This window comes from Parasteatoda tepidariorum, chromosome 12 (genome assembly GCF_982258835.1).
Source record: "Parasteatoda tepidariorum strain Cologne lab strain chromosome 12, Ptep-v5.0, whole genome shotgun sequence".
Lineage (NCBI taxonomy): Eukaryota > Metazoa > Arthropoda > Arachnida > Araneae > Theridiidae > Parasteatoda > Parasteatoda tepidariorum.
In genome coordinates, this window is record NC_141766.1 from 41,408,588 (window position 1) to 41,696,945 (window position 288,358).

The 288,358-nt window shown below is 29.5% G+C and overlaps 3 protein-coding genes across 5 annotated transcripts; 2 read left to right on the forward strand and 1 right to left on the reverse strand.

Moving 5' to 3' along the window:
• Positions 1 to 981: 981 nt before the first annotated feature.
• LOC107449680 (calpain-5) lies at positions 982 to 40,202 on the reverse strand. Its single transcript, XM_016065286.5, has 14 exons — positions 40,063 to 40,202; positions 34,418 to 34,514; positions 32,851 to 33,016; positions 32,543 to 32,674; positions 26,439 to 26,647; positions 23,021 to 23,213; positions 21,351 to 21,550; positions 16,536 to 16,613; positions 15,918 to 16,116; positions 13,835 to 13,954; positions 12,089 to 12,285; positions 8,054 to 8,172; positions 5,901 to 6,037; positions 982 to 3,512 (listed from the first exon to the last, which is right to left on the reverse strand). Exons 2-14 carry the CDS (start codon positions 34,489 to 34,491, stop codon positions 3,330 to 3,332), a joined length of 2,007 nt encoding a protein of 668 aa, XP_015920772.1. The 5' UTR covers positions 34,492 to 34,514; positions 40,063 to 40,202; the 3' UTR covers positions 982 to 3,329.
• A 6,593-nt stretch (positions 40,203 to 46,795) lies between these two features.
• LOC107449681 (uncharacterized) lies at positions 46,796 to 88,879 on the forward strand. 3 transcript variants are annotated; one of them, XM_016065287.5, is made up of 13 exons: positions 46,796 to 46,958; positions 50,652 to 50,735; positions 54,413 to 54,592; positions 61,318 to 61,366; positions 65,028 to 65,120; positions 66,922 to 67,085; positions 69,324 to 69,551; positions 73,616 to 73,811; positions 75,043 to 75,230; positions 75,360 to 75,479; positions 76,571 to 76,640; positions 81,184 to 81,314; positions 87,565 to 88,879. In XM_016065287.5, the coding sequence occupies exons 1-13, from the start codon at positions 46,887 to 46,889 to the stop codon at positions 88,744 to 88,746; spliced, it is 2,757 nt and encodes a 918-aa protein (XP_015920773.1). In that variant the 5' UTR covers positions 46,796 to 46,886; the 3' UTR covers positions 88,747 to 88,879. The 3 variants fall into 3 exon arrangements, with proteins under 3 accessions (XP_015920773.1, XP_042897768.1, XP_015920774.1); XM_016065288.4 differs by having other exon boundaries at positions 46,799 to 46,958; positions 81,187 to 81,314; XM_043041834.3 differs by lacking the exon at positions 69,324 to 69,551 and having other exon boundaries at positions 46,797 to 46,958.
• A 5,208-nt stretch (positions 88,880 to 94,087) lies between these two features.
• LOC107449679 (inactive pancreatic lipase-related protein 1) lies at positions 94,088 to 220,435 on the forward strand. Its single transcript, XM_043041833.3, has 10 exons — positions 94,088 to 94,377; positions 118,392 to 118,669; positions 150,525 to 150,671; positions 159,286 to 159,394; positions 167,225 to 167,338; positions 178,535 to 178,618; positions 184,040 to 184,297; positions 196,873 to 197,005; positions 203,271 to 203,447; positions 220,238 to 220,435. Exons 1-10 carry the CDS (start codon positions 94,281 to 94,283, stop codon positions 220,311 to 220,313), a joined length of 1,473 nt encoding a protein of 490 aa, XP_042897767.1. The 5' UTR covers positions 94,088 to 94,280; the 3' UTR covers positions 220,314 to 220,435.
• Positions 220,436 to 288,358: the final 67,923 nt, after the last annotated feature.

The window sequence follows — 288,358 nt, forward strand, 5'->3', positions numbered from 1 at the left end:
ATGTTAAAATTATTTAGACATTAAAAAGTTAAAAAAATATTGAATAAAATTTTGCAAACTAAAAATAAGAATTAAAACATAAATCATGCTACTGCATAATAATTTTAGACTTAAATTGGAAAGATGGTAACCTCTGGCAATATAGTAAAAGTAATTAAAATACAAATTTGAGTGCCAAATCAATTTTAAGAAAAAACTAAACAATAGATTAAAATTTCAACTCCGTAATTAAGCATGTAATGCTAATTAACAAATCTATTTAAAATAAAATAACTGCAGTGTTCCCCTCTTATTTTACATAATCTTTGTAACCAGGATAAAATATTACTACAGCAATTATATCAAATATAGAAAAATAACATAATACATTTTATAGCCAATAAGTAATAAGCCATTTAATGAACATGACTCACATTTGGTGATTTTCAAATTGACCTGGACAAAACAAGATTATACAGTGAAACCTCTTGGGAGCAACCGCTCAGTTCCACAGTAAAACGGTCGTAAATGGAGGTTGGTCGTCCTTAGGGCTTACCTTCATTGACTTCAAAATATTATGGAAGGTACATGATTTTTCGCAAATGATTTTCATTTCAGTCAATGTAATTTTGTTGTGGAAATGCCACTTGCGTTGACGTCATGAATACTGAATCGATGGATATAATTTAGCATCAATAAAAATAATTCCTACTGATATAATTGTGTGAAAACATTTAACTAAATTTACCAATTATGAATGAGAGAAATTTTTGAAATAAATAAACTACGTTTTTTGTTTAAGTTTGCATTCAATTTTTTATCATAAAAATTAGTTAGCTTCTGTTAGAGATGCTCAGTTTTTTCTAAAAAAACTTTTTTTCCAATTTAACTTTCAACTCTAAAAATAAATCATTGATAGGGCACTCAGACTACAACATGAGGTTGAAGATCTCTTTCAGAGATCATCAAAAAGAGCTCTCTAAATAGGAGACTCATGCAATATTTGTAGTACATTTTAACCTACTTATTTGTTTTGTTAAAAAGTTTTGTTTTAATATTTTTTGTGTTTCCTTGTTTGACCTTTCCCGCATTTGGTGCAGACGTTTGCCAGGTAGCTGGGAGAGGTTTTGATGGTCTCTCATAAAAGTTTTCTTTAACACAAGGTCTATGGAAAAAATTCCATGCCTCCCAAAAAAGGTCGTAAATAGAGAGGTCGATACATAGAGGTGGTCTTTCTTGGAGGTTTCACTGTATATATTAACTATGTAAATATACTTGTGTAGATCATAAAAGAAAATATTATATAATAAATATGTTTGCGTTAAATCCTACTAATTAGGCCCATGAAGCAACAACTTGTTAATATTTTATGTTAATTCCTTTATTATGTTAATTCTTTATGTTCCGTTAAGTGACAAACAAACTAAACTAAAACTAATTGTTCTCAATAAAACTAATAAAATTCATCTACAGAACTAAAAAAACATGCATGAAATACAAGTACTTAAATGATGTATTTGATAGAACAGGATTCAGTTTGCTTATAGCAATAATTATGTTGAAATGCAGGTAAAATGCAAATTATATGAAAAAATACTAATATATATGTAATGTTAAATCAAATTTGTTTCAAATTTAGACAGAATTAATAGAAATTTCTAATAAGGCATATTTAAACATTTTTCAAAATTTGTAACAATTATATAGTGAAAAAAAAATATTAATACAAAAAAGATAAAATGTAAAAATGTATTACACAAATAAACATTTACAAATCATGTGAAAAAACTCAGATGAAAAATTACATGATTATTTAGAATGGATAATACTATTTGCACTAAGTAAAATGGTAAAAAAAAAAACTGTTTAGTAAATGAGGAATATATTGTTCAATGAACTAATGGAAAACTCAATTATGAATAGAAAGAAATGAATAACATACACAAACACATTTTGTGCCCAGGTCCCAACTTTTGGGTCATTGAGAAAAACTTTTCAAGTTGTAACAGCATTAATATTTTAATGTTTAAATCTTAAATTTAAAAGTTAACTCCAAAATCAATAATTCAAATCAATAACTCAAATCAATAATTAAAATCTATATATATAAGACATAAATTGGACAATAATACTTTTAAATTCCTTTCTTCTTACTCTTATCAAAATGATGGGGTGAAGTTACAACTTTTATTTCTTGAGCTCATGATATTTCCAGGCTGGAGTGCTCCAAAGTAATGCATAAAAAAGATTAAAACAATCTATTTCTTATACCTGGAATTGAGTTTCTTTCTCAATCTATATGCCCGATAGCAATACCAGACTATTTGTAATGGATTTAGAGATAGTTTATTTTAAGCTAGATATAAGCATTAATCAAACATGTATATCTACGATAGATCCCAAAATAAAAATGAATACAAATGTTGTACATGCACTTTGTTTTATATAATTTCCTTGAATAAAAAAAATATACACTTTATGACTGTTTTCTTCAAAATAATGCGACTTTTAAGGGGTTGTTAAGAAACCTTAATTTTTAGAAAATTTTCAATACTTAAAGTATTTTTATACCACTATTTTGAAAAATCTTTCCCAACCTCCATAAAAGTTGGCAGCTGAGCATGCATATAATTCTAAACAACATGAAAAAATACAAAGAATGAAGTGTTTTTTCATGTCCTTTAGCTTTAATGATATATAGCACAAATTTAAGTCCTTCTTCACTTGAATATGCATAGCGTTTTGAAATTCTTAAGTATCTGAAATTTATTTCACAAAAAACACTTTGATTCAATTAAGTATTTTGAATGTTATTTATTCATAAATTTGTGCATCAACTTCTGAATTGAAAAAAAAAATAGATTTTGATTTTGACTAGTAAACAAGCACCTAAAACCAATTTTAGAACATAGCAATACTTAATTGCACATTAAAATAGATAATAAAGATAAAGAACAAAAATAAAAGTTAAAAGAGCTCTTAACTTTTCATTAAAAATTATGAATCACACAAAGTTAAATATACTACTAAATCTCCAAGACAAAAAATGTCACAAGCAAATGAACACTTTGCAACGAAATATAAATTTTGCTTTAAATGCTTGCACCTCATATAAAATACTTTTTATTTTTAAAAATATATACAATGCTTAAGAAAAATATATATAAAATAAGCACCAAAGATTGTCAAAAATATCAAAACACACTTAACTATTTACATGGTCTATTTTTGAATAAACAGTAATGACCTGAATTCTATGCAAGATAATGACAGAAAAATGCAAAAGATCAATGAATATTGAGCAAGTGAAGCAGTCGAAAATTGCACAGAAGCTTCTACATAAAGAATATTCAAAAGGCCAAAAGGTCATCAGAGGTCATAATTTCAATAGTCACAACTCCAGGTTTTTTAACATCTTTCTCTTGCAATCGACCATACAACTCTACTTCTTTAAGCACAGGTTCTGGATTCAAAGGTGCTTCAACAGAAGTTTTCCCTAGGCAAGTATCCATCACAACATTACTATTCCAGATCTACAAAAATTAAAAAAATCTAATCAACAAAACTTGAGCTTGGCTAAACAAGTGGTAGTACTGAAATGAACAGTTTTCTAGGAAGTCTCGCTCAAGTGTCTAGGAAGTCTCGCTCAAGTGAAATGAAAATTTCTTGCAAATGGATTTTACTGATATATTATAATTATTTTATTAAAACTGCCTCATGATTATTACTATATTGTATTTTAGTAATACTTTTATATACTGATTATAAATTTGGATGAACTTTCGACAGCTCTTCGTAACTTGATTACATAAACATTGATGTCAGAAAATATTTAAATTGGCTAATTTTTTCATAGAAAATTACTTCAATGTGATTTTTAAAACTTAATTTTGTTCTTTGCTTTGTTATAATAACATACTAAATGCATATTTAATAATAATGTTAACTTATTGAATTAAAAAATATTCCTAACGTAGAAATGCTGCACAAATTATTGTTTCAAATTAGTAAATTAAGTAAAAAATAGTTATTATCTAAATATATAATAGCTATTTCAAAAGTAAGTTTTTTTCATTTTTACAAATACAAATATGCGTATTTTTTCTATAATATTTACATCATTTTAAAAGTTTAACATCCATTTTTTACATTATTACCAAATCAGTGGTTTTATTTTTGTATATGCTGTGACAATTTTTATGTGTACGAGCATGTCATATCCACTTTTCTCCATGTTTTTGACAAATAATTGAACCTCATTTTCCATTCATTGCTGAAGTGTGTATATTTCAAATCAAAGAAGTTTGACTTTAAATCTGCTGGAACCAGGGTTGGCTTTTTGCCGGCAAAAATTGGTTTTTGCCATGCCAGTGGCAGAAACTGGTTATAACCGGCAAAAACTGGCAGAAACTAAAAAAATGTCTATATTAGTTCTAATAATCGCTTAATGACATTTTGTTTAAGTAAACTGAAAAATGTAACTCCATGTAACTATAACAAGCTTTTTAATTCATTGTTTGTAAATATATATTATTTTGCTTATATTAAATATAAAAAGTGCAGTATATCAAATATTTATATAAAATAAAGAATAAAGTAATGTAATAATAAATATAAATAATAGATTTTAGTTTATTTTATTAAACTCTGAAATTCAGTAATTATTATCATTTAACTCCTAACATAGTTGAATAGAGCAATTTTCAAACAGTTTTTTTCTTTTCAAGACATAATTTGCATGGCAACAATCCAATTATTATAATAGTAAAAGTTTTAATCTTTGCTGTATGTAAGAGAAACTGCATTGAAACTTGTTCTTTGTTATAGATTACTGTAGAGTGCAAACAATGTAATATTTGATTTTGAGTGGTGATAATTTTGTAAATAAATTGTACTTAGTTTAACATTTAATTGTTGTTTAACATTTAATTGTTTTCTATGAATTATCCATTGTATGTCAATCTCAGTACTTACTTTTATGTCATTTTCTGAATTTCTACCAGTTTGTTTCTGCCACATTTGAGGCAGAAAAGGATTTCTGCCATGCCAGTTTTAACCGGTTTCTACCAGTGGTCTTAACTACCCCGGCAGAAACTTGCCAACCTTGGCTGGAACCAGTATAAACTCTGACAGATACTGTGAAACTAAATAATTTGCAACCACTCATATTAATATAACTGACATTCTCCTGAAACAGTTTCAATGGAACATCTCCACATACATTTCCCATTTTCTAGACTTGAAACTCAGTGACTACCACATATTATTTATTTAAAAACACAGGATTCGATCAAATGATGAATCAGCTCTTAGAGAAGATTAAATATTAGCTCCAACATTTTTTTCAATGAGATAGAGAGGAAGCTGGTATGTATAGGTATACAATAACTGTCATAGCTTAACATTGATTATTGTATTGAAAAATAGACCGATATTCAATATTCAAAATAATGTAAAAATTATAATAGAAAAAAAAAGAATTTTTAATCTCTAAAAAAATAAGAATTTTCAGTTTCTGGATTGTCTTTATATTATTATTTACTCAGTTTTAATAATATATTTGACTTAGAATCTGCTTTATTTAGTGAAAAGTAGACATCAAATCCAAAAGACAAAAAATAGTGATAATACATAATACAGCATCAAAATAACATTTACAGAAATTACAGTTCATATAAATCCCAACATTCCATTTTCTACCCAATACTTTTAATACATTGGAGGCAAAATAGATATGGTAAAAATATTTGTAGTAGAAAAATATACTATTTTGTATGATTTACAAATACACTTTATTGTTTACCTAAAACATTAACCTTTGTGTGCTTAACTATGAAGTACTTTTTGAAACCCTAGTGTTAGAAAGGTTACTCATATTGCGTTTTGCTTTTCTACATGTTTATAATAAATAAATGTCTTACTTGAATTTTGACTTGGGAATCAGCTTGTTTACGATAAAAAAGGGCAGTTAAATTCCATTCAGGATTTAATGTTTCGTGACAAACAGGAGACTTAACTCTTTCTCCTTCACATTTTACAACACAATATGGATCAGCACCTAAAATAATTATCACTAATTAAAAAAACTTTTCATAAGCTTACATGAGGCAAAATTTTAAGTGAAAAAAAAGCTAAACAAAGATATTTTGTTTATCAATGAATTGTGATAAATTACTAAATAAGCAATAGGAAGAATTTATTATGAAATAAATGGTCAATGGTGAGCATTTCAAAAAAGAAAATTATGTATTTCAGAAATTTGTTTAATCAAATTACTAGAGTACAAAAACAAAGAATAATAAGAAAAATTTTAAAAATTCAGTTTTAATTTATACATTATTGCTATAAAAAAAATTAACGTTGCCATTCAGAATAAGACAGATGATCTACATATTCGATGTGCAAAAGATAATTAATGAATGTCATAATTTATTAGCTATTAAATTAACAAGATTTGCAGGGCTGTCCACTACTATGCTTTTGAAAAGTATTTATTAGAGTGGTAAGCATTTCAAAACTAAAGCTTTCAGAATTTTTGGTAATTTAGCCTCACCACGAGAAAGGTGGAACAAAGTGGCATTTCTTATGACCTTCTGAATAATTTACACACAGTGGTATGGATAATAACTTTAAATCAAATTTACAAAACAAAGAATCGTATATTAAAACATAAACATAGCTAACACTACAAGAAACTTTTTGAATAAGCATAGAAAGTTGGCACTCCTAGATTTCATGAAATTTAATAAATTTAATAAATTTTACCAGTAGTTCAGACAATACAGCTTCTTATCAGAAAAAAATTTGTTGAAGTGTTTTGCTTATTTATGTTTTATGAGGTGACAAACACAAATCTGCATTTCATTACCAAACTTTTACCCAGACAGAAAAATGAAAAAAAATCTAGTTTTTTCTTTGTATAAATATTTTTGTTGTTTAAGGAAGAAAATTTGATTGCATATTCAAAAAATAGAGAAAATTAATTGCAAAATATGTACCTACAATATACCTGTGGGGTAATAAATCAAAGAATTATAAGTAGGAGAAAAATGACTAGAGCAGGGAGGCCAAATTTTTAGTTTTCCGCAAAAGATTTTACCAAGTGAAATATTACTAAAAACTTAAACTTGCTGAAATTTAATTATTTTTGCCAACCCTATAATAGCCTCGCAACAAGATATTGGAAACAAACTGCCATTTGATATGGAAATTTGCAATATTTACATGTAGTGGTAGGAAAAATAACTTCTAATTAAATTTTCAAAACCAAGAATCATACCTTAAAATATAAGTTTTGCTACCAAAAAAAACTATTTCCTGCTAAGTTAAAAAGTTGTCATCTATGCAATAGTACTGGAATGATACATTCCTTCTCTGTACTTTAATGGGAAGAGAAAATAATGAATAATTATTTAAAGTTGGAAATTATATTAAAATTCTCTTGAGGAATCTAACAGTGTTCTCCTTAAGTGTTTTAAGAAGGGGAGCCGCACTGCCTGCATTTTGATCCCTATAAATGCGCCCTCTTTGCATTTTTGTAAAATTAAGCGTCATCCCTTTGAAACACTTTCTTTTTCCATTTCCATATTCCATTTTTAAGAGAAATTAAACAACTGTTAAAATAATAATTTCACTCAAAAATTTTCCGCAACAAAAAATTATAATATTTTCTTATTCTTAACCTTGGCAAAAATCTCAACTTTTGAGGACATTTCAAATTTTTATTCCTCTTAACTTTGGAATAACACTCATGTGAGTTTTTTTCATTCCCCTTATGAAGTTACTAATAGTTAGAAAATAACTTCAACCAAAAGTTATAAAACAAAGAATCAAACATTAAAAATAAACTTAGCTACCACTAAAAGAAAATTTTTCAAAAAGGTGAAATGGTGGGAAATTTGGTTGATAATAAATTTATATTTTCTGCACTAAAATATTAATTTTCAAACCTCAATGAATGTGTACAATGCTTATGTATTTTTTCATTTTTAATAAGCATATGAAAAATAAACAGAAGAGAAATTATAGAATTCCCTGAAAGAAAGATCATAATTAAAACAAAGGAATTCATTACTTCCAAATCGATCTTGTTTTTCTAAATCAGCAGCTCCTTTAACGAAAACTTTAGTAACAAGGCAAGGATAGGACATGCAAGGCCACATACTTTGAGTAGGTACATCGTGTGTCATTTCTCTAATTTTACATAAAAAGATAACATTTTATAAATACAAGTTCAAAAGTAAAATACTTTTTGTAATGAAACTTACTTAAATAAAAAATAGCATGAAAAGAACTGCTTTAAATAAGAATAAATTTGTTAAGTTCTTCACAAGCAAATTTATATTCTTTTAAATAATAAATTTGTTTTTATGAAACAAAATGGAAATTGAATTTTTATGGAACAGTATTTAAATAAGTAAGTAAAAGTTATATGCTGATTCTGTATAATACACTTAAGGGAAATCTTTCAAACATACACTTCAATTGAGAGCAAAAGCCCACACTCACATATTTTTATAAAAAATTATATTTTACTTATAAAATTATATATTATATTATAAAATTATATTTATAGGATTACTCAGTTATATTTTTATAAAAAATTAATTCAATTTTCAAATTCAGGATGAATCACACTTTAATTGAGGTGCAGTTAAACTTAAGTTTAGGAATATGAGAAGAAAATACATTTTAGAAAGAAAACAAACATATTTTATTCAAAACCTTTCAGCTAAAAGAAGTTTAAAATAATGGTTTAATATACAACTTCATTTTACAGTTGAGAAATCAATGTGATAATTGACACTGTTTTTGTTTCCTAATACAAGTTTATCAAGTCTATTGAAAGTTTACTATCACTAAGTCTTGATTTCAGTAAAGCACTTTCAATATGATATCTAGTTTTTTATTTAAATTGTGAAAAAGCAATTTTGCACACATATGTACTGCCAAACAGTGATAGCATTTGGAGCGACAATTTAAGCAGTTTTAAAATATATTTTTAAAAAATCAGTTCAAATTGAAGTAGACACAGAATGGACTGCAACGGTCAAACAGCGACTATAGACTTTAAAGGGGAAATAAACATTGTAAGGTGCTGCTGAGATAAAGTTTAAAACTTTAAGTAGTATTACTTAAAATCTTAACGCAGTAAAGATGGCAAACATTTTATTTAATAATATTAAATTAAAATATATTTTACAGTAAGAAGGGCAAAGGTTAATAAAAATTAATAGGTAGGGCCAATGTGGATCTTGAGAAGTGGGATTAACCACACTGATGTATTAGTTAAAAAAATTAAGAAAAAAGGAAGATTTTCCTAGCGTGTGGGAAGGAAGATATATTTACACATTGTATGCAAAAACCACAAATTCAGTTTAAATTAAAACTTGGTAGCTTCTCTGCCTATTAAACCAATTTTTCCTTTGTAATTTAAAGATTTTAGAACTTCAAATATGGCAATCTAGGACGATTTTTCCCAATCATGAAGTCATTTTTTTGAACAGGGTAAAACATTCTGTAACATTTTTTTATAGTAATGCTGAAACTAAGCAAACATTCATTTGGTGTAGTATGTAAATTACATTTTTCATTAACTACAAAAAAGAAACAAAAGTTTTAACTAAATAAAAACATTCAAAGATGACTAAAGTATCAAAAAGATTATTTTGATATTAATCATTAAACTGATGAACAAGATGTCCCTAATGACAAAATAATGGTTCATTTTTAAAATGCAAACATGGCATTAAAATAAGACAGATGTTCACAAGTTTAAAAAATTATTCGCAAAAATAAAGGGCTAATAAAAGAATCAGCAGTATCATTACCCTAGTTTACAAAAACTTTTGATAACTTCATAATTAGAATTAAAATATATAAACAATACAAAAAAACATTAATTTTGGGTTGCTAGATTTAAAATGTCTAATGGAAAGCCCAGTAGCAGAAACTTCAATATTGATCTGCAACATCATGGCAAAATTATAAAATTTATCACAGCTCATGTGTTAAAATATTTCTATTCAAATGTTGCACTTTATAGGTCTGCAAGTTTTAAAGGGAAAGAATGTCTAATACAATAATTTACAGTGAAGTTACAGCAGTACTAAAAAAAAGTACTCAATTAATTAAAATGTTATTAGTTTTAAATTTATTAATTGAAAAAAGAATAATTCGGAAATAGCAAAACTAAAATGAAAAATATTTTTCATTTAATTTCAAATGTTCAAAAATGAAAAGTTTTATTGTAAACAAAATAATTTGCATTTCAAAATTACGTTCTAAAAATTAAAACAGAGTGTAGAGAAAGCAAGAAAAAAAGATGTCTTTAGTGGTGACTATTGTCAACTTGAGTCTCCAGGGATCCACTGAAGGGGAAAGTATAGGTCACACTATAAAAAAATAAGTAAATTTTAAGTTAAAAATTGAATTTTTGTGTGATTTTGGAATGATTAAATTTCTGTTATAAATATCTTAATTAAAATATCTATAATTTCATAATAATTTGAAAATTTATTTGCAATAATTGCCAAAAAGGCAATTTGAAAACTACATGAATTTATAAAGACTTTATAAAGAATGTCGAAAAGAAATTACCAGAATATGTGTTTCAAAATATCTGTGTTGCAAGAGCTTTGAATAAGTAAAATTGAAAAACTACATAGGTTTCTAAAGGATTCATTGAGCAATTTGTCAATTTAATTTTATTTATGGAAAATAACAGTGATTATAAGGGGGAAACAAATATATTTGCACACATTTATTTTTTGTTAGAAATTGGAATTTGTTATTACTGCTAAAGGACATCATATTGTTTTTCAGCAACTAAAATCAGCCTTATTACATCATATTTAATTATGAATTTAGCAAGATAAGATAGAAATTTTTTTACACAAAGCTCGTCATTTTGAAATTTCCCATTAAAACTTTTTGAATCTCAGGGACTCTGAAGTTTGCTAAACAAGTTACAACTTTTTGTAAACAAAAAAATAAATAGATAAAACCTTAAATAGCACCTTAATGAATACTCTGCATTATAATGACCAAGCTGTTCAGAAATAATACAGAAGATATCTTCCTTTTTTAGCTTGCTTCATTTTGAGTGTAAAAAATTCTTTAACATTTGGTTTGTATGCAAGGTCAAAATAAACTGCAGCACCGACCACGTTAGTTCTGTTAATGGGATAAAAAGTAATTACCGCTATAAAATCCAATATCATATTACAATAATTTTCAGCAAAATTAGGATGTCTTACGCCACAAAGCTAAGAAAAATAACTAACAAATGCTTGAGATACAAGTACCAAAACTGATTTGTTTAGACAAAATGCTTTCAAACTCAATAAAGACCAATCAGATTTGAGAAATATCATTCATAGCCAATTTAAATTAAGACTGCCACAGTTGAGGCTCAAAACATTATTCAGGGCAATACAATCAATGAATGTACATTTGGCAAGCATTTTTAAAATTTTCTATGAAAGTCTACGGAAACCGGAAGAAAAAGCTGGTTAGTCACTTTTCAAAGATGGTCCGCTTAGTGTTGCTTAAATTGAACCTCAAAATACATGTTCTTTAATAATGACTGAGGTTCATTACACCACTAGGGGCACATGAATTTGGTAAAACAGCCAATTTTTCGGAATGGGCATGGATATGTTTTATTTCAAGATAGAATTCACCCTCATTCTTCTCAATACATAATGCTGATTTAATGTGAGGTTGGTAGATAAATGTTGCCTGATCCTTTTAACTAGCCATATTACTCACCATTTAAATTTGAATGTCACCTAGATCAATTTCTACTTGTAAAATAATTTTTTTAAATGATGGAGACTCAATGAGCAAATGATTTCTTTGCCTCCAAGCCTTTAAGATTTTTTGTTATTGGATTATTACTTTTAAAAAGTAACAATTAAAAAGAAAAAAAAATTCAAAACTAAAAATTACCCACTTTATTTTTGTAAGGAAAGCTAAACTTATTAGCACAGGATATAAATTAAAAAAAGAAAAGAAACAGCACACTTATTTAGATGCAACATTCAGAGACTTAATCCTGCAAAAGAAAATTAATTTTTTAAAAAAAAATTCGTTTCTAGAAACTTACTTTCCGTTATTATTTCGCTTAGTGAATATTCTAAGGAGGAATTCTCCTTCTTCATTTGGGTCAAACGTTGTAGGTACAACAACATAGCGGCCAGGTTTCAAGAGACATCGTTGAAATACATTTCTAGACATGGCATATTCTGATCCACCAGCTTTTTCTTTAATAGAATGCAAACGGTAGCGACGATTAGCTTCAACCTTAAAATAAGAAAGCATTTGAACTCCTCTAAGATAAAAGAAATGCCCCAAAACAAAGAAAAAAAACTATTTACTCTTTATTGTTAAACTTTTAAATAATTTAAACATGAATCTTAATTTGCCTAGACAATAATTTGTTATTCTAAAATCATTTTATACACACAAGGCATAAGTCAGAATATTTATTGCAGAAAATAAATTGAAAATCAATACCTGCATCCATGATCAACCCAGAACTCCAACTCTTTTGGGTAAAAAATGTTGTTTTTTTTCAGTGGGAAAATACCCTTTTTTAAGGTAAAGTAAACCAAATTGTGAAACTTGAAACTGAATGTATGTTTTACTTATAAAAACAATAAAATAATGCAATATTGAGCATAAACAAAACATTAATAATGATAACATTATAAAAATGAATTAAGTTAGTTCAAGTTGCTTCTTTATAAATTTATAAACATGAAAATACATATTTAAACAACATAATCAAAGCTGTAAAATATTTGTAAAATTTAAAGAACTTAAATATTTTCTTAACAAAATTTCATCTCCTTTACTGGAAAAAACCAATTACAAAGTACCAGTTAAGATTTCTATTTAACAATACATTTAAGAAAAATTTTAATGAATAGTAATAAAGAAATAGGTTTAATAACAAAAGGGCTTAAAGATATATTTTTCAGAAAATTAATATTCTTGTTCTGATATAATTCTTCATGAATGAAATAACATTTACAATCAAAGAAACTCTGGATATCTTAAAATCACAATGAAAAATAAACTTAATTGTTCATATCTTTAACCAAGTCATCAAGTTCTGCTATTTGGTTCTTTACCTTCTTGTTGGATTTCATTTTCTTCATATTAAGTTATGTTTATTTCCATGGTCTTCTTACATTTAGATTCCAGCTCTTCATATTCTTTCTCAATAAGTTTCATTTTTCATTTTTAGCATTTGATGATATTAACTGTGAGTATTTCTGGCTGTAACTATCATTTGTTTTGGTACCTCAACCTATTTGTTTTGTTCTCTCTTAAATAAAATCTCAGCATTACAAATAGCATCGTAAAACAGTTCATGAAGTGGCTACTGACTTTTCATGAATGTTTATCAATCAGCATAGCTTTATTGATGCTGAAAAGCTGCACTTGCATGCGACATAATCAAGATAACTTTAATGGATAAACGTTGATAGTATGTGTCTCATTAATCAATGAAGAATAGATTACATCTAATCAGTCACTCTTATGTTGGAATACTGGTATTTTGTTTTTTAACAGGAAGAAAATTAATAAACTTACAAAATTTTGATTTCAAATTTTGATTGATACAAAAACAGTAACATCTTAGGACAAATAAAAATTGTAAAATTAACATCTCACAACAAAATGACAAAGTAAAATTATCACAAATTAAAAGGTTTTATAACTCTTTAGATGAATTTAAAGCCTTACGCAGTTTTACTAATATTTATATAATTTTACATTGCATAAAAAAAAATGCTGTGCACCGAAAAGAATGTTTTAAAACAATTAGCGCAGTTAAATTTACCTTCATAACATGAAAACCCATAACCAAGTGATTGATGCCTTTGCTCCGAAGGGCTCTTCTATCTCTTTGCATTAAGAAAATCATAGCAGTGTCATCCTCAGCTTCAACATCAAATCGAAACTGTGGATATAAGAAATATTACAAAAAGTGTTGAAATATCACATTTATTTTATTTAACTTTTAGATGTTAAGTTTGGGATACAACCTGGTAACTCAAAAAACCATTTTTCATATTTAGTAAATATAAAAATTGTGCTAGGCAAAGGAAACTTTGTATAAATTGACATAACTACCAAACCTATTAAAGGGTATCTTTATTGCCTTTTTTGAAGTACTACTATTCTTAGACAACACTATTCAATTAAAATTGAACTTTACACAAAGTGTTTTCTTCCACCCATAGATTTTTTATCATACTGAAAATAACTAATGATGTTTTAACTTTAAATTTTAATATAGTTTTGAAGCAATAACAATTAGTTTGTCTTTAACATTTTATGAAATATATTAGTAAATATCATGATACCTAAAGAATAATATTTCCATTATTTTATTCAAGTTTTTGTTTATCTAACAATGCACAAAAGCCTTTAAAAGTTATTTTTTGCATAAAATTATAATTATACAATTTTGCAATTTTCTCTCTGAAACTTAACAGTTGTATTTTTATATAATTTAGCATTCTAATACACATGAAAAAATATTAATAGACAGCAAAGAAAATAAGATGGCTGTAGTAAAGATTCAAATTATGCTAAAAATATTCCAACCTTTAATTCCAAACTATTTCAATTATGTTTATAGATCAAATATTTAATTAGAAGCAGCAAAGGCAGAAATAATTATTAATTATCAATTCATACATAAAGAACAAGTGAAATGATCAATGGAAAACTAGGAAAATTTTTCTATCACAGAAAAGAAGTTAAAGCTGAACACTTTTAAAAAAAATTGTGAAAGTATAGATAACACTTTAAAGAAATAAAATATATGCCAGATTTAATTTTTTCCTACCGAAAAATACAAGACAGCTATACCCAAAATATCACAACTCTATTAACTAAATATCATTCAAAGAACAAACCAATTCTAAGTTGTATAAGTATTGAAAAAAATTTTTGAGAATATTTAAATAATCTATATTTGATATAAAAACTTATGGTACATTTATTATGCAGGGGTGATTGTGAGCCCAAGTCAAAATTCCGGAAAATTTCATGACTTTAAAAAAAAAAAAAAAAAAAAAAAAATACAGTTTAAATTGAAAAACATTTTAACAAGGTTTTTTCCATTTTTCTCAATACTTGTTTACTTAAAATAAATTTAAAACTTTACACATACCTATGATGACTTGGAGAAGTAATTAAAATTTACAAATAGGTCTTTCTTTCCTGAGTTTATGATTACAACAACTATTTACTGATAAAAAATGAATATTAATCATGAATATAAGCTTATAAAGTATCTCTCTGGCTCTCCCTTACAAACAAACAAAATAAACTGTGTTTTTAAGTTCCACCTTTGAAAATTTGATTTCCGGAAATTTCTGTGCTCAACGATCTCTTGAAATGTCTGAACCTTCGATCTCCGGAAACTTCCGGATCACTGTCAGCGAAAATTCCGGAAATCCAGATTTTTTCCGGAGCACAATCAGCCCTGATTATGATTCATACTTGATATAACCAATTATGTAATCATGATGTTAATAGTGGTGAATATCTTATTTTATTTATAACAATTAAGGAACTTACATCCACTTTATTAATAAATGTTGACAAAAAGAATTTAAAATAAAAAGTTTGAAAATGTATTAATTTTTACAGAAACCAAATTAAGGTAAAGAGAATTACACAAATAAATAAGACTTCCTTGCTAAATTCAATAGGTATTTTAGATTTAAGATTTGGTAATCACTAAAACAAATTAATTTCATGATTTTCATTATCATATAAAATATAACATACAGCTACACTACAGAAACATTTAGTCTGTGCGTGAACCTGTGTCCATAAGAATGTACAAAATTAGGAATTTATTTATGGACATATCTGAATTAAAAAATGATTGAAATAATATACTATACCTGGGGGTTATGCAGAAAAGTATCACGATGATTATAGCATCCACCTGCTCTATCAGTTTCAGAATTTTTAGGTCCAGTAGTCCATTTTCCAGAAAAAAATGATTCACTCCATGTTTTATTGAAACTAAACCAAGAGGTATTTACAAGACGGCAAATTGACATGTCAGTGAAATATTTGCAAAAATCGTCAAAGATCATCCTAAAAAATATAAATATGTTTTAATAAAATGATGATGAAGTAATGCTTTTTAAAAATCCAAATATGGCATAAAAGCTACGCTTCCTAGCAAAAAGTTTATTAAGTAGATTTGTTTCAATCATGAATCTGAAATATTACTAGAAAAGAAAAGAAATCTATTAAAAATACAATAAAGAATGATTATTCATAATGTATTTTAAAAAAAGTATTTTTTAACGAGCACTTATGCAAAATTTACTCAAAATATCAAGAGATGAAAAAAAAATCTCATTTTAAGATTCTTAAAAAAAATATATAATCCTAATAAAATTATTTTTCATTAGTACTGTTAGGCCTAGCACAAAAAGTGAGAAATCAGAGATTAAACTATGAAGTATCTTGTGGAGTCATTTTAAAAACAATTTCGTAATTTTACTTACCAAAATTCACCATCTTCATCAAAAGTCAAGCCGATTCTTTCTCTTTCACTTGCCGATATTTTTTGCCACTCTTCAGATCTAATAAAATTAAAATTCATACTTAATTTGTAATGAAAATGCACAGTTTCTGTGGGAAAGAAGATTTCATTGATAGAATCCATAAATATATGATTTAGCTTAGTGGTCCAAAATATAAATCATAAATTATTCAGATACTTGTCGGCAATTAGTAAACATTCAGAAATTAATAATACTGTCATTATTTTCAATGGAATTTCATCAAAATAATTAATCAAAAAAGTGAAAACATAACTATCAAATTAATTTAGAACCCTAAGTTTAATAAAATTATGAAAACTTGACATAAATTAATTATACAATATAATTCTACACAGTAGCAATATTGTTTACAAAACACAATAAAATATAATAATTTTTGACATTCCAACATGGCATACTCAAATGTATATTAGGCATGTCAGTCTGAAATGATATATTTCCATATTCATCTATCTTTCCATAGGTTATATGCTTGCATATTCATGAAACAATTTTACTATATGTTTATAAATTCATGAAATAATTATTCATTTTCTTTTTGTAACAGTTTGTTCAATGTCTTTGTAGTACTTTCAATATTATGTAAAATTAAATGCACTAGTAATATTCTGTTTTTTATGTTCTTGCAAACAATAAAATAATCTTTAGTAATGTTACGAATTTATAAATATTTGTATAACTTGGTAAATATTCCTTGTTTAGATGGCTAAATATCTCAGACAAACCCGAAATAAACAGTTTAATAAGAAAATTTGCAAGAAAATAGTGTAATTCAAACCTAATTTAGGGAGAAAATAATGCCTAATATATTGCCTAAGCAGGGCTCCGTTTGGTGACATATATACCGGCTTGGCACCAATCTTAAAAATTTGGCAACCATTTTTGACTAACTGATAGATTTGGAAACTTTCAGTTTCAAACCAATAGGACCAATATTTACAGAGCTAAGCAAGAATCATCTAGAATAGTGTCGAAAGTTCCAGGGTCTCGCTGCAAAGCCTGTAAAAATAGGAGTGTGTCTCGCAAGGTAGTCTACTTGTGATTGCAGTAATGTTCAATTAGCTCATTCACCTATGTGAGGTTGTGAAGCCTGTGTTTAGCTGCATTACACTGTTATTTGAGCTGTAATTACACTGCTTAACAATTGCTAAGGGTCAGTTCCATTTTTCCAAATTATTAATAATAGACATCGATAAAAGAAATAACACTAAATATATATTTAGTAGAGACAATGTGCAATTATTAGGCAAAATTATTAATAATAGACATTGATAAAAGAAATAACACGAAATATATATTTAGTATAACGCCCGGTTGCTGAGCGGTAGCGCTTTGCGCTGTCGTGCCACAGGTCCCTGGTTCAATCCTCGGGCCAGGCAAGGTTGACTCAGTCTTTCATCCCTTCAGTGGGTCGATAAATGAGTACCAAGCATGCTTGGGAACTAAACACTGGGGGTTGCGCGTTCAGCTGACCACCTGACCGGAACATCTGCTTCTGCTCCCCAGAGCCCAAGGTCAAGAAAACTGAGATGGGCACAGTAGGCCTTGGCCCTCTAGGGCTGTCGCGCCGCTGAGTTTAGCTTTTATATATTTAGTATAGACAATGTGCAATTATTATGCAAAATGGAACTGATATCGTCACATCAAAATATAAGAAAATTAAAAATAAAAAAATGCTCCTCAACAGATTTCCAAACAGTCATGAAAAAAAAGGGTCTTCTTGACAAAATGAAACAGATATGAGTACCTCAGTAAGATGTGCGATTACCTCAAGCACAAATGCAGATTCGTATATGGTATTCACGCTGTCCACTAAATTGTAAAGGAGTCCTTGGAGATATTGTCCCACTCCTCTTTCAAAGCAGTTTTCAGCTATTGCAAGGTTTAGAATACCGTGTTCTTCATGAAACATGTCTACCAAGTGCAACCCAGGCATGCTCTATAGGATTTAGGTCCATTGAGTATGCAGGCTATTGGGTACGTATATCTCCACTTTCCTGTTGGCGATTGGCCATTGCTGATTTTTTTTCATATCTAATATTGATTATGGGGGGCTGGCCTTATTTTTGGCAATGTTATTTTTCAATAAATCGCAAACCATGGATTTCATCCCATGCGCCTAATTGTCCATTGGGAACAATTCATTCACTTTCAATTTCAAATTTTTGGCGACTGGGGGTGCCTTTTTGGGCATCCTAGTCCCAACCGTTGAATATCAAAAATCTTAACTATAATTCTTGATATGAAGATAATTGTGACATTGTGTCACTTAATCACAATTTTCTAATAAAATTGCGACCTAAAAATTAGGTCGACCCCTGACCCCTCTTCTCCGACGCCTTACTGTCTGTCGACCTTCACGGCTTTGACCTTCGGCAGCCTTTGATGTGAGCACATGGGAGATGGTCTGTTATGGTCACAGTTAGTGCATAATGGTGATTTTATTTAAGTGGTTCATCAATTCGCTTCGGTTCCCATTTTAGCCATGATTCTGCAGCGTTTTAGGTAGTTTAACTTCGATCTTCAAGCTGATGATATAAATACTGCACATGTTTTTGGAACGGGGCATTCGAAAACGTGATGACTCAATACACTACGATCCCTTAACAGGGATTTTTCTTTTTCACCCCCTCCTCTTTTTGAGAGACGGAGTTCTAATTTTATCATGGCATTCTTTTTCCGCCATTGCAACTATCTCAACATGCTGCAAGAATGATTTTTTTTCGTGCTGAGGAATCATTCAACAACTCAAGTTTGATCATTTCGTTTCTAATGGAAGTTCTCTCAGATTTATGATTTTGGAATGAGCAAACTTCATTGCTCCTCAAACATGCAAAGTTCCTGTCCTTTTTTTTTGAAGTTTGTCATTTTGTATGACAACGCTCGCCATCCATCGCCCCAGCCTTTCTATTTCATTTTTACCAATTTGGGCAATCTCCAGATCCTCTACCTGTCACCATCATGAAAAACTAGTGGATAACCATATGCCTACTGAATGCTGACCTGGGTGTTTTAGAGTGTTCATCTATGGTTTCTTGTGTCTATGTTAAGAATGGAACTCTCTGATACTCATCAAAAATAAAGAAAATCTTTTAGTGAACTTCAAAGTGTTGTTTATGACTACTAGAGACTCCGTGCAAAAATTGGATTTCTTTTTCCTTTTAGAAGTACCTCTATTTTATTGTGATTGTGCTCGCCCACAGGTATGTTTTCTTATCACTGTAGTTTTTCATGTCATATTAAAAATGCAGTTTTTCAATTACTAGGCTCTCATTGCGGCACTTTCATGTTGGCCACTATAACGAAAAATCATGAGCCATTATTTATTTTTTAAAGACCATATAGATTTGTTCGACCATTATCTCTCTTCAATTTTATTATCATTAGTTGTTTTATTTTTTTATAACAGCACCAACCCAACGTAACAATAATGATTTCGCTTGATTCCTTTAAAGAGTTTTTCTTTATTTTTATATTTTAAATATGGCCATTTTTAATCTAGTAATATTTACTTAATAAATCAAATTTTACTTAAACGATTTTATTCATTTCTCTGAGATAATTATCACTCTATCACATTCAAATTAAGATGTATCTGCAACAACCAAAAACATACTTAAAACTACAATATTGCTCCTGTACGAATCCATTAATTAACTTAAAAGGAACAGTGCCACAACAGTGACCCAAACTAATACGTTCCTTACAGTAACGGAATCTTTCTTGACAATGTCATGGTTGAAGTTTAATGCATCGAAGAGGCTTCCGTGCATGCAAACCAACTTGATTTAATCGCAGTGAGATGTTTCTGGCAGAAACATGCGTACCTGTAGCGGTTGCAAAATCTGTAGCTGCTTGTCTAGGAGTAACATTTCTGTTCCTTTTTGCCACTAGGGATATATATTGATCCTCTTGAGGTTTAATGTTCCTACTACGACCGCTGACATGCTTTTTGCGTAATATTTACATCTTAGCGGCCTTTTTTAATTGCAAGACGATACTTTACTACTCTCCAACTACTATGGCCACAGTGGTAACACTTAGACTTACTTCCAGTCATCCAACTAACTGCTTGTCCACAATCGTAAGAACTCAAATGATGTCTTGACAACATTTTTCATATAATTACTGCAACACCACACTGAATTTCAAAGAAACAAGTTTCACAGCCTACAGAGCTATTTTGGCCAAACACCTAACAGCATGAATTTTCAAATGAGTGGAGAGCTTTTGTGCACTGTCTTTTATACATATAATGGGTCCTGCTTTACCATGCTTTCTGCAATTGATTTCACTGTAATTGGTTGGCTACCGAAAACGCTACTTTGAATAAATCAGTTCTTGCAAGTTCTTGCTTATAAAAGTTTGAAGTCTCAAGGACTGTTTTACTCATCTCCAATCTAAATGAACTCCTGTGCTTGGTATATACATTTATTGCATAAAAATTATGAAACAGAGGTTTTAAAAAAATCAAGTTAAAAATTAAATAACTGACTAAAAAAATAATTTTAACTACGAAGAAAGATTTACTTTAAACTGTACTTTAAACTTTACAAAAAATAAGTGGTTCCTAAAAAAGTTGAAAAATACATGCTAGAAAATAAGTGGGGACAAAAAATAATCAAAGATTGATTTTCTATAGTTGTCAAAAGATTCAAAATATCAAGAAATCCTACAATAATGTTCTATTTTAATAATGAGCAATTATTTATTTCTCACAAATTTCATTTATGAGCATGAATGAATAAATTTTACCCATCACTAAAAGGTCCTGTCCACTCTTTTTGTCCCCAAGGATTTCTCATTCTTATCATGTATATCTTTTCCTTTTGTGCAAAAAGGGACATCAATGATGTTTCCCCAATGTAGACTTTTTTAACAGCTGTGATGCCATAGGCATGACCTTTAACAAGACCCACTTCAGTTCTTGCTTCCATTTCTTCTTGTGAAGCAGCCTGAAATGTAACAACTATTATTGATGAAATGTAATACCATTATAAAAAGATAGGTATCATATTTCATTGAAGTAATGTGTATCCTGAATGTAATACCCATCATTGAAATACTTATCACAAAATAATAAATAAAATAATGTAATACTTATCACAAAATTTGAAACTGTGCTGAGTAAAAATTTGAATACTTTAAAATGTTAAGATAATAAATGCCCAAGATCTAGATTTTACTTATTAACATATACTTAAAATAAAAACATCGACAATTTGTGAATTGTAAGAAAATTATTGATAAAATGAAGAAAAAAATAAAAGGCAACAGAAAGGCTTTAAAAAAAGGGCAACAGGAAAAAAAACATTTATTAGAAGAACAAAACATGTTATGAACTCTTTAGTCATCAAGTTTTTGAGTAAAAAGCTGTAGAACTATTTTTGATATGTAAACATTATATTTTTAGCATTGAATAAGTAGAAATTGATTTGACATGCAGAACAGCATGTAGGTCTTAAAACCCTACAGTAAATTCAGGCTTGACAGTTAAAAAGATAATAATTAAAGTTAACATATTTCTAACTCAATATTTAATGTAATTTTCAGGAGTCTAAATTGTTAATATATTCCACTAATGATATTTAAAACAAAAATTACACATTCTTGCAAATGCATCATGCAAAATTAATGGATAGTTTAAAAAAATTTAGTTGTTTAGCAATTTGTGGACAATGTGATTAAACTTCATGTAAATTAAAAAATTATGCTAACAAGACATTTCAAATCTAATCCATTGGACAAAATTCAATTTAATTAATTTTCAGAATTTAAAAATAAAGTATTTCTTACTGATCTAAACAAAATTTAACTTCAAATTTGCAACAACAAAACAGAAAAAATAGTCAATTTACTTTAATAGTAACAATAATGTCTAAGATGAATTGAAATTTACTTTTATTAATCCGTCTTTTTCTCTGTTTTTTTTTCTTTAATGTTTTACAGATATACGAATATTTTTTAGAAATATTAAGAATTTTTTTTCAATTGGTAAATAAATTTTTAATAATATAAAATAAGGGTTGAAATAAAAATAATCTTTGCAACACACTATATCTTAACAAAAAATAAATAATTTTTTGTAAATGAAATTTTTGTAAAACTAACTACAAAAGAGATTCATCATATGCTTCAAAATTCTAATTTTTAAAACTTTGTAATTAAAGTAAAAAGTACATTAAAACAAAGGGCTAATGCATTTGGTTAATTTGCATAGAAATCATTTGAATATTCAATGCTTCAAGCACAATTTTATCTCTAATCCATGAAAAAAATAGAATTATCAGACAAAGACTTTAAATGAACTTAATATACCTCGAGTAAATAAATGGACTCATCAAGGTATAGCCATTTGGAACATAATGGAATCATGTGAACTCAAAACAACTAAACAAAATAAACGTATAACATAAACTGCTTACAGATATAGCACAACTTAATAATGAATGGTTTTCGATTTCAGATCTCATTGTTCGAAAAAGTTGCACTTTCTTTTCTTCATCTTCATAATATTTCTCTTCTTGAAGTTGAAATGTTTCAGCTATTCCCCCAGTAAAATCAATCAAAGCATCACACAAATTACCACCATCAAGAGACTCATATGATCCCGCTACCCTAAAAGGAAGTAATTTACAATCATGTATATTTAAATTAATATATCAATAATAAATATTAATTTACACTTCTCAAAAACAGATATAATAAGAAATAGATTTGATCATATAACACAGTTCAACATTTCAACCATATACTAGTAAGCAATTCATGATTTCTTAGAAGATATTAGGATTCATCTGATACTCAATGGAGTAACAGGATATTTTACATGTAATTTTGTTATCTTTGTATAATAAATATATAGAATTATAAAAGAAAAGATAAATATAGCTACATATTTATACAAAAACTTTCATTAATAAATGAGCACTGACCAGATGCATTTCCAAAATATGTATTTTGCACTCATTAATTTAAAAACTATTAGTAATCTGAATGAATATAAAAAAAATTAGACCAGGTGCAGTTATTACTATTTGATTTTCAACATAAGAGTCACCATCATAAATAATTGTGAACATTAAAAGGTGATGAATGTCATATCATACTATGTACCTAGTGTTTAATTATTTATATGGAACTTCTTATTTTTTTACGATACACATGATCCAGATTTAGATAGAGTTTTAGGAAGTTGAAAAGAACAAATCAAAAACAGGAAAAATTTGCATACAAATGTTTTTTTGTTTTTTTTTATACAGTTTGGCAAAAAGGCATAATTTATTCAGAAAAGTTCTCAGATTAGTTTATATAGCAAGATGGCTTGATTGATTAATTTGGCACATATAGAAGAGCTGGAAACAGCTATGCTGCGATAAACATAAATAAACAAGGTTACAAAACTAAATTAAGCACTGAGTCTAGTTTTAAAAAAAAGAACAGAAAAAGTCACGATCACTAGTTTACATTAGGGTCATTAAACTTCTGTTTACTAAAACAAGGTATACCTTCTGTAGACAACAGGGTTGGGTTTTTGACGTCAAAAAGTGGTTTTTGACAAGACAAGGATATAATACTGGTTTAAACCGTCAAAAACCAGTCAAAAATGTCAAAAACTGAAGTTTGCCAAGAAAATATATAAACTTCAAAACTACCAACAGTTGCCATGCATTATTATATTGAAATTTAATTATACTATAGGTAATCAGCAGGTTTTAAAATATTTTTTAATTAAAATTAAAGTAAAATAACAGATTTAAAATCTCAGAAATTTATATTCAAATGCATGTGCAGAAAAATTTTGCACAAAAATTGTTTAAATATTTATATTCTGAAAAAAAAAATTTTTTTTTTTTGATACTTAAGAAAATTAAAAGTTTATTACTATGCATTTTTGACAGAAAAGGAACATATAACTAATATTTATAAGGAACTTACAAGTTATGTTGTATAAATACAAACTTGATACAAGTGTATAAAAAAAAAATTTTAATGTTATACCGAATATCTTTATTATCCAGTATGTTAATTTGAATTTAAAAGTAGTTATATTTGTGAATAATGATAAATATAATTCATATTGTTTATTATATTTATTTATAATTATTACACTTATCATTTTAAAACAATTTTTATCTCTTAATTTTTTTTTCTCCACTTGTATTAGGAATACAAATAATGCATATCTCGAAAAAAGTAATTATTCTACAGCTGAATATTTAGATATTCAACTGGCTGTGGTCAGTGTGCGGGTGGGTGACCCACTTGGATCAGTCTGCGTAGGGACCGAGGGTGCGACGTAAATTAACAACAACAACTTAGATATTCAACAAAACTATATAGTATTCAGCAAAATGAAATTCACAAGTATTTGGATAAACTAAATTTTCAGCATAGTAAATGAATAGGCTGAATATACTGTAAATTGACACTAACTACTCTGTGTATTTAACAGAAAGCACTTAAATTTGTATTGCCTTATGTTAAAAAGATTATTAAGAAGATTTAAAAGAATATTAAAAAGATTTTTCTTTAAAAGATGTCTAATGTACAAAACTGCTAATGTTTATCTTTAAAAATGTCTAATTTTTAGTATAATCTATACTATACACTAAATTTGGTTATAATATCACTGCAGATTTTCAATAACACATGAAAATGAATACATAATATTACACAAGATGTGAGCTTTCAAAAGTACAAGATTTTGGTTACTATTCAAAATATAAGTGTTTCTTCAAAATTTTAAATTTATTTTTTCTAGAACATATTTAGAAACACTATCCTTTATAAAAAAATATATAAATTTTAGGTATTAATTAAATTTCACATATGAATATAGGTTTTTGACATTTTCGACATTTTTGACAGTGAGGTTTTTGAGGTGACGGTTTAAACCATGGTTTAAACCGTCAAAAACTGTCACATGCATGGGTGCAAGTTGAAAAAAAGGCCAAGACTGAAATTTTTTTGACTGAAATACCTAACATACACAATACCCCCTTGACATATGCAAACTATCTAAGAAAGCTTTACCATAATACATCAAGTTTAAGTACTGTACAAAAAATATTTATTCATCTGTCTTTTGATAAAATAACAACAGACCAATAACGTAGACCAAAAAAAATATTTTTAAGGACAGAAAAAAAGAAATGTCCGATTTCCGTCCTCGAGTCAGTCTTGTTTCCGTCTTACTTCCGTCCGCGGATATTTTCGAAAGACGGAAATTCGTCCTGGAGACGGAAGACTTGCACCCATGGTCACATGTCAAAAACCTGCCAACCCTGGTACACAATGATATTGGAAACAAGTTGTGATGCTGATTTTAAAAATAAAGTATTACAGATTGCCTCTATCATACTGTCCTTGTGTGTTTCAGGCAATAACTTTATTGTGACAAAGAATCAATATATAATCATAAAATATTACAATTTACAAACAAGCTGATCATTATTTAATAATGCATTACATTTTTATAACAATTACTGAATTTTTATGCTTTTTCATACTCTATTGTCAGTCTCTAAGCAACTGAGTACAAATCCTCAGTACTTGTACTGACGTTCTTCTTAAGATATACAGCAGATAAATTCTCATAATTAGAATATAGACATACAACAAAAACATACTTATTGAAATTTCTCAAATTTAGTGTAATCATGAAAATGTTAATTTATCAGAATATGCAATTACGATAAAAGTCAATATCATATCACCTTCATATTCGAGCTTATAAAAGTTTGCCAACTTTTTAATTTTAAAATACATAAAAAATTTAAATATATTTTTTTTTATCCTAACTCTGTACTAAAAACTAAAACTGTAAGAATAATAACTAACTTGGCATAAGCCTTCTCCAAAAGGGCACCCCAGAATTCATTTTTATCTCTTGATTTAATGTATATCAACTCTCCACCAATAGTTGGAAGCCTATCATCTATTACAACATCATACCATCCATCAAATAACCAAAATCTAAAATGGAAGATTCCAGCATAATTTTCAGGCTGTTCATCATCCCATTCTTGTTCTTCAGCATCAGGAATAACCTAATTAAAATTATGAGAAAATAAAATTGTAAAGCTATGCAAAATTATATTCAAATGGTCAATATAATAAAAAATTACTAAAAAAATTTTAGTCCAATAAAGTAAATAAATACAACAGTTATCCACAATACATACATAAAAGCTGTGCTTCCCAACCTGTACTACATAGAGATCTTACAAGTCATATGTGAAAAATCTTAGACAAAATGAATCATTGAAATGGAAATATTCAGAAAACTTGACCATTTATTGATATACTGAAAAGAACTATAAAATAAATGGAACTAGACATTCGGTTTAAAGTTACATGATCATTTTAGCATTAAGTACAAAAAAAGGAATGACTTTTCTTGCTAATTTATTTGTTTGAAATTATATTCACTTACTACATATATCAAAAATATATTAGACACCCTAAAAACATATCATTCAACAAAAAGGCATTTAAACTTAAAGTAAATTTGAATGACTGTTATCTTATACTTTTCATGTCACATTGATTCTTCATTTTTTTTTATCTTCCTGCTTAACCCCTGATTATTTATCTTTTTTTTAATAGCTTAACAATTTATCTTGTAATAAATGTTTAAGTTATGAACACATTGTAGTTTTAGCTAATTAAAAAATCAATAAGATCATTTATTTATAATGCTTTAAAATAATTTGGTGGGTGGTAGGATGGAATCAATTGGTGGGGCAGAATCATTACTTCAGAGCATTACTTACTTTTGCAAAAGCCATTTATTTTATTCATTTAATGTTGAAATAATACATTAATGTATAGATCACACATGTTAAGTTATATCAAGACACGAAATCTCCAGTTGCCAATAGCGACCGAATATTTAGGGCTGGCAGTAAGTTTTGTTTTGTAAAATGGAGCATTTTAAAGCCAATTAGCATATTTTTCCCAGTTTTGAGATTTTGTGAGCAAGTGCTTCAGATTAGGATATCACAATAGCTCAAAGATAGCATACAGAAGCTCTTTGAAGACTAAGACACTTGACTTAGACTTTCTATAGATTTACCCCTCATAGAGAGATGCTCTTAAAGCATTAAAATGCTATGTGTCAATTGAAGCCTAGGGCTTCAATTGACACATAGCATTTTAATGCATTAAGAACATGAAGTATACAAATAATAAGTGTTAAAAGTATTGGAACATTTCTAATATTATTCTTATTATTATGACTTAATCATATGTGGATGATAATGGACCCAATAAAACTTTATGATCTCATTTTAAGTTAATATATTATTATTTTGCAATTAATGATTAAATTTTTCAGTTTCTACATTCTCTTATGGTTTTGATAATCAAAAAGTTCTATATACATGTTTCAACATTTTAAACATTGTTCATATTTTTTGTAAAATAGTTGCAAGCAAAAAGTTTAAGTCTGGCTAGTACGTTCAAAGCAAAAATTTCATGCTCTGAGTTATAACATGTTTTTTTCGCAAAGGGAGAAGCATAACACTTTTTCAATAAATGCAAAGATTGTCTACTTACAATTATTTGATATTTAAATAAATCAACATATGGAAGAACATACACAAATAATTGTCAAAGAAAAGAGGGTTATCTTTGAGCTAATGTATAATTAAGTAAAATACAACATATTAAGCACAAACAATACAGTTAGAAGATACAACAATATTTTGTTTTTACCTACACATATTATTTGGTTTTATGTAGAATTCTACTTCATTATAATAAATAACTTATCAAAATATGAAAATGAGAATAACAGAAATTTAAGTGCTAATAATTTAAACATTTAATTCGCTTACAACACAATTGCTATATCATAATAACACAAGAACAATGAATTTGCCGAAAAGTTTTAAAACAAATTTAGAAGAGCTAATCTAAGAGAAGAAGCTCTGGCTTATGACTTACAACAAAAATCTGTTTTTCTGCTGTTATTCCTAGCAAGCAATAGAGTAAATTCTGTACAATTTTCTTCAGAGTAAAAATGCATAGATAGAGAATTAAAAATAACTTATTTTTGTTTTTCATTAGCTACTATTTTAGACAAAGCTTTATAGGAAAAAGCAAATAACAAGAGATTTATTTCAGAAAAATCTTTTCAGATTCGTTAAAAGACATTTAAAAAATTTAAAATTAAACTGTAGTTTAATAATTAAATAAAATGTATTTTAGGACCAAGATAAAAATAAAAAAATATTAGCACTTCAATGTATTGAAATCAATGCATTAGCATTCTAAAAGTTACATTTCTAATGTTATAATTAAGCTTGTTAAAATAAGAAATCTGCAACATTATACTTCCGTTTCTTTGTCATAAACAAATTCTTTTATAAAACTTACTGCCTTCAACCATCAATTATGGATGAAATAACAGTTAAAGATTGAAGTGAAATGCAGTAAAAGTCTGAGTTGACAGTTGGACAGTCTCATATGACAGTTATACTTGTAGGAAAGCATTTTCATACCGACACAGCCACTAATATCCCAGTGATACATATAAACACATCTATTACTATCCAAATATCCAGTCAGTAATTCAGACATTTTACAAACATCTAAATACCTCTAAGTCCATGGATTTAGATATTTTGAATAATACTGAGAAGCCATTTATGGGCACTTGAATACTAGAAAGATATCCAGATATCTAGAAATTCTAGGCATGGATATTTTCGGTACATCTTAGACATTTTTAATGATTTGCTTAAAATATAGTTATTTAGATATGTATTGAATGACTGAAAGATGTTTTGATTTATACTTAACATCTGACATAGATTAAGTTTTTGGAAATTTCAGACATTTGAACTTTCAAATATCACTAAGATTTATAAGTTGTTACCTACATAAGAATGTAGAAGCACTAAATTTCTTGGAAACCAAGCAAAATATTTATGAATTTTTTTTAAAAAATTGGAATAAATTGGATTTATGTTTCTCTTTTCCATTGTATAAACAAACTATTTCAACATTGACGGGTCTAAAAATGCACAGGGACTGCACATAAATGAAAAAGACATATAAATGATAAAGGTATAAACGTTACTTAACTGTATTTATTTTTTTTTCATTAAAATTGTAACTTTATATTGACATTAACATTAAGATTGAACTATATTTTAAATATTTGAACCTACAGCTTTTACTACCCAAAATTAACTTAACTTCTTAAATATTTAGAATTTCTTTTAATCAGCTTCACACATTCCTACTCTTCTTACTAAAGTTCTTTGTATTTTTTGGACGATTAGATAAAGTTCTTTTTTATCATCATCATGCTGTAATTAAGGGATAAATACTGCAGCTGCAACAACAAAATCTGGAAAAATTCGCAATTTTTTTTTTTTAACAGAGCACGATTTAAGAGAAAAACTATTATGTTTATCTGCATTGTGTTTATTTTTAAATTACTGGCTATGTGGATATGGCCATTCACAACTGTTGGGCTTGGGTTGAAGCTTTTCAGCAATTATTTTTCACTTATGTGGAGTAACAAAAGCGTTTTTGAAGTAAAAAAAAAACATAAAAATTCTAAAATATGTAATGCAAAATAACTAAAAATTAAATCTAATAATCTATAATTAAACCTTAAATCCAGCATGCAATCATTTAAAGTTTTCTTGCAGATAAAAATAAATTTTAATTTTAATTAAGTTAGAAAATGTACAGATGTGACAAATAGTGTAAGATACTGATCATTTTGATATTCTGAGTTCCATAACCTAAATATTCTTATATATTCAAAATTATATTATTATTTATAACAAAATTATATAATTATATTATTATTTATAACCTAAATATTCTTATATTTCACTTAAAAATTCAAAGGAACTCTTTTATGCAGCTTAGCTGCCAATGCATTAATTAATTATAGCTATTTGAGTTAGAGTCAAAGGACAATTAGTTAACTTTTCATTTTTATTTTTATTTTCAGATTAAAGCCAACATTCAAGCAAATATTATAACAATCAAAACGTAAATATTTGCTTTTTCTCTGCTCTGAATATAAACAACAACCAGTTCTGAAGAGGGCAAATAGGTAACTCACTTCCTCAAACATACACAAAGCTGAGCTTGTTATGTAATATAGCTGGTTGAATCACTTTCCTGGCTTTAGAAATCTTCTCAATATGAGGCAGGTATTTATATTGGAAACAAAACAGTGAAGAGACTCTTCCCCATTCCAATAGTGTATTTCACATAAATTTTTGTAACTCAAAGGTTTACGGTGTGAAGTCTAAAGAAGTTTGTTGTAAATAGATGTAGAAAAACAAAAGACTTAGATTTATTGTGAAATATTTTGAAAAAGCAAGCTTGAAAAAAAATTTAAAGGCAAGTAAAAAAGGATGGGACATAAAATGTTGACAGTTATAATTCAAAAAAAAAAAAAAAAAAAGAGTGAATGAACAAGGTTGACATAGCTATGAATATCTTATGCTATGAATAGCTATGAATATAGCTATGAAAACTATATAGCATTGGCAGATAAGTAGGAAGAAATCAGTTTAAAGCATAAAAGATTAGAACAACTAATGATTAAAAAACTACATCCTGAAACTAGGGATGTAACAAATAATGATTTGACCGAATAGCAAATATTCAGCCAAAAAAATGGGCAGAATACCAAATATTCAGCAGCTGAATAGCAAACTTTCTTTTTTAAAAAAAGAGAGAGAAAAAACATATTTAAAATTTTTTTATATAGAAATAAGTTTAGCCATTATTGAAAAATAATCAAAACTCAGCTGTATTATTGTTGTAGTGCAAAGGTAGAAAAAGTTTAATAGATAATATAGATATTTAGAAATATTTAAGGAAAAAAAATGACAGTTATTAGAAGAAAAAAACTTAAGTTGTAAAAATGGAAAAAAAGATGTAAAAAAAATACCCTCTTAATTCTTCAAACAAAACTTTAATGCTAAAAATAATATTTTCTGGGGAAAAAATTATCCATAAAACATTAAAACAGATACCTATCAAAAACGCTTTAAAAAATACAGCCCTATCATAAAAACGTCAATAAAAAACAATGATACAAAATCAAAGTAGAAAAAATAAAAATCTATCATGATTTTTGAAAGAAAATTTAAAACTAATTATTTCAGTTTTGCAATTACCATATGTCTAATAGAAACCCTCTTAAATGCCGTATCATAATAAAAATGTTGATAAAACATAAGTTTTTGAAAAGGATAAAGCTAAATAGAAACCAAGAAAATAGTTCTTCTTAAATTTTTAACAAAAGATTTAATGCTAAAAATCTTAATTTTACTTTTTCACATAGCTGTATTTTTAGAAAAAAGTGTAATAAAAGAATAACGTTCATCAGAAAAGCTATTTAAAAAATGCTGCCATAACAAAAATGCTTATAAAAGAAAAATTTTAAAAAATCAAAAGAGAAACAGAAAAAATTGTTCTTTGTTCTGAAATATAACATTAACGTTGAGAATCACAGTTTTCTAAGTTACTAGTTACTATTAATCTAGTTTCAATTCTTCAAATTTTGCTTTTCTAAGTATCTTTCAGAATATAAAATTAACAAGTTTCAGAGCTTAGCAAACATGAGTAAAATATATTTCTAATAATGCATTGTAAAAAAAAATATATGTTTTTAGATTATTCTTTATTAAATCTATTAAAATTCCCCCAAAAAAAGTCTATGTCAAGAAATTATTTTCCAATTAAATACCGTGCTTAATATTCGGCAAAAGGGCTGAACACTAAATAGCGGCTGAATATTCGTTACATCCCTACTTGAAACTTTATGAAACATTTTTTCACTTCATAGTAAATTTAGATACTATATTTAACAACGCATAAGTTAAACAAAGAGCTCAAAAACTTCAGAAAAATATATTATAAACTATACTTCAAGTATCTAAAAGAATTAAATATCCCACCTTATACCACAATTCTTTCTCTTGAGCAAGAGATGAACAGGCTGCAACAAACCAACAGTTTCCTAAACTTCCTTGAATAACATCACAACTACAAGCTCCATCAACAAATAATTTTGGATTGCTGTGAATGTCCTGTAATTAATATTTAAAAAAAATTAAATATAAAAAAATTTTTATAAAGAAATGTATGAAAAAGATAAATTTTTCATGTGACTTCTTTTTTACACAATTTTAAATAAAGCATGGTATAAAAAACTAAGTTGTAAAATCAAAGTAAAAAGTCAATTTACAACATTAAATTTCAGTACCTTAGGACGTTTCCACTCAACATGGCCCTGAACTTGACCGGCACGACTATAAAATAATGAAGAATCCTGTGCAGGAAATTCAGGATCTTCAAATAGCTGTCCTGATTCACGAGCAGTATTCTTTAAATCTTCATATATCTGATTTTTTAATGGTTTTATGCTTGAACTGAAAAAAATAAATAATAGAATAAGTCACTAGAAAAAAGAAATTAAGGTACAGTGCCCCCTCCTCCAAATTGAAATGCCTTGAATAACTTTTGATCTTGTGGAGGTTCATTGATGGTCAGGAGACATAACATTAGAATTTACATTTACATTTTGGATTTTACATGATCGGATTTTCATGAACTACTCTCATTAGTTTGAGACTCAATCTTAACTGTTTGAGGGCCAAACTTTAAATATACTAAGTAACTAGAGCAAATGATATTTTAAGTTACAAAATCAGACACAAAACACAATTTTTCTAAATAAGCATTTGTCAACGGATTTGGATCCTTATCCATTAAAATATGGGGAGTAACCACGATCAGGAAAATATGGTCCCAATAGTTTAGGCAGGAGAGAGAAGGAATGCTTGAACCCCTTAATGTTAATTTCACTTTTTATGCATTTAACTATATCTCGAAAACTTTTTAAGTATATTGAAAGTGTTTTCACACAATTTTAAAATAAGTTTAGTAAAAAATAATTTCATTTCAAAAAATAATTATCATTTTTTTACTAATTTATTTAGTAACTGTCGAAACATTCTGAATTGTAAGGTACAGAAATTTTTACATCATTTTGAAAAATGTAATTTATGTCAAAATGCAAAATTTCAACATCAGTCAAGTCTTGAGAAATAAAATTTTAAATGCACATTTTTTTAAAAAAACTTTATTACTCAGAAACTATGTAACTAATTTGATGAAATTTTATATTTTGTCATTAAAATTACAATCCTTAAAATGATGTAAAATTTTGTATACCTTACAATTCAAAATTGTTAAAACTTATTAAATAAATTAATAAAAATTACTTTTTACATGGAATATTTATGGCTGAAAAAATTTCAGGAGAGCAAAAATGTTTCAATTTGCTTAAAAAGTTATAGTGAAATACACATAAAAGAGAAATTAACAGTAAGGGGTAAACTTTCGACTGATCTTCCTAATCTATTGCAACCATATTTTCCCCTATTATGGAAACCCCATATTGTGAGGGTAAAGAGCCCTATTCTGTAGGAAAAAAAATTTGTAATAGGTTTTTATATCTGATTTTTTAAATAAAAAATATATGACCTGCTCTAGTTATTTAGCATATTCACGATTAAGCCCTTGAATCATCAAGATCGAATTTTAATTGCAAAAATTCAGTTATTAGGTCAAAAGTTTTTACTTTTATTTTGCACACTGTACTTTAAGTATAAATTCAAATTTCAATATTAGAAGAAAAAAAAGGAAATTTAATTTGTACCTAAAAATCTAATCATTAAATCAAAAGTTAATCAAGGAGTTTTTTTTTTTCTTCGTGCACACTGTACTTATAAATGAACAAAAAAGATTATAGAAAAACAAACTCTCACCCAGGACTTGAAAAAGATTTAAGCAGCCTTTGAAACATGGCCCCACCGGTGTTAAGAATAGCTAAATCACCCATAACTCCAGTTCAAAAAATAGCTTCTGTAAAAATAAAATTACAAAAGAATTTGAGAAATTACTTTTTTTTTATTTATTGAATTAAGTTAGCTCTTTAATTGTAGAAATCTACACAATATGGAAAAAAAATCACAAAAACATTAAAACTATTGAAGAATTCTATTTCAACACATACTATGAATATAGAACACATAAACACATGCAATAAGAATACCTAGGAATACAAAGAAAAATTCAGGGCAAACATATCTTTTGTCTAGGGATGTAGTGCCTTGTGGAAAAACCGTAATCAGTCTAGCTTCACTAGTTAGTGTTGTAAAAGTGCATTTTTGTTACAAGATCAACTTGCAACAGAGGAGAAAGTTTACCAAAACCTCAAAAAACTGGTTAGAGTAGCTGATAATTTGATAGAGAGTAATGTGGCTTTCTCAATAACATTGTTGTTATTTGATTATAATTTAATATTTTAATAAGCCTGGGATGATTGTGAGCCCAAGTCAAAATTCCGGAAAATTTCTTGAGTAAAATAAAAAATTTTAAAAAAAAGTTTAAATCGAAAAATTAGAAAAAAATTTAAGCAAGGTTATTTTCCTATTTCTCAATATTTCTTAGTTTACTCAAAATATATTTAAAATTTTACACATACTTATGATGACCTGGAGAAGTAATTGAAATTTACAAATATGTCTTTCTTTCTTGAGTTTATGATTATAATAACTCTTTACAGATAAAAAATGAATATTAATCATGAATATAAGCCTATAAAGTATTTGGCTTTCCTTTACAAACAAATAAAATAAACTGTGTTTTTAAGTTCCACCTTTGAAAATTTTATTTCCAGAAACTTTTGTGATCAGTGATTTTTTTAAACGTCTGAACTTCCGATCTCTGGAAACTTACGGATCATGGTTAGCGAAAAACCCGGAAATCCGGATTTTTTCCGGAGCGCAATCAGCCCTGATAAGCGTTAAATCAACACAAAATAAAGAGTTTTCTTCACCAAACTCAATCTAATTATATGAGCAATTCTTTTAATAACCTTCTTCATATAATTCTTACATAATTCTTTTTAACAATATTGCAGTTGATATAAAGGATCTCTTTAGGTATAGATATATACGGTATAACCGTGCAAATTTAGACTCGGGCATTTTAACTGTTTGTAGTTTTGTTGTTTGATTTTTCATCAATTTAACAACCCATTTCTACTTAGTTCTTAAAATTTAAATATTTTTAATTTCAAATAATTATTACAACAAGCAAATTTCTAATCCTGCATTTAACTAATCACTTTTTCACAAGTCTGATTTCATCAGAAATTTAAATGATATTTTATTATTATTATTAGTTATTGCCATGGCTTTACACATAATTTTTCAAATCTCAATACTTTTAATGCAACATTAATACAACAAATGAATTAGATTACTTATTGATAAGCACTTTTTAAAACAGCACTTCATTTGCCATAGTTTAATCGTAAATTTGTGTAATCTTACAGATAATTTTTCTTCAGTAATTGCTAAGGATTTATGCGATGCTTTAATCAAACAATATTACAACATACAGATTTGAAGAATCCCTCTTAGACATTTTCGAATTGCAACGCTTTCATCATAACACCGCATGGTTTTTCGGATCACTTTGACAGCAGTTATTTCTTTAGATTTCCATGTCTTGTAAAGTCTTTTCTTTTTTTAAATACAATACTATTTTAAAATTTCTGCTTCTTGAGTTGAATTTCAGATTGATTTAGCTAAACAATATCAAATTCACATAATCAATCAAAACAGATTTCCAAATTTCGGAGGTTTTGGGATTTTTAGAAGTCCAGATTTTTTAGGTTCTGTATAGATTAATTACTTGCTTAAAAAAATTAAATCATTTCACAATTTACTTTTTTCTGCTTTTTTAAAAAACTTATGTTTAAGACAGTTAGCTCTTAAGCAATCATAAAATGAAGACAAAAAAACAAATCTCTTTCAAATATTTTTATACAAATTGTAAGATTAATAAGAAAGAATATTGATTTGTCAAGTATCAGGATAAATGTAGATTACAAAGTTGTTTGTATTATAAATTAATGATCTTTTTCATCTTTTTTTTTTAGAAAACAGCTTATATTGAATCCATAATTTTAGCCCTTAGAAAGTGGACGAGAAATTAATAATAGAATAATAATCACTGTTACCTGCCAACATGTGACTTTTATAAAGTGTCACAAAAGAGGAAAAGTCTTAATTATATCAGATTATTTCTATTAACAGAGTTAGTAATAATAGTTTATAGCAGAATAACACACAGCTATTTTTTAAGTTTTTAGAGGTAGTGAGACTGGTCTATTTTGAGGAGCAGTTTAGTATAATAAATTTTCCAAAAAAATTATTCAAATTTTGAATCACTTTCAAAAGTTATTTTATTACTTTGAAAAATAACTTTTTATAATAAAAAATGTTTAATATTTCATACGTAAAAAAAATACAGGAATCTTGTCACAATTTTTGAGAGACAGTCTTTATGTAAGTAAAATATTCTACATGATTTAAAAAAAGGTTGAATTTATTTAATTTCTAGTTACTTCAATTTCTATGGATATAGCATTAATTTCAAATTATTTAATTTTTTTTTTTTTTCTTTTTGGTAACACAGTTATTACAAAATAATGTTTTGCAGTTGCAATTCTAAAAATTTATCAGTAATAATTCAAATATTTGTGTACAAATAGCAAAAAGTTTTTTTTTTTTTTTTTTTTCAAAAAAAATAATTCTGTTGAAACGTTAAATTAAGCTGAGAAAATACAGAGAATGATAATGAAAGTTAGAGTATTCCGTTGTGATTTAATTTTTTAATTAACTTTTAATAAACCCGTTACAACAATAGTAAGGCAACAAAGCTAAAATAAATAAATTAGTAGAAATTTGCAATTTGAATATTAAAATAAGTTATCTTAAAAAAAATAATTAAATCATGTGCAGAAAAATACTTAATTACAATCAAATAAAAGAATGCAAATCAATTTTAATTTTGTCCAGATGAAATATTTATTCATTAAAATAATAACATCTATAGCCAGTTACATCGAACAAAATACTGCCTGCATATTAGATTTCAGTTCAGAAAAAAAATAAGACATAGATTAATCATATTTAAAAAAAATTGGGCACAAGGAAAAATAAAAACTTATCGGACTCTATTCTGCGATCGTGATCTTGCGAAGGGTCGCATTTCCCGCAGAGCTCTTAGTTATTCTGACATCAGCTAACAGGAGAGAGAAGCGACTGTTTCTCTTCCCCTTTTTCCTCTGAGCAAGGATATGGCACTGCAATCGTTCCAACCTGTGGGATGATACACTTTCGAAGTGGGAGAGAGGGAAAACAAGACGGGGCTAGTGAAAGCGTGAGTTTAAAAAAAGAAAAGAAAATATGCAGTGCCCAAAAGAAAAAATTTTGTGCATAACTAATTTAAAATTACAAAAATTATTATTAACATTTGCATAAACATATAATCATAACATTACAGTTTTCCTTGAAACAAACATAATGTGTTTCAAAGTGAAAAAAGTTTCTCTAACTTTTTATTTAAACTCAGTATAAAATAATTATATTATTTAACTAATTTAAGAAATAATCAGATAATGAATTTGGTGATGCTGAATTTTATTTTAAGCTCTATTAGAACATTTTGTTAACATCAATTTATTTTTATAGATATTTTTGCTGGAAAGTTGTAATCAAAATTGGGAAAAATCAAGAATTTTTAAAAAATATCATACCTACTTATTTTATTTAAATCAGATTTTTTTAACATGTTTTATTTATTTTACTTTTTTCAATATTTAGCGGCCAAAACATCTGATATAAAATGCACAGAGTACTTAAAGTTACATAAAAACAATAATATAGCTAAAACAACTAAAATGTTTAGAAAAAAAAGGGTTGGTTTTTATTAAAAAAAAAACATTTGGATTAAACCGGCCAATCCTGATCAAGCACCTTCTATAATTTGCTATAACAGACAGAATGGAGAATAAATACCTATTGAAGATTTAAGGAGATTCAAAAAAAAAATTTCCACTGCCCTACTAAGCCAACAATATGTCTGAATTAGATAAAGAAATGGAATTAATGATTTTATAAAGGTAGTAAAACATAAGTAACAAGAAAAAACATCCAAGAAGATGGCAAATTTGACTAGTAAAACATGTAAACCGGAGAGGAAACCACTAAAAATGTATATTCCTAAATTGATCCTAGTAACAAAAACCAGATAGTTGCACTTCGGTTATTGCAATTGGCATAATCAAGACCAGATACGTGAATAACCTCTAAATATCGAGTAAATAACTTTAAATCACTACAGAAATGTAATCAAAGAAGTAAAATCACATGCATTTCTAAGCTTAAGTATAATTACTTATGGGATTATTCAAAAGTGGACTCATCGTAGACATACATTTCCGAGTAGAACATAAAAGTCAAACATCACTGGCTGTAGTCAGTAAGCAGATGAGTGAAAACTTTGATCACTCTGTGTAGGAACCAGGGAGATTTCCGTATTGTGATCTGTGGCAGAATAATCACCCAGTATTGGAAATCCATGATAAACTACCAAAAAACATCACAGAAAGGAACAAACTCGAAAGGTATAACTCTTAGCCATCTCTGGGCAAACATCTACATGTTTCTTTGTTTTGTTTAATTTATAAAGTTTGAAATCTATGTGGCACCTTGGTGATTGTAGTTGGCATGACAGATCACGATAGCGAAATATCCCCTAGAAAAAGAGGTTCCACGGTATTGGTCCTCCTATAACTGATCCACCTTAAAATGCTTGACATCACGAGCAGGTCGCGGGCTACCAAGGCGGGAGTGCCATATACTCTTCAGAGAATCAAAATTGTGATGACATGTCTTCGGATCATCCTTAAAGATGTTTTCCAGATCATCACCAATAGCCCATTGTGCAGCTCTAGCGCGACGCAAATTAAGTACTACTACATATGCAGAGATGCCAACTGCTCCAGACATGCCAAAATAATTAGAAAAACGGTGAATAACTACAAAGTAAATTTTGCAAATATTTAAAGATTTTTTATTGCTTTTTAAAAGGCATAGCATGACATGCGTACTATAAGGTAGTGAATTATATAAGCCTATGAATCATTTAGAAATAGTGGTGGATAAAAATCTACTAAATTGAATTTATTAAACAAAGAATCCCAATTGATAAACTACCACTTTAAAATATATATTTGCTGTCCGGAGCAAGTTGGCATCTCTGCATATGGAGTGAAGAGCCGAGATCCTATTTTAAGAAAATACGTTAGATGATAAAAATTATTTTAAAGACATTTTAAATGCAAAATTATTAGTATTGCAAGTTGATCTTTCACAAATAAATATTTACCGATACACATAAAGAATTATTGTAAAATTAACAATTCCTTAATAGGTTTTGAAATGGCCGCTATAAAGTTTCTTTGCCTCTACGTCTAAAATTCAAAGTTAAAGCACTATATAATAATCATTATAAAGATACAAAATTTCAAGATATACCGGAAATAGCAACTTACCACAGGCTCCTTAATATAGTTTATTGAATTTTCTTTAAAAAAAATCACTGTGCCGAGCTGAGCTATAAAACAGAAATCAGCAGACCTATGTGCAAATAAAAATAGTTTTGACAGACAGCTTTTGTATTCCCAGGCAGTTTGATATTGCTGCTAGAATGCTTGCTAACCTAAATTAAGGCAAAACAATTCAATGCGCCATCTATAGAGAATACTGACTACATGTTTATTACACAATAATCAAAAATATCTATTTTCTTATGAAATATAATTGAATCAAATAAAAAATAAGTTAAAATATTGGTATTTTAAAAAATGTATGCGGAACAAGGGTAAGTTTATTTAAAATTAAAAAAAAAGGAGTTAGAGCATTAAGTAGCAGGTTATGCTTTATTTTTTCATTTAAATATGTTGTTATAAACATCTCTCTCAGAGATCCTCTAACTAAATTTTTTTTTCTTTAAAATAATTGGAGGTAAATTTTTGAACGTCCTTTTCAAAATTTCGCTACCAAGATTTTTAGTTCGCTCGCTGGCCACCTTAATTATATTAATTAAAACATTAAACTTTTACGAAGTGACTCTGTCCCGCAGTGGACTGATCGTTAAGACACGGTTCCCAGCAGATCACCGAAGTCAAGCATCACTAGCTACAGTCAGTGTGCGGGTGGGTGACCACTTGGATCAGCCTGCGTAGGGACCGAGGGTGTGCGGTATTGGTTCTCGTTAAACTGTGCTACCGTAAAGTGCTCGACTTCGCGCGCAGGTCGGCGGGCTACCGAAGCGGGGGTGCCATCCCCTCCGCAGAGGATCAAAATTGGGATGGCATCTCTTCGGATCATCCTCCGGGATGTTTCCCAGACCGTCGCCAATAGCCCATTGTGCAGCTCTAGTGCGACGTAAATTAACAACAACAACAACGAAGTGACTCTTCCTAATTATACTGGTCGCATTCAATCTTGAGAGCTTTTCTTTTATAGAAAGGTAAAAAATCTACTTAAGATCTTACAGAATTCTACAAGTTTAGTGGAACAAAATCGAGATGTAAGTTTTCGGGAATACTGTATATTATAAGAAAACAGGGAAGGCGTATTTTTTTTCTTTGCACTCTTTTCAGTTTATAACTTTAACAATCGATGAAAAATTGTTATGAACAGTCCTTCCGAACATCCATTTAAATACGTTTTCCCTCACATTTTATATAGGATAAAAAAAATATATACATTATTCGTAAAAATTAATTATATGTGTCAGTAAAAAATTATCCTGAAGTATAAGGAAACTATTAACTTAAAATTAATTCTGTTGTTAATTGCAAGTGTTTTTGCTGTCAATAAAATATATAAAAAAAATAACTACTAGTGTATTATTCAAGTTTTTAGTAAAAACGTATATATCAGTGTTCAGACACAGCTTAAAAAATTATTACTCTCTAAAAATGTCAATTTTTCATTATTTTGTGAATGAATAATCAATTTCTTCTACTACGAAAATGCCATCTTGCTATAAATGTCTATAGACAAAATCATTTATACCATTTTCAAAATGTAACCTTTCAGCAATTTAATTGACAAAATTGCAAGTAGATTCTTATGAACTTAAATTTTTGTTAAATGTAAATTTTTCTCAATTAGAGTAGGGTAAACCAACTAGTGAATGAACACTACCCAGTGAAGGAACATTTCATATATATTGATTAAAAATAAGAATTTGAAAGTTTTTCTTTAGATTGATTGGTAACAACAGCTTACTGCTAAACAATAGGAAGTCATATAGCAATGTTTTGGATTACCTGGTCAAATAGACTTTTCAGGAAAAAATTTTGAATTTGTTATTATCTCTGCAACACCTTGTTTCTTCGAAAAAATTATAAGGTGAGTGTTTGTATGTATATGTTTGAAGTGGAATTAATTGCATGTAATAGTTTTATTTGTCTCACTGTGAAAAGGAGAATTCAAAATATAGTTATTGAAGTTACGTTTTATTTTTTTTAAAGCATCATAGCGCAATAAAGTACTGAGATAAGGGCTGTTTATTCACTGGATCACCAAACGATGAAAAACCAGTGAAGGAACAAGTGTTCCTTTACTGTTTTTTTTTCTAAGTTAATGAAATTAAAGATAAACTTTAATTTTCTTGTACCTGATGTTCCGCATCAAAAGTATGTTAAAAATACGAAAAACAACTACTAACCAGAGAGGGAACAGGCATTTTCCTTTATTGGACATAGATTTCCCAATGAATGAACAGTATGTATTAATATGTTGACACTATAATTTTCAATTCATGATTACAAAAAAAAGTTAACATTTTCCAAGTATTTATATGTTATAATTTCAAGAATAGGCTTGTTTTTAAATATTTGTATGGCTTATATACTCATAAAGAGCATTAAAAATAACCAAAATTAAGTGTTCCTTCACTGGATGTTCATTCACTGGTAAGAGCTGTTCCTTCACTGGGTCTTCTTACTACTTGTTATTTGAATCTCCAAAACTTTAAAACAATATTATGTAAGTTCTCTACAATTTTTTTACATAATTTGCAATTAGTAACAAATATGTTGACACTGTCATTTAACTAAAATTACGAATTTTGAAATTAATATGATTTTGTGAAAGGTTAAGTGTTCCTTCACTGGTTAGTTTACCCTACATCTCAGATACTTATTTATAACTTTTACTCTTGAGAAAGACCTCCCTGCTGACAGAACAGATATAGTCTGAGTTACAAAAACTTATAAAAGACTAAAAATGGTGTTTGGATAAAGCTCAGACGTATTATTTGGTTATAAAAATTTAACAATTAGTTGGTTTGGTAATTGCTAAAACTCAGCAGCAATTTTTTGGTTCTTTCGAAAAATCTCACCATCAACAGAACAATGACTTTTCTGAGTCCTTGAGCAAAACATTAACGAAACTTCTAAGTAAAGGAATCTTTCAGAACCGCCTTAGATTTTCCCCAATTTATTGAGATCGATTATATACTTTAGTAATGATTTCCATTTTTTTTTAAGAAGAGGATTTTAACCATTCTATTATAATTATTTTTAATTTTATTTTGAAATTTTCATTATCGCAAAATGATATATTTGACTCGGAGCCGTTAGAAGTAAAAAAAGAAAAAGGTTTAGCGTAAGAGTCTCACTTTGAAAGCGCTTAAATCTGTTTTTTAATGATGTTTTTCGTGAATAAAAAATTTAGAAAACACTGCCTTCAAAAACCTTTCTAGGTCATAGACTACTGCATACAAAATTTAAATACTTTTGTATTAATAAAAGCATTAAAACTTCATTCGTTTTCATAAAATATCTTTAGTAAAAGGTAAGGGTAGAAATTCTATTTTGAGACTTCAAGGCTAAAAACATGCCAATGAATAATAATTAGATTTATACTTCAAAAGAGAAGTTATTTTAAGATCTTTCACTTCCATATAAGGAAAGATTAAACGATTTGCTATGAGTAATAAATAAATTGATGAGGCGTAGGAATACAGAAAAAGGCAATAATGACTGACCTCTTCACAACTTTTAATCATCCTATAAAATGCAGGAGCAATGTTTTTGCGTGTGCTTTTTGTTGTTTATCATGCTTAAATAAAGTCCGTCAGCTTAGACGGGACATGGGTCTCACCCCATCTCCAGCGGGAGGGGGCTAAGATGTATGTTTTCACCATCGCTACTAAATAAGAAGAATATGCACAATATGGACTCGTTAATCATGCTGCTTTGACTACTAATTAACTAAAAAATAACGGTGTGGTTACACCGTTATTACATATATATATATATATAGCCCGACGACCTGCACGTGAAGTCGAGCACTTTACGGTAGAACAGTTTAACGAGGATCAATACCGCTCACCCTCGTCGGTCCCTACGCAAACTGATCCAAATGGTTACCCACCCGCACACTGGCCGTGACCAGTGATGCTTGACTTCGGTGATCTGCTGGGAACCATGTCTTAACGATCGGTTCACAGCGGGACGATCTTTTTTTGCAGATCTCAAAATAAAGCAATAAATTTTTAAAATATTTTCTAAAGAAGAAGGTGTTTGATTTTTGCTCGGAGCCTAGGTGAAGAAAATGACAATATTTGACCTAGTGTTTTTGCTTAATTATTTTTTTTCCATGATTGGAGATCGAAATGGTCTGCAGGTGGCGTAGGGCAGAACTCTCTACCTATTGCAACACTTTACATGCTTTCCCCATTAGCGTGTGGAGAGTCATAGAGGAAGGAAGTACGTTAGTTTCTCTCTATTTTCATATAGATTAAAATCTTTTAAGTTAGAAATCTGTATGAAACTGAAAACTACATTAAACATAGTTCTAAAGAGAAGCATGATAGAAATTTTAAAAAATAATTTTATTAAATAAAAGGAAAAAATATTAAGAAAAGGAAAAATATCGCAGTACATTCTTATACAACTGAAAAGAGGAGGAGAAGGAAGGGAGAAGGCGCCAAAGGCATAAAATCGGTCTCTCCCCTGATGGCATATTCGAGCGTTGTGATCGCCAATAGATAAAACCTTATCAAGATTTTTTTCTAAATATTTCAAATAATTTTGATACAATGGTGAAATTTGAAAATATACTGATATGGTTATGATATTTATATTTTGATAATGAAAAGTTTACCATAGTATTTGGTTTAAATTAAAATAATGTTTGTGAAATTTAATGTTCTCATAATGTATGTATATTTTTGCGCCTTCAGCCATACACAAGTCATAGACCTTTTAAAGGGTGGACTCAATCATACGTCCATTCTTTCATTTTCAGATCGTAATTTAGACCTGAAAAATAGAACGATCAATCTCCAATAGAGTACTCCCAGAGGAATGATTTGTTATGGGAATATGGAGGACTTTGTGACCCCACGGACTTAACATGATAGTCACCATTCACCATAATAAGGAGTCTTCGGCTGGCGGGGATCGATCTCACGACCCCTTGACAATTGTCCAATAACCTACCAACCATGCTATTGCATTGTAATTTGCAATGATATTGTAATTTTTAATTATGATTGATGACGATACACTACTAAACTCGCAAATGATTACAAAATCTTTTGGAATAATAATGAATTATGTTTTCAGCTCAAAAGCATTGTTCATGTTAACAATCATCTTTATTAATTGAGCAATAAACCAAACTTTTGATGTCGTTGCACTTCGAAGAACTTCAAAGGATTAAAGCGGAATGTTGAGAAAATGGGACTTTGATAGAGTTTTCAATTAATCCTCTGCCATCCCCTGTGCAGAGGATCAAAATCGTGATGGCATGTCTTCGGATCATCCTCAGGGATGTTTCCCAGACCGTCGCCAATAGCCCATTGTGCAGCTCTAGTGCGACGTAAATGAACTACAACAACAGCAACGCAAGATGGTCAGATGGGCTCGGAACAACTGAGAGGCTCTCGCATACTGTGATTTTTTTCCGTCTTTTTTCCTTCTTGGCTCTTCTGTGATTTTTCTAGTTTTGTTTCTCATCTTTATTGTTCCATTTTTTTTAGTTGAAAACCATATTTTTTTCTTTACATTCACGTTTGGCAGACTTTTTTTAAGCACTTGAAATACGTCGACTGTTATTTCATATTGATGGAACTAGCCCGTATTTGTGTTACATGGAGATGAAAATCATGTAAAGTTCCCATGGTTAGCTTGAAGGCAAAGAAACTTCTACTCATGATCCGTCTACCACCGAGGATATTTTTCGTTAGCACTGTGGTAGGTGCGAGTCGAGTGCTGTAATATTCATTAAAGAAATACTTCAGTCAATGCAAGTCTTATTTCAAGTGCATTGCGACTACTTCGTTTAGTATAAGATACGGTTGAAAAGCTTCTCATTATAATTTTTGTATTAAAAAATTTATTTTTATTTCAGATAGATAAAAAATTTCTCAAAAGTTAAATAAATTCCAAACTAAACAAATGAAATGCGTATTTTAATTTACGATAAAAAGTATTAAGAACAATAATGATTCGCCAATAACTTTTAATCAAATATTATTTAATCGAATGATAATTTATGGAGAAATCGTAATTCTGTAAAAAGTCGAAACAATCATTCGAAACCGAAACTAATAAGCAATCCTTTTTTCCGAATTTAATTGCTCTTAAATTAAAAATCAATGATACAATTGCATCAAATCGATTATTTTCTATCCTAACTAACTCTTCTATGTAATTAAATTAACTACTTAGTTATAAAAATTTGTCGTGAAATTTACATCACTTAAGGTTTAATGGGAAACGCTATATTATGGATTTAGCTTTAAACAATGTTTCATTTTATTTTATTTTATAAACGTTGTTGAACAGTTGACCCAATTTTGGGTTTAAGACTACTAATGTCCAACTTCGTAGCCTTGTAACTTTGAACAAAATCCAGAAGACAAGGAAACTCCTGGATCAGTACCTCCAGAGGTATGATTTGTTATGGGAACATGGAGGACTTTGTGAGCTGATAGATTTAACTTGCATCAGTCACCATTTACTACACGAGGAGTCCACTGCAGGTGGGGATCGAACTCACGAGCTCTTGGACACGGTCCTAATGCCTTAACAACAAGGGTACCCCGGTCCTCTAAATCTCTAAATAATGTTTGAAACGCTGAGAGGGAGGGGATATGGTCAACGTCATCACAAACCCTGTCCATTGTTCATTCTTACCCTTAACGCCCTCTGTGCTGTATGCATTCACTAAATACATATTGAGCTGTAAGCGTATGACATTTGGCTTGTCACTCCTCTGTTTCTGTCTAAATAAATATTTTTGTTTCTGTTTTGAATCTTGAATTATTCTTTCAAATGTAATTGCTTTAATGACTGTTATTTGGGAGAAAGCCTTCGATATTTGTGAAATATCACAAACAGAACAAAAAGATGGTTTTACAGTAAGAATCAACTTTTGTACACTGATTTTTAGTATGGTTCTAAAATTTGTATTCGTACATGCAGTATTATGATATGCTAAAGTATGTACGGAACAATTTTCTATAAATAATCCATCAACGTTTTAAAACTGGAAAACTCTTTTCCTGTTAATTGACTGTTACTATAAGGGAAGTATTTATTTATTTTTCTTCAGACTGACATCTGTGCATCCCATAAATAATTTTCTTAGTTCGTTCTGAAATGTTTTGTTTACTTGAATAATGGATTAAAAATTATGACTTCTTTCAAACGTAAAGAGATTGCTTACATTTTTGATGTTCAAAACACATATAATTTCACTCAAGGGATGATTATCATAACGACGGCAAGGCCAAGTGCCAATTTTTGATGGATTATAACTGCAAGGCACCCTTGATAATATCTCAATATAGTATATCATTGTTTAATGTTTATCAAGATAATATGTATCTAAATTTCCTTTGCCCTTGAGTTAAGGGTTCGGAAAATTAATTCATATTTTCTGTGGGGAAAATTTCCATGTTTGGTAACTTCTGGGCATTGCTGTCTACCCACCCACCTGCCGAAAATTCCAAATATTTTTTTTTAAAGAAATTACAGAAAAAGAGTTGGTTTTCCAACCTTTTTTTCCCCTTTTATTATTAGAGCCAGTTATTATTATAATTTTACAAATTTTTAAATATTTTTCTCAAGTTATTTTATAATTTTTACGCAAATAATAGTGATTACATGCTAAAAAGTTGAGCAAAAAATTTTTAATACATTTTTAAAATTTTTATTTTATGGAATATGATATTTTGAAGAATCATAAATATTTTAACATAGCAGAAATGGAACACTTTATGTATTTTACCAAAATATTTTAATTTTAATAATATCACATATAATATTATTTTTATAAGCAAATTCTGTAATTAACATTAATTAATGATATATCAGCAAAGTAAAAATATAATAAATGCCACATTTAGTTCAAAGCTCCATAATAGTGTCTTCTGGTTCTGCTTGATTTGTTAAATGTCTTTAAACTTAAACAAGCTGTTTCAGGACCCAAACTGTTTCTCAGTTTGGATCAAACAAGTCCACATGTAGAAAACCTGCATTCAGTAGCTGCTGAGCTTGCTGGACAGTCAGCTAACTGCACCATAAAATGGACAAATTCTTTTATATTTTCCGCCACACTTTTATTAAATAATGGGTGTGGTTACACACTTGATCTTTTATTCTGAAACACAGAACTGGAATTAGCCATTCAGCATTTTTCTTAGAAACCCAATCCTTTTCTCACATATTTAGAAAGTCTTTTTCTATTGTATTTTAGATTCAGCATATTAGCTATAGAGTGGAAAGGAGTAAGCGCTTGATTATAGCTCTTTTCAATAATTTTTTCATGTGGACGATTCTCATTAACTAGTTGGAAGTTCTGTGTTGCTTTTTGAATTAAAAGTTTTGTGTGACTGATAGTAACAATTAAAGGTCATCTCATTTTTTGTATACTGATAATCATCAAACTTAAATTGTAAAAAAGGAAAAAAGAACAGCTACTGGGTTGGAAAGTATATTAGGTGTTTTTTTTAATAGGACTGTCTTTCAGTTATCACCAAACCATATTTTAAAATATCTATAGTACAGAATTTATATAAAATTAAATTAATTAATTGAAATGGTTTTTGCTATATCTCAGTTTGGCTATATCTCATGTAATGAAAAATGAATTGAAGCAGTGTAATAATTTTATTTGTTTAAGCTTTTTAAAATAAAATTTATGTTTAAGTAATCTTTCAATATTAACACTGTGTGCTATTACATATTTAGTAATAAAATTATATACTATGTAATAAAAATGTATACAAATAATATACTATGATATATATATATATATATATATATATATATATATATATATATATATATATATATATATAAAATTAAATCTAAAAATCCCCCAAAAATACCAGCCTGGGTAGGGATTTTTCAAAATAAACCCCGGGTTTTTTTTCCTGCCCTACTTCTGGGAAATATCTCACAAGAAATTAAAAAGAAAATCATGTAAGTGACCAACCCAAAATGCTAACTCCCAAACCACTTTTTTAAAAAAAAATTTGCTAATTCAAAAATCTTTAAGTATCTTAGGAAATGTAGTTGGCATTTTAAGGGGTAACAGTGCAAAATATCCCTTCCTATAAAATTTTTTTAAATTTTATCAACCCAGTGATGGGATGAAATGTAACCTTGCCAGTTGGAGGATAGGAACCTGGAAAAATAGAAATGTCTGCTATTTTTACAATGAAATTCTAGTGTTTCTAAAATTCCCATAGAGTTTATTTGTGTTCTTGGTCTTACCTTACTAGTGGGATAACTCTGAGTGATTTGGCTTTTTATTGAAAAATATCTTTTTAAAAAAAGGAGTTCATATATGACTTTTCAGGAATAATATATTGTACACAACTATGCAATGAATATCTTGATTAAATTGACAGTTTCTAGGTCAAACAGTTTTGTTCCAATAGGCTTTCAAATCTTATCTTCCCTGTCTTACCCTGCTTTTCCCTATGTATTAGAAGATGCAAATTGATATTTAAGTGAGGAAAAACAAACCGTTTATGCTGGTTTTATAAGTTTACCCATATTTTTTGTTGTGAGAAAGCCAATATTTTGGTATGCCGTGTGTATAACTCGACTGCGGAAAAAAATTAGTAAAATAAATTATAAAATTTCTTCAAGGAAAATATTTCGCCTTGTTCTTTCTGAATATGACTCATTTACCCTCAAATAAAAATACCTTGAGGTGTAGCTGTAAATAAAGATGTTAATAAAGATGTAACTGTGGCACGGCCACTTAATCAGGTTTATCTTACCACCTGCTTGCTAGTGTTATTTAACCTGATGCAGATGATGTTCTGGAATCTTTAAATTTGTATCTTTAGGGTATGTTTTAAAAGTTTTCCTTGTTTTATATTTTTAGAAATATTTGTGAATAAAGAAACATATCTTTTTCTTAATTTTTTTTTGAACATAATTTTAGACATTGTTAAAGAAAAAAAAACCTTTATTTGTAAAGAAAATATGAGAAAAATGCAGAACTTTTTCCATATAACTAATTAAATAAAAGATTTAAAGGAGATAAATTAATACAGGGTTATTCCTATCTATCTCATTGTTTATAATGTATCGATATTTCATGATTAAGGAATACCCCACTTTATTAATAGTGTATGATAGTATGCAACCCCATGATTTTCGTAAAATTTTGAGGATTTCAAGTTTACTTAAACAGTGGAATATATGGTAAGTATTATTAAATTCTAATGAATTTTGATTAAGAGAAGCGGGATAAAAATTAATGAAACCGGTTTTAGAGCTTGACTAAACTATTCACTCAATTTCATTCTACAAACAATCATGCCTTGTTATTTTTAATCTTGATATTTTTTTTAATGTTCAATATATTTTTCCTTCTTATTAATTTGCAACGCCAAACGTCTATACTTTTTAAAATTTAAAAAAAAAAATATCATATAGATTCTTGAAATGTATATTAAATATGTTGATTTCTGAACATACATCTTGTGTACTGAAGATATTTTTATAATAAAGGATCTATTACTGTGCACAAAATTTGAATAAATGTTCATATGTTGTATTATAAATGAGTTAAATGGTTATATTTTCAGAGTTACATTATTGATGTCAAAGTATCCCATTGCAAGTGGCATGTTTCTCGAAGATATAAACAGTTTGTTGAACTTCATGAGAAGGTATGGTACATTAAGTTAATTTTGATCTATTATACTTATAAACAATTAGGAAAGTTATTATTTATATGCAATTATTTGCAGTTTAGTTATTTTATTTGAATATTTCTTTATAAATATTTAACTGGTATTTTAAAATTAGTGTTGAAATCTATTCAAATTATAATATTGTAATATTAATTTAAATTATTATAATGAATTCGTAAATGGTTGTGAAATGTTCTTGTCATTTTTCTTATTTTATACTTTTAAGGTATTATATTTTTTTGATTATGTTGTAATAATTTGTGTCATGTGTTGATTGTTGTTCATTTTACAACATTAGTACCTACAAAATAAAGTTAATAATTCGAGCACAAACATACTTGTCAGTGTGTACAGGAATAGAACATCAAACACAAGGGCACACATGTAATACATTTAAACAAAATAAAAAAGGAGAAAAACTGCAATTTACTATCAAAATAAGGACTGCAGTGTTCTTTTTAAATGTATATATATTTTATTTGATGGAATATTTACTTTAATTTATTAAATAAAGATGTTTTTATCTTATAAATCATTCCAAATTTGAAAATTTTAATTTTTTTCAAAACTTTTTTTGTTTTAACAACACTATCATTGTAAATAGATATTTTTAGTTTCATTTAAAAAAAAAATATGATTTTTCAAATTTTTAAAGTCTTATAGAATTTTAAAAATGAATAAGTGACTAAATTAAAATAAAAATAAATAAATAATGACCTTCATTTTATGCATAAAAATATTATTTGAACTCACAAAAATACCCTAGTTTGTAATCTTTTATCTTCTTATTTAAATTCATATATTAATGAGATTTTAAAGTTTGAATGTTCAAAATCTGCTTTTATCTCATCATTTGTAAATAAGATAACAAAAGTGATTTTTTAGTACAAGAAATAAAAATATAAAGTAAAATATATCTGAAGATCAGACATGACTGTGGTGTACTTTAGTATACACTCTTTTTAAAGTTATTTATCAAATTGTTATAAAAACTTCATTTTTCAAATTTATTACAAACTAAGGCACTAATTTTGAAATAAAATCTAAACTAGTTTTGAAAATATTTCATCAGGGTTGCCTGGTTTAAACAATGTGGTTAAATCACATTGTAAACCAAATATTTCATTTTTTTTTTGGAAAAAACAAGCATGTTTTTTTTTTTAATTATTTTTTTTAAACAAAAATAATCTTTTTCAAAGTTAAATTTTCAAAAATTATTTATGTAAATTTTAGTTTGAATAGAGCCAAATGAAAAAATATTAAATTTTCTCATATAACTTTTCCACTTTTAAATACTAATGGAAATCTGTTAAATAAACATTAATGCAAAATTTTTTACATTTTTAGATACCATAGCTTTCTTGCAAAAATATCTATAAAAATAATTGATGTTAGGAAAATGTTCTAAAAATGTTTCATTTAAAATATAGCTATTTCTGTAAGAAATAGTTCTTGAAATGAATATAGATGGTAGCACAAAGTCATGTGATTCGTAAATGTTTATTTTTAGGTTTTATGTGTTATGTAGTTTAGTTCTCTATGTGTCTTTGTTGCAATTAAGTTGTGTTTTTAAAAATATTGTTAAACTTTTTTATTACTAAATAATAAAAATTCTCCCGTCACCTTCCTTTATCTTTGCAAAGAAAGGAGAGAAAAGGCTGCTGCTCATGTAAAATATTTCAGACAGTGGTATCTTTTCATCTGGTGCTAATATGATGCCTTAATTGTTTCCATTCCTCTTCCCCACTAAAATTCCTTTTTACTTCTAAATCAATTTGGAGACTATTTAACACAACTGTTTTTTTTTTTTTTTTTAAACTTTTTTTTTTTACAGAGAGTCTAAATTTAGTCATTGAGGTGTTCATATAAATAAAATATTTAGTCAGACATTTGACAGGTGAACAATTTTGAATATAACACTATAGGGCCTCCTGCCTTATAAGTATGCATTGCTACTTTCTTTTTTTCTGTGCATCGTGGGAGGTTTATCTTTAAGGAGGTATTACCATGCTTCATATCAAATGATGGGTAGTAGATGTTAGGGGGTGTTAAACTAATAATTATATATATATAAGGAATACCAGAAAATTTTTTAGTCAAATACAAGTGTCTTTCTTAGTCCCATTAATGCCATGCCCAACCCAAAATATTGCAATAATGTCAAATATGCTTTTACGAAAAAGTGATAGTTCTGTTATAATATCTTAATTTGTATAGTAACTTAATTTATATTTATATGTAACCTTTTAATTTGATATTTATTTTTAATTCTATTATTAATTTCCTTTTTTTAAACTTAAAATATCAATGTAAGATATAATGTATTTCAGACCTTCTTCTGTTTTTGGAACACTTGTTTGGTATGACAATATTTATATATTTGCTCATACTGTGAGAAAAATCCCAATGAAAAGGTTGAGGATATTTTTTGACCTACTGGTTTTAAGGTGGGTGGATCATTGAGCTCCCCTTTTTAATTCAGGATTGGTTAAAGATATTTTACTTTTAAGTGGATAGTTATTCTTAACTTAAAATGATTGGGTTTTAACTTTTAAGGGGGTGGTAATGTGGCATAATTGATTAGAAGAGAATGAGAAAATAAGAAAATGAACTAAGATTGAAAATGAAAAATGTTGAGAGGAGAATGAACATTTTAACGTGAAAATCGAAAATAGAAATGGGAACCTTTTCACATTCTTCATTTGTTTTCAATATGTGTAATATATATTTCATTATGTGTAATATACAGTAGAGAACCGATTATCCGGAACGATTGGGACCATCGCTATTCCGGATAACTGATTTTTCCGGTTTTCTGAATCACTACAAAAAGCCGTTTTTTTTATTATTAAACCCAACTAAAAAAAAAATTTAGAAATAATCTTAAAAAGAAAAAAAAACGATGAAGTAATACACTAATGATTATTTCCAAAATGATGGTAAGGTAAACATCTTTCAAAAAAGAAAGAAAAATCCTAAAATCTTATGAGGAAAAAATTTTTTTTTTGAAAATGGAGCGAAAATTTATCGAATTTCGTTCCGGTTTTTTGGTTTTCTGATTTACGGATCACGGGTTCTGTACTGTATATTATTGTTACCAAATGAAGAATGTGGATATATATTTCATTATAACCGTTTAGTATAATTATATTATTGTTATGGCCTAGTGGTTAGCGTGTCTGACTGCGGGTTTGAATCCTGCTCAGGGCATGGATGTTTCTTTCTCTCTCTGTGTTCTATGTCCTTTTTTTTCTGTGTGAATGTGACCGGCCCTATAAACGGGTTTGTGGTTGTGTGACGTGGGCGACGCCTCTCCCCCGTTGTGGCTTTGCCATAGGTGCCCACTGGGTAACGAGAAGAGAGTAGCAATTCTGGCATTTCTGTGGCCAATGGGACAATCCCCAAGCCATGTAAAAAAATATTATTGTTAAAGTACTTTAAATTTTATATATATTCTCTTTTCTTTTGATTATTTAAAAATAAAACTAGTCACACTGCCCACAATACAGTACATGTTAAAATCAACTAGATATTTCTTTCTGATACTTCAACTTTAGCTCCTGTTCTTTACTTTTATGTATTTATATTTGTGTATATGTTTACAAAATTCAAGTGCTTTCATTTGTATACTTCTATGTATATTTTTTAAATAGATGGTTAAGGAATATGGTGTTGATAAAAATTTGTTACCACCGAAAAAGATCTTTGGCAATAGATCAGAATCTTTTATATGTGAACGGAAAAAAGCTCTAGAGCATTATCTTCAGTCACTGATTCAGCTATTCACAATTCTACCTGAACCTCTTGCAATTTTCTTGGATTTTCAAAAATATGTAAGTCCCTTATTTGAATTAAAAATTTTAAAGTTGGAAATTTATTTTCTCAAACTCTCAAACATAAGAATTAAGTACTATTAATTTTCATTATTAACAATAGCATTATATGTAATTTTATGTGCTTTGGCAAGAGAATTCTTTTACTTTTTCATCAATAACATTTTATGTTTTTTAGTTTTGTTATATTTGGTTGCTCCAAATCTACAATCGGCAATTATATTCTAAACAGTGTTCTATTACAGGGTTGCCACTCCACAGGGAGAACAAGAAAAACCTGGAAAATACAGGGAATTTAAAAATTGCCTGAAATAACAGGGAAAATGCAGGGAATTTTGATTTTTTCTTTACAACAGAGAAAATACAGGGAATTTTGTTTCTTATTTTTGTCTTTTAAAAAATGGTGACCACACAAAGCGGGATATTTAACCATAATATTTCAGCTATACTAAACTATTTCATTTACTATAGCATTATTTAAACATGTTCAGCTGTTTTTCCAGCAATTAAAACTAATAAATATAGTTAGCCCAATATAGCTCACACAAGAGCATAGTAATTGTTGTTTCCTCTTAATATATTGCGTATAATATGTACAGGGAAATCACAGGGAATTTTATTTCCAGATTTGAGTGGCAACCCTGTATTACTCCTTAAACATATGTGCCATGTTTGATCAAATTATATATATATTTTTAAATATATGAAATGTTAATTTTTTTTTTAAATTTTAGAACAGTTCTCATTCATTATTTATAAATAAATATATTCCTCATTTATTCAATTAAAAAATATAAATATTTGAGCAGCTTTTTTATGAACATACAAAATATTGGCCTTTATATAATTAATACCATACCTTTCAACTGCTACCAAATTCCCAGTTTCAGAAAATAATTTTTTTAGTGTTTATATATATACTGTAATTGCACAGAGATATGCCGCCCTGGTTTATATACCGTGCTACTAAAATGAAAAAGTTTTTCATCAAAAAAGCCGCTCCATTGAATACAGGGCACAAAATTTGAGTTTGTGATCGATCGCAGAATAAACACATCTTTTTCAAATAACAAGTTATATACGAAATAAATGATTAAATTATTAAAAATCAATAAAATAATTATTATATATATGATGAATTTATTTATGCAATCTTAGTTAAAATCAGAAATTATGTATTTCAATAATTTTTATATTACCTTTTCAAATGTAGGGTAAACTAACCAGTGAAGGAACACTTAAGCTTCACTTGCCTTTTACAAAATCATATTAATTTCAAAATTCGTAATTTTAGTTAAATGACAGTGTCAACATATTTGTTACTAATTGCAAATTATGTAAAAAAATTGTAGAGAGCTTACATTAGGGGTGCTCAACCTGCGGCCCGCGGGCCAAATGCGGCCCGCCAACCCTCGATGTGCGGCCCGCGGCCGCAATTTGAACAAAATGAAAAAAAAATTTAATACAGTAGGGAACCGATTATCCGGAACGATCGGGACCATCGCTATTCCGGATAACTGATTTTTCCGGTTTTCTGAATCGCTACAAAAAGCCGTTTTTTTATTGTTAAACCTAACTAAAAAAAAAATATTTGGAAATAATCTTGAAAAAGCGAAGTAATAGGCTAATGATTATTTCCAAAATGATGGTAAGGTAAACATCTTTCAAAAAAGAAAGAAAAATCCTAAAATCTTATGAGGGAAAAAAATTAAAAAAAAAAAAAAATGGCGGGAAAATTTATCGAATTTCGTTCCGGTTTTTTGGTTTTCCGGTTTACTGATTTCCGGATAACGGGTTCTGTACTGTATTTGTTTTTGAAAAATAATAAAAAAAATTCGGTAATTTAAATTTACACTTTTAAGCTTTTGACATTACACTTTTAAGCATTGTGCTTTTTAATTGGCTTATTTACATTGCCTTTCCTTGCTTTGCAAATTTTAGCGTCTCCTTTTAATTGTATTTGATAATTGTTTGTTTTACCACTTTACTCTCGGAGCATTTTAATTTTTTTACTGCTGTTACCATCAGACTCTGTAATGTTTACATAATGTTACTCTGTAATGTTACTTTTTTGTATTAAGTACTTTTTTGTTTTCTTGATTTTAATAAACATTTACCCGTATGCCCTAAATTGGGGCAGGTCGGGGTAAATATTTCATAAAAAAAATTTGGTAATTTAAATTTACACTTTTAAGCTTTTGACGCACCCAATCTCAATCAATGTAGTTTTTCGATGGTTAACGCTACGGATTTCAGCATAGTTTTAAAAATCCCAATATTTTTAATACATCATTATTACGATTTACGAATTTTAATTACCACTTTTGACGCTTTTCGTACATGCCGATTCCAATGACTTTTCGGTAGTTATTGCTACCCATTTTCAAGTAGTTTCTGAAATAGCGATTTTCGAAAGTTATGAAACGCTTTATTTGTGCAAACTTCATGGAAAATCTAAATGACTTTAGATCCTTTCTTCAACAGTTATTGCTGCACGTTTCCGCCCGGTTTTTAAAACTTCGATATTTTAGCACGATATTAATACGAATCGCGAGTAAAGAATCGCTCATTTAGATAACCATTTTTTGACATGGCTTATTTGTAACGATTTTATCTCAAATCAAATTATTTTTCAATCGTTATTTTAGAAATTATTGCTACAAATTTCTACAAGGTTTTGAAAGTACCGATATTTCTTATACGCTATTGCGACGTTTTAATTTCAAATCCCGCATTTAAATTACATAAAATTTTGATGGACTTTATTTACTCCAATTTCATCTGAAATATAAAAGTATTTTGGTTATTGTTTTAGTAGTTATTACGTTTTCCCCGTGATTTAAAAAGATTATGATATTTTTAATACTATGGTTTGACAGCAAGCGAGTTTTGAATCGCGCATTAAAATAGTTATTTTTTACGTGCTCTGTTTGTGCCGATTTTATCATTTGCGTTGTACCGATTTTAACACGCATTTTTGAAGAGATTTTTCGAACGTGTTTTTTCTTCTTTCCCGCTATTGCTGCATTTTTATTTGTGATTTAGAATATTCCTGATATTTTCACACAATATTACAACTCGTGAAATTCGATTCAGTTTTAATTTTTTTTAGTAACTTAAAGAGTAATTACGTATCTTAGCCAAATCAACACCTTCCCAGGAAAAAAAAAACGAGATGTGTTTATATTAAACGCGATCCGTTTTGCAAAAAAAAAAATATTCAAAACGCGGCATAATTCTTTAGTCCCATGAACACGTGCAAGTTTAACAACACACATCGAACCTTTTCTTTTTGTTGTCACAGGTAATTTAAAAGTCATACATCGTAATTCGTATTTACACTATCTGAAAATTACGCATCGCATTTCGTATTAACATTAACGAGATTTAAAAATAATCCATAGCGTTTCGTATTTACGGGATTTAAAATCACATATCGCGATTCGTGTTCTGGCGTTTAAAATATCATCCGTTGCTACTTTTCTCGCAATTCATATGCACGCGTTTTAAAAACCATATATCGCGATTCATATTCATTGATATTAAAAATCAAGTGTTGTGAGTAGTCCTTTCGCAATTTAAAAGCCACACGATTCGTATTCACGCGATTTGAAAAACAAGCATCGAGTTTTTTATTTACGCAATTAAAAAATCACATATGGCAATTCGTATTCAAGCAATTAAAAAATAACTCATAGCAATTCGTATTCAAGCAATTAAAAAATAACACATCGCTATTTGTATTTCCGCGATTTAAAAACCCAGAAAGGAAGAACACCATCTAGGACAAATTCCAAAACTGATTATGTTATTTGCTCTAAGTTTAATACTACCCACAACAACAGCTTCCGTCGAAAGACTGTTTTCCAGAATGAATTTGTCCTGTTCAAAATTACAGAGTTAGATTACAAATTTAGTAAGATTAGATTACAAATTACAAAATTACAGTCTTTAAATACAATCATTACATTTTCATTTAATGGCTCAAAAAATATCACATGATCAAGTAGATAAAATTATCACAATATTAAAAAATTTTGCAAATTATAGTATAACCATTAAGAAATTTTTTAAACCATTTTCTACCTTCTTGGAGCATTTTATATCATTTATGATTATATGCTGGGAAATGATTTGTATATCATTAAATTTTAACTGTATAAAAAATTTAATCAAGATAAGTTTCGTAAAGTAATGTAAATTTTATTGATTGTTAATTGATTGCGTATTAATTATAAATAGTAAGTGTCATGTTAAAAATATATTCATCATAAAAAGTTGTAAACAAGTATCTTAATAGTTTTTTATTATTAAGGAATATAGTTCCTTAAAATTTAATGTGTTTTCTTTCTTTTTTTTTCTTCCCTCTCTCAGCCTCTTATTATTAATTTAAAATAAAAAATGCCTGAAAGTTAAAGTACATTCCCTAATAAATGCTAAATCTTATTTTCCACTTAAGGGGTTTTGTTTTAGTTTTAATCATTTTTAACCCTATAAACTATCTTTAAATCAAAGTATTTAACTTGAATTTATATTAATAACTAGAATATTTATTTTTTTGAAATTTAATTCTATGAAAAAAAAATTAACGTTAAAATTTATGTTTAAATGGACTTTTGTATTTTGTAATATGATAAAAAAAATTTCAATTTTTCTATAGTTTTTTAATTATTTTAATTTATCTAATTTTTTCTGATAAATTGATTCTGATTTTCGAATTCTGTTTTCCTTCTTAAGTAATCAGTTTTGCATTTTCTAATTTTAAACGTTTTAGAGCATTGTATTTTCTGCAAAGAGATTACAAGGTTAACCGACAAAAGGAATTTAGTGTTATATAAACAATGATGTTTATATAACAATCACCACCAACAATTGCTTTCAATATGTCGGTCTAAACACTTTGCCATGCGGCCCTTCATTGGTCAATCTGCTGTGCATGTGGCCCTTCACTGAAAAAGGTTGTGCACCCCTAGCTTACATAATATTGTTTTAAAGTTTAAGAGGTTCAAATAACAAGTAGTAAGAAGATCAAGTGAAGGAACAGCTCTTACCAGTGAATGAACACCCAGTAAAGGAACACTTAATTTTGGTTATTTTTTAATGCTCTTTATGAATTTATAAGCTATACAAATATTTAAGAACAAGCCTATTCTTGAAATTATAACATATAAATACTTGGAAAATGTTAACTTTTTTTTGTAATCATGAATTGAAAATTAAAGTGTCAACATATTAATACATACTGTTCATTCACTGGGAAATCTATGCCCAGTAAAGGAACATGCCTGTTCCCTCACTGGTTAGAAGTTTTTTTTCGTATTTTTAACATACTTTTGATGCAGAAAGGTACAAGAAAATTAAAGTTTATCTTTCATTTTCATTAACTTAGAAAAAAACCCAGTAAAGGAACACTTGTTCACTGGTTTTTCATCGTTTGGTGATCCAGTGAATAAACACCCCATTATCTCAGTACTTTATTATGCTATGACGCTTAAAAAAAAAGAGTAACTTCAATAACTATATTTTGAATTCTCTTTTTCACAGTGAGAAAAATAAAACTATTACATGCAGTTAATTCCACTTCAAACATATAAATACAAACACTCACCTTATAATTTTTTTCAAAGAAACAAGGTGTTGCAGAGATAATAACAAATTCAAGAATCTTTCCAAAGAAGTCTATTTGATCAGGCAATCCAAAACATTGCTAGATGACTTCCTATTGTTTGGCAGTAAGCTGTTGTTACCAATCAATCTAAAGAAAAACTTTTAAATTCTTATTTTTAATCAATATATATGAAATGTTCCTTCACTGGTTGGTTTACCCTATACAAAATAGTACCATGTACAATCGTGTAAAATTCAAATGCAACACAATCAAATTTCGTTAACAAACCGATTTAAAAAACTCGAATTATATGTAAGCCAAGTGTTTAAGATCATAAATATGATTAAAATAAGTTATCCACATGCATTAAATTAATAGAAAAATTTAATAATAATTCAAAATAATTCAATAATTCCAAAGTATTATTAATAATTAAATAAAATAAAATAAATCTTGTTTCGTGCAAAATTGTACAACACAAAACAATCACAAACACATCCTGTTTCTTTTTACTAATTTTAAATTTATAAATTTTAACCTATCAAATAAAAAACAGCTTAAACCATTCAAATTAATTTTTATAAAATAGATATAAAAATAAACAAATAATCTTGTTTTGCACAAAATTAAAGCATAAAATGATAGCAAATGTATAATTTCTTTTATAATAGTATCTCAGTTATAAATAAATCAAATGATTAAACAACTTAAAATTGTTAAAATAAATGTTAAATATAAATAAATAAAACAGTTAGTGCATTCCTCTTTTACCCACATGCTCACTATATTGCATCATTTTACCTGTACATCTCTAAATCAATCTTCTAAGATTTTATAATATTCTCTCTTTATGGTTATTAATTTTTTATAACTATTGATTTTTATATGTTTTTGAGACAAAAAAAATAAAGTGATATGAAAAATTTAGTATTTCAGTGCGCAAATGTCAGAAATTTTTATTTATCTTAAGTCAGCCTATTTCTTATGCATTCTGGATATAGAAGTTTTTACTGTAATTTTATTTTTGTTGCTTTGTTATTTTGTTTATTTTGTCTAAAATGATTTTTTTTCTGAAATTTAATAATTTTATTTAATTGTCCATGTTGTATGTTTTTAGGAAGTAAGAGCCATTACTGCCGCTCTCTCAGAGACTTTCTTCTCTACAGGTACGTGTATTAAAAAAATATTAAAATCAAATGTTAAAAAACACTTTTGTATATCGTGTATTTACAGTTAAACTGTAACATAACTCTTGAGAAACAGCTTTGTATTATTGTATTTAATTCAGCTTAACATTGGCATAACCTTGGATAAGAGGTATTGATGATACAACACTTCCCAAAATAACCACAACTTCACCTTTCAACTTTGAGGCACTAATAATATTCAATGTATAATTAGATTGATATTTTTATTTCATATTTTGATGGCAGTAATCTTTTAAAAATATCTTTATATTTTTTTAAACTTAATGTTTTTGTTTGCTTAAATATTTTTCTGTTGCATAAGCATACATTGGACTTGTAAATGACCTGATTGCATTATTCAATCATGTCTAATTAAAAACTATCAGAATAAAATATATCTTAAATCTCCAAAAAAAAAAAAAAGAATTTTTTAAATATTTACTTCTAAATTATAAAAGTCATATGTCATATTGTATTGTATTCATTTTTCTTGTGTGTTTATTATGGTTACTTATTTTTAAATTTTTTTTTAATTAACTGTGGGATATATCTTGTGCTGTCATGTGTTTATTATTTTTTAAGAAGTCACTGTATATTGAATTTTTATTGTCAGAAATACATTTTTAAGAAGTTTAAAATTTAATCTAGATGCTAAAATTAGTTTTTTCTTTTATTTTTAAACAAAAGGCAAACTGAATTTCAAAAAGCGCAGTGAATATTCTCGGTTGTTTATAAATACATTTTCTTTGCTTCTACTTTTGAATGTTGAGGATGATGTGAGGATGAAAAGACATGAAAAAAGAGAAGAAAAAAAAGTCTTAATATCTTGCATTATTCTTCCATGCTATGGAACTGGTAGAAGACTGTCAGTTACACATACAAGGATGGATACTTCTGATGAATTAATATCTAGTATGTGAAACTGATGATGACTTAATTTCTGTAGTAAATCTTTCCTTTCACTTATTTATCCAACCTTTTTTTAAGACTTTAGCCTTTTTCCATGAAAATTCTGTTACTGTACCATTATATAGTATTCAAAATATGAACAAGATTTTTTTTAAAAATATAAGGCAATTATTTTAAGGCATAATTTGGTCGCAGAAACCCTCCAGTATGGCAGCAGGCATTGCAGATTATCATGGCATCTGCAGATACTTTTTCATATGAAATTTCCAAATAATGAATAAATAATAGAGATCAAATGACTAAGTAAAGATGTTTTTTCCCACCTTCTTTGATGAGCAATTAGAAGGATTTCTCCATCTTTTGGTATCCGAAGACAATTCATTAGGCGGTACACCGCTTCAATTAGATATTCGATAAAACACAATTCTTTTTCCGGAGATATTTTAATTTTTCGCCAAACTTTTTTTGCAGGGATAGCATGACAATTTGTCTGCAAACACAGAAATTTGTACATGATCTTTATGGAAAAAATAGAACATTATAGAATACTCTGCTGTATACTTTAAAGGAATGATATGAATATTTTAGCTACATGATTTAAACTTATTTTGGCTTTTCATAGTGAAACTTAAAACAACTGAATACTCTGGAAATGACCCATTTTTTATACCCTATCCCCGTTCTTTCACAAGGTTATATGGCAAATAAATTTATTCCATCTCCCTTTTTAAGTACAATTTCTTATGTTTCAAACTAAATTTAAACAAAATACATTTTCTGTATTTAATTTTCATTTACCTTGAATGTGATAATTTAAAGTTTGCAATGCACATGATAGCTTAAGCCTAATTTTTACAATAATAGCCTCCACCTGATTGGGTTGCAGGTAAATTTTGATTTATGAAGATGGTGCTGCAGTTTGACTCAAATTCTGCTACCAGCGACATAATGGTTATTGTCTTAGTCCACATTACAATCAATAAATTTTCAAATTGTAACACTTTATTATGCATATAAGGAACATTGTTGTTAAACTTCATTCTATACATTATTATGACATGCATATTTCCTTTGTAAATGTGTTTGTTTTGCACATACTGAAGTCTTACAACAATCATATATCCTTTATAAAAGTTCATTTTATATATATACTTCCTATGTAAAACTATGTACAGTGCACAAAAAGAAGAAAGAAAAGAAAAAGAAACAGCCCACCCTGAATAACTTTTGATCTAATGATCAGATTTTCACATTCTAAGACTTAATCGTAATGGCTCGAGAGGGTGATCTCAAATATGTTAATTTATTAGTGCAGACGATATTTTAAGTTACGAAATCAGACATAAAAGTATACTTTCTCTGGGAAATATGGTCCCAATAGTTTGGTTAGGAGAGAACTCCAAAGTTTGGACCCCTTAATATATATTTTACTTCTTGCGTATTTCACTATATCTTGTGACTTTTTTAAGCAGAATGAAAATTTTTTGCACGCAATTATAAAATTTGTTTATCCAAAGTTTATCCAATCATATGAAAAATAACTTAAATAAATGTTTATTATTTTATTTAAGAATTATCCCAATATTTTTGAATTGTATGGTACACAATTTTTTGTATCATTTTAAAGAATTTAATTTCATATCACATAATGCAAAATTTGAGCTTAATTGGTTTAATAGTGCCTAAGAAATAGAAATTTAAGTGTCTGACTTTCTTAAAATTAAATTTCTCAAGAATTTTTTGACGGATTTTGTTCAAACTTTGTATTTTGCCATATAAAATTACATTCTTTAAAATGATGCAAAAAATTGTAAACCTTACAATTCAATTTTTTACCATTCTTAAATAAAATAATAAAAATAATAAATATTTACTAAAAGTTATTTTTTATATGGAATGATCTTTGTGTAAACAAATTTTATAATTGTGCATGAAAAGTTTCCAATTCGCTTAAAGAGTTCTCGAGGTATAGCAAAATATTCAAAAATAAATTTGCATTAAGAGCTCCAAAGTTTTGAGCGCTCTCCTATTGGGACCATATTTCCCAGATTGCGGCTACCCCTATACTTTGGGGGTCAGAAATCCGAATCCGTTGAAAAAAGGTATCTTTATTCAGAGTAAGTATGTTTTTGTATCTGATTTCATAACTTAAAATATCGTTTGCATTTATTAATTGGCATATTGGAGGCCAACCTCTCGAGCCATTCAGATTGAGTCCTAGAACATGAAAATTTGATAATTTGATCAAAAGTTATTCAGGGTGGTCCTCTATTTTTTTGCACACTGAAACTTAAACAGAAAAAATTATAAAAATAGGAAAAACAAGACACTACTAATGCAAAAGGTGTTACCAAGCTGAGAATAGAGCAGACTTCGTATTATCAAAGAATGTTGGGAAGAAAAAAAATGCTAAGAATTTTCTCATTAGAGAAATTGTATTTATGAGTGTTTTTTTGCTACACTGAGTATAAGCTGTTCATTTTGTTTTGTACCAATTGAATTTTGTAGTGTTGTCTTTTAAATTATTATTGTTGCCATTTCCATATTCTGCAATATTACAAATAACAAAATTTCTAACTGTTTAACTCAATATGCATTTGTCCTGTACAAAAATTTTTGCTATATGTTTAAATAAGATCAACTTCTTATTTTCTTATAATATTACTTTTAATAAATCATTTGAGAGTAAAACTTTATCTACCACATTAACTTATTTTTATTTACATTACAGGTGAAGAAATGCTTCAACGTGGTGTTTCATATGAATTTACTCCGACTCAACTGCATGCAATATCTGAAAGATTGAAACTGGGAGATCCATCTTGTAAGTTATTGCAAATAAATCACATGTACACATTTTTCTATAATAAAGGGAGAATTAAATTATCATTTTTAAGTTTTTAACCGTCAGAGATATAAGTTTATAACTTTTGTAAATCTTATAATCATGGCTTTCCTACTACAAAATCAATTTCTTCTAATGTTGTTCAATACCAAAGAGGAAATATAAATAATTTTCAATGTCTGAAGGATTAAAATTAGTTGAAGGTCTATGATATAATATACAGTATGAGCAATTTGCTAACATTTTTTATGGTATGTTTTAATTAAATGATGACATCGAATTCATAGTCAAAACATTACTACTCACTAGTTTATTTTTGAAAGTTTGAGGTTATTTATTTGGTCTTATAACCTATTTGTTTTTTTTTTTAAATTGAATTAGTTTGTGGTTGTCAAACTACGAAGAAAATAATACAGTTTAGTAGGAAGTTTTTTTTTAAACAAATTATGTACAATTTTTTTTCTAAACCGTTTCTAGTTTTACATCAGTTCTAAAATTTATTTATAGTTTGACGCTAGCTTAAAGGTCATTCTCTAAAATTAGACAAAATAAGAGTAAAAAAAATTAGACAATATTAGAGATGATTTTAATTTTTTCCCCTATGTACAGGGTGATTATAATTACAGTTTAAGTTTCCATATTTATATAAAAAGAACCACTAATTTGAATGAAGTTAAATATGTGTAGAATATTATTGAATTGGGAAAGCATAAAACATAAGAAAAAAAATTCCAAATTTTAGTAATAAATGGTGCTGTAAGCATCATGCACATGACTCATTGCAATTGTTATAAAAACCCCAGGAAATGGCTTTTCCTCATTTCGCATCTGAGAAGTTTGCAATGACTGTCTTAATTATGGATAGTGCTCTGCTTGTAAAGCTTTTTTTTTTACTAGAGCGCTGACTGTGCACCAGTAGATTTGCAACATTTCCGTACACTCTAGTGTCTGAAAAAAGGTGTTTGTGAGATGACTGCCGTGGGTCTTGAGAAAATGATTTAGAAATTCAAAATGACTGGTTCTTTTGATGTGTAATGTGGTAGAGGAAGGAAAAGAATTGATTCGACGTTATTTGAAGAAGTGATCACAACAGTGCATAAGGAGTCAAACGGTGGTGTGCAACCATGCAGTGCATAGGGAATTGCCCTAACATTGGACAGGCCTGTAAGCATTGTGCATAAAATTTTATGGAAAGTCCTGCATTCCTATCCATACAAAATTATCTATGTGCAAGAGTTACTTCCCGCTGACCTGCTAACAAGAGGGACTTTAGCTCCTTTGGGAGTGAACAATGAATGGCCGTGGATCATTTTGTGGACAGACTAAGCCCATTTCCTTCCAAAGCTCATTTAAAGAGAAAATTAGATACTGTTTTTTGTTCTGATATAAATTTGTAAAATAACACTTAATCAATTAAAAAATTTTTTTGTCTTATCTGTGACCATTTAAGTATCATGTAATCATCTAAAGGGTTCATGATTTGTTTATTTTTGTTCATAATAGGAAAGGAAAAGTATGAGTAGAAAACAAGAAGGTTGTTGCAACTTTCAAATGTAAGCATAGAAGATGGTTTTTTAATTTGCTAATTTTTGCTGAAAAGGGGGGAGGAATGGTCTACAATTGCCGCACATATGCTTATATAATATTTGAACAAACCCTTACCTGTTATTTACTGATCAATTCAAAAGCTATTATCATACATCTATCTTTTTATCATTAAAAGTAGATTTTTTTATGTATTTTTTATTAGCAATTAAAATTAATATGTATATTTTATTAGATTTCAAGAACCCAAAACAAGACATAGCACATTTAGTAGAGTTTGTGACACAGTTGAAGCATTTAATAATAATTGGTAGCTCTGAGTGTTTGGAACAGAGTAATATTATCCCTAATGAACTTTCTTTTGATCTGTCTTTGTTTAAAAGTGCTGTTACTCTTGAAGTAAGTGTTCCTATTTAATATACTTAAAACTTTCATGTCATTAATCATACCTTAGTGTTGTTTTGCCATTGTTCCAGAATATTTCTTTCATAATGAATTCTCTGATACCTAATCAAGTTTAGATTTTATAAACAAAATGTAACTAAATTCTTTTAATTATCTTTACTTTTTTTGTGGCTGACTCAAGCATATTAAATGAAATATAGCAAGCTTTTGAAAATGAAACAAATATTCTTCCCATAACCAGTATAGTACCAGTAAAAAAGGTGCCAAGTTCAGTATAGTATTAGTGAAAAAAGTGCCAAGTTCATGTTTTTTTTAATAATATTTTCTATGAGTGTTGTCAAAAACTATTTTAAATTTCTTACTCAAATTTATATTTTGGAAATACCCTAAATCCTTTTTACCTGTAACTACATTAATAATTAGCAAAGCTTTGAAAATAATTTTACCACATTTAGAGTGATGTCTTTTTTATTTAGACAGCTTTATTTTACTATATTTCCATATAAAGTTTTTGCTTTAACTAGCTTTTATAAACATATAAGTGTTTTGCCCAATGAAATATACAGTCCACGGCCAAATTACTATATGCGCTATGAGATTCTATGTAAAATCTTAAATATCAGGTGATACTATTCAGCATTATTGTTTTTACTCGGCTGAAACCGGTTTACACCTGTTTATGTTCGTGTATCAATTGGTTAGCATTGTAATGCTATATGTTAAAAATAAATACAAATAGTAAGTATATAAAAAATCTCCTGAATTAAAACCCATTACATGTATGTTTAAGTGTAAAACTATTGCATATAAAATTATTGCATATATAAACTCTTGCAAAACATGTAATTATTAAAACACTACAGCGCATCTAATAACTTGGTCTAATTATTATAATATACTAATATAATACCTGATATAATAAATATTCTATATTTATATAATATATCTTATTTATCCAATCGTTGAATTTATATTACATTATATATCGTCTATATTAACCAATTGATACACGAATGTAAACAAGTTCAAGCGGTTTCAGTCGCGTAAAAACAATAAAATTATATAGTATCCTCTGATAATTAGAAACTTGCATAGAATCTTATAGTGCGTCTAATAATTTGGCGAAGGACTGTATCTCATTTGATAAGGTTGAGATATAGTGAATTTGTCTCCCACAAGTCAGAGTTTGTATGTTCCTGGAAACATTTTAAAAAAAGTAATAATACTAAAATGAAAAATTGTATTTTACTATATTTGTAATTGTAAAAATATTTTAATATTCCTAGGTAAATTTGTCTAGCTCCAATGACATTCGATTTTTTTAAATTTTTAAGTGAAACCTATACCGAACAAGTTTTAAGTTTTAACATTTTTCCTGGTGCATATGAGCCTTGACTTGTTTTGACTCAAGAAGCCAGATTTGAACAATGAAGCATGCAAGTTAAAGTGTCATGTTTAGGGAATGCATCTCCCACCTTGGAGTGGATCCCTTGAGTTGGATTCACAAAATTATACATAGGATCGAGTATGAAGACATAATAGACTATGTGTCTTTATGCACTCAATTCTCTTGATCATGGTTTCATCTCGCTGTTATAACATGTCCTGATATAAAACTTTGCATCATTATTATGTTCGGAACATGAAAATGATCAAAAGCACAAACCCAAGCATGCTCAGAACTGGTTCTTCTAACATTGTGTGATAAAGAAATCCAGACCTTAGCATTTTAGAGAAAGGAATGGGCTGAGCTGAAGCATTTACTTGTGTTAATAAATGTAAGAAATATTGATGAAAAGTTTGTCCAAATTGAGAAGAAATAGAGAGTTGGATGAATGAGAGAGGAATCTGAGAGAAATATCTCTAATTCATCCAAATTTTCTTCACTCTAAGCCTGTAAAGTGCATAACTTTTAGGTAGACCACATACACAAGTCGTAAGAGACATACAGGAGGCAGATTCCCTTACTTTTGCATTAGCATGTGCACATCACTTCTGCATATCTTTGCAAAAGTATGAAATGCACCACCTGTCTGCCTCTTTCTTGCTGCTTGCTTCCTCAGTGTGTGACCTATCGTAGTGATGACAAAGGGGCTTGCTACAATGCATTAGTAATTGTTACTATTTCCATCAATCTTGGTGATTTAGTATTTTTACAACTTTCAACTTTCTAATTTTGACTTGATTTGAATACTATGTAATACATTAATGTCAATTAATTTTAATTATTAGGTATACAACTGCAACCTGGCTAAGAATTTAACCTCTGTTGATATTTTGCGGGCAAATTTAAAGACATTAATTGTTCATAAAACTTTGGAAAACATAGCAGATATTTTACTTTGTGGCATACTTCATTGGTGTCCAATTACAGATCCTCTTCATACTTGGCCTTTTTGGAATTCAATTACTTTTCTCAACTTCAGCCACAATCGAATCACAAAAATACATACTTCAATTGTAAGTTAAGTTTTGTAATATAAATTTTTCAAACTAAAAGTAAAAAATTTCTTCTTTTTATATTTAAAAAGATAGTAATTGCAGTAATACAAAGTAGAGTCAATAAATTCCTGGAATGATCACATACATTCAAGCTGGTGTTAGTTAGAAAATAAGTATTTTTTTAGAAGTTAGCAGCACTAATAACGAAAACACACTGCCATCTGGAATTCATTTCTGGTACTGTTGGTATTAGCTGCTGATCATTTCTGACAAAGCAAATTTTTTATTTGTTTATTAAAAAATTGTCTTCTAGTTGCTACCTAATTGGCCTTTTATTCATTGAATATGCACCTTGTGTATTTTATTACTATTTATATACATGTGGAATTATGAGCATTGATAATATGTTGAAAAATTTATTATTTTACACTTGTTTCTTAAAATTTTCTTTATTTTAAAAATTGATCTTTGTAGTGTTCCCCATGATTTGAGAAATGCTTCACAAATTATGCTTTGCATTATTTACATGAAAAGTATTTTTAATCACTTAGAATTTTCAACTTTTGAAAAAGTGGCCACATGTTTTTGTAAGTGGGCACTGTTAAAAACGTTACATCTGACCAGTAGAAAAGTTTTCTAATTTTCCCTATGTCACATGCTTATTTATTATTTTCGGCATATTCAGTAATAAATCTTGTTTAATGAAATTTTTTAGTTTCACAATTATTGATTCAGCTGATTATGAAAATGATCAATTCCGATCAGCAAATGCAATCATATCATAGAATTTTTAAACATTAATTTGAGGATGATTAATTCCCAAAATTACTCATGTACAAAAAGTATTAGGCATTATGTATACTGTTTTCTAGATTATTAAAACCCTTCTTTTTAATTATTTGATTAACAAAAAATCTTGAATTCTATAACATTTAGATAAATTTTTGTATGAGGGAATGTTAATGAATTGATACTGATAATTTTTTATGTGACACAGTACTATAAAAATTTGCTATATTTATTTGACTCAAACTGACTCAAATTTATTTGACTCAATTATAAGTTGTTCAGTGCTCTGTTAAATTCTACTAGAAGCTGTTAAAACTTTCTATTCTTAACAAAGTTATTCTGAAATAAAATATAGTACATTTTATTTACTTTTGGGATAAAATTTGCTTTTATTATACTTAAGCAGAACAATTTGTTTTTAAGTTTGTCTTTTTAAAAGTAGTCTGGTATATGCCTACTATTTTAAAATATGTAATGAATTTTTGAAAAATGTTCTGATTTCTTTCTTTGGCCCTATATGAAGCCTTAATACTTATTTTATATGTAATACTTTAATTGTTTATGTTAACTGGATGCTGTTTTGCATAAAATTCATTACTAGATAAATATAACTAATTTTATTATGGTGCTTCTTAAGTATCATATTTTAAAAATTGTGAAATTATGCAATTTATAAATGTTACATCCGCCATTTTTTTCAAACTGTTATAAAATGTTTATTGTAAGGTGTTGCATTTTCATACAATGTCTTTAAGGTTATGTAACTTCAATATTTCATAACATTTAGATTATTATTAGCAATTTTTAGTTTTAATCATAATAGAATTGAAGTAGTAAAATGTAGACTTGAAAATAGTAAAATATAAATTATAAACAATTTACTGATTTGTAACTTGATATCTTTATTAATTTTTTGATGATGATAGCTAAAGATATCTGAATTTTTTTGCTTATTGATCATTTCGTGTAATCATTAGACTAATAAAAATGTTCCAACAACAATCAGAAAGCTAGTCAGACAAATATGTATGCTTGTATCCTGATATTAAGTTTTGATTTGTGCAGGGTTGGCTGGTTTAAACTAATGTAGTTTAAAAATTGTCTTAAACCAAAGTTCTTTTTTAAAAAACCGGGCTTGGTTTTTTATTGAGAAAAAAAATCTTGTAACTCTGACTCAGTTTTCTATTATTTATATTAATAGATTTAGTTTAATTACAATGAAATGAAAAAAAATTGAATTTTCCCATAAAAATCTTTTTAATCTAGAGTTTAATAGCTAAAGTGAGTTTGTTTTTCTTAGAATAAATACTTTTGATTTGTAACTTTTAAATGTTTAAGTATTATTACTCTTTTGTGATAATATGTTTGAAATAATGTGTGCAAATGTAAAGATAAAATATGTTGTCTCTAAACATTCTAAAAATTAAACAGACCATCACAAACTTCGTGCACTGATAGTTTTTAAAATTATTTAACAAATGCACTTATAGAACAAGTTAAGATCAAAAGTATCTATCTTTTTCAATAATAATAGGAATAAGGTGCTTTTCCCAATTTTAAAAATGTGCAATTATTTTCATGAAAAGGTTTTTTTTTTTAAAATCAAAAGAAAAATTGATCCCGGATAATAATAATCTAGATAATGTCATGTTTTTCAGGTTATTTTTAAAATTTTTTCTGTTATCCTGATAAATTTTTTTTTATTGTATGTATACGTATGTTTTTATTCTTAACAATTGCAATGGGAACATGCATTGCAATGCTTTCAAAATACAATGCTCAGATGAAAGAGCATAATTCTTAAGTATTGAAAAATTTTAAAAATCATATGAAATATTTTCAATGCATGTTTTTTTTAATGTTGCATAATTTATATGCATTGTTATGCTTTAAACTTAATTGTGCTAAAATAAACAATTTTTTACTTACCTTTACTTCACTATTTCATATGTATATATGTATGCCGGTCAAGTGACATTTTTAGTCCTTTTCATCTTTACAAAGGAATCCCACGGTTCAGGGAGAACAGAAAAACCTGGAATTGTCAAGAAGTTTTATTTTGACCCGAAAAAGCAGAGAATAGTCAGGAAAAATTGCAATTTTTTAGAAAAACCTGGAAGATAATCAGTTACAGAATAGTCAGTAACACTAATCAGTTATTGAGATTTGAGTTAAATAATTCTAGCATCTATTAAAAATATTTGTTGCAAAAATGTCACACTTTAGTAAAACATTCATGCTTTCATCATTATTTGATGATATATATATATATGTGTGTGTATATATATATATATATATATATATATATATATATATATATATATATATATATATATATATATATATATTTGCGTACAAAATCTAATATTTGACATTGCAAATAAAAAAATAAAAAAAGTTTTCTGAAGAAAACACTCTTATAAGTTAAAATTTGTATTCATTTATTTGAAAAAATTGACATGATCATTTTATTAAGTAAATTGATATAAATGTTGTGAATTGAATACTGCTAATTAATGACATTAAATAATGCTTAAGTATGATAAAAACATAATATAGGTGTCATGCCTCCATGTTGTGATGGCGCTGTCATCAAGGTAGATGTTGTAAAAAGACAGAGGAGGGAACGCTCTGATGGAGAGCGGAAGCGAATTGTTTAGATGTCTTGGTCATATTAATTTTCTAATCTTTTATCATTATTAATAAATGTTTCTTTTGTGTTGTTAATTGGTTACCATTTATTTGGCCAATTGTGATTTTGGGAAGTATCTGAATGAAGAAGGGAAAAGGAGGAAAAATTATACGTTATATCACAATAGGGAAGCACGTTTTTTTACATTCATTACTAATATAACACTTTAATATTAGATTTTTATCCACATTTTAAGTTGAATTGTAAAGTAATGTATAAGCATATTCAAAATCTCCAGTTTTTCTTCTTTTTTTATCATATTAGCATGTCTATGGAAGGAAAGTTTAATGTTTATTGGTTTATAATGTTTATTAGTAATATTAATAGTTGAAAAAGTTTTCATGATTATACTTCATAGTAGTTTTTTATATTTAATTTAGATCATAAAGTACTATTTAACCATTTGTTTTAATAACCTAAAAAAGACCTTCTTTAAAAAAATTGGATTTTTAGTTTTTTTGTAAAATAAACCTTGTTTTTTTCCCTTACCCTTGATTTGTATAATATATACTTAAGTATTCTATCATTTGTTTTCTTTTTGCATATAGTTAGTAGAACTTTTAAGAAACCGAATACTTATGGTTTTATTTTTTTTATGTAGAAACTTTTATCTTCTGTGAAGCACATTGATTTAAGTCACAATGAAATTCAAGTTATAGAGCACATGGAAACATTATCTGAATTATCTGTTTTGAATTTATCTCATAACAAAATTCAAGAGGTTGATTCTCTTCATACTAGACTGGGAAACATTCACTCATTAAATCTGTCATCAAACAAAATCAAGAGCTTGCAAGGTAATTCTAAGTTTTAGTGTTTATAATTTTTATTTTATTTTCTAAGCTTTATTGACTGATTAAACTAAATATGCAAGAAATCAAATGTAATTTTTTTTAAATAATTTTCTTAAATCACATAACAGTTTATTACAAATTATAAATTAAATTTTGTTAGAAAAATGATTAATTTTATATAATGATTGTGTTGCATAAAAGGAAGTCCAAAAACAAGTTTTCCCTATCAACTGCCAATATATGTGTGCATAAAAAACAAAAGAAAAATCATTTGAATAAAATGAGATATCTTTATTTCTATACTCAGGAATCAAATTACATTTAGAAATTTTGCTATTTTCTAACTGAGAATCAAGCACATTGAGAAATTTGTTATTTTTTTTTATATAAGAACTACTTACGGTCATATGGTGCACAAAAAAAAGAACATCGGAAAAACTTAATATCGAATTGAAAGTTTTTCATGTATAAGATGCAACCTTAAAGGTTGCAAAATATTCTAACTAGCTAATGTAGGAAATATTTTAAGTTATGAAATTAGGTATTAAAATTTACTTTTTCTAAATAAAGTGCTTTTTTCTACAGATTTGGATATTTAATACTCAAAAACAATCTGAAAAATATATTCTGGGTAGTTTGATTGCAAATGTTTGAATTTGAACTTCTAAATGTTATTTTTTACTTTTTGCTAAATCAATAAAACTATTGAAACAAATAATTTTTTTTTTTTCGCAATTTATAGAGAATTTCTTACAAAAACTAACTTATAATAATTATTATTTTTTAATTATTTAATTTTACAATGTTCAATAACTTTTGAATCATATTAAAGTATACTAATTTTTTTCATCATCTAAATCTCTATAACTTGCATTTTTTTTGAATCGCGAAATCAAAAATTTGAAGACAATGAGTCAAATAGTTTCTGATCAATAAAACTTAAGATAAATAATATTTTAAAGTTTTCATTCAATGACAAAGTGATATCTTTTTATTTTGTTTCCTCACTTATTCCCTATTTTGTTAAATTGTTTGGAATAGTAATTTTGCACGGTTAAACGGTTCAATATATTTAAATTACCTAAAATTCTTGTGTTTCAATCTTCATGATATAAATATTTTTATCGCAATGAAATAATTCCTTGTATGCATTGTATTTTATCGTGATATAATTGCAATTTAAATGTAACAAACAAAACAGATTCTCTTTTTTTAATTTAAGATTTTTTTTTAGGGTTTTCCAAGTTATTTTCTGTATCTGAACTTCTTTTAGAATACAATTTGATATCATCATTACCAGAAATCTCTCACATTAGTAAACTACCCTGTCTTGAAACGTTGAGTTTACAACACAATCCTGTCACACTTTGTGTAGATTATAGGCCCCAAGTCTTACTACTTTTTGGATCTCTTGCTCCTGAAGTAAGTGCTTTCAAAGTTATTCAACATGAAAAACAGTAAAATATAAATTTTATATCATTGATGGAACATAAACTAAAATGAAACATTTAGAATTGAATTACTTTATCTGTTTATATATTTTTTTGACAGTTAACACTTGATGGCTTAAAAGCTACTGAAAAAGAGATAGATACTGTGTCGATTTTGCAAGCCTTAAAACAAGCTCGAGGAGAAAATTCTTCCTCGTTGGTCAATCAAAATCTTTCACAGGTATGCTAATATTGATAGCTCTTTTAAGTTCAATTGTCTCAGGGTGCGTAGCATTTTTAAAAAGTGCTGAAAGGTGCTTTTTTCCGATTTCATTTTTTAAAAGCCCTTAAAGGTGCTTTTTTTATTGGGTGTTTTGAAAAAGTGCTTAATTTTCCTTTGTTTAAAATGAGATTTTTCCTTTACCATGTTGATTTCCGCTACGAATTATAATAAAGACACAGTTCACATTGTTCTATTCAACGTTTCACAATTAATTCAAACCCAATCAATCTACTTCAGCGTATTGTCAGTCCGTAACGTATGAAAACGCCATTTGTTTTACTTATTCAAAATTTCATGATTTTTGACAATAGTCAAAAACAAAGCCAAAAGGGTTTTTTTTTTGACATGTAGGTTAAAACAAGATAAAACTATCAATTGTCAAAAACTTTCCAACCTTGCCTAGTTATGATATTTTTTAAAGTGCTTAAAAATATTTTTTGAGTGCTTGAAAAGTGCTTAAAAGGTGCTTATTTTTTGTTGAATAATTTCGCTCCGCACCCTGTGTCTATTTTATTTTTATTATTATGCTTGACTGATTTTATACTTTTTTTAAATATAAATATGCTAAGTGTTAAGGAATTTTATTGATTAAGTGACAATTTTCCTATGCTACATGATAATATTAAAAATGAGATATCAGCTCTTTTCCTGATGCATTTGTTAAAGTTGATAAATCAGTTATATCAAATTTATATTTATCCAGACATACAAACTTTCATAATAATTGTCCACTTCAAATCTAATTTTTTTCTACAAATTTACTTGGAAAAAGTAGCATTATATAAATAATCAGTCAATTAAATTAATGATTGCCAACAGTTTTTTTCTCCATATCCCCTAATTTTGAATTATAAAAATTAATATTCAAAGTGAAGTAGACTTTTCAGTTAGGGTTGAAAAATATTTTATTTTCAGAGCAATTTTTGCTCTTTATTATACTTTAATAAATACTTCATTTTTTTTATTATACTTATATTTTTACATCATAGTGTAACATAGTGTCTTCTACAGGTGTTTTTGTTTTTTCATATTTAATTTCTTAATTTTAGGGAGAAAGCATTTCGAACTCTTATAACCATCATCAACAAATTCAAAAATATCAAGAACAAAATTCTCCAGGTGATTTTTATTACTATAGTGCTATGTTTTTATTGATAAAATATATGTCACAAAAATTTATATAAATGTTAACTTTTTGAAAACTAATTCTTTTAATGTTGTGAAGCATTGTAAAAGTTATTTTTTTGCATATTTCTTTAAAATTTTATCTGAGTAAATAGTGTTCGGCCATTTCACAGGTTATCGATGCCTTTATTTGCAGGGCCCGCACTACGCATTCACCACCACGCAAAATGCTGTAAAATTGTAAATTTGGTGAAAAAAATTGTGTTTTGGCAAAAATATTGGTGAAGGATTTTTTTCCCCTGGAAAGAAAAATATATATTTAACTTGATCATCAAAATTAGGTCAAAGTGAATTTTTCTAAACAAATCAGTATTTTTTATTTGATTACAGTGATTTTCGGTAGATAAGCTGTATAACCGATTAGAATTGGGTACAAATAAAATAAGCCTGAAACAAACTACTGCAAAATACTTTTTTATTGTAGAAAATTAATCATAAAAATTGTTAAGATTTGCTTTTGGCAAAGACATTTGAAAATTGGTGAATAGTTTTGATATTTGGTTAATTTACTGGCTAATAATTTGAAATCCTTAGCGCTGGCCCAGATTTGCTACAAGATTATGATAAATATATAATTTTCTTGCTTGTGGTTTAAATCCAAAAAGAAACATTAGTATTATGTTGAAAATATTTAAGTATATTTTGGAAGATTAGTTAAGTTAGTAATTATTTGGAAATTTTAAAACCATTCCTCTTTTGATGATGAGTAATCAATCACACACTAGCACCTTTCAGAGCAGGTGAAAAACTTGTTCATATTTTTAAATGTGACTAGAGATAATCAAGAAAGTCACATCAAGACTGACTATTTCTCTGTCTTTAGATCTCTACATCTGTTAACTGTTACCCTAGTAGTCAGACGGTTCTTTTGTTTCAAATTGCATTTCAGTTTAGCTGTTGTGTGTGAAGTATGAAATAAAATCACTAAAAATGTCCAGAAAAAATATGTCAATTATACTTCAGAATTCAAACTTAAAGTAATTAAAACTGCTGAGGAAAAAGGTAATCAAGCAGCTTTAAGAAATTTCAATATGGATGAGATGAGAGGTCTTAGGCAAAAATCTATTTAAGAGTTTTTAATTGCTGACAAACGAAGACAGCCTGATAGGAGAGGGTATCCCTGCTTATTTTTTTATGGCTTAAAGGCAAGAGCTTGCACAGCTATTGAACAGTGCTTACCTTCACATTGGAAATAAGGATGTAAAGAAAATTTGTCCAGTATTCGGTATTCGGCTCTTTTGCTGAATATTCAGCCAAATATTCAGCAAAGTATTTTTTGGAAGAATATTTTTTTACTAAGTTTTTAGAGAGGGGCAAAGTTTTTTCAATTTTTAGAGAGCATTTCTAATGAATGTTATTCTGTTATGGTAGCTAATTTCTAAAAATACGACTATGTGAAAAAGTTAAATTGAGATTTTTAACGTTTAGATTTTTTGTTTAAAAATTAAGAACAATTTTTGTTTTGGTTTATATCTAGCTTTTTCTCTTTTAAAAGCATTTGTTTTTATAAACGTTTTCGTTATGACGCAGAAATTATGAGGGTTTATATTAGAGGTTATTCTTCAATTTTTTTTTAAATACCGTAGTTGGAAAATTGATGTTTAGCTTTAAATTTTCTTTCAAAAACTAAGACAAATTTTTTTTTTTTTTGTTTTGCTTTTATTTATGATCGTTTTTATGGGTGCTTTTTACTTAGCACTGTATTTTTTAAAGCGTTTTTAATAGAGTGTATCTCTTTTAAAGTTATATGGATAATTTTTTCCCCACAAAATAGCAAATGTTATTTTTAACATTAAAGTTTTAAAAATTAAAGGAAATTGTTTTCTATTTCCCTTTTTTTTAAAAATTTATCACTTTAGCTTTTATTAATAACGGTTGCTGTTTTTTATTTATCTTAAATATTACCGTTATAGTTTTTTTCCTTTACCTCACACCAATTTTCAATAATGACTAAACTTAGTAATATATGAAACTATTTATATTAATTTATGCATATGTGGATCAAAAATCATTAATATTTGTTAATGATTTTGTTTTTAAAAAAATATTGCTATTTGGCCGGTTTTTCTGGCCGAATATTCGGCTATTTGTCCAAATCTCTATTCGTTACCTCTCTAATTGGAAATGAAAATTAGTGGGATTTCTCGTATCAAAAACAAAACTAAAAACTAATTTATGAGAAAAACATAGTTAATATGGATAAAATGCCTCTAAGATTCAATTGCATACAAAATAAAACTGTTGATTAATTTTTTTCCTAAGTCAAAAAGCTGACCACATCGTCCATTTTTCTTCTAACAGTCCAGTAAGTAAAAGGGGTCTGTTAATTTCTGCTGGATAAGTTTTTTATATGTAACAACAATGATTTATGGGAAAATTACTTTTTCCATAGTTTTGCCATGTTTTACTTTAGGAGAAAACCTTGCTTTTTTGTTGTTTCAAAGCAGAAGTTAATCCCCAAAGAAAGTTTCCCTAAAAGAATTGCAGTAAGAAATTTTCCACAAAGTTAACTGTCATTCCAAGATGGTTTACTGAAATGCTTCAATCCCTGGATGTTGATATAAATAATTCCCTTAAAGATTAAATTATCTCTTAGTGGGAAGACTGGATGACCACAAATTATCACTCTTGAATTAAAACTTTCAAAGTTAGCCGAGCTACGTATGCGGAAGTATGTGCATGAGTTAGTGAAGATGTGGGATGTCCTAAGACCAAAAAACTAATGCTTTTCCGGTTGCATTATTACTGCAGTGTATGAAAAGTGATAGTGTTGACTTTTTAAAATACAATTCTGAAATGAATCAGACAATGTGAATCTAAATTTAATTCAGATATTTTTAAATTATTAAATTTTAATTCAGATTAATAAAATTTTGTGAAGGAATTTTCTTGTTTATTTAGAATTGGTGTTTATTAAGTGTATTACATGTTTAGTTTTTATAAAAGTATCAATTAATTAAAAAAAATATATTTTATTTTCAGTTATTTGTTTCTTTACATGTATATACTTATTTATGCTTTATTCTTTTCTTAGAATTAATTATAATTTCTTAGAATGTTTCACAGTGAGTTATCAATATCAATAAAAAAAAGAAAAAAATTAAAATTTATGTAGCTCTTGAAGTATTGTTAAATAATAATCATAGTGTTTGTATAAGGTTGGTTTATTGTGTTTTCCTCTAAGCAGATGCTTTAAATATCAACATAACAGCTTTGTCTAGTAATTTTATATATTTTATTACCTAACAATAAGATTAAGTCTTTAAAACTAATTTTTATTAAGTTAACTTGATGTTAAGGCATTGTTAATGTGTAAATCTTTGATTTGCTTTTGCAATGTTTCTAATTAGTGAATATATTACAGCTGAAATTTGTTTAATTACCCTTTTTTGGAACGTTTCATGGTTAGTTGAAAATCAGAAAAAAACAAACTGTAAAACGAACATTTATTTTTCAATTTAATACTAAAAGATTCACTTACATGTAGCTTTCAAAGTGTAGATTAGTAATAATAATAATAAATAAGAAACGATAATCATTTTCTTTTCGACTTAAGGTTTGACAGCAATAATTTTAGGTATTTTTCTAAGAAACTTTTTTCTGGTTACCACCCTTATGTACGACATATCTTTTTTCCTTTTAAAGAGTAAATGTTAGTGCTAAAATTAAATGCTCTTTTATCATAAATAGAATTGACAAATCTAGTTAGATACTTCTTTTCTTTTAGCAATGATAACCAAGTTTACCATGTAGATTAATAGTAGGCAGGTATCAAACATGAATATTTTAGGTTATATTGTCACTTTGGCTTTGTCAAAGTGTGGTGGAGATGTAACACAGCAAAGCTCTAAAATGATTAGGAAGATATCAATTTATTTTACTTTTTCTTATCTTTCTGCTAAAAATTAATTTACTAGCATTTGGACAAAAATCTTATCTATTATATGTTTTTATTTATTTTATACACATGTATATAACTAAAATATAACTGATATAACTACTAAATATCTAATATATTTATAACTAAAATAATGCAAAAATCTTTCTTTTTTAGTTTGATAGTTTATATGTTATCGTTTGCCTTAGATAGTTAAAAGTAGTTCATATTTTGTATTTTTGTTCATTGCTTTTTTTCCGTCTTATTTGGATTAACTCTCAAAGCTTTTATTATTAGAACTCATTTAAAATATTAAAGATTTCTTATTTCTTCTGTGACATTTGTGAATAATTTTGTTCTCCTTTTGTTTACCATTCTGAAGTATACTCTAAAACTTCCCTTATTGGTGTTACTGTGACTAAAGTGATTTATTTTATTTTATTATATTTTTATTTTGGTTTACCTTATAACTATTACCCTCCTAACTTGTAAGCAACTAGATAAGTTCAAAATTTCATCTGTTTGTGTAGTTATTGTGTATTTACAACTTTGTTTCTCAAAAACAGTTGTATTTAATGGCTAAGAGTAGATTTGTTTTAGGAGAAAACACAACTAAAAAGATTATGAGCAACGTTAATCGGTCATCAAAATTTCGTCATCAAGTTGAAACTCTCAGGAAGATTGGTGGAAGTGATTGGTTGCGTCTGTTAAATGAGATACACAATTCTGAGGTACTGCTATTAACTGAAAACATATTTCATAATATTTTTAATTTGAAGATCGTCTCAAGAATAAAAATTTCGTTTTATTATTCAAGTTCATACCTAGTGCTGTTAATCATCAGTACCCATTATAATAAATTGAAATTTATTATAAGTTTTTTTTTGTAATACTTTTAAAGATAGATTATTTGTCTGTAGATGGCACCACTACGGTAAAGTTTAAATTCAATCATAATGATATTTTCTTTAGAAATTTTGAATTAGTCTTTTAAAAAGGGATTTTTTTGGGTAAAATCTATGTAACTAAATTTATTAATATTTATTGAAGATGGTATTATAACTTGTATAGGGTATTAGTGGATTCATGACGGTTTTTCTCAGGGATCTTTTTTTTTGGTTCTGACGTCCGCCGGATGCGGGATGACTCTGGACGTGGTAAACAGGTCAGTCTAGATTCTTTCGCCTTGTTGACGGGAGGATAAAAGAGAAGCGATGAATGTGGCTAGTAGCAGTTGCAGTACCAGTAGTAAGCAGTTAATCAGAGCAGTATCCTGGGGATACGGAGTTTGTCCGCTGAAGGAGTGGTTCGTGACAGTATCTCGGAGATGGTGGATCGTAACCTTAGGGAAAGCTAAACTGAAGTCTCTAGCGGGAAGGACTACCGGGATTAGCCAAAAGCCGATATCTTTGAGACGATGGGCCAAGTCCGAAGGAATCTATGCTGGACGTCCGGTGTCCCCCCTCTACATGCCTAAGTCGCTTGAAATTAGAATAGCTGGAGAAATTTCGAGATCCTAGCCGAGGAGTTTGTCCATGAGTTCATCTACCTTTCCGGTGGGCGGTTCCAGAGTGAAAGCAGTAAATTCCGTAGGGTACTTATAAAACTTTAAATTTTATTTCGTTAACTTTTTAGAGGAATCATTTACCGAAAATTCTGAACTGTTATGTTGTGTTTTTTTTTTGTAGGAGAACAATCAGCATTTAAGTGTAATTTATAGATATCATAAACCAAGTCTGGGTTTTTAGAAATGTTAAATGAAGTTCTTATTTTATAAACGTCTTTTTTTGAACTGTAGAAGTTGAAGGTTATGCTTGAGTGTTTTAAAGTTGCATTTTTGTTTTAATTAATGTATAAATGTTTATTCCCATGTTGGCATTTGGAAATGTGTGAAATTATGTTTTTGAAGATTTAGAGGTGCAATAAAAATGAGTTTTAAATGTTGAAAGTTTTCTGTAATTCATTAGATATTTGTCTACTAAATAACCTGGGTAACCGTTACTAAATTTAAATTTTGAGATCACAGCCAAAGGGGTAACGGTACAAATTGGTGCCGTGACCAGGATAGGCAAATTTAATAGAGAGGGCCTAAATTGGTGCTGCAATCTTTTGCATTTCCAGATGCTAACATTTGACTTTTTATGTGTTTTAAAGTTGTATCATATTTGAGTGTATTCATGTATTCCCAGTTTTTGAAATAGACGTAAACAAGTTCGGGTATATTCAATTAATAGTGTATTTGTGATATTTGAGTTATAATCGAATATGTGTCTTAAAGATAAGCCTTCGCCACAGGATGGTCAAACGGGTGTGTTTATACCTGGCCATTTTTCTCTTTTGGCGTTGCAAGTACTCCGGCACTATTAACGTATGGTAGGGAATTAACTTTACCTCTGGAATTTCTCAGGAATCATAAACCTTTCTCTTATGCGGGTGCTGAGGACTTTGCCAAAGATTTACTTGGTAAATTGCATAGTACTTATGCATCAGCGAGGGAAAATCTAGAATATTCTGCAGAAAATAGAAAAGCTCGTAGAGACAAAACATCAAACAATATAGTTTCCAAGCAGGGGATGAGGTATACTGGTTCAATCCTGTGTTAAAGAAAAACCAGTGCAAGAAATTTGCTAAATTTAATGAGGGCCCTTTCAGGGTGGTTGAAGTCTTATCTCCGGTCACTTTGAAAATCCAACATACAAAAAATTTTGGCTATACTAGGGTTGTTCATGTGGAGAATGTGGCAAAGGCGGAGCAAAGATTGGAAATTTTGCGATCCAGAGATAGTGGGTTCGGTGACCAAATCAGTGGCAGTATAGATAGGGAAAGAGTAGAAACACCTGCTCCAGAAAATCTACTGTATGAGACAGGTAAATTCGTGCCTTTTCCGCAACCTCGTTATAACTTAAGACAACGAGTAAATGGACGGGTCATAAGAAATTAGAATTTGTAAGAGGGGGGTGCAACTAAATTTTTCTTGTTTTAAATTGGGTTATAAATGTTTTGGGGTGGAATGTCAAATGTTCTCCAAATATGGAGGAGGAGTTTATATCTGGCGGTGCATATTTTGGTTACATAAGCCGGAATGTAGTAGGTCGGTGGAGACTGTTTTTTGTTTTCAGGTGGACCACGGTCCTTTTATGTACATAAGTGTGAAGTGTAGGTCTCCACTGGCATTTGTAATGATGTATGTAATCAGTCAAAACGGGGTTTGTCCCATTTTTGTTTTTTTAATGTTATTTTGAAAATGCAGATTATGAATGTTTCGATGTTTAAAATTTGAAAGCTGAAGATTGATAACGTTGCTGTACAATCTTTTCCTGACCCCCTATGGGCCGCTGGAAAAGGTATTGCTAAGTGTAAATCTGAGTTATAATGTTTTTTAAAGTTAAGTGTAGTTTAAACTACTTTGGTGCATATTTGATTCCTCTTTTCTGTTTCCTTGCAAGGTGCACATTGTTAGGGTCAGATTTGATTTTAGTGATAAAGATCTAAAAGTAGGTTTAAAGCCGCGTGGTGCTTTTAGAGATTTTGAACTTTAAGTAGGAATTATTTATGAACAGCTTAGAGAAAAGGAAAAAACGGAATTTTTTATGTGAAACCAATAATTTAGTTTTCTTGATTTCTTGATAGTGTTCCAGGTCATTTTAACATAGTGCTATAGTGTTTCAAAAAATTAAAAGTATTTTAATTTTTTTCGGTGAGGCGATGGTATTATAATAAATTGAAATTTATTATAAGTTTTTTTTTGTAATACTTTTAAAGATAGATTATTTGTCTGTAGATGGCACCACTACGGTAAAGTTTAAATTCAATCATAATGATATTTTCTTTAGAAATTTTGAATTAGTCTTTTAAAAAGGGATTTTTTTGGGTAAAATCTATGTAACTAAATTTATTAATATTTATTGAAGATGGTATTATAACTTGTATAGGGTATTAGTGGATTCATGACGGTTTTTCTCAGGGATCTTTTTTTTTGGTTCTGACGTCCGCCGGATGCGGGATGACTCTGGACGTGGTAAACAGGTCAGTCTAGATTCTTTCGCCTTGTTGACGGGAGGATAAAAGAGAAGCGATGAATGTGGCTAGTAGCAGTTGCAGTACCAGTAGTAAGCAGTTAATCAGAGCAGTATCCTGGGGATACGGAGTTTGTCCGCTGAAGGAGTGGTTCGTGACAGTATCTCGGAGATGGTGGATCGTAACCTTAGGGAAAGCTAAACTGAAGTCTCTAGCGGGAAGGACTACCGGGATTAGCCAAAAGCCGATATCTTTGAGACGATGGGCCAAGTCCGAAGGAATCTATGCTGGACGTCCGGTGTCCCCCCTCTACATGCCTAAGTCGCTTGAAATTAGAATAGCTGGAGAAATTTCGAGATCCTAGCCGAGGAGTTTGTCCATGAGTTCATCTACCTTTCCGGTGGGCGGTTCCAGAGTGAAAGCAGTAAATTCCGTAGGGTACTTATAAAACTTTAAATTTTATTTCGTTAACTTTTTAGAGGAATCATTTACCGAAAATTCTGAACTGTTATGTTGTGTTTTTTTTTTGTAGGAGAACAATCAGCATTTAAGTGTAATTTATAGATATCATAAACCAAGTCTGGGTTTTTAGAAATGTTAAATGAAGTTCTTATTTTATAAACGTCTTTTTTTGAACTGTAGAAGTTGAAGGTTATGCTTGAGTGTTTTAAAGTTGCATTTTTGTTTTAATTAATGTATAAATGTTTATTCCCATGTTGGCATTTGGAAATGTGTGAAATTATGTTTTTGAAGATTTAGAGGTGCAATAAAAATGAGTTTTAAATGTTGAAAGTTTTCTGTAATTCATTAGATATTTGTCTACTAAATAACCTGGGTAACCGTTACTAAATTTAAATTTTGAGATCACAGCCAAAGGGGTAACGGTACACCATTAGGAAAGTTTCAGTTCTGCTGAATTATCGGAATTTGTCTGTTTTCCAAAACAATAAAAGATTCTATTAATATTTTTAGGGACTATTCCTTATAATGTTGTGTTTAAATATCTTTTGCTGGCAATGTTTGTTTTTCTGTTATATATCTTATAAGAATTTGTATATTATGAAATATATATATATATATATATATATATATATATATATATATATATATATATATATATATATATATATATATATATATATATATATATATATATATATACCTAATCAGTTTATTTAGTTTTTATTCAAAAGATAGTCATAAAATAGAAACAAGACTCTGCACTTTTGTTCAAGGCTTAAAGGTTTTATTTTATTATTTCACTCAATGTTAAATAGAAAATCTATTCTTTTCTATCTGAATTTTTTTGCATGCTTTTTATATTAATGCACACAGGAGGAGATTCTATGAAGATCTTGTTTACAAACTTGTTAATTTTATTTGTGCTTGTAAAACAGTCACAAAACTAATTACAATTAGAACGATATACATTTTTAAATTTAAGATAATGACATTTCTTAAACACAACTATTTATTTAAAAAAAATCACAGTGAAAAATAGTTAATATAGAATGATTAGCTCATGCACAAAAATTAAAATTTTAAAAATTTTAATTATTAAAAAATATGTAAAAAAAAAACAAAAATCCATATTTGTTAAATGCCATTCAATTTGAGCTGTTGACCATTATGTTGAAATGTTGTAGAAAAGATGACTACTGTTTTAAATAATATTATGAAAGTGTTTGCTTAATGTGTATTTTAGACATTTATGTGATTTATTTAAATAGAAATTAATTCATGCAATTACAAAATACAATATGCTCAACAACTTCAATTTTTTTTTCTATTTGCAATAACATTAACTTAGAATATTATGCCATTATAATGTTGTCATATACCAAGTCTTTCATCTATATAATTAAGTCTAATTTTATTTTTTTAAAATTTTAATTGTTGAAAAGATCTGTGGACAGAGTTATCTTTCAGAGTTGTCTATTTTTTAAAAAAGGAATTAAAAAAAAGGGAGTTTTAAACATTTTTTTTAATCCCAGATAGTTTTATTTAGATTTTGGTTTTCTAATGAAACCAGCTTTCACATAAATATTTTCTAAAATCATTATTTTGTATTATTTATTATGATCATTATTTTGTTTAATCATTATTTTGTTTAATCATTATTTTGTTTAAACATTATTTTGTTTAATAATTGTTTTGTTTAAACATTATTTTGTTTAATCATTATTTTGAGCATTTATATGGAATGTATGGAAACTAATAATTTTTGTGTTAGAAAATAGTTATAATAGTAACTTATATTTTTCTCCTCATATTTGATGATGACCATTTGCACTTGAATGGTATCTAATTTGTTTTATTTTATTTTGTATATCTCTTTGTAACTAAATCTTTTTTGTCTTTTTTTGTGATGTTAAAAAAATTAACTTATAATTTAAATAATATGGTATATTTTCAGAAAGATCAATTATGATTTTAAATATAAATGATGCATGAATTAAAGCTATATGAAGGTAATAATGACATGATTTTAAAGATATATCATGCATAAATTTATTTGAGTTTTAATCTATTAGAGCCATCACATGTATAAAATCAGTAACTCGATCCAAACTAGGTAAGATCAAATTTGCACTAATTTTTCTTTCTAATTCCTATTTAGAATTTGATTCACAGTGTAAATGAACTTGAATTTTGCATTTTTCATATCTTGTTATATCAGGTTCTTGCTAAAATGTACCATTTTTATTGCTAAGATGTATTTAGGATACAATCTTTATGCACCTTGCATTTTTTGAATAATATTATATAATGGCTAACTAAGAGTTTATGACTCTCTCTAAAAATCTCTTAAAAAAATTTTGCTTCAAGTTACATTCATGTAATTGTGTTAAAATTTCAATAATTTAATTTTTATGGTAAAGTGGAAATATGTATGCATGTTGTGAGAGTATATATATAATAATGCTCTTTTTCTTTATATTTATGCTCTTTTCTTCATTGTAGGTTAATGCTGAGGTGACATTGAACAAATTCGATGCCTCTTTCTCTCATAGTGATGATTCATTACAATATGGTAGCATGTTTGTTGGAAATAAATCCCCAAATGTTGCAACATCTCAAACTGTGGAAAGATTTACATCAAGTATGGAAATTTCTTATCCTGACTGGCTTTTAAGTTTGGATGCTTCTGTTTTTCAAATTGAACAGCAGCTGGTGGGTCAACAATTTCCTGACACATCCGATAGTGTTTTCAATCACTCAAACAGGGATTGTTCTACACTTATAAAAACTTCTAAATTATTGTGGGTGGTTTTGCTTAATCTCAAAGACTTAGTTTCTGAAATTCCTATATGTATATTAATGAGACACGATGAAATAGTATTTTTAGAGTTGAAAAAAATTTCAAAGAACTCTTCTTCCCTTGAAAATAATCATAATTTAACTCCAGAATTTTTATTTATTAGATCTATCTTACCTGCAGATATAGTTTCGCTTAGTGTTGGTCCCTGTGACGCTTACACTGAAATTAAAGTTAAATCCAATCATAATAATCATGAAAATATTATAGTGTTAATGATGGATATTGATACAACAGATGCATTTGTTTCAGAATGTCATAATTTATATAATATCATGCCAGTGTACAAATTGAACCCTTTTGCAAAGAAAATGCTGGAGCTAGAAATCATGAGTTCAAATTTCTCTCTCACAGATGTTTCTGTGCAAAAGCAAATTTTGTTTGGTCAACGTGTTTGTGTGTCTAAAGTGTTACATAAATGCCAACATGGTATTCTCCATTATGTGTTCGTTACTCCATCTCATGTTATATTGGTTGAAGAGAGGCTTCATATTCTGTCATCAATGATGCAAGAAACAAGTGATAGCATTTCTCAGCCACAGTTCCAAGTGTGTTCACTTGTTAATGTTCATTCTAATGTAAAACAAATCCACTTAAAAGATTTTCCAGAGGAATCAGATAACAGTAATAATCTATCTCAGTCAAATAACCAAACTGTAAAAAGTAATATATTTTATGTAGAAGATAATTTAGATATACTTTATAAATGTGGATCTTGGTTAATTATTGAATTTGATTCAAATTCTTCACTGTATTTAAATTTTTTCAGTCTGAAACAGAGAAATCAGTTCTTAGACACCTTTTTATGTGTTCGTAACCAAAGATAATGTTTATGAATGTTATACATGTATATATACTGTTGAATTGTTATGTGATGCAATAAATTTATTCTATCATTTAATTTTTTATGTTTTCAAATATTTTTACCTTTTTAACAATAAAACATAGTTACATCTTCAACCTAGTATCAGTTTTTCTCATGGTATTAGTTAAAAAATATTGTTTGATTGAGAAACATTTCCAAATATTTTTCTATTTGGGAAAATTCTAGAGTTATCCACATTAAAAAATATGGACATCTCAAATATTAGTTAAAAAAATAAAATTTTTGTTGTATTTCGAAAATTGTCTACATTGAGACATTTTGTCTGGAATTTGCTTGTTTTAGAGGTTTAATAATGTTTCGCTGTTGCCAATTTCATTAGTTATTTTTGAATGAAAGATAAGCGACATTTTTTGGCTGAAAAATCAAAAATTCTTAATTTTCGTCGGGTACATAATATTTCCTTACTGTACCAAATAAAAAAAATCTCCAAAATTGATTAATTTTTTGGAAATTCCACTACAACTCTTATGACTAATTAATGAAAAAATTCAACACTATAGCAATTATTCAAATCTTTTATGGTTCATAAGATATTTAATCCAGTTAGGCCACTTAACATTTTAAAGTATCCTTAAGATCTGAAACTATGTATGGTGTTTTACTTTATCTTAGGCCAGGTATCTTATTGAATTCTGAAATTTGTTCCAAAAAAGATTTAGCTAAGTTGTAGTGAGATGGCTATTGCAGTTTCAATTACAATTTTAAGTAGAAATAATTTTTTTGTTTTCTTAAAGTTCGCACATCTCATCTTATGATTATCAGTGATATAGATATTTTTTTATTTATTTTTATAGAGTGGTGGTCAAAATTATTTTAAATTAAATTTGTAACTTAAAAAATAGAAAAAGTATGCATTTCACAGTACTCTAAAGATGAATAAAAGGGAATCGTCAGCTAAGTGTGCATAAAATGATTTTGTCTTAGCTATAATTTTATTTACTGCATTAATTTATCTTTTACAAGTAGATGTCGATTATTTTTATTTCAGAATAGAGGAGCAAAAACAATGCTCTAGTTACTAAAAATATTGTTTAATTGTCTTGACAAAAATAATATTTGAAAACTAATTATTTAACTTTTTACTATATGTAATAATTCAGAGCATAATTATTTTTATTCGATTAACAGGATAGCGTTTTTGTCATTTGTTCTTATTTGTACATTAGTTTGGGACACCAATTGTGTATATTTTTTTGATTTCATTTTTGAAAAGGATTCTAAGATATAAGGTAGTGATTATATAATACTCTGTTATAAGTGTGTTTAATATGCATTTCATATCTAATTACAGCAGATCACCGAAGTCAAGCATTACTGGCTACGGTCAGTGTGCGGGTGGGTGACCACTTGGATCAGTCTGCGTAGGGTCAGAGGGTGTGCGGTATTGGTCCTCGTTAAACTGTGCTACCGTAAAGTGCTCGACTTCGCGCGCAGGTCGTCGGGCTACCGAAGCAGGGGTGCCATCCCCTCCACAGAGGATCAAAATTGTGATGGCCTGTCTTCGGATCATCCTCCGGGATGTTTCCCAGACCGTCGCCAATAGCCCATTGTGCAGCTCTAGTGCGACGTAAATTAACAACAGCAACAATAACAACATATCTAATTAAAAAATTAACTATGAAAAACTCTAAGTGTATGTCAGGCAATAAAAGCAAATAAGTATTTAAAAATAAAAGCAAAACACAACTAGAATAGAGTGAAGCCTCTTAACTGTTCGGTTTGGTTTTAAATGTCTATATTTGCCTAATATTAAGGCAAATATAGATCTCTAAAACTAGGAAAGAGGTTCAATTGATTCTATTATGTAACAAGCTCTGCTTTTTGTATATCTGAGAAAAAAAAAACTTCTCACTCTTCAGAACCGGTATTTGTTTATATTTAGAGCAAGAAGGAGGCTTTTATGAGGAAAATATTTAAGTTTTGGCTTTAAGCACGGTTAACAGTTAACTTCGCTACGTCACAAAATTAGAAGTTGACTAGTTCTCCATTAATTTCAAAATTTTACCATAAAAATGAAATGCATTTCCCAAATAATTTATAATATCGATATAAAATATGCTTTCTTAAAATATAGGTATTCAAATATTTTAAAAGTAGTGTTATACATAATTATTATCAAAAATAGTAATAGAAAATAATTGAAGTTAATATAACAATACATAGAAAATCAACTAGACGTTTAGAAAGACATGCAATTGTCAGATGTTATTAAAAAATTCAGGTGCTCTAATGATCCTAATAATTTTCAGATAGGAAAGATATAGGAAAGAAAGTTTAGAAAAAGGTTCTGTTTTCTATTGAAAATCAATAATATGAATGAGAATGACACGAGATATGTTGTACTAATAACTCCTCAGAACTTTTTTCCTCTTTTGGGGACCCGCACTTTAGGGTGGGTTCTGAGTTGAAAAACCTAAGTTCATTTATTATTCTTGGTAAAAGATTAATACTTCTTCTCCTCTATTTTTGAAAATAATGTCTTAAACATGCATTAGCTATTGCTTAGATATTTTTTATTAAAAGTGAAAAAGCAAGCTGATTAACATGCTTTAAATATTCTTATAAAATATTATATACATTACTAGTCACTTCATAATATTTTATAGAGAAAACCAAAAATATCAAATTCTAATCAAATAATTATCAAGGTTAATCACAGTGAAGAAGATATTAAAATCATCAAAATTAGTTACTAAGTCGATAAAGATTTGACAGTGGTTTGATAATGATTTGCTAACCTTTTTTTTTTTTTTTTGTATTCTTAATTATTTAGATATTGAAACAGCGCCAGACCCCTAATTTGCTTATTTTTGTTGACTGGGATTCTAAAAATAATCTATTATCATCGCGTTCTGAAAAGACGGAAAAATAAAAAATTGCTTTGGTGTAGGTGGTCCAGTAAAATAACATTAAAAAAAATAATGATAAGGAAAAGTTGAGTTTAGCTTTCAATTGGATGATTAAGCGATAATATTCTTAACAAATGGCAGATAAGTTATATTTTACGCTTTTAAGCATTTTTGAAAAAAAATAAATCTGCGTCTTAATGCATGTTCTAATGTAAGGATTGTGATGCCATAATAGGCATTGCATATTATCTAGCTTTTAAAATTTCCTAACTTCCTTCAAAAGAATCAACACAATATTTTTTTCAGTGAAATTTTTTTAAATATTTTAGACTCATTTATTCTACATTAAAACGGTTTTACAAATATTGTAAAGTATTTTCTTACTTTTTTACGAAATAAGTTTTGCTAGAAAATGTTATTTTTTATTCATGAGGTCACGGTTAGTTCAGATCTCGTAACGACCGCCCTGCTAATACATTATCGCACAAATTTATTGTTTGAAATAGTCTGATATCCTAAAGTTCAATTAAAAGTTAGAGTTTAAAATATTTTTTTAAAAAAATAGAATAGTATTTCAGTTAAATAGTTTTAAAAATGTAAACGATTAAAATTGTTTTACAAATATTTTTAAGTGTTTTTTTTTAAATGCATTTTTGAATAATTTTTGCAAGAATTTTTTTATTTTGCTCATGAAGTTGCGATTAGTTTAGATCACGAAACGATTGCTACGGTAATAGATTATATCTCAAATTTATTGTTTAAAATAATTTGATGTACTAAAATTCAATAAAAAAATAGCTATTATAGTTTTAAATATTTAAAAAAAAAGAAAAAAAAAGAATTATATTTCAGCTAAACGATTTTACAATTATAAACGATTAAAATAATTTTACAAATATTTTAAGTATTTTTTATGTTTTTACGATATATTTTTGCAAAAAAATTTTATTTTTTATTCATGAAGTTGCGATTAGATCAGATCATGTAACAAAACTATTAGATAATCTAACAAATTTATTGTTCAACATATCTGATGTTCTAAAATTCAATAAAAAGTGTTATTATAGTCTTAATTAGATTTTGTTTCAATTAGAATGGTAGTTCGGTTTAATTTTAATTAGTGCAAATAACATAAGTATTGGTCGACTTCAAAATTTGTTGAGTAATTTAATTAATTATTGCTCACTTTTTAAGAAGTGCTCCTTTTTTTATTTTAAGCACTGTACTAGATAAGCAAAAGCTGCTCTCTAAGGAAATTAAATTATTTTGGAGTATATTTTATATGAAACCGAAAATAGTAATAAATATGTAGTATATTTTAAAGATTTTATTTTTCTCTCAAAAAATGTGGGTTCAAAATTTTTTCTTATCATAAAATTATGCTAACTTAAAATTGATCTCAACTTTTCATGATTGTAATTTTAATACACAAAGTTTCTATTCAACTATTTCAAATTTTAGTTTTGCACATAGTTTTTGACTAATTGGTTTGCTAACAATAAAAAAGTTTTTTTTTTCATTTTTTTTTTAGAATTGAAAATAGTAAAATGGAGAAGAGGGTATGAAAATTCTATTTGATGTTAAATTAGCCAGACACTATAAAATTTAATAATGCGTGGCAATATTTTTAACCAATTGGATCGTAAGAAATCCTATCGAAATTTTAAACATATAAAATGCGTTATATTTAGTAATTTTTATGTTCAAAGAAAAATCTTATAATAATCTAGCTTTTCATTGTGTGAACATTTTTTAATTAGATTTACTTTGAATAAAAAGTGCGGGCATCTTAGCTTATAAGTTCATGATATAGTTTATCAAATAAAGTTTAACTAAACCAACAATCTGAGATAATCAATTCTTTTATTATTATTGTTTTAAGTAATATTTTTTCCGATCAATATTGAATACTCTTGTCACAACGAATCACTAAAATTCAAATAACTCCTTACAATATAAAACTCTATACTAGTAATATCCTCTGAAAAACAACTACTCAAAAGGATTTTTATTTTATTACAGAAGGATTTTTATTTAGATATTGTATGCATTTCACCATCTTTGTTTTAATTAAAATCTATTTAAGATATGATCAGAGATAAAACTTGACGCTTTTGTAAAGCTTTACAAATTAATATCAGCAGAAACTCAGCTTCTTTCATTCTTTTCATAGAAATTTTTTAGAATACAACTAACCATAACATAAAACTTCAGGTGACAGAACTACGACGAGCTATCTTTCAGATTTCACAACTGTTTGTTTTGTTCTATTAACCTCCAACAAGCCGTGTGGCACCCTGAAGACTAAGTAGCCCTGAAAATTACCACGAATCCATACTTCTCATTAAGTTTGGTGATAAAAAATTTATACCCCGACAGGCAACGCCTTTGTTTACCGTAACAGCAGGGAAAAAATGTTTCAATGCAAAGATTGTTGGTTAGTTAGACTTTTTGAATATTGGGTAAGAGAGGGTGGGTCACGGTTGAGATGCTGTGAGGAGATGTTGAAAGGAAAAGTGTCCTTCTCTTGGAAATCATTGTTCGTCGTCACACTGACCTCCGGCCTTGGCATCCAGATTCTTCAAACACATATTCCGCTTCCTCAGTCCAACCCTAGGAATCAGAGATGATCTTACTAGTGATTTTTATCCTCATATTTTCTACTTGTGCCCAACAGGTAGAAAGGGAGAGGGAGGTTACGACTGGTCAACAAATTGATGCCGGTAAGTTTGTTTACATCGATATTAATCCTCTTATATAATTTAGGTCTAATTATTTATATAGTGTCAATTGGGAAATGGTATTTATGGAATTTTAGTTATCAACTAAATAATTTTTAACCCTTCGATGCAGGATTTTTAAACATATTTTTCATACTTTTTACATTATTTTAAATTAACTTAGGTCAAAATAAGTTAAAAACGATATAATTAGCATTTTAATAATTTATGGTTATGAAATACAGAATGAAACACCGGTTTTCTTTTTCCGCGTTAAAGGTAAAATCTTACAAACACAGCTCACTTCCAAAAAATTCATTGGAGAAAATTCTTTTATTTACAAAACTAATTATTGATAAATTTTTGAACATGAATAACAATTTTTTTAAACTACTTCTTTTGGATTTTGTACTTTAGTACAAATATAATGCCGATAATTTAACATATTTATTTTGTTGCTATGAGACTATTTTTATAATTAAAAAATACCAAAATATATTTTTTGCTTGTAATAAGAGCGGCAGAAAAAAAATGTATAAAACGGGCACCGGCAATCCATCTGCGTCAAAAGGTTAAGACGTTTGTTCGGTAGTTCACCAATTTTTATTTGGGCCCAAAATGTTTTTATTTTAAAATATAAATAATAAGATTTCACACACACACGTTTTACATGCTAAAGGGATGTTAAACTAAATTTTTATTTATTTATTTATTTTATTACTTTTTATTTATTTAGTTTTTTCCATTATTTGTCATTAGTCATATTAGATAATATTCTCCGAAAAGCATAACTTAAATAAATACGAAAGATACTATGAATAACTAGACTATACATAATTATACTACGCATAATTAGACTTACATTTGATTTCAAAACTAAATATATATATATACACACACACATCCAGTTTTCTGGGAAGTAAAGGTGGCCTGTGCGCCGTGCTGACCACATTGCTACAATCATGCCGTTGGTCTCGAAATTGGGGAGCCTTAACTTCTGTGACCCTTCTGACTGACAAAGGGCAGTTGTGCTAATTTTTTTTATCTATCTATCTATCTATCTATATATATATATATATATATATATATATATATATATATATATATATATATATATATATATATATATATATATATATGGGTCATTCTCACAAAAACAGTCATTTTCATGTCCCCAGTATATTTTATGTTTGTTTTACAACTTACGAAAAAAAAAATTTCAGGGAAAGTGTCCTTCAGAATGCAAGCTAACAAAAGAATAAAAATAAAATTATCAATTTTTATTTTTTATTAATTTTAGGTAATAAAAATATACCAATATGTCATTCCCTCACTTGTCCCCACTGCTGATTTAAAAAAAGAAAAAAATTGTTTCTGAAATAAAAAAATTTTTTTTTACAAATTTGTGTTTTTTATTTGAGAATATTGAAATATAGAATTCAGAAAATAAATTTTAAATTTAATTTCTGATAAAAATATTAACACAGCACTATTTTAAACTTTGTCTCCAGTGTTTCGCGTCATTCCCTCACAACAATGTTCTTATCACCTGCAATCATCTTAGAATAAAAATATTTTAATAAAAACTTCAGAAGTTAACAACTGACATCATAGAACAAAATTGCAGTATGTTTCCATCTTCAACTTAAAGAAGCTTTGCTGTGGAATAAATTTGAATGAATCAAACCAGGTAAAATTTTTTACATTTGTCATTCCCTCATGTCGTTTTTTAGAGTAAAATAAAATACAACTTCATCGAGAAAGTGGATAATTATATGTTGCTTTCTTGTATGAATATAATTGTATGTGATTGAGTTCAGAAATTATTAAAGCCTAACTGTTATTTTTAAATTTTATTGAATTCGTCATTCCCTCACTAGTGTATAAAGTGAGGGAATGACGCTGAAGTGATGGAATGATTCAAGATGAGTATATTATTAAATTTTTTTTTGTTCAATCGTGCCAGCCAATTTTATTTCCCAAACCTTTAAAAACTATTAAATATATAAGACTAAATTATAATAAATATTAGATATACTTAGTATGTTATCATTTTCAAACTTTAGGCAGATGTAACTTAGATAAAAACATGTATTAAAATAAAATATCATTCCCTCACTATAAGTGTCAGTCCCTCACTTTTTAAATAGTGAAAATAATTAATTTACTTATTAATTAATTTGAAAAATAAATTAATAAATTGATTTATTAAACTAATTAAGTTATTTATTAAATTAATTAATTAATTATTAATTATTATAAATTAATAATTATAAATTAATTATTTAAAAAATTAATTAATTTAAATATTAAGTATAATTTATAGGATATATACTTTCTTTATAATGCCATTACATATTTCTATTAATATAGAAAGTTTCAGAGCTTTTTATTCACTTTACTTTTTTGGGATTTTATGAACTGAAAAATGACAGTTTTCGTGAGAATGACCCATATATATAATAGAATGCTTTTCAGTACAAAATTTATTATTTGATAAAAATTTATTTTTCATACTCAATTAATTGGGCCACATTTTATAAGCCATATTTTAAAATTGAGCAAAAAAAGATTTCAGAAGCGTTTTTGATAAAAACTACTATATACTTTTTATGTATACAATAAGATGTTTACGTGTATTGTGCCATTACTTTTTCGAAATTCCAGAAACTATGAATGTATCTACCTGAAAACTATATTAAGAAATAGTTTTATGTAAAAATATAAATTTCGGGAAAAGTATGGCTAACCTCTATAATGTTCCAAACCCTTCAATTATACTGACGAGTTTGGTGCGTTTTATTTTTACCATATTTATTTTTAAACCGTTTTTTTTTTACGTAATGTTGGCTTGATTATTTCTTAAATTTTACTCCAAATCGCTTATTTTTAAGCACGTATATCTATCTATAACTGAATGCTAGAAATTTGAATTTCAGAATTTAAATTCTGTGAATTTAATTTCATAATGCCACGAAGAATTATTGCTTTAAGAATTCTGCATTTATTGCTCTAAATTGTGGGATAATGGAATTTTATCATGATGATGTGTATATGAATTCGAGTTTTGATTCCCTTTCAGCTTTATAAATAACATACAGTTTCTTTTTAAAAATCAACAAATGATAAGAGTGAGGGAGAAAGAAATTGGAAAAAATAAAACTAAGTTTTGATGTATAATCAACCAATCCTAAGTTCTGGATTAATAGATATGAAAAAGTATTTTAAAATAATAATGACTTTAAAAATAATAATTTGTTTCAACTTGTTTTTTTTTTTCAAACTTAAAAGAAATAATTTTAAATTAATTTTTTAATGTCTAGTGTTCTTAATGAAATATTTCAGATAGGAAACAAATTTATTTAGAGTAATCTTTTTAAGTTTTCATCATAGGAAGATAATTGAATTTGCCTAAATAAAATCACTTAAACTAATATGTAAAAGACTAAAAAATTTATACCTATCACTGTTATTTTTTTTAATTAAACATTAGAATAAACATAAAAAAGAACAATTCGCAGTAGCTGTATGAAATAGAAGGAATAATTCATGGAAAAATATTTTTATAAAATTTAATTTTTTGTTAAAAATTTAGATTTTTTAAGACATACATAATTTTTTTTAAATATTTTATAACAATAAATTCTTGCTGATTTTTATTTTTATAAATTTTTGAATTTATCAATTTTTCTCGCTTTCGTGATAATTTGTAAATATGATTTACTCTAATCTATAGAATTTTAATGACAGATCAAATGCTAACATACCCCATAATATTATGTTAACATACCTACAGATCCAAAAACTTATTTTTTAAATTTGAACTAATGGTAGTAACCCTTTAGACGTCTTCAATTATTTTTTTTTTAAAATAATGAATAAAAATAATTTTTAATAAGATTTTAGAAAGTTAAAAGTACTTTTAATTTCTTGAAACTTTTGTATTCATTATCTTTCAAAATGTCTTTAAGGTATGAAAAATGTATTAGCTTTAAAATTATTCACAAAAATAAAATCCTTTTAGAATTTTCTTTCTGATTTCTTAATTAAAAATGAGTAATACGTTGATAAGAAAAGGAAATAATGAAATTATGCTTACTTATCATTCCATAGAATCTTTTCGAGCGAGATAAATGGATTCGGAATCATAAGATTAATTAAAATTCATTACATCCATTAAAATTTCTTTTCTCCGTTGAAAAATCTAAGTATAAATTGAATTATAATTTCAAAGAATGGATGTTGATTCGAGCACTTTATGCCCATTTTTATTCTAAAAGATTGATTTAAATAAAAGTAATCATTACTAGTTTCCTGAATGAAATAATTAACACATTAGTTATAAAAATGCATGAAAACGTCCCTTAGTTTTTCCAATTAAATGTATGTAGAAAATATCTGGTACATTTAGCATTTTTCAAAAATAAAAAAATTAAAAATAAAAAGAATTAAAAAATTTAAAATAATTAGGGAAAGAGGTAAAGGAAATGGTTTTCATCTCTTAATTACTGGTAGTTGAGCTTCCACTGGTACCAACAAGAAAGAATCATTTTGTAACTCAAGAGAGAATTCATGAAACGCCTCTAAGAGATATAACAAAATCGAAAAGTGAAACAATAAATCAATTAAAAAATTTTCTTTTCATGAATTGAAGAAAAAAAAACGAATTTTTGCTTTCTAATGTTAAATTACCTACATACTTTAGTGATATCTCACATATAACTTTGATAATATGACACAATACTAATTTTCAAAAATACCTGAATAAATCTTGACAAATTCACTACGTGTGCTTTTATTAAGATTCAATCGCCTTGGTTCCAGAAGGCTGTTAAAATATGCTAAATATTTAAAAAGCTGCTAATTAAGTTGATAAATCAGGCAAATAAATGTTCTCTTTTGTATCGTTGAGATTTACCCACACGAAAAATAAAAATCACGCATTTCGGGAAGAACGAGCTTTCCTTTATCAGGATTTTAAAATTAGCTGATGATGGAATAGGTAATAAAGATAATGAATGCGAAGTTGATTAAGCAATTAATAATGATAGGAAGCTTGTTTTTCTCGAAACGCATAGTTTTGTTTTTCCGAATGCTATCTAACAAGTACTTCACGTGTTTCATTCCAGTTTTGATTCTTCAATGGTTGTTGTTTTGTAACTGCTCTATTAAAACATTTATACAAACAAAATTCAAGCGAATTTAAAAATTTTTTTTGCTAATTATTTATTATATAGTTTAACAAAAGTGGAAAAATTTGACATCTTTTGTCAAAATCCTAACTCAATTAAATCAAGAGAAATAACAATTTTAAATAGCCTATTAATTTTTTAAACAAAAAGCTTACTTTACGTACTAAAACTTAAAAACTTGTTATTTATCGATAACTATTTAACTGATCTGTTTTAAGTTTTGGAAATTAGCATGAAAATTAGGTAGTTTAAATGGAGAGAAAAAACCGTTTAACTAAACCGCAAACTAAAATTTTCTGATTTTCGGTTAATTTTGCCAACTTTTTAACTGGCTCAACTCGCGTAACTGTTCTAGTTCTAGTATGTATTTGGATCTGGGCACCTGGGTCACGGCGATCATTATTCCATTATTCCAGCTACCATTATTTCATCCATCTTGATAACATTTAATTGATGAGTTGAAATTATTGGAGTTAGCAGTCGGTGGTATAGGTATAACTGTAATAAAGTTTTGTATCACAAAAGGCTTTGAATTACTAAGAAGTAATAGTATGCAAAACCCCTATTAATCAAATTAACTAACTCAAGAATCATACATAGTAAGACTACCACTCGAAAATATTTATTTAGTTTTGAAATCAAATCTTAATCTAATTATGCATAGTATAATTGTTCGTAGTATAATTATGCACAGTCTAATTATGCATAGTATCGTATGCATAGTATCGTATGCATAGTATGCGTATTTATCTAAGTTATACTTTTCGGAGAATATTATCTAATATAACTAATGAGGTCCGGAGCAAGTTGGCATATCTGCTGTATGTATCTGTTACACTGTAGCATATAAATTTAGTATACTTTTTAATAAATAAATTATGTTCTAAGTATTTATTAAATTAAATTGTAGAATATGAACTAAGTCTTACGGTATTATGAATGATATTTTTTTATGTTCCTCATTTTTATCTTGAAGATAAGCATTAAAACTTTCCTTTTAAGTTAAAAGAAATTTAGTATTCTATTTCATGGATTGAGTAAATTTTCATTACTTCTAATTACGAGGTTAATAAAAATGAATTTAATTCACAGTTTGACAAAGTTTATTTAAAGAAAATGAAATTTAAGAATTACTTTCGTAAAGAAGGCAAATATTTGCTAGGGTTAAGTAAATCAGAATTTTACAATTCTTAAAAATATTTGTTCAGTTGATAAAATTATAACTTGATCTATCTTAAAATTATTTTTTGAGTGGAACTTTTCTTATTGACTCGAGTCTAATAAGAAAAGTTATTTTGGGAAACTAGAAGAACTTAAATCAGATAGAATTACAAGAGCATAGTTATAAAATTTACTTTTCTAATGTCGATAATTATTTCAGTTTTGAAAATATTTAAATGCTATTTTAAATAAACAATGTTTCAAACACTTAGTGAAAGAATAAAATCAAGTCTTAAAGATAAACATAAAGAACAATGATTCGTATGTGAATTTTTTTATTTTGTCATAGCTAAAAAATGCGCAATATATATATATATATATATATATATATATATATATATATATATATATATATATATATATATATATATATATTTACCTTTGTTTGTAAAAAATGAGCGTTTATGAAAATAGACATAGCTTGAAATACACGTTTAAAATATTGAAATTGCTTGAAATATACGTCTGAAATATTGTCATAGTTAAAAAAAGGCGTTTAACAATGAGCATAGCATTTAATTCTGTTTTCTTTCAATTACTGTTATGATCAGAGAAGTGAAGCCTAATAAATCCTTGATGCATAGATTACTTTGTACACACTTAATCTTTATGAAACAAACTTAAAAGGTGTAGAATTCTCTTAAATTTTTTTTCGTGTGTAAAATTGTCCTAGAATCCGAAATACAGACTGATTGTTCTTGATGTTAAGAAAATAACTGAATTTAAAAATTGATTTAGTGCGCGTTTTTTTAAGAGCATGTAGGCGTTAAAAATTTGAATTTATGGCTTAAATTAAAAACCACATTTTATGTAATCTTCAGTTCTATCAAGATGCATTTTGAGTTATTTTTGTTTTTTCAAACGAATATTTCAAGCTATGTCCATTTTTGTAAGTACGCATTTCTTCTTTATTCATTTTTTAAAACACGTATTTTAGGTACTTTAAACATGAATTTTGAGCTATGTCCATTTTTTCAAACGTTTCAAGCTATGTCAATTTCCTTAAGCACGCATTTCAGCTATGTCCATCTTTTGAAACGCGTATTTTAGGTTATGGGTTACGTCCACTTTTTTTAAAACACGCATTTTCAGCTATAATATTTTTTTCAAACGTTTATTTCAAACTAAATAAAAATTTTTAAACACGCATTTCAGCTACGTCCATTTTTAAAAACGCGATTTCAGGTTATACCCACTTTTTTTAAACAAGCATTTTGAGCTATGCCCATTTTCTCTAACACGTATTTCAAACTATGTTCATTTTCTTAAACACGCATTTCAGCCATGTCCATTTTTTTAAACGCGTGTTTCAGGCTACGTCCAGCTTATTTAAACACGCATTTTGAACTATACCCTTTTTTTTAAACGCAATCAAGTTATGTCCATTTTCTAAAATGCGCATTTTGAGTTATGCCCAAAATAAAAAGTTTTCCAAAAAGCTAAGCAAATGAGATAGGCAATATATTTGTTCAATTAGTTTATTTTTATTAGACAATATTATGTAGTTGATCCCTACATACAGCTAATATATTCAAAGGTTTTATAAATAAATATTAAATTTCTAAACAACATATAAGTTAAAAAAATCCCCAATAAAAATTTCTAAGCCGCAAATAAATATGGAAGAATTTTTTTTTTTTGAAAAATTTAATTTTAAGATAAATGTAAAAAATGAGAGATTTTTACATAATGTTGAAGAATGACAGTACCTGTTTTCTTTGTCATTAACCTTTTGTCACAGAATTTTCATTAAACATATTTCATACTCTTTTCATTATTTTGTATCAATTTAGGTCAAATTAATTGAAAAATATTATCTTTAGCAATTTAATAATTTTTGGTTATTATATACAGCATTGGAAAGCTGTGTCACTTTTTGCGTTAAAGATAAAATTTTCTAAACATGGTTCTCTTTCAAACAATAATTTTTTAAATTTGCTCATTTTTGAAGTTATTTAGATCTAAGAGAAACAGTAATTGATCATTGAATTTTCTTTAATTTACAATATCAATTATTGGTAAATTTTTGAATATGAATGAAAAAAAAAACTATCAAACTACTTTTTTCGGATTTTATATTTTAGGACAAATATAATTGCAGGAATCTATTAGACTGTTTTTTATAACTAAAAAAGTACCAAAGTACATTTTTAATCATAACTAAAGCTTCAGAAAAAAAGACATATAAAAGGGAAACCAGTGTCCCTTCTGCGTCAAAGTGTTAGACAGATTTCATCATCCCGAAATAGAATATGAATATTATTGAATAAATTGTTAAAGTCTTAATCTGATGCTTTCGTTTTTTTACATGCGTTCTCTCAAGAACTCACTTTCTTAAAATGAATATTTTCATTTCTCCATTATTTTAAACTTTCGTGTTTAGACAATGAAAGTGCTAAAAAAAGATTTTAACAAAGGATATTTTCCTAAAAAAAAGTAATGTAAGACGAGAAAAATATTTTTTTTAAAGTTTTTAGTATTTATACAAAAATATTGCGAACAATGCATATTTTTTTAAAGTTGCTTATTAAAAACTAGCTTATGATTTTTTAAAATATTCTTTTGTAATGTTGACGTATGTATCTAATAACGCAAGCTTTATCCTGAAAAGAGACCAACGGAACAAAATTCTAAATCTAGTAAATGAGAAAAAGTAAAAAATATCTTGAAATTTTAAATCTCTTATCTGTGTATGGAATAACTAAACCATATGTTTTTTTAAAAATGGAGTACGTTTAAAAAGAAGTGCAACTGTGAAAAATTCTTATAAAATTTGTTGATAAAAATCAGTCGATGTAAAAACTTTTCTATGTATCTAGATAATGATAAAAAAGAAAAATAATACGGTTTCAGTAAATGAAAGTATTTTCAGTCTTGAAATCATTCTTTAGAGGGAAATTCACTGTATAATGTAAAATACTGTAGGGAAGTTATGGTTTTTAAAAAAAGGCATATTAGAGTTTTTCATTTTGATCCCTTAGAATCTTGGTTTATTCATATGAATGCCGATTCAAGGGCTAACGAAGAGAGTTCCCACCACTCCTGTATGGTGCTTGGAAATGCATCTTGCTCTGATTTGCCTCTCAATAACCCTAGCTTTTCTAATTTTTTTTTTTTATCTTTCTTTAGTCCCGCAGTGGACTGATCGTTAAAACATGGTTCCCAGTAGATCACCGGGGTTAAACATCACTGGCCGTGGTCAAGGTGCGGGTGGGTGACCCCTTTGATCAGCCCGCGATGGAACCGAGGGTGTACAGTATTAGTCCTCATTAGACTTTCCAACTGTGAAGTGCTCGACTTCCCACGTAGGTCATCGGGCTACCAAAGTGGGGGAGTCATCCCCTCTGCAGAGGATCAAAATTGTGATAGCATACCTTCGGATCATCCTCAAGGATGTTTCCTACTTCGTCGCCAATAACGCATAGTGCAATTCTAGTGTGATATAAATAAAGTATTACTACTTACTTTTATTTCATTTTTCATTTTTTCCTGTGTGCAATGCTGACCATAATGTCAGAATCATGCCGTTGGTTACGAAATTTTGGAGTCCTAACCTCCATGATTTCCCTGGCCCACAACGGGTTGTAGTGGAAACGCTTTACTTTAAGTTCTTTTATGATGGTTACTGTGTTTTTTCGGGGGAAGAGATATGGTCAGATTTCTTTTTAAATTCTAAATTTTGCAAATTTTTAACTAGAAAAACACATTGAAAACATGAATGCAAAAGACTAGGAGAAATTGACGCGTATTCGCCTTTGAAAATGAAGCACTAACTCTAATGCCTATTTTAAAATTTAGTTTTATTTTTTATAGCATTTATTGTAAATTTTTACTTTACCCATATTCCAATATTTCAGCTTTTAGTTGTACTAATATGTCGAATAAAATGCTTGGAATAATATTTTACGCGAATATATTTAATTCCTTTTTGAATTAATGATCAGTTTCAGTTATATGATAGCAATAAAATCTATAACTGAAAGTAATTTCTGTAGACTTGTTTAAAAATATAAGTTTAAAATTGAAAATTGGGACACGATTTCAAATTTTTTCCATTTATAGAATCGTTTTGCCCCCTCCAAGAATGCATTCTTTTCCTAATTCTAGTATGTTAATTAATAACGCATATTTTAACAGTTTTCGGGTCCCGCAGTGGACTGATCGTTAAGACACGGCTCCCAGCAGATCACCGAAGTCAAGAATCACTGGCTGCTGTCAGTGTGCGGGTGGGTGACCACTTGGATCAGTCTGCTTGATCGAGGGTGTGCGGTATTGGTCCTCGTTAAACTGTTCTACCGTAAAGTGCTCGACTTCGCGTGCAGGTCGTCGGCCTACCGAAGCGGGGGTGCCATCCCCTCTGCAGAGGATCCAAATTGTGATGGCTTGTCTTCGGATCATCCTCAGGGATGTTTTCCAGACCATCGCCAATAGCCCATTGTGCAGCTCTAGTGCGACGTATATGAACCACAACAACAATTTTCGATAAACAAATTTTACTAAGAATAACCCGGGACCGCGATGGCTCAGGGGATAGAACGTTCGCCTTCTAATGAGGTGAACCGGGTTCGATCCCAATGATGGCTTGTCGATACGAATCAGCGTCCAGCTTGTACCGACCACAGTGCTGACGTGAAATATCTTCAGTGGTAGATGGATCACGGGGTAGAGTCCCTTTGCCGCCAGGCTAACAGTGGGAGGTTCTCGTGGTCTTCCTCTCCATGTAACGCAAATGCGAGCTAGTTCCATTTAAAAAAAAAGTCCTCCACGAAGGCTGATTTTCTCCCAATACTTAAGGAGTTCCCTTGTCTTCTGGATTGGGTTCAAAATTACAAGGATACGGAGTTGAACATTAGTAGTCGTAAACCCGAAAATTGGGTCGTCTGTTCAATGACGGTTATGAAATAAAATAAGAATAACCTGCTGTCTTTGAAGAATTTTGATAAATCTTATTTTATTAAAATACAAAAGTTTAAAATTGAAAGTGAGAAAACGATTTCGGATTTTTGGGATTTATAGAATCGTTTGCTTAGAAAAATTCAGTATTTCCCCCTCTTTTACACATTATTTATTTACAAATGAGCATATCAAGACAAATTGTGGGAAGCAAATTACGCTGAAAAAATGGTAAGCTAGTTTTGAATAACTTAAAAGCTAATTTTTACATACTTTTTATGTAAAAATATACCTGCTAACTTCTATGGCTTTTGCGTCATATGTAATGCGCTCTTTGGTTTTAACTACATTAGCAGCAAGATGTTAGTGAAGTTTCATTAAAATATTACAAATCGTTCTTTAATTCGATAAATTAGCCCTTATTTTAATTTCTTTGATAAGCTCGAAATTGAAAGTTAATTTAGTTTTAACAGAAAAGAATTACTTTAGTTAATATTAGTCATTTGGCTTAAATATTTTATTCAAACTAGAAACTAATGAGTTGCGAAAATTTATTTCACAGTTGACTTACTCTAATTAATTCTTTTCCATTTGAAATATCGACTATTTAATCGGATTATACAATAAATAGGAATACATTTTCGCGAAATGTCATTTACATAATGAAATCTTCATTAAAATGTCTTCGTAATTGCGGAATTATTCTTTAATTTGAAAGTCGATTACAGATCTGCAGTACTTTTCATAAATGTTCCAAAAAGTTTCAGATTTTGGGTGTAATCTACTTTATTCTTCTTCTTTTACATCTTAGAACTATGCACTAATTGCCTATAATTTATATTAATGGATAATTTTTGTAACAGTAAATAGTGAAGTAGAATTCAGTTACGATTTGTAACAGATGTTACTGAAAAGTATTTATTAAATATTAAAATATATAATTAAAATTACTACATAATTTAAATATTTGTTTACCGTAAAATAATCTACAAAACTGGGAAATTTTCAAAATATTTTTTTTCTGTTTCAATTTAAATTGGTTTTATGCTCTTTAAAATATACAAGGTGTATTGTTATCACCACCCTTAATATAAATTTTTTTAGAAATCCTATCGAATCTCTAATTCTCTCAATATAAATTTTATTATATTTCTTCTACATATAATACAATTTTTATGAGTGGAAAATTGTTATAATAATAACTTGTGTAGTAGATTATAGTTACAATTTGTAACAGATGTTACTGAAAAGTATTTATTAAATTTGAAAATATATAATTAAAGTTACCACACAATTGAACTAGTACTTGTTTGCCGTTAAATAATTTACGAAAATGGCAATTTTTAACAATAATTGTTTTTATTATTTTCTAATTTAAAAAAGATGGGATGTTTTTTTAAAATGCACAACGTGTTTTGTAATTACCTCCCATAATATATATTTTTAGAAATCTTATCAAAAATGAGGTTCAGAAAGTATACACTCACATGAATTCAAGTTTAAGTGAAGAAAGAACAAAAACGTTAAACAAATTTTTCGAATGAAGCACCAGTGAGGAAGACGGGATAGAAAACATCAAAACAAAATAGCTTTCCTGATAAGATTCTTTTCTCTAACGGATCGTTCTTCTCCTCGGAAGATGCCAAAGATGTTGGCATGGTGGACACTTGTGAACCTAAGTCACGGAGGCGAGAAACATTATCCACGGCAACCGCCACAGACCAACCCCTTCTGGAAGAGAGAAGGCCTCAGCACGGATAACTTTAGTAGTATGACGTAACAAACATTAACTGAGCAGTGGGGTTAAATAAGAAAGATGTCAATACTTTTTGACTACAAAGCTGCGCAGTGAGGGAAAATACGAAAAATGGCAGTACGTTTAGACTATTCAAGAATCAAATTTCCTGCTTATGTTAACCCGTGTTTTCGCTTTCTCTCTTCGAGCAGATATTACACATTCCCGTTTATAGGATGTGCTACATTCACACATCACTCAATAGAGGACAACACACGGAGAGCCCTGATTCATGACCCCCGTGCATGCCATAAGCGGGATTCTAACCCGCAGTCAGGCATGCTGACCGTTCGGCTATCGGGCCTACTTGCCTGATGGAACTTGGAGAAGTTTCTAATAATCGTCTTTCAGGCAATCAAAAAGGTTTTTATATTTCAGCTTTGCTTTTCTCAAAAGTGATTTATAATCTCACTGAAATCGTACAAAGAATTCGTAACCACTAATAAGCCTAGCTTTACAGACATTATTTTTGGCAAGTTTTTTTTTAAAAAATATATATTAAATGACTAATATAATTTGTAATATATATTTTTAATACATATATTTAATATATATTTTATTATATATTTTTAATATATTTTTTCATATATATTTAAAATATATATTTTTGATATATGTTTTAAATGCAAATTTTAAATATATATTTGTAATGTATATTTGTGATACGTAATTTAAAAATACATAATATAAAATACTCTGTGTAGATTAAAAATTTAAAAAATCAGAAAAAAAAACTGGAAAAAATCGGTTAAATAGTTTCTAAAAAAATTATTAGAAAATATGTATTTGGTTAAAATTAATTAAGTTACAACTTTTTATGAAGAATAAATAATCAAAAAATTTAACACATTTCCCTTTTCAACCCTTGTCAGACAATTAATTATGCACTTCATTATAATAACGGTACCGACCATATTTCTTCAAGTAAAAAGAGATATGAAGATTATCAACTAATGAAGTATTATTTTAGAAGTCATTGTTTGGTGTTGTCATTAAATAAACAGCTACACATGCATTTTATAATAATAAAAATAACTTGATATCGATTTTTAATGAGACAAGAAAGTAATTAATGAAATAGATCCAAAAATCACTGAACCATTCAGTCATTTCGAAATTTATTCTTTGATAATATAAAACATTTTATATGATATATTTCCGGAAATAAAAAACTAATATCTAGAATAAAGAGTGAATATATGTAGACAGCGTAAAAAATAATGGAAAGAATTTTTCATGTAAAAAAGGGTATTCTCTTTCAGGGTCAAAAGATGTTTCAAAAAGACCCAGAAAAAGATGGTTGAAAAAGTCCTAAATTACTAACAAAGCAATACAGGAACTTGGAACAATGAAATCGCTTCTATTGTTCTTGATTACACCAATAATTTCTGTTAATTTGGAAAGTTGAAAGAGAAAAAAGAACACGTATTTGAATTGCGTTATTTGTAATTGTAGAGTGTAAAACTAAGGCAGGATATTATTACTACCGTATCATAGAAGATATACGTTTGCTTGGAGTGTAATGAAATATGGATTTGAATTGAGAAATAGTTTTGGAATAGCTTTTATTTGATTTTCTAGAATTATGTGTCATTCATTTTTTATTACTTTTCTTTTTTTTAAATAAAAGTTTCATTTTATTTTATTTTGTAAAATAGAGGATTGTTAGTGAAGAGCTTGGGAAGATATAATGAGCCACATTTGAAAATTGATCAGGAGCTGAAATTTAGGTTGTAATGTGACCAACCTATGCTGGCTTTTTCTTTTCATTTATTTATTTTTCAATAAAAGTTATTTAATTTTTCTTCCTTCAAGGAAACTCACTTTATTTTTTCAATGGTTTTTGTAAGTTTATGCTCAAGGAATTGGCAACTTTTTTTCTTTCTACTTTTTTTTGTAGTATTGAAAAATATTAGTGAATGGCATGCTGTAATGCAATAAGCAAAACTTTTTAATTGTTCAGGTGCAGGAATTTAAGTATCTAGGTTTGCCAGCTTATAGCGCATTACAACTTCTCTTACTTATTTTTCTTTTTACTTATTTGTTTTCGCAATAAAACTCATTTGATTTAACTGTATTTTTCTTTTTTTCATAAAAGTTATTTTTATGAGTACATATTCGTGGAATTTTCTTCTTTTCTTTTTCGTTCCTATTTTTTTTTTGGTTCACGTTAGTGTAAGGCTAGGGGGTAATGCAATGAGCAAATTTTTGAAATTGTTCAGGAACAGGAATTTAAGTGGTTAGGTTTCCAGCTTGTGCTAGTGCATTCTTTTTTCAAAAAAAGAAGAAAAAAAATTTCATTTTTATGAGTATACAGTCGAAGAATTTTCATCTTTTTTTTCTAATTTTTTCATGTCAGTGAAAAATGTAAATGAAAAACTTGGAGCAATGCAATAAGCTACATTTTGAAACTGGTCGGAAGCTATAATTTAAGTGGTTAGAGAGAGTGGTAATGTTGGCAGTTCTCCTACTTATTTTCTTTTCCGCTGAAACTCACTTGATTTCACTGTATTTTTCTTTTTCCAATTAAAGTGGTTTTTATGGGTATACACTGAAGGAATTTTCATCTTTTTCTCTTTTTTTCATTTTAGTAAAACTGAAGAATGTTAATGAGGCAGTGCTTGAGACAATGTAATAAATTACATTTAAAAGTCTGAGATTGATAGAGAAAAGAGAACACGCATTTGAATTGTGTTTTTCGTAATCAAAGAAATGTAAAACAAAGGCATGAATATATTAACTGTCGTACCATAGAAGATAGCAGTTTACTTGAATGTAATAAAATACGGTTTTGCTTTGCGAAATAGCTTTAGAATAGTTTTTATTTGATTTTATAAAATTATATATCTTTTTTCCATCGTTTTTTGTATAATAAAGGAATGGTAGTGAAAGTCTTAGAGCAATGTAATGAGTCACATTTTAAATTTTTCAGAAGCAGAAATTTCAGTTGGAAAGTGGCCAACTTATGATGGCACCTTACAACTTCTCTTTTTGCTTGCTTTTTTTTAAAATCTTATTTTCATTTTTCAATAAAAATTACTGAATTTTTCTTTCTTCATGAAAAATAACTTTTTTTTCTTCAAAGAATGCGATTTTTATGAATATACATTCGAGGAATTTTCATATATTTTTTTGTATCAGTGAAGAATGTAGATGAAAAGCTTGGGGCAATGCAATAAGCCACATTTTAAAATTGTTCAGGAACAGCAATTTGTGTGCTTAGGTGGCCAGCTTATGTTGGCACCTTATCGCTTCTTTTACTTATTTTTCTTTTCACTTATTTTCATTCTTGAATAAAACTCACTTGATTTCAATTTTTTTTATTAAGTGATTGTTTTAAATATGCACTCTAGGGGTTTTTATCTTTTTTTCTTCTCTATATCTTTTCGTTTTTGTATCATTGAAAAACATTAGAGAACATTTGGAGCTATGCAATAAGTCACTTTTTAAAATTGTTCAGGGCTGGAATTTAAGTCTATTAAGTGGTCAGCTTATACAGGCACATTACCACTTCTCACACTTATTTTTCTTCTTACTCATTTTCTTCTCAATAAAACTCGTTTAATTCCGCCGTATTTTTATTTTCGCCATAAAAGTAATTTTAATGAGAATACAGTCGAACTATTTCATATTTTTCCTTTTTTTTTATCAGTAAAGAATGTAATGAAGGACTTGGAGCAAAGCTATAATTGATATTTTGAAATCGTTTAAGAGCAAGAATTTGAGTTGTTCTAGTGGTGGTCCCTACATAAGCTAGCTTATGTTGGCACCTTACCACTTCAATATCTTATTTTTCTTTTTCTTTACTTTCTTTTCTCAATAAAACGCGTTTGATTGCGCAGTATTTTTCGTTTTCAGATAAAAGTGGTTTTAATAACATTTAAACACAAGGAATTTTCACTGTTTTTCTTTTTTTCCTTTTGTAAATTGAAGAATGTTAAAGAAAGGCTTGAAGCAATGAAACAAGTCACAGTTAAAAAACATTTTGGTCTGTGTTAAAAAGTTTTTCTTTAAGTGGTTAGGTGACAAGTTTTTCTGAAATATGCAAAATAATTTCTTTCTTTGGCCTTCACTTTGCTTTAAAAATATCTAATCGTGCACCTTTGTCCCAAAATTCATATTATTTACATCATAAAATGATTTGATTATGAATATATACTCTTCTATTTAGAAGTACACTAATGAAGTAATATTTTAGCGAATAAGTTTTCAGCTCTCATTGAACTTTTCAATAGTTATAGAAGAACAGTTTTAGTTAAAGTCACTATAATTTCCATATAGGCAAAAAAAAGGTTTCTATGCATTGTGTTGCTTCATAACGGAAATTCTGGAAACTTTTAAAGTACTTATATGGGAACAATAGTAGTTAAAATAGTTTTAAGCAAAAATGTAAATTTGTGAGAAAATATGTTAAATTATTACATTATCCCAAGCTTTCCAGAAGAAAAAATTACCCTTGATGAAATTTGAGTTTTTCAAATTTAAGAAAAGTATGACAAAACAACTTGTGTTAGATTTTTCACACTATGTGTCATAAGCTCGTACATGGGAATGTTTCCAAAAGTTCATTAGCATTCCCAAATAAATTTAAATAGAATCTATGTAAAAAAATGAAAAAAAATGCGAGGAAAAATTTATTCTCTGTAAGATTTTAAAAATGATTGCTATTTAAAAAATATTGTTATTAAAAGAACCATAAGTTTTTGATTATTGTTAAATATTTCATCCTTATAAAAATTGAGACACATCTACTTTTCTTAATACAAAATAATAATCATTAAAAAGAAAAAAAATAGTTTTATGCTTCATTAAGCTTTAAAAATACATTTTCATCTATTATCATAGTTTTTTTGAATAAGAGCATCATGATGGCTCTTTTTTAATTAGTAAATGTTTTATACCCAGTAATTTGATTTGGATAAAATATATTGGGGTTTTTAATTAAGTAATTAAGCTAATTATGAGAGATATTATTCTTTATAAATGTTATTGCACAAGAAATTATTTGCCAGAAAAAATGCCATTTCTTTTAAACTAAATATCAATTTTAGATACTTTTATTTTGGAATTCAAGCTTTGTATGAAAATAAATCTACCTTTTACGCATTACTTAAGAAAATTTTTTTGTGCGCGCAATTTTTCGACGAACTTGAAGTACTAAAATAAGATAAAGGACTAATTTTTGTTTTTTTAAAGCTCTTTTTTATGGTCTTAATACTTGACTTTGTAAAAATATTTTTCAATTTATCTTAGCTTGAGATAGCGTTTGATTTTAAGAAAATATTATCTAATTACGAAAATAACTTCTTTGAAAATGATGCTACTTTTTTCTTCACAAAACAGTATTAATTTTGTTTCATATCTGTTCATCGTTAGGTGCATTTTAATAAATTGTAAGTTTAGAATTAAAATATAGCATATTACAACAACTGAATAAAGTTGATATTTACTGTATCAATTAAACAACTAAAAAAATGGTAATTTTAAAGATACATAAATCCTTGCATAATGCAATGTAACAAATTAAGCGCAATTTAACAAACAAATTATTTAACAATTAATACAAACAATTAATTTAACAAACAAATTAAGCGCAATTACTATTTATAATGTATTTTTTATGATAACAGTTAGGATGTATTGAAATTAAGCTTACAAAGACCTTCAATAAGTAAAATCAGATTATTGTAATTAATATGTTTTACAAAATGGCTTAATTTTTCTAAGGAAATAGAAAAATAAGGAACGATGTTCTTAGATTTGTATTTTCTAAATTGTGAGTAATTTGTTCTGAAAATTTTTTTTTTCAACACTTTTTATAGCAAACATTTCATAAATAAACGCCTTAAGGCTACTAAGGGTCTTGATATAAAAACTAAGTAGGTTTAAGTTTTCCTCTCATTTTTTTTAAAAGCATTTTCTTTAGCGGGCAATGTAGATGTTTCAATTTGTGTAAAAACTCTGCAATAATTCCCATCATTGCTGCCTAGTTGTTGCCTACTACTGCAACTTCAGTTCTGTAAAGCGTGGTAGACAGAGTTTGAAAAACTACATTAACCAGGTGTTGCATTTAATATAACAAGGCAATTATAATAAAAATGAATTTGTAAGTAGATAGTTGTTTCTGCATCAAGGTCTTCAATTTGTCTTACACGTTTTTAATTACATGGAAAATTAGTTATCTATGTGCAATTTTTCTTTTGTATTATCTTCAATTTTGCATGAAATATATATTAATTTACATACAGTGGGATCTTGTTTATACACTCTATAACAAAAAAATCGACTCATAAAAAAGGAGTTGTCCGATTGAAACGAAAAATCGTGGATAGTAAGACAATGTACAGAATAGTAAATGATTAAAATTTCAGAACAATTGAATAATTTATTGCAGAGTTACAGTAACAAGTTCAATAAGGTGTTGACCCGCCTCTAGCCTGGATACAAGCTGCCAAACGGCGTGGCATAGACCGATAAAGCTCTCGGATGGTCTCTTGTGGTATTTCCTGCCAAATTCGATCTAATTGTCAAACGAGGTCATCAACATTCCGTGCCAGATGCAATCGTCTTCCCATCATATCCCAGATATGCTCGATGGGAGAGAGATCTGGTGATCTGGCTGGCTAACGAAGAGTTTGACAAGCTTGCAGACAGTTCATAGCAACACGTGCCGTATGTGGTCTGGCATTGTCCTGCTGAAAAACCAGCACAGGGCTCTGCAAAAGGAACGGTAGCAAAACAGTAAGTGTACCTCTAATGATGACCAAAGGGGTCCGGCTGTCAAAGGAAATGGCACCCCAGACCATAATGCCTTGTTGAAGGCAGGATCCCCCCTCTGCACTGTGCGTCTCCAAACACGTCTTCGATGATCGTCAAGACACAGTTGGAAGCGGGATACGTCTCTAAAGACTATAAGTCCCCAGTCGGCATCATTCCAGCCTGATCGAGCCATGCACCACTGTAATCTGGCTCGGCAGTGTGCAGGCGTGAGTGCTTCTTGGTGCGTTGATTTTTTTGTTATAGAGTGTACTATAAAGCACCAAAGAGGAAATAATTTTGAAATTATGAGACAATTTTTAAAATAATGCAATAATTAAGCAGTAATTTTTCCGAAATTAAAAATGGTAGAAAAATATTAGTTAAATTGAGCATAATTTGTGTCTGACAGATTTAAAAGCGTCAACGCTCTAATATTAGTTCATATAGTTTTGTTTAAACAGTTGAAATATAGTGATGGTCAAAATAGTAAAGTTGTGGAGTACAAAATTTACTACCACTTTAAATAAGCAATGTAAGCTTCCCATAAAAAGAGAATAGTATTGTATGTAATAAAATACCATGCGTTTAGTAATAGTAGCTTCCAATATAGATTTTTAGAATTCGTTTAAAGACGAAGTAAAAAGACACTATGATTATGAAGAGTCAGAAGTTATTATTTTGGGGAAGCAGTAAGAATGTTTTCAAACTGTGAATATTTATTATTGATCGTAATAAACGCAAGGGAGTAATTAAAATCATCTGAAACCAATTCATTTGCAGATGACGGCTTAACTGGGCTTCAAGGAATAATTTTAATTCCCTCTTTGCTTTTTCACTGTTTCCAAAGGTCGTCCAAAAACTGGTAGCAAATTAGTTTTCAAAATAAGTAAACTTAATGCTTTAACCGGTTAACGCCCAGCGTCATATATTTAGGACAGTTCCTTTTTTCAAAGACATTCATTGTGGTGGGAAACTTTTTTCAGCATTTTCATTTATCTAGGTGAGTTAAAAGATTCTCAGATACCACAATGATTTAGTTATTTCTGATTAGATCTAGAATTATAAGGAGCAAGTACTTTCTGATCTATCAAAGACTTTTTGAATGTCTTAACAGTAGAAAAACCAATTAATTTCAATATTATATTATACCACTTTTTCCATAAAACCACTTTTTGTATCATTTCAATTTATAATTTCGGGACAAAACGGGTTAATGTAAAAACAAATTTCGAGGTGTCTGCCTTGCGGCACTTGCATCTTCAACTAAGTTTTTTGCTTTCGGCAGCGAATGAACTAAGTCTGAGTTAAGAATACAATAATGTGAATTATATTAAAAAAGAAAAAAAAATCCGGATAATGTGACATAATATTTACAAGAATGAAGGAAAAATATTTACAAATGTGGATCTGAATTACATTGTACAAGGAAGTACAAATTCGCAAATAATCAAAATCAATGACCAATACGGGAGTAGACTACATCATTCCCTTACCTCGCCTCCCTCCTACTTAGGCTTCGCAGGTGCTCAGAGGGACTAAGTAAATTTTTTTATACTCAGCTATTGAGAATTAAATATTAAATCAGAAAAGAAAAAGAGAAAAACAATTCGAACTATTTACAAAATAATTTTGATAGAGGGCAGTCGGATAGCAATAAATGAGTAAACATTTTCCCAAGTAAACAACCACTTAAATTGAAATATTTTTCAACTGGTGCATGTAAAATTTCATATATATATATATATATATATATATATATTTGTTTATTTATTTAAATAATTCGTCTTTTTTAATTCATTATTCAAAACAAAACCCGTTGCCAAGCAAGTTAGTAATTCCCATCCGGCATTTTAGTTCGAAACTTAAATTATGAATGCAGAGCTAACAATTTTTAGTTTTTCCATCTACCAAGTATGAGAACTTGAGTAATCCCTCGACCTATTTAATGGGCCTATTGTAAATACTGATGTTTCTTTTTTTGCATAAGACTTAAGATATGATAGGGAAATACTTGTGTTACTTTTCCTTCGATAAAGCTCAAGAACATCGATTTCTTACTTTGGATTTTTGTTCTTCATACTTTCTACAATGCTATAAGATAAATTAAATTTTCCTTCTACCCTGGCAGATTTTATGTATATATATCTATATATATATATATATATATATATATATATATATATATATATATATAACATAATAAGGACAGAAAGGAAGGAAGAAAGAAAAAGAGAGAATAGCGAAGAAAATTAAGAAAAATAATAAGTTTTATATGCTGCGCATAAGCTGCAAGTATATAGAACTCATAAAATAATTTTAAAATATAGAGAAAACATGGAAAAATATAATTTAGATTTATGAAAAGAGAAGAAGAAATGTTATAAAATTAAAGTTTTTTTAGATAAACTAACTCATAGGTGCTTCAGTACACCAGTAAGAACGCGCTATCAAACGTTCCCTCTATTTTCTATTTGCGCTTCTATATTCATATTTTGTATTCTAGCAAATTTGTTAGGAAAATATTTTAAATCATTTTTGAAGGATAACGGTATATGTAAGTTCATTTGAATCCACTACTCGCTTTATATATTACATTTTGCTTTTATTTTTGTATTTTCTTTTTTTTTTCGCTTCTTATTTTCTATATTTTGCTTAATATGTTTTATTTTGTATTCTTTTACTTAATATGTACTATTTTTGCTTCAAATCGTTTTGGGTGGTCCTATTGTATTGATATATTTTGCTTTGGCTATATTAATTCAATATTAGAAAGCACTCTTTTTTTGCGGATATAATCGTGTGAGCTGATGACAAGATTATATCCTTTCATTATTTTGTTTTCTAATTTTTTGATTACTAATTCTTTTTTTAAAAAATAAATTCTTAAATTTTTCCAACTCACTCATTGTATTGTACTCTATCTATCTATCTATCTATCTATCTATCTATCTATCTATCTATCTATCTATCTATCTATCTATCTATCTATCTATCTATATATATATATATATATATATATATATATATATATATATATATATATATATATATATATATATATATATATATATATACAGTGGAGCATCGTTTATACGACGTTTACATTTATACGACGTTTTAGTGTGGTCCCAAATCATTCCTATTCATTTTAATGTAAAAATATATCGTTTATACGACGCAGAGAATCGGTTATACGTCGGTTTTTAGATTTTGTTCACGTTTATTTAATTTTTTATTTTTTCTTGTGTATTTTAAAAAAGGGTGGAATTTGCCAACATGAATGATACAGAAAAGGGTGACAACAAGAATTCTTGGATGACGACTGTAATTTTTACTAGATGACTGTAAAAAAACTAGACAATATTATGAAGAGGCAAAAGCGTAAAATTTTGCTATTTATCGACCTATGTGATCGATACTAATTATTTTGGTAAATGTAAAAGCTCTCTTTTTTCCTGCAAATTGCACAAGTGCGCTTCAGCCATTAGATTTGGCCGTGATTAGAAATTTAAATTGCGTCATAGAAAGCAGTAAGTTCAACTCGCTATTCAAAGCATTGTAGAGACCAATAGAAAGAAAATATAATTAAAGGTAACATGCATTCAAATTGCTCACTGCAATTTTTCTTCTTTGGTTATTTGTTTGTTTTGCTTTGTCTAATTTAGAAATGTATGTAAATCAACACGTTAAACATTAAAATTAACTGAAAACAGAGTTAGTTTCAGTTTTAGAAGTAAAAATCGATTATACGACGTTATCGTTTATACGACGTTTTTCGGTGGTTCCTTCGGCGTCGTATAAACGATGCTCCACTGTATATATATATATATATATATATATATATATATATATATATATATATATATATATAAGATGTAAAATTGCAACAAATAATTTGAGTCAACGAATTTTTCTGGGGATCTAGAACGTTTCACGATTAATTGATCTCTCTCCCTCTTTATATATGTATTTGCATGTATGCGTTTGTGTGTATGATGTATCTATATTTAGTTTCTTGTATAGTTCTTTTTGCTTAATTTTTACAAGGATTCTAAAAATATACAATAATAGCTGTCATAGCGAAACACCCTGTTCAATAATATTGTGACTTATATTATTAATTGTGAAACTTTCAAATGTAATAATTTTCATTTCAGAGAAGGATAGCCTCTTGACAAGATGTTTTGATCGATGGGGTTGCCTTTCGATTGGTGAACCATTTTTCTCCTCCCTAAGGCCTATAAGTTTATTTCCAATTCATCCGGATGCTCTGGACCCTCAATTCCTTTTGGTAACACGATCTGCTCCAGATATTTTCCAGAAAATACGAGTTGGAAATAATTCGAGCTTCTCACAGTCTTTTTTTGATCCCTTGCGACCCGTCAAGATTATTCTTCATGGTTTTAGAGAAAGTGGATATCAGGACTGGATTAAGGTGGGTCTTATATTTATTGCTTTCTTCACTTTTTTCCTTTAAAAAAATTTGAGTTTAGATGTTTTTTATCAAATGATTAAAAAAATAAACACTGAGTCCTGTAGAAAAATATCCTGAGTGAGTTTATTGTGAATTGTGACCCCATGTTCTATGGTGAGTTTTTATCCTTTTGATGTCTCATATCACTCCTATGAATGTGGAGGTAGAATTTTGGAGCATTGTAAATAAATAAAATAAATAAATAAATAAATAAATAAAAATAACAAATGTGCAAAATTGCAAAAATTTAACTTGTAAAAATTTTTTTTGAATATTTTTTTTCTTAAAAAATGTATTTGATAAAATATTTTATATCAAACATATTTTTAAAAAAATATTTTAATATTCAATGTTTGATTTTTTAGGAAATTCATTTTTTTTTTGAAGAAATATTTTGAAGCTATTGCTATCTAGCAACAAACATACTTTCACGATAACCTACTAAAATTCGATTTTTTAGAGTGGAATGAAATAAAAAAATTCTAACATGAAAAGATAGGTAGTTTATTGATGTATTTTCCTATATAGCCTACCACTGATGTTTAAAAATTCTCTATACAGGGAGTTCGAATCTAATTTACGAGCTTCATATTATAGTTTTTTTTTTACAAAGACTTTTTTAAGAGCCATTATTTTGAACTTCAGACAATGTTTGATAGTTTTGTTTTTTGATTGGTTGATTTTTTAATGTTAAAGCAGGGTATTAAAAATGAATAGTATACAAGTTAGAGCTCCTGAAAGAATTTTCTCTCCTTTGTAGAAAGTTTCAAAGTTCAAAGTAATTTCTTTAGAAGATAAATAAAATCTTAAGAGGCTTATCTGAGAAAAGCAACAACAACAAGTTTTATTTATCTAAATTATTTGTACATCGCTTGCCTAGTAATGGGAATGCACACATTTTCACTGGCATTGTTGTTTTTCAGAGTTATGCGCTGTTAAAGTTAGTGAAAATGGGGTTTTTCGCGTTTTCTGCCCTGAAAATCTTGATTAAACAGTGGCTCCCCAATAATTTCTTTACTGAATATTAAAGCACACTAATAGGGCAAGTTTTGTTACCCAGCACTTTCCTAAGTTATAGATGCTTTTAGTAGATATAGCCACTCAAACTTTCAAAAAAATCCAAAATCTAACTTTTTTATTTAGTTTGTCTCAAAACAACTTTGGCACTCAAAACCATCCTAACTATTCCCTATTCTGGCCTATTCCATCAATCAATCTCAAAACCAATTCCATCTTGTAGGTAAAAGTAGCTACTAACACGTGGTAAGAAAAAATCAGTGGGACCTTGTCCCAATTTCATGACCATTTTCATTTTCTTGTCCCATTTAATTATTATCAATAATTATTATAAATTAATTTTTTACTATTATTTATTATTATTTATTTATTATTAATTAATACTAAAAAACCTTTCTGAGTGATGATTTGACAAATGAGTAACTTTGCTTTTTCTGGTACATAATAGTTCTAAGAATGGTCTCAAACTCTTTAAATCTAAGCTTTGTTATCCTTTCGTTCAAATAAATTGATAACGAAATAGCTTAGTTAGCTCTTTTCCTCTTTTTATGCTAGTTGTCGCCATCCTGCAAAAGCGAAGAGAAATTGTTCTACATTATTAGACGACTTCATCATCTTATATCATTTATTTTTTCTTATTAGTTTGCATCATACACCATTTATATTTTTATATTGCACATCGTTTATTTTATATAATGTGAAATGCTTACCACTACAAGAATAAAGTCCATTTAGTCGCACATATTCTTCTAAGTTCTTCAGATAAAGTACAATTGAGCGAATATTTCATTCTTTTTTTACGCTCAGCGTTCAGAAAAAAAGTTAAGATTGTTAAGCCAGTTTAATAATTGAGCAGGAAAATATTTGACGATGAGAATTCGTCACTAACTAGGATCAGATGTTTTCTGTTCTGCTTCCTCGAGTTTCTCTCGCTCTCTTTTTCGAGAATGCTTATACTTGTATAGTTTTTTGCTAACAATATTTTTTAAACCTTTTTGCTCTTGATACATATGGGCCATTCTCAGAAAAAAGTAGGTATTCCTGTCTTAAATTCCTTCGTGTGAAATTTGTAGTATAATTAAATTTTTTATAAATAATATAAATCTGTTATTAACCTTCATGCACTTTATAGAATATATTAAACACATATATAAATAAAAAATTATTAAATGTACTGTTAAAAACATACCCGTAGATGTAATTTACCACATCTTCTGACAGACTTTTCGAGTATCTGAATTAACCCACTAACGTTCAGCCACAAAACTAATTTATACATGGAAAACACACACAGTAAAAAAGAGGTGGTTCATATTTATTTATATTAAGCGGATATTTCTTATCTACTTTCGTCTTAAAAAGTATTAAGCCATGATTCCAGATTCAAGTATGAATATTTATATTTTTAATTTACAATGGCTGAGAGGATTACTTTGCTTTTCAAATTATTTTCTAATAATACAACACTAGTGTTATCACTTTGTTTTGGAAAAAAGGAACTGTCCCTTCTAAAAGGACGCTAGGTACAATTGGATCAACATAATTTTTTTTGTTTAAAACTAATTTCAATAACTCCGAAAAATCGATTAATTTAAATTATCTTTATGTAGTGGTGCTCAAAATAATTATAAATAAAATTTGTTTAAAAAAATAGAAATTTTAAAGTATGTATTTAGGTTTTAAACTTTTAAAAGAAAATTTTTCGCTAGAAATGGCAACTGTTGAACAAATGAATTTTCGGCAACTATGTATCTACTTTTAAGCTTTTGGCTATTTTTTTCTACAGGCAGAAATAAACTTGTCACTCAATTTAATTAGGTTCGCTGATAAAATGATTCGTGACATTTTTAGTTTAAAGAATTTAAAGATTAAATCAGTTATCATTTTCCAAATCTTAGTTTTAGATGGATCAGTGTCTAAAATGCAGAAAACAATGCTTTCGTCACGTCTGTGGACACAATATGTCAACTGATGAAACATTGTTTACGGTTGGGATGATATTGACAAATTAACTGGAGTAACCAATATGACTACAATTTAAGTAGCCTAATCACGCAAAAATTATTTCAACAAGAAGTTAAAAAAATTATACACAGTTTATTACATTTTTATAAACTCGTTTTTGTGAGTATGATGATGGCATTTTGTAAATAGAAATTTTGAGTGCAACACTGATCAGACAAAAATTTTAACTACTCTGAGACTGAAGTTTCTATCGTGTCCTGGACACAGCGATCAAAATTTAACGTCATTTTATCGCCCAATGGAACTTATCGTTAATTAAAATTTTCACCCATCTTATAAATAGACGACTAAAATTTCAATTGTAATACCTCTGTGTTTGATGACAATGTAAGGTTCATTTTCTGATCGTTATTGTTATATTATCACCAAAATAGTTTATAACAAATCAAAATTTTTACCACTTTTTAACTAGTTAGAATTTTAAATTTTTACCGAAGATTTGAGATGGAAGAATTCAAGTTTCAATGGTCTCCTGTACAGAGCACTAAAAAAAATGGATCACCCTGAATAATTTTTGATCTAATAATCGGATCTTCACATTCTAGGACTCAATCTTAATGGTCTTGAGGGAGTGACCTCAGATATTTCGAACAAATTAGTGCAGACGATGTTTTAAGTTACGAAATTCGACACAAAAACATACTTTCTCTGAATGCTTTTTTTTGACGGACTCTGATTTTTGACCTCCAAAATATAGGGGGTAGCCACAATCTGGGAAATATGGTCCAAACAGTTTGGTCAGGAGAACGCTTCTAAGGTTAAACCCCTTAATGTTAATTTTACTTTTTGCGTATTTCGTTATATCACGGAAGCTTTTTTAAGCGAATTGAAAATTTTTAGCACGCAATTATAAAATTTGTTTACCCAAAGATAATTCTGTACAAAAAATAAATTGTGGAAAGATTCATTATTTTTTTTGATAGTAGTCGTAAAGTTGGCAAATATGATGCTTGAAAGGTGGTGTACAAAGTGGTGTTATATGTATAAGAGCTTTAGAATTATTTCTATGTGGTGGTAGGTAAAATGACTTTACTTTGAAATCAAAAATATACAGGTCTGAAAAATACTTCGCTTTTAGCAAAATATTTTATTGAGTGGAAGCAATTAAAAACCGAAGCTTTCAGAATTTTTGGTAATTTTGCCAACATTTTAAAAGCCTCACCATGAAAGTGCAAGTACAAAGTGGTGTTCTACATGAGCTTTTAAATCATTTATATATAGTGGAATGGAAAATAAGTTAACATGTTGAATACCATAGGGGTCACCGGTGACCGGCGAAGCCAAGATTATTAGGAACACATAATTCGAGTAAATTTATAATTTTTTTACATTATTATCGTTACTAAAATGGTTTGAAGAAATTAATGCAATATAGAACACACAAAAATAGTTTTATTTATATACACAGAGAAGCCAACTTGCTCCGGACAGCAAATAGATATTTTCAAGTGGCAGTTTATTAATTATGATTCTTGGTTTAATAAATTGAATTTAGTAGATTTTTATCCACCACTATTTTTAAACAATTCGTAGGCTTATATGATTCACCACTTTTTTTCATATATATATCTTTTAAAAAACTAGCAAAATCTGTCTAATATTTGCAAATTTATTTTGCAGTTATTTACCATGTGACCGGAGGGCAAGCATACCTGCCAACTTTTAATCCCTTCCTTTATCATTTTTCCCAGTGGTATTAAAATGGAATTAATACTTCAATTTTAAGCAAACAAATACGTTGTATTTGAGAAAACTTAAGTTGACAACCATGATAGTAACGCATATTAGTATATGTGCTTAATTTTTGTAAGAATAGTGGTGATCAAAATCATTTAAAAATTAAGTTTATAAAAGAAAAAAATAGTATATATTTACTACCACTTTAAATATGAAAATAAAATCTTCCGGAAAATCCGGAAGAGTTGGCAGGTATGGGGCAAGCCATGTAAAATTAGCGTGGCATGCAACGTGTTAAATGAATAAAAAATAATACATTAAAACATAAACATAGCTAAGACAAGAATAAATCCTTACAAAAAGCTTAGAAAGTTGGCAGGCCTGCATATAAGTACAAAATTCGGTCAACTGGAAAAGATTTCTTTCACAAAGTGGAGTAAGTTGACATTTTTGTAGGTTTTTTATTTATAGAAAAGAAAGGTACAAATCTACCAGTTTCTAATTTTCATAAAAATAAATATATCAGGAATGGTGAGGAACTAAAGGATCTGCTGTATGTTGTTTAAAGTATTTGTTATAGGCATGATTGTTTGGATCGTGCAATTATTTGAGAAGTTAGCTTCACTTTGAAATCGTACATATACGAGCAGAATACTTTGCTTTTTGCAAAATGTTTTATTGAGTGGAAACAATTAGAAAACAAATCTTTCAGAATTTTTGATAATTTTGCCAACATTTTAAGAACCTCACCATGAAAGTGCAGGTACAAAATGGTGTTCTATATAAGCTTTTAAATCATTTATGTGTAGTAGATGGAAAACAAGTTAAATAAACCAAAAATAATACATTAAAGCATAAACATAGCTAACACAATAATAAATTTTTACAAAAAGCTTAGAAAGTTGGCAGACCTGTATGTAAGTGCAAAATTCGATACAACTGGAAAAGATTTCTATCACAAAGTGGAGTAACTTGACATTTTTGTATGTTGTTTATTGACAAAGAAAAAAAATTTAAAATTCTACCAGTTCCTAATTTTTATAGAAGTAAGTATATGAGGAATGGTGAACAACTAAAGGAATAATTTTTATCCATTCTGTTCTTTTGTTTGTTATAAGCATGATTGATAAAATCGTGCTATTATTTGAGAAGTTAGCATCCGAGTGAGGTGGTATTTGGTAATTACTGACGAAAATAACTTTTTACTTTGACTGCAAAAGTGTCTAAGTTGATGTTTTTGTATTAATTTAGTTAGCTTTTAACTTATTTAAGACTACTGTTACGAAAACGCAACATTTTGTTCTGAGATAAATGCACTAAATTATCGGGAATTTACGTTCTATACATTGGCATAGTCATTTATTTAGATTTTTTTATTATTTTTTTTTGTTGTTGATTATTTGCTTTAAAATCATAATTTATATTTTCTTTTTTATAAAACATTCGCTAACATTAACTTGGTATTGGAAACACAGGCTAAATAGAACATGCGATAGGATGATAAACAAAATCAGATAAATTACTGCTCAATCACAGCCGACTGAAGACTTCCCGTGTAGTAAATGGTGGCTGGTGCACTTTAAATCTGTCGGGTCACGAAGATTAAACCATAACAAATTATACTTCTGGGGATACTGAGTAGGAGATTGATCGTTCTATAGTTCAGGTCTAAATTATGATCTGTAGATGAATGGACGTATCAATTGGTCTGAGCCATAAATGGGTAGTGAGGTGTGTGTGGCTGAAGTCGTATTCTTGGCCATAGATGGCGCCATTGAAAAGCAAGAAACTCTCCCTCTGCCTTAAATTTCGCTTGATTTCATCAAGCAGGTTTGCTAATATTAGCAAGTAGCATGAGAAACAACAACAACAACTAAATTACTTCGAATTATAAATTGTCGCGAAAGACGGCAAACTCATAATGTATATACTCATATTGATGCGTTGTCACAGGCAAACAGTTGCCTAAAAGGCGATAATTTCCCAGGGGATAGAGCGTTCTCCTCTTAATGAGGCAACACAGGTTCGAATTCCAGTGATGGCTGGCTGATACGAATTTCGCTCCCGGATCGCACAGAGGAGAGTGCTGACGTAAAATATCTTTAGTAATAGACGGATCATGGGTTAGAACCTTCTTGCCATCGGGCTAAAAATCGGAGGTTTTCGCGGTCTTCCTCTCCATGCAACTCAAACGCCTGCTAGTTCTAGCAAAAGGACCTCCACGAAGGATAGTTTGTTTCATTGCTTGATCCCAGAGTTCACTTGTCTTCAGTGTTGGATTCAAAATTACAAGGCTACATGGATATTCATTAACTCAGATGACTTTGACAGAATGACATTGATAAAATAACTAGAGTAGCCAATATGACTACAATTTAAGTAGCCTAATCACGCAGAAATTATTTCAACAAGAAGTTATAAGAAGTGTCAACAAGAAGTTACAAGAAGTGTCAATAAGAAGTTACAAGAAGTCTAAACAAGAAGTTACAAGAAGTCTCAACAAGAAGTTGCAAGGAGTCTCAATAAGAAGTGTCAACAAGAAGTTTCTGATCGTTACTGTTATATTACCACCAAAATAGTTTATAACAAATCAAAATTTTTACCACTTTTTAACTAGTTACAATTTTAAATTTTTACTAAAGATTTGAGATGGAAGAATTCAAGTTTCAATGATGCCCTGTACAGAGCACTAAAAAAATAGACCACCCTGAATAATTTTTGATCTAATGATCGGATCTTCACATTCTAGGACTCTATCTTAATGGTTTTGAGGGGGTAACCTCAGATATGCTAACAAATTAGTGCAGACGATGTTTTAAGTTTCGAAATTCGACACAAAAACATATTTTCTCTGAATGCCTTTTTTCGACGGACTCTGATTTCTGAACTCCAAAATATAGGGGTAGCCACAATCTGGGAAATATGATCCAAATAGTTTGGTCAGAAGAGCTCTCCAAAGTTTGAACCTCTTAGTGTTAATTTTACTTTTTGCGTATTTCGCTATACCTCGAAAACTTTTTAAGCGAATTAAAAAATTTTTGCACGCAATTATAAAAATCGTTTGTACAGAGATAATACTATGCGAATTATATGTGTTTTGGTACATATTTATTACTTTTTATTTTATTTATAAGAGTCGAAAGAATTTTGATTGTAATTTACACTATTATATACATCAGTTTAAAGAATACAAAATGACATGACAAAATATTCTACGCGACAAAATAAAAAAGTTTCGAAAAATCGGTCGAAAAGTTCCTGAGAAATTGAATTTTAAATTTCTGACTTTTTTGTATACCTTACAAATCAAAATTTCTTCGACCATTAAATCAAATACTGAAAAATAATAAATGTTTACAAATTTTTGCACGGAATTATCTTTGGAAAAACGAATTTTATAATTTCGTGCAAATTTTTTTTAATTTGCTTAAAAAGTTTTCGAGACATAGCGAAATACGCAAAAAGGAAAATTAGCTTTAAGGGATCCAAACTTTGGAGCGCTATTTTGAGAAAAATCGGAAACTATTGAGACCATATTTCCCAGATTGCTGCTATCCCCTATATTTTGGGGGTCCGAAATCCAAACCAGTCAAAAAAAGGTAAGTTTATTCAGAGAAAGCATGTTTTCGTGTTTGATTTCGTAGCTTGAAAATTATCGTCTGTACTTATTAATTATCATATTTGAGGTCACCCCCTCAAGCCATTAAAGAGTTCTAGAACGTGAAGATCCGATTATTAGATCAAAAGTTATTCAGAGTGGTCGGTTTGTTGGCGCACTGTACGCAACAAGCAGAATATATCGTCGATTAATATTTCGATACTTTTTCAAATGGGTAGACAACTTAAATCTCAACTTTATCTCTGCGTCTGTTGAAAATTTTAGGTTCATCTATTATACTATATTTTAACCAAAAGAATTTATCAATGATCAAAGGTTTGGCCACTTTCTGCTTAGCTAGAATGCTCAAATTGTAATTGAAGTTTTGAGCTGGGGGGCAATAAAAGATCCATTCGCTTCCTGATAGCTTAAAACAAAAAATTTTGTCTGTAGGAATGGGGATCAAGTCTCATAATCATATCATAAATCTTTTGCTTATATAACTGAACTAATTTTTACGTATGATTTGAATTATTATATGAATGTAATAATTACTTTATCTAATATATCCCTTACAAATAAATACAAATTAAATGAATGAGTTTTATTCAAAGAATTCAAGCGTGGAAATCAAATTGCTTTTTGTTCCCTAATATTTTATTTACTAGTGAACTGAAGAACTAAAATTTTTGAATAAACTATTTCCGATCAGTGAACTCTATAAAAAGTTCATTAAAAACTTTATTTTGCATGATTTAACATGTTTACGTTACGTTTTTATCAATGTATATCTTTCGATTGTGAAATAAAAACTAATGTGAAATAACCGCTTACAGCATTGTTTTTAAAGTAAACAACTTTCGCTTAATGCATTCTATGTATGCGTATTTTATTTACCCTTGACTTTCAATAGTTTAAATGTCTTCAGATAATTTAATTTTTTGTCTATTTGGATTTAACATTACTTTCCTTATTTTTTTTCTTTCTTTCAATTTGAATTCTTCTTATCTGTTTATTTTTTTCTCTAATTCAGATATCCTTTATTTTGCTAACAATGACTTATTAAATTTTTTTTTTAATTTGAACAAAAGTAATTCGCTTATATTGAGTGCGTTGGATAAATGTTTGTAGCTCTTTCAAGCATAGAAAAAACAAAAGAAAACAAAAGTGAATTATTTTTTTATTGAATAAAATGTTTTTGAAAAGCGTATATATTATTATATTTCGTAAATAAAATGAAACTTATGATTTAATAGTAAAAAATAGAAACTGGTAATGTTTTTGAATAAATTTGAGTAAATTTATTTGTTTAGTCAATTTGTATTCTTTAATAGTATGTAAATGAACAAGTATTAAAATTAATCAAGTTTAAATTAAACAAATGCACTATGAAACTAGAAATAACATTTCTGATATAGAGACTACAAAATTTACTTATTTCTATGTTTAATAAAGCAGAGAATTTAATAGCTAAACACTCAGTATTAGTAAATGATTTGAATATAACAATTACTTGTCACTGATTTAACTGTATTTTGATGTAACTGTATTTTGATTTAACTGTAGACATATGAACTCAGGTAGTTTGTTCACCAGGAAATTACTGCATAAATACCTATTTCAAGTACAAACATAGTTGGCAACTTCTTCAAAATGTTTAAATTGGTATTAAAATTTACGCAACCAAAATCATTAAAATTTTACACTGTTAGCCCTATGACAAAGAGATTTTAATCACTATTTCGCCTACCACTAGAAACATTTTGACTGAAATAAAATTAGCCTTGAACATTTAATCCATACCGGATTTATGGCTACCAGTCCAGTTGTCTTAAAATCATATTGTTCCGTATCGGATTTCATGTTGTTTATTGTTGAAACCATACATCTCTATCGGATTTATGACTTCATAGCCTTATAATTTTTGACCCAACCTATGTATAATTTTTGACATAAAAATGCATGAATGGATCAAGTATTTTATTTCATTTTATAACCGTCGTTGAACAGCCATCCCAATTTTATGGGTTTGCGATTACTAAACTTCAACTCCGTAGCCTTGTAATTTTGAACTAAATCCAGAAGACAAGGAAACTCCTGGATCGAGTATTGGGAGAAGTTTGCCTTCGTGGAGGACTTTTTGATGGAGCTAACCCGCATTTGCTTTACATGGAGAGGAAGACCACGAGAACCTCCCACGGTTAGCCTCACGTCCAGGGGACTCTGACCCATGATCCATCTACCACTGAGGATATTTCACGTCAGCACTCTGGTCGGTGCAAGCCGGATGTGTAATTCGTATCGACTATGATTCGAAACCTATGATTCAATTCATTGGAAGGCGAGCACTCTATCCCCTGAAAATCATGTTCGTGGGGAGCTTTTGATGAAGCTAATCCCTATTTGAGTTACAAGAAAGAAAACACAGGCGGTTAGCCCGATGACAGAATGTTTTAAACGCAGCAATATCATTTCATAAAATAGTTTTTATTGATTTATTAAGTTTGAAAACCAAGAAAATAGACTAGAAGATAAAGATATATTTCCAGTTTCAACGCTTCAAACGCGCTTTAAATTATTCTTTTAAGAATCATATTTCCTCTATTTCTTTACCATTAAACTTTCTTTTCTTTCTTTTCGTTTGCTTAAACAAATAAAGCATTTCTGGTAAGAAAATATCTTTTTTATATCTTAACTATTTTCTTAATTAGATGGTGATATATTTCCTATCCGTTCTAAAAAAAGTGTTATTTTCTTCTATTATTGATGTCAGTATATTTTAAGGTGTAGCAATTTCATTTTATAATTTATTTTTTTTGTTGATTAATTAAGTTTAGAAACGCATAAATTAAACTAAAAGGTAAGGATATATCCAAAAACACCGTTTGAAAAGCACTTAAAACTAATCTTTAAGAATCATATTTCCTGTATTTTTTAACCATTAAACTTTCTTTTCTTTCTTCTTGCTTGTTAAAACAGAGAAAGCGTTTCCGGTAGGTTATTATTTTAATTTCCTATCCTAACTATCTCCCTAACTAGTTAGTGATTCATTTCATATCCGTTCTCAAAAAGTGTTATTATTATCCGAAGTTAGAATAAACAAAGACTAGACGCCATTATATGTCCTTAAACTACCAATTCAGATTACATTCATAAGGACATTTTGTCAGGTATTTTAATCAATATCCCCATAAAAACAAATTCCAAATGTCGTCAATGTCTCAGCCAAGGTTAAATACCCATTACCTGGTATACAATAAAAATGAAAAGATATTAATTATATTACAACGATAACAATGAAATCAGAATGACTCTGCCCTCTCCAAGACTTCCTGCCGATGTTGATTACAAAAAGTAAGTTTCCTATCTGAATATATGTATTTGAAAAACAAAATTTTCCTCTTTTACAAGAATTGCAGTGCAATGATTCTTTATAGTGAATGAAAGGCAGTTTGGTACGCGTACAACAAAATAAGACAAAAACATTTAATGATTATTTTCCCCTACAAAGAATTGATGAATGAAATATATTACGTAGTTTTTACAACCCTCCCCCACATTCAATGACTCGTAAGATTTGAAGGATATGCCACTTAATAAAAATATCCTTGAATATTAGTATTTCCTCCAGAGAGTTCTTGAAGGACAAACTGACCATCCCCATTTTTCCTCTTTGTAAGATGGCTTTCAATTTGATTACAAATTGCAATTTTGAGATGTTCCCTTTTCTTTAAATCATTATTCTACTTTTAATAGCTGTATGTAAGTTTGAAGAAACAGTGTTTTTGTTCATCATTTCCCGCTGTGGTGAAAAATCAAGAAATCTTTTTTCTTTATATAGTTAGTTGTCCCGTTGTTACAAAGTACAATCAGTGAGCTTTCATAAAACTGAAGAAGAAATGTTTTATTGCTACCTAAGCTAAATTTATGCACTTGAAGGATCTTAATACTCAAGGTTTTTTTAGTTCTTCAGAATTTTAAGCTGTCAAACAAAATGAAATTCCACTGCTTTATTTGTTTAACTATTTAGAACAAGTGTTGTTGAGTTTTTTTTAATGTTCTGTATGAAAAAAAAGCTGAATTTATTAAAATAAGGCGACTTTGGTAGCCTACGCAACCTGAAAATATTTCCTAGTTAGTTTGCTTAGCACAAGAAAGTTAATTTAAAATGGCAACACTTTTAAAATATATTTATGAACCCAGCTCGCACAGACCGCAGTGCTAACGTAAAAATATCCTCAGTGGTAGATGAATCAGGGGTGAGAGTTCCCTTGCCATCAGGCTAGCCGTGGGTGGTTTTCGTGATTTTCCACTTCATGCAACGCAAATAAGGGTTAGTTCCACCAAAAAGTCCTCCACGAAAGCAAATTTCTTTCAATACTTGATCCAGGAGTTCCCTTGTCTTCTGGATTTTGTTCAAAATTGCAAGGTTATGGAGTTGAACAGTAGTAGTCGTAAACTAAAAATTGGGTCTGCTGCATACAGACATTTCAAAAATAAAATATATTAATGTTCTCCATCTTGCAGATCTACTGAACTGAAAGTACTAGCAATTTGAAACATTTGTTGTCGTAGGTTAATTAAAATTAGGAATGCAATTGTACTTAAAAATTAAATCAGTATTTAACTGATTATTTCCTTTTTGTATTAAAGTGTAAATGAAACAGTAATTAAAAAAATCATTTATAAAGAATTAAATAAATAAGTTAGTAACCGTAGTTGCTAATGAGCTGTTTGTTAAAAAAATTTTTTTCAATTTTTTTGCCGGAACAGGAGTTTGGAAACTTAATTATATTTAAGAAACTAATGTATAAGTATAATTGCAAAGGCAGTGTCCGTTTTATCAAATATTTTCATTAATCAAATCAAACAAAATACCACAAAATTTCGATGATCGTCTATAATATATTTTTAAAAATTAATTATGATTATATTTTACGATTTTAGATGTCGAATTGATCTACACCCAAACAATCTGGGAAGGGCTAGACTGGCCCTTTCAGATTTTCTAGGTTTACAGTAATATTCCGTCTTTCTAATGTTACTGGTAAAATTGATTCTTTTTTAAATTAATCAACATTGAATTTAAGCTAACTACTGATTCAGAGGGCCTACTGTGGATATGTCAATTTTAACAGAGTCTCTTGGAGATAATTACGTTAAAGCTAGCTGGAATTTCCCTTTTTTTAAGATACTTCTTTGGCTTTTTGAGGCTTGGGAGGACCTCAAAATGTTCATTCTCGGATATTCTCAAAATTTCATTTTTTAAGACATCAGGCCTCAAAACGTACATTCTCTGTTGCATTTTCTTTATGAAATAACATGCAATAGTGATAACAACTTTATTAAATGATCGAACTTCATCTTATTTCTAATACCACTATTGAAATTTTTTTAAAATCTGATGGAACCCTGATACAATGTTTACATACTTACCAAAGCAGAAATCAGTAGAATCCTTCAATATTAAAAGTGCTAGTGTAATAACAATTGATTGAGACTAGAAAAGTGTGTTTAATTTTGTTATAACTTAATAACTTCATCACTTATTACCAGGTCTTAAACATTTGTTTCAATTATTTGGTGAAAAAATTGTTATAAATCTATTTAATTATATAAAAATTGAAATAGCAAAGAGTAACATTTGCAACCATTTTTAATATTCAAGAAAAATCTCTCACTAAAATTGGCGAAGTTGAAATTTCTGTATTATTTGACTTTAACATTTATCATTGTGAAAAATTGAGATAATTTTCTCAAGATTCTATTTTTTGGTTAATATTAGTTCCAGTTTGATTTTATTTGCTTCCTTTATAAGCAACAACAAATTAAATAATAAGTTTCAATGCGTGCCCAATTTATATGAAATTGGGTTAATGTGGAAAAAAATTAACAAAAAAGAAATTATTATTAGAAAACTACACATCAAAGTTAGCTAATCTATCATTCAAAACGAAGATAACTTTTCAAGCTTGAATGAAAAAAATGCAATATATAGTAATGATTAGTAAGTTTTCTTAGTAAATTTATAAAAACGGTCCATATATACATTATATATATATATATATATATATATATATATATATATATATATATATATATATATATATATAGCATAATAGTTAAATACAAAATGAGAAAAAAATGGAGAAAATTAAGAAAAACAAAACCATCGTAAAAAATTTCTATTTTTATAAATTTTTGGACATTGACTCCTGTAAAAATTTTTTTAAGAATTTATCAAACGTAATTAATGCTTCTAAGAAATAATTTTTTTATACAGATAATCAAATACCTGAATAAACTGAAGTAATTTTTTATGACTAAACTATAGTTAGAAAGTTGTATTTGGCAATGCAAATATTTAAGCTCATTCAGAAAAGATTTTGTATCAACTATTAATCTAATATGCTCCTATAATAGAATCTGTTTGTAGCACAGACGAGACAGTTTCTTTTATGAGGAATGAATCTCTCAGATGTTTAAATAATTTCTTGATTATTTTCCTTTATTGTATTCTAGTATCTTTCTCTATATTCCAAGTGTCTGGTAGATTCTCAATTGAGTTAGAATCGATTTAAAGTTTGAATAATTAACGTCATCTTTGAATGAGTAAATTATATTGAAGAATACATTGGAAACTGATGCTGTAATTTGAAATTAAATTAATTTAGCATGTCTATTCTAAAGATTGTAACGGAACTAATTATTAAAGTTCTACCTTTATCCAAGCATCAAAAAAAGGAATAATTTTAGTCAAAAATTAATTCGATTGGATGTATGCATTTCTTATATTTATGTTTTTAATACAATTTATATTTGATTATTATTTTAAAGTAACAAATAAAATTAAATTATGAGACTTCTATTAAGAGAAAACTTTTGGGTAAAATTAAATTTCGAATTATTACACGAGAATTCATGGCATACGGGTTTTTTCAAGATACGATATGTGTAAATTATTTAATGAGATTGGGGATGTAGAATACCCAAATTTTTAGATGTTGTAGGTGAACTACAACATCTAAACGAACTTTTAATACAATTTATATTTGATTATTATTTTAAAGTGACAAATAAAATTAAATTATGAGACTTCTATTAAGAGAAAACTTTTGGGTAAAATTAAATTTCGAATTATTATACGAGAATTCATGGGATACGGGTTTTTTCAAAATACGATTTGTGTAAATTATTCAATGAGATTGGGGACGCAGAATACCCAAATTTTTAGATGTTGTAGGTGAACTACTCACACATTTTCAGTAACAGTATGAACTCGGAAGATTAAGTCTGTATTTCGTAGGCTCTGTAATCGCATGAAATGATGATTTTTTCGAACAATGTGTTATTTTGACTACTGATGTGAATTTGTAACAGTTACTCATGACCAAGTTAAGTTAATCTTTAACCAGTGCCCTCTACACATATTCTGAAAATGGCACAAAACGTCAATATGGAGATAAGCCACAGATTTGAGAAAATGAAAAGTGTTTGTGGTCTAATTTTTTAATAATTGAAAACTTACTCCAATGCTGCATTATCTGGGCTCATAAAAATTGGCAAAAATTGGGAATAAGGCATGGATTTTGATAATTTTCATCTAGATGGAAAAATGTTGCCAAATTGGCGAATTTTTAATAAGTTTTAAAAATTTTCAAATATTTTAGTTATTTGTTTGTTTTAAAGTCCAGATAATTCCAGATTGCATCTGCAGTTTGAAACTGTAGCTTTGCTTAAAGTGTAAAGCATTTAAACTGTGGCTTTTTTATTTTCTTTGGTGAAAGAGCTTCAAAAACTCATCTTAATGTGGTTGATGAAGTCATTCTTCTTGCGAAATCAGTTTTTGTGATGCGTTTTAAAAATGAATGACATTACTATGGAGACTTGGGCAACTAAAAATGTTTCAAAACTCCAGCAGGTCTAAGGAGACAGTGTTTTGTCAATAGCCTAGGTTTTTCGTATTTTAAGTTATTTTCAGAAGGAAGAGAATATTGAAAGAGGAGTCATTAGAAATCAGCGAAAAGGAATTCAGTTGCAAGAACAGATGGAAATGTTGATAAAATTCGAGATCTTGAGTTTTCCGATTGTTTATTGACGTTCAGAATGATCGGAGAAAAGTTGAATTTGTATTACACAACTGTTCATCAGATTTCGAAAAGAGAATTGTATTGGAACTATAAAAAAAGATCATGCCTGTGGGACCAAACAAAAAGGACAAAGCGTCTTTTCACACTGCAATGTCAATAAATTTGTTTTCAACCAAAGCACATTCTTATGCTTCTTTAACCTTTATACTTACCCGAATTGAGTCCTCATGACTTTTTTCTGCATGGACGTTAAGTGTTTTCAAAGCCATAAGAAGTGTTAGCCACCTTTAAGCAATATTAGCTTACGACAGTGTTTCCCAAACTTATAACTTTTAGATTACCCTTTCTAAATTTTTCGTAACTCTGTGTGACACTAATAAAAAAAATTAATGTATTTTTTACTAGAAGAAAATTGCACAAAAGTTAAAAATCACAAGTGGCTGTTGACACCACTAATTATTAACTGTTAACTCTGCGAAAAATAGCCACTAGAAAAATACGTAATCGTAAATTTTCATGGCTAGCTTTGTTTTTAAATAAAATTTTGTGAAATTTTTGTCTGTTGCAAGATATTTCGCAATATAACGCGTACTCCCTCTAAACTGTTCCCGTACCCCTGGGGGTACGCGTACCACACTTTGGGAAACACTGGCAATTAATCAATGTTTATCTCTTAAGTGTTTTTCAAGACTAGAGGCTGTAATCAACCAGATAAAGGTTGTTTCAGTTTACGGGTTTGAGCATTGCTATTAGGCGTGGAAGAATCGCCACCGACGCTGTATGATTTAAAAAAAAAATTGTTTCGAGCAAGACAATCTTCAATTATAATTCTATACAAATAAAAAATATTTAGAAATTGAGTCTCATTAATTAATTTACACAACTTGTAATTTAAAAAAAAAATGGCCATCAGGGAGAAAATAACGCGGTATAGTATATTCAGGACAAGGTATGTAAGCATATATTTTAATGTAAATGCCAGATTTATGCTATTAAAAAAGAAAGGGAATAAATAAAAGTCTTAACTGGGCCGGAAAAAATGAGAATTAATATTACTTTAAAATATATGTTAAACACGCTTTATAAGTTTTGACATAGACAGGGATGTTTGCTTTCTTCAGTAAACAAAGTCGATATGGACTGGCTTTATTATCAGTTTTTTCTCTTTTACCGGGGTACAAACACCCCTGCTAATATAGACAGCTAGTATTACAATTTGTTTCAGCTCTATCATGGTGATTATTTTAAAGTGTTGGCAAACTTACCAAACTATAAAAGCTTTGGTTATTAATTGTCTAACACTCTATATAATATTTTACAAAAAGGGTTGTAGTTGGCAGACCTGTTTAGGTAATATTCATCCAGCATGCAACGGACTACTATATGGGTGAATCTTTTTAAACATGACAATTTGGACCAAAATATTTCTTCAAATTAAAAGTCTTCAAAATAATCTAAAATTTTTTTTGTATACTTCTTTAGTTACATTTATTAATATCTTACAGAAAGCAGTGTAGTTTATTGACATTTACTCGGAAAAAAAATAAAATAGAAATTCACCAAAACTTGAATGCCAGGAAAATGGCTTATTAGCTTAGAAGTTTAAAAAACAGTCATTAGTAAGTAACTCAACTTAAGCCTTTATGTTAGGTGGACCATAAATTGCTTAAATTAATTATTTTTATCCACTGTAGAAATAATCAAAATTTTTTTGTTGCTGATATGTACAGAATAAAATTGTGTATAATCATCAATCATTAAATAAATAAATAACTTAGATTACATCCAAGCATAGTAAAATCATACATAAACTTGGTATTAGGTTACTATTTGCTTTCCCCCTTTACAATATACTGTTTAAAAAGTTTTCTGGTAACATGTCAATGTCCTTTCATTCATAAGCCAGAAAAATGACAGCCAGGATAATGACAAATTTGCTATTTTATAGCATTTAACTTTACTTTAATTTAACACTTTGGCTTACATTTTAGATTTTGAAAAATGTATGGGAAGTTTTGAAGCTAGTTATTATTGGAAATATTGTTTGTGACATGCCAGGAAAATGAGATTTTGATATTTAATTAAATTTTTCAAGTATACAAAACAGTCAATGCTAGTGCAAAGTCATTTTAAAAGGCTAACAGCAATGCTATTTATTAAATTTTTAAAAAAAACGTTCTTTCAGTATTATAGTATTAGATCTTGGAGCAAGGGACAGTGAATATTTCGTGAGAATCACCCATAAGTTTCCAAATCTTTGTGGTGATGGAAAAATGTAATGATTCATTTTAAAAACAGGAAATATATTTTACAGTTTGGCATATTATACAACTGTAAATAAACAATATCATCGGCTAGTTTTGATGTTCTAAAAATAATAATTTATAAAAAGTTAATAAAAATACTTAATTTCAATTTATTTATTTATTTACTTATTTTTTCACTTATTTATTTATGACTGATTTAAGAATTTCATAAATAATTTAGTATACTCTATTAAAATTTCTATTTTACATAAACTGTTGCCTGCGGCTTAACGGTGATTAGGCTTCTTACTTCAAGATAAGAGTATAAACTCCTGATTGTCAAAAGTTATTGTGCTATGAATGATTATTATACCATTAAAAATATTCATGCTTTGTTAAATTTTGTTCACATTAAATACTCACTTTTAAATTACTTTTTAATCAAGCGTAAGGACAATCTAATTAAACCTGTTTGCAATTCAAGGCCTTATTGTGACTTCTGGCATTAAATGAGAATTACAACATTTTGTTAGGACATCTTCAAAGAGATTAGTTGTTAATCACAATCATTATCAAAATATTGATTGCACTAGAAAATATGTTTTGTCTGAAAATTAAGTCTTTTAATACTTTATCTGCAGATCTTTCTATAGGGCCTTTTTTAAAATTTAGCACATAAATTTAAAAAATAACCAAAATTTTCCATCTTGGTATATCTATATATTTTCTTGATAATTCTATATACTTTTTCGAAATAGAGTTTTTTTAAATATGCGTATTAGTCTTGGTACAAAAGTTATACATTTTTGTCTTCATTTAATCATAAGCAGTTAACCCTTTGACGCAGGTGGGAAACCGATGTTTCTTTTATATTTTTTTTCTGACGCTTTAGTTTCAAGCAAAAATATATATATTGGTATTTTTTAATTACAAAAAAACACTTAAAAAAACATCTGTTAGATTGACGGGATTATATTTTTACAAAAATATAAGAAACAGAAATATAAAATACGAAAAAAGCTTGTTTCTCAATGATTACATATATTTTTCAGAAATATAGTTTTTTGGTTAAAAAATTTTAAATTTTCATCTCTATTTAATTTTAACCCATCAAGGACAAATCTCAAATCAACCTTTATTAAATAAATAAATACGAAAAAGTTGGACTTGACTTGATAGGAGCTTTGCTGAAGTACCTGCCCGTGGCAGCAGTCACCCAACTTCTTCATCTGAGATGTGCTAACTGGCAACTGAGACTATTATCATAGAAAAAACTGGAACAATGTGCCGTTTCATATTAATTTTTAAATCATTTACATGTAGTGATATTAAAATAAGTTTAAATCAAATTTACAGAACAAAAAAACACGCACACAAAAACATAAACTTAGCTACCACTAAAAGAGATTTTTTCACGAAATGTAAAAAGCTGGCAGCCCTGTATTTTCGTTGCGAAAAATATTACGGATTGGTAGTAAAGTAATAATCAAAGCATGGGGGAATTTTCTAAAAAATACCACTTTTATGATCAGTCATTAACCCCTTGGGGACGGGTGATTCAGAAAAGCATTCGTACAAAATCAGAATCAAGTTGTAATTAAATAAAAAACGGAAACTTAAATGTAGTCGTTGCTAATTTGACAGACTTACTTTGCTTTTACTTTAATTATTGTTAGTTTAATTATATATATAATCAATATTAATTCAAAGTATAACTAAATAGTTTTATTTTGAACAAAGTAATGGTGAATTAAATAAATCAAACAATTATAACTCCGCCCACAAATAAACTGCTAAAGAAATACTTTGATTACTAGTTTTATCTTTTACCCTGATTGATACGGTTTTATGCTGGCACGTATTTGTGACAGTCGGTGCGAAAGGGTTAAAAAATGGTCTAAACACCTTCGAGGTAAAAGTGGTAGTATATGTAAAATTATACTGAAGAGAATATATCTGTTTGCTATAAACTACTTCAACATTAAAAAAACACTGATTCTTAACTTCAGTTTCAGATAGAATATTGAAATTATTATTCTATAGTGGTAGACTATTAACCCTTTGCCCGCCGATATTGCCTCTGAGGGACATCGACAGTCACCACGGTAAAATTAAAAAAGTTTATACTTCAATAATAAGTAACCACATTGCCGACCGGCCTGTGCAGGGGGCAGGGAACTGTCCTTGCATTAGAAAGGTCCTGGGTTCGAATCTCGGGCAAAGCATGGATGCTTCTTTCTCTCTCTGTGTGTTCTATGTCCTTTCTTCTTTGTGTGTGAATGTGACCCACCCTATAAACGGGTTGTGGTTGTGTGAATGGCGTGGCAAAAGTCGAAATCCTGGCCATAGATGGTGCCACTGAAGAACAGGAACAATCGCACCCCCACTGCCTAAACAGGCATACGACAAAAAAAAAGTAACCACATTGTTTAAAGGATTTCAAAAATTACATTAAAATACTGCATTTTGTATTTTTAACTATGTCAACAGTGCTAGTTGCCCTATGGCAAATTTCAAGTGAAGAACCACACGGTTTAGGATGTTCACGGATTTTTTAGATTTATATTTACTTTTTTCGTGGCAATCAAACGATAATAAATGTTATGCTTATTCTGATCCAGGAGGGAAAGGTTAAAACAAAAGGGATTTAAACTTTTAAAAAAGTGTTTCCCCATTTTAAGAATTTCGAAGAAAAAAAAATTAACCATTCAAACAATAGTTTTGTAACTAGTTTCAAAATGTATGATTTAGTTTTTGATTTACTCGATTTAAAAGTGTACGACTTAAAGAAGACAATTAATATGGAAATAGTTTAAAAATCAATTAAATTAATGATTTTATTTAGAACGTATTTGATTAAAGGCAGGTATTTGAAATAAGTGCTTATTGTTTTATTTCAAGCCCTATTAGATCGATTTAAAAATTACATTGAATACATTTTGTTTAAATTACGAAATGTTTTAAACAAGTTCCAAGTATTCTCTTTAAATTGAGTTTAAAAGTAATGTCTGGGGGTGATTAGAAAAGAATTTAAAAGCTTTTAATCTTCCAAAATTGCTTCAGTTTAAAAAGTTGAAAATCTAAACTCTCTTGAGACTTAATTAAAGGGTAGAATAAGTCGTGTTATCCTGAACCTCTTACTTTTGGTTTCTTATTTTAAAGCTTATGAAGAAATTTTTGGATATAAATTGTTAAGAATGTTTTCCAAAGACATAAGCGCGGAGGAATTTATAAATCTTTAGAGAATTATATTGTATAAAATTTTCCGTGATTTTAAAAACTTTATTCTGAGGGATATTTAAATGAAAATTGCAGTTTAGAGTCGTCATGTCTTCCAATCTTTATTGAAATGCAAAGTAAATTTTTAAGATTTAGCTATTTCTTTAGAAATTTTATTTAATTAATCATTGGGAAGTTTCATAAAATGTTTTGTTTGTCTTTTCTGTACTTTAATGATGCTTGCAAAATATTAATTAACGTGCAATGTTAATGAAATGAGACATTTATAGTTACTCTTTTTCAATTGATGAGTTATGGTTAATTCGTTGTTTGCTGAACTAAAAATTTAAGGAGTAAAAGTGGAAAACTCTCTTTTGATGTCCCATCAGAGGGGAGCTTAGAGTGTTAACCCCTTGGGGACGGGTGATTCATAAAAGCATTCGTACAAAATTAGAATCAGGATGTAAATAAATAAAAAACGGTAGCTTAAATGTAGGCGTTGCTAATTTGACCGACTTACTTTGATTTTACCTGAATTATTGTTAGTTTAATTATTGTTAGTTTAATCATATATATAATCAATGTTAGTTCAAAGTATAACTAAATAATTTTATTTTGAACTAAAGTAATGGTGAATTAAATAAATCAAACAATTATAACCCCGCCCACAAATAAACTGCTAAAGAATTACTTTGGTTACCAGTTTTATCTTTTTACCCTGATTGACATGGTTTTATGCTGGCACGTATTTGTGACAGTCGGCACGAAAGGGTTAAATGTTGAAACAGGCAAACTTTCTCACCTGTTTCTTTCAATTTATAATTAAAATGAAATGCTCGGAAGATTTCCGATCTAAATGCATACCCTTGCTAAGGGGGATAGCACTATTAAATATGATGATCTCGGAGTTCAATTCATTACAAAACGCCTTTAACAGGAAATATATTCAATAACGTTAGGGAATGATGTTAATTCTACTGTGTCAGAGAAGATTCTGAATAACACAACTTTTACATTACTGCGCAGAGCGCCATCTGTTGTTTGAGAAATATTATTAACGACTTGGGGACGGGTGATTCAGAAAAGCATTCCTACAAAATCAGAATCAAGTTGTAATTAAATAAAAAATGGTGACTTAAATGTAGTCGTTGCTAATTTGACAGACTTTGCTTTTACTTTAATTATTGTTAGTTTAATCATATATATAATCAATGTTAATTCAAAGTACAACTAAATAGTTTTATTTTGAACAAAGTAATGGTGAATTAAATATATCAAACAATTATAACCCCGCCCACAAATAAACTGCTAAAGAAATACTTTGATTACCAGTTTTATCTTTCTACCCTGATTGATACGGTTTTATGCTGGCACGTATTTGTGTCAGTCGGCGCGAAAGGGTTAACAAACACAGTAAAATTTTCAAAAATTGAAAAAAGAATCATTATAGGATAGTTAAACCTTTTAAGAATATTGTACTAAAATAGTGAATTGATTTTTGTAAAAACCTAAATTATACAGTAAAGTAGGTTAGATGCAGCACTTAACGATGTATTTAACATATTTTGTGCAGTGACGTGCATGAACAAGTTAACCTGTACGCTCAGTGGATTATTGGATATGCTTACTCCTAACAAAGTATTTTATTAAAATACTGTCATTTTAACCATCTTACAGAAATAATTCGTAAGAAGTTTAAATTATGTAAGAAAAAAATTACATTTTACGATAGTTTATCCTTTTAAAATTATTGTACCAAAATATTAAATTTATTTTCGTAAAAAGGAAAAAGTTACAGCATAACATGTCAAGTGCAGCGTGCAACGTAGGACGCGCTGTAGCATGTATGGACAAGTTAACTTGTACGCTTAGTGGATTAATGGGTTTGCTCACTCCTTTCAAAACATTTTACTAAAATACCATCATTTTAACTATAGTTCATTCACCAGGAGTTGGCACTTGGCTACGCCTTCATCACGTGGTATCCGGCGGTACGATTTCACTTTTGTTTGGGAGAAGGATGTGAACAATCCCGAACAAGGTTGCTATTTAGCGATTGTATGACAAAAATATTTATTTCACAATCTTTATGTGCATTATTTTAGCATTAAATATTTCATAAATTTGATATTTCTCTCTTTTGAGTGAATACTTTGTCCTTTTTGAGACATTTTGCTGGCATCAGCAGTTTTTAAATTTAAAATTTATTTAATTAGCTAGAGTAACGAAAGGTATAATAGCAGATGATAAGGTGTAGTAACTGAAAAAGAATTCACTGTTTGCGTTTGGCGCGCATTGAGAGTTGTCTTAATTTCAAGCGCGGAGACGTTTTTCCTCTTACTCCCTCGCTGAAATGAACTCTTCATCCGAGAAGGTGGAGCCAAGTGCGAACTCTTGGTGACCGAACTATATTTTATTGAAATAATTTATCTAAATTATATAAGAAAAAGAATTAATGATACTTACAATATAAATAGTAGAATTGGAATGATTAGAAAGAAATGTAGGTCCAACAGACAAAGAGTTTGCGCAAAATTTCAGCTGCTACTCTAAAAGCATATCAGACGTCACATAAGGGTAAATTGACAAGATAAAAAGGCAATGATACCACTTAAGACTTCTGAAAATAATGGAAAAGAAGCATCTAATAGACCAGAAGTTGATGCATTATAGATTGTTCCAAAATTTTATATGCTAATATGGATTATTAGCCACAAAACTTGAAACGCAGTTTATTCGAAACTATCTTTCGCTTACCTACTATCGTTGATTGATTGATTGATATGAGTGGAATCTCGGTGTTAAGCGCGAAGCGCTTCTAACCGATTCATCTATACTGTTTTGGCATTTAGTCCAGAGGTCATATACAGTTCAAAGTTCTAAGTTAGGATCAGATAATAAGTCCATGATGAGGTGAGGCATGAGTTGATTCGGTAGTACATCAGTTGTATGGGGAATTCCCCTGGATTAAAGTTGTGAGAAGATGAAGTACGTCTTGGTCATTCAGCAAGCTTACCTACTATCAGGGCTGAAAGTTCATATATATCAAGACGGAAAAGAATAAAAACTGGTAGTAAATAAATTTCATTTTTAGCTTTTTATCGGGAATAATAAAATATCCGTAACTACCAATTTTTTTAACGGATGAATGCATTTATTGAACTGCTTCTTAACCGAGAAAAAATTATAGTAATGAATTATTTATTGTTAATAATAGGTTTTCTCTTCCCGAAAAGTATCTATTATTGAAATTTTTCGACTACCAGTTTTTTCTCTTTTCCGTCTCGCTTTCAGGCCTGCCTACTATATTTCTAACCAGTACATTTTTCGACCGATTTCTTTCAAATTTTGTTTACATTATACGAAGTTTCCGTTGCACGTTGGTTTTTTTTTTAAATCTGTTGAATGGTTTTGAGCATACCCTCCAACTGCTACGGAATTTCCGTAGTTTCAGAAATCTTCTTTTCTGACGGTAGCAAAATTAATGTCTTAATATTTAAAAAAAATTAATTTTAGCGTAACTTGTCCACTATTACTTATAAAAGTGCAGGCCATATGGCTAGATTCTTAAGTTCTGATAAAAGTTTTGTGAGAGATCCATTTGCTTTAAAAATTTCTACTTTGGTTCGTTACCACTAGAAAGAATTATTTTCAAAATCCTCATAAGTTGGAGGGTATGGTTTTGAGTAACCAACAAAAATGTAACTTTATGTTTTTTTTTTTTAAATTCAAAACGCTGTCCTTTTGTGGAAAAAAATTTTTTTTTTAAAAATCCTACCTACAACCAAAACTACATTTATTCAATTTAAGAAAATCAAATTTGGGTAATCTCTTTTCATCAAGTTATGGGTATTTTAAAGATATGGGTGATTTACAGCAATTTATGGGTAATTTAAAAAACAGGTTATTGACATTGTATGAGAGTATAGTATTAATAACATTGTATTATTAACATTGTATAGGTTATTAGCATTGCATGTATATGAGTGCTAACTTATAAAGTTTTTATAGAATTTTTTTTAATGTGTACAGTGTGCTGAATAGGAAATGGACCATTCTAAATAAATTTCGATCTAATAATCGGATCTTCACGTTCTAGGACTCAATCTTACTGGCTTTAAGCGGGTGACCTCAGATATGCTAAAAAATTAGTGCGGATGATGTTTTAAGTTACGAAATTAGACACAAAAACCCACTTTCTCTAAATAAGCATACCTTTTTATTTTACGGATACGGATTTCTGATATATAGGGGTAGCCACAATCTGGGAAATATGGTCCAAATAGTTTGGTCAGGAGAGTGATCCAATGTTTGGACCCCTTAATGTCCATTTTACTTTTTGTATATTTCTATATATTTCGAGAACTTTTGAAGCGAATAGAAAAATTTTTGAGCACAATTACAAAATTTATTCGTCCAAAGATAATTCCATGCAAAATATAACTTTTAGTAAATATTTATTATTTTCTATTATTTTATTAAATAACAGTCAAACAAATTTTGATTTACACAGTATACAATTTTTACACCTTTTTAAAAATTGCAATTTTAAATGACAAAATACAAAATTTGAGCGAAATCAGTTCAGAAATCCCGAAAAATTGAATTTTAAAAAATTTGAATTTTTTAAATTCGATTTCTCTGAAACTATTTAACTGCCTGATTATTTAGCAGATTTGAGTAGATCACCCCCTTAAACCATTAAAATTGAATCCCAGAACGTGAAGATTTGATCATTAGGATGTAGTGGGGTTCGTTTTTCAATTTGTGCACTGTACAATAAGATAAAAAAATATCACAATATTTATCACAAGCGTTGTAAAATCATTTAAAAAAATCCTTCTATTTTACAAACTTCTATTGTGGTGTTCTTCCTTTATATTAATGCATGGTGGAAGTTAAATAGTCAATTAAATATTAATAAAATGAAGCTTGACCAGTTTTTTTCCTCACTTTTACGGCACCTTCATTGTAGTTTTGATTTCATTGAAAAACTTTCAAGTGGTCCCTCGAAAATGGAAATTTAAAAGTTCCCGAGAGGTCAACTAAAACAAATTGGCACATTTCCGGAAAGAATGTATAACATTCTTACAGAATTCTTTCCGTTTTTCAACTGTTTAGTGTCCTGTTTTTTGTTTCTGGAACACTAAAAAAAAGAAAAATACTAACTGACCGTTTAGGAGAATTTATGAACAGTTACTTTCATCTTAACTATTATTCACGGTTCCTTGTTAAGCTGACTTCTGCACAATTCTTACTCATGTGAATAAAAACTCAAAGAAGAGCAAACTTTTTGTCGAATAGTGCATTCCCTGGAGTTTTCAAAAATTCTGAATGCGTGTTTGGTAATAGTTCATATTGAAATAAAAATTGTTTCTGTTTCTTCAAGAGCAAACAAAGTAACTAAGAAGGATTTTTCTTTCGTCTTTGAAACAATTTCGGCATACTTAAATACTTTATCATAGCTTATATTTTTTAGTCAATTATTAAAAATATTTTTAAGACTTTATAGATTTATATTTATTTCAATAAAAATAGCAAACAGAAAAATTATTTGTTTGTGTTTTCATTATATAAAAAGTTATTAGGAGTTTCAAAAATGGAAGTTAGGTTTTGATGGAGAATTCAAGGTTCGCCGAAATCTTAGAAAAAGTTAATATTTTATATTTTATAACCGTCGTTGAACAGACGACCCAGTTTTGAGTTTACGACGACCCATGCTCAACTCCGTAACGTTGTAATTTTGAACCCGATCCAGAAGACAAGGAAACTCTTGGATCAAGTATTGGGAGAAATTTGCCTTCGTGGAGGACTTTGTGATGGAACTAAACCACATTTGCGTTGCATAGAGAGGGAAGCTACGAAAACCTCCCACGCTTAGCCTGACCGCTAGGGGACTCTAACCCACTATCAGTCTATCACTGAGGGCATTTTACGTAAGCACTGTAGTCATGAGCCGAGTACAGAACTGTATTGACCAGCCATCGGTGGAATTTAAATCCGGGTCATCTCATTAGGATGTGAGCGCTCTATCCTTTGAGCCACCACAGCTCAGAAAAAGTTTATAGTGGTAATGAAAGAAGACACGTTTTGATAATTTAATACGTTTGTGGCCGCCATTATGTGTAAAATATATCAGTGAAAATTCAAGACCACCAAACCACGAAGTATTAAAGTTGCATCAAAAAGAAAAATATATTACTACTAGTATAAAGGCCGCCCGGTGGCTAAGTGGTAGCGCCTCGCGCTCCCGTGCCACAGGTCCTGGGTTCGATCCTCGGGCCGGGCAAGGTTGATTTAGCCTTTCATTCCTTCAGTGATTCGATAAATGAGTACCAAGCATGCTTAGGAGCGTAACACTGGAGGTTTTGCGTTCGGCTGACCACCTAAATGGAACATGTGCTCCTGCACCCCAGAGCCCAAGGTCAAGAAAACTGAGATGGGCACAGTAGGCCTTGGCCCTCGACGGGCTGTTGTGCCACTGAGTTTAGTTACTAGTATTAAGGTCTCGCAGTGGACTGATCTAAAGATGGTTCCTAATAGATCGCCGAAGTCAAGCATTACTGGCAGGAGTCAGTTTGCGGTTGGGTGACCCAACAGCAAATTTTCATCAATCTGCGGAGGGACCGAGGGTGTGCAGTATCGGCCTTCGTTAAACTGTTCCACCGTAAAGTGCTCGTCTGTGTGCTCAGGTCTTTGGGCTACCAAAGTGGAAGAGCCATTTCCTCCGCAGAGGATCGAAATTGCGATGGCATGTGTTCGGATCATCCTCAGGGATGTTCCCCAGACCGTCGCCAATAGCCCATTTTTCAGTTCTAGAATTTACTGTTTTCCATCTCTAAATAAGCCACTACTTTTACAAATACTACTACTATTAGCATTAAGTGTGAATTTATTATCACATATCTGTAACGATCTGGAAAATATTTTAAATTTGTTACGTTGTTGTCTCCAGTTTGCATTCCAGTCACTAAACCGTTTCACCTCAATGTCACTATCTCCATGATGGATGGGAATAGGATCGTAAACGGACTCAGGCACTCATATAAATATATATGATGATGGTGATGAAGCTGATGAAACTTTGGCTACCACTTATAGATTTTTCTTGGTTATAACAACTTTATACCACTATTGCATTCAAAGGTCCTTCAGGGGCTCAAAAATGAAATAAAAAAATGCACGCGACCACTTAAAGATTACAAAGCATAATTCTACCTTTACTTACTCCTCATATAACACCTGGAGTCTAATAAATTTGTTTACATATTGTTACACATACATACACAGGTTTGTGTAGTTACGACGAAGGGCGGTCGTTAGGCAGTGAAATTGAATAACAGTTGTACAATTTAATAAACAATAGAGAAAACCATCACAAAGATACATCCGCAGTTATGGCAGGATTTGAACCCGATACTTCTTTGCTACCAATCATTTGGTGGAACGGTGAAACCGCTTGTTCGGGAAGGCTCTTAGGCATCACCTCCTACATCAGAAATACGCCACACGGTCTTTTATTAGTAGTCCGCGCAGACTATTTAAAAAGTGAGCCAGTTGTGAGCATGAACCCAAAACCTTTTATAAAAGTAATTGAGATAAATTTATCATATATATTTGAGAATTGAATGTGTAGTGGTGGACAAGTGAATGAGGAAAACAAATAATATTCATAAATAAAACAAATTTTTAGTCATATATTTGCTACCACTTTCAATATAAACCACGCGCTATCACGCGCAATATAAATAAATAAACAAACGGACCACCTCGAATGACTTTTGATATAATGATTGGGTCTATACATTCTAGGACTTAATCTTAATGGTTTGAGAGTGTGATTTCAAATATGTTTATTAATTAGTGCGGACGATATTTTAAGTAACGAAATCAGGCACAGGAGCGCGCTTTCTCTGAATAAACATGCCTTTTTCTCGTCGGATTCGGGTCCTTGACCCCCAAAGTATTTTGGGCAGGTAGTTTGGTCCCGTAGTTCGGTCAGGAGAACGGTCCAAAGTTTGGCCCCCTTAATGTCAATTTTGCTTTTTGCGTATTTTGCCATATCTCGAAATTCTTTTAAGTGAATTGAAAGCTTTTTGCGTGCTGTAATAAAATTAGTTTATCCAAAAATAATTAAAAATAATTTTAAGTAAATATTTATTATTTTATATTAATTTATTTAATAATAGTCGAAAACATTTTGAATTGCAAGGTATAAATTTTTTTATATCATTTTAAAGAATGTAATTTTACATGACAAAATACAAAATTTGAATGAAATCGGTAGAAAAGTTTCTGAGAAATCGAATTTATAATATATTACATGATTTCTCAGATCTGCTGATCGAACTATGGGGACCATAATTCCCAGATTGCGGCTACCCCCTGCATTTTGGGGGTCAGAAATCCAAATCTGTCGAAAAAACTGTTTGTTTATTTAGAGAAAGTATATTTTTGGTTCTGATTTCGTAACTTAAAATATCATCCGCACTAATTAATTAGCATATTTGAAGTCACTCCCTCGAATCATTAAGATAGATTCTTAGAACGTGATGATCCTATCATTAGATCCAAAGTTTGTTGTCTGTTTTTATTATTTTGCGCTCTGTACATTCGATACATTTAGTTATACAACAGGAAATTTTTATTTTTTTTAAAAATTATTTATTGTAAATAAAAAAAATCGTCATAAACTTAAGTCTGAGGCACACGCGAGGTTCATAGTAATAATTTTCTTTAATCATTGTCGTAGCAAATATGCAGGGTTATTCATAATTCTCTCTGTTTACTACAACCTTATGTTTAGTACAACTGGCTTCAGTGGTACATGTTACTGCCATCTACCGGCAACTGCTTAAATTAGACCTTATATGCTTTCGGAATAATTTCATATGATCTTTTTTGTCACATTCGTCTTCGTTTTTCTACTATAAGGCTTCGAAGCCCCGGAGGGAATTGTGAATAGCCCTGTATAATTTGAAAATTGAATGCATAAACAACAAAGAAATGATTAACAAAGAAAAATCTTTTGAAATAAAGCAAAATAAAGGCAATATAGAAAAGGAATCTTACATGGAAATGGAACTGGTTGGGCCACGCACTTATATATTATCTGTTGTTTAAATTATATTAGTGATTATTTAAACCTTAATTCATTGAAATCTGTATTTTAATAATTATGCTTAAATTATAATAATGATTGTTGAAACCTTCATTCATTAAAACCTTCGAGATCATAATAATGCTGTAAATATATATTTGATTGTTTAAACAGCCATTCATTGAAGTCTGGTATTTTCGTAATTATGCTTGATCATTTAAGTAATTGTTAAAACCTTCATTATTATTGAATGTTTAAACCAGCATTTATTGAAATCTTTATTTTCTTAAATATGCTGAAATTATGAAAAATATTGTTGAAATATTGTGAGAAATAATGTTGTTATTCAATAAAATCTTTATATTTATAATTTATATTTATAATTTATTATAGGATTGATTGTTTAAACCTTAATTCATTGAAATATGTATTTTTATAATTATGCTTAAATTATAATAATCATTGTTGAAACCTTCATTCATTAACACCTTCGAGATCATAATGCTTTAACTATATATTTGATTGTTTAAACAGCCATTCATTGAAGTCTGGTATTTTCGTAATTATGCTTGATCATTATAGTAATTGTTAAAACCTTCATTATTATTGAATGTTTAAACCAGCATTTATTGAAATCTTTATTTTCTTAAATATGCTGAAATTATAAAAAAGATTGTTCAAACCGTTATGCAATAAAATCTTTATCTTTACAATTATGTTTTAATTATAGGATTGAATGCTTAAAGCTTTATTCATTGAAATCTTTATATTTATAATCATGTTTCAATTAAATTATTGCAAGTTTGAATTGTTCAATCATTGAAATCTCATTTCCGTTGTTTAGGATTTAATTCGAGAGTTGCTGACTGCTGATGATTACAATATAATATCTGTAGATTGGCGCCTGGGTGCAGCGCAATCCTATCCGCAAGCAGCTGCAAATACTCGATCATTAGGATTGGTTGTCGCAGATTTCATCGATCATCTTCAGGTATTGTAAATTATTATAATAATTACTATTGCAATATGCTTATAATTTGCTTTCATAATATTTTATTTCTTTAAAATTTTGATTGTTGATCTTTTCAGATGACATCTTTTCAAACTAAAATTTTTAATGAACTCGTATTCAACCTTGATTGTTTTTTTAATTTATAATATGTCATGATACAACAATATTTTTTATTTTTTTAACTCGTAATTTGTTTGTATTATAATGTGTCACCATAGCCGAGTGGTCAGAGTCGTTGTCCTGGCGGAAAAAGGTATTGGATTTGATCTTTATAGCTTGAAGATAATGTATAAATGTTATCTAAGCTTATATTAATTATTTCTGTGTTTTCTAGAAGGTACTAATTCGTCAATTTCTGTACCGTTATTTAATTCTTTAAAACTCGGGTGTTTCAAATCGAACCGCCAGTTGCTTTGTTCCTTGTATATTTGAAGGTTCTTAATAAATGCCTTAAACTTTCAAGACTGCTTTATATTCATTTTACGTGATGATATTTCCCTTAACCTTAACAACACAAATGGCCATTAAATTTATTACACCATAAAGTCCTTCTAAGCATAGAAATTGCGATGACCACTTGTGAATTTCTGGTCACGTTCTCCTCTAGTAATTTTTAGAGATGCAAACTTGCACCGTTTTGAGAATAAATATTTTCTAGTGGTAGCAACATTTATATTTTGTGTATGATTCCTGGTTTAGTACATTTGATTCATGGGATTTTTTCCACAATTACTTCTAAATAGTTCAGGGGTATATACCCGGTACCCACGGGTGATTTAAGATTTAAAAAGTGCAAGAAATTCAATTCATTTTTATTTATTATCTCTTTAATTATTTAATCATAAATTCTACTTTAGAACCATAGCAAATTAACTCTGAAATATGCTAAAAAATACCCTGTTGGGATGGTTTGTCATTCCTCCGAGGAAGAAAATTCAGTAAACAAAAAGTAAGTATGTGCCGAAAAGATGTATTTTTGCGTCAATGTAGAGAGTTATTATAGCGATTATAGTTAATTCCATAGTTTACATAGTTAGAATTATTTTAAAATGGAAACGAAAAGAAGACAAACCTCAATCATTTAATTCATTTGTAACCCTCTTATATGCTATTTTGTTAAGAAAATTTATAGATATGAACTTTTTCCAAACAAACTTTTAACCCCTTGGGGACGGGTGATTCAGAAAAGCTTTCGTACAAAATCAGAATCAAGTTGTAATTAAATAAAAAACGGTAACTTAAATGTAGTCGTTGCTAATTTGACAGTTTTACTTTGCTGCTACTTTAATTATTGTTAGTTTAATCACATATATAATCAATGTTAATTCAAAGTATAACTAAATAATTTTATTTTGAACTAAAGTAATGGTGAATTAAATAAATCAGACAATTATAACCCCGCCCACAAATATACAGCTAAAGAAATACTTTGATTACCAGTTTTATATTTTTACCCTGATTGAAACGGTTTTATGCTGTCACGTATTTGTGACAGTCGGCCCGAAAGGGTTAAATGTCAAAGCGGTATCTTATAAGTGGAAACTCCTTCTTGCATTAATGTGATTTTATTACCACTACTAAAGTTTTCTATGACCTTCTTATATGCTGTTGTTAAGAAAATGTATAGATACAACATTTGTCCAGCCAGATTTTTAAACATTAGAGCTGTCTTAGCTGTCTGTACGAATTCCACACCTGGCTTACATCGACCACAGTTGCGACGTAAAATGTCCTCAGTAGTAGACGGATCAGGAATCAGAGGCTCTTGGCCGTCAGGCTAACCGTGGAAGAGTTTCGTAGTTTTCCTCTCCAAGCGTAACTCGCAGGTTAGTTCTATCAAAAAGTCCTCCACGAAGGCAAATTTCTGCCACTACGTGATCAAGGAGTTCCCTTGTATTTTGGATTGGGTTTAAAACTAATGACTATGGAGTTGAACATTGGTAGTCGTGAACTCAAAAATTGGGTTAGCTGTTCAACAACTGTTATTAAATACATTGCTCTCAACGTAAACATACTCATACGCGAACATTGCGCATAGAGTTCAAAAGTAAAGCTATTTAAAAAAAACGACACAGATTTGATTCTACATTTAGGTTTTATTCTTCATAAATTTGTTATTTCTAAACATTATGATAAAAACTGATTGTTTATTTACTGTTAAAAATACTTTTTATGGAACTAGTTACATACATAAATGCAAAAATATCAAAGGGAAAAAGAATCAGTGGCTGAGAAGAACTTTTTATACTTTTAAATCGCATCCAAGATCATTTTGTTTATCATGAAATATTCATATTTTGTGGAAAAGGTGAAAAGACTAAAAATGGTCTGTTCAAAACGAAAAGATTATTTCACGAGATTTAAGTATAAGGAAAGTACAACCTTTATCTATGACAAAAGATCTTAAGAACTTAAAATTTTTCATCTCTTTTTACTAATTTCAAGAAGTTGATTGAAAAAAAAATTTTTTTTTTTAATCAGCATTAAAAAACTCTAATACTCATAAATAAACGAGTCAAATCAAAAGAAATCAATGTTTTTCTGATAAAAAAAAATACAGCCTCGACTTATCTGATTATTCAGGCTACTTTTTTTCCTCCAGAAAAGGCAAACTAATGTCTAAAGGTAATTCAAGAATTTGAACAGGTCGCCAAAGGGTGGATAGATCAGCCAATATGGCAAACCAATCGACACCTTCTTTCCTCCATTGCAACCCCATTATAAATGTGCTCTCACTTGTTACCATAGCAGTAGACAGTCTCAGATATTCTGGAGGACTTCTCCTCAAAGCCGCACAGTACACTGTAACCTAATAACATGGGAAAACTACTGGTAGAAACGCAACTCCCCACGAGCCTATCTAATAATGTCTGTAGACTATTGCAAAAACAAAAATCCCATGAATAAAATATTCCTCAGAAATCAAATTCATTGTAAAACCCAAAGTAAACTTCAAGTTTTCCATTGGGCTGTCGATTAGATCCGCACGATTTCTTAACCCGTTAAGGCTTGATCCACACTTGCCAACTCTCCCAAATGTTCCGGAATATTTTATTTTTTGTATTTAATGTGGTAGAAGAATCTTGAATCTTGTTTTAACAAATTTGATTAACATTTACAAGTTTTAACTACTATTATACAGAGATGCCAAATGCTCCGGACACGCCAAAATAATTTAAAAAACTGTAAATAAATATAAAGTAAATTTTGCAAATATTTGACTATTTTAGCTTGCTTTCTAAATGGTATAGCATGACATGAGAACTATAAAGTGGAGAATTATATAAGCCTACGAATTGCTTAGAAATAGAGGTGGATAAAAATCTACTAAAATAAATTTATTGAACCAAGAATCACAATTCATAAACTGCCACTAGAAAATATTTTTTCCCTGTCCGGAGAAAGTTGGCATCTCTGATTATATTTAAACTAATACTAAGACTTGTTAGTAAACGCTCGCATGTGTTAGGTAATGGCAGATAAATGCATACCCTCCAACTTATGAGGATTTTGAAAATAATTCTTTCTAGTGGTAGCGAACCAAAGTAGAAATTTTTAAAGCAAATGGATCTCTCATAAAACTTTTATCAGAACTTAAGAATCTAGCCATATGGCCTGCACTTTTATAAGTAATAGTGGACAAGTTACGCTAAAATGAATTTTTTTTAAATATTAAGACATTAATTTTGCTACCGTCTGAAAAGAAGATTTCTGAAACTACGGAAATTCCGTAGCAGTTGGAGGGTATGTAAATGCATGAAGTATTTGCCTACATTATCACTTTAACAGAGATGCCAACTGCTCCGGACACGCAAAAATAATTAAATAAACGGTAAATAACTACATAGCAAATTTTGCAATTATTTGACGATTTTGCATTTTACAATATACAGCATGACACCAGGTCTAAAAAGTGGTGAATTATATAAACCTACGAATTATTTAGAAATAGTGGTGGATAAAAATCTACTAATTTGAATTTATTAAATCAAGAATCACAATTGATAAACTACCACTTTAAAATATATATTTGCTGTCCGGAGCAAGTTGGCATCTCTGCTTTAATAATTATTTCACATTGGTAATTAACTTTTAGGATGAACATGAAAGTTGGCTAACTCTTCCAGTGTTCCCGGAAGATTTTTTTTTTATATTTAAAGTGCTAGCAAAATTCGTGTTATTTCATTAAACGTTTTGAATTATATTAATAATTATAAATGAGTTTGACCACCACTACATCTAAATATTTACAACAAATATATAAAAAGCATATTGGTCCTCACGATAGTGAATTTCAACCTGGTTAAAATATAAATATCTTTTGAGTAAAACTGTTTTTCGGTAATGTTTTACTACCACTTGGAAAATCCATTCTCGAAAAGAATGAGTGTTGGCAGGTATGGGTATGCTGATTCTTTCCTTCCTTTATTTAAAAAAAAAATACTGGGTACCTGGGCCACGCAGCGGCCCTTATCCCATACATCATGAAAATATATACAATTGAGTTACAGACATTTTATGTCTAGCAACATTGTGGTAGCTAAAATATGCTGATTCCGAAAAAATGATTTTTATTTATAAAAACCCATTACTAATAACTTAGTTTCGTTCTGTTGCTAATCACTTTAGCTTTTAACCTCTTCGAGACGGGAGAGTCATTATGCATTCTCCGGGCGATAATCAGGGTGAAAAAGAACTGGTAGCTAAATAATTTTAATAGCTGTTTATTTGTAGACGGGGAAATAATAAATTGGTTTTTTTAATTCACCACTACTTAGTTCGAATTAAAAACTGTATAGTTACTCTTTTTACACACAAGGATTGGTTGTGTTAGATTTAAAGTGAGAGCAAAAATAAGTTCGTCAAATTAGCGATGCGCAAACTTAAGCAACCGCTTTTTATTTTTTACTATTCTGATTCCGGACGAATACATTTATGACTAGCCTGTCTCGAAAAGATGAAAGAACATTTGGCTGAACTGAATTGTATGAAATATCTGGACACCTGAGGCATCCCCTCCTACTTCAGAAAGCTTCCACACCGGATTTTGTAAGCAGTCTGCCCAAATTTTTTAAAAAGCGAACCAGTTGCGAGCAGGAACTCGATTTCTATTTTAGAAGTAATTGAGAATAATGTATCATATATATTTGAGAATTGAATCTGTAGTGGTTGACAAATAAATAGGACAAACCAATCATATTCATAAATTACGCAATGTTTTAGGCATATATTTGCTACCACTTTAAAATTTTTAATAGATTTTCTATTAAATAGCTCTTTTGTAAATTGGTTTACCTTTATAGTGGTCTGATCGGTCTACCTATAAAAAACCGTGTGGAGGCTTTCAGTTATAGGAATCGTTGGCTAAGGGAAGTGTTTGAGAGGCCTACTGCTCCACTTTTGGGAAAATGTTTTATTAACCCCTTGGGGACGGTTGATTCAGAAAAGCATTCGTACAAAATCAGAATCAAGTTGTAATTAAATAAAAAACGGTAACTTAAATGTAGTCGTTGCTAATGTGACAGACTTACTTTGCGTTTACTTTAATTATTGTTAGTTTAATCATATATATAATCAATATTAATTCAAAGTATAACTAAATAGTTTTATTTTGAACAAAGTAATGGTGAATTAAATAAATCAAATAATTATAACTCGGCCCACAAATAAACTGCTAAAGAATTACTTTAATTACCAGTTTTATCTTTTTTCCCTGATTGATACGGTTTCATGCTGGCACGTATTTGTGACAGTCGGCCCGAAAGGGTTAATTAATTCAGAATTAAAGAATAAAAGTTGCAGAAATTTCGTCGTTACTTTAAAAGCACAGAACGACATAACGGAAATGTAGTGGAGTTGTACGCAAAATTTCGAATTAGTTATATATTGTGACTGGCGAAACAGTTGACACATTGTATGCGGGAAACTTTTCCAAAAAATGTGTTACGGATGTTATTGATCAAAATTTAAAAAAAAGTGATAACTAATATTTTATAAAAGGTGGAGCAAACTTGTCATTATTGCTACAACATAAATTAAAAAAAAAAGATACGACGAACTACTGTAGTACTAATTACACACATCCTGAATCATTTATATCTGTAGTAATCACGAATGGATAATTTCCCTGAAAAACAAATGGGAAACAAAGTAGTTTTGCTACCCCTTTTTAAACTTTTGCATGATATATGATTTTGTATGATATATGATTTTGCATGATAACTTTTGTATGGTAGCACATATTTTAAAAACTTATTTTTACGTGACCCACTTGCAATGTGTTAAAAAACAATTTTATTAAGATGAAGTTTGTACATCAAAAGTTTGCTACCGCTAGATAAAATATCTTCTCAAAGGGAAGCAATTTGGCATCTCCGTTCTTTGCTCAGACAACTTAAGAAAATTACAGCTATCGTAAAGTTCACGAAAGATTCAGATCCATACCCTACAACATTCGAAACTTATGCGAAATAATTTTCCTAGTGGCAGCGAATTAAAGAAGAAAGTTTTAAAACAAGAAGAATTCTAATAAAATTTTATTAGAGCTTAAGAACAAGAAAAGACAGTTTTCTGTCTTTTTATTTTTATTTTGTTTGTTTAAATTATTTATGTGTGGTGGCGGACAAAATTCTTTTAACTATATTAGGTTTACCGGAAACTCTGTCTGTGAAAGAATTCGCCCCCCTCCCCGTTACTCAAAGATGCAAAATGTGTCTTTATAAAAAAGAAGAGGTTGAGCATTTACTGTTAAATAAAAGTATAGATCAGATATACCGCTTGATTCAGTCACATACTTTCGTCACGAGTTTGAATATGTTTGAACATGCTTTTTTGCACCATGCATGTTACGTCTCTTTAAACTAGAACATTATCATTGAGTTAAAGTGCAAATCTCAATAACTTTTTTATACGAGAATCTTTTGCATTACTATAAAAGGAAGCATGTGTTATCACGGACAGAACTTTCCGGTGGATCTAATAATTTATATAAATACCAATATATCATTTTTGGGAAAATATTACCAGAAAAATATATTTTCTTAAAATACGGAAGAACCGTGGTGGTTCAGGGAATAGAGTGTTTGACTTCTAATGAGGTGAGGCTGGTTCAAATCCCAGTGATGGTTGGTCAATACGAATTTCCCCGGCCCGTACCGACCACAGTGCTGACGTAAAATATCCTCAGTGGTAGACGGATCATTGGTTAGTGCCGTCAAGCTAACCGTGAAAGGTTTTAGTGATTTTCCTCTTCATGTAACGCAAATACGGGTTAGTTTCATCAATAAGTCCTCCACGAAGGCAGATTTCTCCCAATACTTGATCCAGGAGTTCCCTTGGTTTCTGAATTAGATTCAAAATTACAAGGCTATGATGACATTACTTGTTACAAGCCCAAAAATTTGGATTAGTTGTTTAACGACGGTTATAAAGTAAAAATAAAAATACGAAAGAGCCTTGGTGGCAAGGAAGATAGAGCGTTCACCTTCCAATAAGGTTAATTGGGTTCGCATCCCATAGATGACTGGTTGATACGAAATCCGCCCCCAGCTCGCACCGACCACAGTGCTGAAGTAAAATATCCTCAGTGTTTGACGGATCATGGGTTAGAGCCCCTTACCGTCCGGCTATTCAAGTTGGTCTTCGTGTTTTCCTCACCATGTAACACAAACCCGGGTTAGTTCCATGAAAAAGTCCTCACGAAGGCAAATTTCTCCCAATAATTGATAATTTGTCTTCTGGATTCAAGTTTAGAAGGCTACGGAGTTGAACATTAGTTGCCATAAACCGAAAAATGGGATCGTTAGTTGTGGCGACTGATTTTGAGTAATCCATGAAAATGAAGCTTTTTTACTGCAGCTTATTTTCTGCCAACTTTAGAATTTTTCTTTCAAAATGCAGCCATTTTCTGAAAAAATTCATTTTTAAAAACTTCTACGTGCAACGGAAACTACTTTCGTATTTAAAAAAAATCAAAACAGAATCAAATTGATTTAATTTTTTTCTACTTAAGAGTACAGCAAATTCTGATTAATTTTAAAAATTAAGTTATAAACATTGTAGTGTATAATTACTGAATTTTTAAATCTTTCGTTTTGTAAATGAAGATTGAAATATGTTCAATTAGATAAAAAATATGCACTAAAATAAACTCATTACAATCATCAAAAATTTTTTACCGTCTTCTACAGTGTTGTTCTTCGTTAATCCAAATAAAAGAGTATAAAATTTACTATATATATAAAAATAAAATTTTATAGAAATTCCACACGTACTAATCTCTGGGATGCCACCGGTAAATAAAAATTAAAAACTCAATTCATTTTTGCTTATTTTTTTATTTATTTAATCATTTAATAGTAACTATCACTGTAACATCAAATTATTCACATTTAAAGCAAGAACAGTCCATGCATTCACTTTCAATAGCAAACTGAACAAAATTATGCTTGAAAAAAAGGTTCATTTTCATCTCTTTACATAAAACTCTAAATTTTATTAGTTTTTTTTGCATTTTTAGTCGCCTGTGGCAATCCCATATTGTTTATTTTGGAAATCTCGTTTGTTTTTACTAAACTGAATCGTTCTATTTTAGAGAAAATATCGAATTCCACCATCCGATATACACTTGATAGGCTACAATTTGGGAGCACATGCTGCAGGATATGTTGGAGATCAGATACCAAGAATAGGTAGAATAACAGGTAACTATTTATATTTTAATAGTTCTCTTATGCAATGATTCTCATCATCGTGAGAATCATTATTTTATCCGTTTGATCGAAATTTAGCTAATGGTAAGAGAGCTTATCATATGACTATTGCTTTAAACAACCAATCATAAATTTGCGTACAACTTGCAAATAAACTTGTCGAATAGCAGTATTGTAAAACTTGATGCTGTGTTTAGTGATAACCACTCGATATTTAGATAAATAAATAATAATATAAGATAGATAGATATTTAGATAAATAGATAAATAAATAAATAAATATAAATCGGGCTAACACTCTCAGTGCTATCAGAGAGCCGTAGTTTAGCCCAATAAAGGTGGAATGTTTTTTAAAAAACGAACGTGCAACGTAAACTACATTCATGTAGTTTAAAGAAATCAAACAAAATCAAATTGGAGTATATATATATATATATATATATATATATATATATATATATATATATATATATATATATATATATATATATACTCACACAGAAGAGCCATTACATTATGACCACTCTTCATCTATAACAATGGGCTCGCCCAGATTTTCATGGTTTCTCGCCCAGGAACAATGTTTTCATGGGGCACATTAGGACCCATAATCCTCATGGAACATTCCCTGACGTCTGTAAGCTACTTGAACATATTTTCAGACTAAGTTCCCCCATGCATGGCTACAGTTTTTCCTGCGGGGGATGGTGTTTACCAACAGGATAATACTCCATGTCATAAAGATCGAATCGTCATGGATTGGTTCGAGGAACATTCCAGTGACTTTCAAGTCATGTCTTGGCCCCCAAACTTACACGACCTTAATCCAATAGGGCATTTGTGGTCCTACTTGGAAAATCAAATTTGTGCTGCCACGCTACCCCCTCGCAATGTCAGGGAATTGCAGGACCAGTTGGTGAGCGCTTGGTACCAGATATCTCAGACTACCTATCAGCACCTTGTGGAATCAATGCCAATGTGAGTGCTAGCAGGTGGCTAAAGGTGGTCCTACATGTTATTAGCAGGGTGGTCATAATATAATGGCTCTTTGGTGTATATATATATATATATATATATATTTATATATATATATATATATATATATATATATATATATATATATATATATATATATATATATATATATATATATATATATATATATATATATATATATATATATATATATATATATATATGTGATGCCAGAATTGGCATACACATATTTATTTTCTATTTTTTTAAAATATCCTTCATTACTTAAGCTTATTTTTATTAATGGAAGAATTACTTTTAAAATAAATCAAAAACTTAATCTTTTTAAACGAACATAAAATATTTATTTCTTCGCTTCCAGATCAATGTAACGGATACTTTCTTTTTATTTCATTATTATGCAGACATATAAATTCACTGTCGCCTCTAATCGAAAACAAAAATCTATTTATAACTTTTTATTCTAATTTTCCAACGGCTAAATGTTTCGGTTGCATGGTTATAATAATTCACATAAATTTGTTGGCGACTCGTGATCGCCAAGGTGTTCTTTTAAACCCATGTGGATATGCTAGTTGGCTTTGTTTTTGGCTATGATATATTATGATAAATCGCCAAATTTTGGATCTCCTACCCATACTCTTTCTCTGTCCGTTGAGAATAAATATATTCACTTTGAATTTCTAAATTGGAAAGGCTGGGACCCCTTCGGGGGACTCCCAGTCTTAATTTTCTAACGGTCAGAAATGTTGTTCTGGCTTTATGATCTCTCAATAGAGAGTATTCTTATTTCATCCCTTTAAGGGATTTCTTATTTTTTGAAGAAATGGCCATTTCATAATTTACAAAATTATGCTTAATAAAATCTAAATTTACATTCAACGATTTGTACATCATTTCCTGGAAACTCAACTGTTATTGTTTTATTCATTCAATATTGGCCTAAATGAACATTCATAATTCCACTATACATCAGTACGCCTAATGAAGGAAGCAGCAAAGCTTTCTTCATTATATATATATATATATATATATATATATATATATATATATATATATATATATATTTATATATATATATATTATCATGTTGCAAATTAAACAAAAAATTTAAAAAATAATAATAAGGAGAAATTATATGCATTTTTAAAATTAGAAACCTTTCTAATCATAATAGTATTGTAGGCAAATCAAGGTTAAAACAATTTCTACAAATATAAATTTAAAATTGCTAAGATTGAATCATAATTCAGTTATATTAAATTTTAAATTTTTTCAAAAATAATTGTTTGAAAATATTTTGAAGAAGATTTGGGATCAAATTTTGTCTTCTTATTAATAACACAAGAAATTTTAAAAAATCTATGCATTTTTTTAAAAAAAAATTCAAAAATGTGCCCCGTACAACCTTAATTTCATAACAGGATGTCAGTCTGAATATTACACCCAAGACATAAGTGATAGCAAAATTACGCTTAAACTCAACCACTGCTCTGAACATGCTACTATTTTATGTCATACTAACTCCATAATAACCCAAAAGCCTCCTCCAGATTTAAACACAATATATTCGAAAAGTACACAAATGGCCAAATATCTCAAGAAAAATGTATTGATTGAAAATTTTAAAAAAGCTGAGCTTGAAATATTGTTAAAAGAGGCATTCATTGATATCTAATTTGAATTCTCATCCTCATTCCCTGGTGTGATGTGGGGATAATCTCAAAATTTTTAATGCGAATTCTCATTATTTTTAGGAAATTTAAATTTTCCAGAGAAAAGAACCCAAGTTTGACCTACAGATTTTCGCATTTTGGTTGACAGATGGCGCTGTTATTGCAAGAGGGAATTGTGCAAATTGTTTAAAATGTGAATATCTTATGATCGAAAAAATAAAAATAGACGTGTTTGACAATTTGAAAATATCTATCACATTTCTCCCAACTCTTCCGAATTTTATGAATGATTTTAATTTTATCTTTAATGTGGTAGCTAAATTTCATCACACTTTATATTTTTTAAAAACAAATTAAGTTTAAATTGATTTTAACTTTCATTATATTTAAATAATTGAAGAATTATAATTGTGCTGTAAGTGTTCGATAAAGGAAAATTGAATGTCTGTATACAATGTTTTTTAAGCTTGCATTTAACTAGCTCTAAGAAAATACTTCTTTGTAGAACGTCAAAGTTGGCAAGTATGATCGAAATTAAAATTAAATTAAACATCAAATCAATTTAAATAATCAAATTAACTTTTACCCCAATTTCAAGCTTGGCCTCACGTGTTAGGAGTCAACCAGTCTCAGATTAGAAGAGTATTTTTCGAGACCATTTTCCTGCTTTTTGTACAATCAGTATTTAAGAGCAGTTGGCATGGCTTATAGATGCCCAGTGGCTGAGTGGCAGCGCTTCGAACATCCATGTCACAGGTCCTGGTTTCGATCCTCGGGCCGGACAGGGTTGACTCAGCCTGGTTGACTTAGTTTCCGTGTTCGACTGACGACCTAACCGGAACATCTGCTCCTGCACCTCAGAGCCCTTGGTCAAGAAAACTGAGATGAGCACAGTAGGCCTTGTCCCTCCATGAGCCATATTGATATATGGCCTATATCAGTAACGCTAAAACAGCTCTTTTTCGGTGCACCTTTCCTACAAAACTACTTATGATATCACAATGAAATTTTCAGGAATATGTTTTGAGTTATGAAATATTTTTGAGGAAACTTTTAAAAAAACTAAAAGTTCATACTTCATAATTTTGAAAAAAGAAACATTTCTGCCAAAGATATTTATTTACAGTTATCCCAGTGCAAACGTGCATATGTAAATATTCCGTGAAAAAAACTGAAGTAATATCTTATTTAGATGCTGAGATAAGGAAGGTAAAAAAAAGTTAGTTTTAGCATTATTGGTATATGCCCTACCGACTCCCCTTAAATTTACCTTGGAAATTTTTTTCATTATGAAAATAATGTGGTGAAACTTAATAACATGTTTATTGGGTTAAAAGATAAATATACCATTATTTTTGTATTTAAGTTGTTATTATAATAGCCTAGTTCTTTCACCTAAATATATATACTGAAAAATTTTTTTTGTCACCTTTTTATTTTATGAAAGTATGAAGGAGGTACAGTACCATCGGTAAATAAATTTTCAAATTAAAATTATTTTTATTTATGTACCCCCAATTGCAGTAAATTTTTTTATTCAAACTTTCCCAATTGTTCACACAACTAGATTTTTACAATAAGAAAACTTAGATATCAAATATTTACCAAAGAAATGTATTTTAAGGTTTTGTCCCTTTTCTGAGAAAACTTTTATAATAAACATCAATGAATTCAAGGACGGTTTCGACAAAAAAAATCTATTTTCGAAAGAAGTCGAGAAATATTTTCAGTTATGGAATAAAGAAAAGAAGAACTACATAAATTGTCAATATTGGATATATTTCTTTTTATTATTTGAGATCTATTTATAGATTATTGCATACAGCATCAAGCAAAATTGAGTTGACTATGCCTGTCCTACATCAGATCCAAGTTTTATTTGATTGTTCACTGTTTTTTCTTTACTTTTGAATGACATGCTTTTACTTAGATATATATTTATATATTTTCTTATTTTTTTTAATCAAAACTCGTGAAAACATTAAAACATTTCTCGAGTGTTTTCAAGTTTTTGTTGGACAATAAATTGTATGGTTTTATACCCTTTTACAATCGGGTGTAATTTGAAATTACTTATTTCTGTTATATAAAAAGTACAAAACGTGAAAAGTCAGAGTTATTTCGTTACTAGGATTAATTTAAGAAATAAAATATAATTATTGTCTATTTGAATACATTATTAATTTTAAAATATATGTTTACGTTTGGAATGAATTAGAAATAAAACTATGAAGTGTTTTCTATCAAGTGCATTCTCAAGGGTTTTCAAGTTTTTGTTGGAAAATGACTTGTTTGATTTTATACTTTTTTTACGATCAGGTGTAATGTGAAAGTACTTGTTTCTGTTATATAAAAAGTGCAAAACGCAAAAAGCGAGAGTTATTTCGTTACTGGAATAAATTTAAGTAATAAAAGGTACTAATTTCCAATTTAAATACATTATTAATATACATTATTAATTTTAAAATATATGTTTAAGTTTGTAAGGAATTAGAAATTAAAATATTAGCTAAGAGAAGAAATTTTTTACACAGTTTAAATATGATTTAAACATATATAGGCAAAAATATTTTATTTAGCTTTACATAATATATTCAAAACATTTTCTATCAATGGCGGAGCTCAAATTCGCACTCCAAAACTCTGTGCTTAAGTTCTTAACCTGGGGAAAGTAGCAAATGAATTTCCCTCTATTTTATTATATTTTAGGGAAAAAGGGAAATCTCAGCAATTACAATTGGTTTATTAAATAGGTCGCGCGATTCCCACGAAGAGGAAAGGGGAAAATGTTTTTTAATTTTAAATAGTGTATACTTGAACCAAAAATAGATTAATGGACGGGATGTGAATTTAAAAGTGTGAGAAAGCGTTTCGATTAGAATAATGAAATAAAAGGATTTACAGAAAAGAACTAACATAAAAAGATTAATTGAAGTTTTTATATATATATATATATATATATATATATATATATATATATATATATATATATATATATATATATATATATATATATATATTACCACTTTTTATTCATTGGGTTAATGCAAAGCCGGCGCAATTGTGCAAGACTGGTTGTAAAGGTTTATTGTAAGTGTGATAGAACATCAATATATTTTTATGATTGTAAACATAATTTATCAACGGTTTTATAATATATAACAGAGATGCTAACTTGCTACGCTTTGTAAAAAAAAAGTTCTTGTTGAAGCGAAATTTAATTTTTGTTTAGTATTTTTCATTTTAAGTAATTTTTCCTCCAATACGTATAAAAAGTTCAAAGTATCCTATGAAATGCAACTTTTTTTTCAGTTATCTCTTGGTGACACTCAGACCTGAAAGCGAGACGGAAAAGAGAAAAATTTGGTAGTAAAACTATTTCAACAATAGATAATTTTCGGGAGAAGTAAATCTATTCGTAACAATGATCAATTCTCTGCTATTAATTTTTTTTCGGGAAAGAAGCAATTCAATATAAAAAATGTATCCGTTAAAAAAATTTGATAGTTATGGATATTTTATTATTGCCGAAAAAAGGCTAAAAATGAAATTTGTTTGCTGCCAGTTTTACTCTTTTCGGTCTCGATATATGTCGATTTTCAGCCCTGGGACACTGTTAAAGAGTAGGCGGAACTTTTACTTTTTAATTCGCTACAATTTTATTGAAAGTTTTTCCGATAGCGCCGCAGTTGACATCTCTGTATGTTATAGTGTTTTTATGACTGATAATAAAAAACATTTAAAAATGAAATTTAACACATTCACGCCGGGGTGATCCACCGGTGGGTCAAGCTAGATTGTCTCATCGGGCGGCGCACCGGAGTAAAAACTGGTAACAAATAAATTTCATTTTTTAGTTTTTTTCCGGGAATAATAAAAATCCATAAACCAATTGTTTTTAACGGATGCAATTTTTATATTGAATTGCTTCTTCGCCGTGATAAATTTCCTTAAAGAGAATTGTTATTGTTGAGAATAGATTAACTCCTCCCGAATATTATCTAATATTGAAATAGTTCTTCTACCAGTATTTTATCTTTTCCGTTCCGGTTTCAGGCGCAACACCAGGCGTGAACATGTTAAGTCAGAGTTCTTGCAATCTTGTCATTATTGTAATAAAAATGTGACAAATTTCTGTTTTTTAACTTAACAATTATAAATACGAAATGGCGTATTTCTTTACCAGGCCTGCCAACTACTATGTTTTTTGCAAAATAGAGTGGTGGTAATTTCTAAACCCAAACTCTCAAAATTTTTGGTGATTTTGACAAAATTTTAAAAGGGTCACCACGATAAATATGGAAGAAAGTGGCATCGATCATGAACTTTTAAATCATATATATGTAGTGATGTTTAAAATAAGTTTAAACGAATAAAAAATAATGCATAAGCATAAACATAGCTACTACTAAAATAAATTTTTACTACTGCTTAACTGCATATATTTATTTGGGAATTGGTGGTAAATAAGTAATTATCAAAATGTCTCTCAATTCCTAATTTTGTGTCATTTTTTAATTTGTTACGAATTGTGAAAACCCTGTAATTTCCAGATTCGAAGAAAATAACAAATTAGTGCAATAAATAAGTATGCATTGACTTTACATGATATTTTTGCTATATACTTTCACTACGTTCCCCGCGATTGTGCCTAACGTTGTTTAGAAATGACTGTTCTTTTTTTTCGAAAAAAAGAAAGAAAAGAAGCACTAGTGTTTTAGTATTTTGTGAGAACAAGGTAATTCTCTTTACTATAATTACTTTATCATTAACATTATTTCGGGCCTTTTTTGGAAAAATATTATAATGGCATTTTTTTGGCCTAATTTTCTTTTCCTTATATGCTTTTATTTTGTAAATAATGAGAGCAACTTTTAACAAACAATATACTCATTCAACTCTTCCTCACTTTTCTCGCACTTTTATAACGAAATATATAAAACAACAAACTGAAATATTTGAGAAAATAAAAAAACAATTTATAAGCAACTAAATTTATAGAAAAAACATTCCACTAAAAAAAAATAGGGGAATCTTAAATCCTTTTACAGCTTCTGATTTGTGAGAAAAGCTTTAAGACTTAGATTTTATGTATTACTGAAACTATCCTATTAGCATAAATTTTGCATAATGTTCAATATCTATACAGGTCTGGATCCAGCTGGTCCTTACTTTGAGGATACAGATCCCAGAGTACGACTTGATCCGGATGATGCGGTCTTTGTTGATGTCATCCACACAGATAGCCCCCCATCTGCTCAAGGTATTTATCACTTTCTACCGATTTAATATTGTCGCAATACTAAAATTGAATTGCTTATGTTTGAAACATGCTTAAATCTTCTCTTAACTCCTGATTTCGAATTAAAGACGAGATGTATTATTGCAATAAAGAAGATATTTAGGGTTAAATTTAGCGGACATTTCTTCTTTTTTTTTTCTCACTTTGATTTCATTTTAATTATAATGCTATTAATTATATTTCGCTGTTACATATTTTAATATACTCAAACCTTGCCGCTTTTTTACTGGTAATTTATCGAATAAATTTTGTTCTGATGGCTTGATGCCCTTGAAAAAGTGATATATTATTTAGTTTCATATTATTTGTGCCTAGCATTCCATGAAATAAATTTAGCGAATATTTCTTTAGTTTTCTTTCATTTTGATTTTAAATTAATAATAACGGAATGATTATAGCTTGCTGTTTCCTATTTTAATCTACTCAAACATAGCCGTATTTTCGCTGGTAATTTATCGAATAAATTTTGTTCTGATAGCTTGATGCCCTTGGAAAAGAGCTTTATTATTTAGTTTTAACTTATTTGTGTCTAGCATTCTAGGGAATAAATTTAGCGAATATTTCCTTAGTTTTCTTTTATTTTGATTCTAAATTAATAATAACGAAATGATTATAGTTTGCTGTTTCTTATTTTAATCTACTCAAACATAGCAGTATTTTCACTGGTAATTTATCAAATAAATTTTGTTCTGATAGCTTGATGCCCTTGAAAAAGTGAGATATCATTCAGTTTAAATTTATTTGTGTCTAGCATTCTAGGAAATAAATGTAGCGAATATTTCCTTAGTTTTCTTTCATTCTGATTTTAAATTCATAATAGCGGAATTATTATAGTTTGCTGTTTCTTATTTTAATCTACTCATACATAGCAGTATTTTCACTGGTAATTTATCAAATAAATTTTGTTCTGATAGCTTGATGCCCTTGAAAAAGTGAGATATCATTTAGTTTTAATATATTTGTGTCTAGCATTCTAGGAAATAAATTTAGCAAATATTTCCTTAGTTTTCTTTCCTTTTGATTTTAAATTCATAATAACGGAATGATTATAGTTTGCTGTTACATATCGTAGTTAACTTAGCTGTATTTTCACTGGTAATTTATCGAATAAATTTTGTTCTGATAGCTTGATGCCCTTGAAAAAGTGATATATTATTTAGTTTCAATTTATTTGCTTCTGGCATACTAGGAAATAAATTTAGCGAATATTTCCTTAGTTTTCTTTCATTTTGATTTTAAATCAATAATAACGGAATGATTATAGTTTGCTGCTACATATCGTAGTTAACTTAGCTGTATTTTGGCGGGTTATTTATCGAATTAATTCCGTTATGATTACTTGATGACCTTGAAAAAATGATATATTATTCCAATTGAGATTATTTATGCCAAGCGTCTTTTTATTCGGACAATTCTATTTTTTATAGAATAGTACAAAGATTTCAGTATTAGAGTTTGTTTGCAGAAACAGCATAGTTCAGAATATAAAAAGGATTCTCACTGTCCTTCGAAAATTCAAAAAGGGGTCTTAGCTTTCGAAAAATTTTGCGAATTTCTTTTAATTAACTTTCACTTTAAAATTATACTTTCTATACATCATCATTTATCTGAGTGCTTGAAGTTATTTACGACCATTTTCCTATCTATCTTGAATTTTTAACTTTAAGGTGGTGCTTCTGGTAACTGGAAAGCAAATTGAAGAGAAAAAAAAATTAAATATTTTGTTTTCTAGATTTAGATGCTCGCTACAAAAATAAGCAGTCATTGTGCTGAGATTTCTTTTCTTTTCTTCAGGTTTTCAAATTTAAAAATTTTATAAAATCCTGCGAAATCGCATTTTATTGCTTTTTTAAAAAAAATTGCTAGGAAACTTTTCACTATGATTGTACAGATCGCTGTATATGTTCTTATTTTACTGAGGTGAACTGCCTTCCAATGAGGTGAACCAGGTTTGAATTCCAGCGATGGAAGGTCGATATGAATTCCGCATCCGTCTTGCACCGACCACAGTGCTGACTTGAAATATCCTCAGTGGTAGAGGGATGATGGGTTATAGTCTTTTGCCGTTAGGTTACCCGCCGGAGGTTCTCGTGCTCTTCCTCTCCATGTAATGCAAATGTTGGTTAGTTCCATCAAAAAGTCCTCCACGAAGGCAAATTTTTCCCCTTACTTGATCCAGGAATTCCCTTGTCTTTTGGATTGGGTTCAAAACTACAAGGCTATGGAGTTGAATTAGTAGTCGTTGGAATGGATTAGTAGTCGTAAACCCAAAATTGGGTCGGCATTATAACGGCGTTTGTAAAATGGGAAAAAAATACGTTCTTATTTCAGATAACCACCTTGTTCGTTCGCTGCCAATTTATTAAAACTTTTACAGAAAGTGGTACAAAAGTTACTATAGTTCGTTCACCAGGAGTAGGCCCTTGGCTCCACCTCCTCGGACGCAGAGTTCATTTCAGCTCAGGGGAGTAAGAGGAAAAACATTTCCCCTCTTGAAATCGAGATAACCTCTAATGCTCGTCGTCGTCTCTGTTTTATCAAGGCGTTTAGGCCCCGAAGGGGCCTTTTACTTTTCCATATGAAATGAAATCAGTAAATACTAAAATCATGAGTTGGGTAACTAATGCTCGCAAAGTCTCCTCACGGTATTTTATATGTAGTCCAATCAGACAACTATGAAGGCAAACCAGTTTACGAAAGAGCCCTTTAACACGTTCACGCCGGGGTGACCCACCGGTGGGTCACGCTAGATTGTCTCATCTTGGCAGCTCAGCGGAGTAAAAACTGGTAACAATAAATTTCAATTTTTAGTTTTTTTCCTGGAATAATAAAAATCCATAACTACCAACTGTTTTTAACGGATGCAATTTTCATATTGAATTGCTTCTTCACCGTGACAAATTTTCTTACAGTGAATTGCTATTGTTGAGAATGGATTAACTCCTCCCGAATATTATCCAATATTGAAATAGTTCTTCTATTTGTATTTTCTCTTTTCCCGTACCAGTATTTTCACTTTTCCCGGCGTGAACGTGTTAATAGAAAATCTAGTAAAAATAAAAAAAGTGGTAACAAATATAAGTCTAAAAATTTGCTTAATTTTTGAATATGATTAGTTGGTCTTATTTACTTGTCTACCACTACATATTCAATTCTCAAATATATATGACAAATTCCCCTCAGTCACTTTTAAAATAGAATTTGGTTTCATGCTCTCAAACTGTTCACATTTTAAGTAGTCTGCGCAGACTACTTATAGGAAACCGTGTGGAGACTTTCTGATGTAGAAGATGATGGCCAAACACAAACAGTGAATTCTTTTTCAGTCACTTACTTCGCTTCATCATCAGCTATTATACCTTTCGTTATTCTAGCTAATTTATATTTAAAAACTTTTTCCCAGCAAAACAAAAAGAACAAACTATTCAATAAAAAGAGAGTAATATCAACAAGTTTATGAAATAAAATGTACATGTTCAAAATATACACATGAAGATTGCGAAATAAATATTTTTGTCATACGATCGCCAAATAGCAGCCTTGTTCACATCCCTCTTCCCAAAATAGCGAAATAGTATCATCCGATACCTCGTGATGAAGGTGGAGCCAAGTGCCAACTCCTGGTGAACGAACTATACATGTTCATACCTGCCAACTTTTAATCCCTTCCATTATGATTTTTTCCAGTGGTATTAAAATGGAATTAAAATTTCAATTTTAAGCAAAAAAATGCGTTGTATTTGAAAAAGCTTAAGCTGACGACCATGGTAGTAACACATATTAATATATATGCTTAGTTTTTTTTTAAGAATAGTGGTGATCAAAATCATTTAAAAATTAAGTTTATAAAAGTAAAGAAAATATATATTTACAACCACTTTAATTATAAAAATAAAATTTTACGCCAAATGCGTAAAAGTTGGCAGGTATGCATATTATACGGAGATGCCAACTTGCTTCTGAAAGAGAATAAACATTTTCGAGTGAGCGTCTTTCAATGTATGATTCTTGGTGTTTGAAGTCAAAGCTTAAGTGTTACGTAACAGAAGGAACTATTCGAATAGGATAAACCTTTTTCGCAAACACGCTGTATGGATCTCAGGTGTGGTAGTTACCTTAGCATGAGCCCCGCGAGGGGCTTTATCTAATTGGCACCAGGAAGAATAATGATATATGTATCCATGGCTGAAGGCCCTTATATAGCAAGACGGAAAGGAGCAAAAACTGGTACGAAAGACATTTAATTTTAGGATTTTTTTCGAGAAAAACAAAATACCTGTAATTATAAAGATCTCTTTCATAATTTTAGCATATAGATATACTACGTCTTTTCTAAGATGAAGTAGATATATTGTTGAATAGTTTAAAAAAAGAATAAGTAAACTCCTCTCGAAAAATAGCTATAACAGAAATTGTTTTACTTAAAGCCTTTTCTCTTTTCCGTCTTACTTTCATGTCCATTTACATCATCACTGAGGTAGGTAGCTATACATTTTACTTACGTCACATAAGAGCAGCACAATGGGCTATTTTTATTTTTATATTTTATAACCGTTGTTGAACAGTCAACCCAATGTTGGGTTTACGATTACTAATGCTCAAATTAGTTACATTGTAATTTTGAACCCAATACAGAAGGCAAGAGAACTCCTATCTCAAGTATTGGGAGAAATTTGCCTTCGTGGAGGACTTTCCGATGAAACTAATGTGCATTTGCATGAGATGAAGAGGAAAACCACAAAATTCTCCCACGGTTAGCCTGAAGTCAAGGGGACTCTAACGCATGATTCGTCTACCACTGAGAATATTTTACGTCACCACTGTGGTTCAATGCAAGCCGGATGCGGAATTCGTAGCAACTAGCTATTACTGGGATTCGAACCAGAGTCACGTCATTGGAAGGCGAATGCTCTATCCCCTGAGCCACCATTACTCATAATGGGATACTGGTGACGGTTTCGCAAACATCCCCGAATATGATCTGACGACATGCAATCACATTTTGAATTTAAATTTGATTTTGATTTTGATACTTTGCAGATCTAATGGGTCCCCCGCTCTTGTAGCCCGACGACCTGCGTATGAAGTCGAGCAATTTACGGTAGAACAGTTTAACGAAGACCGATACCGCGCACCCTTGGTCCCTGCGCATTCTGATCACAGTGGACATATACTCACTCTCTGACTAAGATTAACCCTTTCGTGCCGACTGTCACAAATACGTGCCAGTATAAAACCGTATCAATCAGGGTAAAAAGATAAAACTGGTAATCAAAGTATTTTTTAGCAGTTTATTTGTAGGCGGAGTTATAATTGTTTGATTTATTTAATTCACCATTACTTTGTTCAAAATAAAACTATTTAATGATACTTTGAATTAACATTGATTATATACATGACTAAACTGACAACAATTAAAGTAAAAGCAAAGTAAGTCTGTCAAATTAGCAACGACTACATTTAAGTTACCGTTTTTTATTTAATTGCAAATTGATTCTGATTTTGTAAGAATGCTTTTCTGAATCACCTGTCCCCAAGGGGTTAACATACTAAAATTAATTAATAAATTAAATTGTACTCGCACAATAAATAAATAAAGTTCTAACTCGAGTATAAAGAAACACATTACTTTTAAAGTCCAGAAATTAGTTTGAAAAGCGTTGCTTGGGAATATTGTAACTTTAATATAAAATTAAACAAAAAAAAGTTTTTGCGAAAAAATATTCTCTTAACTATTAAAATTAAAAAAAAGTCTTTACAAAGCGAAAATAAAAAAAACAACCGAAATTTTAATTAACATTCTTTTACGAAACTGCCAAAAGAAATTAAAAAAAAAACGAAATCACTGAAATGATAAAAAGCGAATATTTCTATCAAGAGGTTAGTGAATTAAGTTTTTCGATTATACATGAAGTCTTCTCTGAAAGGAAAACTATTCCAATCTAGATATTCGTTTCTACATGCAAAAAACACCTAAATGGTTTGCATTCAAGGTTACAAATAGTAAAAAGGCAAAATGTAAAGTAAATCGGAATTGCTTTTTCTGTTTTCGATTCAGTTCTTTCGATTGAAATTTTACACAAAATATTGAAAACATATTTATTCAGACATCTTTTTGTTGTCTATCTGAACGAATATTATCAGTATTATATTCAGTTTTGAAATAAAAAATAATCTTATTAAGAATGTATTTGAAGAGAAGCTTCATTATAATTAACATAATAGATATAAAATATAGTTACATAATATAGTTTTCTTATGAATAAAATAAAGCAAATGTGGCTTATGGTTTAAGACACTGTAATGTAATTGTGAAGAACAGGGGTTCGATTCCCAGAAAAGGCTTGAAGCCCATAGAGCTTCAGGACAATGTGTTCTAGCTTTTCTGATAAGTAAAGGGTGCCTGTGCACAGAACTGATGACATTGTCATAATCATGCCGAAGTCACGCAATTGTGGAGCCTGAATCTCCATGAGCCCCCTGGCCCACAACGGGCTGCTGAGGGAATGCACTAGCAGTTAAAATAACGTATTCAATTACTGTTGATCTTTAAAATTCGAGATAAACTCAGAGATGCCAACTTGCTTCGCTTTGTGGGATATTATTTCTTATTGGTAACGCAATTCCTTTTTTAATGTACGATTTGTAACTTAAAAATTTAAAGTTATTTAGTTTCCCACTACGTAAGAATAATTTATAAATTCATATGAAATGCTAATTTCAAACCTGCCAACTCCTCCTGATATGGAAGAATTTATTTTTATATTTTATGTAAAAGCAAAAATTTTGCATTTATACTTCATTCTTGTTTTAACAAATTTGATATAATATACTTTTAACTGAAACTTCATTTCAATTTTATGTAGTTCTTTTCTAATGGTAACACAATTCCTTTCTAAGGGTATGATTCTTAGCATAGAAAATTTAATTTTAAGCTGTTTTGATTCCATCTATGAATGAGTAATTTATAAATTCATTATGAAATACTAATTTTATAACTGCAATTTTCCCGGATATTCCATTAGATTTTATTTTCATATTTAATTTCGGAGCAAGATTTTTGCATTCATGTTTGATTACATTTTAACAAAATTGATTTTATATGTTTTTAACTGCCACTGCATTTTAAAAAATTAAACATGTATAAAGAGGAAAAGTTTATGTTATTGTGTTTTAAAAGAGGCGAAGTGGAAAAGTGAACTATGCACTTGCTTACAATATCACTTCAATAGTTATTTCACATCCAATTGAAAAAAAGCTTTTTTGAAACAAGTAAAAGTTAGCTGGTATGCATTGCAATAATCTTATAGTAAGCCTTTTGCCTTTTGAAGTGTTGCGATATACATAATAAAATACCTTCAATGACTAGACCAACGCCTCCTATAACTGAAAGCCTCCATACGGTTTTTTATAGGTAGTCCGATCAGACCACTGTGAAGGATATCCACTTTCCAAACGAGTCATTTAATACAAAATTTAGTTAAAATAAGAGAGTGGTAGCATATATATGACTAAAAATTCGTTTTATTTATGAATATTATTGATTTGCCTTATTCACTTGTCAACCACTACAGATTCAATTCTCAAATATATATGACAAATTTCTCTCAATTACTTTTATAAAAAGTTTTGGGTTCATGCGCACAACTGGTTCACTTTTTAAACTGTCTGCGCGGACTACTTATAAAAGACCGTGTGGAGGCTTTTGATGTAGGAGGTGATGGCTAGACAATCCTAGCTACTGACTAATTCAAATGAATAGGCATCTTATTGATTAAGTTTGTCTAACAGCTTAAGTTGGATTTTTCCAAGGATGACAATGATTGTTTCCCATAGAAGGAATGTTGGTATTCGGCACAGATTTATCTAGTCAGGAAAATATGAAATAGCCACTCATTTTCTGTGGCTCCCGTTATTTAATCAGGGATTCTGAAAGGTAATCGCTTGGAAGAATGTCTTTAACTTAATCAAACATCATTGACACGGGATTGAACGGGTAAAAATTTTATAGATTTTGATTTTTTCAAAAACATGACTCCATTCAGACTATAGGGAATTTTCGGGAATTCCTTACTGATTATTTTTCTAAGAATTATTACCCATTAATTTCAGAAAATAATCTTTTAATTGGCATCTTGACTTTTTATGGCTCTATATAAAAAAAACATTTCTACTTCTTAAAATTAATAAGTGAAATCTATTTGAAGATTATATTTAATGTAAAAAGACTCGTATGAGACATTCGATATTACATACATACATACATACATACATATATATATATATATATATATATATATATATATATATATATATATATATATATATATTATTTTCACCAATCGCTATTTTTCCCTCACGGCACACAGTATTGTTGTTGTTTCTAATGTCACTTGCCACAAGGGCAAGCCTGCTTGGTGAAACCGAGCGAATTTAAGGCAGAGTGTGCGTTTCTTGTTTTTAAGTGGGGCCATCCTATGGCCAAGAATTCGTCTTCAGCCACATGCACATCACTGCCCGTTTTTATAGGGCGGACATATTCACACATCCATTCAATCATCCACAGATCGTAATTTTGAACTGAATCAGAGAACGATCGATCTCTAATCCAGTACCCCCAGAGGTATTTTATTTTTATATTTTATTTTATAACCGTCGTTGAACAGCCGACCCAATTTCATGGGTTTACGACTACTTACGTTCAACTCCGTAGCCTTGCAATTTTGAACCAATCCAGAAGACAAGGAAACTCCTGGATCAGTACCCCCAGAGGTATTGATTTGTTGTGGGAACATGGAGGACTTTGAGACTCGACAGATTTAACGTGCATCAGTCACCATTTACTACACGGGGAGTCTTCGGCCGGCGAGGATCGAACCCATGACCTCTTGGATATGGGCCCAGTGCCCTACCGACCAGGCTATCCCGGCCCCCCAGAGGTATTGATTTGTATTGGGATCATGGAGGACTTTGCGACTCGACAGATTTAACGTGCATCAGTCACCATATACTACACGGGGAGTCTTCGGCCGGCGGGGTGCGAACCCACGAACTCTCGGACAGGGGCCCAGGGCCATACCGACCAGGCTATCCCGGCCTGCAGAGTAACTTATATGAAACCAGCCTTTCTGACTTTAGTAGCCAAGATAAGATGGATGCGAGCTCACTTCAGTACGTTCGTATTACATCTTGCATTAATACTAATACGAACTCTTCAGTTTATATAATCTCTGTGCACCGCGCGGGGTTGAAGTAGTGCTTCGTTCTCCGTCTATTGGTCACTTAGAACTCAAAGTCAACGCCTCCTGTAACTGAAAGCCTCCATACGGACTTTTGTTGGTAGTCCGATCAGACCACTATGAAGGTAAATCAGTTAGTGAAAGAACCATTTAATATGAAATCTATTAAAAATTAGAAAGTGGTAGCAAATATATGTCTAAACATTTGTTTAATTTATGAATATGATTGGTTTGTTTTATTAACTTGTCAACCAATACAGATTGAAATCTCAAACATATATGATAAATTTCTCTCAAGTACTTTTGAAACAGAATTTGGGTTCATGCGCACAAGTGGTTCGCTTTTTAAATAATCTGCGCAGACTACTTCTAAGACACTGTGTGGAGGCTTTCTGATGTAGGAGGTGATGTCAAAATTCGAGAGTCAACAATTTAAAACCACCATTAGCGTTTTTTAAGCAACAATTGACCAAATATTCGATTTAATATTTAATTTTTATAATTATTTTATATTAAATAATTATATGTGATAGTTAACTGCTTATTGTTTTCATAGGAAAAATTGTTTTTACAATGCTCTAATTTTAACCTGTTAGTGCCCAGCGTCATATTTATAGGACAGTTTCCTTTTTCAATAACATATATTGTGGTAGGACAGTGTTTCCCAAAGTGTGGTACGCGTACTCCCAGGGGTACGGGAACAGCTTAGCAGGGTCACGCGCCCTTCTACGAAATATAAAGGAACAAACGAAGATTTCAAATTTTTTTATTTAAAAACGAAGCTATTCATGAAAATTTACGATTACGTGTTTTTCTATTGGCTATTTTTTGCAGAGTTAACAGTTAATAATTAGTGGTGTCAACAACCAGTTGTGATTTTTAACTTTTGTGCAATTTTTTTTATAGTGAAAAATACATTCATTTTTTATTAGTGGTACACAGCGCTACGAAAAATTTAGAAAGGGTACACAAAAGTCATAAGTTTGTTAAACACTGTGGTAGGACAATTGTTTCAATTTTTTCTTTTTTCTAGGAGAATTAGAAGTTTCCCTTCCACCATAATTTATTAGTGATTTATGTTTCTATCACTAGATGTATAACCATAAGCTTCAGATAGATTTTGGACAGAATTGGTAATAAATAGTTGATATTAGCCATTTAGTTGAATAACACATTATACCACTTTTTTCATAAAGCCACTTTTTGCACCACTTCAATATGAAAAGTCGGGATGAAACGGGTTAAGCAATTATGAAATATTAATTTCCAAGAAAAACAACCTTTTTCCATAAAAATAAATTTTTTTAAAAATTTTATTGTTTTAACCCTTTGGGGACGGGTGATTCAGAAAAGCATTCGTACAAAATCAGAATCAAGTTGTAATTAAATAAAAAACGGTAACTTAAATGTAGTCGTTGCTAATTTAACGACTTACTTTGCTTTTAATTTAATTATTGTTAGTTTTAACATATATATAATCAATGTTAATTCAAAGTATAACTAAATAGTTTTATTTTGAACAAAGGATTGGTGAATTAAATAAATCAAACAATTATTACTCCGCCCACAAATAAACTGCTAAAGAAATACTTTGATGACCAGTTTTAAATTTTTAACCTGATTGATACGGTTTTATGCTGTCACGTATTTGTGACAGTCGGCCCGAAAGGGTTAAGTAATCTGAATGGTTTTCAAATCTAAATTTTTAATAATGTTTTTTTTTTTTTTAAAGTTTAATTTTTTGCATGCTACCTTTTAAAGTAATATGACAAATGAATTTTAACAAAAGCTAAAGAAAACACTTATCGATATAATTCGATAATTTCTATAATATCGATAAATAATAATATCGATAAATAATAATATCGATAATTTCTGCTATTTTTTTTAAAATTTATATAAGCGTTTTGTTTCTTAGTTGCAGGTATGCTCCAGCCTGCTGGGCACTTAGATTTTTATCCAACTCCAGGTTGGAGAAGAACAGGATGTAACATGCTTGAAGGTAAATTTTACTATATATTACATAGCCTTTTACTATTATTACTATTTATTACATACTATTTATTGCATAGATTTTATTACTATTATTACTATTTATTACACAGATTTTAGTAGTACTATTATTACTATTAAGCACACACTATTTATTATATAGATTTTATTACTATTATTACCATTTGCTACATATTATTTTTCATATAGACTTAATTACTATTATGACTATTTATTGCACACTATTTACAACTATTTATTACTTATTGCATAGATTTTATTACTATTACTATGATTTATTACTTATCCCTTTCGCGCCGACTGTCACAAATGCGTGCCAGCATAAAACCATATCAATCAGGGTAAAAAGATAAAACTGGTAATCAAAGTAGTTCTTTAGCAGTTTATTTGTGGGCAGGGTTATAATTGTTTGATTTATTTAATTCACTATTACTTTTGTTCAAAATAAAATTATTTAGTTACATTTTGAAATTACATTGATTATATATATGATTAAACTAACACTAATTAAAGTAAAAGCAAAGTAAGTCTGTCAAATTAGCAACACCTACATTAAAGTAACGTGTTTTATTTATTTACAATCTGATTCCGATTTTGTAGGAATGCTTTTATGAATCACCCGTCCCCAAGGGGATAAACCACGTAATACAAGAGGATTTCCAACAAAGAAGCACGTTAAATGCAGTTGCCAAACAATTATGTTATCAATTTGTTTATGGGCGGGATTACAATATTTTAATTATTTTGTTCTCCATGATTTATTTATTGAAAAAACTTTCTTTTAATTTACTAAAAATAATTTAAAAAAAATATTTTAGGCATTTGCAGCAATAAAAGTAAAATATATAGCTACAATAAGCAAAAATATTTCTGAGTTATTCAATTTTAGAAAGCTGTGGATTTAAAATATGATTTCTCAAGAATTATTTGAACCATTTTGCATACGGCAAAAAACTTAATTGAAGAGGCAAACACCTCGAAATTTACTTTTACATTAAGGCGTTAAAGCAATTGTGAAAAGTTTATCCCTTAATTCACAGATTTTTTGGAAAAAAAACGGCCAAAATTTTTTTTTTCTTAATGTAAAAAAACACACTTTAGAACATTGTCTTTTCTTTCGGTGGACAATTTTGATATACTGAGTTCTTGCTCCATGGAAAAAGGCTATATTCAGAAATGCCAACTGCACCGAACACGAAAAAAAAAATACAGTAAGTAACTACAAAGTATATTTAGCAAATATTTGACTATTTTCGCTTGCTTTTTAAAAGGTATAGCATGACATAAGTACTATGAAGTGGTGAATTATATACGCTTACGAATTATTTAGAAATAGTGGCGGATAAAAATTTACTCAATTTAATTTATTAAACAAAGAATCACAATTGATAAACTACCACTTTAAAATACATATTAGCTGTCCGGAGCAAGTTGGCATCTCTATAGATTTTATTCTTGAATAAATAAGTGTTATAGCTTACAATCCTATGTAAATGATAATATTAATATAACTATTTTTTTTTAACTTTCACATTGCTTTCAATTCTCGATTATATTCGAGTGTTAAAACTTATAGCAGCATAAAATACAAAGCCGCTTGAAACTCGAGCGCACAAGATAAGAGGTTAGTCTTTCACAACCAATTGGGAACTTTTTCATCGTTAAGAGTAAATACCTGCCAACTTTTACGCTCTGCAAAGAAATGTTTTCCTAGTGGTAGGGTAAAGCCAATGAAATTGAGATTGTCACATTAAATAATAAAATCTCCCAGGAAAACCGAAAGAGTTTGCAAATATGATACATATACAAAGTGATGTTATACGTATAAGAGCTTTAGAATTATTTTTATGTGGTGGCGGTAAAATGGCTTCATTTTGAAATCGTACATATACAAGTCGGCAAGTACTTCGCTTTCTGCAAAATATTTTATTGAGTGGAAACAATTAAAAAACAAAGCTTTCAGAATTTTTGGTAATTTTGCCAGCATTTTAAAAACCTCACCATGATGCAGGTACAAAATGGTGTTCTATATGAGCTTTTAAATCATTTATGTGTAGTAGATAGAAAACAAGTTAAATAAATAAAAAATAATACATTAAAGCATAAACATAACTAACACAAGAATAGATTTTTATAAAAAGCTTAGAAAGTTGGCAGACCTGCATGCAAGTACAAAATTCGATACAACTGGAAAAGATTTCTATCTCAAAGTGGAGTAACTTGACATTTTTGTATGTTGTTTATTGATAAAGAAAAGAAATTTTGAAATCTACCAGTTCCTAATTTTCATAAAAGTAAGTATATGAGGAATGATGAGCAACTACAGGAATAGGCTTCCTTCAATCTCGTCCTTTGTTTGTTATAAGCATGATTGATAAAATCGTGCAATTATTTGAGAAGTTAGCATCCGCGTGAGGTGGTATTTGGTAATTACTGACGAAAATAACTTTTTACTTTGACTACGAAAGTGTGTAAGTTGATGTTTTTGTGTTGATTTAGTTAGCTTTTAACTTATTTAAGACTACTGTTACGAAAACGTAGCATTTTGTTTCGACATAAAATGCACTGAATAAAAAGAGGAAATATATGCGTAGATTACTACGAATGTTATTTATTGGTCTTAGCGTTTTATACATTAGCAACATAGTCATTTTTTCATTATTTGCTTTAAAAGCATAATATATATATTTTTTTGAATAAAACATTCGCACACAATTGCATGGTATTGAAAACATAAGCTAAATAGAACAAACGATAGGAAGCTAAACAAAATCAGATAAATTACTGTTCGATCACAGCCGGCTGAATACTCCCCGTGTAGTAAATGGTGCACTTTAAATCTGCCGGGTTACAAAGTCTCCCATGATCGCATAACAAATTATACTTCTGGGGATACTGAAATTGAGATTGATAGTTCTCTAGTTAAGGTCAAAAGTACGATTTGTGGATGAATGAATGGACGTATGAATTGGTCCAACCAGTAAACGGGTTGTGAGGTGTGTGTGACTTAAGTCAAATTCTTGGCAATGGAAGGCGTCACTGAAAAACTAGAAACATCTAGAAACTTGGTTTCATCAAGTAGGCTTGCAGGATATTAGGAAGAGGTATTAGAAACAACAACAACTAAATTACTTCGAAATGTGAATTGTCGTGAAAGACGGCAAACTCCTAATGTGTATACTCATATTGGTGCACTGTCACAGGCAGACAATTGCCTAAAGAGCGATTATTTCCCGTTTGCCTCCTAATGAGGTGACCCAGGTTCGAATTTTAGCGATAGCTGGTTTATACGAATTCTGCTCCCGGATTGCACCGTTGACAGTGCTGACGTAAAATGTTCTTTTAGTAGTAGACGGATCATGGGTTAAAATCTTTTTGTCATCGGGCTAACAATAGAATGTTTTCGCGGCTTTCCTCTCCATGTAACGCAAACGTGGGCTAGTTCCATCAAAAAGATCTCCACGAAGAGTAGTTTGTTCCATTGCTTGATCCCGGAGCTCTCTTGCCTTCAGGGTTGGATTAAAAGCAACAAGGCTGCATGGATAGTCATTAACTCTAAATTGGATCGGGTGTTCAACGCCGGTTTTAAAATAAAAATATTTCAGTACCGAGAAGTGGTGGCTCAGGGGATAGAATGCTTGCCTCCCAATGAAGTGACAAAGGTTCCAATCTCAACGGTGAATGGTTGATACAATTTTGCTCTCGGTTCGTACCGACCACTGAGCAGACGCAAAATATCCTCAGTTATCATGGATTAAAATGTCTTTGCCCTCGAATAACCTGGAGAAGTTTTTCGTGGTTTTCCTCCCCATGTAAGCAAATGTGGGTTAGTTCCATCACGAAGTCCTTCAAGCAGGCTAGTTTCTCCTAGTGCTTGATGCAAAAGTTCCTTTGTCTTTTGGGCTTGATTCAAAATTACTGGGTTATAGATTTGAGCATTGATAGTCGTTAACTCAGAATTGGTTTCGCTGCCTCAATGCCAGTTATAAAACAAAATAAAAATATAAAAGACATACAGTGATTTGAGAAAGTAAATAGAAAGTTGTTTTAATTTTAGTTATTTAAAATGGGCTTATTCCAGTTTTAAAAAAAAGTGTTTTTGAGATAATTTACCGAAAATTCATTTGCTTATTTTAATCACAAATTATACTCCTTTAAATGATGGTTATGCATATACAGGGCTCATGCGAACAACTTAAAATTATTAGCCAGTAAATCAGCTAAATATCAAAAGTATTCGCCAACTTTCGAAAGTCTTCGCCAAATGCAAATCTTGAAAATTTTTTATGATTAATTTTTCCTTGTAGAAAACTGTTATACGGTAGTTTGTTTCAGGCTTATAATTTTTGACCCAATTCTAATTGGTTGTGTGGCACATCTACCGAAATTAATGTAATCGAATAAAAAATACTGATTTGTTAAGAAAAAATCATTTTGACTCGATTTTCAGGATCGAGTTAAATATATCTTTTTCTTTCCAGTGCAAAACATTATTCGCCAATACCTTAAGCAAAACACAATTTTATTCGCCAAATTTAAGATTTTATTGCATTTGGCAAGTTGGCGATTGTTTAGCCATTACCTCCTACATCCAAAAGTCTCCACACGGTCTTTTATAAGACTGTTTAAAAAGTGAACCAGTTGTGCGCATGAACCCAAAACCTTTTATAAAAGCAATTGAGCGAAATTTATCACATATGTTTGAAAATTGAATCTTTAGTGGTTGACAAGTGAATAATTCAAACTAATAATATTCATAAATAAAACAAATTTTTAGTCATATATTTGCTACCACTTTCTCATTTTAACTAAATTTTGTATTAAATGACTCGTTCGGAAAGTGGATATCCTTCACAGTGGTCTGATCGGACTACCTTTAAAATTCCCTGTGGAGGCTTATTATAGGAGGAGTCAGTTATAGGAGGTGTTGGCTTAGCACTGGCCCTGCTTATATGAAATACATACCTGCCAACTTTCACTCTTTCCGAGAATGGATTTTCAGAGTGGTTGTAAAACAATAAACGAAAGACAATCTGACTCAAAAATATATTTATTTTTTGATCCCGTTGAAAATCGCTTGCGCAAGGATTATTATGCTTTGATATATTTATTGTAATTATTTATATGTAGTGGTGGTCAAACTCATTTATAATTATCATTATAATTCAAAAAGTTAATTGGAATAACCTGAGTATTGCTACCACTTTAAATATGAAAATAAAATCTTCCGGAAAACCCGGAAGAGTTGGCAGGTATGGAAAAGTTATATGGTACTAAAATTATTAACTCATTCTTTTTTAAAAGTAGACATCCTCTTTAAAAAATAACGCCTCATATATGCGTATATGTATTTATTCTTACTACAAAGTATATATTTTTATGTATATATTTTTACTTTTTTTCCTCAAAGGTATAAAAAGTTTCCGTCGATGCAAAGCTGTCCATGCTCCTGAATTATTTACAGAATCGGTCAACATGGATTGCCCATTTTATGGCTACAAATGTGATTCGTATGCAAATTTTTCTAGTGGCCAATGTGACAGAGGCTGTGGTTCTGATATGTCTCAATGTGCATCGATGGGTTTTAAAGCAGAAGAATGGCTTCGTTACACATCATCCGAGCCAGTAACTATGTTCCTCGAAACATCATTAGAAGAGCCTTTCTGCCGTAAGTTATCTTTTTTTGTACAGATTTCTAAGAATTATAAGCACCCCCCCCCCGCATGCTGTAAATTTTCAACCCTAAACATGCTTAAACAGATGTCTATTTCTTCATTAAGTTTGTTTATAAGGGCTTTGATAGTGAAATTTTTTTCATTTCTGATTTTTCATTGAATAAAAAAAATCAGCATTTCAAATCGAAAAAGAAATTTAATAAATTATAATGAAGCTCAAACCGTTGATATAATTTAAAATAAAATTTTGCCTTAATTGCTTAATTGTGATTTGGTGTGGTTTGATCAGACTTAAATTATTAAATACACACACACATATAAAAATATATATATATATATATATATATATATATATATATATATATATATATATATATATATATATATATATATATATATATATATATATATATATATATATATATATATATATATATATATATATATATATATATATATATATATATATATATATATATATATATATATATATATATATATATACATATACAAAATAAATAAATACAAGAAAACACGAAGAAAGTTAAGAAAAACAATAAGATTCATTTATTGCGCATAAACTGCAAGTAAACAGAACTCATTAGATAAGTTCAATATGAAAATAAAACAAAGGAGAATTATAGACATATGAGAGAGGGGGGGGAAATAATAATCAAAAATATAACAGACGACTGATTAAGGAAACAAAAAGGATGAAATTTTATTTAAAAAATCTGGAAAAAAAAAGATATAATCTTTTCATCAGCCCACACGATTATATCCGCAAAAAAGAGTGCTTTCTGATATTGTATCGACATAGCCAAAGCAAAATATATTAATACAATAGTGTGAGGAGCACTCAAAAATTTTTTTCACAAAAATTACAACAAATAAAATAGAACACAATAAGTAAAAATAACACGTAAAAACAAAAATAAAGTCAAATAGAATAAAAAGAAAAAACAGTATAAAACAAAAAATTATAGAGAGAGTAGCGAAATCAGATGTCCTTACATGAAAGGAAAATTTTTCAAGAATGATTTAAAAATATTTCCGCAACAAGATTGCCAGTTTACAAAATATGAAAACAAAAGCGCAAATTGAGTGTAACTATAATGGTTTTGTTTTAAAGTGCCGTTCTTACTACATTGCTGAAGTGTTTTGTTATGCTGTGCATTGATTTGTTAGTTACCAAGGATTGGCCCGAAATGGATGTGCGCAAGGTAATATTATACTGGATAATTTAAAAAAGTTGACCGTAAATAATTTTGGAAAATAAATATTTATTTAAGAAAAAATATAAAATAGAAAAGAGAAACATAAATTGCCTGTTTTGCAAATAATTTTAGCCACGGATTTTCCCGAAATGGATTTGCACATGGAAAAATTATATAAATTATCAAAGAAAAAAATTTTTAATAGATAATTTTAACACGGATTTGCCCGAAATGGATTTGCAGATGGAAAAATTGTATATATATATATATATATATATATATATATATATATATGTCTCGTAGATCAGTCATATATATATATACCATGTATAGAAAACAATTGTTTAGCTGAATTTAGCTTAAAACCTGGATTGTTGCTTATTAAGAATAATACTCTTTATAATTAATTAAAGTATGAAACTACTGCTTCAACAATCATGTTTAGCATAAACAATGTTATTTCGTCAATTTTCCTAATATTTCAATGCACGTCTTCATGGAAACTTTTCAGTACTTTTTTCCCTAAAAGTTTTTTATTTTTTTATATTTTCGAAAATTATTTTGCTATTCATAGTCAATGATAAAATCAACACTCAAACTGTTCTATGTAGAATTTTCAAAAATACTATTTAGGTACCGTCATTCGGGGCTACTTTGTGCAGGATTTGGCAGTTTTTGAACTTCGACATGTAAAAAAACTATGTTAATTCAAACTTTAGCAAAATTTATCGATATTATAGTCATAACTGGACTCAAACGAGTGAATTTGATCAATATTGGCATTATTTGTATGTAATATTTACGAATAATAAGTCAAAACATACCTTGCACAAAGTAGCCCCCAAATGGGGCTACTTTGTGCAGCGATAGGAATTCATTTTAATAATCATGTTTTTAGTAAAATATTGATATAAAATTGTTAAAAAAGTTAATTGTTGACATTTTTAATAACAAAAACATCAAGATATGCAAAGAAATTAGTATGAGAGTAATTTTCAGCGTTAAAAAACCATTTTCTATAAGGAATTTTTTCTTAAAAAGAATGTTTATTTCCAAACATTTGAGTTTAAGCAAAAGGAAACATTTTTGAACATACATTTTTGTACATATACATTTTTGAACATTGAAATAGATGAAATTTTAAAAATACTAATTATTACATATTCATTGACATTTATAATATTGATAAATTTGAACATAACGTGCTTGAATGAACACGAACAGAACTTGCTCTTCAGTTTCTGTCAAATAACCTGTTGTCGTATAAAATATATTTTTATGTGTAAAATCGTTTGATTAATTCATTAGAAGAAAAATAATAGTTTACCAGCACGTTTCACGTGTTTCTTGTGAATTTTATTAGAAATAGTATTTCTGTGGATTTTGTACTTCAGAGAAGCCTCTGCAATCGACATACCACCAGCAACTGCTTGCAAACATTGTTGCAGCTTTTCTAAAGTTTAATCAAGGTAATTTCTCGTTCGAGGTATTTTTTTAATAACGTCTGACAATTTTTCTGTCGAAAAAAAAACGAATGAAACTTTGCACAAAGTAGCCCCACAGTGCATTTTTCTTCATTTTCCGTTTATTTGTTATTAATTTTGAATTTTTTTTAACGCTAACATGATATAATTGTTTATTAATGTATACATAAAAAATTTTGCACTTACGACAATTGTTTTATCAACGTCCTTGCATTTCACAGCTAAAGTTTCCACGCACACTTTTCGACATCCGACGTCCTCGGAAAATTGTTGACATTGGATGAACGAAACACACTCTGAGATTGTTTTAAAATTCGACAAAATGTTTGTAGTAATAGAAGAGACTTCTATCTTCAAATTCCACACATTTTTAACGTGAAATAAACATAATACTGAATAGCAGCACTTGAAAAATGCCAAATTCGAATTTGCACAAAGTAGCCCCGAATGACGGTATATGAATTCCTTATATGAATAGCTTTAAACTGCAGAAATATTCTTTTAAGCCCTTTAAATTTGTTATAACTCATTAATGTAGTGCTCGAAAAATGGCCGATGCTTTGAAAAATTCATTATTGAAGACGGAAAAAAAGAGCGAAATGTATGTTTAGGAAACAAAAAAATTTTTTCGTATCAAATTCCAAAATTAGTTGTAATGTTTGTCTACAGAAGGTACTTCTGTCCGTAAAAACAGGAAAATGTTGTTTACGGAATTATTTGCATATGCGTTTGTAGTCTTTATCATCAGACTACATTTATTTGTTGCTGAAAAGAGCGATTTTTTGAACACATTGTTGCTATTTACATTGTTGCTGGCTAAGCAGGCTCCTCGAATGGGTTATACATCTAGTCATTGCTGTGAGAAAGACCGTTGCAGTTAGAAAATCTTTCTTGTATGCATCTCTTGGCTACTAGATTTAAGAACAGAGTCACGGTAGCTCAGGGGATGAAGCGTTCGCCTCCATACTGCTGACATAAATTATCCTCAGTGGTAGACGGATCATGGGTTAGAATACGCTTATAATCGGTCTAGCAGTGAGGAGTTTTCGCGATTTTCCACTTCATGTAACGCGAATACTGATTAATTCCATTAAAAAGTCTTCCGCAAAAGCTAATTTGTTCCAATGATTGATAGAGGAGTTGAACATTGACAGTCGTAAACTCATAAATTGGGACTGCTGTTAGACACCGGTTATAAATTGTTTGCTTTGAACAAAAAACCTAACACTCTTAAGTTTAAAAACTAGAAAAATTCACCAAAAACTGAGGTGTCTAGAGAAGACTTTTTTGATCCAATGAAGAAAAAGGAAAGCAAGAATAATTTTCGCAACAAACTGAACTTTTTAAAGTCCCTGTCCAAATTATTCAACGCACTAAGAGATTCTGTCCCATCTTTTCTTAAGTTTCGGGCTCAATTCGGGCTAACTCAATTTTCTTTTTCATGCGTCGTACGCTAGCTTCTGAAACCTTCAATCTTCGTAATATTTCGTGGTTTGAAAATATTTTAGCATTCTCGAGGGCCTTTACTTCAGTTTTTTTACATGGTGAAATATCGCCTTTTTTACACCTGACGAAAATGTTCCAATTGATTATTTATGCACTGCACATTAAATAAAAGAAATAACTGCGCAATACAAAACTGCAAGACAAATAAACACAGTTCAACTGACGCAATCGAGAAAGCCACTGAAACCAGTTTGCATTTGTTTACGTTCGTGTATCAATTGATTGACATTGTATAATGCAATGCGCTTAAGAGGAATACAAATAGGAAGTATACATAAAAAATCTTCCGAATAAAAACCCATTACATGTATACTTAAATATAAGAGTGTAAACATGTAATTATTAAAAAATTGCAGTGCAATTTGGCCAGAAACTGAATAACTTTCCATTTTTCGTAAGCTAAAGTTTTGAATCAAAATTTTTTTTGGAGAAATTGGCATTTTTAATAATTCCTATTTTAAAACAAGTGTCTGATTAATATTTACAGTGAGAAACTTAAAAAGAAAAGCTGAAGCAGAAGCCAAATTTTTTTTTTCCTTGGACTCATCTTTTACCACCCCTCGATCAATCAGTTTATTGAATCTCCCCATTATCCCTAGGGATATTCAAAGTGTTGGATTAAACAAATTTCTTAGCATTTCATTGTCTTTAAAAAAAGATTTTTATCATCAAAGAGCTGTTTACTCCTTTGAGTGTACTTAAAGTCAAACGAATATTTAATGAAATCTTAAGTGGATTAAAAAAAAATTCTCCTTGATTGAGACGAGCAAAGTAAATAATGCGTTTATACATTTTTCATATTTTCTTTTCTAAAATGTTCCAAGCACTGTTTCAGTTTGCTTTTTCATTCGACGCTATTAAGACATGATTCATTTGACGTCTTACGAAAAATTTTAATTTTATGTTTTTAGAATTATTTTATAATTCATCAAGTAAAAATAAGATGATGTCCCACTGTTGTTTTTCTGTAATTGGGAATTGATATATTATAAAATTAAAAACAGATAAGTAAATTTATTATTTAGAAGCGTTTCTCTTTTTATTCATGTTGAACTTTGGGAATGTTTTAATCTACTTTTATTTAAGGGTTAGTTTGTTTATCTATGTGATGCTATTAGTGTAGTACTGGATATATTTTTTGAAAATGAAATGATAATTTTTCTTAAAATCTGTCAGTTATTGCATGTAGAAAACCGTATTTACTTAAGTAAAGTAAAATATTAGGGGGAACAGAAAAAATGTCGTTTCGATGGATTTGATATTTGTTATCAAGATTTTACTTTTAATCAATAATGTATTTACCCTCGTTAGCAACAACCTTTCAATGCCGGATCAAAAATGAATAGAAATGGATCGAAAAAATGAATTGGTTTTTAAGACTAACGATTATTTAATGCTCTGAAACGATATTACTTTCCGGTCCCCCTGATAAGTAATACGGTTTTTTTTATCAAATATTTATTCAAAAACAATCTAAATAGACATTATTGGATTTGATAAATCGAATAGGTTATTAGAAAAAAAGAAAAAACTTTTTAGGTCGAATATTATTATCATTTTTCACTTATCCATTTAAATAATAATTAATTGAATTTACAGATATAACACTCCATAGATTTGTATACTATTTTGAACTATTTTTGGAAGTATGACAAATTTAAGGTTAAGATTTTGGACAAATTTTAACAATTTATTGCTTTTTCCTATGAACATAAATTAAGAATTATGCAGTTTAATAAATCTAGTAGTATGTATGTTATTACAGTGTATATTACACTCTTTAGATTAAAGAATTATAGAGGTGTAATACTACTTAGGCGTAAATCTGTTTATCTTAATGCTGCTATTCGTGTAGCACTGGATATATTTTATGAAAATGAAATGATAATTTTTCCTAAAATTTCTTTGTTATTTCATGTAGAACACTGTATTTACCTAAACAAATTAAAACATATTATGTGGTTTTTATCTTATGCATATCGGAAAACAACCCAAATGTATATTAACAGATTAGATAAATTAAATAGATAAATAGAAGAACGGATAATAGTCCTTAGGTCAAATGTTTTAATTTTTGATTTACACATTCTATTACTGACTCATTGCATTTACAGATATGAAACTCCATAACTTTATATCTCAAGCTTTATATACTCTTTTCGATTTACTTTTGGTAACACGACAATTTTAGGGTTAAGATCTCGGATAAATTTGAGAAATTCATTGATTTTCTTATAAATATAAGTTAAGAATCAAACAGCTCAATGAATCTGAAGTGTGTATTACACACTTCAATGACATTGCAATAAATCTTGAACAGAAAAGTTTACATTCCCGCACTTTTTCTAAAAAAACAAACTAATTAACTCCGAAAGAATTTATTTAATAATCGATGCACTCATTTTCGTGATTATGAAATGCGCAGCCATTGAATAAAGGTATGTTTATCCAGAGAAAGTACGTTTTTGTGTCTGATTTAGTAACTTAAAATATCGTCCTCACTAATTAATTAGAATATTTGTGGTAAGCCTCTTGAACCATTAAGATCGAGTCCTAGAGCGTGAAAATCCGATCATTTGATCAAAAGTTATTCAGGGTGGTCCGTTTATTTTTTTGTGCACTGTACATTCTGTTGTGGAAGTTCTTCGTATTTATTGTATTTGTTGTCTAAACACTGGGGACGAAATTTTGTATTTCACTTATGCTGATATTTGATCTTATCTAATTCTGGTGTGGAAATTTCAAATATGAAATTATTTTTCTTTGAAAGATATAGATTTTGTTCAAAATGGTGTTTTTAGTTCCGTTTATTTTCTGTTTGTTTATAAAAGCGTAAATGTTTATACACATACATACACGCTTGTCTGCTCCTTTTAGGTAAAGATAAAAAATATGACATCTTAACTTATCGCATCATAAACTGAAATGAAATATCTTCTTCCTTCTACTCTACTACGCCCTACTTACATGAAAGGTAGGGATAGTTAGTAGTCATTCGAGTGAGTTATTTTAAGAAATGCTGATTTTTAGTATATTATTAAATTGCGCTAAAATTACAGTTTGTAGAGAGAAATCGAATGCAGATTTAAAATCAAATGATGCTACAGTATCAAAGATTTATTGAAATGTCTCATACTATAGAAAAAAAGTGTTCCCCAATGTTATCCGTTTAAATAAACCTAGTGGTACTGTGAAGTGGCATTTCCACAAATCTACAACTCATCTTGCAAAGATTGGAAAAAGTAAAATTTATAGAAAGAATATTTTATTTCCATCTTTTTTTTCAAAGAAAGTAAACTCTCTGCATCAACCACTTTTTTCCGAATTAACTTTTTACGATTTTTTTTTACGATTTACCTTTTTTAAACTTATGTTAAAAGAAGTTAAATCGTTTTTTAAATTTCGTGTGAGCAAATACATGAACGTCATCAATGTTAATAAAGTTGTGATAGTCAAGGAAAAGACATTTACTCTTCTCGTTCGCTCTAAAAAAATGGAGAATAAATGTTCTATTATCAGTTTTTCTCCTTTTAGAGATGCCAGAAAATCATTTCTTAAACTCTATGAAGTATAATGGTTAAAATAAAAAGATTTTTTCTTACCATAACGTGGTTAGTAAATTTGCTCTACCTGAAAAAATTTTATGAGTCCAAGCAAATGAAAATCCGATCAGTAGATAAAAAAGTTGTTCATTGTGTTCGCTTTTCTAGTTTTCGAATTGTACAGCGCATATTCCGAAAAAACTTTTATAACCTTTTCAGGAAAAGGTTTTTAGTTTTCTGACAGTAACGTCAATTTTTCCGCTAATTTTAATAAACTTAAATTATTTCATAACGACATTTGTTATCCGAATAAGCAATAATTTTTTCATGATCAACTTTGTTTTAACAAGATATTAATTTATAAGTTTTAATAATATGTCCATTGCTTTTAAATTAAGCGTTTTCTGTTGCATGAGAATTTTTTTAACAGATATTGTATATTTTCGAATTACAGATTTCGAATCTGCAATCTGTTTCTCTCTCCAAACTACAGTTTTTTACTTGACAGATTTAGACTATTTTTTGACGAAATGTACAAGTTCAAAAACGTTATATATAAAAAGACTGTCACATGAATTTTGCGACAAACTTCTAGGGAAATTAGAGCACATCAACAGGATTAAAATTACATCGGAAACCATGCCAGAGATGTGGTCATACGTCGATAAGGGTGCTTCCCTTTCATGAGCTGTTTCTTTGCATGCTTCTGAATATGTCATAAAAGGGAAGCACTCTTAGTCACGAGAGATGGCATTTCCGTCCTATACAGCTTTAATCCTGATGATGTGCCCTAACTCTTCAACAAGTTAGTTACAACACTTACACGAGCTCTTGTTGTATACAACGTTTTTAATTTTGTACATTTTGACAAGAACTGGACAAAAAATTTCATTACATTTTTTTTTGCTTTAGTAGCAAAACTAATTTCAGATTTGAAATCCTCACACCTGAATTGGTTGGTTTGGTTGGTTCTAATGCCACTTGCCACACGGACAAGCCTGCTTAGTGAGACCGAGCAAATTTAAGGCAGAGTGTGTGATTTTTGTTTTTCAGTGGCGCCATCTATGGGCAAGAATGCGACTTCTGCCACATCATACGTCGCACTAGTTTATAAGGCGAACCCATTCATACATCCATTCATTCATCCACAGATCGTAATTTTGACCTGATTTAGAGAACGATCGATCTCCAATCCAGTACCCCCAGAGGTTTTTATTTGTTATGAGAACATGGAGGACTTTGCGACTCGACAGAATTTTAATGTGCATCAGTCACCAACTACACGGGTAGTCTTCGGCCAGCGGGGTTCGAACCCACGAACTCTCGGACATGGGCCCAGTGCCCTACCAACCAGGCCATCCCGGCCACTCACCTGAATCAGACAAGATCAAGTTTTTGTAAAAATATATTAAAAATTTTTTCCCCAAGATTTTTAATAAAAGGAAGTGCTTTGTATTTCCAATAATTTCAATGTTGGAAATAGTTTTAGATAAAGCTTCAGTAAAGAAAGCAGTCAAGTGCTAATATTTTTTTATAAAACCTGTTATCAATTAAAGTCTTTCTTAAACACTTTAAATCCAGCAATTACTGTACAAGTTTTGAATGCGAAAAAATCTATTGAAAATAATATTATTATTTTAACTCACACTCTTTCGAAATAAAAAAAAATAAAACATAAGCAAATTGAAAAGCAAAATAATTTAATCAACTAAAATAACTTTTTATACTTTTTGCTTACTTCAGTTAAACGGTTAAAAGAAATGCTCAAGAATGGGCTTTATTTTGCTTCATATTTATCTAAATGAAATGTTCGAACTTAAGATAATAATGTTATCCTCAAGGTTCTGTCAATCAATCAGTTTATTTCTTCCTACACTATGTCTCTGGAGAATGTTGTAAATCTAGATTAAACAGTTTTCTTTAAGACTTATTGTCTTTTAGAAGAAACATTCAGAAAAATAAAATAATTCAGAATAATAAATTCTGAAAAGAATAATAAAATAAGAGGATTCTGTATTTCAAAAGTTTTAATTTGATCACAAACTTTATTTTTTTCTGACAATTAAAGATATAAGAGAATGGTCATACCCTCTAACATTTGAGATATTTCTGAAATAATTTTCCTAATGATAGCGAACGAAAGTAAACAAGTAAACATTTTTAAGACAAATAGAATTTTCATGCTTTTATCAGTGCTTAAGAAAATGACAGTACGTCTGAGTTTTTTCATGCCTGCTTTTCTGCTTAATATTTATGTATTCATCTGCAGATAAAATTATTTTAGTTACAATAAATTTAAATATTAATGCAAAAACAGGGAGGCCAACTGCTCCACTTTCTGTTACAGTTTAAATTAATTGGAGGTGAGTCAAATAGTAAAATTTGTAGAATAAGGAAAATCACCTAATGGTTATTGCAATTAAGTTGTAAAAATGACAACTCACATAAAAATATACTACCAGTTAACTTAATTGAAGAGCTTGTCATGGCTGAAACAACGCCCCCTACAATTGAAAGTCTCCACACAGTTTTTTACAGGTAGTCCGATCAGACCACAATGAAGGTAAACCAGTTTACGAAAGAGTCCTTTAATACAAGATCTAGTAAAAATAAGAAAGTGGTAACAAATATATGTCTAAAAATTTTTTAAATTTATGATTACAATTGGCATGTCTTATTTACTTGTCTACCACTACAGATTCAATTCTCAAATATTTATGTTAAATTTCTCTCAGTCACTCACATTTAAAAAAGAATTTGAGTTCAAGCGCGCAACTGACTCACTCTTAAGATAGTCTGAGCAGACTACTTATGAGGAACCTTGTGGAGGCTTAAAGCCCTTATATTGCAAGACGGAAAAGTGCGAAAACTAGTACGAAAGACATTTAATTTTAGCATTTTTTTCTAGAAAAATAAAATATCTGTAACTATCAAGATTTCTTTTATAATTTTAGTCTATATATGAAACTGCTTATTTTCCAAGGATAATGTAGATATTGTTGAATAGTTTGAAGTAGAATTAGTAAACTCCTCCCGGAAACTAGTTATAACCGAAATTGTTTTACTACCAGCCATTCCCATACCTGCCAACTTTCCCTCTTTCCGAGAATGGATTTTCAGAGTGGTTGTAAAACAAAAAACGAAAAACAATCTGACTCAAAAATATATTTATATTTTGATCCCGTTGAAATTCGCTTGAGCAAAGATTATTATGCTTTGATATATTTATTGTAATTATTTATCTGTAGTGGTGGTCAAACTCATTTATATTATCATTATAATTCAAAAAGGTAATTGGAATAACCTGAGTATTGCTACCACTTTAAATATGAAAATAAAATCTTCCGGAAAATCCGGATGAGTTGGCAGGTATGCATTCCTCTTTTCCGTCTCGTTTTCACTCATGGAGCTTATTGAAGGAAATACTAAGCAGGTTTGCCAACTGCTCCGATTTCTGAAAAAAATATAAATAATTATTACCGAATTGAATAGTAAAATTTATAGCATGAGGATAAATACGCCTATACTTCAATAGAATGACCACGCGATAAATCCAAGAATGCCAAATGCTCCACTTTCTGCAAAAGTTTTAAATAATTGGTAACGAATTAACTGGTAAAACAAAGATAATTACCACTACTCTTTAAAAGTGTCACCACGAGATATCTGCAAGCATACCTGCCAACTTTTACGCATTTGGCGTAAAATTTTATTTCTATCTTTAAAGTGGTAGTAAAATGTATGCTTTTATTACATTTATAAACTTAATTTTTAATCTTTTTGACCACCACTATTTTTAATATAATTAAGCATATATATCAATATGTAATTATGTATTGGAAGTTTCTATAAGCTTTTCCAAAATACAGTTTATATTTCTGCCTAAAATTGTTATTTAAATAACATTTTACTACCACTGGGGAAAATCATTCTCGAAAGGATTAAAAGTTGGCAAGTATGCTGCAAGTAACTTGCAATTCATTTGATACTTTGAATTTTTGATAAATAGTGGCGGAAAAATAATTTTTAAAATTAAAAATACTAAACTGAAAATAACTTAAATTTCGTTACAACTAAAAAATAGTTTTTTACAAAGCGCAGCAAGTTGGCATATCTGTGAAAATTTTGCTGTCACCAAGAAAATTTTTTGAGATTGCTTAAATTCCGTGATTGTTTGGAGGGGAAGATAATGACTTTATTTTTTTGATGTTTTATGAATTTTTCAAGTGAATAATTTTAAAATTGATTTAAATTATTTTTGCAAAAAATTACTTTTTGTTCAGGAATTTTATACGTAGCATATTTATATTACCTAATCAAATATAATATTGTATAATTATACAACATAACGTTAGACATTTGTTTTAGTCGAGAAATTTTTTTTATTGCAGTTCATGAATATCTACAAAATTTCTTTAGCAACTATGCTAATGATATTAATAATGTTTGTAGCTAATAATTCCGATAGGCGGATCTTTCTAACGTCCATATGGTAGCAAAAATTATACTATAAAATATATTTCCTGTTTTTAAAAATTAATCATTATATTTTCCTGATCACTACAAAGATTTGGAAACTTATTGCATACAGGAGTCTGATACATGCTAGATTAATATTAAGATTGAAGTGGTTGCGAAATTGAAAAAAAATTCAAATTAATTTGATGAGTATAGTTTGCTACCACCTTTTGGGAGCTCCACCTATCGAAATTCGGAACGAAATTTCTAGACAACCCAAAAATAGAAGTACACAGTACAAATAAAGAAAACTTTTTATTTAGTTTCTTGCTGAACATACATAATTTGTTTTATTTTGAAGGTTATCATTATCATTTTAATGTGCTGTTATCGGATAAAGAAGAATCAAGACGATACCGAAATGAAACTGGGCTACTTTTTGTTAGACTTGCTGGTACGAAAGGTCATACTGCTCTACTCCAGGCCACTCCAAGGTAAGAATTTTGCCAGTTTACTATTTTTTCCCCCTCGAAATTTTTTCCAAAATTAAAAAAAAAATGCTTTTCCTATAAAAGGAAGTAATTAAGCCACATTGAACGATAATGAGATATATGCATGATACACTTAAATACACTACACTAAAATGTTACTGATTATTATGTTTGAACAAAAATGACTTTTATAAGCCAGTTTTATTTAAATTATGCATAAATAAATGTTTAAAAATGAAGAACACACTGTGTCCATTATTGATAACAGACTATCAGTAACAGCAGATTTCCAATTAATAATAAATTAATAACAGATTATCAATCAATAACTAACTAATTTCTAATTATAAATCAGTAGTTATCAAATTAATAATATTCAAATTTATTGTTTTGATAAAGCAGAAGAATGTGCCTTTAAAATTAAAAGCAATTGTAAAGTTGTTTTTATTCTTTGTTTTTATATGATTGGAGAATTAGTCGCATCTCTTATTAGCACAACCAATGAAAATGTAAAGTAATAACAAATAAGACACGTGCTTTCTTACGAATCCATACTTTCCAACTACTACGGAATTTTCGTAATTTTAGTAAACATTTATCGTTCTATAATTAAAGATAATGTATTAATACCGTAAGAGATAAAAGTTTAAAGAATTTTGTATAATACTACAAGTAAAAATATTAAACAGATATATAAAAGGTTTCTTCTAGAATTTCCTCTTATACATAAATTAGTCAGTCATATATTAGTCAGTCAAATTTTAAATAACTGATTTACCTTAATACCATATTAAATTTGAAAGCTTTGTTATGGATTTCACTTAGTGATAAATTGTGTTAAACGCATTGTGTAATGTAAAATCTGAGAAGATTGATCACCTTTTCTGATTAAAAAAGCAATTTGTCCTTACACATTTTTCCTGAAATCCGGGTTAATAATTGCAATAAAAATACCAAGAAGGAAAATAAAAGTACAAATAAATAAATATAAAGAAAGTAGAAAATAAAAATAAAAGAAAGTAGAAAGAAAAATAAGAGAGAATATAAAAAATGTTACAGAAGGCAAATTTTGGACAAAAAATTAAATAAAAAGTTTTTTTTAATTTTTTTGAGGGTACAAAATTTATTTATTAATTATTAGTCAGAGCAGTCATGAGAGAGAGTAAAAGTGTACACGAAAAGTTGCGCTCCTTGGTTATATGTTAGGGAAAATCTTGCAAAGTAAAATCCGTAAAATGTCTTAATTTAGGGAAAGAGTGAAATCTTAGTTGTTGTTATTGGTTTATGAAATAGCTCGAGCGTTTCCCACACAGAGCAAAGGGAAAAATGTCCTGCTTTTAATTAAATGCATACTTGAGCCAAAAATAGATTTAAGAACAGGATGTGGTTTTTAAAAGTGTGAGAAAGTATTTCGATTAGAATAATTAATTTGGATAACATAAAAAGTTTAATGGAAGCTTTTTATGTTACATATATATATATATATCTGTTAATGTTATATATATTATCTAAGATGTTAAATATTTTATTTCAGACTCAATTAAACTTAGTTATGCTTACATATGTCCTAACATTTACACAATGATCAGTTATCGTGTATCATAAGATATAGAACAAGTTTTTCATTAATAACTTCAGATCGAAAGTAAATAGTTTCCTACCGTAGAAGTGCTTACCTTTCCTATGGGAAATGATAGAAGATGATATCTTTTCAGACCGAACTTATTTTGCCAGAAATAACCTTCATTTCCAAGTAAATTGCGGAAAATGTTTTCCCTTTTCATTTAAGGAGGCTAGTTATTAGGAAACTGAAGTACTTCCAGGAAGTATTTTCAAGAATGCTGATATATTTGTAAATGATTCGAGCGTGCAAAATTTGCTTTTGGAGAATTTACGATGTGTACAACCCTTCGACAGAGATGGTACAACGGTGTTCCTTTCATAATTTTTTCTAACTCTCTAATTACAAGCAGAAATATATTTTGGTATTTTTAATTATAACAAATTAATTATCAATAAATTAAAAATTAATTAATTACTATTAAAAAATTTATCAATAATTGATTTTGTAAATAAAAGGAATTTTAATGATGAAAATTTGCTTATCTTTAAAATAAATAACAACAAATAAGTGCAAATTTGAGAAACTGCTTGGAAGTGTTTGGAGGATTTTACATTTAACGCTGAAAAAGACGTCACGTGCTGTATTTCAAAAACCGCAAATTATTAAGAAACTAAATATAACATTTTTTAAAATTATTTTAACCTAAAGTAGAGCAAAGTAATGAGAGAAGTAGAAAAAATAAGTTTGATAAAAATTTTGTGTCAACGGAGTGAAAAGGAAATTATCAGATAGTCATTAGTGAGAATTGTGATTAAAAAAAATAAGGAAAAAATGCGAATTTTAATAAGAGATAGTAAAATTAGAAAACATTTGGTCTAAAATTTCTTATTTTAGCTATCACTCTAATTTTTAAGATAAATATTGGATTAGAAAAAATTGGATAAATATTGGATCTCAAAGTTAAATTATCATCAGGCATATCAGCACCACACAGACTGCTAAACTCAAATTGTTTTTTATTATAATTTTTCTGTAATATTTCATGATGTATGGGATATGGGCCTTCTGCGCCACCCAGGTGCCTAAATTTTGTAAATAAAGTAAGTAAAATTATCATCAAGCAATTTTCAAAGTATTTTTCGTACTTTTTACGAGAAAGCTCAAAATCATAAGAGTTTTTCTGCAAATATTGTTTGAATAATAAGACAGAATTTAATAATAAATTACAATACCACATTAAATGTTCCTACACCAAAATGAGATTTAATGAGAAACGAAAATCGGTGAAAAATTTTTTTTGGGCATATACCCCAGGAAATGCCGGGTTCATTTTCAATAAATCTCGTTTAATTGTCCAAAATAAAATCTGTGGAGCACCCCTTGTCATTTTGACAAATCTCTTAAAAAGTACGAAAACTACTTAGACAATTGTTTGAAACTTTCTAAACTTGTAAGATATTCAAATCGGAATTCTTTTATTAGTTTCCAAACACAATTCACTACAAAGGTAAGATTTTTTTGAAAATTTTTCCCGCGCATTCGCAGTATAAAAGAACTACTTTAATTACTTATATCTTGGGCAGTTTTGAACGAAATGGTCTTCAAATTTTAAATAAGAAATTTTGTAATTAATTTTAAAATGGTTTAAAAATTTTTGTTCACTTCTATTGAATATTTTTAAAGTTGTAGCAAAAGAAATAAGACAAAAAAACTTTTTTTTTCTTAAATTTTTTTTACATTTTTTTAAGTGTCCATATCTCCATTAATATTGAAGCTAGAATTACTAAATTTTGCATAATTATTGCATATAATAACCAAAATAACTGTCAAAAGTTACAAATCGTTTGCTACAATTTTTAGTATAGGTCGTTCAAAAACATTATTTTCCGTTTGTTATTTATTGTTTGTCCCTCAATCCCCTAAAGGCTTTAAACTTCACTGATATGTATGAGAAATCGCATGATCTAAACAATTCTGAAGTTGTAAAATATTCTGTTAAGTGTATCTAAGAAATATAAAAAAATGTATTAGCATAGAAGTGTTTGAATTATTTTGTCCCCCCCCTGTTTTATTAAAAAGTGTAACTTTTATTCAAATGTAACTATCAGTTTTTTAAAAGATTAACACGAGACGGATTTTAATAAGCTTTAATGTTTTTATCGCTTTTAATTACTCCAAAAATAATAATATAGCACGAATATATTCTTTCCGAAGCAAATTTTTAAAATAACACAATAATGTTAAATATTCTTCTCTTTTTTACTGACTCGACAGACCATTGTGGGCCAAGGCCCTCTTTAGAATATTTTTCCATTCTACTCTCTTCCTCTTCAGGGTTCATCAGTTTTAGTGTTTTGAAATCACCATTAATGCAGCCAATTCCTCGAACAGAGAAAAAGTACAAACCAATTTTTAAATTAATTTGAAAAACAAATCAACGCATTTATCAAAATACAAAAATTAGTTATATAATAACTTTTTAATTTAACAAGTATTAGAAATAATAAATTAATTAGATATTTATTAGTTAGATATTAGATATTAATTAATTAGATATTAGATATTAATTGATTAGAGATTATGGTTGATTCTTTGCTGATCAATTTCTCATGAGTTTTCGAATGTTAAATGAAAATTTCACTATTTATTTGTTTTACATTTAATTGTTGGTGACATTTTAAGTAGTGTCGTCAATTATTTATTCTACTATCCCATATATCTTCCCATTGGTTGCAAGATAATCACGTGATAAGTTATGCATGAGAATAGTATGCGGCCGAAACGCATAATACTATCTTTCATAATAAGCTCGAATGTAATGCATCTTTCAATCAAACGTTACGAACTTTAAATGCCCGGCGGAAATGTAAACACACCTAAGCCGTATTTCAAACAATTAAACGTTTGACTAATAGCCAGAAAATCAATCTTCGAACTCTATTTCTAAAGTTAACTTAAGTTTAAGATTTCTATAAGATTTTACATTTTAACATAAAAAGTTTAAAATTTAAAATATTTTTGACAAATAATAGAATAATGTTATGTGATTTTAGTTTAAATTTTCTAATAAGTTAAAGTTCAAGAGCGATAACTCTGGTGACTTGTGCTTGCCTAGTTTTATTCTCTCATCCCATAATCTATGTACCATGAGTTTGAAGATACCATATATATATATATATATATATATATATATATATATATATATATATATATATATATATATATATATATATATATATATATATATACTCATACACGAATCTTTCTGTATTAAATCATAAGTTTAAAATAGATTTCTCTTACTAACTGGTTAACGCCCCGCGTCATATATTTACATACCCTCCAACTGCTACGGAATTTCCGTAGTTTCAGAAATCTTCTTTTCAGACGGTAACAAAATTAATGTCTTAATATTTAAAAAAATTAATTTTAGCGTAACTTGTCCACTATTACTTATAAAAGTGCAGGCCATGTGGCTAGATTCTTAAGTTCTGATAAATGTTTTATGAGAGATCCATTTGCTTTAAAAATTTCTACTTTGGTTCGCTACCACTAGAAAGAATTATTTTCAAAATCCTCATAAGTTGGAGGGTATGTATTTAGGACAGTTCCTTTTTTCAAAGACATTCATTGTGGTGGGAAACTTTTTTCAGCATTTTCATCTATCTGGGTGAATTAAAAGATTCTCTGATACCACAATGATTTAGTTATTTCTGATTAGATGTAGAATTATAAGGAACAAGTACTTTTTGATCTATCAAAGACTTTTTGAATGCCATAACAGTGGAAAAACCAATAAATTTCGATAATATATTAAACCACTTTTTCCATGAAACCACTTTTTGTATCATTTCCATATATAAATTCGGGACAAAACAGGTTTAGATGTGGAACTCGTTCTTTCACAAAGAACCAAAAAAAGTCAAGATTCCAATTAAAAAATAGCTTTTTGAAGATAATGGGAAATAATTCCTAGAAAAATACTGCTGGAAGAAATTCATGGCTTTTTAATATATATATATAGCTTAATATATAGCATTTTTTCCTTTCCTTCGGATAGTTTTTTCCAGATTTTTATTATTATCATTTTTCTTTTTCCTTTTTTTCATTGTTCTGTTATTTTTTAACTTTTTCAATGTTTTCTCTACTTTTGAACTATACACACACATTTATATATATATATATATATATATATATATATATATATATATATATATATATATATATATATATATATATATATATATATATATATATATATATATATATATATATATATATAGTGAGAGAAAAAGTTAGAGTTATTATATCATCTCAACTATACTTATTTCAGCAATTTCAAATATTGATTATTATCTCTTATATTTATGAGGTAATAACAGTTATGGTGCTAATTAAAAATATTTTGACTGTTAAGTATAAATTATTGAAATTTTAGGACTTCTTAAATCGACATTGTTTCTTTCCAACACAAGCTACATTGATTTGAATTTATTAAGAAAATCGGCACTTAAAATTCACTAAAAATTTCTTTACTCTAAGAGAGTCATGGACACAATTACATAAAAAAGTAAAAGTCTATGCAAGCTTAAACCTTGACATCAGTAAATCCTAAAAGCTTATAAATGAGGCAAACTTCTTACAATCATGTAATGGTTTGTTCAATAAGAAAAGAGGTATTCTAATTGCTACGATTTTTTTCAGGCCGGTTGTTTTTGCCAGAGGGAATGCCTTAGAATTCTTGATAAGTGCTGGAAATCTTGGACGCTTGTTAAGAGTAGATGTCTTATGGACGTCTTTACATCCTCGGCCACTGATCGATAATGTGCCATCAATTTTTATCCACAGCGTCCGGATTACCAACTTAGAAACAACTTACAGGTAATGATTTTTTTGTATATATGTTTTGAAGTTAAATTTAAATTTTTTTACTGATGGAAGTTTTTGCTTGCTATTTAAAACTGATTAGATATTTTATGTTATACGCATTTTTTGCAATTAAGAAATCTGGATTTTGCTATTATATGTCTGTACTGCTGATTCTTTTTTCTGAATGTTATTTCATGCTATCAGCAAATTGATTGTTGTTTACAAAGGTTTAGATAAAAGCAAAATCAAATAAAGTATACATATCATTTCCGAAATTGCCTAAGAATTGCCTACTCTTAAAAATTGCTAAAAAAAGACCCTTTTTTAAAAAAGTATAAGTAACAAACCATTACTTCACTCTGATCAATGGAGAAAACTTTTAAATATTGAATTTAAATTAAATGAAACCTGAAGCGAATTAAAACAATACTGCTCAACCTTTAATTAATTAGACTACGAAACATTACATTTATTAATTTAGGGTAACCATGTTTTTAAAATTAACCCTTTAACAGGCTTTTATTTCTAGTAAAGGTAAATTAAAGTATTTTTGGAATTGAAATTGCTTTAAGAACAGTAATTGATATTAAAAAAAAAACTCATTTAGTTCATAAGAATGCCATTTTTTGGTATTAAATATATTTAACATGACCTAATAGGAACTTACTGACTTTTATTTTTCTTTATTTATAAAATAAATTCCCTAAATGCTACAAACTTCAAACGAAATTATGTATTTTATAATTTTATACGTTTTTCAAAAGTGACAAATGGTTAACAATTTTATTCAAACTCACTTCAAGAAAGCTGAAGTTATTGAAAAATGGAAACCTAAATTAAAAGTGGTAAAACATGGTGGTAAGTATACTTACTACGGCCTTCATTAGGGTTAATTGAAGAAATCATCCTTTTTTTGAATTTATTAATGCCATACCAAAAATACTGAACCTTAATAACCAATACATTATACCATAACATCATATTTGATCAATAGAATAATAATATTGAATTTAAATTAAATAAAACACAGCATGAATTAAAACAATATTATTCAACTTTTAATTTGTAAGACTATGGAACGTTACATTTATTAATTTAAAGTTACCCTGTTTTTGAAATTTATGAAAGAAATCTATTGCATAAGCAAAATTTTGAAAAAACGATATTATCTATTTTTCAATTTCAACAAAATTTTGAAAAAAAGAACGAAATTTATCTATTTATTAATAAATGCAATTTCTTAATTACATGGAATTACAGATATAACAGCAGCTCAATAACTTTTTTCAAGAAATTCAGTTCTAAATTTTTATGGTAACTTATGGTAACAAATAAAACTTAGATCAAATATTATATGAAATGAATTTATTTTTTATGTTTGAAAATATAAATATTTTGAAACGTTTTTTTTTTTTTAAAATTCTAATAAGTTTTAATTTTTTTATATTTATGTTGGAATATATTTTAAAAATCTTTTCAATTAACATTTGTACTAAGCCTTATTTGTGACAAAATTTTAAGTAATTGAGTTAATGAGTTTGAAATCTAGTCATCTCCACTTTTTTTTCAAAAGTGAGATTCTTTCATTTTTAATTCAGCTAACATAGATACATTGTTAGAATATAAAAAATTCATATATTTTTCAACCAGGTATAGTATATTTTACGTAGTGAAATCCCAATTTACACTGGTGTACAAAATTAAGAAATGGAAAGCATTTTCGCACATTCATTCGCACATGCAAGAGACCCGCACACCGCTCCATGTGCTTGACAATGGTTCCGTGAATGCCCAGAGGTACAGGCAGGAGGTCCTAGAGCCCTATGTGCGTCTTTTCAGGGGCGCTGTTGGCCCTGAGTTCATTTTTATGGACGACAATGCGCGACCACATAGGGCTCTCATGGTTGATGAGTATCTGGAAAGCGAGGATATTCAACGAATGAATTGGCCTGCTAAATCCCCTGACCTGAATCCTATTGAACATGCTTGGGATGCTCTTGGGAGAGCTATTGCGATGCGCCAACTTTCTGCCAGAACCATTCTGGAGTTAAAAATTGCTCTGGTGGAAGAATGGGAGGGTCTTCCACACGTCTTCCTTAACTCCCTTATTAACAGCATGCATACTCGTTGCGCCAGGGGTGACCATACACCATACTAGAGGCAACACACACTGCACAAGCCTCACTTTTATTGTCATCTTTTATCCTTAAGTTCAGACTACATTGGATTTATTGGCAATAGGTCTTGCCAGTGAATGGCATTTTCATTTTTGTTTTCCATACTTTATTATCATGGAATAAGCTATATCCATAACAAATTTCATTTACTAATATACAGTATTTTTTTAGATATTTGGGAAAATGTCTTCCATCTCTTAATTTTGTCCACCAGTGTAGTTCGAAAGCGTACCAAACCCTGGAGGTGACCTGTTCCATCACCTCCTACATTAGATAGCCTCCACACGGTTTTGTTGAAGTAGTTTGCTCAGACTATCTGAAAAGTGAACCATTTGTGTGCAGGACCCCAAATTCTATTTTAAAAGTAATTGAGAGAAATTTATCATATATATTTGAGAATTGAATCTGTAGTGGGTAGTAAATAAGACATATTCAGTACTGGGTAGTAAATTCAGTACTGGGTAGTAGTTCAGTATTAGGTAGTAAATAAGACATATCATATTCCAAAATTTAAAAAAAAATTTAGACAAATATTTGCTACTACTTTCTTATATTTACTAAATTTTCTATTAAATGGCTCTTTCGTAAGTTGGTTTACCTTCATATTGGTTTAATCGGACTACCTATAAGAAACCGTGTGGAGGCTTCAGTTTCAGAGGAGGCGTTGCCTGTTCGCGACCTAAACTTAGATGGCTGCCGTTGTTGTTCATGTAGAAAGGAGAAACAATAGTTTCAGGTGTCGTATTATTAACAGCTATACTTATAAAAGTACTACACCGGGTGAAGTAGATCTTTCATTGGTAGTTTACACAAAGTTTTAATAATATAAATCAAGTGAGTTTTTGTCGTTAAAAAAATTTGTAAGTAACCAACGCTGATAGTCATAAACTAAAACATTTCTTAATCTACACAAATATCCTTGAATACGTAATTAAATTTGTTATTTCATTTCAAAATGGCAAATTATTAATCTTTGTCCTTGTTAAAAATAATTTATAATATTCTTTTTAAGGGTTTGTCCAAAAACAGGTCATATCCGAGTTCTAATTATTTTTTTAATTAAATGAAGTGATATTTTCGCACAATTTTAATAGGATATTTTGAAACCAAACATTATTTTAATATCAAAAAATAAAAGAGCTCTTTATATCCGGCTGATACTTAACTCTTCTGTTTTTTGTTTCTCCCTTAAAATTAGATTTCTTGATCATGACCGGTTTTTTAGATCATTGATTCAATTTAAAATGTATTTTTAAACAATTATACAGGCATGAAACATTTTTAATCACTTATGGATTAAAAGGATGTTTAATTATTATTCCCGTCATTTCGTTTGAAAATTGGATAAATACGTTGTGAAACCATCGCTGATACATATTAGATTTCTAGCATTGAAAATAAGGAAAATCATCAAAATGTTCAATATCTCAGTCACTCTTCCTGAAAGAATTATTTATCCTCATAAATATGCAATGTTTACTTTAGAACGAAAAAATGTCTTGAGTTTCTTAAAGTTTCCAGAGAAATTTTTTTTTCTTCAAAGAAAACGAGTTTATAAATCTGGGATTTGTTTTTGTTCTTAGTCACCTCAATCATCTCATTCAATGTAATCATTGAAAATAAGAAAATGTCAAAACGTCTGAAAATGAGATTGATTATCTGCGCACAAAATTCATTTGATTATGTAATATTTGCAACATGATTATTTGAAAAAGTCTTAATCAAAAAATGTGTAAACCATCACGAGGTCATTGAAAGTTTCTTTGTGTTTTCCGTAATAATAAATATGAAATGAAATTATAGTTTAACTGGGGACGTTAAATGAATATTTGTAAAGGAAATAAAAGCAGATATATTGTTTAATATAAATTCTAGGGAAATCGAATTTGCAAAAAAAAAAAAAAAAAAATTAAAGTTTAAACACTAAATTTGGGGAAAATATAGCCTTAGTCTAACGTCCTTTCCTGTCTCTACTTTGCACAAATACTACTTGAATTCAACTTTTTTTGTCTATATCTGACAAAAATATTGTTTCAATTCCTTTTCCCTCCTCCTTCTACTATGGTTAAGTGCATATCCTGGATAAAATATGAATAAGGATTAATTTATCTACCACTTTTTACACTTTTGATATTTTCATCACAAAACGAATATTTCCTCTGTCCGCAATTAGTTACTACATTTGAATACCTTTGTACTAATTATTGATACTGATGTTAAACATTTTTCGGAGAATTCAGGGTGATAAGGTATCAATCAACATTTACTTACCTAGCTTTCCCTTCTTAAATCAGTACCAAATTAGTTTCAGAAGCACATCAATTTCCAATAACTCTTGCACCATTAATCGCATAAAACTATCTTCTAGCAAATGCATCGTGAATTCAATAGTAGTATCATTTTACTAGCGTCGATCTACTAAATTTCATTGGTAGTTATGCATTTAACTAATTTGGGAGACAATTTTCGCATTAACACTTTCATGTCCGGTGACACCAACGTGTTGTCACGTGAAAACCAAACGTTAGCTGCCGGTGACAACACGTTGGTGCCATACGCAAGCCATACACTAACAGCCGGTGACAACACGTTGGTGCCATACGCAAGCCATACACTAACAGCCGGTGACAACACGTTGGAGTCATGTCCAAGCCAAACGTTAGTGGCCGGTGACAAAGAATAGATGTCGTGCTTTGCAACCTGATATTCATGCGACATTTTGTCAAGGGACAATAGAGTACAGGGATGCCAACTGCACGGCTTTCTGGAATTGTTTTAATAAAGTGGTAGCAAATTATATAGTAAAATTCGTTAAGGACAGATAGTTACGCCTACTTTTTAATATAGTAACCAGAAGTTTGATGCTTTACCGTTGCCTTTTATATCATGCTTATAATTTTTGATATTTAGTGGTGAAAAAATTACTTATAATGAAAAATACTAAACTAAAAGTAACTTAAATTTCGCTACCACTAGAAAATACTATTTAACAAAGAGGAGCAAGTTACACGGAACCAGTTGCATGGTAAACTTATCACTAAATATATGCGGACCGCTTAGTGTTAAATGTCGCAACTAATTTGAGACGGACGGAGAGTCTACTTTCAAGGTAAGAGGTTAACATTAACCAAAGGACTAGAAAAAAAATCTTAAGAGCTACGTTCAAATTATCGCACGATTTAAGTGATCATGCTTATATATAGTATGAAAGAGAAATGGCGAAATACAATTCTCTAATCTTCACTTCTCCTTTTATTCATTATGACTTGAAATTAGAAAGTGGTGACTTCTTTTCTTTCTTTTCTTGCTTACCGATGAGCAACCGGATTTTATGGGATGCATTTTAACCCGTTTTGTCCCGAATTTCTGAATTGAAATGATACAAAAAGTGGTTTTATGGAAAAAGTGGTATAATATATTATCGAAATTAATTGTTTTTTCTACTGTTAGGGCATTCAAAAAGTCTTTGATAGATATAAAAGTACTTGCTCTTTATAATTCTAGATCTAATCAGAAATAACTAAATCATTGTGGTATCTGTGAATCTTTTAATTCACCCAGATAAATGAAAATTCTGAAAGTTTCCCACCACAATGAATGTCTTTGAAAAAAGGAACTGTCCTAAATATATGACGCTGGGCGTTAACCAGTTAAAGATTATTGTTTGGGAAATTTTAACACATCGCCGACCGGTCACGAGTTAACTCGTGTTTTCGTGGCCAAGCGTTTTAAAATAGTCTCGTGGTGACTGTTTTAAAAAGTGGGCGTAATTTTCCTTACTTTTTAAGTTTTACTATTTAATTCTCTACCAATTTATTATAACTTTACGAAACCCGATATATTTGCAAAACTTGTGGTGTACCATTACACGTAGGTGATTGTTATACTTTTTACTTTTTAAACTTTTATACTTTTTACACGAAAAGGAAATATTAAGAGTTGAATAGTGAATAGAAATTTTTAAAGTTTATTTATATTGTTTTACTTCCACATCCGCTTTCAAAAACAATAGCCAGGGGAAATTTTCAGAAAATTTGCCGGTCAGCTATGTGTTAACTAGAGAGGCTGGAAAACTTCCAATGGTCATTGTGAGCTTATTTAATATTATCCTAGTTAAAAATATGTATGGAAAATGAATATGCAAATTCAATATTTAATATAAGCTCCAATGAAAAAAATTGCTGAACTTAAAGAAATGTGAAAGATAGTCACTCAATTAGTCAAGAATTCTGCTTAGTACTTCTTTACTTTTTTTTGGTCCAAATACTGCTAGGAGCTGAAATCAGTAACATATTAATTTTCCTCTATTTTTGCAAGATGGAGTTCTTAATTTCAGGAGTGGTGTACATTTGACAAGTAGCTTTTGTGCACCCGTTATCTTACGTCTAAGGGGTCACAAAAATATTTATGTTACATAACAAATCAATACAACCAACACCGCCAGAGACGTGAAACGAAATGGCGGGATAGTGAGAGACTTGTCAAGGGTTGCTGACCTTGAACTGAAGTTGTTTTCTGCCAAAGAATATAGAGCACGGTTAGAAAAACCAACCGTCCGCCCGTCCTCGGCGGTCAAAAATTCCCCGCGGACAACGAATTTCTCGAATCCGACCTCCGCGCGGACGGCCATTTTCCTGTTAATGTTCGTGATACATTTTCAATTTTTGTTATCTTGCAAGAGTCTAGCGCCTCACATTCTAAAATGACCCTCTAATCTAGAAATACAGCAACATACTGCGTATGGTGGAATTGACGTTTTCTCTGTCTGGGAGTACTGCAGCGGTTGAAAGGAACTTTTCAGCAATGAACTTACAAAAAAAAAATCACATTACGTACTGGTCTTAAACAAGAAGCGTTACAAAAATTAGAAATACAGCAACATACTGCGCATGGCGGAATTGATGTTTTCTCTGTCTGGGAGTACTGCAGCGGTTGAAAGGGGTTTTTCAGCAATGAACTTACAAAAAAAAGAAAAGAAAAACACATTACGTACTGATCTTAAACAAGAAGCGTTAAACGGAATTATGAACATCTACCTAAGTGGAAAACCCTTTTCAGATTTCTGTGCAGAAACCTCTGTAAATCACTGTCTTGATTGCGGAACATGCAAACGTCATATTTGATTCATTTAAAAAACGCAGTACCCTCGGATAAATTGACATTCCAGATAACTTGACCTTAGTCATTTAAATTATTTCATAAAAGAAATACTAGGTTACTATTAGTTACCTAGTATTTCTTTTATTACTGTATAATGCAATCCTAGTATCTGTAATCCTAGTAACTACTAATTCATTGTGTAATTTATATAAATGTTTGTAATAAATAAAAGAAAATTATAGTTTTGTTTGTTTAGGAGCTACGGGTCAGTTTCAAAGAAGGACGGGTACATTGTTGGACAAGCCGTCCGCGGGGACGGGTAAAATTTCTGAGTTTTATCGAGCCCTGATATAGAGCAAAACGTAAAAATATACATAAAACATGGAAAAATATATAATTTTCTTTAAAGGAGAAGAAAAAATTATTAAAAATGGTTTTTAAAAAAATATTCACAAATTTAATAAAAATTGAAAATTAAGAGAAAAAAAATATGCAAAATAAACTAAGGAAACTAACGAATATTTCCTGTGTCCGGAATTAGTAACTACATTTGAATACCTTTGAAGTGTAAATTAACCAGTGAAGGAACACTTAACCCTTTCGCGCCGACTGTCACAAATACGTGACAGCATGAAACCGTATCAACCAGGGTAAAAAGATAAAACTGGTAATCAAAGCAATTCTTTAGCAGTTTATTTGTGGGCGGAGTTATAATTGTTTGATTTATTTTATTCACCATTACTTTGTTCAAAATTAAACTATTTAGTTGTACTTTGAATTAACATTGATTATATGTATGATTAAACTAACAATAATTAAAATAAAAGCAAAGTAAGTCTGTCAAATTAGAAACGACTACATTAAAGTTACCGTTTTTTATTTAATTACATCCTGATTCTGATTTTGTACGAATGCTTTTCTGAATCACCCGTCCCCAAGGGGTTAAGCTTCACTTGCCTTTTAAAAAATCATGTTAATTTTAAAATTCGTTATTTTAGTTAAATGACAGTGTCAACATATTTGTTACTAATTGCAAATTATGTAAAAAAATTGTAGAGAACTTACATAAAATTTTAAAGTTTTGGAGGTTCAAATAACAAGTAGTAAGAAGACCAAGTGAAGGAACAGCTCTTAACAGTGAATGAACACCCAGTTAAGGAACACTTAATTTTGGTTATTTTTTAATGCTCTTTATGAATTTATAAGCCATACAAATATTTAAAAACAAGACTATTCTTGAAATTATAACATATAAATACTTGGAAAATGTTAACTTTTTTTTGTAATCATGAATTGAAAATTAAAGTGTCAACATATTAGCACATACTGTTCATTCACTGGGAAATCTATGCCAAGTAAAGGAACGTGCCTGTTCCCTCACTGGTTAGAAGTTGCTTTTTGTATTATTAACATACTTTTGATGCGGAACATCACTGAAGGTACAATAAAATTAAAGTTTATCTTTTATTTTCATTAACTTAGAAAAAAAACCCAGCAAAGGAACACTTGTTCCTTCACTGGTTTTTCATCGTTAGTGATCCAGTGAATAAACACCCCCTTATCTCAGTACTTTATTATGCTTAAAAAAATAAAACGTAACTTCAATAACTATATTTTGAATTCTCTTTTTCACAGTGAGAAAAATAAAACTATTACATGCAATTAATTCCACTTCAAACATATAAACAGAGATGCCAACTGCTCCGGACACGCCAAAATAATAAAAAAAACGGTAAATGACTACAAAGTAAATTTTGCAAATATTTTACTATTTCTGTTTGCTTTTCAAAAGGTATAGCATTACATAAAAACTATAAAGTGGTGAACTATATAAGCCTACGAATTGTTTAGAAGTAGTGGTGGATAAAAATCTACTAAAATGAATTTATTAAACCGAGAATCACAATTGATAAACTACCACTTTAAAAAATATGTTTGCTGTCCGGAGCAAGTTGGCATCTCTGATATAAATACAAACACTCACCTTATAATTTTTTAAAAAAAAAACAAGGTGTTGCAGAGATAATAACAAATTCAAAATTTCTTCCAGAAAAGTCTATTTGACCAAGTAATTCAATACATTGCTAGATGACTTCCTATTGTTTGGCAGTAAGCTATTGTTACCAATCAATCTAAACAAAAACTTTCAAATTCGTATTTTTAATCAATATATATGAAATGTTCCTTCACTGGTTGGTTTACCTCATGGGTGAAAGCCCTTATATAGCAAGACGGAAAAGAGAAAAACCTGGTACGTAAAACATTTCATTCCAGCATTTTTTTCGAAAAAAATGAAATATCTGTAACTATCAAGATTTCTCTTATAATTCTGGCATGCATATAAAACTGCTTCTTTTCCAAGAAAAAGTAGATATTGTTGAAAAATTTAAAAAGAGAATAAGTAAACTCCTCTCCAAAACTAGCTAAAACTGAAATGGTTTTACTACCAGCCTTTCCTCTTTTCCGTCTCGCTTTCAGCCCTGGTTTACCTTACTAATTATTGAGACTGAAGATTTTATGATTCTGTTAAACATTCTTCAGAGAATTCATGGCGATAAGCTATCAATCAATATTTACTTTCCTAGCTTTCCCTTCCTAAATCAGTACCGAATTAGTTTCAGGAGTCCAGGATTCGCACGCTCTTAACCGGTTAACGTCCAGCGTCATATATTTAGGACAGTTCCTTTTTTCAAAGGCATTCAGTGTGGTGGGAAACTTTTTTCAGCATTTTCATTTATCTGGGAGAATTAAAAGATTCTCAGATACCACAATGATTTAGTTATTTCTGATTAGATCTAGAATTATAAGGAACAAGTACTTTTTGATCTATCAAAGACTTTTTGAATGCCATAACAGTGGAAAAACCAATTAATTTCGATAATATACTTTTTGAATATTCGATATTTAACCACTAATAAACCACTTTTTCCATAAAACCACTTTTTGTATCATTTCCATATATAAATTCGGGACAAAACGGGTTAAGCTGCGCCTCATCTTCTTATAACTCTTGCACCATTAATCGGATAAAACTATCTTCTAGCTAATGCATCGGGAATTCAATAGTAGTATCATTTTACTGGCACCGATCTACTAAATTTCATCGAAAGTTATTTAACGAATTTGGGAGAAAATTATCGACTTAAATGTAGCAACTAATTTGAGACGGACGGAGTGTGCACTTTCAAGGTAAGAGGTTAAGATTAACCACAAGCAATGTTTCAATTGTTGCACGATTCAAGCGATCATGCTTATATATATATATATGGAAAATCGATAACTTCTCACTCTAATTGAATTTTTTTCCTTTCTCCTTTTATTTATTATTAATTGAAATTAGAAAGTGGTAGCTTCTTCTTTCTTTTCTTGTTTAACGATTAGCAATCAGATTTTGTCGGATGTCACAGCATTTGAAAGATGAATATAAGAGAAATTTTAACCAGAGAGGCTGAGAAACTTCCCGTGTTCAATGAGATCTTATTTAACTTGATCCTAATTAAAAATATGAATGAAAAATTAAAATGAAAATTCAATATTTAATATAAGCTTTAACTCTTTCGGGCCGACTGTCTCAAATACGTGCCAGCATAAAACCGTACCAATCAGGGTAAAAAGATAAAACTGGTAATCAAAGTAATTCTTTAGCAGTTTATTTATGGGCGGAGTTGTAATTGTTTGATTTATTTAATTCACCATTACTTTGTTTAAAATAAAACTATTTAGTTATACTTTGAATTAACCTTGATTATATATATGATTAAGCTAACAATAATTAAAGTAAAAGCAAAGTAAGTCTGTCAAATTAGCAACGACTACATTTAACCCCTTGGGGACGGGTGATTCAGAAAAGCATCCGTACAAAATCAGAGAACAAGTTGTAATTAAATAAAAAACGGTAACTTAAATGTGGTCGTTGCTAATTTGACAGACTTACTTTGCTTTTACTTTAATTATTGTTAGTTTAATCATATATGTAATCAATGTTAATTCAAAGTATTACTAAATAATTTTATTTTGAACAAAGTATTGGTGGATTAAATAAATCAAACAATTATAACTCCGCCCACAAATAAACTGCTAAAGAAATACTTTGATTACCAGTTTTATATTTTTACCAGGATTGGGGCGGTTTTATGCTGGCACGTATATGTGACAGTCGGCACGAAAGGGTTAAGTTACAGTTTTTTATTCAATTACAACTGGATTTTGATTTTGTGCGAATGCTTTTCTGAATCAACAGTCCCCAAGGGGTTAATATAAGCTTTAATGTAAAAAATTGCAAAACCTAAAAAAAAAATGCGAAAGATAGTCACTCAATTAGTCAGGAATAAGCACTTCTTTAATTTCTTAAATTTGGCTCCATAACTTATTAATAGCTATACCGTATACAAATGCTGATATAGACTGGTTGGTAGGGCGTTAGGCCCCGGTCTATCCCCGCGAGCCGAAGACTCTCCATGTAGTAAATGATGATTGGAGTACGTAAAATTTACCTGGTCACAAAAATCTCCAAGTTACTTAACTAATCAATACAACCAACAACGGCAGAGACTCGAAACGAAATGCCGGGATTGTGAGAGACTTGTCAAGAGTTGCCGACCTTGAACCGACGTTGCTTGACAGAATGCGCAGAAACGACGCACATTATGTCAAAAAAATATTGAGAAAAACGTACAAATATAGAGAAAATGTGAAAAAAAAAGTTTTTCAAAGAAGAAAAATTATAAAAAATTCTTTTTAAAAAATAATCACAAATTTTAAAAAATTTTAAAATTAAAGGAAAAAAAAAGGAAAATAAAATAGGGAAAAATATAATCTCGTCTTCAGCCCACATGATTATATCCGAAAAAAATAGTGTTTTCATATATTGTATTAATATAGCCAGAACAAAATTCATCAATACAATAGTGTGAGGAGCACCAAAAAAATTTAAACAAAATAGAACTTATGAAGCAAAAAATGCAAAATAAATGTATATATTACATTTTGAGTTTTATTCTGTATTTTCTTGAATATTTTTCAATTTTATTTTGCATTTTTTGCTTAATAACTTCTATTTTGTTTCAATTTTTTTCGTGCTACGCACACTAATGTATTGATAAAGTTTGTTTTGGCACTATTAATGCAATATTAGACAGCTCCATTTTTTTCAGATATAATCGTGTGAGCTGATGATGAGATTGTTATTTTTCTTATTTAATTTTTATTTTTTTTGATTTGAAAATTTTTTGAATATTTTTTGAATTGGTGAATATTTTTTAAAAACATTCTTTAATAATTTTTTCATCTTCTTTAAGAAATCTGCTTATATTTTTCTATATTTTAAACTTATTTTATGAGATCTATGTTCTTGCAGCTTATACTCAGTACATAATTTATGATTATTTTTCTTAATTTTCTTCGATTAACTCTCTTTTCTTTAATCCTTTTTGTCTTTATTATATATATATATATATATATATATATATATATATATATATATATATATATATATATATATATATATATATATATATATATATATATATATATATATATATATATATACATACATAGAGATGCCAACTTGCTCTGGACAGCAAATATATATTTTAAAGTGGTAGTTTATCAATTGTGATTCTTGGTTTAATAAATTCAATTAAGAAGATTTTTATCCACCACTATTTCTAAATAATTCATAGGCCTATATAATTCAGCACTTTATAGTACTTATGTCATGCTATACCTTTTAAAAAGCAAGCAAAAATAGTCAAATATTTGCAAAGTTTGCTTTGTAGTTATTTACCGTGTTTTTAATTATTTTGGCGTGTCCGGAGTGCGAATTGACAAAACATACCGTAGATTATAAACTAGGCGATTGCAAGTGGAATTGGCGATGGATTACGCGTAAATGAGGTGGGAGAACGAAATTACATTAACCTAAACAGTGAAATTCGATATTTTTTTTCTCCTCCTCGACTAGCCATGATGAATAAAAATAACTCATTAATTCATTTTAGTAGAGAATTAAAAAAGAAAATAAACTTTTTATTCTTAGGATCACGTTACAAATAAACTGTATTTATATTTTATTAAGCGCGATAATTTATATTTTAAAAAACGATCTAGTTTTTTGATATAACATATTTAATTTTTTTTTACAAGAATTGTGTTCGTGAAGAAATAAAAATAATTTATTATTGAACCAATCACAAAAAAATAACGTAACATTTTAATACCATGTTTTATTGGAACGCTATTTTAAAGAATTAATTCTATTTAACTTTTATTGTAAGAAAACATAACCTGTTTTAATATAGTGATTTTCTCTGTTAAATCAATCTTGATAAAAGAATAATGTAAACTTTTTTATGAACATTTTTTTTAGAAATTAACAAAGACATATTATTTATTAGAAAAAAAAAATTGGAGTATTCAAAAATGTTATCACGCTTTAAAGTAAAAATTTCTTGCAAATGAAAAAATTGATATTTTTAAAATTTTAAAGTAATCGGAAATTCGCTAGTGAAAAAAGAAATATGAAGGGAAAAATGTACAAATGAAGGGATTTTTCTTCAAGGACCTATATCGCTTTTGTTTTATTACTAGAAGCATTTATTGTAAAAAAAATATTTATTAAATAACTTTTTTTTTCAATGGGATGAGATCTTAAACTTCGTGAAAAATTGATCCAATTCCTTAATATATATAAAAGTCCGTAAATACTTCATTTATTATGGAGGTCATAGATACCTTGATACTCTTTCAGTATAAGAATAAAAAATGCAATTAATAGAAAATGAACAATTTTAAAAATATATTTTTTTTACATATATTGGGTGCAGGTTATTCTGCAACGATCATACGTAGCATAAATTTATAGATTCCTAAATACTGTTATATGAATTAGGTAATTAAAAACATAATTAAAAAAATAACAGAATTAAAAAATAACAGAATTAAAAGAATTTTCAACCTTTAATTGAAAACTTCCTGTTGTCAAGTATTAATAATAATTATAATTTTTAACAACTTTTTTAAACAAAAATTTTTAATTCTCAAACTTAATACTATCCTTCATATGAAAATATCCGAAAATTTGTAAAAGAAAAACTATATTTTAAAATTGAGCCATTGGCGACAACAGAAGTCAGATGTGTATACTGAGTTTAAATAAATTATATTTTATATAACTCACATTTAGGACTTAGATCAATTTATTATCAGTTCATAAGAGTGATTTTTAATAAATAAATGTAGTCATTGTTTGATTTATAATTGTAAGTCCTGAGTGTTTAATGTTAAGTTATGTTTCCTTTGAAATAGTTTTTGAACTATGCAAAGCAGGGCGACATTCATTTCAACTTAAAATGATAAAAACTTTAAATGAAATACTTTAAGAAAAATACCTTCTAAATAAGATTTAAATCTGATCAATCACTTCGCGTATAGGCCGGGATAGCCTGGTCGGTAGAGCGTTGGGCCCATATCCAAGAGGTCGTGGGTTCGATCCTCGCCGGCCGAAGACTCCCCGTGTAGTAAATGGTGACTGATGCACGTTAAATCTGTCGAGTCTCAAAGTCCTCCATGTTCCCCCTACAAATCAATACCTCTGGGGGTACTGATCTAGGAGTTTCCTTGTCTTCTGGATTGGTTCACAATTACAAGGTTACGGAGTTGAACGTAAGTAGTCGTAAATCCATGAAATTGGGTCGGCTGTTCAACGACGGTTATAAAATAAAATAAAATAAAATAAAATCACTTCGCCTGAGTGATTTTGTAAAGAATACGTAAACATCTGATCATTAGATCAAAAATCAGTTTTAGATTTTTATTTACTGCTCCATGTACACTAAAGCATGATTTTTTTTCTTTTGAAATTGCGATTCTAATGCCATTACCTCAATCTCCTTCAAGTTGTGCTTACTTTATAAATTTAATCTCAACTATATTTTTCTCTTTACTTTTAAACTGTAAAGACTTTTTCTCCATTTGTAAATTATGAAAAAAAATTATTAATCTGATTGCGTAAACAGTTAATTCATTAAAATTGGACATTCTCAATTAACTCCTTTCAATAGTCATTTATATTATTAATAATAATTATTTGCACAAAATTATAATGAAGGAAAGTTCGATTAGAAATTTAAAAGTTTTTGCTGCTATAATTAGGGAATTTCTATCGACAAAATTCAAGTAATTTTTTTTTCCGGAGCAAAATACATTTTTATTTAAAAGGGAACAATACTGACTTAATATTTATACGATAAAAGACTCTCTAATCGCTAACACCGATGACAGGAGAAATTTTCAATTTTTTCTTTTCCACAAAAAGTTTAAAACGTAAATTGTTGTTCTTTCATTATAAAGCAATCGTATAATATTTCGTATCATGTAAAACTTTATAACGAAGTTACTTATCTACCGTTTTGCAGTTATAAAATGAAATAATTATTAAATTATACTTGCATTTTAAAATGTAATACTCAATTGTTCAATGAATTTTACGATTATTATTATAAAACTGCGTATAATGAACATTTCAATTAAAATAATTAGTACAAAATAGCTGCTAAAAATTCTCTTAAACATTTATAAATATTATACATTTATAAATTTCAGCTTTTCGCATTATTGCTAAATAATCTCTACGACGAAAAATATTTAAAGAATTTCATAGTAACAGAAAATTAAATAAAATTTTAAAAAAATTGTAAATGGTTATCGAGCAGAACCATTAAGTTTAATTAATGAATATAGAATTAGAAACTAAGTCTCTGCTAAACAATAAAATTTTTTTTTTAATCTTTTAAGTAAACAAACTTTATTATAATAATCATTTCATTATTAAGGATTAAAGGTTATTGTGAAATTATTAATTCGAATTAGTGGATGAGTAGGAAAAGAATTTCACTACTCGAAATACATTTAATGAAAGTTATTAAACTATAGAATATGTAATAATGTGTAATTTTTCTATCTTAGTTCTATTACGATCTTTTAAAAAACGCTAATAAACACAATTTAGTCAACAGATACAAACGATTATGTCGGCGCTATAACAAAAAAATACGCTTTATGTTTTATTTGATGCAGAAGAATCAAATGAAGACCCACTTAATTGAAATGTCGCACCCATATCTAACTTGTTGAATGTTATGCGATACCGAAAACAAAACAAAATCATAAGCACACAGCTGTTTGGCGATTTGCGAGAACGCTCCTTTAACGCCAATAGAAATTTTCGCCAACCCTTTGCAATCTACGGTATGTTTTGTCAATTAGCGTCCGGAGTAGTTGGCGTCTCTGTATATTTATTTATTTCTGCATGGACTGAAAACTCGATAATGGTATCAATAGAACACGAAAATCTGTATAAAAAGAAGTAAATGAGACAGAAAAACCAATTTGAACGCCTGATGACACTGCAAGGTGTTTCTGCTAAATCCATTTCGTTTACTCTTTACATCCCCAGGCAATTAAATAGGTTTTTAAAATACATGTATGACGCGTGACTGTATAATAAGTGTATTTTTTGTGTTATAGGGAAGTATTTTGTGGCTCTGAAGATCCGATTACTCCTGAACACATAAAAGTTTTCTTCAGAGGAGGAGTATGTTAGCTGAACAGTGATAATCAAGAAATATAAACTCTGTAGTTAAATTTTTTTTCATGATATTTGTTGTTATTAAAATATATTTTAAATTTGTATCATTGTTTACAAGTTTAAAAATAGTTGCATTGTATTTGTTGCATTGTATCAGTTGCATTGTATTGTTTCGCATAATATAAGTTTTCTAAAAAAAACACCATTTGTATCTAATTACTCGTTAAGTTTTACATGAAACAAACATGTGAGACTTTTTGATTGATCATATGGTGAATTTTGTGTTGTAAGTGATTTTAGTGATTGAACCATTCCAGATTCATGCAACATATTGAGCTGGTTAAATAAGTATCGCTACCAAAACAGCTGTACATTCATTTCGACTATCTGTTTCGTAGTTTGCACGCAACTGAAAAAATTTACGAATTTTGTCATAAAGAAACTATAATTTCTCTCGTACTAGCTTTCACTTTATAATAAAAAATCAAATTTTCTATTTATGAATCTAAATAATAATTCATTTAGAGTTATTAAAATATTTTAGTAGTTAAACATTGAAATAATTTTTTTTCTTTGGTTCCATCACTTAAATTTTTTCCATGTGTTTACGAACTCTGGTTAACAACATCCAGGGTAACCGGGGGAATTGAAAAATTACAACCGTTTAGAAATACGACACCGTATAGCTATCATAAACTTCCTCTTATTTCAAAGCTAGTATGTTATGGTAGTTGCAAATATGTTAAAGTATCAAGGTTAGTTCCATTTTTGCCACCATTTATTAAAATTGTCAAAGCCACTGAGAGCCCTACAAAAGTATTTAATTTTATAACTGTTGTTCAGCAGCCGACGCAATTTTTGGGCTTAGGACTACTAATGTTCAGCTCCGTAGCCTTATAATTTTGAATCCAATCCAGAAAAAAGGAGCTCCTGATTCAAGTATTGGGAGAAAATTGCCCTCATGGAGGACTTTTTGATGGAACTAACCCGCATTTGCGTTACACGGAGAGGAAAAAAACGAGAACATCCCATGGTTAGTCTGATGGCAAAGGGATTCTAACCCATGATCCCTCTACCACTAAGGATATTTTACTGTGGTCGGTGCGACCAGGGTGCGGAATTCGTATCGACCAGCCATCTCTGGGATTCGAGCCCGGCTCACATCATTGGAAGGCGAACGCTCTATTCTCTGAGCTACCACGGCTTTCTACATAAGTATTATGAATTCTATAAAAAATCTTAAAGTCATAATTTTTATTTTTAAAAAAAGTGTAATTTTTAGTCAATTTTTACAGAACAACTGTATCCATTCTTGCATTTTGATAATTATATTCCGGTGTCTAGTAATTAAAGAAAATAGACATAGTTCTAAATGTGGTAAAACTATGCATATCATTGAAAAATCATAATCTATAAAGATTAAATCATAAATAATTTTTCTTATTTTAGTACTCTTTTTAGTTTTGAAATATTATAATAAGGTTATTACACTAAGTTTATTTTAATAAACAATATGTAATTCAGTCCTGAGAAAGCATATTTTCTGTGAAAATAGTTGGATGATGATATGCACCTTGTTACCACTTGATCTGGTAGCATGAATGTGTTAACACGTTCAATGCAAGTTCTGAGGTATCGCGTGGTGAAATTCAGTTTCAATCAATAAAACAGATCAAGTGGTTGCAAGATGCATATTATCATCCAACTGTTTTTGCAAACATTAGGATGCCTTCTCGTGACAATAAGACAGTGTTCATTAAAATAAACTTATAGTAAAATTCTTATGCTGAAATTCTAATATTATTGCTAATAAACAAGAAGCGCACCCTCTACATTAAATACTCTTGGTTTCATCAAACAGGCTTGCTTGATTGACAAGTGTCATTGGAAACAACAACAGATTCCTTCCTGAATTTAATACCAAATTGGTTTCAAAGGTCCAGGATTCGTACTCTCTTAAGCTACGCTTCATTATGTCAGGACTCTTTCTCCAGTAATCGCTTAAGCTATTTTCCTGCCAATAAATCGCGAAATCATTTGTAGCATACTACACTGAAGAGCCAAAAAAACTGGTATACCTGCCTAATATCGTGTAGGACCCCCGAGAGCACGCAGAAGTGCCACAACACGACGTGGCATGGATTCGATCAATGTGTGAAGTAGTGCTGGAGATAATTGACACCATGAATCCTGCAGGGCTGTCCATAAACCAGTGGGAGTAAGAGGGGGGGGGATATCTTCTGAACATCACGTTGCAAACCTTCCCAAATATGTTCAATAATGTTCATGTCTGGGAGTGAATCCAAGATCACTCCTCTGAGTTTGGATACTTCCGCTGGCCACCAAAATCCCCAGACATGAACATTATTGAGCATATTTGGGGTGCCTCGCAACATGATGTTCAGAAGATATCCCCACCCCCTCTTACTCCCACTGGTTTATGGACAGCCCAGCAGGATTCATGGTGTCAATTACCTCCAGCACTACTTCACACATTGATCGAATCCATGCCACGTTGTGTTGTGGCACTTCTGCGTGCTCATGGGGGCCCTACACGATATTAGGCAGGTATACCAGTTTTTTTAGCTCTTCAGTGTATTAGTGATGTCGATCTACTAAACTGCATTGGAAGTTTTTTCATGACTTGACTTTGAAATGTACCAAATAATTAGGAACAAAACATTTGACTTAAATGTAGCAACGAATTTGGGACGGAGGGAGTGTGTACTTTTAAGGTAAGTGGTCAAGATTAACCACAGGACTAGGAGAAACAACTCAAGAGCTATGTTTGCAATTGTTGCACGATTCAAGCGATCATGCTTATATATATATGGAAAATAGAAGACTTCCCTACCCAATTGACTATTTTTCACTTCACCTTTTATTTTTTATTAATTGAAATTAGAAAGTGGTAGCTTCTTTTCCTGCTTGCCGATTAGCAACCAGATTTTATTGGATGTTACAGCATTTGAAAGATGATTATTAGAGAAATTTTAACTGGAGAGGCTGGGAAACTTCCTGTGCTCAATGAGAGCTTATTTAACTTCATGCTAATTAAAAATATGAATATGCAAATTCAATATTTAACCTTTTCGCGCCGACTGTCACAAGAACCATGTTTCCAATTGTTGCACGATTCAAGCGATCATGTCATACCTGCCAACTCTTCCGGATTTTACGGAAGATTTTATTCTCATATTTAAAGTGGTAGCAATACTCAGGTTATTCCAATTAACTTTTTGAATTATAATAATAATTATAAATGAGTCTAACCACCACTAGATATAAATAATTACAATAAATATATGAACGCATAATAATTTCTGCGCAAGCGAATTTCAACGGGATCAAAATATTATAAATATATTTTTTAATCATATTGATTTTCGTTTATTGTTTTACAACCACTCTGAAAATCCATTCTCGGAAGGAGTGAAAGTTGGCAGGTATGATATATGTATATGGAAAATTCACAATTGACTGGAAGAATGGTCGAAATCACATAAATCTCGGTGAGCTGCCGCGAAGCGGCATTAACCGATTCATCTGTAGTAATAAATCGATGATGAGGAGGAATGGAGATCACAATTGACTGTTTTTCATTTCTCCTTTTACTTATTAATTGAAATTAATAAGTGGTAGCATATTTTCTTTCTTTTTTTTTGTTTACGGATTAGTAACCAGATTTTATCGGATGTCTCAGCATGATAAGTGTCAGTCACCTCTCGAGTGCAAAGGGATAAATCTTGAACAAAAAAAATATACAATAGATATTCATATAATTCTTATAATAAAAAATACATTTCATAAGATTTATGAAGCAAACTTACAGATTCTTTTTAAAAATAGCGAGTTTATAAAAAAAGGATTTTTGTTATTAAGCATTTTACGATACTCTAAAAATAAAAGAAATATACATGAAACCAATTTTATGAACTTCTTTTTCTTTGAAAAAAAAATATGAAATACATTAGGATATCGATATATGTATTAAGAATGTCATAACTAAAAAGTAGTCTCGTAAATATTATGTCATTATTGTGGCAACTAGCCATGATTTCGATTCGATCCACAATTGAACATATTTATTAGTTTCCTTTCTTCATATTGAAATGGATGGCATTTATCTAGTAATATATGTTTGACAGAGAATAAAAATTTAAGGGTCTAAAGATAATAAGATTGATCGATAACACTAGAAAACAAAACTTTTTTTTATTGTATTTATACAAGTCTCTGATCTACCCTAATACGGGAGTGGGGATTTCAAATCTGATATTAGTTTGGTTCGTAAAGTTAGAGATTTCCTTGAAAATAATATCTTCAATCAGTTTATTTGTTTCTTTCAGAATGTATAGTGCACAAAATAAAAAATGGACCACTCTGAATTACTTTTCATCCAATGATCGGATTTTCACGTTCTAGGGGGTGACCTTAAATATGCCAATTAATTATTGTAGAAGATATTTTGGGATACGAAATCTGACACAAAAAAGCAAGCTCTTTAAATAAACATATCATTTTTGGAGGGATTTAAATTTTTGACCTCCAAAATATAGGGGGTTGCCGCAATCTGGGTAACATGGTCACATGGGGAATATGATTCATGCCTTTTTAAAAATTGTAATTTTACTGGTCAAAACGTAAAGCTTGAGCGAAATAAGTCGAATAGTTCTTTGAAAAATAGAAATTCAAACATGAGATATTTTAAAAATTTGTTAATTAGTCATTTTTCAAAAGAAGTTTTCAACTGATTCTTTTTAAACTATATTTTGAAACACCTGAAGTAATTATTTGGAAAGCTAAGATAAATTATATGTTATATATAATAATAAGGGTAAAAAAAAAGTAGTATCCAAATTATTTTATTACAGATTTATTAGAAGGTGGGGATAATAATTCTTTGTGTTATTGAATTTACCATTGCTGAAATTAAAATGAATAAACTCAAACATAACTAAAACTGATGTGAAGAATTATCTTAAAAATTAAAGAGAAAGCAAACGCAATTCTATAACATTAAACATACCCATCTTGATTTAACCTCTTTATGTAATTTTCTTTAAATAATAAATATTCCATAAGATACTCAGACATGACAACTTGCATCGCTTTGTATTAAAAGTATTTTTTGGTGGTAATTTTAATTTTTAAGTTATTTTTCCACCAGTACATTTCGAAATATCATACAAAATGAGACTTTTATTGCAAATGCAGCAATAACCTAAAAAAGGAGCTATCTACAACAGAAGGTAAATTTTTATGCACAATGACTGACGCCCCAAGGCATCAACGCGGACTTTCATAAGTAGTCCGCGCAGACTGCTTAAAAAGTGAACCAGTTGTGCGCATGTTCCCAAAACCGTTTATTAAAGTAATTGAGGGAAATTTATCTTATATATTTGAGAATTGAATCTGTAGTGGTTGGCAAGTGAATAAGGCAAGCCAATAATATTCATAAATAAAATAAATTTTTAGTCATATATTTGCTACCACTTTCTTTTTTTAACTGTATTCTGTATTAAATGACTCGTTCGGTAAATGGATATCCTTCACAGTGGTCTGATCGGACTACCTGTAAAGAACCGTGTGGAGGCTTTCAGTTATAGGAGGCGTTGCCCAAGGGCGATTAGAAATAGATTTCTCAGAAGAGACTTAAGCATTGATGATATCAATTGCTTTATAGCTAAATTGACCACAAAATTTTATGGCTACGCAAAAACATGCACCACCACATATTTGAATAAGTTGTTCGATATTGATATAATCCGTGATAATTCGAATTTCAGCCCGATTACTGCCTTTTTAGGCTCAGACTGCATACTATCAAAATACTATTAACTTTATCACACTACTCAACTCAAGGGGATCTCCCCATACCAATAATGATTTTCACTTCTAAACTCAAGATTTACTTCTCTAAGGACTTGATTTGTCGTTACAACATACTACAACTTCATTGATATTTAGGACCTCCTAGAATACGACAAAACAGATTCGTTGAATTGGTGAGTGGCGCTTCGCGCCAAACGCCGAGATAACCCCAATATCCAGCATCCAGTATTGAATATGTGGCGTTGCGTTCTGAAATGCAAAGTCCGAACTACGAATCTCTGACGTTGGACTACGTAGCTTGCAGCCGGTAATTGACATAAACCTCATACCTGAATGGAGATATGCATGAAGGGCGAAATCAGTAAAATGCGCACAGTATGTTTTGGATATAACTTGGCTGCATCCTCACAGCTTGCTCTCTCTCCCCGTCGGTTCTAGCTAACAATCCGGCATGTTCTCCCCGGATACCTTTTCGAAGTTTATTTCTATGCTGCTTCCATGTTAAAGTGGCTAAGTTTTATATATGTTAAAATGTTTTAGTTAAATTTACAAGTTTCCTAAATGTTAATAAAGATATTTATTCAAACTTAGTGTTATTTATGAAAAAACCTATAACCCGTTCTCGGAAACATTTTCATGTGGAACGCTTTCCTAGAGTTATATTTCTTTTTAGAGTTTAAGTGGGGACTCTAACAAAGATACCAAACAACCCCACAAATAGATGCCAACTTGCTCAGCTCAGCAAAAAATATTTCTTAGTGGTAACGAAATTTAAGTTAACCTTACTTTAGCATTTTTTAATTTAAGTAATTTTTCCACTACTGCAGAACTAAAATTCAAAGTATTAAATGAAATGCTAGTTAATTGCAAATATCTCGTTGAGACAGTTTTATAGAGTAGGGGTAAATATCCTTATTCTACATGTTTTACCACGTAATTCGCTAATAATTTATTAAAATATTTGCAGAAAGTGAAACATTTGGCATCCTAACATTTATCTCGTTGTCACTCTATTAATGAGTGAACGAATTATTTCTATGTTACAAGTTTTACTATTTAGTTTGATACCAATTATTTAAGACCTTTTCAGAAAGCAGATGTTGACAACCCTGCTTACTACTTCATTCAATAAGTTCTTCAATTAAGTCAACTGCTGGTGTGTTTTTATGTTAGTTGTCATTTCTTTTTCTTTAACCCCTAGGGGACGGGTGATTCAGAAAAGCATTCGTAGAAAATCTGAATCAAGTTGTAATTAAATAAAAAGCGGTAACTTAAATGCAGTCGTTGCTAATTTGACTGACTTACTTTGCTTTTACTTTAATTATTGTTAGTTTAATCATGCATATAATCAATGTCAGTTCAAAGTACAATTAAATAGTTTATTTTGAATTAAAGTAATGGTGAATTAAATAAATAAAACAATTATAACTCCTCCCACAAATAAACTGCTAAAGAATTACTTTGATTACCAGTTTTATCTTTTTTCACTGACTGATACGGTTTTATGCTGGCACGTATTTGTGACAGTCGGCGAGAAAGGGTTAAAGCATCTGGAATATAAGTCTCATGCGCTACGGACTTCAAAATATGATAATGCGGAGTGTTGAGAAGTTACGAAAGCTCATTAAGATTTGCGTGCATTTTTCATAAGTCATAGAAAAGCTTCAGAAAATGAACGAAAATAATATTTGAGTCATTGCTAACTCCATCCGACAATACTATAAAAAATAAACATAATTTTTTTTTGCAAAAGGATGTTATTTTAAAAAGTTAGCTTTTTAAAATTATCTCTATGAAGATTCTTACTTTTGGCATTTGGGTAGTGCGGTTTGAAACTTTCTATTTCGAAAATATTTACTTCCAAAAATGCGAAAGGTTCAAACTTGAACTTAGCCAACGTCCCCTATACCTTGACTAGGAAAAAATAACTTAGGATCATTGTTTCAAATTCTTGCACGATTCAAGTGATCATGCTTATGTATAGAATATGACTGAAATAAAACAAATTTACAAATCTTCATTTTTCCTTTTATTTATTATTACTTGAAATTAGAAAGTGGTAGCTTCTTTTATTTTTTTCTTCGTTACCGAATACCAACGAGATTTTATCAGATGTTACAGCGTTTGAAAGATGATTATTTGAGAAATTTTAACTATAGAGGCTGGAAAACTTCCCCTGGTGATTGAGAGTGAAAAATGAATGAGAATGAAAATTGAATGAGCGAATTCAATATTTAATATAAGCTCTAATGTAAAAGAATTGCAAAACTTAAAAAAAAGTGCAAAAGATAATTACTCAATTATTCAAGTATTATCACTTTTCTTCTTTTTTTGGTGTAAATACTTCTAGGAGCGGAAATCTGTAACATATTAATTTTCGCCTATCTTTGCAAGATAGAGTTCTTAACTTCAGAAGTGATGTAATTTTGACTAGTAGCTTTTGTGCACCTGTTATCAATCCCCGTGTAAATGCAATGCAAGGAACAAATTATATAAAATATTTTCTTTTCTAGCCTATTTACTTGATAAATGAAATATTTGCGTGACTACCACGACTTACTAAGTGCTATACCATATTCAAAGGCCGATATAACCCGGTTGGTTGGGCGTTGGGCCCATGTCGATCCTCGCGGGCCAAAGACTCCCCAAAGACTCCCAATGGTCACTTGTCTACTTTAACCCGTTGGGGACGGGTGATTCAGAAAAGCATTCGTGCAAAATCAGAATCAAGTTGCAATTAAATTAAAATCGGTAACTTAAATGTAGTCGTTACTAATTTGACAGACTTACTTTGCTTTTATTTTAATTATTGTTAGTTTAATCATATATATAATCAATGTTAATTCAAAGTATAACTAAATAGTTTTATTTTAAACAAAGTAATGGTGAATTAAATAAATCAAAAAATTATAACTCCGCTCACAAATAAATTGCTAAAGAAATACTTTGGTTACCAGTTTTATCCTTTTACCCTGATTGATACGGTTTTATGCTGGCACGTATTTGTGACAGTCGGCCCGAAAGGGTTAATGAAACTGAGGATCGAAAATTGTAAATTTCTGTTTGTAATTGTAAACTGAGGATCGAAACTTGAAAACCTTAAGAAACCTTATTGAAAACCACATAATTTTGGAGAAAAAAAGCATTTTTTTCCCCTTAGAAAAATATTGTATATTGAAGTCGCAATGATAGCTAAATCGAGAAACAATTCACTAGGAACTTCGCTACAGTAAATCTCTGTTTTACGCCAAGGACTTAATTTTTTTTTCAAAAAAATACCATTTCTAATATGAATATTTTTTTGTAATTTTTAAATAAGAATAATAAGGTATATTTGTGACATGAATGGCAATTAAAATCAAAGCAAAATTAATGAAACTATAATAATTAAAACTAGCTCTTTAAAGACATAAATATTAAAGTTAGTATAAAACACTAGTTGAAAAAAAAAACATTTCAGAGCATCTAATGAATTAGCAAACATAAAAAAAGTTTATTAATTATTTATAAATCGAGTCTAATATAAATATTTCCTTTCATCCACCATGTTACAAATAGTTATTTATCTGAATAACATATTTTCTATATAACATATTATCTGAATATATAACATATAACATATATAACATATTTTCTGAATATATAACATATTTTCTGAAAAAAGAGTTGGATGATGATATGCATCGATGCATCGTGCTACCACTTGATATGGTAGAATGAATGTGTTAAAACGTTCATTGCCGGTTATGCTGTATCGCGTGGCTAAATTCTGTTTCTATCAATAAAACAGTTCAAGTGGTTTAAAGATGCTTAACTTTTTAAAATTGTCTCTATGAAGATTTTTACATTTGGCATTTGGATAAAGAGGTTTTGAATCTTTTTTTTCGAAAATATTTACTTCTTTAACCCTTTTGCGCCAACTGTCACAAATACGTGTCAGCATAAAACCGTATCAATCAAGGCAAAATGATAAAACTGGTAATCAAAGTATTTCTTTAGCAGTTTATTTGTGGGCGGAGTTATGATTGCTTGATTTATTTAATTCACCATTACTTTGTTCAAAATAAAACTATTTAGTTATATAAACATTGATTATATATATTAACATTACATTGATTGTATATTATTATTGATTATATATTATTGATTATGTATTATTGATTATATATTATTGATTATGTATTATTGATTATATATTATTGATTATGTATTATTGATTATATATTATTACATTGAATTAACATTGATTATATATATGATTAAACTAACAATAATTAAAGTAAAAGCAAAGTAAGTCTGTCAAATTAGCAGCGACTACATTTAAGTTACCGTTTTTTTATCTAATTGTAACTTGATTCTGATTTTGTACGAATGCTTTTCAGAATCACCTGTCCTCAAGGGGTTAAAGAGTGAGCGTAATTATGTTTATGGTATAAGTGTCTCTATTTATTTCGGTAACAATTATTTAAGACTTATTTCAGAAACCGGAGCAGTTGACAACCCTGCTTACTACTTCATTCAATAAGCTTTTCAATTAAGTTAACTGTTGGTATGTTTTTATGCTACTTTTTTTCATTTAAATCATCAGGAATATAAGTCTCATAAGATATGGACTTCAAAATAAGATAATGCGGAGTGTTGCGAAGTTACGGAAGCTCAATAAGTTTTGCTGGTGTTTTTCATGAGTAATACAAAAATTTGGAAAATGATCGAAAATAATATTTGAGTCACTGTTAACTCCATTCGACAATGCGAAAGAAAAATGAAATAAAATTAGAGAAAGTTTTTTTTGCAAGACAATGTTGCTTACAATAAGTTAACTTTTTAAAATTATCTCTATGAAGATTTTTATATTTGGATAATGAGATTTGGAATCGTCTTTTTTGATAATATTTACTTCCAAAGTGCGAAAGGTTTAAAATAGACCTTAGCCAACGTCTCAACGTGGGCTGGGAATGAAAACTTAAGAGCAATGTTTCAAATTGTTGCACGATTCAAGTGATCATGCTTATATATAGCAGAAACCAGAATGACGAGTTTACAATTCTCAAATCTTAATTTTCCCTTTTATTTATTATCACTTTAAATTAGAAAGTGGTAGTTTCATTTCTTTTTTTTTCGTCTTTACCGAATACCATCGGGATTCTATCAGAAGTTACAGCATTTGAAAGATGATTATTTGAAAAATTTTAACTAGAGAGTCTAGAAAAGTTCTCCTGGTGATTGAGAGTAAAAAATTAATGAGAATGAAAAATGAAAGAGCGAATTCAATATTTAATATAAACTCTAATGTAAATGTAATGGCAAAACTTGAGAAAAAAATGCAAAAGATAGTCACTCAATTGGTCAAGAATTATAACTTTTCTTCTTTTTTTGGCGTAAATACTTCTATAGGATCGGAAATCTGTAACATATTAACTTTCGCCTATATCAGCCAGATGCGCAAAATTTTTGACTTAAATTAGCAGAGAAAGCACAAATTTGTTATTACACTTTTTTTTAAATATTTTATGAAATAAAATATTTAACAGAAAAAAAAACTTACAATAGATATTCATATTAATAATAAAAATACATTTCTTTTAGATTTATGAAGTTAACGTACAGATTCTTTTTGAATATAGTGAGTTTTTATTATGTAAGGACTCTTTCTCCTATAATCGCTTAAAACTATGTTCTTGTTAATGAATCGAGAATTCACTAGTAATATAATTTTAGTGGTGTCGATCTACTAAACTGCAAAGAAAGCTTTTTATACTTGAAACGTAGCAAATAACTTTAGACAATATTTTCGACTTAGGTGAAACAATTACTTTAAGACGGAGGGATGATACTTTTTCTTTTCCTATCACCACCGAGATAGCAAAACTTAGTTATTACATGTTTTTTTAATTTGTCTTGAGAGGAAATCTTAAATAGAAGGAAAAAAACATACATAATAATAAAAATACCTTTCCTTAAGATTTATGAAGCAAATTTGCAGATTCAATTTAAAAATAGCTAGTTTATAAAAAATGAGTTTTGTTATAAAACATTTTATGATACTCTAAAAACAAAAGAAATATACATCAAACCTATTTTCTGATTTTTTTTTTGTTTGGAAAAAAATATGAAATACATTAGTATATCTATACATGTATTAAGAATGTAATAGGGAAAAAGAAGTCTCGTAAATATTATGCTATTATTGGGGCAGCAAGCCATGATTTGGATTCGATCCACAATTGAACATATTTATTAGCTGTCTTTCTTCATATTGAAATGGATGGCATATATCTAGCAATATATGTTTGACAGACAAAAAAAATTTAAGGGCCTAAAGATAATAAGATTGACGGATAGCACTAGGAAACAAATGTTTTGTTGTATTTATACAAGTACTTGGTCTACCTTTATTCGGCAGTGGGGATTTCTAATCTGATATTAGTTTGGTTCGGAAAGTGAGAGATTTTCTTAAAAATAATATTTTCAGATTAGTTTCTTTCTGAATGTACAGTGAGCGCAAAATAAAAAAAAGGACCACCCTAAATAAATTTTGATGCAATGATCGAATTTTCCCGTTGTAGAAGGTGACTTTAAATACGCCAATTAATTAATGCAAACGATATTTTAGGATACGAAATTTGTCAGAAAAATGCACTTTCTCTGAATAAACACTTCTTTTTTGGAGACATTCTTATTTTTGACCCCCCAAAATATAGGGGGTGTCACAAGCAGGGAAATATGGTGCCCACAGTTTTATCAGGAGAGTGGTCAAAAGTTTGAACCACTTAATGTTAATTTTATTGTTTGCGCATTTCAACATATTATGAGAACTTTTTAAGTGAATTGAGAAATATTTGCGCACATATTTGTAAAACTCATTTATCCAAAGATAATTCCATGCGAAATGTAACTTTCGGTAAATGTGTTTATGCAGTTTATATGCAGTTTTCAACACATTTTATTGACTCTATATTTAAATACTACTTTAGTAATTATTTGAAGAGCCAAGTGATGTAGTCCTAGTGTTCTGATTTTCTTCGACACCTAGGCCATGAACCGGCCCTTAGCCCATTCATCTGGAATTTAGCACTGTTTTGGTCGAGTATTGAAGTATTCAGACGGTGAGGTTGCTTTTATAAATATTACTCGCACTTTGCTTGAATATTTAAACAGTAATCACAAAATAAAAATGAGCATCTTCCTCAAAACTGTGTTGGGTTGCTTTTATGAATTCTTTTGGCATTTTGCTTGATGAAACCTAAGTGATCGAAGCAGATAAATGATATATAATAATCAAAGTAAGAAGAAAAAAAGTGGTATCTGAATTATTTTATTAGATTTGTCAGAAGGAGGGAAATAAAATCTTTGTGTAATTTTATTTAAAAATATTAACCCTTTGCACTCGAGAGGTGACTGTTAGTCACCTCTCGAATTAAAATGAAAAAACGCAAGCATTATATAAACTGAAGTGAATAATATTTATCGAAATAAAAGTGAAAGCAAAAAAGATTCTGTAGCATTAAACATGCCGCAACATTAAACGTGATGCAGCCACTTTATGCTATTTGCTCTGAAGAATAAATACCTCTGAAAATGTTACCTACTTAACCAACTTGCTCCGCTTTGTAAAAAAGTATTTCCTGATGTTAATTTTAATATAATTTAATTTTAGTTTAGAGTTGTTTATTTTAAGCAATTTTTCCAAAACTATCTTTCCCAAAATTCGTAGTATCGTGCGAAATGCGACTTTTATTGCGTAGATTCCAACTTGCTCAACTGTGTAAAAAAAAATATTTTCTTGTGGTAATGAAATTTAAGTTAACGTTACATTAGTATTATTTAGTTTAACCCGCTCACGCCGGGGTGACCTACCGGTGGGTCACGCTAGATTGTCTCACCTTGGCAGCGCACCGGAGTAAAAACTGGTAACAATAAATTTCATTCTTTAGTTTTTTTTCCGAGAATAATAAAAAACCATAACTACCAATTGCTTTTAACGGATGTAATTTTTATATTGAATTGCTTCTTCACTGTTATAAATTTCCTTACAGTGAATTGCTATTATTGAGAATAGATTAACTCCTCCCGAATATTATCAAACATTGAAATGGTTCTTCTACCAGCATTTTCTCTTTTCCCGTACCAGTTTTCACTTTTCCCGGCGTGAATGTGTTAAGTAATTTTTCCACAACTGCAGATCAAAAATTGAAAGTATCTAATGAAATGCAAGTTGATTGGAAATATCACGATGTCACTCTATTAAAGAGTGAGAGTATTTATCATTATGCTACAAGTTTTACTATGTAATTCGGTTCCAATTATTTAAGACATTTTTCAGAAAGTGGAGCACTCGACAATCCTGCTTACTACTTTATTCAATAAGCTCTTCAATTAAGTTAACTGTTGGTAGGTTTTTATGTTACTTTTTCTTCTTTGAAGCATCTGGAATATAAGTATCATACAATATGGACTTCAAAATATGATAATGCGGAGTGCTACGAAGTTACGGAAGCTCAAAAAGTTTTAAGTGCGTTCTTCATAAATCATACAAAAATTTCAGAAAATGATATTTGAGTCACTGTTTTTTAACTCCATCCGACAATACGGAAATAATAACAAAATGAAAAAAAGGATTTTTTTTTTTTGCAAAACTATGTTTTGCAAAAAGGCAACTTTTTTAAAAATAATCTCTATGAAGATTCCTATATTTAGCATTTGGATAATGAGGTTTGGAACCTTCTTTTTCGAAAATATTTACCTCTATAATGCAACACGTTTAAAATAGACCTTAGCCAACTTCTTCGAAAACGGGACTAGGAAAAAAATCTTAAGAGCAATGTTTCAAATTGTTGCACGATTTAAGTGATCATGCTTATGTATAGATGAAATTTAGGAGAATAACGACACATTGTAATATATATATTTTTACTTTTATTTATTATTACTTTAAATTAGAAAGTGGTAGCTTCCTTTCGTTCTTTTTTTCTTTACCGATTTACAATGGGATCTAATGTCAAACAATTGCAAAACTTTAAAAAAAATGCTAGAGATAGTCAATCAATTAGTCAAGAATTATAATATTTCTTCTTTTTTTGGTGCAAATACTTCCAGGTTCGGAAATCTGTAACATATTAACTTTCGTCTCTCTTAGCACAATGCACAAAATTTTTGACTTAACTGTAGCAACTAATTAGGGTAGGAGAGTGTATTCCTTTTTTTCCGGTCACTAGTTACAATGCACAAATATGTTATTACACTTTTTAAAAAAATTTTATGAAATTAAATCTCAAACAGAAAAAAAAACTTACACTACTTATTCCTATTAATAACAAAAATACAGTTTTTTTAGGTTTATGAAGCAAATTTGCAGATTCTTTTTGAAAATAGCGAGTTTATATGTAAGGACTCTTTCACCTGTAATCGCTTAAAACTATCTTCTTGCTAATGAATCGTGAATTCACTAGTATTATAATTTTAATGGTGTCAATCTACTAAACTGCAATGAAAGCTATTTATAACTCCACCGACTTGAAACGTAGCAAATAATTTTGGACAACATTTTCGACTTAGATGTAACAATTACTTTAAGACGGAGGGATTATTCTTTTTCTTTCCCGATCACCACCTAGATTGCAAAACTTTGTTATTACATGTTTTTTAATTTGTTTTGAAAGGAAATCTTAAATAGAAGAAAAAAAACATACATAATAATAAAATTACCTTTCTTTAAGATTTATGAAGCAAATTTGCAGATTCAATTTAGAAATAGCTAGTTTTTAAAAAAAAGGATTTTTGTAATAAAACATTATATGATACTCTAAAAATAAAAGAAATATACATCAAACCTATTTTCTGACCTTTTTTTCTGTTTGGAAAAAAATCTGAAATACATTAGGATATCTATACATGTATTAAGAATGTAATAAGGAAAAAGAAGTCTCGTAAATATTATGCTATTATTGTGGCTACTAGCCATGATTTGGATTCGATCCACAATTGAACATATTTATTAGTTGTCTTTCTTCATATTGAAATGAACGGCATTTATCTAGTAATATATGTTTGACAGAGAATAAAAATTTAAGGGGCTAAAGATAATAAGATTGATCGATAACATTGCGAAACAAATGTTTTCTTGTATTTATGCAAGTACTTGATCTTCCCTAATTCGGCAGAGGGTATTTCAAATCTGATATTAGTTTGATTCGGAAAGTTAGAGATTTTCTTAAAAATAATGTTTTCAGATTACTTTCTTTCTGAATGTACAGTGCATGCAAAATAAAAAAAGGACCACCCTAAATTACTTTTGATGCAATGATAGGATTTTCACGTTGTAGGAGGTGACCTTAAATATGGCAATTAAATAATGCAGACGATATTTTAGGATACGAAATCTGTCAAAAAAATGCACTTTTGCTGAATAAACATATCTTTTTTGGTGATATTCGGATTTTTGATCCCCAATATATTGGGGGTTGTCGCAACCTGGTAAATAGGATGTCCATAGTTTCATCAGGAGAGTAGTCAAAGGTTTGAACCCCTTAATGATAATTTTATTGTTTGCGCATTTCGACATATTTTAAGAGCTTTTTTAGTGAACTGAAAAATATTTGTGCACATAATTATAAAATTCATTTATCGAAAGATAATCCCATGCAAAATGCAACTTTCGATAAATTTGCTTATGTAGTTTATATGTAGTTATCAACACATTTTATTGACTCTATATTTTAAAACTCTTTAAGTAATTATTTGAAGAGCCAAGTGATGTAGTCCATGGTCCATAGTCCTGGTCCATTCATCTGGAATTTAGCACTATTTTAGTTGAGTACTGAATTAATCAGACGGTGGGGTTGCTTTTATAAATGCTTCACGCACTTTACTTGAATATTTAAACAGGAAACACAAAATAAAAATGAGCAGATTGCGCAAAACTAGGTTTGGTTGCAGTTGCATAGAGTTAGGTTGCTTTTATGAATGCTTCTTGCATTTCCCTTGATGAAACTAAGTGATCGAAACAGATAAATGATATATAATAATCAGAGTGAGAAGAAAAAAAGTGGTATCTGAATTATTTTATTAGATTTGTCAGAAAGTGGGAGAACAAGTCTTTGTGTTATTTTATTTACCAATATTAACCCTTTACACTCGAGTTACGAAATGAAATGAAAAAACGCAAACATTATATAAACTGATGTGGATAACATTTATTGAAATAAAAGTGAAAGCAAAAAAAAATTCTGTAGAATTAAACATACCACAACATTAAACTTGATGCAACCACTTGATGCTATTTGCTCTGAATAATAAATACCTCTGAAAATGTTACCTACATAGCCAACTTGCTCCGCTTTGTAGAAAAGTATTTTCTGGTGGTAATTGTAATAAAATTTATTCTTAATTTAGAGTTGTTCATTTTAAGTAATTTTTCCAAACTTACCTTTCACGAAATTCGAAGTATCATATGAAATGCGACTTTTATTGCGTAGATTCCAACTTGCTCAACTTAGTAAAAAAAATATTTTCTAGTGGTAATGAAATTTAAGTTAGCCTTACATTACTATTATTTAGTTTAACACGTTCACGCCGGGTTGACCCACCGGTGGATCTCGCTAGATTGTCTCATCGGGCGGCGCTTCGGAGTAAAAACTGGTAACACATAAATTTCATTTTTTTTGTTTTTTTTTCCGGGAATAATAAAAAGCCATAACTACCAATTGTTTTTAACGGATGCAATTTTTATATTGAATTGCTTCTTCGCCATGATAAATTTCCTTACAGTGAATTGTTATTGTTGAGAATAAATTAACTCCTCCCGAATATTATCTAATATTGAAATAGTTCATCTACCAGTATTTTCTCTTTTCCGTTCTGCTTTCAGGTGCAACACCTGGCGTGAACGCGTTAAGTAATTTTTCCACTACTGCTGATCAAAAAATGAAAGTATCTAATGAAATGCAAGCTGATTGGAAAGATCTCGTTGTCACTCTATTAAAGAGTGAGAGTATTTATCATTATGCTACAAGATTTACTACTTAATTTGGTACCAATTATTTAAGACTTTTTTCAGAAAGTTGAGCAGTCGTCAAACCTGCTTACTACTTTATTCAATAAGCTCTTCTCAATTAAGTTAACTGTTGGTAGGTTTTTACGGTGTCATTTTTTTTCTTTGAAGCATCTGGAGTATAAGTCTCATGCGCTGTGGATTTCAAAATATGATAATGCGGAGTGCTACGAAGTTACGGAAGCTAATTAAGTTTCAAATGCGTTCTTCATAAGTCATATAAAAGTTTCGGAAAATGATATTTGAGTAACAGTTTGTTAACTCCGTCCGACAATACGAAAGAAATAATAAAATGAGAAAAAGGTTTCTCTTCTTTTTTTTCTTTTGCAAAATGATGCTTTGCAAAAAGGTAACTTTTTTTTAAAAGTATCTCTTTGAAGATTTTTACATTTGGCATTTTTTTAATGAGGTCAGGAACCTTCTTTTTCGAAAATATTTACTTCTATAATGCAAAAGGTTTCAAATAGACCTTAGCTAACTTCTCCGAAAACTGGACTGGGGAAAAAAACTGAAGAGCAATGTTTCAAATTGTTGCACGATTCAAGTGATCATGCTTATGTATAGATGAAGCTTATGGAATGTCGCCACATTGTCAAATCTTCATTTTTACTTTTATTTATTATTACTTTAAATAAGAGAGTGGTAGCTTCTTTTCGTTCTTTTTTTCCTTACCGATTACCAATGGGATTTTATGGAATATTACAGCATTTGAAAGATGATTATTTGAGAAACCTTAACTGTAGAGTCTGAAAAAGCTCTCCTGGTGAGTGAGAGTAAAAAATAAATGAGAATGAAAAATGAAAAAGAAAATTCCATATTTAATATTGGCTCTAATGTAAAACAATCGCAAAACTTAAAAAAATAGCGACTCAATCAGTCAAGAACTATCAATTTTCCTCTCTTTTTGGCTCAAATACTTATAGGAGCGGAAATCTGTATCATAATAACTTTCGCCTGTCTTAGCAAGATGCACGAAATTTTTGACTTAAATGTAGCAACTGATTTGGGACGGATTCTTTTTCCGGTCACTAGCTACAATGCACAAATTTGTTATTACACTTCTTTCGTATTTTTTATGAAATTAAATCGCAAACGGAGAAAAAACTTACAATGGATATTTACATTAAAAATAAAAATACATTTCTTTTAGGTTTATGAAGCAAATTTGCTGATTCTTTTCGAAAATAGCGAGTTTATATTATGTAAGGACTCTTTCATCTGTAATCGCTTAAAACTATCTTCTTGTTAATGAATCGTGAATTCACTAGTATTATTATTTTATTGGTGTCGATCTACTAAACTGCAATGAAAGCTACTTACAAATCCATCTTCTTGAAATGTAGCAAAACATTTTAGACAATATTTTCGACTTAAATGTAGCAATTACTTTAAGACGGAGGGATTATTCTTTTTCTTTCCCGATCACCACCTAGATTGCAAAACTTTGCTATAACATGTTTTTTAATTTGTTTTGAAAGGAAATCGTAAATAGAAGAAAAGAAAACATACATAATAATAAAAATACCTTTCTTTAAGATTTATGAAGCAAATTTGCAGATTCAATTCAAAAATAGCTAGTTTATAAAAAAGAATTTTTTTTAATAAAACATTATATGATACTCTAAAAATAAAAGAAATATACATCAAACCAATTTTCTGACCTTTTTTTTGTTCGGAAAAAAATTCGAAATACATTAGGATGTCTATACATGTATTAAGAATGTAATAAGGAAAAAGAAGTCTCGTAAATATTGTGTTATTACAGTGGCAACTATCAATGATTTGGATTCGATCCACAATTGAACATATTTATTAGTTGTCTTTCTTCATATTGAAATGGATGGCATTTATCTAGTAATATATGTTTGACAGAGAATAAAAAATTAAGGGCCTAAAGATAATATGATTGATAGATAACACTAGGAAACAAATGTTTTGTTGTATTTATACAAGTACTTGATCTTCCCTTATTCAGTAGTGGGGATTTATAATCTGATATTAGTTTGGTTCGGAAAGTTAGAGACTTTCTTGAAAATAATATTTTCAGATTAGTTTCTTTCTGAATGTACAGTGCACAAAATAAAAAAAGGACCACCCTAAATTACTTTTGATGCAATGATCGGATTTTCACGTTGTAGGAGGTGACCTTAAATATGCCAATTAATTAATGCAGACGATATTTTGGGATACGAAATCAGTCAGAAAAAAGCACTTTCTCCGAATAAACATATCTTTCTTGGAGAGATTCAGATTTTTGATCCCCAAAATACAGGGGATTGCCCCAAACTGGGAAATAGGGTGCCCACAGTTTGATCAGGAGAGTGGCCAACCATTTGAACCCCTTAATGTTAATTTTATTGTTTTCGCATTGCGACATACCTCGAGAACTTTTTAAGCGAATAAAAAAAATATTTGTGCACATAATTATAGAACTCATTTATCCAAAGATAATTCCATGCAAAATGCATACCTGCCAACTCTTCCGGATTTTCCGGAAGATTTTATTTTCATATTTAAAGTGGTAGCAATACTCGGGTTATTCCAATTAACTTTTTGAATTATAATGATAATTATCAATGAGTTTGACATCCACTACATATAAATAATTACAATAAATATATGAATGCATAATAATCCTTGCGCAAGCGAATTGCAACGGGATCAAAATATAAATATATTTTTGAGTCACATTGTTTTTCGTTTATTGTTTTACAACCACTCTGAAAATCCATTCTCGGAAAGAGTGAAAGTTGGCAGGTATGAAAATGTAATGTAATTTTTTATTTAAAAATGGACGAAAAAAAATTAAATCTTAAGGTATGCAATTTTTTTACATAATTTTAAAGAATGTAATACTATTGGTCAAAATATAAAGTTTGAACGAAATTTGTTGAATAGTTCCTGAGAAATAGAATTTTATAGAAGCTGTATTTTTTATAAAAGGTAATTTTTATATGCAGTTAGCAACAAATTTTATTTAAACTGTATTTTAAAACTCTGTAGGTAATTATTTGAGTAGCTAAGTGATGTAGTACTAGTGTATTGATTTTATTGGGGACCTGGGCCTTGAAGCAACCCTTAGCCCATCCATCTGCAATTTAGCATTATTTTGGTTGAGCATTGAAGTAATCAGGCAGTGGGATTGCTTTTATAAATGGTATATATCTTTGCTTGAATATCTAAAGAGGAATCAAAAAATAATATGAGCAGCTTGCTCTAAACTATGTTTAGTTGAAGTTGTATAGTGTTTGGTTGCTTTTATGAATGTTTTGCTTGAATAAGGCGAAGTGATAGAATGGTAGAAATCACATAAATCTCAGTGCGCTGCCGCGAAGCGGCATTAACCGATTCATCTGTAGTAATAAATCAATGATGAGGAGTAGTGAGGAGGAATGGAGATCGAGAGGAATGGAGATCTAAAGTCGAGAGGGGGTTCGCGTGACAAGGACAATCAAGACATGTAGAGTGGCATGGGGTGTAATTAAATGACAATATAATCATAAACAATATAAAATAAAATAATCATGAAGATTATGGTGATAGATATTATTAACCCTTTCGCACCGACTGTCACAAATACGTGCCAGCAGAAAACCGTATCAATCAGGGTAAAAAGATAAAACTGGTAATCAAAGTACTTCTTTAGCAGTTTATTTGTGGGCGGAGTTATAATTGTTTGATTTATTTAATTCACCACTACTTTGTTCAAAATAAAGCTGTCCCGCAGTGGACTGATCGTTAAGACACGGTTCCCAGCAGATCACCGAAGTCAAGCATCACTGGCTACGGTCAGTGTGCGGGTGGGTGGCCACTTGGATTAGTCTGCGTAGGGACCGCGGGTGTGCGGCATTGGCCCTCGTTAAAATGAGGTACCGTAAAATGCTCGACTTCGCGCGCAGGTCGTCGGGCTACCGAAGCGGGGGTGCCATCCCCTCCGCAGAGGATCAAAATTGTGATGGCATGTCTTCGGATCATCCTCCAGGATGTTTCCCAGACCGTCGCTAATAGCCCATTGTGCAGCTCTAGTGCGACGTAAATTAACAACAACAATCAAAATAAAACTATTTAGTTATACTTTGAATTAACATTGATTATATATATGATTAAACTGACAATAATTAAAGTAAAAGCAAAGTAAGTCTGTCAAATTAGCAACGATTACATTTAAGTTACCGTTTTTTATTTAATTACAACTTGATTCTGATTTTGTACGAATGCTTTTCAGAATCACCCGTCCCCAAGGGGTTAATGCGAATGGTTTAAAGAAGACATCAGGCAACTTCTCCGTAACCTGGACTAGGAAAATAACTTAAGAGAAATGTTTCATATTGTTGCACGATTCAAGTGATCATGCTTATATATAGATGAAGTCATTTATTGAAGAAGCCAACCAATTCTCAACTCTTCATTTTTCCTTTTATTTACTATTACTTGAAAATAGAAAGTGGTAGCCTTTTTATCTTCCTTTTTTCTTTATCGATTACCAACTGGATTTTATCGGATTTTGCAGCATTTGAAAGATAATTTTAACTGAAGAGAAATTTTAACTATAGAGGTTGAAAAACTTCCCCTGGTGATAGAGAGTGAAAAATGAATGAGAATGAAGAATGAATAAGTGAATTCAATATTTAATATTAGCTGTAATGCAAAACAATTGCAAAACTTTAAAAAAAATAGTCACTCAATTACTCAGGAGTTATCAATTTTCTTCTTTTTTTGGAGCAAATACTTCTAGGAGCGGAAATCTGTGACATATTAACTTTCGCCTATCTTAGCAAGATGCACAAAATTTTTGACTTAAATGTAGCAACTGATTTGGGACGGAGAGTGTATTTTTTTTCTTTTCCGGTCACTAGCTACAATGCACAAATTTGTTATTACACGTTTTTTATTTTTAATGAAATTAAATGTCAAACGGAAAAAAAACATATAATAGATATTTACATTAATAATAAAAATACATTTCTTTTAGGTTTATGAAGCAAATTTGCAGATTCTTTTCGAAAATAGCGAGTTTATATTATGTAAGGACTCTTTCACCTGTAATCGCTTAAAACTATCTTCTTGCAAATGAATCGTGAATTCACTAGTATTATAATTTTATTGGTGTCGATCTACTAAACTACATTGGAAGCTATTTATAACTCCACCTACTTGAAATGTAGCAAATAATTTTGGACGCAATTTTCGACATGGATGCAGCAAAAATCAATTTGGGATGGAGGGAGCTTTATTTTTCTTTTCTGGACACCCCCTAGATTTCAAACTTTGTTCTTGTATGTTCTTTAATTTCTTTTGCGAAGAAATCTTAAATAGAAGGAAGAAAACATACACAATAATAAAAATACCTTTCTTTAAGATTTACGAAGCAAAGCAGATTCATTTTAAAAATAGCTAGTTTATAAAAAAGGATTTTAGTTATAAAACATTATATGATACTCTAAAAATAAAAGAAATATACATCAAATCTATTTTCTGACCATTTTTTTGTTTGGAAAAAAAATATGAAATACGTTAGGATGTCTACACATGTATTAAGAAGGTGATAAGGAAAAAGAAGTCTCTTAAATATTATGTTATTGTTGGGGCAACAAGCCATGATTTGGATTCAATCCACAGTTGAACATATTTATTAGTTGCCTTTCTTCATATTGAAATGGATGGCATTTATCTAGTAATATATGTTTGACAGAGAATAAAAATTTAAGGATCTAAAGATGATAAGATTGATCGATAACACTAGAAATTTTTTTTTTATTGTAGTTATACAAGTACCTGATCTTCCCTAATTCGGGAGTGGGGATTTCAAATCCGATATCAGTTTTGTTCTGAAAGTTTGAGATTTATTTTAAAATAATATTTTTAAGATTAATTTCTTTCGGAATGTAAAGTGCGCAAAATAAAAATTGGTCCACCTTAAATAACTTTTGATCCACTGACCAGATTTTCACGTTCTAAGGGGGGGGGGGTCCTTAAATATGCAGATTAATTGATGTAGGCGACATTTTAGGATACTATATCAGTCAAAAAACGCCATTTCTTTGAATAAACATAACTTTTTTTAGAAACCCAAAATATAGGGGATTACCGCAAGCTGGGAAAAATGTTGCCCATAGTTTGATCAAGAGAGGGGTCAAAAGTTTGAAACCCTTATGTTAATTTTATTGCTTGCACATTTAGACATTTCTTGAAAACTTTTTAAGCGAATTAAAAAATATTTGTGCACATAATTATAAAGCTCATTTATCCAAAGATAATTCCTCGCAAACTGTAACTTTTGGTGAATTTTTATTGAGTTTTATTTAAAAATGGACGAAAAAAATTTTAATCGTAAGGTATACAATTTTTTTGCATTATTTAAAAGAATGTAGTTCTGTTGGTCAAAAATATAAAGTTTGAATGAAATCGGTCAAAAATATAAAGTTTGAATGAAATCGGTCAAAAATATAAAGTTTGAATCATAGTTCCTAAGAAATAGAATTTTAAGGAAGCTGTATTTTTATAATTAGTTATTTTTATATGCAGTTATCAACAAATTTTATTTAAACTGTGTTTTAAAACTCTTTAGGTAATTATTTGAATAGCTAAGTGATGCAGTGTTCTGATTTTATTGGGTACCGCACCTGGGCCATGAAGCAGCCCTTTGTCCGTCCATCTGGAGTTTAGCACTATTTTGGTTGAACATTGAAATAATCAGGCAGTGGGATTGCTTTTATAAATGGCAGAGATGCCAACTTGCTCCGGACAGCAAATACATATTTTAAAGTGGTAGTTTATCGATTGTGATTCTTGGTTTAATAAATTCAATTTAGTAAATTTTTATTCACCACTATTTCTAAATAATTCGTTGCCTGATATAATTCACCACTTTATAGTACTTATGTCAACATACTACAACTTCAAAGATATATAGGACCTCCCAGAATACAACAAAACAGAATCGATGAATCGGTTAGTGGCGCTTCGCGCCAAACGCCGAGATTACCCCTACATCCAGCATCCAGTACTTATGTCATGTACCTCTTAAAAAGCAAGCAAAAATAGTCTAATATTTGCAAAATTTACTTTGTAATTATTTACCGTTTTTTTTTAATTATTTTGGTTGCATCACTGCATACCCTCCAACTTATGAGGATTTTGAAAATAATTCTTTCTAGTGGTAGCGAACCAAAGTAGAAATTTTCAAAGCAAATGGATCTCTCATAAAACTTTTATCAGAACTTAAGAATCTAGCCATATAGCCTGCACTTTTATAAGTAATAGTGGACAAGTTACGCTAAAATTAATTTTTTTAAAATATTAAGACATTAATTTTGCTACCTGAAAAGAAGATTTCTGAAACTACGGAAATTCCGTAGAAGTTGGAGGGTATGTCTCTGAAATGGTACAAGCACTTCGCTTGAATATCTAAAGAGGAATCAAAAATAAAATGAGCAACTTTGCTCTAAACTATGTTTGGTTAAAGTTGTATAGTGTTGGGTTACCTTTATGAATTTTTCTTGCATTTTGCTTGAATAAGACTAAGTGATAAAACAGGTAAATCATATATAATAATCGGAGTAAGAAGAAAAAAAGTGGTATCTGAATTATTTTGTTAGATTTGTCAGAAGGTGGGAAAATAATTCTATGTTCTATTTTATTTACCATTATTAAAATAAAAATGAGTAAAAGCAAACATAATCGAAACTCATGTGGATAAGTTTCATTAAAATAAATGCGAAAGCAAAAACAATTCTGTAACATTAAACAAACCCAGCTTGATGCAACCACTTTATGTTATTTGCTTTGAATAATAAATATAGCTCGTTCACCAGGAGTTGGCACTTGGCTCCGCCTTCATCACGTGGTATGCGACGATACTATTTCGCTATTTTTGGGAGAAGGCTGTGAGCAATCGTGAACAATGTTGCTATTTGGCGATCGTTTGGCAAAAATATTTATTTCGCAAACTTTATGTGCATTTTTTTAACATGATTATTTAACATATTTGATGATATTTTACACTATTTTTTATGATATTTCTTTCTTTTGAGTGAATAGTTTGTCCTTTATGAGACATTTCGCTGGGAGAACAACAGTTTTTAAATTTAACCCTTTCGGGCCGACTGTCACAAATACGTGCCAGCATGAAACCGTATCAATCAGGGAAAAAAGATAAAACTGGTAATTAAAGTAATTCTTTAGCAGTTTATTTGTGGGCGGAGTTATAATTATTTGATTTATTTAATTCACCATTACTTTGTTCAAAATAAAACTATTTAGTTATACTTTGAATTAATATTGATTATATATATGATTAAACTAACAATAATTAAAGTAAAAGCAAAGTAAGTCTGTCAAATTAGCAACGACTACATTTAAGTTACCGTTTTTTATTTAATTACAACTTGATTCTGATTTTGTACGAATGCTTTTCTGAATCAACCGTCCCCAAGGGGTTAAACTATATTTAACTAGCTAGTGTAACAAAAGGTATATTAGCAGATGATAAAGCAAAGTAAGTGAAAAAGAATTCACTTTCTGTGTTTGGCGCAAATTAAGGGTTGTCTCAATTTCAACAACGGAGATGTTTTCCCTCTTACTCCCCCGCGCTGAAATGAACTCTGCGTCCGAGGAGGTGGAGCCAAGTCTCAACTCCTGGTGAACGAACTATACCTTAGAAATGCCAACTTGATCCGCATTGTAAAAAGCGTTTTCGGTTGGTAATTTTAATATAATTATTTTTCAGTTTAGTTATTGTTAGTTTAACCATATAAAAGTTTGTTTCTTTTTCGCATTAGATTTCAATAAATTCTTTGCGGCCTTCTGGTTGGAGATGGGGTAGTGGCTGCTTTGCGCGTGCAGCACCCAGATTTTGTACAATGGAAAATTCCTCCAAATTTATTCTTTCTTTTATAATATGATTTTCAGTAATGCAAACCCATGCTGTCCCCATGAGATCTCTCTCCAAATCACAGGCCCTCATCGACGAGTGTTGCCATATCGTTCCCAAGCCTTTATTCCAGTGTCCATCTTTTCTGCTGAACAGCAACGTACGCGCACCGGGTCAACAGTATTCCCTGTATGCCTTTGGAGGCGGGTCGGGGTTAAGACGTTCTTAGTTTAACCATATATATAATTTATGTTAATTCGAAGTATAACTAAATAGTTTTATTTTGAACAAAGTAATGGTGAATTAAATAAATCAAACAATTATAACACCGCTCACAAATAAACTGCTAAAGAAATACTTTGATTACCAGTTTTATCTTTTTACCCTGGTCGATACGGTTTTATGCTGGCACGTATTCGTGACAGTCGGCGAGAAAGGGTTAAGTATTTTTTTCACCACTACATTTCTCAAAACTCGAAGTATCATATGAAATGCAACATTTATTGAATAGATTTCACATTTCAGTTACGCTTCGGTGATTTATTATTTATTTCCACTCAGATGAATTAGTTAGAGCCCCTAGCGGGGCCAATGCTAAGATAACCATCACATATGAGTATGAGTATTGAATAGATGTCAACAGGCTCAGCTCTGTTAAAAAAATTTCTTTGTGGTAAAGGAATTTAAGTTAACCTTACTTTAGCATTTTTTTAGTTTAAGTAATTTTTCCACTTACAGCAGATAAAAAATTCAAAGTATCAAATGAAAAGCAGATTAATTGCAAATGTCTCGTGGTGAACTTTTAAAGAGTAGGGGTAGTTATCCTTATTCCTCAAGTTTTACCTCTTAATTCGCTACCAATATAATAAAATTTTAGCTGAAGGCGGAGCATTTATATCGTTGTCACTGTATTTAGGAGTGAGCGTAATTATCTTTATGGTATAAGTTCCTTAATTTAATTCGGTAATAATTATTTAAGACATTTTTCAGAAAGCGGAACAGTTGACAACCCTACTAACTACTTCATTCATTAAGCTCTTTAATTAAGTTAACTGTTGGTATGTTTTTATGTTACTTTTTTTTCTTTAAAGCATCTGGAATATAAGTCTCATACGATATGAACTTCAAAATATGATAATGCAGAGTGCTGCGAAATTACGGAAGCTCAATAAGTTTTGCTTGCGTTTTTCATAAGTAATACAGAATTTTTGGAAAATGAACGGCAATAATATTTGAATCACTGTTTGCTAACTCCATTCGACAATGCGAAAAAATAAAATAAAAAAAGGTTTTTTTCGCAAAACAATGTTGCTTTCAAAAAGTCAACTTTTTAAAAATATCTCTATGAAGATTTTTGCATTTGGATAATGAGGTTTGGAATCTTCTTTTTCGAAAATAATTAATTCCAAAATGCGAAAAGTTTAAAATAGACCTTAGCCAACGTCTCCTACAAGTGGACTAGGAATGAAACCTTAAAAGCAATGTTTCAAATAGTTGCACGATTCATGTATAGTTCGTTCACCAGGAGTTGAGACTTGGCTCCACCTCCTCGGACGCAGAGTTCATTTCAGCGCGGGGGAGTAAGAGGAAAAACATCTCCGTTGTTGAAATTGAGACAACCCTTAATTTGCGCCAAACACAGAAAGTGAATTCTTTTTCACTTACTTTGCTTTATCATCTGCTAATATACCTTTTGTTACACTAGCTAATTAAATATAGTTTAAATTTAAAAACTGTTGTTCTCCCAGCGAAATGTCTCATAAAGGACAAACTATTCACTCAAAAGAAAGAAATATCATAACAAATAGTGTAAAATATCATCAAATTTATGAAATATTCATTGTTTAAAAAATGTACATAAAGTTTGCGAAATAAATATTTCTGCCAAACGATCGCCAAATAGCAACATTGTTCAGGATTGCTCACAACCTTCTCCCAAAAATAGCGAAATAGTATCGTCGCATACCACGTGATGAAGGCGGAGCCAAGTGCCAACTCCTGGTGAACGAGCTATAATCATGCTTATATAAAGAGGAAATTAAACAATACTTAACAATCATCATCAACAACATTTATCTGGGCGCCTGGGGCCGTTAGCGGCCTTTTTCCCATTCGTCTTGAATTTTGATCTTTGGGGTGGTTCTTTCTGGTAATTGGATTGCAATTGAAGTAAAAGGAAATTAAATATTTTGAATTTTAGATAAAATTACGTCACTACAAAAATGAGCTGCCATCGGTCTGAGGTTTATGTCTTCTCTTAAGTTTTCAAAAGTAAAAATTTCGTTGAATCTTGCGGTGTCACAATTAATGGTTTTTTCAAAAAATCTGAAATTTAACTTTGCTATGTGATGATCTAAAGAATCTATGTTGAGGTCGCGATGTATGTTTTTATTTCTGATAAACCATCTTGCTTTTGTTATTTTCCTGAGGATTTTGTTCTGGCATGTTTTGAGTTTTTTAAGGAGTGATGTGGTGATGTTGCACCAAGCTGGAGATGCATAAGTCAGGATGGGACTTAACAATTCTCAAATGTTCATTTTTCCTTCTATTTATTATAGCTTGAAATTAGAAAGTGGTAGCTTCTTTTCATTCTTTCTTTATCGCCTACCAGCGGAAAATTATTAGATGTTATAGCATTTGAAAGATGATTATTTGAGAAATTTTAACTATTAGAGGCTGGAAAAGTTCTCCTGGTGATTGAGAGTAAAAAATGAATAGCGAATTCAATATTTAATATCAGCTCTAATGTAAAATAATTGCAAAACTTAAAAAAAAGTGCAAAAGATAGTCACTCAATTAGTCGAGAATTATCGCTTTTCTTGGCGCAAATACTTCTTGGCGCAAATACTTCTAGGAGCGGAAATCTGTTACTTATTAACTTTCGCCTATATTTGCAAGATGGAGTTCTTAACATCAGGAGTCGCGTAATTATGACAAGTAGCTTTTGTGCACTTGTTATCAGTCCTCTTGTAAATGTAATGTAAGGAACAAATTATATAAAATATTTTCCTTTCTAGCCTATTTTCTTGATAAATGAAATATTTGCGTGACTACCACGACTTACTAAGAGCTATACCATATACAAAGGCCGATATAGCCTGGTTGGTTGGGCGTTGGGCCCATGCCTATCCACGCCTGCTGAAGACTCCCCATGTAGTAAATGGTGATTTGTCTACGTTAAATCTGCCAGGTCACAAAAATCTCTATGTTACATAACAAATCAATACAACAAACGTCTGCAGAGACGCGAAACAAAATGTCGGGATAGTCAGAGAATTGTCAAGAGTTGCCGATTTGAAATTGACGTTCCTTGACAGAATGCGCAGACGCGACGCGCTTTCTGTCAAAAAATATAGAGAAAACGTGGAAAAATATATAAAATTTTCTTAAAAGAGAACAAAAAATTATAAAAAATATTTTTAAATATTTTTAAAAATTTAAAAAACTTTAAAATTAAAAGAAAAAAAATTAAAAATAAAATAAGGAAACGATATAATCTTGTCATCAACTCACAAGATTATATCCGAAAATATAGTGCTTTCCAATATTGTATAGATGTAGCCAAAGCAAAATATATCAATACAAAAGTGTGAGGAGCACACAAAAAATTTAAACAAAATTGAACTTATTAAGTAAAAAATGTAAAATAAATGCATGTATTACATTTTGAGATCTATTCTGCAATTTCTTGAATATTTTTCAGTTTTTTGCTTAGTTGTTTTATTGTGTATTTTATGTTTTATTTTACATTTTTTGCGTAATAACTTCTATTTTGCTTCAATTTTTTTTGTGTTCATCACGCAAATGTATTGAAAAAGTTTGCTTTGACTCTGTTAACACAATATTAGACAGCTTTATTCACGCATATATATATATATATATATATATATATATATATATATATATATATATATATATATATATATATATATATATATATATATATATATATATATATATATATATATATATATATATATATATATATATATATATATATATATATATATATATATATCTATATCTATATCTATATCTATATATATATATATATATATATATATATATATATATATATATATATATATATATACATATATATATCGGAGCAGTTGACAACCCTGTTTACTACTTCGTTGCATAAGCTCTTCAATTAAGTTTACTGTTGGTATGTCTTTTTGTTAGTTGTCATTTTTTTCCTTTAAGGCATCTGGAATATAAATCTCATACGCTATTGACTTTAAAATATGATAATGCAGAGTGCTGCGAAGTTATGGAAGATCAACAAGTTTTGCGAACGTTTTTCATAAGTCATACAAAAATTTCAAATAATGAAAGAAAATAATTTTTGAGTTATTGTTCGTTAACGCCATCCGACAATACAAAATAAAGTGAATTTTTTTTTTTTTTTTTGCAAAACGGTGTTGCTTACTAAAACGTACATTTGGATAATGTGGTTTGGAAACATCTTTTTCGAAAATATTTACTTCTGAAATGTGAAAGGTTTAAATAGACTTTAGCCAACATCTTCTACAACTGGTCTAGCAAAAAAAAAAACTTAGGAGTAATGCTTCAAATTGTTGCGCGATTCAAGTGAACATGCTTATAAGTAGAGGAAGTTCAAGAAAAAACTGTAGCGAAACTTAATTTTTCCTTTTATTTATTACTACTTGAAATTAGAAAGTGGTTGCTTCTTTTCTTTCTGTTTTCGTTTCCGATTACCAACTGGATTTTATCAGATGTTACTGCATTTGAAAGATGATTATTTGAAAAATTTTAACTATAGAGACTGAAAAAATTCCCCTGGTGATTGAGAGTGATAAGAAATATTTGCTTGACTACCATGACCTGCTAATAGCTGTTGCTCACAAAACCGTAACTTTTTAAAATTATCTCTATGAAGATGCTTACATTTAGAAAATATGGTTTGGAATCTTCTTTTTCGAAAATATTTACTTCTATAATGCAAAAGGTTTAAAATAGATCTTCGCCAACTTCTCCGAAAACTGGACTAGGAAAAAAACTTATGAGCAATGTTTCAAATTATTGCACAATTCAAGTGATCATGCTTATATATAGAGAAAATTTCTGCTTTTGAGACAGATACTCAATTCTTCATTTTTCCTTTTATTTATTATTACTTGAAAATAGAAAGTGGTAGCCTTTTTTTCTCTCCTTTTTCTTTACCGATTACCAACGGGATTTTATCGGATGTTGCAGCATTTGAAAGATGATTATTGGAGAAATTTTAACTATAGAGGCTGAAAAAATTCTCCTCTTGATAGAGAGTGGAAAATGAATGAGAATGAAAAATGAATAAGCGAATTCAATATTTAATATTAACTCTAATGTAAAACAATTGCAAAACTTAAAAAAATGCAAAAGATAGTCACTCAATTATTCAAGTATTATCACTTTTCTTCTTTTTTGGGGGCAAATACTTCTAGGAGTGGAAATCTGTAACATATTAACTTTCGCCTATCTTACCAAGATGTTCCTCCTACATAAACCTCCTACATTAGAAACCCTCCACACGGTTTCTTTAAAGTAGTCTGCGCAGACTATTTAAAAGGGAACCAGTGGTGCGCATGAAATCAATTTCTATTTTAAAAGTAATTAAGAGAAATTTATCATATACATTTGAGAATTGAATCTGTAGTGGTTGACAAGTAAATAAGACAAAACAATTATACTCATAAATTGAACACATTTATAGACATATATTTGATACCACTTTCTTATTTTTACTAGATTTTTTATTAAATGGCTTTTTCGTAAATTGGTTTACTTCATAGTGGTCTGATCGGACTACCTGTAACCATACCTGCCAACTCTTCCGGATTTTCCGGAAGATTTTGTTTTCATATATAAAGTGGTAGTAAATATAAACTATTTTTTTCTTTTATAAACTTAATTTCTAAATGATTTTGATCACCACTATTCTTACAAAAATTAAGCACATATAATAATATGCGTTACTATAATGGTTGTCAACTTAAGTTTTTTCAAATGCAACGTATTTGTTTGCTTAAAATTGAAGTTTTAATTCCATTTTAATACCACTGGGAAAAATGATAATGGAAGGGATTAAAAGTTGGCAGGTATGCTGTAACAAACCGTGTGGAGGCTTTCAGTTATAGAAGGCGTTGCCTTAGCCCACAAATGTTCAGATATAAAAAGAATGTATGGAAAATACCTAAATTAAAAAAGTTGCATTACATATTTAATTTATTTTATAATTGGAGGTGAACACTCGACCTACTTCTGGGTTTACAGCTATAAATGACCAATTCAGTTGCCGTTCAATTTTGAACCTAACTCAGGATTCAAGCAATCAAGAATTGGTACAAATTAGCTATTTTTTGATTGAACTAATTCGCATTAACTTTACATGGAGAGGAATTGCATGAATATTTCAAATGATTAGATCGGTGGCTAGGGTATTCTATCCCATATGATCCATCTGCCACTGAGGATATTTTATGTCAGCACTGTTGCCTTGGTGAGCCGGTGGCAGAACTCTTATTGACTAGCCATCGCAAGGATTCGAACCCGAGTCTCCTTATTTGGAGGCTAGCATTTCGTCCCTGGAGCTAAATTGACTTTTCTAGCTCGTATTTGTAGAAACCAAGGGTATATTTTTAAAATAGCCTATTACTTTAGCTTCAAAAAAGTGTATTGCTTAACTACAAAAAAAATTACGTCATTATTACGCACGGAAAAGTCTATATAATGCATATAATTTTTAAGGAAAAAGTAGTAATTTGCAATTTTTTTTTTCTGTAACAGTATAGAAATTTTGACTAATGGTGGAAAACTGTTATTTAATCTGAGCATTATATTTTATATTTTATCTTGTTCTTTAAATTGATGGAATCTAAAAAAGCTTCTTTTGCGGTTTCCATTTTCGTTAATGACCTTAAGTCCTAAGGGAAAATAAGTTTTTATCACAATCACATTCTATCAAACTTCAATGTTTGTACCTCTATTGAGGAGACATTAAATAGATAAGGCAGATCCGTTTTACTTTGGTTAATCTTTAAATGTGTAAAATTTAGCAGTTGTTATTTAAAATTTCAATTTCATTATTTTATGTTTCATTTTTTCAAATAACTGGAACATTTAGAGTATTAGGCACTCAGAAATGCCAGAGTTGTAGTTACAAGAGATGGACAAAATTATGGAAAAATTATATAATAACTCTATGTAAATAATCTTTCTTTTAGTAGCAAAAGTTTTGAAAGATTTTACGTAGCAAAACTCTTGGCCTAATGCTAAAGATCGTACTTGAAAATTTTATAAATAGTGTTCTCGTTACCCATGCAAATTTCGATTCGACCAAAAGGAGGGGGACTATTTACTTCCTTCTAACTCAAATGCCAGCAATTTCGAAATCGTAGTTTAGGATTGTAATATCTATATTAAAATGCTTTTTTGATTGTAGGGTGGATGGGTCGAAAAAGGAAGGAAGCTTTTGACTTCACACTCTAAATTTGGTCAATGCAAATTTTAGCTGGGTTAAAAAAGAACCCTATTTCTAAAAGGTTCAAACAGGATCCTTAAAATTGTGCCACGTAAAACTTTCCAAAACATTTGATAATAAAAAGAAAGATTGTTTACATAGAGCTATCATAGAAGGGTTTCCATAAATTTGTCCAACTCTAAACGGACACCCTAAACGGAACACCCAAAGTAACTTGATTTGACGATTGGATCTTTTCACTCTAGAACTCAAACTTAATGGTTCGAAGGGGTGACCACGAATATGTTGATTAATTTGTGCAGACGATATTTTAAGTTACGAAATCAGACATGGAAATGTCCTTTCACTGAATAAACATAGCTTTTTCTCAACTGATTCGGATTTTTGATCTGCAAAACATAAGGAACAATTTGGAAAATATGGTCCCCATAGCTTGGTTAGGGGAGCTATCCAAAGTTTATACCCCTTAATGTTAATTTTACTTTCTGCGCATGTCTCGAGAACTTTTTAAGCGAATTGAAAAAATTTTGCACACACATATAAAATTCGTTTTTTCAAAGATAATTCCATGCAAAAAATACATTTTAGTAAGTATTTGTTTTTGTTAATGTTTTATTTAATAATGGTCGAAAAATTTTGGAACGTAAGGGATCAAATTTTTTAAGTAAGTAATTTTACACAGCAAAATGTAAACTTTGAGCAAAATCTGTTCATTTTTCCTGAGAAATAAAATTTTAAGGAAGTCGAATATTTAAAATTCGATTTCTCAGGAACTATTTAGCCAATTATGCAAAGATTTTGCATTTTCCATGTAAAGTTACAAACTTTGAAATGACGTAAAAAATTGTATAATTTGCAATTTAAAATTTTTTTTGACTACAATAAAATAATGAAAAAATAATAAATATTTACTAAAGTTTATTTTTTACAAGAAACCATCGTTAAAAAAAATGAATTTTATATTTGTAAGCAAAAATTTTCAAACCGCTTCAAAAAATCTCGAGATATGGCGAAATACGCAAAATGTAAAATTAACATCAAGGGGTAAAAACTTTGGATCGCTCTCCTGACCAAACAATGGAGACCATATTTCCCAGATTGAGGCTACACCCTACATCATACCTGCCAACTTTTAATTCCCTTCCATTATCATTTTTCCCAGTGGTATTAAAATGGAATTAAAACTTCAACTTTAAGCAAACAAATACGTTGTATTTGAGAAAACTTAAGTTGACAACCATGCCTAGTCCTAGTGTTTTGATTTTATTGGGCACCTGGGCCGCGAAGCGGCCCCTACCCCATTCATCTGGAATTTTATAACAAATTTGGTTGAGCAATGATGTGAGCAGGCAATGGAGTTGCTTTTATGAATGTTTCAAGCTCTTTGCTTGAATAACTAAAAAGGAATCAAAAATAAATTGAGCAGCTTGCTCTAAACTGTGTTTGTTTGATTTTGGAGTTGTTCAGAATTGTATCAGCATGAGTAAACGTTATTTTCAGAAAAGTTGATGAAATTATTTGTTTTGATAGTTATGATATGAGGCGTCGGAGGTGAAATGTGCAGCTATTGGTCTGTAGTTTTTATCTTTGATATAATTTTCAAATTTAAAGATTTCATTAAAATTTGCTGTTTTACATTCTATGGCTTTATCGAAAAAATCTGCATTTAGCTTGTATATATGCTGTGATAGAGTTGGTATTTTGAGATCTGCATGTATATTGGTATTCCGGATGAACCATCTTGCACAGGTTATTTTTCTAAGGATCTTGTTTTGGCATTGGTTTAATTTCTTCAGTAGATGTTGAGGTATCGTTGTCCAGGCAGGTGAGGCATAGGTAAGTATTGGGCGGATCATTGCTGTATATAGTAGCTTCTTTAGTTTAAGTGACATATTCTGATTATATATTAATGGTTGTATAGCTATTATTGCTGCATTTGCTTTATCTATTGTGCTTTTGATGTGATCATTCCAGGTGAGTTTGCTATTGATTATAAGGCCAAGATAATTTGCTTTTTTAACTATTGGTATTGGTATGTTGAACATTTTTGGTTGAAGTTGTGGAAGTATTTTAATTCTTCTTTTTTGTATAATTAATATTTGTGATTTTCCAGCATTTACTGCAGTTTTCCATTTTAAGTCAACCATGATAGTAACGCATATTAATATATCTGCTTAATTTTTCTAAGAATAGTGGTGATTAAAATCATTAAAAAATTAAGTTTAGAAAAGAAAAAATAGTATATATTTACTACCACTTTAAATATGAAAATAAAATTTTCCGGAAAATCCGGAAGAATTGGCAGGTATGCTACATTTTAAGGTTCAGAAATCCGAATCCATCGAAAAAATGGTAGGACTATTCAGAGAAGATACGTTCTAGAACCATTAAGTTTGAGTCCTAGAGCGTGAAGATCCAATCATTTGATCAAAAGTTATTCAGAGTGATCCGCCTTTTATGGAACACTGCACGTTATACATTTAACCCTTTCGCGCCGACTGTCACAAATACGTGACAGCATAAAACCGCATCAATCAGGGTAAGAAGATAAAACTGGTAATCAAAGTATTTCTTTAGCAGTTTATTTGTGGGCGGAGTTATAATTTTTTGATTTATTTAATTCACCATTACTTTGTTCAAAATAAAACTATTTAGTTATACTTTGAATTAACATTGATTATATATGTGATTAAACTAACAATAATTAAAGTAAAAGCAAAGTAAGTCTGTCAAATAAGCAACGACTACATTTAAGTTACCGTTTTTTATTTAATTACAACTTGATTCTGATTTTGTACGAATGCTTTTCTGAATCACCCGTCCCCAAGGGGTTAAACACATCAAAATTTTTTCATAATTTTTATTAAAGATTTCCCAGTGGCACTCTAAATATTTGCGTTACAGTTAAAAAAAGAAAATCTCCCTGATTTATCAAACACTCAAAGTAAAAGTTTTCAACTGGCGTAGACATCATATTTCAAAATAAGGAGTTCCGTTACCTAATTATTACGATTTTATTTTTTTATTTTATCATCGTCATTGAACAGCAATTTTATGGGTTCACACTTTTTATGGGTTTTGTTCTACACTTTGATCCATAATGCTAGCCCTTAACACGTTCACGGCGGGATGACCCACCGGTGGGTCACGCTAGATTGCTTCATCGGGCGGCGCACGGGAGTAAAAACTGGTAACAAATAAATTTCATTTTTTAGTTTTTTTTTCGGGAATAATAAAAATCCTTAACTAACAATTGTTTTTAACGGATGCAATTTTTATATTGAATTGCTTCTTCGCCGTGATAAATTTCCTTACAGTGAATTCTTATTGTTGAGAATAGATTAACTCCTCCCGAATATTATCTAATATTGAAATAGTTCTTCTACCACAGAGATGCAAACTTGCTCCGGACAGCAAATATATATTTTAAAGTGGTAGTTTATCAATTGTGATTCTTGGTTTAATAAATTCAATTTAGTAGATTTTTATCCACCACTATTTCTAAATAATTCCTTATCTTATATGATTCACCACTTTATAAAACTTACCATAACTTCACGAGAACCAACGGTAAATGTGGAAAGCTTGAGTCCAGGTGAACGAAAGTTATATGAAGAATGGATGGAAATGATAAGGATGACCAACGAAGAAATTGAAACAACAGCGAAAGTGCTCCAGGATTGCTCGCAACTCAAAACTCAACTTATGGAAACTCAAGATGCAGGCCAAGTGTTAGAACAGAAAAGCGAAATGACAACCGATACAGAAAATACAGCTAAAAATAATGCAGAGCCCCCTACGAAAAAGCGAAAAAGGAAGAAGAAAAAGCAAAACAAAGCCAAAAATATTGAGGATACGCAAATCATGATTACAGAAAGTATCTCTTCTTCACCAATAGATGCCGCCACCTCCTTGCCACTACCAGATGCAACAGTCAACTCCTACATAGCTCCACCCATAGAGGATGCGATTGAAGACTGAGCTCTGCCCACATCTTCAGAAACCGTTCAAACAGTCACGCACATAAAAGTTCTGGCACGTGGACTTCCAGAGGGTTTCCCTACAGATAATATTTACCTTGATTTGGACAAGAAAGGCATTAAATCACAGAAAGTTATCCAGTTCAAGAGAAAAGTGGGCGAGACCTATCGGCTCCTCCCACTTTTTCTCATAATACTCATAGAATCCGAAAATAACCGACAAATCTACTCAATCACCAGCATATGCGATGTCCCGGTGAAAATAGAAAGGTTCCGTGGATTGAACAGTCCGACTCAATGTTTCAAATGCCAAAACTTTGGTCACACTCAAAGAAATTGCTGTTCTCCTCCCAGATGTGTTAAATGTGCCGCGGGTCACCGATCCTATTTGTGCCATAAGGACATCAACATACCTCCAAGATGCTGTAACTGTGGGGAAGCACACACTGCTAACTACACGGGATGCAGCTTCCGTCCCCCTAGGAGGGGCCATCGTGTCACTGCAGCTATAGTTCCCACTTCAAAAGCAGGCAAAGCTCATTGACTGGTCTCAATTTTAAAAGAACTACAAGAACTATTAAAAGACAGAGAAGTTTTCCAACTACTGCAAACAGTCATGTCCACTTCTGAACAATGTCTCCCTCTGACTTGTTTTCACTCAACATAGAACTCTATTCTACTGAACTTATGAACTGGTAAATTCAACACTAAATTTAATACTGCTTATTGCCACGTTAGATAAGGAAACTAACTAGATAAGGAAACCACTAAGAAAATGTAAAACTTATGCTAAAACTTCATGATTTTGTTTCATTTCGCATTTGTCTTACAAATCACGTAATTCTAACTCAATTCAATGCTAAAATGTCAATTGTATTTGTATATATCTTGATTCTATTCATATCTATATCACAACTTATGACTGCATCAAATTTAAACTCCATTCAATGCTAAAATTTCAATTGTACTTGTTTATATTTTAAATTAATTCACTTTTAAAACACAACTTATGATTGCATCAAATTTAATTCCATTCAATACTTCAAAATCAAATGTGCTTTTTATATTCATGAAAATTTCTGATTATTTTATAAATCATGACTCATATTAAATATCAATTCATGTTTAATTTATCAAGCAAATTTGCTTGATCTTCTGTTCTGCTACCTTAATACTGCATAATTCAAAATGTTTCTAATTCAACTTGCAAATACTTCATGATGGATGGGTTAGGGGCCGCTGCGCGGCCCAGGCACCCAGTTTTGGATTAATAAAGTAAGTAAAGTAAAACTTACCATAACTTTACAAAAGCAAGCAAAAATAGTCAAATATTTGCAAAATTTACTTTGTAGTTGTTTACCGTTTTTTTTAAAAATTATTTTGGCGCGTCCGGAGCAGTTGGCATCTCTGCTACCAGTATTTTCACTTTTCCCGGCGTGAACGTGTTAATCTAAGGGAGAGGGAGACTAGTGTGGACATGAGGCTAGTTTAGATAGATTAACTGAGTACTTCTTGCATTATTCAAAACTTCACAATTTCACTTTTAACTGTGAGAAGTAAAAAAAAATTTCTACCTGTATAATCAAATACAGTTTTTGATAAAAAAAAATAGAAATACTTCAATATTAACTTTACGGAAATTTTTTTTTTCTTGGCAGCAAATGTTTTTAAGATTTTACGTAGCAAAACTGTTAACACCGTTTGAAAGTTCTTGCATGAAGCTGTTAAAAATGGGGTCCTTTTATTCACGCAAAATTTGCTTAACACGTTAACGCCGGGGTGACCCACCGGAGGGTCACGCTAGATTGTCTCATCTTGGCAGCGCACCGGAGTAAAAACTGGTAACAATAAATTTCATTTTTTAGTTTCTTTCCGGGAATAATAAAAATCCATAACTACCAATTGTTTTTAACGGATGCAATTTTTATATTAAATTACTTCTTCACCGTGATAAATTTCCTTGCAGTGAATTGTTATTGTTGAGAATAGATTAACTCCTCCCGAATATTATCTAATATTGAAATAGTTCTTCTACCAGTATTTTCCCTTTTCCCGGCGTGAACGTGTTAACTCAAAATGAGTTTACGAAGTTAAAAGTTTCTTCGCTTCTTCAATACCGCTATAATTAAAAAAGCATAACAATATAATATTGCAATCCTACAGCAGCTCTTTAAAATTGCTGCTATTAAACCTTGAAATTAGGTTTAAACTTCCTGTTCTTATTTTTGTCGTTCTGAATTTTGCATTGGGAAATAAGACATAATTTATAAAAGCTTCAAATATGCTCTTTCGAATTGAGCCAATTGTATTGACGTGTAAAATCTTCCGAAACATTTGCTGCAAAAAGAAGCATTGTTTGCATAGATTTAGTATAGAAGTGTTTTCATATTTTTGTTCAACTGCTATAGGTTTTATTACATACTTTTGTCTCAAAAAAGTTTTTATATAAAGACTGTTTTTTAGTTTGATATTAATGAGTAAAGGGTTACTAATCAGTATCAAAGTGAGAAAAAATAAAATGCTATTTAATTTTGCGAATCCCTACTGAGAAAAGCGTAACTGAAAACATTAAAACCTGTTTAATTGTTGGGACTAACAAAAAGAGTAAAAGGAGCTGTCAGTAGCTTCTATATATTTCAAATGATAGTGATGCTGAAGTTCTTCATCCTAATTTCTTTCCTATTACTTCTAAAGGATTTAAAATTCATAACAATTAAAAGATAATTAGCTCTCCTGTTATGAATCATCTGAATTAATTTATATTTAAAAAATATAGATTTTGGTTTTATTTACAGAACGCATCGTGTATATTTGAAGCTAAAATCATTCCAAAATGACATGTCGGTAAGCATTTAAAAGTATTGTTACATTAACGTGACATTTCAACATTCTTAAAATGAAAATGGAACATTTTATTCTAAAATCTTTTAAACTAAAATCTTTTTAATTTTTCAAAACAACATTTCTGTAAGCATGCAAAAGTATTGCTGCATTAACGTGAAATTTCAATAATTCTAAAAAGAAAATGGAACATTTTATTCTAAAATCTATAGAACAAAAATCTTTTTAATTTTTCAAAATAACATTTCGGTAAGCATGCAAAGTATTGCTACATCAACGTGAAATTTCAATAATTCTAAAATGAAAATGGACCATTTTATTCTAAAATCTTTTAAGCTAAAATCTCTTTAATTTTCCAAAATAGTATTTCAGTAACCGTGCAAAAGTATTGCTACAGTAACATGAAATTTCAACATTTATAAAATGAAAATGGAACATTTTATTCTAAAATCTTATAAACTAAAATCTTTTTAATTTTTCAAAATAACATTTCAGTAAGCATGCGAAAGTATTGTTACATTAACTTGAAATTTCAACACTTATAAAGTGAAAATGGAACATTTTATTCTAAAATCTTTTAAACTAAAATCTTTTTCATTTTCCAAAATAACATTTCGGTAAGCATGCAAATGTATTGCTACATTAACGTGAAATTTCAATAATTCTAAAATGAAAATGGACCATTTTATTCTAAAATTTTTTTAACCTAAAATCTCTTTAATTTTCCAAAATAGTATTTCAGTAACCATGCAAAAGTATTGCTACAGTAACATGAAATTTCAACATTAAATGAAAATGGAACATTTTATTCCAAAATCTTATAAGCTAAAAGCTTTTTTATTTTTCAAAATAACATTTCAGTAAGCATGCAAAAGTATTGCTACATTAACGTGAAATTTCAATAATTGTAAAATGAAAATGGAACATTTTATTCTAAAATCTTTTAAACTAAAATCTTTTTAATTTTCCAAAATACCATTTCGGTAAGCATGCAAAAATATTGCTACATTAACGTGAAATTTCAATAATTGTAAAATGAAAATGGAACATTTTATTCTAAAATCTTTCAAACTAATATCTTTTTAATTTTCCAAAATAACATTTCAGTAAGTATGCAAAAGTATTGCTATATTAACGTGAAATATCAGCATGTCTTAAATGAAAATCGAACATTTCATTCTACGTGGGTATTTAGATTGAAACGAGCAAGAAAAAGAACAGTTTTGTTTATTTTTGCGTCTCTTAAAATTTAATAGCTTCCGAATAAGTTAATAATACAAAACAGATGAATTTCTATCGAAACTTATTGTCTTTTCTCTCAAGAGAGTATAGCAACCATAGAATTTATTTTTTATATATTCATGCATCTGATGTATATATTCAGCAGAAAAGGATAACAATTCTTGCAATTTTACAATAAAAAAAGATTTTTTCAACTGACTGGAAGCAGAATCGAGATGTACGTTCCATAACAATGACAGGAAAACTATAGGCAAGAAAAGCATTCTTTGGAAGCATTTTGAGTACCGAAATCCTTGAATTGTATCTTGCAAAGGAAATAGATTCTTTTGTCGGCCATATCAAGGGTTTTGATTCTACATTTCCAGAACTTTATTTTTCTTCTAGTAAACAGTTTTATTTTTTCCTTAAGTGTGTAAACGTGTTTACTATTTTTCCAATAAGGATTAAAAGGAGAAAATTTATTGTATATGAATTTTTGGTTTATCATTGTAAAGTGAAATTTAACAATTATATATAAATTTTGTTTTAAATGTAAGTAAAAGAAGTAATTTAAATTATTTTTTTAAATAAAATAACAGACAGCATAGTCTTGGAAATAATTTACTACTCTGTTTATCCAGTTGCAAATTAGGTATGTCGTTTGAAAAATATATAAAATAGGAATAATTTAGGAAAACATAGAATTTATAAGTTTCTGCCTTATATGTAAGAAAAAAGTAAATTTAAGCATTCCTTTTTTATTAAAATTATGCACAGCAAAGTTTTATAAGTAATTTACTACTCCGTTTACCGACTTGCACATGGAATATGCCATTACAAAAATGGCGATCATTAATATAAATATTATCATTAAAAATGTTTTAGCTTTATATAAGAAGTTAAAAATTAAAATCAGCAATATACAATCTCTTTACTTAATTATCAGTCCTAAAAATTTCATATAATTCCGATAAAATTTAAAACAATCACATGTGAGTCTAATACTTACCTAACTAAACCTGTCACCATTTTCTTTAACTACATAAATAAAATTATTAACAGTATTATTGAAGAAGGTTTTTCTTGGATTATCACTAATAATCAACCGATTTAAAATTTATTAAACATAACAAAATTAATTCTATTGCGACTTTTGATTTCCAGGTATTTTTTTAATAGCATTCCTCTTTCTAAACTAAAAGATGTTCTTTTGAATTATTACTATGATTTTAAAAATATCCTTAATTGCGATTTTGGTTATTGGGAAATTCTTATTAATTTTTGTCTTTTTAACAATTATCTTTACAATAAAAAGATATTTTTCTTCGAATTGATGGAATACCGCAAGGATTCATCTCTTTCAGCTAACTTGTTTCTGCATTATTATGTAAAAAATTATACTCTTGATATTAAATTTGTTTTTAGATTTATTGATGATATAATATCTTTAATTTTCAAGATTATACAATTTAATTAAATAATATTTACCCCGAGGTATTAATTTTGCTTCGTTATCATGTTGATAGTATTAATTTCAATTTTTTCGATTTGGGTATTGTAAAAGAAGAAAATATCTGCTTTTTTGATTTATACGATAAAAGAAATGATTTTATTTTTAATATAAATAAACTAATTACTTGAATTTCTAAGAACATCAATTTAAATACAATTTTTAATCAAATGAATAGAATTAAAAGAATATGTAGTAATGTTTATTTATCAAAAAAACAAAACAAATATACAAACTCTTTCAAAATTTGATATAAAAAACGATGGATACGCAACTCAACTAATTAAATTCTATATAAAATCATTGAGGTAATTTGTATATTATTGTGCATAAACATACTAAAAAATATCTTTGATTAATTTTTAAAGTGTGCGAATCCATTTTGGGCAAATCCGCGGCTAAATTTTTGCAAAACAGGTAATTCATGTTTCTTTCTCTTTTCTATTTTATTTTTTTCTTAAGAATATTAATTATCAACTTCTTTAAATTATCCAGGATAATTAAATTGCCTTAAATTACCTTGCGCACATCCAGTTTTGGACCCATCCTTGGTAACTAACAAATCACACGCATTTCAGTACTGCTGAGAAAGCACTATAAAACAAAAACCCCCTCTTTACCCTTTTACCTCAATTTGCTCTTCTGTTTTCATATTTTGTAATCTGGCAATCTTGCAACGAAAATATTTTAAATTATTCTTGAAAAATTTCCCGTGCATGTAAGTTCATTTGAATTCGCTACTTGCTTTATGGATATCGTTCTATGTTTTATTCTGTTTTTTTATTGATATTTTATTTTCTGTTTTTACGTGATATTTTTGCGAAATATGTTCTATTTTATTTGTAGTAAATTTTTTGTAATTATTTTAGTGCTCCTCACACTATTTTATTGATATATTTTGCTTTGGCTGTATTGATACAATATTAGAAAACACTCCTTTTTCCGGATATAATCGTGTGAACTGATGAAAAGATTATATCTTTTATTTTCCGGATATTTATGAATTTTTTTCCTTTTTGTATTTATTTATTACGCTATATATATATATATATATATTTATATATATATATATATATATTTATATATATATATATATATTTATATATATATATATATATATATATATATATATTTATATATATATATATATATATTTATATATATATATATATATTTATATATATATATATATATATATATATATATATATATATATATATATATATATATATATATATATATATATATATATATATATATATATATATATATATATATATATATATATATATATATATATATATATATATACAATCTATAACAAAAAAATCGACGCACCAAGAAGCAATCTTCTGATTGCTTTGAAATTTCGTATGCATGAATGTTTTGGCTTGATCAGGCTGGAATGATGCCGATTGGGAACGTATAGTCTTTAGCGACGAATCCCGCTTCCAACTGTGTCCTGACGATCATCGAAGGCGTGTTTGGAGACGCACAGGGCAGAGGGGGGATCCTGCCTTCACTATTGCACGCCACACCGGCCTTCAACAAGGCATTATGGTCTTTGGTGCCATTTCCTTTGACTGCCGGACCCCTTTGGTCGTCATTAGAGGTACACTTACTGCACAGCGGTACGTCGACGACATCCTGAGACCTGTTTTGCAACCGTTCCTTTTGCAGCGCCCTGGGCTGGTTTTTCAGCAGGACAATGCCAGACCACGTAAGGCACGTGTAGCTATGAACTGCCTGTAAGCTAGTCAAACTCTTCCTTGGCCTGCAAGATCACCAGATCTCTCTCCCATCGAGCATGTCTGGGATATGATGGGAAGGGGATTGCATCTGGCACAAAATGTTGATGACCTCGTTCGACAATTGGATCGAATTTGGCAGGAAATACCGCAAGAGACCATCCGGGAGCTTTATCGGTCTATGCCACGCCGTGTGGCAGCTTGTATCCAGGCTAGAGGAGGGTCAACACCTTATTGAACTTGTTACTGTAACTCTGCAAGAAATTGTTCAATTGTTCTGAAATTTTAATCATTTACTATTCTGTACATTGTCTTCCTATCCACCAATTTTCGTTTTAATTGGACAACTCCTTCTTGGTCCGTCGATTTATATATATATATATATATATATATATATATATATATATATATATATATATTTATACCTGTGTGTGTCTGTACATGTTTATGCGTTTTCAGAAAAATGCAAATGCTGTCTATGGGTTTATGGGAGTACATGGTCTGATTATGGAGAAAAGGAGATATAGTTAAATGTAACTTAATTCAATCTATGCTATTTTATAAGCAATTGAGTTGAACCCCCAAAAGTATGATTTGTTTTTTAACTTTGTATTAAAAACGTACTTTTTGTTTAAGCCTTATTTCATTCGAATTCGAAACATTTAAGATTTTAATTATTAATGCAATATTGCATTCATAATAGGTTCATTCGATTTCGTCCGTTTCATATATTTTCATTTTAACAATTATGAAACTTCCCAAACCATCTTTATCTAAGTCACCTTTATGTCATATATTCTTTTTCAAAATTATTTCTGCTTTTTATACATCCGTTTCCCCGAAATTTACGAAGATAAGTGCTCAAATAAAAATATTCGAATAAAATAAAGCAGAATGCAATGCAAAAGGAAAAGATTTATCTATTCTGCTCAAAATTAAATAAGTTCTTTACAAAGTAAAAGTTTTGAAACTTTCATTATACGTACGTTTCAGCAGATATCCTTTATTATTTTTTTCCAAAGTTTTCATCAACTTTATGTGTTTCTAATATTAATAAAAGGCCCTTCTTTGAAATTACATCAGAATATTTCATTTCGGAATCATTTGTTGGATTTTAATGAGCACTTGATGAAAAGTAAAATGCCCGAGGTAAGCAAGTAGTGAAAGTTTAAACGATCAATCTTTAAAGAAGATCTGTGAGAAGTATTGAATTTCAATTTATCTTCAAGAGCTATTAAATGCTGACATTGGTAAAGATAAAATGGTGAAGAGCTTTATTGTTAAAAGATATTTAAAATATTTATTGAAATTCGAAGTTCAGTCATTAAATATTACATCAAATAGTTTTAAAAGTTTTTATTTTCATATGATTTCATAAGATAATCCAGATATTTTTGTTATTAGAATGCTATCATGGAAAATAATGATTTTCTTCTTTACGATTCTTTTTTAGTATGAAGTAATTTAAACACTAGTCTATATCATTTTTTCTTTAACCCTTTGACGCACATGGGCACTGTTTTCTCTTTCATATGACGACCACCCTGTATGGCTGTCAAGGATCTGACCACAAATCAAAAAGGTCCAGGGTTCGAATCTCGGATAGGCATGGGTGTTCTTTCCTTCTTTCTCTGAACTTATTTCTACTAAAATTTAAAATCCAAAAAGTAGTTTGAAATTCTTTTTCATTTATATTCAAAAATTCATCAATACTTGACTTCGTAAATTAAAGAAATTTCAATGATGGATAACTATTTCTCTTAAATCTAAATTTTAAGAGAAGTAAGTCTAGTCATTTTCTAGTGCAAAAATTTAAAAAAATACAGTCGGAAGTGAGTCTTGTTTGAAAGATCATTGAAAGAAACATGATCAAACCACTATGAAAGTAAACGAATTTACGAAAAAGCCATCTAATAAAAAATCTAGTAAAAATAAGAAAGTGGTAGCAAATATACTCGTATGTCTACAAATTTGTTTAATTTATGAGTATAATTGGTTTGTCTTATTTACTTGTCAACCACTACAGATTCAATTTTCAAATGTATATGATAAATTGCTCTTAATTACTTTTAATATAGCATTTGGTTTCATGCGCACCACTGGTTCACTTTCCAAGTAGTCTGCGCAGACTACTTTAAAAAAACCGTGTGGAGGCTTTCTAATGTAGGTGGTGATGACTACGCTAATGGGTCAATTAAGGCTCCTATACTATCAGAGCTGACCTATCAAGCAATATTGGATCAAACAAGTTCGCAAGTTAACGTTATGTTTGTATTAGTTATGTTATTACAGAGATGCATACCTGCCAACTTTTAATCGCTTGCATTATGATTTTTCCCAGTGGTATCAAAATGGAATTTAAATTTCAATTTTGCGCAAAAGAATACGTTGTATTTGAAAAAGCTTTAACTGAGAACTACGACAGTAACGCATATATATATACGTGCTTAATTTTTTTAAGAATAGTGGTGATCAAAATGCTTTAAATATTTAGTTTATAAAAGGAAAAATATTATATATTTACTACCACTTTAAATATAAAAATAAAATTTTACGCCAAATGCGCAAAAGGCAGTTATGGAGATGCCAACTGAATCCAACTGTCTCGCCAAAATAATTTAAAAGAAGGTAAATAACTACAAAGTAAATTTTGCAAATAGTTGACAATATTTGCTTGCTTTTAAAAATGTAAAGCATGTCATAAGTACTATAAAGTGGTGAATTATATAACCCTACGCATTGTTTAGAAATAGTGGTAGATTAAAATTTACTAAATCGAACTTATTAAACCAAGAATTACAATTAATAAACTACCACTTGAAAATATTTATTCGCTGTGCTTATGTCAGCTCTTTGCTCCAACAATAAATGATATTTTCAAATCATGCCTGTATATAATTATCATATTTCTTTGTAATACAAAATGTTTTTAATTTATCAAGCAAAGAGCTTGACTTTTTTTTAAAAAGCTAGCATAAAAAAGTTACACTGCATTTTCAAATCAAGCTATTGCACATTTCACTAATTATGTTTGAATACAATGTGTCTTTTTCATTGATCAAGGTTGCAAATAATGATTAATGTATCTATCTCCAGTTATGTCTGTAAATAAGTACCTATGTATATTTTCAAATCATGCCTGTATATAATAACCATCTTTAAACTGATTGTAGTACAATATGTTTTAATTTATCAAGCAAAACGCTTGATTTTTAGAAATAGCTACCATACTGTTGCTAAAATCAAAATGTCTTTAAATCAATGTATATAATATTTCATGATGTATGGGATAGGGGCCGCTGCGCGGTCCAGGTGCCCAGTTTTTGCGAAATAAAGTAAAGTAAAACAATAAATAAGTCGGCCTGTCTAATTCAGGGGCTCTAGGCTAACCCATATTAGTCAACGTCAGCGGATATTGAAAGGAGACTTTTCTACAAAATACAAAGCAGTAAGGGAAATTATACTATGCTATTTTTTTATTTAATAATTTGGTTAATGATTTTGACCTCCACTACCTATAAACAATCTGCCTCCATTATCTATAAACCAAATTTCTTGGGTTTGTAAAAATATCTTTTCTAGTGGTAGTGAAATTTAAGTTATTTGTAGCTTAGAATTTTTATTAAAAATAATTTTTCCTCCACCACATATCAAAAATTCTTATTGCAGTTATCTCGTTATAAAAACTTTATTGCAGTTATCTCGTTATGACACTTTTAAAGAATGAGCGTAATTTACTATTTAATTTGCTATCAATTGCAAAAAGTGGAGCAGTTGGCATCCCTGTTCTATGCATTTTGTAAGATTTAGTTCTTATATTTGTTCAAGCAGTACTCGGAGTTTAAAGAGTTAAATTCATGGGTTGAATCATATTAGAGCTGAATAAATAGAAAGTTGTTTAAAAATCTGGCATTGGGAAATAAAAAGTAAAATCTTTCACTAAAAAAAAACTGAAGCTATCAGGTCTTTTAAACCTTGTGTTTAGCCGTTTTCCAAAAGATCGAAATTATTTAAGAAAAAAAATAATTCAATATTTTTCAGCAAACCAGAAAAAGTTTGGAGCAAATTAGAAAACTGTATTGCTGTTGTCGTCAGCCGTTAAGGAAGACGGGGTGCGATTGTTCTCGTTTTCCAATTGCACCATCTATGGTCAAGAATTCGACTTTTGTCACACCAATACGTCACACTCATTTATAGGGCTGACCGATCCATTCGTCCTCAGATCGTAATTTTGACCTGAACCAGTGAGCGATCAATCTCCAATTCAGTACCCCCAGAGTTATTGATTTGTTATGGGAGCATGGATGACTTTGCGACCAGACAGATTTAACGTGCACCAGTAATCGTTTACTGCACGAGGAGTCTTCGGCCGACTGGATTCGAACTCCCAATCTCACAAACGTAAGTCCAGTGCCCTACCAACCTGGCTATTCTAGCCATAAAACTGTTTTAAATAAATAATACACTTTTAATTTCCATTAAGACACACTCTATTGTGATTGTAATCTGCGGATATTGTCTTTAACTATAAAACAGAAATTTATTTTCTTCGTTATTCTTATTTTCATTGCTTAAAATGTCCATTTTTTTGTTTCCGAAGCTTTTTTGTGGAAGTTTTCTTTCTTTCCTTGGTTTAAAGTAAAGAGAAAACAAAAGCTTGATAATCATTTTCTCATTTATTTTCTTATAACGTAGCAGTTCCCTAAATTCTGATGTTCGTTTTTATACGCTTATGCAATATTCATCAATTTTACTTTCATTCTATTTTAAAGAAAGAAATAATTTAGATCGGTTAAGGTTTATATATATTCTTACACTTATTTCTTTCAGTATTACCTGGGAAACAGCATGTATTTTATGTAGGATCCGGAAATTTATTATTGTTTCACTAAACTTTTATACAGGAATAAAGCCATATTTAAGCTAAAAAGATTACAAAATCTGATAAAAGCTATATTATTAACCTATTGTTCACAATTAATAAAGCTTAACTTAAAAACTTAAACTCTTTTAAAATCTGAACAAGTTTGTTTTAAATATTAAATTATATCTTAAGAATTTACTAAAAATTAAGTGATTCCAATACCTGTTTTATTTCCTTCAATTTTACTTAAATCTAAATACTCAAATTTTATTAATGCAATGTGTAAAGTTTCTTTTAATGAACATTCAAACATTACGAAATTAGCATTACTGTATTAAAAAATACTTTAACTAAACTAAGATTCAAAAATACACAATTTTGAAATAACAGTCAACATGTTTCAAGCTCTAAAATGTAGGCGCCCATTTTTTAGCCCTTTCCAGATGGAATGAAAAGAGACAAAAGTAATTCGAATTATAAAATTCAAAGTTGTCAACTATGAATGGAAAACTAAAGGTGAGAAACAAATATATATATATATATATATATATATATATATATATATATATATATATATATATATATATATAATATTGAATCAGACTATTAAAAGATGTTCAACCACCTTTTTCATTAAAAATATACAATGCGCCAAAAAGTCTCGACGTCCCTGTATAACTTTTGATCTAATGATCGGATCTTCATGTTCTAGGACTTAATCCAAATATACAAATTAATAAGTGCAGACGATATTTTAAATTACGATATTTTGAATTGTTAGGTACGCAATTTTTTTTACATCATTTTAAAGTATGCAATTTTGCTTGGCAAAACACAAATTTTGAGTGAAATCGGATGAATAGTTCGTAAGCAATAAACTTTTAAATATTAGGCTTGTTTAAAATTAGATTTCCCAGGCATTATTGGAACGATTTTGCCCAAATTTTGTATTTTGTTCGCAAAATTACATTCGTTAAAATTATGCAAAGTTATATTCCTAAAATTCAAAATTTTTTCGACCATTATTAACCCCTTGGGGACGGGTGACTCAGAAAAGCATTCGTACAAAATCAGAATCAAGATGTAATTAAATAAAAAACAGTAACTTAAATGTAGTCGTTGCTAATCTGACAGATTTACTTTGCTTTTACTTTAATTATTGTTAGTTTAATAATATATATAATCAATGTTAATTCAAAGTATAACTAAATAGTTTTATTTTGAACAAAGTAATGGTGAATTAAATAAATCAAACAATTATGACTCCGCCCACAAATAAACTGCTAAAGAAATACTTTGATTACCAGTTTTATCTTTTTACCCTGAGTGATACGGTTTTATGCTGTCACGTATTTGTGACAGTCGGCGCGAAAGGGTTAAGTAAAATAAAAAAAAATATATATATTTACTAATGGTCATAAGATTAATTTAAGGAAATTATCTTTGGATGAACAAATATTATAATTGGATATAAAACTTTTCCAATTTGCTTATAAAGTTCTCGAGATATGGCGAAATACAAGAAAAATAAAAATAAATTTAAAATTAAGGAGTTCAAACTTTGGACCGTTCCTCTGATCAAAATGTGGACAACATATTTCCCAGATTTCTGCCACCCTCTATATTTTTGGGGTTGAAGATCCAAATCTGACGAAAAATAAGGTGCATATATTCAGAGAAAGTATGTTTTCATGTCTGTGTTCGTAACTTAAAATATCATCTGCCCTAATTACTTAGTATATTTGAGGTCAGCCTCTCGTGTCATTAAGATTGAGTCCTAAGACGTGAAGATCAGATCACTAGACCAAAAGTTATTCAGGCTAACCCGTTTTTTATTTTGCACACTGTACAAAATAAGGCGTTTTCGCTACAGTAATCATGGGTGAAAGCCCTTATATAGCAAGACGGAAAAGAGAAAAACCTGGTACGTAAAACATTTCATTCCAGCATTTTTTTCGAAAAAAATGAAATATCTGTAACTATCAAGATTAATTTTATAATTCTGGCATATATATAAAACTGCTTCTTTTCCAAGATAAAGTAGATATTGTTGAAAAATTTAAAAAAAGAATAAGTAAACTCCTCCCCAAAACTAGCTATGACTGAAATGGTTTTACTACCAGCCTTTCCTCTTTTCCGTCTCGCTTTCACCCCAGACAGTAATTCATAATGGTTTACTACATTTCTTGCAATCTCTCCGCATTTGCGAGCAAACTGAAAAACAAAAACACACTAAATTAATTTTGAAAAAAATTTCGAATAATGTATCTAATTTTAGCTTCGCCAAACTGCTGGAACCAAGTATTAAAGTAGCCTTTCGTAAGGTATGTAGCACTTAACTCTAACCGTAACAAAGCATGCTTAATTAAGCATAAATACATATCCTTTACAAAAAGAAAATAAAATGACGAAAACACGAAAAATCGACGTTGAGAAAAACATGAAAAATGGTAATACAATACTTTAAAATTGTGTTGTTTTCAAGCAACTCCTCCTAGAAAAGAGAAGGACCAGGATCTCACGTCGGTTGCCATAAACATGAAGACCAATCTTTCAGCAGTCAGAACTTGTTGATATTTTTCTTATTTTACCTTACTGCGCAGTTTATTAGCTCGAGCGTAGTGACATACTTCGTATTTTCTTCCCACTACACAGTCTATATAATCGTTACGTCAAACTACTAAATTTATGTGTGACGGCAGAGGCTTTCCTTCTTCTAGAAGGTGTTGGCATAGGATGTTCGCCTGATATGTAAAAAGCAAAGTCAGGGCCGAAATTAAGACGAAAATAATATGAAAAACTGGCTGTAAAACAGGGCTTGTACGCACCTGGAAAAATTGATTATTGGTACAATTTTTTTTCAAAATTAACTCGGAATAAAATTTCATACCTGGAAAAATTAATTACTGGTACAATTTTTTTCGAAATTAACTCGGAATAAAATTTCATATCTGCCACCTTCGAATCTATGTATATTTATGCGAAATTTGGAGGAAACATGGAAATAATTACAGAACAATGAAAAAAGGGAAAAAAAAGAAAAATAATGATAAAAATAACAAGAAACTGGGGGGGGGGAAATCCGAAAAAAAGGAAAAAAATGAATAAAAATCCGGAAAATAGCAGATATTATCTTTTCATCAGCTCACACGATTATATCCGCCAAAAGGAGTGCTTTCTAATATTGTATCATTAAAGCCAAAGCAAAATATATCAATACAATAGTGTAAGAAGCATTCAAAAAAATTTTTTTACAAAACAATTTCACAAAAAATTACAACAAATAAAATAGAATACAATAAGTAAAAATATAACGTAAAAACAGAAAATAAAATATAAAGAAAATACAGAATAAAACATGAAATCAAATCTATAAAGCGAGCAGCAAATTCAAATGAACTTACATAAACGGGAAATTTTTCAAGAACGATTAAAAATATTTTTGAAACAAGATTGCCAGATTGCAAAATATGAAACCAAAAGCGCAAATTGAGGTAAAAGCGTAAATGGAAAGTGCGTTCTTACTGCAGTACTGAAGTGCATTTGATTCGTTAGTTACCAAGGATGGAACCGAAAGTGGATGTGCGCAAAGTAATATTATACTGGATAATTTAAAGAAGTTGACAATTAATAATTTTAGAAAATTAACATTTATTTAAGAAAAAAATATAAAATGGAAAAGAGAATTGCTTGTTTTGCACTTAATTTTACCCACGGATTTGCCCGAACTGGATTTGCACATGGTAAAAATTATATAAATTAACAATGAAATTTTTCAGTAAATTTATTTACAATAATATACAATTAACTCAATAATTTTATATAGAATTTAATTACCTTAGTTGTATATATATATATATATATATATATATATATATATATATATATATATATATATATATATATATATATATATATATATATATATATATATATATATATATATATATATATATATATATATATATATATATATATATATATATATATATAATTACAGGTTATTTTAATCTTAATGAAAAACAGCTGTAATAAAATTATTTTATATAAGAAAATATATTTGTTAATATAACTACCACTTTTTAATTTTTTCTAGGTGCGCATGAACCCAGTAAAACAATTTTATTACAGCTGTTTCTCATGAAGATTAAAATAACCTGTAATTATTCTTAATTATAAACGATTTCATTTACTTGAACTTGGATAAAAAGAAAAGTCTTATATATATGTTATATGCGAGGGGAAGAAAATAATTTAATAGTCATTTATGTTTTTATCTTCTCGAAAATAAGGTTTAATGAAATGCATTTGTTTACTTATCTTTGTTTTTGTCTTGATATGCAAGCTAAACCATTGCTAAATCTTGATATAGAAGCTAAATGCCAAACCTTCAAAATATATACAAAGTAGTTGCTTGATTTTGATAAAACTAAATGTAAATTTTGTTAAAGAAATGATAAATTTAATCTTAAATATGCGAAATATACAAGTCCTTTAAACTGTCGACATTATTCGTTTGACAACCACAATTGAACTTGTCACATCATGTCATCCGTTTATTGATTTCACATTACTATTCCACAGTTGAAATAATTCGTTATCGTTCCTTTCAAAAAGCTATAAATTTGAGATCCTTTGTTTTCAATAAAATTCTTTCTTCGTGTTTTTTCAAGTAATATATTTGAAGTTCATTTATTACCTTGATAAAACAATGGCATAGCTTTGGTTACAAAACTAATGATTAGATTTTAGTATAATAAACAGCTGACGCGACTTTTGTCTCAAAATCGACCTGTAGCTCACACAATTCTTAGTAACTGAAAATCTCTATCATAATGTGGAAATTAGAATATAAAAAATAGGCGTGACATTGGGTAAGCAAAAGTAGATTTTCTGCAATAAAAATCAGAAAAAGAGGTACACAGTAGCCGATACGTGAAGCTTTGTATTGAGAAATAACTAATGAAATTTGTTAAATTGAAGTTTAACAAAATTTTTTAAATTTAATCAGATTTTTTTTATTCCTTATATTTTAATTTTAAAATTTTTTTGAGAAATTTAATCTACTTATTAGATTTCAAAATAGCCGTAGCGTTTTTTGTCTTAACTTCACTCTCTGGCTTATCCAACTTTGATCAATTTCAAAATTTTTTTTTTGAAATGTTGAAATTGTTATTACTATTCGAACCATACGTAAGACACGAAAAAGATATTTTTCAAAAACATAAATACAATTTGTTCTTCGAAGAAATTAATGTTAATTAACTAACTTAAAAAAAACCTGAATAATTATCATATATTTTTTTAAAATGTTTGAATAATTTGCAATTATTCTGATCTCAATCACATTTATTAATCTATCAAGTATTCAGACTCCAACAACTACTACGGATTCACCGTTGTTTCGGACTGAGTTTTTCAGTGGCAGTGAACTATTTTGTTTTGAAACAAGCAGATATTTTTTAAAAAGAAATAATAGGAGGGCATCAGAAAGCTTCCACACGGTTTTTTATAAGTAGTCTGCTCAGATTCTGTAAAAGGAAAAAGAGTTGTGGACATGAAACCAAATTCTATGTTAAAATTAATTGAGAGAAATGTATCATATATATTTGAGAATTGAATCAGTTGTGGTTGAAAAGTAAATAAGACAAACCCATCATATTCATAAATAAATTTAAAAAAATTTTTAGACACATACTTGCTACCACTTTCTAATTTTTAATAAATTTTGTATCAAATGGCTCTTTCGTAAACTAGTTTATTTTCATAGTTGTCTGATCGGACTACCTCTGAAAAACAGTGAGGAGGCATTCAGTTATACGAGGCGTTGATCAGTGGACAGATTTGTTGACCACTCTTTTAACCCTTTGACGGTTATAAACGACTTCAGCTCGCAATCGAATCGTGTCTCATAATGCGCGCAAACGAGTTCCGCTCGGGAGCAAGATTTTGACCGTAATGGTTAGTAACGAGCAATACTCGCGTAGTGAAATTTTTCCCCAATGCGCGTTGACGAGCTGTGCTCGTTCACCATTATTATTCTGCATTGACTATGTTAAAAACGAAAAGTACGTAAAAACTGTTATTTATATGTACTACGAATACTTTAAGAAACTTTTAAAACACGTTAGGCGAGCTATCTACCGCATCCAGCGATGCCAACTTGCTCCGCTTTGTAAAATAGTATTTCCTAGTGATGGCGAAAGTCAAGTTACTTTCAGTTTAGCATTTCTCCTTTTTAAGTAATTTTTCCACCACTAAATATCAAAAACTATAAGTAACATATAAAATGCACCGTTAAAGCAACAATCTACTGATTTCACTATTAAAAAGTAGGCGTATAACTGTCCTTCTCCAACGAAATTTACTGCATAATTTGCTACCACTTTATTATAACAATTCCAGAAGACGGAGCAGTTGGCATCGCCAGAGAAGGGTGATATTTTCGGAAGAACGGAGGTGGAAAACAGATGCCACTTTCGACTACTGTTTGCACGTAATACTGTGCGAATTAATGAAACGAAAACTGCTCATTTCCCTGACCGTCAAAGGGTTAAGGGCCTCATATTAGGTGGGCCAACGTTGCATCCAAAGTAAGAATAGATAGTACAGAGAATGATAGAGCATCCATCCCCTGTTCAGTATTTAAACCGTGAGCCTTTTTGCTGTGAGGACAGCTCCATGACTATGACACAGTCCACTCGTATGATACACACAGTATTTTTCAGATCAAAATATAACTATTTATATAACAACTTTCCCTGAAATAGATTTTAAAAAAAATGAAATAATTGAGTTAAATTTTAAATATTTAAGAAAAAATCGAACAAAAGTTTATTCAGTTATTGGGCTAACTAAGTTTAAAAATAGTGTATCGAATAAATTAAATTGGAAAATTAGAAAAAAAAATGGTTCTATTTAAAATAATAATTAAGTTTGTTTTAATAGTTATATAGTTATACCGAAATAACTAGCTAATTGATATCTAAGCCGAAATTTATTGAACACTTAAAGAGTTGTGCTAAGCACGGATCTAGAGCTTATTCTGTTAAGCGAGTATCGAAGCATGAAACATCTGTTTATTTACCACAATAGTGAGAAATTAAAATATTCCTTGTTAACAGATGTGACATGTTTCGGACGAGAAACGTCATTATATTCTAAATCCCTCCTGAGAAGGACAGCATTGAAGACCTGAAATTATTTCAGAAAGTTAGAATATAACCTTACTTAATTTATTTGCTGCCATTGTTTTCGTAAAACAAGATACCAGATTTTCCTTGTAAGACTATAGCAACAGTATAATTGTGACCAATAACTTATTAAAAAATTATAATTTGTGGAATATTTTTTCGAATTTTGCTGATCTCTTGTCTGAGATGTTCAGAACTATTATAATTTTCTTTTACGCTAAATTAAATCTCTTATAATTAAGGCAAAGAGATTTGAGATTTTTTTTGACCGCAACCTCTCAGTTATCTTCATACTGTGGCTCGCGAACTACATATGATAGTTTTTTTTTGCGATTTGTGAGCGAGTGTAGAGTGTTATGGAGTAGAGTTTGCCGACCATTCGGTAAACCCAGAGCTGTTAACGTTCTAAAATTTTTGTAAAAACTCATTCTAGTGGTACCTAATTTTTTGTTTTAACCCTTTCGCAGCGCCGACTGTCACAAATACGTGCCACATACCTGCCAACTTTCACTCTTTCCGAGTTATATTTGTTTGATTTATTTAATTCACCATTACTTTACTTCAAAATAAAACTAGTTGATTTTGAACTAACATTGATTATATGTATGATTAAACTAACAATAATTAAAGTAAAAGCAAAGTAAGTCTGGCAAATTAGTAACGACTACATTTAAGTTACAGCTTTTTATTTAATTACAACTTGATTCTGATTTTGTACGAAAGCTTTTCTGAATCACCCGTCCCCAAGGGGTTAATGCGAAAGGTTCAAAATAGACATCAGCCAACTTCTCTGTAACCTGAACTAGGAAAATAACTTACGACAAATGTTTCGGGGTTATAATTGTTAGTAATAGGCGGGGTTATAATTGTTCGATTTATTTAATTCACCATTACTTAGTTCAAAATAAAACTATTTAGTTACACTTTGAAGTAACACTGATTATATATTTGATTAAACTAGTAATAATTAAAGTAAAAGCAAAGTAAGTCTGTTAAATTAGCAGCGCCTACATTTAAGCTACCGTTTTTTATTTATTTACATCCTGATACTGATTTTGCACGAATGCTTTTATGAATCACCCGTCCCCAAGGGGTTAATGAATTTGTTTTCATTCATTTGAAAATATTTTCCACACCACTACGGATAAATGATTTTGAAGTTCGCATGTAACGTTACTTTCTTCCAGCTTAGAGCCCCTGAATTAGACAGGCCGACTTAACATTTACTGTTGGAGCAAAGAGCTAACATAAGCACATCGAATAAATATTTTCAAGTGGTAGCTTATTAATTGTAATTCTTGTGGTTTCTTAAGTTCGATTTAGTAGATTTTAATCCACCACTATTTTAAAACAATGCGTAGGCTTATATAATTCACCACTTTACAGTACTTATAACATGGAACTTAAGATTATGATCCTTCATGCCATGATGTCATGTGTCACGGATTAGATGCGGTGATGTCACTTTAAGGAAGAGTTTTTCGAAATGATGCCATGCGAAAACGCTGCCGATAACTGATGCTGATCATGCTGTACTGACGTTCTCTTCTCCCTTGCGATGCCGGTTATGCTGAATTGATGCTGATTATCCTGAACGTTACGAGGTGAGTGATACAGATTTTGATCTCGTCAGGTTCCTGAGTCGGGAGAGACAATACTGACAACTGGCCATTTTGATGTCTGGATTTTGAGCCCGCCATTTTGTTTTTTCAAGTCATGCCGTATCATAAAACAGCTCGAGGTGGAAAGGTCTCACTCTCCATTCGTAATTCACCGTCGCATTGCAAAGAATCCACGTCATTAGAAGAAATCATTGCTACCTGTGGGATATCAAAAAAATACTTTCCACCAGTTGAACACGAACATATTGACGATCTCGTAGAGTTTTACACTCAGTTTGATACAGAGGAGCTGATTGGTTTAGATAAATTACTTAGCAAACTGCTCATTCAAATAAGATCAAGTTACTCTGGAGACTATGAATACTCCTACTTCCTAAAACTGACAAATGCAGCTTATCACGTCAGGTGGAAGAGGAAAAACTTTCAAGCGGAAGAAAACAAGGAGATGAATAAAAACTCCATTCAACTCGAATCAATAATGACTGAAAATAATTCAAGCACTGAAGAAATAACCATGGAAAATAAAGATGAAAACCTGAATACAACACCGAATACAGAAACAGACACGGACATCAATATTAACAATAGCACAGAACCACCTGCAAAGAAAAGAAAAAAGAAGAAGAAAAAGCAAAATGCAATCAAAACAATTGAAGATAATTCTACACTCATATCTGCAAACAGCTGTCCTTCTTCTAGCCAATATAATTCAACAGATGACGTCACTATCTTGCCGACAACAAAACCTAAGGAGGATACCGACAAAGTACGGGATCCGCCCAGCAAACCTGAAATAACACTGCAAGCCAGATATATTAAGGTTTTGGTCCGGGGCCTGCCTGTGGACTTTGATACAGATGCCATCAATACAGAATTACAGAAAAACAGTATTGAAACCTTTAAAATTGTGCAGTTTAAGAAAAGAATGGGAGAGGCCTGTCGGCTCCTTCCACTTTTTCTCATAATCCTAACATCAACGGCGAATCACCAAAGAATATTCGAAGTCAACAACATACAGCAGATCCCGATCAAAGTCGAACGATTTCGAGGAGGTCGAGGACCTATACAATGTTACAACTGCCAAAATTATGGACATACACAAAGCCACTGCAATGCACCTGCAAGGTGTGTAAAATGTGTTGAAAACCACAGGTCACATGAATGCAACAAAGACAGAACTACACCTCCAAAATGCTGTAATTGTTACAAAAGCCACACAGCCAACTATACTGGGTGCGAGACCAGTCCCAGCAGAAGGAGCCCTCGAACAACATCATATTCGACGCCTAAACTTGCTCATCGATTAGTGTCATTAATCAAAGAATTACAGGAATTGCTCAAAAATGAAGAAGTGCTCCGTCTTCTGCGGGGGATCATCGGGGAAACATCTCAATCCCAGTGAGTTCTACTTTTATTTTCAAGACTCTCAAGTTAAATTCACTGAACTTTTCACATCAGACTTTTACTTAAGTTAAATTAAATTACATTAAGAATTATTTTCTGATAATATAACCAATTTATGCATACATGTATATCAACTTTGCATGTTAAATTCTTTTGAAAATTCTATTGTATTTAATGAGCAATACTTCTCTGATAAAATATATTCACTGCATTTTCTCCAAATATGTTATTTCATCATGTATCAAGGTATGATTTATCTATATTCATCAATTATGCCTTTCATTTTTCAAAAATCAATTACTGTACATATCAAATCATGTTTTATCTTTATTTTTAATTTAAGTCTACAATCAATATTTCTAGTGTTAATTCAATTTGTCATATTAAATTTCATTGTTTTATTATTTCACAAGCAAACGGCTTAATTTTTTTTTATGGTTACCACAATGTATTCGAATGAACTTCAATGTATGTCACAATTAAATATGTGCTAGTTAAAATATAGAAATTTAATTAGTGAAATATGTATCAATTTATGTTATTATTTATTTATGTCAACTTATGTATATATAAACTGCTGTTTGTAGAAAATGCAACACCATGAAAGAATCATTAGAATCAAATGAAATTTAATGCAGAAACGACTTGTACTGATACAAATAAATGATGAAATTTTCAAAACAAAAGAAACAAATTAAGCGTCCGAAATCAGTATTTGGTGCAGCCACCACGCGCTGCAATAAGTGCTGCTATACGACGTGGCATGGAGTCAAACAGATGTTGAATATCTGCTTGAGGAAGAGAATTCCATATCGCTTGTATGCGCAACCAAAGTTCGTCTTTGGAAACTGCAGGACGCGGATCACGAGTGAGACGCCGACCAACCATATCCCACACGTGCTCAATAGGCGACATATCCGGCGAATAAGCAGGCCAAGGAAGAAGTTGCTTGCGTTGTGCTGAACAGAAGTCTCTAACAGTCCGCGCAACATGTGGGCGTGCATTATCCTGCTGAAAGATAGCTCCAGGGATGCCTTGAAGGAAAGGAACGACTTCGGGCTGTAGCACTTCACGGACGTATCTGTTGCTATTGAGATTACCCTCAATTCGTATCAAATTGGATCGTCCATGATACGAAATCGCACCCCAGACCATAACTCCGGGTGTTCGACCACTATGTCGTTCAATAATACACTCAGGAAGGCAGCGTTGACCGGCATAACGTCTAACACGAACACGGCCATCATGGGTCCACAAATTGAAGCGTGATTCATCTGAAAAGACAACTTGGTGCCAATCAGCTCGCCAGTCTCTGTGCTCAAGAGCCCACTGCCGACGCAGCCGTCGATGATCCGCCGTGAGGGGAATCCTGTATAATGGCACCCTTGCACGCAATCCACGGCGCAGCAGACGACGACGAATTGACGAAGCCGACAATTGTACACCTGTAGCAGTAGACCAATGTGCTGCCAGCTGCCTGGAGGAAGCTGTGCGATCATTCACCGCCATGCGGAGCAGGTGTCGATCATCGCGCTCTGACGTCACCTTCTGTCGTCCAGTGCCTGTTTTTCGAGTTGTTCGGTGCTCGTCGGTCCACTGCTTCCAAACTCGCATCACTGTGGAACTGTTCCGCTGCATACGAGCTGCTATTGCGCGATAGGAAAATCCTCCTTCTCGAAGGCCGATTATCCTCCCTCGTTCAAACTCCGTAAGTTGCTTGAATTTCTTATTCTTCCGTCGTGGAGGCATACTCAGGTCTCACTAAACGTTTGCCACTAACAAATAATCATAGACTATTTTCAACGTCCCGCTACAGCACTTTATTTATACGCTTTCAGCATCAATTCAGAGGGCGCTGCGCGCGCCACGCACGCGCGATGGCTCTGAAACTTTATTAATTTGCATAATATCCTATAATTGACATTTGCTGCGAATTTCATTTGATTCTGATGATTCCTTCATGGTGTTGCATTTTCTACAAACAGCAGTTTATGTCAAATTATGTTTATATTTATATATATCAACTTAGATTCGATGAATCAGATATTCAAATGTTATATTTACTCAAGCAAAGTGCTTGTTTTTCTATTAGCTACCACATCGACTGCTAAATTCAAAATGTTATTACTATAAATTTTCTGTAAATTTCTAGATGTATGGGATAGGGGCCGCTAAGTGGCCCAGGTGCCCAATTTTTGTAAATAAAGTAAAGTAAGTACTTATAACATGCTTTACATTTTTAAAAGCAAGCAAATATTGTCAACTATTTGCAAAATTTACTTTGTAGTTATTTACGGTTTTTTAAATTATTTTGGCGTGTCCGGCGTAGTTGGCATCTCTGTAATAACATAACGAATACTGAAATAACGTTAACTTGCGAACTTGTTTGCTCCAATATTGCTTGATAGGTCAGCTCTGATAGTATAGGAGCCTTATTCCAGCTGCATCGTGTTCTGCGTTTAAAATATTGGCAAAATTACCAAATTTTCTAAAAACTTTGGTTTTTAAATGTCTACCACTCTATGAAATATTTTGCAAAAATCTTAGTAGTTGGGTGGGTAAGCCGTTTAGATGCCAGTATTCCATTTTTGGAACATGTGTTCTTTTTTTAAAATGTTAAAGATTGGTAACAAAAAATAATTCGCAATTACAATTGGATGAACTGGATATTTCTATTAACTAAAACTATAACTATAGCTTGTGACATATATCTTGAACTGAAATCAAACAATTGTTGAATTCTTTACAAAATTGTCAGCTTATTGGAGAAAATTTTAATTTAATTTTACTACCAACCTGCACTAGGTTCGAAAAACCTTTTCCATTAGTTCAAAATAAGAGTATGACAGGAAAATGCTCACTTTATTTTCTGAATTTGTTGTTATGAGCCCGAGCACAGTATGCTCAATCAAGCACGCCCTCGTTATTCAAACATTTAAACAATTTATATTAATTTTTTGTTGCATCCAAACTGTTCAATTTAAATTCTTTATCCAGGTTTGCACTGAAAAACTTAAAAAAAATGAAGTAAGTTATTTTCTGCTTTTCATTTATCATTTTAAACGTATTTGTAATTACATTATTTTTTTGTTTTTTTTAAAACATAGATGCATTTTAAAGAATAACTTTATCTTTAGGATAATAATTCTTTATTTCGAAACGTATTTCATATTTTTATTGTAATATTTAATATATATATATATATATATATATATATATATATATATATATATATATATATATATATATATATATATATATATATATATATATATATATATATATATATATATATATATATATATATATATATATATATATATATATATATATATATATATATATATATAGTTCAAAATGAAGAATAAAACAAAGAAAAATTATAGACATATAAAAAGAAAGGAGGGGGGAATAATAAGTAAAAAATAACATACAATAGTTTATATAAATATATAATAAAAAAAGAAAAAAAAAGAATGAAATTTTATTAAAAAAACCGGGAAAAAAAGAGATATAATCTTTTCTTCAGCTCACACGATTATATCCGCAAAACAGAGTGCTTTCTGATATTGTATCAATAAAGCCAAAGCAAAATATATTAATACAATTGTGTGAGGAGCACTCAAAAAATTCTTTATAAAAATAACATTAAGTAAAATAGATCACAAAAAGTAAAAATAACATGTAAAAACAGAAAATAAAATGAAATAAAAGGAAAAACATTAAAAAGGGGGCTATAAAGCGAGTAGAAAAATCAGATCAACTTACATGGTCGAAATATTTTTCAAGAATGATTTAAAAATGTTTTCGCAGAAAGATTGCCAGATTACAAAATATGAAAACAAAAGATGAAAACAAAAGCGCAAATTGAGTGTAACAAGAGGGTTTTAAAGTGTCGTTCTTACTGCACAACTGAAGTGATTTGTTATTCTGAGATTTGATTTGTTAGTTACCAAGGATGGGCCCGAATATATGTCTATAATTTTTCTTTGTTTTATTCTTCATTTTGAACTTATCTAATGAGTTCTGTTTACTTGCAGTTTAAGCGCAATAAATGAAGCTCATTGTTTTTCTTAACTTTCTTCCTGTTTTCTTGTATTTATTTCTGTATATATATATATATATACTATATATATTTTATATATATATGTATATATATATATATATATATATAAATAAAATAAACTTTATATATAAATATATATAAATAATATAAACTTTATACATATAAATATATATATAAATTTTTAAATGCTTGAATAACGAGGGAATGCTTGATTAAGTATACTGTGCTCGGGCTCATAACAACAAATTCAGAAAATAAAAAGAACATTTTCCTGTCGGACTCTTATTTTGAACTAATGGAAAAAGTTTTTCAAACCTAGTGCAGGTTGGTAGTAAAATTTTCTCCAAAAAAGCTGACAATTTTGTAAAGAATTCAACGATTGTTTTATTTCAGTTCAAGATATATGTCACAAGCTATAGTTATAGTTTTGGTTTATGGAAATATCCAGTTCTTCCAATTGTAATTGCGAATTGTTTTTCGATACCAGTCTTTAACATTAAAAAAAAAAAAAAAACACGTGTTCCAAAAATGGAATAATCTAAACGGCTTACCCTGCCTAATATATATATATATATATATATATATATATATGTGTGTGTGTGTGTGTGTAAGGAAAACGAAATCAAATGCTACGTCCCGTATTCTTAAACTCGTTTTTTAAACTGTGTTTACTTTTTTAAACATTTATTTCAGTTTTACCCAGAATTAAAAGATCGCCAACAATTTTGACCACATATGATCTTTTGACTTGATACGGGGTAATGCTAAGTGCCTCTCCTCGGCAGCGGGCATCTGACTTCATCTGGCTATTCTTCCCTTAGGCGACTGAGACTTTTGGTGTTTAGGCGTAGGGCGACTAATGACCAGTGCTCTAAATATGATTAAAATCTGTTCAAAGCGTGGAGGTAGTGGGTTCGAGTCCTATCTTAACCTTGGATGTACCTTCGTACTGTCCTCTGTATTGTGCTATCTGTTCTTCTACTCGAGCCTAAATTGATAATAATAAGCCTTTATAAGCCTAAATTGAGCAAAAAAGCTTGCAAATACATGTAAATTAAATAAAGAACAAACCAATACAATTATGAACTACTGCTTTTAAAAATAGGCAGTATTAACCGATAATCTGCATTTTCTAGTTAATAGTTCTCTGACCTTTCAGGTATGCCATCTTTCTCCGTCTTGAAATATATATATATATATTTTTTTTTTACTGGCTACAAAATTTAAGTTATTTTTGGTTTAGTATTTAAGTAATTTTTAAACCACAATATTCGAAAAATTCGAAATATCGTAGGAAATGCAGCTTTAGTGCAGTTATTAATTAATGACGCTTTTAAAGAATCTGCTTAATTTTTCTTATATATACCTAGTTTTAGTATTTTGATTTGCAACCTATTTCTTGAAACTTCTGCAGATGAAGAAGCAAATAGCATCTGCTCCGGATTCGATGAAATATCTTTAAAAAAACCTAGAGAATCTCATGTTTCCTTTCCTCAGAAGCTAAAATTTGCATAATTTAGGTTAATTTTGCCAACATTTTACGATGATCTACACCGCATTACTGTATTAAAGTGGTGTATCACATGAGCCTTTAAATTATTTGGAAGTAGTGGTGAGTAACAACTCAGTAAATTGAATTCACTAATCCAAGATCCTATATTTTACCACTAGAAAATATTTATCCGCTGTTCGGAGCAACTTGGCAATTCTGGTTAATGGCGTGCTTTAGATTCTGTTAAAAATGTTTTTGGCAGTAATTAGCAAACTCAACTTCAAATCTTGCTCTCCCGCATTTGATCTAAGTGCAAGCCGCTCTGCGGACAATATAGAGAACACTAACTATAAACATTATCGTAATTGAGCAAGCTCATTACGTATTCAAGTCAATAATCAGTGGATAATGCTATCAACTCAATAAGAAACTTTCGTCCTTATAAATGTTTTTGAATTAAGTAGATACTGGTAAATTGCACGCATCGCTATTTTGGTAGTAAAAAAAAGGTAAATTTTTTTTAAAAAAAAAGTTACATACATATTTGATGACATAAGTCAGCAGGCCAGTCAACTTTTTACGTTTTTTGGAAAACTTTCTTCTAGTGGTATCTAAGTTTGTGCTTTAATGCATTATCATACCTGCCAACTCTTCCGGATTTTCCGGAAGATTTTATTTTCATATTTAAAGTGGTAGTAATTATATACTATTTTTTCTTTTATAATCTTAATTTTTAAATGATATTGATCACCATTATTCTTACAAAAATTAAGCACATATATTAATATGCGTAACTGTCATGGTTGTCATGGGGGACGCTTACAAATACACAAAGAAAGAGACTCAGAGTCTTCGAACACAAAACCCTAAGACGAATCACTGGGGCTCCCTGGTTTGTCAGAAATAACACCCTCTATAATGACCTCAAAATCGACAAAATAGACGAGTACCTTTTTAAACTCAATGCATCCTTTTTTAAAGGTGCCAAAAATTGTTCAACATGCAAATTCAATAAGTTATTAGACATTGATTTCATAGATGACAATAAAAATTTCAGCCCGATAACCGCTTTTTTCTTAAGCGACTGTGTTCTCTCTAAGCATTTCGGATAATCATGACTATCCCCACTGCCCTAGACAAACTGTGTTCTCTGCACCAATGAAGCCCAGTTATACCGGTGGGAGGCGAGAGAGTGCACAGGGAGTCTTCCCCCTTTTGTAAATTTGTAAATAGTGTAAATATTCTTTCTTTATCTTTATCTTCAATTTGTTCCCTATATTATGTATCAACTTGCGACTTATTTTTATGTATGACTCAGACTTGATTTTATCAATTATTGTTCATTCTGAGATTTAACTTAATGTTAACGCAGCACCTCCCTTCCCTTCCACCACATATTATCCAATTTAGATGAAAGAGCAGATATCCATACATGGATAGGTACTCTGAAAAAAGTTGATTAGTTAGTTAGTTAGTCATGGTTGTCAACTTAAGTTTTCTCAAATACCACGTATTTGTTTGCTTAAAATTTAAGTTTTAATTCCATTTTAATACCACTGGGAAAAATAATAATGGAAGGGATTAAAAGTTGGCAGGTATGCATTATTCAATCTCTTATAAATTTGATTTGAAGTTATTTTTCGCACCACTACTTGAAAATGATTCAAAAGATTATATAAAAAGCCATTTTGGGCAAACCCTCTCGTCCAGCCCTAAAGACGTAGATGAGGAGCCTCACCATCAAGCCTGCTACATCTTTCATGATGCCTTTCATTATTTTATCGCATTTCAGGTTCTTTTCCGAACCACCAATACAACATTCTTATGTATGTTCCTTTGGGATATTTCAAGATGAATGGGATAATGGCCATTTAGGCCTC

Bases quoted from the DNA above. Each gene is read 5' to 3' on its own strand.
- LOC107449680 (XM_016065286.5), bottom strand. From the start codon at position 34,491: ATGGGTGATTTAGCTATTCTTAACACCGGTGGGGCCATGTTTCAAAGG. The intron at 26,648-32,542 runs GTGGGATATTTA...AATTTTAATTAG, and splicing joins AGAAAGAATTGTGGTATAAG to GTTATTCCTGATGCTGAAGA. The intron at 16,614-21,350 runs GTAAAATTTATT...TAATTTTATTAG, and splicing joins ACAGGACCTTTTAGTGATGG to ATCTGAAGAGTGGCAAAAAA.
- LOC107449679 (XM_043041833.3), top strand. From the start codon at position 94,281: ATGATCTTACTAGTGATTTTTATCCTCATATTTTCTACTTGTGCCCAA. The intron at 94,378-118,391 runs GTAAGTTTGTTT...TTTTCATTTCAG, and splicing joins TGGTCAACAAATTGATGCCG to AGAAGGATAGCCTCTTGACA. The intron at 159,395-167,224 runs GTAACTATTTAT...ATATCTATACAG, and splicing joins AAGAATAGGTAGAATAACAG to GTCTGGATCCAGCTGGTCCT.
- LOC107449681 (XM_016065287.5), top strand. From the start codon at position 46,887: ATGACTGTTATTTGGGAGAAAGCCTTCGATATTTGTGAAATATCACAA. The intron at 65,121-66,921 runs GTAAGTTATTGC...ATATTTTATTAG, and splicing joins GAAACTGGGAGATCCATCTT to ATTTCAAGAACCCAAAACAA. The intron at 69,552-73,615 runs GTAAGTTAAGTT...TTTTTTATGTAG, and splicing joins CAAAAATACATACTTCAATT to AAACTTTTATCTTCTGTGAA.